The sequence below is a fragment of the Xiphophorus maculatus genome, chromosome 3 (genome assembly GCF_002775205.1).
Source record: "Xiphophorus maculatus strain JP 163 A chromosome 3, X_maculatus-5.0-male, whole genome shotgun sequence".
Lineage (NCBI taxonomy): Eukaryota > Metazoa > Chordata > Actinopteri > Cyprinodontiformes > Poeciliidae > Xiphophorus > Xiphophorus maculatus.
This window is the reverse complement of record NC_036445.1, coordinates 10,036,942-10,280,734: the sequence shown is the minus strand read 5'-3', so window position 1 is coordinate 10,280,734 and position 243,793 is coordinate 10,036,942. Positions and strand designations below refer to the sequence as shown.

Here is a 243,793-nt window from a genome sequence, read left to right as displayed (position 1 = left end):
ATTTTATATTAGAGAAAACAATAAATGGAAGGCTCTTAAATAAGATTCAAACAAAAACACGAAATGTTGCTTTAAAATTAGTTTCTTTAGGTGGAGATGGGAAGTATGACTGTGAAAGGATGACATGAATCATTTAAAAACAAATATTTACCAGAGAACAATAAAAATGCACAAAAACACATAAAAATAAAAAGACATAAAAATTTGCTATAAAGCAGCAACTCTCTCTGTGCTGTACATTCATACTTAATAGACATGCACCTTCCAGTCTATTAACCCTCCTGTTATGTTCGTTTCTGAGGTACAGCAATAATGTTCGTGGGTCAATTTGACCCGGGGAGTGTTTAATCATGCAATAGTGTCAGAAACCAAAAAAATCCTCCAAAACATTTTTCTATCTGATTATTAACTCCAATACTAACCATTTCAATTCATATTTGTGCAATGATGTTTTATTATTTCTCCCAAATTAAGGATCAATGACAACAACCTACTCATTTACTCATTTGGACATAAAAAATGGAATTTGCATTTTTAATATTTACTGAATAAATCCTAGACACAAAAAAACTATAATTTCCTTGAAATTGATTTTTGGTAAATATTTTTATATTACACTTTTTTTTTTTTTTCAATGGGTGATCTTTATAATTGAACTTGAGACACATATACTGTTCAGGGTCAAATTGACCCACTGATTAAAATCAAGATAAATGAGTCATGCAGAGAGTATTTATGTTTCCCTCCACTTCTGCTGAGTGTCACTCAGTGTGGGTGGAGTTTGTCCACAGGAACAGAAGAAGTTCTCCTCAAAAGTTGTGTGAACACCTGCTTTCTCGCAGTTTCCTAGTGAAGTAAAGAGAATAGTGAGAAAGTGGGCTTGTGTGTGTCGGGGTGTGCATGGATGTGTGTGGTGTTTGTGTGGTGAAATATGGTTCATAGCTGCAAGGAAACATATAGAAATGGACATTTTTTAATCTTTTTTTGCACTTTAACCTGACTGCCGGGTCAAATTGACCCGAACAGTATCTGTGTAAAAAGTAGACCTAGGGGTTGGTACAAATGTGTAAAACTAATAAATTTTCAATTGATATGTAGAGTTCACCTATTAAGACAAATAGGAAAAGTTTCATGCAAAAAAAATACTTCCAACTATTTTTAGAAAATTTTCAAACTTTAAAACGGGTCAATTTGACCCGGAACATAACAGGAGGGTTAAATATGTAACTGCATAAATCTATTTAACACAGAAAGAAATGTTTTTGTGTTTGATCAGCTGACTGCATGTTGCTATTTCTATGGAAATTCTGCAAACGCGTCAAAAATGTAATTGTAGCTTTTTCATGTATTATATTAATGCTTTTGGTCAGTTTCCATATTGTAAACTAACTCCACTTCAGGACAAATGTTAGTTATCTCATTTAGTTGAGTAACATGTCTGAGTGAACATCCTCAGTCAGACAGAGTTGGGTGGAGCTAAGCAATAAAAACAAATTGCGTCATTTAACTGTTCACAGTTTACATCCCTGTAAGTGAGAAAACTGCAGATATTCAAAATGTTTATGGAGCTTTTTATGAATGACCTCTTATTTTCACAACACACAACACCACCCTGGAAACTGCATATAAAGTGTAAATGAGCTTCGCAGAAGCTTTGATGCTTTGAGTATGTAACAGTGCTGATTTTTCTGCTTCTATCAGAGGGCACGTCAAGATGTTTTTAAATGAATGTAGAACCTGTGGGATCTATCATACTGCGGGCTTTACAAGGTTTTTGCAGGAGCACGGCCCCAGACTTAATCTTTTGGCCCGTCTCCCTGCAGTCAGACAGAAGCCACGTATTTGCAGGAAAGGACGGTTCACAGGAAGGAAGCCAGGAATGCTTTTCTTTCAGGTTTCATGGGCCCAGAGGTCATGAAAGTCATACAGCACATAACTGACTTTTTAAAACCTCAGCTCAAGTAAGAAAAAGAAAAACAGTTAAATTGGTGCAGAGGGGAAGGGAGAGGGGGTTTCCCTCTGTGATTTTGAGAAAGCTCAGTTTTCAGATCGTTACCTCCAGCTCTGGACTGAGACTGGAAAGTGGGCAAAGGGTCTCACAAGAATGTCCTCCTTACATTGAATGAACATGGAAAACACATTCAGACTATTGATCCATTCAGGGCCATAATAATAATTTAATAACTAGTGAACTGATAAGCTGAAAAACTACTTCAGATGATAACCTCAGTGTTGCAAGTCTCTCAGGAATCTAACCATAAAGCAATAAAAAAGAACATATAAAATATCGAATAAATCGACCTGGAAAAGAACACCCTTACCTCAGGCTGTATTTAAGGCAGCAACAGAGTGAACTGTGAACTTCAGCTTCCTTTAACGCCTTCACAGCTGCATCCAATCAGGCAATTAACATGCTCAAGTCGAAGAACCACCCAAACATTTATACTGTCCCTGACGGGGCCGGCAGTGATTCACAACAGTTGGAAGGTCAGAAAGTAATGTAGGAAGAAATTTATCTTCACATATGATAAAACCTTATGGACAGTTTGTCCTACCTTATGGAACAGGAAGTCAGGATAAATAAAGAAGCAGTAGCAGGAACATCCACCCAGCCGGTTTGAACCAGTCCGATCTAAAGACCGCGCTTCATCTGACAATGTATTCTTTTATAGTTTTTTTATTGACCGGCTCTGTATTTGAAATTTATGTCCAGAGATAATCTGCATTCATACTTCCCACAGTTAAAGTATGAGACTTCAGTTTTTATAGCTTTGAAAGTGATAAGGAGAGACACACAAAGCAATAAGGGGTTGCAACAAAACTTACAGAAAAGTGGAACAAAACACTTCGTAAAAAGAGAGAGAGAAAGGAAGAGAGGACGGATGGTTGCATGGATGTATGGATGGATGGACAGACGGACATATGGACTGAGGACAGAATTAATTTTTAAAGAATGTGGTAGGGAATAAAGACTGAAAACGAAAATATTCCATTTTGATGATATTTTTGAAAAATAAGTTGCAGTTCCAAATCTTCTCAAGGTGCAAAGGAAAAAACTTACATATTTCTATAAAATCCATCAATAAGAAGGGCGATGAACAGCAGATGTCATACAAGTCTTTTCAAAAAGAATATATAACCTTAAAAAGAAAGCAATAAAGTGTATTTATGTAAATATGAATTGATCCTTGAGCATAGATTAAATTAAATCCTGGACAAAATGTGTCTCACTCCATTCTACAGAAGCTGCCTTCTAAATGTCCTAATTTGGTAAATCTAACTTGATAAATACTTAGATATAAGGGATTTTAGGGTAAATACCTAAACCAATATTTAATAGATCATCCTAATCAAATGAAACATTAGGTAAATGATAACATCATAGGCAAAAAATATATTGCAGAAAGACAAAAATGTTGATGCTGTTTAATGGAATAAAATCATAACTTTGTAATGCTACTGAGAAAACTAGGTAATTTTCTTGAAACATGGGATCAGCATCATTCAAACAAACAAAAAAGGAAGAAGTATCTATTCATCTTTTAAAATGAAAAACTCCTGAACCTGCATCAAATCTGGAGTAAGAGAAGTACAGTGCCACAATTATCTAATCCATCATGTTTACACCTTAAACCCGGTGAGACGAGCATAAGCTGCGAAATAAAACCCAGAGAATGACATGTGCGCCTCTAAATCCAGCCGCTGCTTATCCAGACCGCTGCTGAGGATCTGCAGCTTTCTGATTGCTGACAACTTGTTTGATGTTCTCGTAACAGCTGGGTGTGTGCAGCCTGGTCTGCAAGTTGTGGTGATTTACTGGACACAAGTGTGAAACCAGGGAGAAGTTGGTAAATCTAAAAGACAAACATTCAAAACAGACATCAAAGACAAAACAAGAGCAAGAAATTGAAGCAAATAAAAATCATAAAGAAGTAAATTGAGTGCAAAAATAAACCCTGAATGTTTAATCTCTTAAGCTACTTCAATATTTTTGCAGCAAACAAGACTTCACTGAGAATATCAGTGGGCAGAGCAAAAAAAGTTTGTTTTAGAAAAAAAGATTTTGTAACATTTCCCAGGAAGGAGCCATGATGTCCTCCTACCCAGCGATACACTCCAGCCCTGTTTAGCCCACTTCAATTGAACTTTTGTTTGTTTGACTAGAAAGTCCAGTCCTTTTGACGAGGTGTGAATACGTAATTGAACTCTGATGCAAACCAAAAAGCGAACTCCTACAAACCCCGGTGTCGGTTTGGTTGAAGCGAATTCTGGTGCGGTTTGAATGCATGTGAATGCCAAGAGAACTGGAGACTGCTCTAAAAGGAGGAAGTGGACAACAGCACAGGGCATTCCGGGAAAATACAACCAAAACAAACATGTGAGTCTATCGCTAGTGGGAGAAATGGCTAGTGGTTTTGTTCCAAAGACATAAAAGAAATCCTACAACTAATTAAACCTGATTCAACTCCATTTTTGTGTACATTTTGTGATGAAGGAAGATGTGCTCAGTGTCTTCTTCACTGAGCTCATTTTCACAGAGGTTTTTGTGACGTTTCCTTCAGTAGTTTTTAGGGCAGTGCTACCACAGACGAGGGTGGGACAGGCTGCTGATTTGGGTTTGGTTTGTTTGATGCAGAATAGTGTGAAAGTGAACCACACCAGCAACTGAACCAAGTTTACCAGACAATCAGTTGTGAAAACACCCGAGATCTTTGTCCAGCTTCCCTTCAGCAGACGCTCATTTCATCCACCTGTGTCTCATTTTTTTGGTCTTGACACTTATTTCATGAACGTACAAGAGTTAGTTTTTTGGTTCTTAATGCAATTGAACCAAATAAATAGAAAGCTGGCTTTTTTATTAAGCTAGATTTCAGAGGCAAACCAGATGTTTTTGAATAATCTTAAGCTTGAATAACTTTCAGCTTGACTGAAACTTATTCAGTTCAGCTGATGAACTAAGATTTGCGAAAAACTGCTTGAAGGATGAAAGATTTGTATGGATTTGTCTTACTAGACAGACCTTTAAAAAAGTTCCACATCCAAGAATAACTTTCTGTCAGCGAAGAAAGATCTAAACAGAGCTGAAATATGTATAAAAAAAAACCCAAAACAAAGATGGCAGATTTGTGAAGGTTGATGGATGGAGTGGTGCAGAAAGAAAGGAAGCAAATGTATAAAGTTAACAAAGACGATGAAAGAAGATAACAGAAGTCATCAGAAAGCAATTTTTAAGGTCGCGGAGAGGAAATGAAAATCTAAAGTTTAAAAAACTGTCAAAACAAGAAGTGGACTGGGAATGAAAGATGAAAAGAAGGCAGAAAATCCAAAAGGAACAAAAAGACAAGAAAAAACAACAGAACTTCAGGGTATGAGATGGATGTAAATGGAAGAAATTTAGCAGCGTTAAAAGCAGTGAAGAGAGGGTTTGTTTGATAGTGAGATAATATGGAGTGAGACTGGAATAAAAACATTTACCAAAAAAGAGAAAGAAAAACAAAAATTAGGGGAGTGTAACTTCATCTGCAGGGCTCTTCAATGCGCACCCAGTGTTGGCGGCTGCCAAATTAAACACAAATGACTGTTTTAGCATCCTTACCCGACCTGTAGCTGATCCTGCTTTTATAGTCAAAAAGAAAAAAGCGACATTAAAAATCTGCAGACAGCCGTGTTCATCAGGTTGATGGCTAAAAATATTCTCAGGAGTGCTGCTTGAATAAAAAGTTCCCGCTGCCCATGAGAGAAGATGGAAAACTGGGGAATCAAACTTTTCCTTCAGTAAAAAGGTCAGATCCAAAATTAACTTTTGACGTAAATTTAAATGCTAAACTTTTCTTTAATGAATCATGAAACATGGCACAAGATGAGGTTGAAGGCTAAAAAGATAACTATCATTTGTCAAGTTAATAAAGTAACTCGTCTTGTTTCGCCAGCATACAAAATAAAAAATTTCACTATTGTTCTCTACTATGTGTTTCAGTTGTATACAATAACACCAAATATTGTAGCAGGCATAAAAAAAGCAGATAATCATCCTCAGACTTCAACAGATCCCTATATATCTATCAGCTCATAATCAAAAATATTCAGACCACAATGTGTCTAATTATTATGAGATTGATTAACTGTTATCCCATTACAAGTGCTTATAATGGGATATAAACAGTTATATCCCATTTTCATTCAAAGCGAACTGCTCCACATTTAAGCATTTGGAACAATTCATACAAAAATATACTTACAGCTCTTGGACCAATGCAGTAGGAGGCAAAGGGGAAATGACTGCTCAGAGTTAATATATATTTAAGATGTACTTCAATGTGGATGACGTTTTAACTGGCAAAAGATGAAAACTTAGCACATTCAATGAAAGTAATTTACTCCCCACCAACAGAACAAAAGGAGGAATATTGCACAATCACAACCACAATTAGAGGGCAGTAATTGCCTAAAGTAAGACACTTTTAATACTAAATAATCATAAATAAGTTTACTTTATTCTCATGTTTGGGTATTTCAACTACAGGCTTCACAGTTACCAAAGTTTTTACAGAAATGTCTTCTGGGATAAACAATAGCTATAAAAGCAGACTCCAAGGAGGAGCCTGATGGATGTGAACCAACACCTGCTCTACATTTTAAACATTTCAACATATGATATGAAACTTATAGTGCATGGTATCCAGTGGATACTTTTACAAAATCACCAAGATTTCTAACAGTCTTTCTTGGCAAAGATGAGATGGCGCTATTTCAACTTTTACACTTAAACATGTGTGAAATAATCAAATATCTAATTTTATTTATTTATTTTTTTAATGGAGGGAAACTATATTCAAACTAGAGGGCATAGGGTTTTTGCTCAGACAACAGAGGCTGAGACCAACATTTCAAACAGCCATCTGTTTCACAATACAAGCTAAAAATAAAAATAAGTGTCCCGGACAAGAAAACAGCCTACATTGGACCCACAGACAAGTTTAATGTGGACTTACAGAGTAACGCAGAGCTGCTGGCACAGCAACTATGGCAGGAGTCTACAAACGTTAATTCTGGCAGAAATGGACCTAAAAATCTTAAAATCTATTGTCTGTTAATAACAAAAAATGTACAAATGTGCACGTGAGCATGTATCAAAATGGGAAAAAAAAGTAGTTTTTCTAAAACTTGCATCCAAGGATGTGCGGACATAAAGACATAATTAGAAAGTGTCTTAATTTTATACTAATAATGTGAAAATCATTACCAAAAAGAGTAGATACAATTGTCTTTTGTGAAAGATGTTTCTTAAATGTAGTGTTTGAATCCTTTAAGGAAACTTTCAAGCTATGCCTGTCTAGTTGGCTCTGAAATGAAATATCAGAAAAAGTGTTTATGTTTTGTTGTACAAATCTGAGTGTTTTTTACAACACAGCAATTTTTGCTTCTAAAAAAATGTCTAGTTTTCTCGTTTCACTCCTATTACGCTTATTTATTTTCTTTAAACTGACATTAACGAAGCTGCTTAAATCACAGATGAGCAAAGGTTGGAACTCCAATTGGACAAGTACGTGTCCATACGCCACCACGCATCCGTCTTGAGTGAACCAAACTTTAAAAAGCGGTGAAGGTCAGATGGGGGTGGCTGCAGCAGCGGCGGCTGTGGGATGTAGCCTTGATTTACCCAGAAGCAGCAGGGCGGCCGGACGAGCCAGGCGATTTTTATTCCTGGTGGAAAGGCGGCGAGGGCTCCGGTGAACCCTCAAAGTGTGTGTGGGTGTGAGCTGGTTTGGGGCCCTTGCTGAAATTAGTGCTGCGGGTTCAAATGCTGCTGAGGCAAGACAAAGACAACGAAGAGCAGGAGGAGGAGTTTGCGTTCATCCTCACTCCTCGTCGACTCCAAGTTCACCACAGTTGGAAAACACACTCTCTGAATGGCTATATGTTGTGGATTCAGCAGAAGAGCAGCGGATCAGCGCGGTTGTGTAAAAACATCTGGGAGGAAATGGTTTTGCCACTGAGAAATGTAACCCTAACAGAATATTTACAACTAAATACATATGTAAACTGTATAAATGGACATATTTCTGTTACATTGCCCTGTTTATGTTGACATGTAAACAGTATAAGTGTGGAAGATGAACTTTATATTTTTAAATGCATATAAAGATTACATATTGCATTGCTTCCATCAGCCCTCTCCGGCTTCCGGGTCTTTCTTCTTCTCTTTTACTTTTAAAGAGGACTTCCTGGACACTTTTTTGTCCCCAGACTCCTTTCCTTCTTTCTCCTTCTTCTCTTTTTTTTCCTTGGAAGAAGATGACTCTTTCTTCTTTGTATCATCCTTGGGCTCTTTGGGCTCCTTGCTGGAATCCTTCTTTGACTCTTTCTTGTCTTTTGATGGCTCCTTTTTCTCCCTTTTCACCTCCTTGAGGGTCTCCTCTGGAACTCCTGCTTCCTCTTTCACATCTGCCTCAGATGGCTCTCTGGAAACTTCTTTCTTCTCTTTTTCTAAATCAGGAAAAACAAGACATACAAAAAAACGCAGTTATTTTTTTGATTACGAGGAAAATAAAGGTTTAGCTTGAAAAGGAAGGAGGGAAATTAGACTGCAAAAGCACTAAATCCTAAGTATTTTTAGTCTAGTTTCTGAAATAACATCAAACTTACAAGTAACTTTTCAGCAAGATGTAGGAGCTTGTTTTAAGTCAATAATTGGTTAATGTTAATGGAGAACTACTAGTTCCATTGGCAAATTATTTCACCTACAACATGGGAAATTGGTCTTGTAACATGGCAAATGTTTTTGAGAGATATGAAAAATTCTGTGTGTCAAGGAGCATTTCTGGGCAGAGAATTGAATGATGCAACAAAGAGATTTGGCTCTGTTATTTAATTGCCCTAGAATGAGGATTAGTTCATGTTTGAAACAGACTGATGTAAACACACTTTTAATGTGAGAACAAATTGAGTGACAACAGCACCTGCTGCATGACAAAGAAACTCCTCTTAATCTAACTTCCCCCATCCTTTGTAAAGACACACACACATGAATACACACAGTCTTCAGCTCCACCTCCTCCAGCTTGAACTGGCACTCTGATAAGATGATAACAGGACTGTTGTCTACCAACAATGAAACGCACTCCTTATCTCCATGAGAACAGAGAGGGTTTAGAGACCGCAGACGACAGCCTGGTATCTCGCTGTGAGTGGAGACTGCATTTCAACAACCGCCTCTAAAGGTATCTGAATGTGTCTGTGTGTGGGGAAGGATCTTTCCTCGGATGTACGTGATGGAGACAACAGGCTGTCCTCTCAATCTGCTCACAGACTCCAGAAAGAAGCTAATCAGATGGCCCATCGTCTACGGCTTTACAGACAGACTCGAGTGCCGTGTGGCAGGAGGGTGCCGTAAACACAGACTACAGTGAAAACAGCAGAGTTGGCTAGTAATGAGTTACGTTTACTCAGTTACATTCACTTTTAGGACTACTTTTACTTGTGCTGCACTTTGTACTATGCATTTTTACTTCAGTAATTTTACTATGAAGTGTCACTACTCTTCGGTAACATTTGTGGATAATATACACTGCAAAAACACAAAATCTTAACAAGTATTTTTGTCCAGTTTCTAGTGCAAATATCTTAGTACATTTGAAATAAGCCTAGACCTACTTATTTAAAAGTAACTTTTCAGCAAGACATGTGGAAGTTTGTTTTAAGCCAATAATTCTTGAAGATAGATTTAAAAAAAAAAAAATCATACTAGCTCCCCTGGTCTTCTTAATGAAAAAAAAAATCCACCAGTGGAGCTAATGTGGTTTTTAAATCTACATTCATAAATTATTTTCTTAAAAATAAGGGTCTACATATCTTGCTAAAAAGATACTTTTGAATTAGTTTTGTCTTATTCCAAGTGTACTGAGTTATTTGTACTGCAACCTAAACAAAAATATGTGGTAATATTTTACTTTTTTGCAGTGTGTCCACTGTGAGTAACTTCACTGAATGAAGATCTTGTTTTAACCAAAAATTCACCAGACACACACCTGCAGATTTTGTTAAAGTTTCATATGTTTTGCATTGAAAGAATTTGATTTGCAAAAATGATTCTTTTGTCTGTTTTTGTTATTTTGTAATTATTTATATGATTACCATTTTGGTCCTTAAAATACAAACATTTTCACTGAACTTTATACTTTGCTCTGTATTATGATGTCATTTTTAAATATTAAATGACAGATGTTTTGATCAGCTACTCAGCACTTGAGTAGCCTTTTTACCAAATACGTTTTTATTCTTACTTAAGTAATTTCTTAAATGGCTACTTTTAACCCTTACTTGTCAACACTTTTTGAATCCTCTACCCACTGCTGCTGAACATTCATTCTATCCTTAAAACAATTTAAATTTGAAGAATCTAAAGCTGATTTCATTTCTAATTCTGCTCATATAAGAAGAAAAATGAAAGATGATAAAATCAGTCTGCAGCAACAAAATGTACCGACTCATAGTGTAACAGCTTAATTGCGACGGCTCATTAAACCGCCTGTGTTTTACCGCCGAAAGCCACTTGTCTCCCCACCCGACCATAAAACCACAAAACTTCAAACACAAGAGAGGCATACATTTATAGACAAGAAAACACACGTTTATATGCAAATTTACACTTAATCCACTAAATTAAGCTATAATTGAAACTTTTAAAGAATACAATAATAGCAACATGCAAATTATTATACCGCTCCCTTTTTTCTCAGAACTTTTACAATCAGACTAAAAGACACACTGGATGTGGGTGTCTCTGTCAGGATAGTGAAGATGTAAAGAAACAAATTGTCATGGTGAAAGTGTCTGCAAACACTCCTGTTGTTTTTTTACAAGCTCTGCCAACCCCCCCCCCCCAATTAAATAAGTATTTTATGTGAATCAAGAGCATTTCATCAGTGGCTCTGAGTGGGTTAATCCCATAGCGACAGGCTAATCCAGACTTGATGCTAACTGTCTGGTTACAACTTCACACAAAATCCCTCCGAAGACACATCACTCCTGAGCAGCTGAGCCAACAAACACCATGAGTCTGTGTGAGTTCATATCGAGTCCACACTGACTCGAAACAATACCAATGAGAAACATTTGAAGCAGACCCAATAGGTTCCTAGAGGTTAAATGTTTTAATGTCTCTTCTGCTTTGATAGGAAGTTACTACGTGCTGGTCCTCTGCTCTCCTAGCTCTCCTAAAAAAAGATCTATATAAAACGGTCAAACCAAAATAAACGGTTAAATCGAACTAATCTGAACTCAGACTGGCTCCTTAATAATGACCAGGTCACCTACTGGGCCCATTGGAAAAGACAGATTTAGTGCTGAAATTCTTCTTACCTACAAAATAAGAGAAAGATGTAGCTTTGATTTTTTTCTTTCCTTTTCTTTTTTTAAATATTCAGTTGATTAAATAAAATGTGTATGTTTTTCTAAAATATGTATTTTTACATGTTTTATCTTTGTTTTGTTCTGTGAAATGATTAGTAGATGGGTGCTTGTTTGCGCTTAACCTTTTATACAACATCAACCACTAAAAAGGTATAAATATCTAACTCAACTATTTATATGATCCAACTATTTACATGAACATTAAACAATAAACTATTTTTTGTTTATTGTTTTTGCCTTTTATACATGGGTCTAGAGTAATTCAAATCCCTGGCAAATTTAGAATTAGAACTGTTTTTACTGTTTGTATGGTACAGAGAAGGATACTGATATCTCTCACAAGACAACAAAATGTCAAAGGATAAGTTTTGAATAAAACCAACATGCATCAGTGTTTATTTAGTTTATTCAAAATGCAATTTTATAAATTGCATTTTAATAAATGCAATTATTAAACTGCTTTAATTAAATGCAATTTAATAAATGCTCTAATACCACTGGTGGTATTAAAGCAATGTTTTAGTCTAGTTTTCACTGATATTTAGATTTATATTTGCTGATAAGATAGGTTGGAAGGCCTCCTTACGGTAACCCTAATTGTAGGACAGCTCCCTTCACTGATTCTCTACAGATTTAGATTGGCATCCCCAAAACTGAAGAAATATGTTAGTCAAATTAAAGTATTCATTTTAGACCTATAGTAAATTTTCCAGAAGGATGAATAGTTAAAGCGGAACTGTAAGCACTTCTGTGTGATGTTGAAATGAGCCATCAACAGGAATCAAAATGGTTATAATTAGGTGTTATTTCTGTTGCACTCCACTTCACACTTACTCACCAAAATGGTTCTGTGTCTACCTTCCTTGTTGGCTCAGAGGCATTGCAGTAACACGTCAACACCAACACTTTATGTCTCCTCTGGCTTTACACAGGTTAAATCAAACAAGCAAAAAAGTTTCTAAGATGCAACTTTAAGAAATTAAACTTTAGACTATTTAATTTATTGCTTTTTACATTCATGCTAATAAAAAAAACAACAGTAAAAGATTAGAATAGTGCATGCTTTTCAAAAATATTACAGTGCTTATTTGTTTTGGTGGGTATGAAAGATAAAAGTGACATAAAAGTCATATCAGATTAGAGGAATACAGCTGTTTAATTTAATATCTTAATTTAACAGTCGAACATTCAGCCTGAGCCTAATTGATGCGTTTAATGGGCTATGAACTGATTAACAGCAGCCTGGTTATGTATCCACAGATGCTGAGAGATTGATCTGATCGTTCTTTGGCGTTTCATTGGTTTACAGATGTCAGCCAGGCAGTGAGGTTCAGTTTAATCTAATCATTATGATGGCTTACTGTGCTCTGTTGTTTGATGGCTTTGTTTCACAAAGGTCATATGTGTAATATTGGTTTAATACAATTTTTAATATCTGAGGTCAAAAGTTCATCAGAAGGTTTCAGTGCAAAGATACAAAAATAAACATTGCAGAACATTTTGTTTTTGTATTATATTGTCCAATAAAGGAATAAACAAATGAAAGTATGATCTGAATATCAAATTTGACTTTCAATATAAACTTCCAGGTAATCTAAAAATAATCCTGATAGTGAAAGTGGGATTAAATTTATCTTTTGGAGTCAACAGTTTCATCTAAAACTATCCATTCAGGTTAACGTTAATGATAAATCTGTGGCTTTGGAGGAACTCTGCACTGATGGGAGGTCAATAATCATCATTGTAGGCAGGGGTCAACCCCTCATTGGCTGTGTGTCAAAAGGTCAATGGCCCTCACCTCTTTGGCTTGTTATTTCAGCACAAATACAAATGTGAACTAACAAAACTCAAGTTAGATGTTCTCTTTTGCTTTAAAGAACAATAAACAGTCAAATGACAGCTAATCTGCTTCACAAAAATGATAAATATCTTTCTGAGATAAATGTTTTACTTTATATGTCTGTATTTTTTCAGTGCAAACACAACAAACTCCATCTATCTTAATGACATCCAGAGGAAGGGGGTAAAAATTTTATAGAAATTGTTTGTTGAGTCTTGGAATATTGGGTTGCTACACATTTTTATGTCACAATTCAAAATGTTTTCCACAATCAGTTTTTAAGACTTTTAATTCTTTTAGTGCATTTTAGAAATATAAAAGCAGAAGTTGATAATCAAGTTATGGATAATCAGATTATGAAAGTAGAGCCTGTTCATTCTACATTGAACAGGCTCTAACTTTGAAACCTGGAAAAGTTAGAGAAGGACAGAAGAATGAAAGGATAGGATGGAAGAGAAGTGGAAAAATGAGTGAATGGATAAATCGAGGAATAGATGTAATGTTTAGAAAATGAGACAGGAAATTAAGTCCTGAAATACAAATATTTTCTTTTTCCATACATATCCATTCTTGTCCAGACTGTTAATGAACCCTTTCAACCACAATTATGTGCACAAAACTGAATCTCACATAAACACTTTTCAAATTCCACTAATTATATTTATTACATGCTGTTTGAGCAATATAAAACATCAATGACAAGGCTGATGATAAAAATAGTTAGTTGTTAGCATGCATCTTAATTTTGTGGTGCTGAAAGGACAGTTCCTCAAAAGATGTGTGTGTAAATTATCTAGTTTGTTGCAATAATTATGATCAAACGATTGTCAGTGTTTGCAATCTTTTACTAGCTCTTGCCTGTTTCTGTCTTTCACTGTTGAATATTTTCCATGTTGAACCTGAAGGACTTTTCTTGTAAAAGGTATGATGAAAAAGAAGTCACGGCTAATCTGAAGTCTGACAGTAAGGACAGAGGACACTCTCATGCTTGGCCTTAAATCCTGTAGCATAACATTATAAAAGTCAAATGAGCAGATCTGTGAAAACTTTCCACGTGTTTGTAGGTCAGGAACATTCACAATCACCCAGGGAGACCAAAGTGTCGAACGTTTTGCTTTTACTTCCAAAGTATGAAATAAAACTGTGTGCGAGGGTCAGGTCCTTGAGGGAGTGGTAGCAATGAGCCGATAAACATTGATGTTGTAAGACAAGATGGTAGCTTCCCTCTTGTATGGAAGCCTAAAGGGGTCAGGTCACGTCATGTCAGTGTGTTACTTCAACAAACTAACAAAGTTGAAGTGTGTAGACCAAACAGTGCAGAGCTGTGTGTGCCACGTCATTCTGATATGAAGGGATCAACATGACTTTTACCTCTTTTCACGTGGGACAGCAGCTAGCTGGAAAAGTTAAAACAGCCTAGAGTTGTTTTAATCCAATATGAAACTGGCCCAGCTGGGTCCAATGTAGGTCTGTTCAACAGGAAACTAAACTATGGATAATTTATGTCATCAAACAGCATGTTATTAGTTATAGGGAATGCTTCTTAGAAAAATAAACCCATTATGATATTGTTCTCTGGAATGAGCAAGGAGGTGTTTCATTTTAAGAAGCATGTTTGTTGGCATAACGGATAAGAAAAAAGGGTGGTCACATTATTTATGTACTGACTGGCTTTAATGACATTACTGGCCTTGTGCACTTAGTGGCTTGCACGTAGATTCTGTGTTTCTGATTTCGTTGCATGTCTTCTCTCACCTTAGCTTGGGTTTCTAAAAAAAAAAAAGTTTAAACAAAGATAGTGTCTTAGTTCTTGATCAGGGGATTTGTAGATATTACTTCCCTTTGACTTTATGGTTAGCAATCATACTCCCGGTACAAACTTTGAATGGAAAAAATAAATTATGTCACTTTAGGAACCAATTTAAAGGACACTATTTTCTAGTCTGGTGAGAAAATAGCACAATCGGAAATTCAGGAAGACAGAAAAGGTTCATGGGATGATTTTCTTACAGATTTTAGGATTTAAGTGTAGTTATTATAAATACAAAGCATCTCCATGAAATATCTAAGAACTCATTTTAGTCTTATTATCCATCATATAACTTTAATTCAAATAGTTGAGAATTTTTTTCTGAATGAGTTCGGCTGACATCACTGGCCATTTTCTACACAAAGTCTGTGTATAACATACTTGAGGTGCTTTCACAATAGGTGGTTACTCTGCACTGATTAATAATTACAATAGTATTGTGTTATTTTCATTGATATCATTTTTAGATTGGAGTGATCCTCTATTATTTTCAATTCTCTGTGCCGTTTTACAAAAGGTCTTTATTTTCTATCCATAAAACTGATTGAAAGCGCTTCACAAATGTTAAGTTTTTTATTTCATTGACTACTTTCCCCCTTATAACTCCATTAATTCTTCGTGGCACAGACTCAACAAGGTGTCAGAATCCTTTCTCAGAGATGTTGGTCCATGTTGCCATGGCAGCACCACACATTTGTTTCAAATTTGTAAATGATGTAAATCTTCTATTCCACCAGATTCCATAGGTGCTCTTGGGGCCATTGAAACTCAATGAACTTACTATTTGTGTTTAAATACAACTACACATGTGTATCTCATCATGTGTCCACAAAAAGGTGAATAGGAAAACCTTGCAAATACCAAATAGATGAGTGGTGCAGCAATTTCCACCATTGGCCTGTGTGATCCTTTAAATGGCAGGTGTCTGGTTTCTTTATTCTCTAAGAGAATTTAGTTGTAAACACTTGTTTATTCCTAGTGACACAGAAACAAAAACCACAGCAACAAAGGTCAGCGTGTCCAAAAGATAAAGAGAACGACGCTATCTGTGGTTTGTTCAAAGCCCACATGTTCTGCCTGGATTCATGTGTTAGCAGTGGATCATAGCATTGCATTCATCTGCAGGGAGGCATAGTCAAAATAGAGGAGGCCGCACAGATCGCCCGCATGCCAGTGCCGTCAGCATGCCGGACGCTGAAGCTGAATACTTACTGATTTACAGAATCCACCATGCTGTTACAGAAAGACAGAATCTGTTAAGAACTGACTGATTGGATCTGTACCAAAGTGTATGTTTGGAGATTGTGAAATTTGTGAGTGTTTATGTTGAAATCCCATATGCTTCTGTGCAGCAAATCTTAGATAGAATTATGTGGAGTCAAAAACCTGAATCTGTGTAGTCGATGGCAAACGACAAGAGAGCGAAAACAGAAAGCCCTACAACACACACTATTTAAACAAGGAGAAAGTTGACAGGTTGTATTGCAGTGCCTTTTACTTTTAGGTCAGCCTAGTGAATAATTTCATTATTATTTACAATCCTTAGCTGCGCAATAAAATCAAGTGTTTTTGTCAGAAAATCATAAATAGATTGTGAAGGGAGATCAATTCGGCGTGGAGCGGTAACTGCTCACGTTTTCTGAACTTGCTAAGCATGATTGCACGAGCGTATCTGACGTTGAGATGAAGGTGTAAAACATTTGCCTATTCAGCTTATTGCACAATGTTAGTGATCCAAGCATTAAAAAACCTTTCAGTCTTTAAAACATCATTTTAAAGGCTTAAAACATGCTTTTCAAGTAGATTAAAAAAACAAAACCGGCAAGTTTTTTTAGTAATTAAAACTCCATTGCTGTAGGAACTTGATTCCTGAACTTTAACTCTCACTCTAAAACAACTTGTTTGTACAAATAGTGGCAGCAGAATAACTGGCTTGTATACAGCAGAAGGCTTTCTCATCCTTTATTTTGGACATTTGAAAATTCAAAAGAGATAGGTCTGACAAGATTTAAGGACTTTGTAATAAAAACAAAATGCAATTAACATTTAAATTTGGATAAATTGAACAAAGAAAACGTGAAAAATACTGATTTATGTTTTCAGATGAGGCAATAAAGTTGAGAAATGCAAAAACTTAAAGATAGAGAGAGGCTGAGACCTTTGCTTGGGTTCTCTCTCTCTCTCTATGGGTGTGGTATAGTGGGTGGGTTCATTCCCGTGGTCGGCCAAGATATTTTTTCTCTGCTCAGCTACGCCCTGCAACTAACCAACATGCAGACACACACATACCGGCACACACATAATGTACAGAAAAATATATGGTGGCTAGTCCAAAGAACCAACGATAGAAAAGAACACGAAGCTTTCCAGGTCTGGTAGTGACATAAAACTTCTGCGTTTGTCTCTCACAATCACACACCGATGCACAAAAACATGCACAAATGCATTCATACATGCCTCTGTCTACTTCCTCCGCACTCTGTGCTCTCTGTCTAAATACAGCCAACCACATCAGAGACAACGTTTACAATGCTGGGTGAGTTATACACTCACATACATACACACACATAAACTGTAAATTTTACTCAATATGTACAGCATATACGTACATAACTTTAAAATGAAAACACACACCATGCAATAAAAACTGGATGATGATTTACACATGTGAACAGATACTTACATACTGTAGCTTAAATGTAGGCTGTTAAATCTAGTTTGGGTATGTGTGTTTGTTCAGTTGGCTTCTGTTGAGGTTGGCCTGTTGTTCTTGTCTGAGACAACAGTCCATCCCTGGAAATTGTTTTAACACTCCTCCACCATAGAAACACCAAGGCACAGTTTTAAACAGACACCCAAAGTCTCTAAGCTTAAGGAAAAGAAAATCAGAGTAGATTATTGTATCCTGATTGTGTGTGCTATCTGACATCATAAACAAAGACAGACAAAACATTTAATTAAGCCCAGAGTTATTCATACCTCTGGCATATTAAGATTTAAATGATTTAATTTTAGGACAGAATATTTGTTTTCGTACATCCTGCTACAGTTCTAAAGTTCCCAATTAACTTCCAATCTATTAATGTAATGTTATGTTGGATATCTCTGTGTGTTTTTTTATTATGTTCTGAAGGACAGAGACTTGCTAGAAAACAGCAATTATGCTGAGCCAGGCCTGATTAAAAAAAAATCTGTTTCAATTAAAAAAAACACATAGTATATTACAATGAGTAAGCACTGAGATAAAAACTTGGCTTAACAAAGTAGAAGTAGTCCCTGATGGAGTGCTTAATTCCTATTATTGGGGCCTGCCATGCAAAGCAATGGCAGGAACCTATTGCTATTCTCCCAAGAAAGGTTTCTTTAATATTATTGGGGCCTGCCATGCAAAGCAATGGCAGGAACCTATTACTCTACACCCAACAAGCGTCTCTTTATTATTGGGGCCTGCCATGCAAAGCAATGGCAGGAACCTATTACTCTACACCCAACAAAGTGTCTCTTTAATATTATTATAATTCTTTATTTTTCTTCCGTAACCGTTAATGCGGCTCGTACCGCTGGGTGCACACCTACAAATGAGGTATCAAAACGTGCAGAAAATTCACGCCATTGGAGCTATTACTTCTGGTGGGATTTGGGCTTAACGTGGCGACATAATTCGCAAAAAACTACGAAAAAACCCCCATTATAACTCAATGGGAAAAATCCTAGAAATACCCTATTTTTGAGGATTTGCTGTGTCGTCACAAATTCACCTAGAAATGCCATTCAAATTTCATTTTGTAGATACGTCTGTGATCTCTTCGAAAGTGAAGACGGCTCGTCGATACCAGTTACGGTTTGTCCACAATTTGCCTCTAAGCGACCCAAACTTTCTCATTTTTGCTGAAATTACAGTGACAGCCGATCTCGGTTCAGATCTGGGCATAACATTTCTTTCTCTCATCACTGTAAATGCTCTGAGTGAGGTACAGATATGAATCTCGGGACTATCGCAGAAGACACATTGAACTGTCATACGCTCGAAACGCTTTTCGAATATGTATTACGGTTCCCGAACAAGAAGGATTTGTTTCCAATGCTTTTTTTCAGTAAAGTGTGTTTGCTCAAACACACTTGTGTGTTTGAGAGCTCACAGCTCACAGCTCACACCTGCTGAGACCATTATTTGCCATAGCAACGGAACTCAAGAGGCTATTGGCTGCTGATTTGGACTACGAATACGCATCGCTGTAGTTCTATCTATCCTCAGTTGAAACAGATCAGGACTGAGAACTGGCCTTTAGAACTACTGCTGCTATGGGCTGTATATAACTGATTTAACTCAGTAACTGTTACACATGGGATTAGTTTGGAACTTTAAAATGGAGCATAATAATAATTTCAAAATAAAAGCCTTGAATAGTTTTACATCAGGTAATTGCTGTTTTTGGCTTTATTTGACGTTTTCATCCAAAGCACTGTTACACATGGGATTACTTTGGAACTTTAAAATGGAGAATAATAATAATTTCAAAATAAAAGCCTTGAATATTTTTACATCAGGTAATTGCTTTTTTTGGCCGTATATGACTTTTTCATCACAAGCAATGTTACACATGGGATTAGTTTGGAACTTTAAAATGGAGAATAATAATTTCAAAATAAAAGCCTTGAATATTTTTACATCAGGTAATTGCTGTTTTTGGCTTTATTTGACGTTTTCATCCAAAGCACTGTTACACATGGGATTACTTTGGAACTTTAAAATGGAGAATAATAATAATTTCAAAATAAAAGCCTTGAATATTTTTACATCAGGTAATTGCTGTTTTTGGCTTTATATGACTTTTTCATCCAAAGCACTGTTACACATGGGATTAGTTTGGAACTTTAAAATGGAGCATAATAATAATTTCAAAATAAAAGCCTTGAATATTTTTACATCAGGTAATTGCTCTTTTTGGCTTTATTTGACTTTTTCATCCAAAGCACTGTTACACGTGGTATTAGTTTGGCCCTTTGAAATGAAGCATTCTGAAAATTTCAAAATAAAAGCCTTGAATAATTTTACATGACGTAATTGCTCTTTTTGGCTTTATTTGACTTTTTCATCCAAAGCACTGTTACACGTGGTATTAGTTTGGCCCTTTGAAATGAAGCATACTGAAAATTTCAAAATAAAAGCCTTGAATATTTTTTACATCAGCTACTTGTGTTTTGAGCATTATATAACTATTTTAACCCAAGGACTATTACGCATGGGATTAGTTTGGCCCTTTGAAATGAAGTTTAACAAAACTTCCAAAATAAAAGCCTTGACAACATTTTAAATCGTACCGAACGGTGCACGTCCGCCTCGCTTAACGTTCTTGCGGTTCTCCGCGTGCCACTGCTTACGTCGCGGCGTTCTTTGGCGTCGACGCCGATTTGTGGCGCGACGACGCCGGGCCCGAACCCCACGGCCGCGCCTTGGCAGGCCCCGGCTAAATTTCTTCCGAAATTTTCTAGTTGGGGCCTGCCATGCAAAGCAATGGCAGGAACCTATTACTCTACACCCAACAAGCGTCTCTTTATTGGGGCCTGCCATGCAAAGCAATGGCAGGAACCTATTACTATTGTCGGAGAGAAGCGTCTCTTTATTATAATTCTTTATTTTTCTTCCGTAACCGTTAATGCGGCTCATACCGCTGGGTGCACACCTACAAATGAGGTATCAAAACGTGCAGAAAATTCACGCCATTGGAGCTATTACTTGTGGTGGGATTTGGGGTAAACGTGGCGACATAATTCGCAAAAAACTACGAAAAAAACCCCATTATAACTCAATGGGAAAAATCCTAGAAATACCCTATTTTTGAGGATTTGCTGTGTCGTCACAAATTCACCTAGAAATGCCATTCAAATTTCATTTTGTAGATACGTCTGTGATCTCTTCGAAAGTGAAGACGGCTCGTCGATACCAGTTACGGTTTGTCCACAATTTGCCTCTAAGCGACCCAAACTTTCTCATTTTTGCTGAAATTACAGTGACAGCCGATCTCGGTTCATATCTGGGCACAACATTTCTTTCTCTCATCACTGTAAATGCTCTGAGTGAGGTACAGATATGAATCTCGGGACTATCGCAGAAGACACATTGAACTGTCATACGCTCGAAACGCTTTTCGAATATGTATTACGGTTCCCGAACAAGAAGGATTTGTTTCCAATGCTTTTTTTCAGTAAAGTGTGTTTGCTCAAACACACTTGTGTGTTTGAGAGCTCACAGCTCAGAGCTCACACCTGCTGAGACCATTATTTGCCATAGCAACGGAACTCAAGAGGCTATTGGCTGCTGATTTGGACTACGAATACGCATCACTGTAGTTCTATCTATCCTCAGTTGAAACAGATCAGGACTGAGAACTGGCCTTTAGAACTACTGCTGCTATGGGCTGTATATAACTGATTTAACTCAGTAACTGTTACACATGGGATTAGTTTGGAACTTTAAAATGGAGCATAATAATAATTTCAAAATAAAAGCCTTGAATAGTTTTACATCAGGTAATTGCTGTTTTTGGCTTTATTTGACGTTTTCATCCAAAGCACTGTTACACATGGGATTACTTTGGAACTTTAAAATGGAGAATAATAATAATTTCAAAATAAAAGCCTTGAATATTTTTACATCAGGTAATTGCTTTTTTTGGCCGTATATGACTTTTTCATCCAAAGCAATGTTACACATGGGATTAGTTTGGAACTTTAAAATGGAGAATAATAATTTCAAAATAAAAGCCTTGAATATTTTTACATCAGGTAATTGCTGTTTTTGGCTTTATTTGACTTTTTCATCCAAAGCACTGTTACACATGGGATTAGTTCGGAACTTTAAAATGGAGCATAATAATAATTTCAAAATAAAAGCCTTGAATATTTTTACATCATGCAATTGCTGTTTTTGGCTTTGTATGACTTTTTCATCCAAAGCACTGTTACACATGTGATTAGTTCGGAACTTTAAAATTAAGCATAATAATAATTTCAAAATAAAAGCCTTGAATATTTTTACATGACGTAATTGCTCTTTTTGGCTTTATTTGACTTTTTCATCCAAAGCACTGTTACACATGGGATTAGTTCGGAACTTTAAAATGGAGCATAATAATAATTTCAAAATAAAAGCCTTGAATGTTGTTACATCAGGTAATTACTGTTTTTGGCTTTATGTGACTTTTTCATCCAAAGCACTGTTACACATGGGATTCGTTCGGAACTTTAAAATGGAGCATAATAATAATTTCAAAATAAAAGCCTTGAATATTTTTACATCATGCAATTGCTGTTTTTGGCTTTGTATGACTTTTTCATCCAAAGCACTGTTACACATGTGATTAGTTCGGAACTTTAAAATTAAGCATAATAATAATTTCAAAATAAAAGCCTTGAATATTTTTACATCAGGTCATTGCTCTTTTTGGCTTTGTATGACTTTTTCATCCAAAGCACTGTTACACATGTGATTAGTTCGGAACTTTAAAATTAAGCATAATAATAATTTCAAAATAAAAGCCTTGAATATTTTTACATCATGTAATTGCTCTTTTTGACTTTGTATGACTTTTTCATCCAAAGCACTGTTACACATGGTATTAGTTTGGCCCTTTGAAATGAAGCTTAACAAAAATTTCAAAATAAAAGCCTTGAATATTTTTACATGACGTAATTGCTCTTTTTGGCTTTATTTGACTTTTTCATCCAAAGCACTGTTACACATGGTATTACTTTGGCCCTTTGAAATGAAGCATACTGAAAATTTCAAAATAAAAGCCTTGAATATTTTTACATGACGTAATTGCTCTTTTTGGCTTTATTTGACTTTTTCATCCAAAGCACTCTTACACGTGGTATTAGTTCAGAACTTTAAAATGAAGCATACTGAAAATTTCAAAATAAAAGCCTTGAATATTTTTACATCAGCTACTTGTGTTTTGAGCATTATATCACTATTTTAACCCAAGGACTATTACGCTTGGGATTAGTTTGGCCCTTTGAAATGAAGTTTAACAAAACTTCCAAAATAAAAGCCTCGACAACATTTTAAATCGTACCGAACGGTGCACGTCCGCCTCGCTTAACGTTCTTGCGGTTCTCCGCGTGCCACTGATTACGTCGCGGCGTTCTTTGGCGTCAACGCCGATTTGTGGCGTGACCACGCCGGGCCCGAACCCCACGGGCGCGCCTTGGCAGGCCCCGGCTAAATTTCTTCCGAAATTTTGTTTTTCTAGTTATAATTCTTTATTTTTCTTCCGTCACCGTTAATGCGGCTCATACCGCTGGGTGCACACCTACAAATGAGGTATCAAAACGTGCAGAAAATTCACGCCATTGGAGCTATTATTTTTGGTGGGATTTGGGGTTAACGTGGCGACATAATTCGCAAAAAACTACGAAAAAAACCCCATTATAACTCAATGGGAAAAATCCTAGAAATACCCTATTTTGGAGGATTTGCTGTGTCGTCACAAATTCACCTAGAAATGCCATTCAAATTTCATTTTGTAGATACGTCTGTGATCTCTTCGAAAGTGAAGACGGCTCGTCGATACCAGTTACGGTTTGTCCACAATTTGCCTCTAAGCGACCCAAAGTTTCTCATTTTTGCTGAAATTACAGTGACAGCCGACCTCGGATCAGATATGGGCACAACATTTCTTTCTCTCATCACTGTAAATGCTCTGAGTGAGGTACAGATATGAATCTCGGGACTATCGCAGAAGACACATTGAACTGTCATACGCTCGAAACGCTTTTCGAATATGTATTACGGTTCCCGAACAAGAAGGATTTGTTTCCAATGCTTTTTTTCAGTAAAGTGTGTTTGCTCAAACACACTTGTGTGTTTGAGAGCTCACAGCTCAGAGCTCACACCTGCTGAGACCATTATTTGCCATAGCAACGGAACTCAAGAGGCTATTGGCTGCTGATTTGGACTACGAATACGCATCGCTGTAGTTCTATCTATCCTCAGTTGAAACAGATCAGGACTGAGAACTGGCCTTTAGAACTACTGCTGCTATGGGCTGTATATAACTGATTTAACTCAGTAACTGTTACACATGGGATTAGTTTGGAACTTTAAAATGGAGCATAATAATAATTTCAAAATAAAAGCCTTGAATAGTTTTACATCAGGTAATTGCTGTTTTTGGCTTTATTTGACGTTTTCATCCAAAGCACTGTTACACATGGGATTACTTTGGCCCTTTAAAATGAAGCTTAACAAAAATTTCAAAATAAAAGCCTTGAATATTTTTACATCAGCTACTTGTGTTTTGAGCATTATATAACTATTTTAACCGAAGGACTATTACGCATGGGATTAGTTTGGCCCTTTGAAATGAAGCATCCTGCAAATTTCAAAATAAAAGCCTGAATATTTTTACATGACGTAATTGCTCTTTTTTGGCTTTATTTGACTTTTTCATCCAAAGCACTGTTACACATGGGATTACTTTGGCCCTTTAAAATGAAGCTTAACAAAAATTTCAAAATAAAAGCCTTGAATATTTTTACATCAGCTACTTGTGTTTTGAGCATTATATAACTATTTTAACCGAAGGACTATTACGCTTGGGATTAGTTTGGCCCTTTGAAATGAAGCATCCTGCAAATTTCAAAATAAAAGCCTTGAATATTTTTACATGACGTAATTGCTCTTTTTGGCTTTATTTGACTTTTTCATCCAAAGCACTGTTACACATGGTATTAGTTTGGCCCTTTGAAATGAATATTAACAAAAATTTCTAAATAAAAGCCTTGAATATTTTTACATCATGTAATTGCTCTTTTTGGCTTTATTTGACTTTTTCATCCAAAGCACTGTTACACGTGGTATTAGTTTGGCCCTTTGAAATGAAGCTTAACAAAAGTTTGAAAATAAAAGCCTTGAATATTTTTACATCATGTAATTGCGGTTTTTGGCTTTATGTGACTTTTTTATCCAAAGCACTGTTACACAATGGAATAGTTTGGCCCTCTGAAATGAAGCATACTGAAAATTTCAAAATAAAAGCCTTGAATATTTTTACATCATGTAATTGCTCTTTTTGGCCGTATATGACTTTTTCATCCAAAGCACTGTTACACATGGGATTAGTTCGGAACTTTGAAATGGAGCATAATAATAATAATTTCAAAATAAAAGCCTTGAATATTTTTACATCAGGTAATTGCTCTTTTTGGCTTTATTTGACTTTTTCATCCAAAGCACTGTTACACGTGGTATTAGTTTGGCCCTTTTGAAATGAAGCATACTGAAAATTTCAAAATAAAAGCCTTGAATATTTTTACATCAGGTAATTGCTCTTTTTGGCTTTATTTGACTTTTTCATCCAAAGCACTGTTACACGTGGTATTAGTTTGGCCCTTTGAAATGAAGCTTAACAAAAGTTTCAAAATAAAAGCCTTGAATATTTTTACATCAGCTACTTGTGTTTTGAGCCTTATATAACTATTTTAACCCAAGGACTATTACGCATGGGATTAGTTTGGCCCTTTGAAATGAAGCATACTGAAACTTCCAAAATAAAAGCCTCGACAACATTTTAAATCGTACCGAACGGTGCACGTCCGCCTCGCTTAACGTTCTTGCGGTTCTCCGCGTGCCACTGATTACGTCGCGGCGTTCTTTGGCGTCGACGCCGATTTGTGGCGCGACGACGCCGGGCCCATGCCCGACGGGCGCGCCTTGGCAGGCCCCGGCTAAATTTCTTCCGAAATTTTCTAGTTATAGTTCTTTATTTTTCTTCCGTAACCGTTAATGCGGCTCATACCGCTGGGTGCACACCTACAAATGAGGTATCAAAACGTGCAGAAAATTCACGCCATTGTTGCTATTACTTTTGGTGGGATTTGGGCTTAACGTGGCGACATAATTCGCAAAAAACTACGAAAAAAACCCCATTATAAGTCAATGGGAAAAATCCTGGAAATACCCTATTTTTGAGGATTTTCTGTGTCGTCACTAATTCACGTAGAAATGCCATTCAAATTTCATTTTGTAGATACGTCTGTGATCTCTTCGAAAGTGAAGACGGCTCGTCGATAACAGTTACGGTTTGTCCACAATTTGCCTCTAAGCGACCCAAAGTTTCTCATTTTTCCTAAAGTTAGAGTGCTTCTCTCGCTGATTAGAGTGAGAGATCAAGACAACTTTTTCAGCCCAAATCATTTTTGAAATCGCCATCACGCCCACAAATATCGCACGATTAGTATCAAAATCGGTCCTGACATTGATACGCCTGTCTGCTCCGGTAAAATGTTTTCGAAATTTATCTAGACCGTACGGTTTTCTGTCACGGTGCTTCAGAGCAAAGTCATGCGACAGGATTTTCTGAGGCTGTCTGAGGCTCTCTCCCATGTATTTGAATAGAATTTCAGATCTGGGCACAACATTTCTTTCTCTCATCACTGTAAATGCTCTGAGTGAGGTACAGATATGAATCTCGGGACTATCGCAGAAGACACATTGAACTGTCATACGCTCGAAACGCTTTTCGAATATGTATTACGGTTCCCGAACAAGAAGGATTTGTTTCCAATGCTTTTTTCAGTAAAGTGTGTTTGCTCAAACACACTTGTGTGTTTGAGAGCTCACAGCTCAGAGCTCACACCTGCTGAGACCATTATTTGCCATAGCAACGGAACTCAAGAGGCTATTGGCTGCTGATTTGGACTACGAATACGCATCGCTGTAGTTCTATCTATCCTCAGTTGAAACAGATCAGGACTGAGAACTGGCCTTTAGAACTACTGCTGCTATGGGCTGTATATAACTGATTTAACTCAGTAACTGTGACACATGGGATTAGTTTGGAACTTTAAAATGGAGCATAATAATAATTTCAAAATAAAAGCCTTGAATAGTTTTACATCAGGTAATTGCTGTTTTTGGCTTTATTTGATGTTTTCATCCAAAGCACTGTTACACATGGGATTACTTTGGAACTTTAAAATGGAGAATAATAATAATTTCAAAATAAAAGCCTTGAATATTTTTACATCAGGTAATTGCTTTTTTTGGCCGTATATGACTTTTTCATCCAAAGCAATGTTACACATGGGATTAGTTTGGAACTTTAAAATGGAGAATAATAATTTCAAAATAAAAGCCTTGAATAGTTTTACATCAGGTAATTGCTGTTTTTGGCTTTATTTGACGTTTTCATCCAAAGCACTGTTACACATGGGATTACTTTGGAACTTTAAAATGGAGAATAATAATAATTTCAAAATAAAAGCCTTGAATATTTTTACATCAGGTAATTGCTGTTTTTGGCTTTATATGACTTTTTCATCCAAAGCACTGTTACACGTGGTATTAGTTTGGCCCTTTGAAATGAAGCATACTGAAAATTTCAAAATAAAAGCCTTGAATATTTTTACATCAGCTACTTGTGTTTTGAGCATTATATAACTATTTTAACCCAAGGACTATTACGCATGGGATTAGTTTGGCCCTTTGAAATGAAGTTTAACAAAACTTCCAAAATAAAAGTCTCGACAACATTTTAAATCGTACCGAACGGTGCACGTCCGCCTCGCTTAACGTTCTTGCGGTTCTCCGCGTGCCACTGCTTACGTCGCGGCGTTCTTTGGCGTCGACGCCGATTTGTGGCGCGACGACGCCGGGCCCGAACCCCACGGCCGCGCCTTGGCAGGCCCCGGCTAAATTTCTTCCGAAATTTTCTAGTTATAATTCTTTATTTTTCATCCGTAACCGTTAATGCGGCTCATACCGCTGCGTGCACACCTAGAAATGAGGTATCAAAACGTGCAGAAAATTCACGCCATTGGAGCTATTACTTTTGGTGGGATTTGGGCTTAACGTGGCGACATAATTCGCAAAAAACTACGAAAAACCCCATTATAAGTCAATGGGAAAAATCCTAGAAATACCCTATTTTTGAGGATTTTCTGTGTCGTCACGAATTCACGTAGAAATGCCATTCAAATTTCATTTTGTAGATACTTCTGTGATCTCTTCGAAAGTGAAGACGGCTCGTCAATACCAGTTACGGTTTGTCCACAATTTGCCTCTAAGCGACCCAAAGTTTCTCATTTTTCCTAAAGTTAGAGTGCGTCTCTCGCTGCTTAGAGTGAGAGATGAAGACAACTTTTTCAGCCTAAATCATTTTTGAAATCGCCATCACGCCCACAAATATCGCACGATTAGTATCAAAATCGGTCCTGACATTGATACGCCTGTCTGCTCCGGTAAAATGTTTTCGAAATTTATCTAGACCGTACGGTTTTCTGTCACGGTGCTTCACAGCAAAGTCATGCGACAGGATTTTCTGAGGCTGTCTCAGGCTTTCTCCCATGTATTTGAATAGAATTTCAGATCTGGGCACAACATTTCTTTCTCTCATCGCTGTAAATGCTCTGAGTGAGGTACAGATATGAATCTCGGGACTATCGCAGAAGACACATTGACCTCTGATACGCTTCAAACGCTTTTCGAATATGTATTACGGTTCCCAAACAGGAAGGATTTGTTTCCAATGCTTTTTTTCAGTAAAACGTGTAGGCTCAAACACACAATTGTGTGTTTGAGCATGTATGACTCACAGCTCACACCTGCTGAGACCATTATTTACCATAGCAACGGAACTCAAGAGGCTATTGGCTGGTGGTTAGGACTACAAATACGCATCACTGTAGTTCTATATATAGTGGAATACTCAGTTGAAACAGAGGTTGACTGAACTGGCCTTTACAACTAATTGCTGCTATGGGCTGTATATAACTGATTTAACTCAGTAACTGTTACACATGGGATTAGTTTTGAACTTTAAAATTAAGCATATTGAAAATTTCACAATAAAAGCCCTGAATATTTTTACATGACGTAATTGCTCTTTTTGGCTTTATTTGACTTTTTCATCCAAAGCACTGTTACACATGGTATTAGTTCAGAACTTTAAAATGAAGCATACTGAAAATTTCAAAATAAAAGCCTTGAATATTTTTACATCATGTAATTGCTCTTTTTGGCTTTATTTGACTTTTTCATCCAAAGCACTGTTACACATGGTATTAGTTTGGCCCTTTGAAATGAAGCATACTGAAAACTTCAAAATAAAAGCCTTGAATATTTTTACATCATGTAATTGCTCTTTTTGGCTTTATTTGACTTTTTCATCCAAAGCACTGTTACACATGGTATTAGTTTGTCCCTTTGAAATGAAGCATACTGAAAATTTCAAAATAAAAGCCTTGAATATTTTTACATGACGTAATTGCTCTTTTTGGCTTTATTTGACTTTTTCATCCAAAGCACTCTTACACGTGGTATTAGTTTGGCCCTTTGAAATGAAGTTTAACAAAACTTCCAAAATAAAAGCCTTGACAACATTTTAAATCGTACTGAATGGTGCACGTCCACCTCACTTAACGTTCTTGCGGTTCTCCGCGTGCCACTGGTTACGTTGCGGCGTTCTTTGGCGTCGATGCCAATTTGTGGCGTGACGACGCCGGGCCCAAACCCCACGGGCGCGCCTTGGCAGGCCCCGACTAAATTTCTTCAGAAATTTTGTTTTTCTAGTTCCCCATAAAATCTAATAGTATATGCACCAGCCAAGTTTTGCTAATCCATCTCTTGTATAACAGACCATCAGCAGGTGTGACTCTTTTGGTAGTTTGATGGTTTGGAGATTATCATTTTTGAGATTAATATGGATGTTAAATTGTAATTTTATAACTGCTATACAATAAATTCTGTATAACAGTTTTCCTCTTCTTCTCTCAGAAGAGGAAAACTTTTACACCAGGTGTGACTAACTAAAAACAATAGCTCTATTCATCACTTTCAGATGTGTGTTTGAGGAAGGAAGATTTCAGTAAAACTGCAATCTTGGCACTTGTGAACTTGTGGAAGTAGTTGGCCCTTACAGAAGTCTCGCATATCCCCCTCCTCAGTGTCAAACCTTAAGGCAGGATATTTTGGTGTCCCCTGAAGAGGAAGAAGATATTGTCCCCCAATGATTTCTTGATCTGCCCCAGAGTCTTTTCCCAGGGGCAGAAACCCAAATTACCTTCAAAGTGAAGCTTGCTGATCAGATATGTAAACCACATCAACTGACCTTTTCCTATGTGAAGTAGCAGAGGCCCCACTCTGTGTACTGTAGGAACTTCAACACATTGGGAAATCAGCAGCACTCATAAACATTTGATCAAATAGTGAGTTATCTGGATTTACGTTTACGTATCTGGATCAGTTTGAATCATTTATCTGATATAAGCTCCAGAATTTTGAATTTACAACCCACCCTGCTACCAGCCTAACGCTTCCTGAATGACAGCATCAATAAAACTCCCACCATGTGAAATATAAATGGACAAGGCATAACCAGCAGGCTTGTGGCTTTTGCTCTTCATGAAGCTAATTATAAAAATATTTCCAGATATTTTCAGATCTTCTTATATTTCACTCTACTATGTGTTTTTCTTGTTGCTCATGCAGAGCAAAGAGAGGAAGGGGAAACACCCAGGCTGCCACAAAAGAAGCACCCTGATGGGGAAATACCCTGCACACAGACTTCCCTTCTCCCCAAACTTAAAACCAGTCTGAAAGACCCCAGAGGACCTGAGGGACACCAAAGGATTTATACCGGTTTTTAAATGCACAATAAAAGGACCAAATCACACACACCTCATAAGTAAATCATAATACAGTCACAGAGAGTTAATACCCCTAAAGTTTAAAGGAGGTAAACTGGAAAATCCTTAACCCTGTTAATAGGTAGGAAACACCAAAGTAGGATATCTGAATGGTAAAAATGCAATTCCCTTTCTCCCCAAAAGAAATGTTCTTTTTCACCTGCTCCTTTCATCTGTTTTCTTTCACTCGTGTACCAGTTTCCTGTGCCAGTTTCCATCCACTTTACTTTTTTCCTCTTTTCTCTCTTCTTATAAACCAAGTTTACCCCCTTTGACTTCATAACGATTTACCTCTTTTACACTATTCTCACACTTTTCCTGTCTATATATACATTTATTCTATCTCTTCTTATATTTCTAAATGGGCACCTGTTCAAGTTCATTGTAGGAAACAGCAGCTGTGGCTCTGCATGTGTCTTTTAATTGTACTGTGGTAAGCCACCATTCTTCCTCCGTCTCCTCCGTGCCACTGCCTCTGCCAAAGATACACTTCCCATTGCCAGGAAGGAATAAGGGGCGAAAGGAGAGAAGAAACCAGAAAGTAAGCCTTCTGACCCCTGCAGGGTGAAAACAGAGGAGACATTGTACTTGCATGAAGGAGTCATTTCATTTTTCTGTATTTCACACATCCATGGATTCCATATAATCTGTGAATAAAATCTCTCATCTATTATTTGGATTTCATTTTCTGATAAATAATTTTGAATCACTCAACTTGCAAAAATAACTTTCAGTTGTAAATCTGAAACCTGACTTCACAATTCTGGACATACTTTATCCCAAAGTAAAATTAAATGTGGAAACTCATATCTTCCAAATACGTATATTCAAGAAGGTTTTTGTGAATGATGATGCTGTGGGCAGGAAGGATCTCCGGTAGCAGCAGTCAGCAATCAAAGTGAAGACTGATAGTGATTAGACTGTCATGGCATGCTAACAGCTCAATATCTGGAAAGTAGAGATGGTATTTCACAGTAACTTGTCCTGGATAACACCATCAGTTGTTGACAAGCATCGCTGGTTCACCTCATTTGCTTTTGTTGCTCCTCTTTAAATCTGTCTGGTCCAGGAAAAAGAATGTTTAAGTTGTATTCAGTGTCACAAAAAAGCTAGCAGTGTAACAAGATCTAAGTGATATAAAAATTCAACAATATTTCAAATGAAAAGCCAAGTATAATCCAGAAACCATCAAAATGGGACTTCAGCAGGTGAAGGAAATGACATAAAATGACACCCTGTTGTTTGAGAGTCTTATTTTACAGCCAGAAACTTGGTGCATTATGAGATGCCCTTGGCATTTACGAAGTTGGCTTGTTGTCAGACTGGCAGACAAGACTTTGTTATAAAAGTACTGAAGAAGTTCTCACCACTTTAAAGTGCTTGTGTGGCAGCAAGCTAAAAATAGTGACAGAAATTACTTCTACATACTGAAAAATGTATTACTAGATAACTGTTAGCTGTTAATAAAGCTGAAGTTTGTCTTTGCTACGTAGCTTCCTATTGGTGCTCAGTAAAATTTGTTTTTCACACTTTTTATTAAGTTTGGACAGCACTGTATCATCTCCACTTATAATTACTTAGATTCATCAATCTAGAACTGTATAATTATACAAAGATTTATGAAAACTTTATCCGATTTCAGAAAAAGATAAAGGATGTATTTTCAACGTTTTTATTATTATGAGACGTTACAATTAGACAAGAATACAAAATGCAAATGAGGGATTGGAAATGGGTGCTACTCATTTTCATACACATGTAGCTTTGATTATTTTGTACCATATAAGTTTGATACCAACTATATCTGTAAGTTCATACCTACCAGAGTGATATTTCACACCTGCTTTGAAACTGACAGTTCAAAATTATTTTTCAAATTTAGTCATAGTTTAACAGAATATTCTTAGCTTACTCTAGTGAATTATGCCTCACAGCAGGAGGTCATTTTGAAATATTCTGCTTTTTTGAGGAGTTGTATTATATTATTAAATCAGTCAGCTAGCTCAAAAGGAGATCAAAAGAAATACAACCTGAAATAGGCTGTAATGTACATACTGAATTTAATTAAATTAGATGTTTTCATCACTGTTTAAATTCTTAGTGTATTTACAAAGAAAAATATAACAATGCACAATTGTTAAGTAAAATGATGCAACATACTTGTTTAAAACAGATATGACAAAAGCAGATACCGACAAAATGACAACATGAGGATACAAAATCAGGTTACTGATTGATAAATAGGCGAATTGGGCTTTAGCTTCTGGAATTGCTTATTGGAACTATAAACACAAAGTGTTTAAAAGAAAAGGCATACATTGCATTTTTTGTACAACTAGCATAATAAAATACACTGTGTTTGTAGAATTATTTTAAAAAGGCAATTAAAGAGCTTTGAGTTCAAAAAATATTTTTTTCCCTTTTCACTTTACTTTTTTCTGTTTCTAAAACAAATCAAAACACCATTAATGACAAGCTGACAGCATGGTGACATAATATTAGTGCAGGTTGTCTGACCATCCTTCACACCGCCTGTTTATGGTGCTACGGTTGCCAGATTCAAATCCATCAACTGTGCCTACAATTAATAAGCTACACACGCCCACGCACACGCGCACACACACAGACACAGCAAATTTACAGCAAACACACTTTATTCCACCAAATTAACAGGCAGAACTGCTGTGACTAGAAACACATGGAGCCTTTTGACAAACACAAACATACCAAATTGATTCAACAAACAGCCTTCAAGTAATGCTTAATATGATTTTGGAATGACTCAGTTATTTTAATGAGATTTTACCTAAGACACACACACACACACACACATGTTCGCCTGGGGAGGAAAAGCTTCCTCATTAATCAAACATTTTCAGCAAGCTGCAGTCACACAACTCAGCTTCTTTCCTAGAACTGAGTGACACTTCCTTAGCCTCCTTTCTTCCTCTGCAGCAAGATAATCCCTTAAGTACTGTTTGTGGTTTCACAGAACAGTTCTGTCAGTGGCTTCATGGTAAACTCTTTTTTTAATGGCAGGCATTTGGGGAATTAATAACAACTAACAGACATATTGAGTTGCTTCTCTCACAGATGTTAAATATGTAAACTTTTACATATTACAGACTGCAACAGTAGGCCTACTCCTGTCCTTCCAAGGATGACAAAATCATCTTCATCTCATGATTTTGTTAATAGTAAAATTGAAGTGTTGAAGCCAAGAGAAGATTTCTGAATAGATTTTAATCAGTGCAATTAGTCTAACTTGCAGTTAGTATATTAACATTTTAGGGACATAACCATTGAAAAATTTGTCACGATTGACAAATGCAAATTCATCCCAGTTATAAGTTCAACTCAGAACAAGTAGTAATAATGAAAAACATCGGTAATGTCATCACTTTCTCACAAAAATACATAAACGTGTTTTCTATATTACATTACATATTTTAAATTACAATTTGCAGCCGGAAAACAGAATTCAGACTGTTGTGGTTTTACAAGCTGTGGATACTGTAAGATATCTTGAATAGATAGAAAATGTATTGTTCAAAGTTCATAGAACTCTAAAGACTTTTACTGTGAAAGTTTGCATTTCTTATGCTGCCTTGACTTTCAAAAAGTAGCTGCTCTTCTAATTGCTTCAAGCAAAAACTGGAATATTATACTTTTAGTCACAAAGGAAAGAAAAGCTTCTGATAGAATGTTGGTCTGATTAGTTTGATAAATAAATCTAATTAGCTGGTAATAAGTTAATAGGCAAAACACGACCATTCTGAAGACAGAATTAATTCTGCTAATAGTTGACTTAAGCAATGCTGATGTTAGCAGCATTCATTCTGCTAAGAGTTGTATTAATGCTGTCTTCAGAATGGCGGGGGAGCAACTAGCTGCTGGAGACACTAAAATACTAATAGTATTTCCTTCTGCTTCAATTGAGAAAAGAAAAGGAAAAAAAATATTATCGTTACAGAGTCCATAACAAGGCTAATTTAACTCCTGGGACTCTTTAAAATATTATACTTTCATTGCTTCCTGCTTGCGCCTGTGGCAAGGCATCTCAGATGTTGGAATTGATGGAAGACAAAAAAATAAATAAATGTTTCAATTATAGTACTTTAAAAGTGATTTAATTTTAAAACAGCTGTACCAACTAAATGGTATCGGAAATCTGAAAATGTTTCATTTCTCCCACATAGGTACTTAATAAAGTGGAAAGAAAAAAGACAAGTTCTTCACAATTTAATATTGCCTCAATTAGACCTCAATTAGATTAAGTATGAAAGGCAATTTATTACGTCACTAACTTCCGTGCCTGTACTAACTTAGGAGATAGAATCCATTTGATCCAATATTGATATTAGATCAGGTTAAGGCCACCAATCCATCAACCATTCCAATCAGAAAAATATCTGGAGATATTTTAGTGCTGCCAGGGGATAGCCGTTTGTTATTTTTGATGCAAATATTCCAAAACAGTGGAAATTTTGTTTGACACAGAAATTATACTTGAGGATGAAACTCAGGAGCAGCAAAATTCTGCACCATTAATCAAGTCTTGCTACTAAGGATCAACAGGAAAGAACAAGTTAGTAATAAATCGTTTAACCTTCATACGCCATGCAATATATAAGATCTATATATATTCTGATGTTTTTTTTTTACAGCTGTCTCTCCTAACTGTGCTAACAGTGCTAATGGATAATTTGCAAAAAATACTTTCACTTGAGATTCTTCATTTTCAGTTTTCTTCTTCTGTCTCTGTTTCCCTAGCATTCCCACACACACACCAGTAAAGTCTCAATTGCATGTAAATTATTGCTGCAGTTCTTTAATCACAGCTCCAAAGAGCCATGAAGATTCCTACTGCTGTGAGCCTATGCCAGGCTGTAAACACATGCATGAACCTAACATTTTAATGAAGAACGTTTGAAGGTAATTATATACTTTCTTGGGAGTGTTAGGATTATTTTTCTCACAAGATTCTAAGATAGAGTAGCAAGCAGCTTTGTTTTAAATGAGTTGCACATCATTTCGGTGTATATCAAAATCCCTTCAAAACAATGCTAAACTTAATTTGCCTGCACCCACTTTAAATATGTGACATAATTATCAGATTTACTTTGATTTGCACTTAAAATAGATGTAGTACAAATAAAGTTTTTACTGAATGTTGCGGCTGGTACTTGGATATTAACTCCAGCATAGGTCTGTTTTTCATTAAAAAAAATGTTCACAGCTGCTAAAAGTTTAGATTTCAAGAAACTCAGCTCTCAAACACCAGGCTTTGTATGGACAGCAGCTTCATGCAGAGAGGTGAAGAGGGAAAAAATCCAAAAGGAAACAGACATCAGATGAAAACACATGAGAAATACTGAACATGTGCGAGAGGGTGGGTCATCTTTAGCAGAATCATCACATTTCATGTTAACACAGGTGTGAATGTGGGCGGAATAAACATGCATTTGAAATTTAAGAGATCTGGCAAATTATACTGCTCATCAGCGCACATGCACACACACACTCACGAATACAGCACACATACAGGCAGGACTGGGGTGAATGGATAACTGCTCACTTTGAGTTTACTTACACATTCAGAGCTAGTCAACCACACCCACATACCACAGACATACACTTTGAGTTTTGGACCTCTGGCTTCTTGAGCTGCTGTCCCGTGTTTCCTCCATCTACTGTACATCTGGAAACATCTGCAGAAATTGATTTTATTTGACTGAAACAATTTCACACTCACGACAGTTCTGTACTGTGTTTCTATTATGCAGATTTAAACATCACAAAAATAAAAACTTTTTTTCCTCCTTCAATTGGAAGGAAATAAAAAATCTCAATTTTTAGTCTTGATATGGCAAGACTAAAAAAAAGTTTGGCCTAATACACAATTTATTTGTTTACATGCAGCCATGTTACATGCAAGTTACCACCAAACCATCTGGATAGAAGATTAACTTTAGACAGAGATGCTAATTCTATATTAGTCAGCATTACGCATAATATTTTTACATGTTGGTAAAGTCAAGCTGATTCTAATTTGACCTTTGGACATTTATAACAAACATTTTTGATATGCTGAAACTGTTTAGATCAAATTGAAGTTATCAATCCATGCACACCCTCTATATTTTACAACTTTAAACACACATCCACATACGCATATTTCCCCCCCTGTGCCCTGCAGACACACACACACCTTCACAAAAAAGTGATTAATCTGACCACTCCTGTTCTTTGGCAGTGTGTTTCCGCCAGTAAATCCAGACTCTGGTGGCAGCCTGCATTCCACACACACATACATTCACTTCGCACACACTAATCAGACGATCTTTAACACAGTTCACACAGTCAGATCCACACATGCATCCAGCTACAGAAAAATGAATGCACACAAAAAGTATGGAACTGTGAATACAAGTGTAAACATCCACCTAGATTTACCTGTTAATCAGAGATGAGCTAAGGTTACTACAATATAAAGGTAACACTGAAAATCAATAAAGTACCACCTCTAATATTTTCTATGGGAAAAACAATTTTTTACATGAAAAATATTTTGAGAATATTAGAGGAAATAATTAAATATAATACCATTGCTGGAGGCTTTGTATGGTAAAATTGTACCATAACAAGAAATGGTAAAAGTGTAGAACACACTTTCTGTAAGACATGCACCTATTTTGCATGGGCCCGATCACCAAACACCCACATTTTTAATAGAACTGACATCTGACACGTCTCTGCCTTTAGATATGCTAACAGGACTCATGTCATTGTCTCCAGGCTGCAGTTTCTGCCTGCACTTCAAAAATATCAAAAATACCTCTTTGATGGTAGAGAGTGTCTCTCCACTTCCATTAGCCCTTTTTCTGACATTGCAGGCACATCAAAAGCTGAGTAAGTGTATATAGTGTTAAAGTATTAAAAACTTTGTGTCCCTTTCTGACTACGGATTCGTGCGTCAGCTGATTCCTCTCTGGACATTTATTAGGAACATCAGAGCAGGGAGTGCAGGTTCAAGCAAGGGCCAGTCCCAGACTGGAAAAGGCAATTTTCTAACATTCAGATCTTAGTTACATACATTTAAATGACGTCAAACAAGATAAACATAGTGCGTTAGTTCCATAGTTGGGTCTCCTGCCAGAAAAATGGGAAGAATACAGATAAACCAAAACCAGAGTACTGAGATGAGTGCCTCAATCTGGCTCAAGCCCATCACCAACGCAATCCTGTACACTGAGAAAATGAGCATGAACAATACAGAATTTTTTTTAAAAGTATTCAAATGAGTTTTGATTTACAAGTTCCATTGCAACTGTTTCGTTTGCATGTAAATTTACTCATGCAACAAATGAAAATGACAAAACCTCAATTGTTGGAAGAGCTAGGTAATCTTCCTTTTTAGCAACTTTTATTAGAAACTAGTGTTGTTAGCATCGCATACTAGAACAGTAACACTCTTTGTATTTTCTAAATTATTGCCAAATTCTTTCAGCAATCTAACATTTCTTAATGTATTCATATTCAATAAATTAGAATATGCGTTTCAATGAGGCTCATTTGCAATCTTAAAAATAACCTTTAAAAGATATCATACATAATTTTTATTATGCCCACATTTTCCATGGACAGCAAACTCCATTTATGCTTAGAGATGAAACCTGCTTTTAAACACAAACACTACGGGAATATTATTATCTAGCTCTCTCATGAGTACCATCAGCAACATTTCTGTGCTAGCTAACCTTTCTGTCTTCTCATGGGAATCCTACACATCCTAAATATTACCCAACACGTGATCATGCCATTCACTGCAGACAGGCATTTCCTCCAAACACTGTCAGTTTTACCCCAGTAAGTCCTATTTTATTTAACCGACAGTTTAAAGTTTAAAAATCCTGACCCCGTTTTCTTCCTTTGATCTTAAAAAAATGCTCTGATTACGGAAGTAAGAGACGGTTAGCACTATGGCCAACTACAAATCAAGAGTCATTTCATGACTTTCACCCTTAAATGAAACTGACAATAAATAAAAATACCTTTTATTTTCTGAGTAATCTGACTGTAGATGTGCCTCTACTCTTTTAATTACAAACAATTTTATACTGTGAGTGATTTTTTCCAAATAGCAACATCCCATATGTCGGGTGTGTATGTTTAGAGGGTGTGTGTATGTGCATGTTGTGGTCAGTATAGCCTAATTGTAGGGGGAAGTGTCTTATTGGGCAGAGCATATGTATCATAATCATCATTAAGAGTGGTGCATCCTATAATTTTACCCTAAAAGTTTCTTAGACGTATATGAACACACACAACCAAAGATAAGTAGGAAAGAAATTTTTTTAAGACAACCCAGAACCAAAATGACCTCATTGCTCGGGATGTTTTGGCTGTCTAATTTATTATACCATACCTTATCTAATCAGGCAAGGAAAACCCAAAAATACACACAATCAAACAGCCTAAATTTATAGCTTGAGATAAGACAAGGAGCTAAACAGTAAACAGGCAATGTGTGGGCCTGTGGGAACTAACATACAGTTTTACCCCAACCTTTCACGGATAAAACAGTACGTTGATTTTCAAAACGACTTTGGTAGAATGTACAGCAAATCCAGCTCTAATGTTTGTCTTTTCTGTTGGTAGCAGGTTGACTACAATCTCTGAGTAATTTCTGAATGGATTAAAATTGCTAACATACCAGAACTATCCCTTCTGTTTACCAGTAAATGTATCGTTCCAGTGTACATCTAACAGAGCTCTGAGACAAGTGGAACCAGCAGTGAAAAAAAAAATCCATGACAAGCTCAAACGTGGCCGCACGATGCAAATAAATCAGGATTGCCTCTATGTCAATTACTGCAAAGCTGGGAGATTTTCTATATCCAACGTAAAACACAAACTGGAGATGAAACACTCCATCATTTACCTCAGTGCAAAGAATACATTTCACCTATTTGGACAGTTGCATTGCAAAGAGTTTATTACGTCACCTGATTATAGGACATTGTACAACTGCATACCTGTTTGCTAACAAATAGTTTTTCTTTATACTTAAAAAGACTCGCATTGTGCCTCATAAAAGTATGCATAGCCAAAAAACCTCTCCTTTATGACTACAAGGTGTATTTAATTTTAAGACTAATACACCAATATACAAAGTAGAGCAAAAATAATTAAATGAAAAGGACACATGGATTTTCCTTTTATTTTCAAAATCTGAAGAGTGTGGTGTGCATCTGAATTTAGCCCAAAATATCCTCAGAGGTTAGGGACTACAAGTCACCCACGAATAGCTAAAATTTGCAAATACTTGAGGGCCCCCTTTAAAAACACTTACAACTGCCTATTTTAATATTTCAAAAACCAAATGTACCTTAATATGAATTAATACATAGTGTGGAAACTGTCTAGCAATATCAATAAAGCTAAAGTAACAGACCGTAAAATGGCTCCTAAATTGGCTGCTTTGGCAATGCCAGCCAACAGCCTGTCAAGTAGAATTGCACCAAAGGCATTTCAGCTTCAAAAGCTACATTTTCTTTTGAATATTCCATGTTCTCAAAAAAAAGTGAATTGGCAGGTTTTCTGTGAATAATTTGAAATCATATTCACAGAAAAATCCACAAATAGGTGAATCTCCAAATACTAAAACTCAAATGTAATGTCAGTGTACAGAGGGCAAGGTTTTTAGGTATGTCTCCACCAACTTTGCTGATCGAGAACAGGGATGCCAGGTTCAGTCCATAATGGCTACTACCCTGCAACATTTAGATGTATTCCTTCTCCAATACCCCTCAATCAGGTGTGTTGGAGAAGGAACAGCAGGAGGACCGAAGTTGGACAATCCTGATCTAGGGACTGAATTTTTGGTCTGTTCTTTTCAAAATATTTCAAGCTCAATGAAATGGGAAGGAAAATGTATTTTTAGCAATAATTATCAGTTCTTCAAAAGGTTCTCAGTTGGGTTGAGGTCTAGGATTAGGTCCATTATGACACATGAAAATGCTTTGATCTTGCATTGCAGATCTGGCTATAAGTTTAGAGTCACTGTCCTGAAGGTAAACATCCACAACAGTTTCAAATCTTTTGCACCATCTAACAATATTTTTCGAGATTATGTTGCATTTAGTCTCATTCATCCTCCCATTAACTCTTGCGTAGATGGTGTGTTTGGATCAGTGCACATTTCTCCACACTGTTGCTATGTCATCTGCATCACTCCACCAGAACTCCCATTAGCCTTTTGGCTGCTTCTATGATTATTTCTCTTTTTGCCAATCCTTTAGATGCATCTCACATCTTGGTAGGTTTGCAGTTATTTGTTCCCATTTTCAGATGGACAGAACAGTGCTCTGTGAGATGCCCTCCTTTAAAATTTTGCACAACTTTATTCCTGATTTTACTTGTCATGATGCTGTTTGCTCACTAATTTTCTCTCACAAAAATAGCTCTGAGGCCTTTAAAGAACAGCTGCATTTATACTGAGAATAAATTACACATCCTTGGAGTCTATTAACTAGATTTTTTTCAGGGGTATAAGAAATAAGGGAAATTACTGAACACTGAGAAGTTAAAGGCATTGTAATAAAGCATAAAACAGACTCAGCTTATTGCACATGTGCTGAGTTGAGCATGTGTGCCAATATGAGTGTGTTGCCAGCAAAAGGTTCACCGTCATGTCCACACGTGTGAGGAGATTTTAAGTTTAAGTTATGGCTGTGTGTGAATGAGAGATATAATGCTACTCTTTGTGTGTGCATACATGCAGGGGTGCGTGCGTGTGTGCAGAATAAGACTTATGGGTCGTTGGAGTGAATGTTTGTCTGTGTGGGAACTTTAAGAAAACAAGCAGGGTCTCAACAGAGGTAAAAATGAACTGAGTGTGTATTGTGGGTTGTTAAGATGAATGAAGGTTGTGACACTTTTCTAAAGCAAACAGCTCTCTGTTTGTTCTTGCCCTATCAATTTAGAGGCCTGCCTCTGCCTCTGTGTGAAGGAGTGAAAATAAAAAGTGAACAGGCATCTGAAACAATAAGCAGAGCTATTTTATTCCAGTGGGGAAAAAGTTATGTTATTTGATAGAAAAAATAAACAAAAAAACATACAAGTAACTTTAGCAAATAACACTGATTTTAACCCACCTGCAAAACATTATGCTGAATCATAGTGTTAGCAACTTAATGGCTGATGCATGTGTTGCATGAACAGAAATCTATAGGTCGCCCTTTTCATCAGTTACTTTCTGTTCTTCAATTAACAAAGGAACACTGGGACCAGTTGTGTGATCACATAGAGTATTAAGTGTGTGTGTGATAAAGTCAGGTGCTGTTTTTATGTTCTTTCCCCTCATTATCTTCCTCAAAGTCACACAATGCTACAACATTAGCTCATCAAAAAAGGAAGAGAAGATGAGACACAACTTGTCTCCAAATACAGGAGAAAAAAGAACCTAAACTCAAACTGTCTGGCCGATTTATCCTATGGATGTGCACAACATGTCACAATTTTATTGATCTACACTAAGTGGTAGCTTGTGCAGCAATTAGGAAATAAATTTCTAACTGCTGGGTAAAAGAAGACAATATATATATATATTTTTAAATACTAATTATTTTTGCTTGTGTTTGATACAAAGAAATATCAATTTAAACTTCTATTCACACAGTACTGCCACCCTGACTGCAAGATTACTAATGCGTCAGGATCTGACTTGGGACTGACAAAACAGATATATACAAATCACATTTAAAAATCAGAGAATTTAACAATAACTGTTTGTATTTGGATTCTTATTTTGCTTCTATGAGCAGAATCAACTTCTCTGGTTAGACACAATATCAGTGGCATGGTTATTCATCACAATAGATGTTTACAAAGCGTATTATCAGCAAAACTCAGTCAAATGAAGTTTCCAACCTACTTTAAAAAAAAAATCTCTAAATGTTTAACAACAAAGAAAAAAACTGAAAGGGAAAATTCTGGTAGATAAACATTTTATGATTAGAGTTGCTGCAATGAGCCACTGTTTGTGCAACTCCACTCCAAAATGTAAACAGAACATCATTTCCATCAAATTCTTATACTTTACTGGCACCGCTTTTATAAACTATGTAACATTAACAACAAAACCGATAAAAAAAAACTCAGACATTTTCTTATCTCCTGTAATAATGTGTGAAAACTGAAAAACAAAATCAAATAAAAATTGTCCACCTTAATTTAAAGGGGATTGTGGCCAAGCTCCTGTTTGGTTTGATCACATTTGCAGATAAATGTATCAAAGCAAATGCAGGCAGATGAATGTGGTGTCCAGAGTATGTATAAAAACATCTAATTCAGAGATTAAGATGGATATATTTTGCGCTCTGACTTGGCTTTGAAGTTGATCCCCTTTTGAATCCATCCCGTATACTACTCCTTGGTTTATGTGAACAAAGTTCAGTTTATATAAATGTGATTTCCTCTTTGCTGCCCAGTTAAAAAACTTTTTACATACAAATACTTTTGTATTTTCAAGGCACACAGTGCCATTTTATAGCACAGCCATGTAACTGTGTTACTTTCAGTTATAAAAAATGCTGTCTATATCAAAGAAACTTGATTTGTCAATTTAACGCCTTGAAATTTGGCCTGTTTCTCTTTAAGAAGCTGCTCCTCTATCTAACATTCCATCTTAAGCACTTCATAACAACAATGTTCCTCCATTAAGCCTTTAACAGTGTTCTTAGGAGCGGTGCACTGAGAAAAAGTTGGTATGATGAGCTCAGCAAATGCATAGATCCACCAAGTGTTTGCTAATCTACTCTGGATTCCTCCCACAGTCCAAAAACATGACTGTTACGTTAACTGTTCTCTCTAAATTGCCTTTATCCCAGTTGCTCAATGTGAGCCTCTAAAAGCATGACTATAACTCAGCCTTAAAGCACCTTCAAAAAGGAAGATTTTAAGGAGTTAAAAACTAATCAACATCCAAACTGTATCAACGCAGAGTAGGAGTATTTGTTCTTAAAAACCTTAAATTATATTTGTAGCAAATGTTTATCATTTACAGTAGGTTTAGAGGTATTTTTCCATGTTTTCCTTATGTATTTCATGTCTGGTTTCTTTCATGTGTTCAGGACAGCTGATGCAAACCATTGACAGGCTGTTAATGTGAAATCTAACTTGCTAATCTGCAAAAGTGAAAGCCCAGCCAAAGTTTTCAGCCTCTTAATGAGGGGAAAAAACCCAAAATAAACATTTGTCCAGGTTAAATATTTCCTTCAAGATTTAGGTTCCGCCGTTGCTATGCCAAACACTCAAACATCAAAAAACTTTGTTTACTTCCTCAGTCTCTTCTGATGATGTCATTTGTGCATATTCAGAAGGTTTTTTGGACAGAACCACTATGAAGGAATCAAACTGTCCAGCATTTACAGACAATGAGAGCGATGTGTTTCCCCTCAATAACTGTCTGGAATGTGTGTATAAAAGTGCATTATCAACTGTTCAAACATGACCAATACAGCTGCAGGGGTTTACAGTACGTGCTGATGCATAACCATCACATCAACAGAGCACAAAGTCATGATTACCTCAGTGATTGCAGCAAAATATCCTGAATCTACATTTTCAAATTTATTTAGAACTTTCAGTTTCTGTGCGTGTATCATGCAGGATTTTTGCTGGTTTCATTACACACTCACTTTGCCCGGCTCTCTCAGTCCATCTGTCTCTCAGCACCATCTCTAAATGCTCCATTCATGAATGTAATGAATGGCCATGATCATGTGCATGAGGTAGAGCCAAACACACTAAAACACCTAAACATTGTGTAGAGGGTGTGTATTAATTTGTAACCAACAGTCTTCTCCTTAATTTCTGATGACATTTTTACTGATCTCCATATGCATTATGAGAAGAGGATATGACAACTGATTGGTTTGTCCCAGATGGGCTCTGTATCTGACAAGATAATTTCCAGATGGCAGATGGTAGAGGAAAAGGCAGAAAAGATTTTTTTTTCAAAAGTGGAAAAACAAATTCTGAGCTGCAAACAAGTAAAAAGGCAGAGTTGTTCAGTTACCATAGGTGGTCATGGGAGAGAAGCTGTGCTTATGGAGGAAGGGAAATCATCCCTGCAGTCTTTATGGAGCTCTCCATGAGACACATACCTTTACATAAACTAAATCACACTGAGAGGAAGAGGTTATGTTCCCTGTGGTCACATCGTCAGTCAGAGGTTTGTTTTATTTTTGCTGAAACCCCCCCACCAAAAAAACCCCAACAACCTGTATGCAGAAACGGTTACAGACAGCTTATGTTTATTCAGGCATCTGAAAAAGTAAAAGTAAAACAACTCAAAAGTTTGGATAAATAAAATAAAGAATATCTGGGCATGCAGAGTATTTATCAACTAAAAAAAAACAGATTCAGAATTGTCTTCTGATAATTCTGGAGTTTTTTGTAACTCCACTGTTGTCACATGGTTGTTCAGTAGGACACAATGTAAATTGTGGGGCTTCCTTATGCAGATTACTTTATATATAGTAGCAATGTGGAAGGAATCTGACAACAATATTATTACAAACTGAGCTGGTCTGTATATGATTAAATGTAAAACTTTATATGCCTGGACTGCTTGGATGCCTGAATATTGTATAACCATATATCTGTGGTTGTACAATATAAATTAGACAAGTTTTTCATGTAAAGAGCCTTGAGATGATGTTTGCTGCCAATAGGTCCTGTATAAATCAACTTAACTGAATTGAAACAAGAAGTGAACTAATCCTCAAGAATATCTTACTGAATGCATCTGCAGAGCAGTGGAGGGAGACAGAAAGAAGGAGAGACAGATTGTGGGAGGAAGTGTGTACATTCCAGGCTAATCCTGATAGGACAAACCCACTGGTTTTCCAGCCACTACCACTACATAGTGCAGCAGAAACACACCCATAAAGTCAGACACAAGAAACTTCAGTCATACTAAACCTTTCCCCGGCCATGATGTTAAAACTCTTCTTCTAAATCAAATTTCAATAAACATGAGTTGAAAGAAAAGGGAGTCGGATTAAAAACCCTACAACATGAGTAATACCTGAGCAGCCACACACACCTAGGCAGTGCTTGTCATTTATGTGCTTGTGGTTTGACAGTATTTGTTAAAGGCTTGTGTGAACGGATGTTGGTATGTTTATATGTGTGCAAACTTCACACATTTTTTGTTTGAATATCAGTATATGCTGGTGAATCTTTTACATGTGAAAGAAAAGGAGCATGTGCTATTGACTGTGCTTTATCTTTTGTGGTGATGACTAGTAAAGTGTATTTGCACAAAACCGCAAAGACAGAAAAAATAAACATGTTCCAAGAAAAGGAATTACATTTTTTTTTATCTCATGTCCCATAAATTTGTTGGAGTATACCAGCACTATTCATCCACTGACCTAACCCACACACACACACACTCCTACAGGTGCATCTTGCAGTGTGTATTGAGTTCACCACAGCTGGGATATCCTATTTTCCTAAAACAGTTAGTACACAATAACCAATCCAGTACCAAAGCAACCCAAACCAACTCAAAAAGATGGCAAGATAAAACATCAACAGTTTTACTAATCACACTTTAGTTGTGTAATTTAAAAAAACCAAAACATAGTAATAAAGACAACTGCTGAAATAATAACAGGGACATTAACTGATTTTTCTAAGGAGTCCAATTTGCAAAGCCAATGCAGTTCTGTATTTGCGTAACAAAATGTGGATTTCATTACATGAAACAGCTGTATATTACTCTTAAAAATTAAAAGCATGTTGCCAATAAATCTGTAATATGATGTTAGTGGGTAAACCAGAATTATTACCAACTTTCCTGGTCAATATTTTGTGCACAAACAAAATAGTTTGTGCACAAAACTTATGTATCTTACAGCACAGAGACATAAATATAAATACACAAACTTTAGAGGGGATAAAAAAGGATAAAGGAGCAATGTGTGCATGCATTTGCAGCCGTCATATACAAAGTAAGAAAAAACTGCAGGTTTATTGTGTTCCCCAAAGACATACTAGAGAAATAAACTCTGTTTTTTTTTCCCAAACAGCACTTTGTAGCACTGACCTGAGAGTAAAGTTTCAACAGTTTGTGTCCAATATGTGTGGGGTCTGCAGAAATGTTAGCTGCCCTTTTCCCAAGCCTAGAATTGTTCAAATCCTATAGAGACTGTCACCTTTTCTGCAGACTTAACTGTTCATTAATAATAATAATCTAAACAAAATGAAGGTAGTTAAGCATAAATATTGATGATTTATTCATCTGTAACAAATATTAGTAATAAATACACATTTGATAATTATTGACAATTTTGTCACATTCTTACAAGGACATTTCATTAACATACATGCGTCTATTTGTAGATTTTTTAAAATCTATTTTTCTTTATTGTATGAACCATTTTCTTTTCATTCTGTTGAAAATCTGTCATATCAGTTTAGGCATCACAGTATCATTTTGCATGGCTGTTATGGAAAAATATGAAAACTAGCTAAAAGAAAATCTGGATCTGTTGAATTAGTGTCACTCCATTTACTTCTGGTGTTTTTATTGGAAGGGGAAAGTGACTTCATTGTTACATTTTAAGGGTCAATGTTCTTATGTTATTCAGGGTCAAAGAGGAAAGAATCTGCTGGAAATCTCATTCACAGGAGCAAAATTAAATGTGAAGAAAAGCACGGTATAAATGGATAGTAAATGAACATAAAAGCTATCTGTCTTTTAACAAAGGAAATGCCGTGTTGGGACAGACAATGAAGACTGTTTTTCAGGAGACCTTGGCTTAGCCCTAGAACCCAGCTGAAGTGGCTTTGAACAGAGGTGCTGTTCTGTGGGTGAGTCTGACTCTTGACCTGTCATGGAAAAAACTTTTCACAGAAAAGAAAGAATAATCAGTTTGGCTTCATGTGAAAGTTGCAGTACAATACGGGCTTTAAACACGACAGAAGCAGAACGAGTTTTGGGCTCCCGTAAAATGAGGCTAGAGCTGATGTTGACCTGAAATGAATTACGAGAAAATGACCTCAGCCACTTTCCACATCTCCTCGTCCTCACTCGTTTAATGTGGGCTGAGATGAGTGACGCACCCTCTCTTATCAGCTCTCTATTCTTTCACTTCTCTCTACAATCATTTCAGCTGTTTCGACTCTGCGGACACTCGCTCACGTCTGTGGTTATTTATGGTGGAAAGGGAGGGGAGAAAAAGAGGAGGAACAAAGACTAGATGACCTCATCTTCTGGTTAAGACTCTCAGAGACATCAACTGTCACCTGTGTTTCTTCAATAAGAATGAAAAAGGGGTGACCATCTTATGAGGGCTTTGTTATTCTGATCTCTTGAAAATCTTGGAGTGGAGTGAATGTTTTAGTGTTTTTAACAGCGGGGCACTTGGCTGTCGGAGTGGGAACATCAGCAGGACTCTGTGTGTTTCCAGAAAATCCAAAAGCAGGAATGATTTGTGTGGGAGAGATTGAGGGATGTAAGAGGGATGGAGAGATGGACAACTACCTGCTGTCTGGATAATTAAAAGTTTTCTGTGGAGGCAAGAGTGTCATGAGGACACATTGTTGAGGAAGTTACTGTGGACACCACATTCACAAAGATCACACACTGTGGGACAAAGAGATGGATAAAGAAAGAGATAAGAGGAAGGGAGTAAAAATGGTGTCTTGCTAAGTTATTCATTAGTGGTGCACTAATTGCATTTTTCTGGCTGAATGCCAAACTGCCGATTCCGATTTTGACTGAATACTGTTTTTTTTGTCTGAAAGGTGTAGTGAAATGTTGCTAAGTTGGCAAATGTTGAACTACAGAACTACAGGTATGTAGTATTCTGTAATACTAAACTGTATCAATCCCAATTTTGAAAAATAAATTCTAGATTGAGTATCGGTGACAGTGTGCTCGATCCATATGGGCACATATATTTAGTCTAATTCTATGCTTTGTGCCCTTAGCAACTTCATGCTTTATTGTTTATTTTGTTTATTTTATTTATTGTTATACTTACAATTCGTAATTGCATTTTCTTAACCATGTTGCAGTTTATTTTTTACATGTTTGAACAAGATAGTCAGCCTCTTGTTTTTGTCAGTTTCAGCTTCTTTATTATTTATTCGCTTTATTATTTATTATTTATTGGCTGATCTAAACCTCAGATATCTGTATCGGAATTAGAAGTGGAAAAAATTGATTAGTGTTTTTTTTGTTCCAGTTACACATTTAAATGTATTTCATGACACCAGCCCTCGAGGCCTGGATTTGAAGACTCCTGCATTAAGAGTTTTCACTTGTAACTGGATGAAAATATTGATTATTTCCTTCAAATTGATGGATACAATGAAGTTTGTTATAATGTGGCAAAATGTAAAAGGGGTATTAATACCCTTTGCAAGGCACTGCGAAAAAGGTGCAAGAGAATCAATACGTCAAAGACAATGGAAAAATAATCAACTAAAATTCAGAGAAGAAAAAAACATAAGAAAACATGACTTCTCTCTGAAGTAATGAGAAGGTTTATTTAGATTTATGCCAATAAAACCAAATAAAAGTATTACATCTTACACAGCACGGAACAACTCCTTAAATACGGTAGTGCTTATTTATGTAAATCAATTCTTGGACTTATACAAGCATGCATGCACTGAGCAGGTTTGTTCCAGCTTCCTGAGCTCAGTGCCAAGTTTAACATGTGCAAGGCAGTTTGGGAATGTTGGCCAAGGAATCAACAGGAGGAGAGTAAAAGAAAGAAGATAGTGTATGTGCGTGAGAGAAAGAGAACATCGACCTTTAGAAATAAATGATGTTATAAAACAAGACAGAAAAAAAATGAGGCAAGGGAGATCCCAGAAAAAGATCAATGGATGGAGGGAAAGAGAGGAAAAGAAGAGGAAGGAAGTGAAGTGAAAACAGATGGATGACAAGAAAAAGACAACATGCTTGAGAGAAATTGCCGCTGCTCAGGAATACAAAGTAATGACACTGCATGATGACAGGTTTACGTTCTGCATGCAGTAAAATGTCCTCTGCTCAGTGTCAGCTGTATGATGGAAAAAGGTAATTAGAGTGAAAAACAAAAAAGGAAAAATGTGGAGAAAATCAGCAAGAATACAGAATCTGTGGACAGAAAGACAAAAAGATAGGAGATGCAGGTTGTTAACTAGTTTATGTGAGTAGCACATGATTTTCAGCAACAATGTATTTTACTGAATATCAGAAAAATGAATGATGATCTTTGGAACATGACTCGAAAATATTCACAATAAATTTGCCTATTTGTAGATTTTTTGTAGAGCACTACCTCCACTAAATTACTAAAAGTTCAAGGGGTGTAAAACCTTCTATTAAATATACTGTACATCATAGCATTGTTAAAATGCTATAACTACAAATAAACCTAAAAATTCAACTCCAACAAATCGCTATGACTTTCAGAAAAAATAAAGGCTGCATTACTGGAATGATTTATTAAAGTGGATTTAACAACAGCACAAATGTCTATAATCACTAGCATGTTTTTACTCAGCCACCCACCCTGCTGATAGCTCAAAATCTTAAACACAATCACAAGTAATGGTTGGTGATGATAATGATGATGAATAAGCCCTGTTCACGGCCAATGTGCTCCTAAACCAGCAGAGAGTTTGTATCTGATTGGTTAACTGCCAGGAAGTGAGATAGAGGTCAAGAGAAGCAGCACTGGAATAGAAACAGGTTGCAAAGAACAAAATTATAATTATTACTTCAGAGGTTAAAAAAGTTTGTAGTTATATTCCTATGCAGATTTAAAGAATTTAACCTTAAAGATTAAAAATACATATTATTAAAATTGAACAAGTTTTTTAAAGCTTTTTTCTTTACTTGTTTTTGTCCACTTGTCTCCAAAACATTCCAGGGTACAAAAATAGGTTGGGGGTGTTCATGTCGTAAAATAACATAACAAGGGATTACTGCACATTATATTACAAATCCAGCAATAAAAACAAGCTAAGCAATCACACTTTTATCTCTTCATCATTTCAGGATGAGCTGCTCAGTGTGTGCATGTGTGAGTGCAAAAGGGAGAGCAGGGTTAAACCATGTTCTCATATGCAGGTCATGTCTGGGTCAATCTCTCTGGCTCCAGCACTTCCCTGCTTAACTCCTTCATATCCTCTGTCCCCATTTCTTTCTCTCACACAAACATGTGTGTGCATAAAGTGATTTTTACATGAACATACAAAAAATAAACATTTTAATGGAAAACAGTTTGAATGAATCATTTGATTTCTCACAATTTGATTTGTATGCAGTTTAGTTTAGTAAACTACATTGGAAAACACAAAGCAGCCCAGAAAACTGGAACTTTAATTGGTTGGGGGAAAAAAGCATTTCACTGCAGGACTCTGTCAGTACTGGTCTCACTGGGATGGGCCCAGTTATTTGTGGTCTATCTCTATACTCTTACAAGCTACTGTCACACTGTTGTTTAATTTGTCAAGTGTTTTTGGTGTATTTAAAAGGCTACATCTACTAAATGTGAATCTAAATATGACAAAAAGAAGTACAAAGGGTCTATAATATAATGTCTCCTCCATTTGTTTATTAGTTTTTCTTTGTTTTAAATATTTCATGATCACCTGACTATCTGAGAATGATTGATCATTGTTACACACACATTTATTAGTGGTTAAAATGTTATTCACTGAATTACTCAGATTATAAGAAAGGTTGCCCTCAAATAGGGCCACTTCACACATTTGGTAAGGTGATTTGAGAAATGTGTGCAAATAGAGCAATTGCATAGCACAATTCAAGTCATGGTGTTTTTGGGGCATTTGGTGTCAATTTGCATCACCATATAGAGTAGCATCTCTTTTTGAGAGGCTCATGGAATTGTTCACCATATGTAAATAAGTTTGTGGCTTAGCTCAGGGTCAAATCATGTACACAATAGTAACAGATACAAGGAAGTTACTTATTTAAAACTCCTCATCTTATACGCCTTTCAAGGCATATGTGTTAGAGTGTGGGTATAAGATGCAATGTATAATTTGCGATGCAAATCTAAGTGACAGAATACCTAATGGACACATTAAACCGGGTCTCAAATACAAACTGCATCAGTAACCTGGTTTAACTAAAGAAAATGTTATATTTTCTTTGTACTCAGAGACTCTAAACGCTTTGAGGTGTCCATTCTTGATGGAAAACAAGCCAACATAAATTATGCTAAAAAAGTGACAACATTTTCCAAAGAATATAAATCTGTGAGTGGCTGACCTTAAAAAATACTGTGCAGGAATGCTCAGTTTGGTGATTTGACAAAGAACCACACATATAATTATACCTCAGCTATCTTAACCTCAGGGATTCCAAAAATTTGTCTGAGCCACTTCCAAAGCAGCATGAACCGACATGGAAACTGTGAAATGGAACCACCCCGTGAGCAAAACGACTCTGGTTTGGGTGTTTGAACATCTTTCTTAGGTTTCATTTTGTTGTGTTTTCTGGCCAGTGAGGCTATCCTTCCACATTTAGTTGAGTCAAACAGATGCTCTGTAAACTCCACTAATGTTGTTTGGTATGAGGTTTAGCAGCTGCAAAATAAATCCATCTAGCCATTGTAGAAATCCACAAACAATTACGTTTTTTATCTTTTGAAGAATCTGTGAAGAAAAACCACACCCGAGACCACATAATACCTACACCACTCAAACAGACTGCAGCTTTAATGTGTGGAGGACAGAGAGTAACAGTATTACTAAAGACTGGGAATGACAAAGTATACATAAAACAGACTAATTTACTCATTTGACTCAATAAACTGGCAACCCATATGTATATTAAACCTCCAAGAACAATTCATAAACTTTGCTCTTGATACTCTGGCATAACAGAACCAGTTGCTGCCAGTTAAAAAAAACGTTCTATTTCATTGTAACTTAAAACAAAACAGCTACAACTATTCTTAGTGCAGGTACAATAACATTAATTACTCTTATGTTACTTTAATTGCCAAATAAACACTGTATTCAGTCTAAATTAATATTTAGTCTTAGATTTTAAGCACTTGTATCTCATTGTTAGTTCATTCTGCCTGCCTGTTGTTGTCTTCTAAAAACACTTTCCTCTGAATTTGTCCACTGTAGCTTTAAGAGAGAAGTTTTGAATTTAATTTTCTTGTAAGGAATAGGAAAGCAGGTAACATAAAGAAAAACTGAGTATGTTCACTATTAAAATATAAGTTGAAGTTAGATTTAACTGTATTTTGACATAAACTGGTGTCAAATAAAACAGATGTTCTTGTGCAAATTAGATCCACTTTCTGACATTCTGTAAATATCAAATACAAAGACTGATAACCAAATCAAGCTAAATCCTGTGATTTACTTTTGAGTTCTTTTTAATGAACTACTCTTAACTAATGCAAAACGATTCTGATTGTTACGCTTAAATTCTCAGTTTACCCCAAGAAACCTTTAGAAAGCAGCACCAGTCTAATCAGAAGCCGATTAAGCATCTAAAATAAAACCCGGAACTGAAGACCAAGACAAAAATAGACAACCAGGGAAAAAAAGGGCCAAGCGCTGCTTTAATGTAAATATCCACTGATTTGAATTGATGTTGGCTGATGGAAAACAAGAAGACAAACAGAGTATCAGAGCCAGATCCTCTAAGTAACTACATCTGAATCCGTGTTTTAGAAGAGTAGACCAGTTTGACTGCATAAACATTTCTCTAAAAGATACAGCGAGAAACAGCCTAACACATAAACTGAGCTAGATATAAACACATATACCACAAGCTCAGACAAATGTCAAAACCCAGTGCTTCCAAGAAAACTGTTCATTCCTCCTCACACACTTCCACGCCCATACACATAATATGACAAATACACATAAACACCGCTCAGTATCTTTGCAGAGAGATGTGCTGTGCCATAAACACTGGGCCATAACTCCATACACCACAAAAGACAAAAAATGCTCTCAGCATGTATAAAGGCAGAGTTAATCAGTACCTCTATCTAAGGGAGTTCCCCTAAAATTTCACACTCACTATGCAGCAGAGTGTAGGAGACGGTTAAGTGTTGAAATGACTTCATGCACACATATCACCTTGACACTCTTTTCATACACACACAAATATGAACACACATGTGGTGGAAAGGTCATCAAACTCAACAGGCTCTTGCTCTGGTCAGGGCTCTGCTGCTTTTGTTTGAGCTAAATCCTCTTCCTCACCCAGCAGCCAGCGCAGCACCAGCTCAGCACATAGCTGCCCCTCTGTTTGTGCTGGGAAATCAGATAGTGACTCCATGGCCAATCAGTGGTTTCGGATTACGCACATGTCAGTGGATGTATGTTTTTAAATGTGATCATATAAGTGTTTGAACAGAGGCTGGGATTTTGACATTCCTGTTCTGATAAATATACATCTCCATGTGTACCTGATTTAGATCCAGATTTAGATCTTATTAGTTCTGATCTTTAAAGAACAACCTGCGGCAGGCACTTTGAAAGTTCACAGCAACATCCAAACCAAACACACAGCATTTTAGCAGACTAACACAAAGCAATCAATATTCCAAACTGTGAACTGGATTGTTACCCCACAATATACAGGCTTCTCCATAGCTGTAGGCTATTTTCCATGAATAATTTGAAGTTACATTCCACAGAAAAATCCATGAATAGGGGAATATGTCAATTCCCTTATTCCCCTAAAATCTTCACATTTTTGCTTTGAAAGGATTTCCATACACTCTTCCTAATCTCCACATGTAAAAATCTCTTTTCTTGTGAAGCTTATGTTGAACCTCATCCCACTGATCTGTTGCCAGGTTAACTAAGACACGTAACCTTGTACCTTGTACAGTACATTTTTAGTCGTACCCACTACTAAGCACACTTTGCACTAGAACCAAATTCACCCAATCGCACTCACAAATGTGCACCCCTTCATACACAGATGCACAGATCTTTAGGGGTAAGGTGCCTCGCCCGTCTTTTTTCTTCAGTGAATTGGCACATCTACCTACACGTTTCAGAACATCAACACATTGCTGATCATGTTTAACCAAAAATCTGTTTTTGACAGCTTAATTCATTCTTTTTGTACCATTTCCTAACTGTTAGTTAAACTTTGGTATGTGTTGCTGAGAGACGACTAGCATACACATGTGGCGACTGTGGGCTCAGCACAGTCTGGGATTGATCATGTCTCATTAATAACTGGGATTAATTAAGAGCCCCAAAACAGGGCAGAGCCAAAATCTGCACCAGCTTGCACATGTGTGTGATTTTGTGTCCATTTTCATGGAGATAGATGAGAGTTTAGGTTGAATGTATGCATGTGTATTTGTGGGAACATGTGGGTAAATGACCATTTGCTGAATAAATGAGGAATGTCCTGTCTGGGACTCTGAGCACGCGTTAGATTGGTTTTAGAGGTATGGCGTTTCAGAGTGTGCGAGCAAATGTCTCATTTCCATGGCTCAATATTTGCCATGGAGAAAATCCCGGCCTTTAGCCTAATGAAGGAAACTAATCATGGCCACTGTAATCACACAAATACACACTTTTTATTACTAAGCACACACTAGCAGTGTGAGTGAAGGAAAGGACGAAGATGGGGCAAGTATAAAAGGGTGTGAGCTAGACCAAAGGGAATGGAGAGGAAAGAACCCATTATGTACCCGTAATACTTCTGTCTGCGGTCTAAAGCCTGTACTTTGTATTGAGTCAAAGCCAAGACCAGAAAGACCAAACCGACTCTTTCTACTGACACTGATCACTTCTCACTCTGCTAGAGAAAACATTAACGCTTTCAAAGGAAAAGGTGATTTCAAGATTCTTAAGAAGTTCTGGGGAAATTGAAAAACAACATAATTACCTTAGAGCCTTCTCAGTCAGAATGAACTTTTCCTTTTTTAGTTTATTCATCTCTAATATTCATTTTTTAAGGATCATGAAGGATTAATGAATTCTGGGTCTTGTGTTCAGTCTTTATTTACACTGATTACACCAAACATCCCAGAAATAATGAGCGCAATCAACATCAGGAAGATGACGAGAGAATTATAATTAGAGGGAATACAAACAAGCCAACAGTTTTTCCAGAAGATTACACTCACTTTCTCAGATATATCAAATAGCTGTCTAAAATTTAGGATCAAATTCACGACATGGCTGTGATTGAGCTCCTTGTTGATGCTGTCTGTTAGTTGTGACACATTCCCAGTAATTTCATCTTTACTTTTTATAGAGTATATTAAAGATGAATTCAAAACTTTCAAAGTATTAAATGTTTGCAAATGTATAAGGACACACCTTGCTTAGCTGATGTTCTATTTGTTGCACAAAGCTGCAACATCTCTTGTCACCATGTCTAGTTTACCTTTTTCCATTTTCTGTATGAAGAGTTCAACTTAATCCTCAGTAAGGAATCCTTAAAATGCATTTTTGGGTCGTAATCCTCAAAAAAGGAAGAGGAAACCCTGGTTTATAGTAATAATTTATGTGTGGTATACCTGTTAACATTTTGCAATATTGCAAGTCTGTTTGCTTTGAATTTAAGTAAAGTGAAAATACACGCTAAAAGAAACACAACATATTTCTGCGGCAATAATTTGAATTTTGTGCTGTCAGTCTTGTTGAAGAGGTAAGTGTCGCCACACACAGAAAGATGTGTCTGCGCTCAGTCTGCTCAGTGTCTACTCACCCACAATGAAGCCCTTAGCATAGCACACACACATATGCACAAGGGCACAGTACGTTTTTATAAATAGTGGCAGCTGACGAATCCTCTCCCCCGCTTTGACCCTTAAACTCTTGCTCTACCGTCTGTACCCCCAAGCTAATTGACACGTCTGCTCTGATAAACTATCCGCACATTCTCTAAAAACACACAGAAGCTCCCCTTGAAATAACACAATGCATCACTTCAATCTGTTATTCAAGAGCGATCAATATTAAAAGAAAATAGTGCTTTTTATGTAAATTATGTGGTGCCTAAATTGCAAAACAGCACATTTTACAAAAGTGAATAAAAGTAGGAAAATCAAACCGGTAAAGGCATACAGAGGACATGACAGGACGAGGAGTTCAGTAGGGGCTCTAATAAAACACATGTTACCTATTGGGTTTTGCGCTGGACAGAGGATAGAGAAAGAGGCCTACACTTCCCAGGCAGCCAGTGGAAAAGTACACTCTACAATTCATTGCTTCCTTCACGCCAAATTAAAGGTCCCTTGTTTAAAAAAATGGGGGTAAGGGCAAGGTTGAGGGAATTCAAGGGGGGAGGAGCAACAAAAAGGAGCTTTTATTACAAGGAAAAACATTCTATGATCACCACAAAAACTGCTATGCTTCTGTCTGTAGGAGCAAATTTATACTCAGAGCAGAGTTTTAACATTGTTAAACAGGTTTTCAGCAGTTTTAGCTTATTGACTTTGGTACATCTTTAAGTGTGTAATCACATTTTTCTGGGACAGAATACATTTATTCAGAAAAAATAAATTACATTATGCAAAATTTTTTGATATACTTAAAAAGCTTAACAATGTAGTACAAATTGCACAATTTGCACAAATTTACATGGTGGCGGATTTCAACTGTTTTCTATAAAATCTATTGAGGCAAACAGTAAACAACCCTATAAAAAGCTCAGAAAATCGCACCAGCTCTATGATAATAGTGACAGAGTGACAGAAAAATGTTGCCATCATCCATCATATCATCAATGATATTGTAATTATCAAATAAATTCCTTCCATTTTCTACTGTATGTTAAATTTGGATTACGCAAAGATTTTCAGAAAAATGCAGGACAAATAAATGAATAAATAAATAAATAAATAAATTTTTCTAATTTTTCGAGATCACTAAATTTGTAAAGGGGTCTCTTTAGCAGAACACATACAATATTTTGATTACAAGCACTCTTTATAATAAGTAAATAACCATGTAAAAGGAAAGTGCAAGTCACATCTCAAAAGCATATTAAAAAGACTGCATATCTACAGTACATGAGTTTAGGAGTAATTAGTGAGTAATTTGCTCTCATAAAATGTGTATCAAAGTATAAAAACGCAACAAATATCATATTTTGCTATGTGCTTATTTATAAATTGAAAAATTAAGTTACCTCCATTATTGAAATTTACAGGAGTCATACCAATGACCCATGAAATGACCCATGAAATGACCCATGAAATGTACAAAGTGAACTATTAGCACCCATAAAATGTATTAGAGTAATGGCTATACAGCTGAAAATAGCTGGTGTGGGCCTAATGTGAAAAGCAGCAGGAGGTGTAAAGGCTGGTTTCACCAAGATGGAAGCTGCATTTCCTACATTGGCCTCCCAGAGGAAGAGCTTTCATTCCTTCTGTAAGGTTCCCTCAGGAGCTAGGGTCTGAATGGACACTACTGCATAAACACCGGCTCTCTACCACATGTTACATGACCTGAGGGGAACACACAAATACACATCTGGGTTTCCAGCTCTCAAAGACTGTCTGGTTTGTTGATGGTTATCGTAGTGAGAACGGTTCCTGCCACTCCCTTTTTTGCCTCTTTATAACTCCCCGCACTATCCCTAAATCTGTTTCTTTTCCCCTCCTTCTTCTGTCTCCTACTCCCTCTTATCCATAATTTACAGAACTTATCAACACGCCTTTGATAAATCAAACTACATGGACGAAACTCCCTGTTGCATCATACTGGCTACATAAACATATACATTTTTCCCAAAGTAGTTGCCGTTGTTCAATTCAAATATTTTGTTTAGCCTTTGTGGTAAAAAAAGAGAAACTCAACATTCTTGATTGTGCAAAGATTGTGCAAATTATATCTTTGAAGTTTGAACACACTGAGGCATATGTGAAAAGATGAGGGAAACACAGAGTGAGTTTGTGTAAATACATCAGTACAGATTTCCTGTCTCAACATCTGTTCTGTATGTTACTTTCAGTTTTCAAGACTTTAGACAGTTCAGTGTTTTATGATTTAAACATCATCATCCAAAAGGTACATGTTGTAACAAATCTGACTAAAATTTTATGAAAAAAACCATTGTAGAATAAATGGGTACTTTAAAAAATAAAATAAAATCTTATGCTTTTATTAAGGTCACTAAGGTCAACCAGTCCAGGTAAATCTATTGTTTTCCATTCCTGATGTAGGGACGGATGTTTAGTTTGTCATTGTGTTTTTCATGTTTTAAATTGAGCTAAAGTCACTTTTGCAGGTATTTTTAATTTTTTTTAGCTTGCTCTGCTTACTTCAAGTTAAACCTATTGCACAGACCATGCCCTATATTGTAGGCATTCAGTTTTTCTCAATCTAGGCGTTGTGCTCCACTCCACATCCCCAAACTGGAAGAACCCAAGTGGTTCCCAGAACAGAAGGGATATACAGTCATCCCTAATGGTTCTAAGTCTTCGTCAGAGTCTCTTCCAAGTGAAATGTGGTATGCATGTTAAGGGGAACCTATTATACAAAATTCATATTTTGCACAGTTTTGTACTTCCAATTAGGTCTCAACTGATTCTAAAAACAGCCTAAGCGCTTACGAAAACCACTCCGATTTTTTCAGGTTATACGCTAATGTTTTACGGTGTCTCAAAAGCAAGCCACTTCAATGACCTCCTGATTGTTAAGTCACAATCGACAAACACTGCACCATTACATTGCAACCCAAGCGGTGGTCAGCTGGTTTTACCACTGTACAATAGATGCTGGAAAAGACAAGTGTTTTATTGTATACCTAACATCCAGGAATTACTTGCCACATCATTGTTGGTTGTGCAGGAGGTTCTACTTATTCTGCTTTTGTGTCAGATTCAAGGTCAAAGATATAAGTTTGAATAATTGCACAACTGTTTCCAGCCACCTTCATGTGAGTGTAAAAGTTTAGTTGGGGGGGAGTAACCATATGACAGCAGTAACATTTGGATTTTAAGTGACAAGAGGCCCTAAAGCAGCTCATTCTCATTCTCATTCTGAAAGGAGTTCAAAATAAGAACTGGACAGACTAAAATCCCATTTTCTTAGAAACATTTTGTGCAAAAAATGTAAGGAACATGTTTTGTAGAGCAGATAGACCTACCTTAACCTGTTCAAGGAAGTATAATAGGTCCCCTTTAAAATTACAAATGGAGGCATTCAGGAATTACACAGATCTGCACCGTCTTAAATGTCTCCTTTTGATGCAGAGGACCAACAGCTCTTCTTTTGCTCCCTTTCCCACTAGGCTGTGTACCACTACAGAGGATGGTTTGATCTTAGTAGGTTTTTAACATTGAAAAAATACAGTCAAAGCCACTTCAGGAGCTGTTTTTTAGATAACTGACAAAGATGACATTTTGAAGAGAGGGCACATCATAAAAATACCCATATTTCCCAAACTAAACAACTCTTACAGTTGAATCAAGCGCAGTATTTGCCTGACACATCTCATCAGTGGCTTTTCAGGTCCAGAGAAGGAAAGACCAGGTCAGTGAGGACATGTTGCAGAATATATATTGTGAAGCCCTGGGATTAACAATGGATACTTACTGGTTCAGTGTAGATGTGAGCATTGTTCACTATGTAATCCACAACACTCCTGATGTTCCAACACATCGTAATTTTTTTTTTATCTCTCTATGTCAACACAACTGTACCTTTTATAAAAATAGATGTTTTATTACTCCCATCTTGGCCCACCCCACCTGCATTATTCTGCTTCTATTTATGTCTATGTAATAGGCCGAAATTTCAACTGATTGCTTGCCAAACAAATTAGAAGCGATGACATGATTTGTGAGGTGAAACCTTGTGGTTCTCCATGGATCCTGGAACAAGATAAACTCATCCAGACTAATGAGTTCCATAATAGATAACAGCAACAAGGTCATTTATTAAATCCTTCTCTGATAGACTGCAAGACATTCTCAAATAATTGATCCATCAAAGACAAATGCTACATAAATGAGCAATACCAATATGGCTTGACTGAGTAGCTGTTGCAAAGGTTAAAAATCTTACATTTTCCATTGCGTGGTTCAACAACTCTATATAATGCAGTGGTCTACCTTGGTACCAGACTGGTCGATAAATATTTGGAGCGCCATTCTCTTCTCTATCTGTAATCACAGCGAGCATTAGCCTCCAACTAAGAATAGCTGATCAGATAATACTACTGCAAAGACATTAGTGGAACATTACACACACATTAAACAGCCAAGCATCCCATCATTGCTCCGACAACACAACCAGAGCCAAAAAAGACTGTTCACGAGATGAAGCGATAGCTGTGTACTTGGGATTCAGTTGGTGTTCACAAGCTTTGGAGTTTAAGAACAAAGGAAAGTGCTACTGCTGATGCTGATAAGCTGAGACCTCAAAGTTTGAACTTTGACAGGTAATTAAAATGATGACAATCTTAAATTTATTTCTAAGTCTGCTTTTTAAAGAAAGGTAAGTATTCACTTTTTCTTCACTCTCTCAACTCTGACATAACCCGTCAGGTTTTATCCCTCTTATTTCTAAACTTGTTGTCTTCTTGTTGGGCTGCATGTTGGCTGAGAATCCTTCAACTTCCACAGCAGGGTTGTGTTTTACATTTCTTATTTTCTAATTTGTTAGGTTTATTTGGAAGAACATTAAGTTGTTCATGCATTCTATAAAAGCTTTTAGCATCATGTTTTTTCTCAGAAGCTCTTGTCAGATCTTACTCTGTTTTCTTGAATGGACTCATTAGGCTCAGGGGCAATATTTGTTTGTAGTAAGTAACTGGGAATATTTAAACAAATAACAACCATTATAGCTCTGTCCTTGCATTTTTATGTTCTAAATTTTTGAGGAACTCGTGGTCTTTATTCAATTTCACGACATGCACCATTTGAATATCAACAATGTGTTTAAAATATAAAGCCAAATAAAATGCTTTGAAAAAGGAGGCCTTTTTATCTACATGTGGGGATAAGTTGGCCTTTAAGAAAGCTGGAGAGAGCAAAACATTCAGCAGACAACAGGAAGGCTAACAGAATATGGTAAAGTTGCTCCTTAACGCCTTTTGAGCTTTTAATCCCCATCATTGAGCATACTGGATTTGGAAATGTTCACAGCTGTTATAGAAATCTGTCTGTCTGTTAAGGCACAGACATTCTAGAGAGAATACATAAAGACAAACTGCTGGGCTAGTAATTACGAACAAAATATGAACATTTGTTCTTTAAATGCAGTAAATAAGTTTCCAAACTTATTCACAAATTAGGATTTTGAAAATTGAGAAAATATCTTTTTATTTTTATTTTCATTTTTATTTTCAAGAAAGCCTCGTGCATCTATATTAAAATAAACATGCTGACACTTTCACCTTATTATGCTAGACCACTACAAGTTGTGTAATGTTCACACCCACTTTTATAGACTCAAAACGTCATTAAACATTTACACACTCGCTACTATGTGCACACACATCTAGCATTCAGGCTTAGTTTAATAAGCCACATTTTACTCTCCATCTGCAAGGACACTTAACCTCAGAATGTCTGTGTGTATACGTGGGTGAGGGTTTGTGGATGGCCAAACAAGAGCTCATTCTCTGTCTGTGTTTTTATTCATGGGGGGTGAGCCTTGAATAGTGAGACCTCTATCTGTCACACCCATCAAAAACCACAAACACACACATAGAAGAGCGACTCATGGGTCAGAAACTCAAGGCCTTAGCCCCAGATGATCCTGTTAGGGATGAGAAAACCTGCCTGCTGGGCACGACGTGTTCATGTGCGAGTGCAGAAGTTGGATGTGACCACCAGCCCCAGTGTGCCACAGTAAAATCAGTAGCTCTGTTCACTGTGTTACCGTTTCGACAGAAAAACACAGCAGGACTGTGTGATTTATCTCTGCTGATATATGTTTCATCTGGCTTCTAAATGAGTTACTACAAGTATCTTTACCTGTGAAGGAAGTGAGAGGATTTGGCTGCAGTAAATAGGCATAATTTACACAGATTTCCTTCTGCACATTAAAAGCTGGAGGATGTGACTTCATATTAGACAAATTCAAGACTCATGATTAGCAAACAGTTATTATAATAAACTTCCTAAAATCAGATACTGAAGACACAAATCTGCCAGTATGCACACTGTAATTTAGTTGATATCTATTATCCCATAATTTATAAGTATTTTGATTTTAATTTGTGTAATTATTACTATGATTTAGGGTTACAATGCAATTGTTTTCAGGGTAACAGAGCATCCTGTCAAATGATCATTAAGCGCAGGCTTTTCCAACTTTTTCTTCAATCTTTTTTATTTTGAAGATGTGGCTGGATTCCCTTTAAGAATGGATGGTGATGTGTATCAACCTACTCAGTTGACTGAGTACAAGTTCATAAATTTAAGTGGCCACAGCACAGTATAATATTCTTCCAGATTCTTGTTGCAGAGATTAAAAAGCAATGAATTAATTACCAATTATTTTAGATGTTTACAGGACATCAAAAGAAGGAAAATGTATCATGTTAAAAAAGATTCATCAAGTATTGGTGCACATTTGTACCAAGAATACCCAATCTTAAATTACAGATAAGGCAGAAGATTTCCAATTTTTTCTACTGAATGTCCTTTGTGCTGTGGAGTCAACTTGGTGTATCATCAAGTAACTCTACCAAATACACTATCAAATCATAAATGCTTGGAAACAGATTATGAGTGTGAGTGTTTCATTTTCCTGAAATAATATTTCAAAAATTGCTGTCACAATCTATTTTTTTCAGAGTCTGACTCATATCCTTCTCCTTATCTGTATTTTGAGAAGCTTTCCAAGAGGACAATAATGAGCAACAGCTTTTATCTGGATTCATTGCTTAATGGATAGATCTTAACAACATGCTAATGCATGAAGAACATTGCTAATGGGTGAAGTATAGCACAGCAGCTAATGGTAAACGTTGAGGGGAAACACTAATGTGCTTGAAAGGCTGTTGCAAATTAGCAACAGAAACTGTCAGAGTAATGTTTAAATGTACAGTATGTATGAGGTGGAGTGTGGTGATAATATCAAGTCTTAGCTGTTTCAAATTTTTAGTAATTTGGTATTAATCAACTCATTTCCACCTTGAAGATACTTTGTACCAGTATTGCAATATATGATTTATTATAATTTTCAATAATGTATATGCAGTTCATTTAGGTCTAAAATGGAAGGAAGTTGTGATGAAATGGCAAAACATTAGGATAAGAAATAGTGAAGAGGTGAAGTGACCTGGAGCTGGACAAAGCTCTGGCCTGAATGATAGTAGCTATGGGAGGATTTCTAAGCAACCAAAGGAGAACACAGGCAGGGATCTGACATTGCCTTTGATAAGACGTCTACAGACACAAATATAAGATCAAGGAAAGGCACCAAAGTTAGGTCCACGTTCAAATTAACTTCAAAGAAAATAAGGCAAAAATAATCTTAAAGTTTACAGTAAACTGTTAAAATTCATTTATATTGATGTCTACTTCCAATGTGCTAGGGAAAAAAAACAAGACATGAACCTGTTCTTTCCTGTTTTCACATGTATGACTGCATATGGTTCCATGTGTGAATCTGTGGTCTGGATCATGTCTGTGATCCCAGGTGGGCTGCAGGGGAGGAGCACAACAACAAAAAGAGATGCAGCGGCAGGAAATAGAAGGAAGACACTCTCCCTTCTCCCTTTCATCTTTCTTTTAGCCTTCTGCTTCAAGAGAAGGAAAAACAAGGAGTGTGCTCTACAATCCTCTCTCCCTGTGTCCAATTCTCAGACATCTTTTGATGCCTTTCAAGTCGACCAGATGAGCTTTCCGGTTGTCATGTATCCTAACAGAAAGATCTGTGCGCACAGGATTTGGCATGAGGCCTAATTACTTTTAAGTCTTAGACAAGTAGGTGGAAGGTGTATGTGAGTATTTCTTTGTGTAAAAAAATATGAGCTTTGAACTGATTTGTTCTCTGTCACCTTGTTCCTTGTTTTTATGGGAACTGTAAGCGGGCCAGTGGATCTGAAAGATTTTCTGGCACTTTGCCACCATCAGATAAGATAGGATAGAGCATAGGAGTACTCTACAGAAGAGTTGAGTCTAAACCCTGCTTAGAGAACACAACAATGTTTGCATAATACGTAATTATTTTTGTTAAAATGTGATGAGATTTATAGTAAATAACAGAGTTCTGGCTTGGTCATGACCTTAAACAGCAGTTACCTTAAAGGTTAATGAAAGGAAGATTGATGTGATATATTTTAATCCTCATGATCTCGGTTCTACTACTGTTGATCTTTCATTACCTATCTAGGATCAAAAAATTGCCTCAAACTTGATTTATGTCAATTCAGCTATCAAATCCTGCTTTTTTTTATTTACCTGAGGCAGCTGGCCAAAACAAAGTCTGTCTGGAAGTACAGACTTCAAACTCATGCATCCCTCCTACAACACCTGATTGGCTTGTCAGTGGGTTTAAAAAAGGCCATTAAGCATTCCTTTGATTCAATTTGCAATGTTTAGGAATCATCCAAACATTGCAAGCAGTGGCACTTGAGGACAGGAGTTGCAGACATCTGTCATATTCCATCATGCTCTAAGCCAGCTGATCAAATATTTCTGATTCTCCCCAAAACCTCCTCCAAAACCAGAGGGGGAAGTCTTATCAGTTGTTGTTCAAAGTTGTGGCAAGAGCTCCTGATGAGCGTTAGGCAGGCTCCACGTCTTACTGTTTTTAATTTCCATTTAACACTCTTTAACTATCACACCGTTTTAGTTGCTTGTGATTTCATTTATCGTAATACTTTTTTTTTTTGCTTTACTCTAGTTTTATTTGCATGTTGCTTTATTGTACAGCACTTTAGTCAGCCGCAATTGTTGTTTTTAAATATGCTTAATAAAAGTACAATGGCATGTGCAAGTACGCTCAAGTTTTTTCTGTCTTTCTATCACAACACGTCTGGAAATGATGTTATCCTCATTCATTTCGCTACTTCCCGAATCATTTCCCCAGTAACCTTCATCACTACTCCTTCCTGGTTTTCTTTTAAACACAAACCGCAGACATGATCAGGAGCTTTCCCTGGCAAACAATACTAATTACAGATTTTTATTTGTAGCTCTGCCCTGTAATAGTGGTGTCTATTGGGGTGTGTGTGTGTGTGTGTGTGTAAAAGAGAGAGAGAGAGAGACAGAGACAGCAAATGAGAGAAAGAGTCAGGAAAAACATGTTAAGTCTCTGATTTGATATTAAGTCTTGGTTCACCATACACAAACACAGACATAAAGCCCAAATAATTGTGAATAAACTTAGGTCTGAAGCACTGTTCTTATGCAGTGTCTTTGTACTGAGCTTAGAGCAGATGAAAAAGTAATATCACCAGTCTTGTGGTGTTTTCAAAGACAGATGCAGACTAGCAGCTGTAATATGCAATGCCCCTGTGAGCTACCTGATGTTTTCCTGTTCAGAGGACACAGCAAAGTTCAATGGATACAGCATGTAATGGAGGAGATTGCATTAATGCATGCAAATAGGTTTTAAAGTTTACATTGGCCCAATAAAACAAATTTTTACAATGCAATTCTGATAATAAACTGTATAATGAAGTTACAATGATTTATTGGTATTTTCTTTTTGTTATAGTAGTTACTGTAATTCTTATGAGACTAATGCCACTGTGACAGGAAATAAAACATGTACAGTATAAAATTATTGATTTTAATATTGTCAATATATGATACAAGGACAGTTCTGCTCTTAAAGGAACGTGGACGCTAATCAGAGCATCATCAATCTCTATGAAACATTTTCTTAATTAATAAAACAATCCTTGTGCATAATGTCAAGTATTTCTTGTAGCCAGGTAAATCTATAGGGTAAATATCCATCAGTATCTACACTATATGAAAAAAATAAACATTTTGTACTTTCTACAACACTTTGCAAAAACACACACTGAATGGAAAAACACAGTGTTGTGCTTGAGGACATACTGTAAAAGTCAGGATCTCCAGTATCTTTTGTTGTAGAAATCTTGTATGAATCCAAACCTAGTATAATTTGCATCTCCTGCAAATACCTGCCCACCAATTCCAGTGACAACTTAAGTAATCTTGATAAATCTTCTTCTGCTACATTTCCATTTCATTACTATTGCTCCTGACTCAACTTGAAACAAGCCACAACTTCTTTAATACCAGAGTGAGTTACTGTAGCTACTGATTGAGTCTGAGCCGCTAGATGTAGCTACATTCTTTAAAGTGTTCTTCATGAGGATTTCTTCCCATTGTAATAAACTGTAATCATGAGATTTTCCCCCAAAAATAAACACATTCATTTACTTCTAGGTAACTGTCATATAACATGAAGTTGATAAATTAGAAGAGCAGCTAAATGCTTTTGTGAAATCAGTTTTTTTTAACAGAAAGAAACCCTTACGAAGTTGAAGCCATGCCTCCTCAAAGACCTGGAAAAACTTCTCCATGCTTTCCTAATGTATTGTCAAGACTTCTCTAATGCTCTTTAAGTCTGTCTAGATCAATTCTCTCTGCATTGTTTAAACTCTGTTGAAAATGCAGCGATACATCTTTTAACTGGCACCAAAACACCATGAAGAAATGACTCCAGACTTGTAATCTAACAACTGGCTTCCTCTTAGCTTCTGAATTTATTTCAAATGCTGCGGTTTTTAAGGCTTTAAGTGATGTACTTCTGTAATATTTAGGTAAAACTCTGCAGGAGAACGGCAGTCCAGCAGCTGTTTTTTTTTCATGGTTGTTTCACAACTCAAATAAAAAACAATCTGCTTCAGCAGCTGTCGAATAGGTTATCTTTAATTGATGCACTATGTAAACAGTACCAACATTTTAAACTTTGCTTAACACCATTTTTTTATTAGATCATAATATCTAATAAGAATGTATGTGGTTCGACATTGTTGTTTTCTTCAAATGAAGAAGGGAAAAATGAGGCTGATGATAGCTGACTGAGACAAACGCCTTGGAGAAATCTACAAACAAAGCAGCACAGTGTTGTTTTCCAAAGCAGACCACATTTTCTTTGTTCTTTTTACTGTATCTTAATTTCATGTTTGCTTTGGTTCTAACAACTGATTCTGATTTGGTCAGAATCAGTTGTTCTAGAATTGACTATGGCATGAATAAACGAGTAAAAGTATTAAATATGCTTGTAAGGACAGAGGGTTAAAGATGGTTGAGTATGTAATTCAAAGATGAAAAGGAGTCGGGTGGATTATGCAAATGAACTTTAGTGAATAAAAAAAGGATGAACGAATCGTACATAGTGATATACGACAGAGTGTAGGCATTCAGCTAACATAGCTCTTTTCTGGAAAAAAACCCTCCTCAATTACTCTTCTTCATCTAACCTCAAGTACTTCTGCTTCTTCTAAAGCATTATGGGATATAGAGTCCATTCTGTTAAATAGTCAGTTTTGAAACAAATACTAACTATCAAATGCTAACTAGATTTATGAAATAACTGCAACTAAAATAGTTACTTGTATTAAATTATAATATCCCAAATAATAAGTCCTAAGCAAATCCTGTTTAAACCCAAAACAAATTCTCAACAGAGTATTTGGAGGGATTTCGTTTGATGAAGCAAAAACACAGATTATTCCAGACAACTTTTATTCTGTGGTTGCATCTTAACCAAGTGATGTTTGTCTTGCTGTTTTTGTGTACGTATTATGATTGTGATAAAGAAATAAATTCATTAATATATAAAAGTGATTCCTGCTAATGATGACAGACATCAAATCAGCTTTGAGCATTTTTTATACATTGTGTCCTAAAAACAGTCAATTGGTTAAGATTGTTAAAGATAAAGCAATATGTGTGGTTGCTGACATATTAAAAAGATAATAGCATAGCAAATGGAAGCACAGTAAAAGATACACATGTGAAATCTGAGAACTTACTCCGCACACTGATGTGCTGCCTAGACGTACACTTTGTACATTTGTGTGTATCTAATGATCCCCACGTCGGCTTCTCAGTGTCTCCCACACCTCCCCTTCTCATTAGCGGTGACGCCTGAGTGGATTAACCACACACATGTGCACATCTAGCACACACAGACAAACCAGGCACTAATGAAAGTAGAGCCCATCAAAGAGAATCTGTACTCATGTTAAGGCAAGACAAACCATCATAAAACAAGGATGATGTGTGCCCACCAAAAGCCCCTTTGTGGTAGTAGTGTGTTTCTGTGTGTGTGAGTCTTAGGAGCATGAGCCAGCAAATAAGATGTACTTTGTTTTATGTATGTTTATGCTTTTAGAATTGTGTGTATATCTACGACATCTGGTTATTGTTTTCAGGATTATATAAACTAGTAATACACTAAAAGAGATTAAACCCTACAAAAGAAGACAAAAATCAGAGACGGAAATGGAAATAAATATGAGAAGAAAACTCACTTCAGAATTGAACACAGACCAAGATATCTGTCTTTCTGATCTAATGTGATTCAATCAAACTGACAGATGGAAGAGCAGACTGAAAGAAGAGTATGGATAAAAATATACAAGTGGCAATCACAGGCCACAGAAATTCAACTGAGGATGTGAGTGTGATCCAATTTAAACAAACAGCAGTGGGAACAGACCTGCTTAGTATATGCCTGTAAAAGTGATGACAGTTTTTCTTCTCCTCAAAGGATTTCAGAAATATCCTGTCCATAAAACTGTGCTTTTGAAACTTTTTTTAAACATTTTACTCAAAAGGTTTGTACAACTGCAAACAAAACAATAGATTCTAACTAATAACTAATTCTATAATAATATTTGTCTTCTTAAATTTTGTGTAAAAAGTGGTGTAAATTAATAAAAATGTTTAACCAGATGTATCACAGTTCGGTCACAAAAAAGCGTAACAAATACCTTCAAAGACCTCCCTGTAACTACAGACTTTGACCATGATGAAAAACAACAACAACAAAAAAAATTGTCAAGAACTGCAGAGAATCTTATAGGTAAGTAACATGTTCATATGGGGGGGAAAAAATCCCTCTTATTGAAAAAGCATCCCCCAAGGCTGTGTGTTAGGCACAACACTTGTAATATTTCATAATGAATGTTCCAGATGCATCTCTCCAGTTTTATGATGTTTATTGTCATGGAAATACAGTTGACCTAATGTGGTCATTTGCAGGTTGTTTGTGGCAGTCACAACTGTTCCACAGAAAAAATAAAACAAGAGAATAATAAAAATACAGGCAGTTATCTCTGCTTTATGTCCACATGAGGTACTTAAATTAAACTTGTGCCCAATGTATGCTCCATTCATCTTTATATGGGTTTTGTACTTATATGATTTTAAATATTTTAAATATGCAACTTTTTTTCATTTGTTTTACTCTCGATAATGACATTTTAACTCAAGGGTAAAAAATGGCTAAAATGAAAAGGTGGAAAGCTAAGGAACATGTTAGTAATCAATCTCAGACACTCAACTCAAGCTAATTCATCTAAACATTTCTTTACGCATAAATGTTAGATCAGTTGATTCAGTGAGTAGGTTCAGTCTTTTTCTTTTTGGCGCATTTGATTGACAGCAGTGAGAGGTCCATCATATTTTATATTTTATTTATTCTTTAGTTATTGCAGGAGCACCCCCTTGACTAGTTGCTGTTCTTGGCAATCTCTTTTGTGACATGGGCCAAGAACCCGTTATGTGTCTGAAAACTCAACTGTGCCCATTCTGAAGCCCATGAGCCATTAGGAGTTAAAGCAATACGTGCAAGTTAGCAACATGATATAACACTGTCTCCTACAGTAGTAACAGACAATGAACAGGTAGCATCAAGGCTCTGGTCAGGATTTATTGTCATCTGTCAGGTATAAAGTTCTGATGAATTGTAATATTATTTGGTTTGACAGGATGACCCATAATTGGAGAAAAATGTACATATGTAACTGCAAAGAAAAGTAGAAAATCAACTTATAGAGGACTACATGTTCCTACCTTTCTTGACTTTCTTTGATGGTTTCTTCTTGATGAATTTGGTAATTTCTTGTGGATGTTCCAGATCCTCCCCATCACCAGAAACCTCTGCTATTGGCTCAACACCTCCTGTGAGTAAAACATAAACAATACGATATAATGGGTACATGTTTTAAAGACATAGCTGAAAGAAGTGTAGCATCTTCACAAAAGACAGGCACCATGGGTCTTTGTTTTCTTGTTTGACCAGGTTCATCAACCTTCTACCAACAAGCTGACATTGCAAAATACAAAACATTTAGAAAATCTTTTCAAGTGGGTATATTGTAAAACTAAAATTACACTTAGACTGTAAATGTTATCCCCTAAGCTGCTAAAATAATTAGGTTGGTAGAAAAAAGTGCCTCAAAGTAAGAAGCAATTGTAAAACAGTTATTTTAATTGTGGGTACATAAGAGAAAAACCCCAAAGGTTTTTAAAGGCCTTTTAAAACTTTTCAACGCCTGCTTTAAGATTTACATAGCCTAATCAGTTGTTCTTCAGACAAAATGCGTCATTTATCAAAAATAAGTAATTTATGTTCCAGACATGAACAATTACATTCTAAAATTCAGACTGTTTGCTTTCTGATTACAGAGACAAAGGAGAAAGTTAAAGTCTTGAGATACATTTCTGACATCATCTTTCTTTTCTCCTTGGTTCAGAGCTACACTTTAATTGGTATGATTCAAGTTGCTATTTAGTCTTTGTTTTTATTCAGTCTATTTTTGTTTCGATGTTTTACAATGTGTCTTAACTAGTAGTTGTAAAAGTTTGGGTTTATTTAATGTCATATAAGCAGCAATGGCTATGTGATGGGAACAACATATAATAACAAATTAGTTTAATTATTTAATAAATAAATAAACATACAAACAATTGAAACATAAAAAAGCTTCATGTTTTTTATAAAGTTCCTAGAAGAACTTCACTCAGAACTTGACATCTTCCTTTTTTGTGAATAATTTTTTTCCTTAAAACTGATTTTAAACACTCATGTTTTCTCTGCACTGTTTGTATATTTCTTAAAGAATACATAAAGATAACGTAAAGATTAGATTCAATTTCAGAAGAATATAAGCGTAGCTCTGAACAAGTGTTTGGACATGTGGTGTGTGTGTGTGTGTGTGTGTGTGCGTGAACTAGGATGTGTGACGTTGTGATTGTGTGATTTTGTGTATGTGTGAGATAAAAATCCCCAGCAGAATCCCCTGGATCAGTCTGGATTTAAGGAGCTCCTGAGGCCGATGAATTGGATGCCTTGTCTCGCCCTCTACCCCATCTTACAGTCTCCTCCTCCCCTCATCTCTCTGTCTCCTGCTGCGTCCCATCCTTACTTCTTCTGCTTGTGTCTTCCATCACTTTGAGACTTTTCTCTACCTACCACTCAATACAGTATATACCTCAACTCTTTCTTACTACCTCGTCATCTATACTGTTTTATTCTTTTAACCTGGCTCTTGTGCTTTTTCTCACATTTTCTTCAGTCCCTCCTTCTCTCCTCATCTTATCCCACCCTTCCCCTGATTTCCTCTGATCCCCTAGGATTGTGTCCAGTTTCAGGGTATTTTCAGTTAACGTGCACAGCACACACTGTGCCATTGTGTATGTGTGCATTTACAAGACAGAGCGTGCATGTGTGTCTGCCATCAAGTCTACCTTAAGGTGTCTGAGAATGTGTGTGTGTCTCCATCTCCCCCTCTGCGTCTACATTTGTGTGTGTTCAGATTATAGTAAGCCCTCTCTAATATTTATCCTGGCCTTTTTTAAAGCCAATCTTGTTCCCTTTGGTCAGACCACAGCCTGTGGCTTCACACACACAACCACACACTCAACGTCAGTTGTTTGAAATGGGATAGGCCTCTCTCCTAATTGGGCAGGTGTTTTCTCAGGGCACCTTGTTTTTTTTAACTCTGTCATACAGTTCAGTGGTACATATGTAGGTGTCTGTTTTAACCAAGGTTTAATATCAACATCAGGTAAGGAAATTGGCCACCTCTGGAGCAGCTTATGCTGAAAAAAAAAGAAAAAAAAAAAGTAAAATCACATCGCATACAAGCCTTATCCTACGGCTAGCCTCACACACATTCCTCTGACTCTTTTGCTTCCTGTAAATAGCAGGTATTTTGTCATCTGGTCAGAGTTTAGTGCATTTATATATTTCTTTTGGCAGGTCTAATGTCTATATTCAACTGTAGACGGGTTATTAGCAGTTTTACACAGTACAAGTATTGTTAGAAGTTGTAGCGGCAGTAATTGCTTCCATTACAGTAATTATTATTAGAATTTAAAACAAAACTACAACCAGTTGTTATACTAGCATCACAAACAAGGTATAAAAATAGATTTTAATTTCTAATATTAGTACAGATATAAAAATGATTTTTGTAATAAATTACATCAAATGACTAAAGCATTGAAGTTTAGCAAGTTACAAAAGCTGCTGCCACCCTGCTACTTGTCTAGGCATGTATGTAGTAAATGTGCTCATTTTTTAAGCATAACATTGCTTTTCTCAGACAAATTATCATCTTTCTTTGTGTACTTGTAAGGAGCCAACTTACAACACTGCACTGCACATAAGAATGCATATTCAAATATGGAATCCAGGAAATGAAAGACTTAAAAAGAAAAACTGTTAACTTTTAAATTAAAAGTACAATATGTAGAATATTTGAATGTAAATTTAACACTTTACAAAATTTACTATCCAGTTTTCATGTGGAATAACTTATAACTTCTAAAGACTTGATGTGGCCAGTGGGTTGTAAAATGCAAATGTCTTCCCTCGAGACTTCCACCCTACTTAACATATAGATCATAGAAAACCTATAATATATTCAAGTCTGTATTCAGTTCTGCTGTCCAAAATTCATTCAAATTGTTCATATTTATTCTTTGTGACATTAAAATGCTGATTAAATCACAAAGTCTCCCATATTTGAATAAGTTGCAAGAGAAGTAGTAAAAGAAAATCAGAAATCATTAGATGTTTTATGAGTAGCTATTTCCATCATAATATCAATCCCAATAGATTTTAATTACTTTAAATGAAATTTAAGAAGCACAGTGGCACAGTTACGGTCACATCAAAAGCTGTGATCCATGTTTGATCGGTCGGAACATTACAAGCTGCATAAACCAATGCGTGACAACTTGGGGCCACTTTGAGACAGTTTTAGAGCAACTCTGGACAGGCTGTTTCAGGGGTTAAGCTGCTTCCAAACGACGGGTCTGTTTTGGTCTGAAATGCGGACACACCAGAGCATTCCAGCTTTATTCTGGGCTGTGGTTTGAAGATGGGGGTGACACTGTGCTACTGTGGTTACCGGCAATTTGGCTGTGGGCTTTACGCTTTTTCAGTCCCCCCTCAAGGCACACATGTTCACCCCCCCACGTGTACACACTTCGACTCATGTATCGTACCCGCTCTAACCTGCTTTTGAAGGCAAAGATCAACATTTAGGAAGTGTGTAGCTGAAAATCGTATTTCACACACAGGATATGGATATTTCATGGGTTGAATATTGTCTAAGCAGGTTACTGACATTTCGGTGACATTGGTTGGATTTACTGAATGATGAACCTCAGGTAGTGGTGAATTCTCCCCTAAAATAGCACCCTGCTAATTTATATATAGCAACATGGAGGAGAACTCTTCAATTTGGAAACCCCACACAGACAGAACACAGACAGCTGCTCAGAATTACACACATAACATGACCTACACTTAAATACATTACATGTAGTTTCCTGAGCGGACCCTCACGAATCCATGAACAGATACATGTATGTGTATGCAAATACTGAAGGACATATAAGCGTTGCCCATCTTCTCCCCTCTCTTTAATTCTGAAATAGATGCTGGACCCAAACCACAGCTACCAGTGGAACAAAGTGAAAATAGCCTGTGTGGATAGGAGAAAATGTGCATGCTTGCTTCAAATGGACTGTGACTTTATTAACTGGGGGAAAAACCCTTGAAATAAAGTCTAAAAGGTATTACATTCAAAAGGCGCGACATGAGAAAATACACTTAAAAGATCAGAGGACGGCAATGTGTCATCGAGCTGGAATAAAAATGCTCACTATAATTAATACTGACAATAAGTTGACTAATAATTTTTTAATTACATTAGTAAGCTTTATGCTTTTGGTTTGAGCGCAAATGTGACAGAAAAGGAAAATGCGAACTGCCTGAAATAACTGAAAAACTCAGACAAAAAAAAACACCACCCTGTCATTTTGCTTTCGGCCCCCTAGAGATGGAAAATATCTCAATTCAGTCAGTGATGCAGACTGACAGGGGAAAGTGTGTGACTTCTCTGGCTTTGGGTAGAAAAAAAAAGATAAAAAGCCACCCTATCTTTATCTCCTCCCAACTGCATTTACTACACCACAGAAGTAAGGAGTATGTTTTTTACGTGCTCGTTGCTTTGTGATTATCTCCAGAAATGAGATATTTTACTGCTTTTCAGAAAATATTAGTTATTAATACTCAAGCAAAAGACACTCTGGAGCATAGATTCTGAAAGTCCAGATTCCAATCCAAATGAGAATCGAATGGCAAGTGAAGCTGGTCCCAGTCTACCTTATTTCTTTTGACGTTGTCAACAGAAGACGGACCAAGAGTTGTGTGGGAAAGAACCAATCACAGTGCAGTATGCTGCTATAACGCCAGGCAATAATAATTATAGTATTTTAAAGAAAAGTGCCTTGTTTAGCAGTGTGCAGCAGTAAGGGGTGTGACGATACCTAAAATTCACAAGACAAGTTGAAACACGAGACCGAGTTAACGAGAATGAGATGGGATTTTAATGTTACTAAATCAAGTTTATGCTGTAAAAAGCCCTTCCTGTGTTCTGCAATTTTTATTGATTTTTGCCACAAACTCAACATTTCCTTTTATCTCTTCATCATAGGAACAGTGGGTCACTATGAATGGTATGTATGGTCTACAGTAGAACATTTCTCAGCATGCGCTGCGATTGTTCTTCCCTGTCATAGAAAGGGAAGAACTGATTTGAAAGGAAGGACTGATTTTTCAGATCCTCCATTGGCACATCCTTCATATACAGTATGTAGCTCAACAAACCGCTAGACTAACAGCCACTGGTTGTTATAGCGATTCCTTCTGCCTCCTTCAGCATCTTGTTACATCCTGGTGAATCAGAAAAACAAGTTTTTGTCCACACCAAATAAAAAGAGCCACACAGAAAATATGTTACAAACTGAGTGACTAAAAAGTCACATTAAAACAAGGAGCAAACAATCTAACTTTATTTTATCACCCCAGAAAACATCTACCTGCCCAACAATTTAAGGAGAGAGATACAGTAAATATTATAGCTATATGTGTTCCTTCTTTATTTTTAAATATTTGAGCCCCTTAGTAACAAGTAATTATAGGCATAAAGTGCCGTTTTTGGGGTGCAATTTACAACCAGTTTTGAAGGGATTTATTCATCACTACCTCTTCTGGAAATTAAATGTTTGAACTTTGCTCTAGAGTTTTCTAAAACACCTGATCTATTGCATAAGTTTTAGGGGATCAGGGAGAACGAAAAAATAAGTTAATCTAAAGTTCAGCTAAAATGTTATACCAAGTTTGTTTTCTGTAAAGAATAATATTTTTTAACAATAATTACCTTGGCCAGAGTTGTTAACCATATTCTATTATGCAGTCAAACTGATAAAAAAAGAGCTATTCCTTTAACATTAGTAAATAAATAGATAAACCAACTTATGGAAGTTGATTTGTACTAATCTATTGATAAATAGATGATTTAAAACATACAATTATGATAATGAGAATGTTCCTTGGATGAATTAATTTTGTTCATCTGTGTTAATTGCAGCACTTAAGAACAAAACCATCCAGCTGCTACTGGCTCATTTTAAACATACTGCTGATGATTTTGTTCCATGAGGTGGTTCTGTTCAGGCGGTTTCTATTTCCAGGAAACTACCAAAAACACATTAGCACCGACACACACACTTCCTGCCAGTGAAGTGCAACTTCATGTGTTGTATCCCCAGTGTGTGCATGTCTCTTTTTGTGTGGTTGTGGTCTTGGAGGGGGGAAACGATTTCCGTAAGTCTTGTTGGAAAAGCAAACAAGTGTGTATGTTTACGGGCGGGTGAGAAAACAAGATCTAGGAAGCCTGTTTACTGCTGCGCTCCGTGTGGGTGTGTATGTGTGTGTGAATTTTGGTAGAAGCCCAAAATGAAGTCCGAGACTCCATGATTAAAAAAATAAACACAAACACTCAGTCACTCCTTTCATACATGCAAATATTGTAATTTTTAAACTATTATTTAACAGTATTTTTTGAAAAAGAAAACAACAACAGGGATTTATGCTAGAGTTGTAATATGAGTGCAGTGCACTTAATTTTAATTATTTATGACTTATGTCTTATCCACTAAGTAATAAATTACAGGGTGCTTAAAGGTCACAAAAATTTAGGATTTATATGTTTTGCACATAAAAAACAATAAAATACTTAGGCATATTTTGTATACATTTTTAAATCATCACTTAGAATCATCACTTAAAATCTAGAAAATTGCCTAACCCAGTTGCATATTTCATGAATCTGGATATACTAACTCTAATAATGTTTTTCTAATGTTGTAAATTTGCAGTTACTGTAAAGTCTCTCTTGTCTTTATTGTCATAATTAACGTTGTGTAATCGTGCATGCCTTTTACTTTGCTCCTGGTACACCTAAATTTGCACAATATATTTCACTATCAAGAAAAAAGTCCACAAATTCACATTTTTATAATAGAAAATCTTGCATGATTAACTATCGTCAACACCAAAGTTTTCAGTCACTACATCTGCTTTAGCTGCCCATCTAATTTCATTTTATCTTCCTCTTTTTTTTCCCTTCTTACTCACCTGGAGCAGCAAGATTCTGAATCTGTGCAGGGATCTGGACATTAGCTTCAGAGGCCAGGGTGAGCCGGCCTCCCTTCCCAATGCGATCACAGAGCAGGGCTATGTGTTTCTTGAGGCGGGTGGTGTCTTGGGGAAGGCCCAGCACGGGACCGCCTGCCTGCGCCAGAGAAGTGGCCTGGTCCTTGGGGCTTCGTGACAAGCAGCTCCGGAGAAGGTGGGAGACTGCCGCATCACAGCTCTCCTCCCAGCCCTGATGAAACAGGAGAAAAATTTAACAGAGAGAGATAAGATGTCTAGTTTACTCTGTATGTTAGCACTGTAACAAATATAAGAGTAACATGATGGTCCAAATGACTATCTGCGTCTAATGTAATCTTTACATGGATTTTATGACGTTTATGTTTTAAAAATTATAATAAAAGAAAAATACACAATAAAGTAAAATAAATTTCCAAACACCAGTGATGAAGGACGTCAGACTGGTGAAAAGGAGAACTTTGAGGATCTCCATAATTTGGTTATCATGTCCTCTGTGAAGAAAGTCTGCAGATTTTGGTGAAGAGGACTCCATCTCGTTAGGAAACCTCAAGATTTAATATTTGCGTTTTGCAGATTATATGCCTCTGTTGCTTCCTTAGACAGCATGCACTGGAACAAGTGTTGCTTCCATGAGTGTTGGTAGGATGGAAAGTGGAGATGGACAGAAGGATTGGGGTTTTGTCTGCAGTAAAGGGAGTCCTGCTCCAATCTGTTTTGGTGAACAAAAAGCGGAGCCAAAATAAAAACGCTTTCAATTTATCGGTTGGTCTACATTCCAACCCCCACTTATGGTCATGAGATATGGATTATGACTCAAAAAAAACTAACTCCCAGATACAAGTGGCCAAAATTAGCTTTTTTTTAGAGGATTGCTCGACTGAGGCGGTTAATTGATTTTCCAGCATCAGGGTGCCAGGTATAGGCAATATTTGCACTGTAATGCTCACTGGATGTTAGATGCCAAAGAACTGACTATCCCAGTGACTTTTGTCATGGTAATGGTCCGTCTTGTCTGTCATAGAAAGGGAAGAACTGATTTGAAAGGAAGGACTGATTTTTCAGATCCTCCATTGGCACATCCTTCATACAGTATACAGTATGATAGTGAGATATGAATCACATCACAAACAAATCCTGGATAGAAGAGGCTGAAATGAACTTCCTTTGTAGGGCTAGGCCTTATTGACGGCGTGAAGAGGATCATCATCTGGTTGAGGTTCAGAGGACAGCTGCTGCTCCTCCTAATCAAAAGGAGTCAGTGGAGGTGGTTTGGATATTTGATCAGGCTCAACTCTGGACACATTCCTTTAAAGCTCTTCTTGCACATGAACACCCAATATTCCCTCCAACGTCTAGATATTCCTTTTTCACTTGTGAATGCCTTGGGGTCCTCCAACAAGCTTGAAAGTGTCTTTGTGAAAACAGACTTCTCAGTTTAAATTTATGAGGCTGTTACCTTAACAACACGAATTTGGATGTGCAAAGAACAATAGAAGAATGAGTTGAAATTAAACAAGTTTGACTATATACTACACCTCATGGAAAGTCTTGAATTGTCAGACATTAGAAAAAACTCATTATGAGTCAAACAGAAAAAACTTTCAAAACTTCATTTTCAACTTAAGTTAGTAAGAGGCAAATGTGTGTGTTTGTTGCGTGTAGGTATTAGAGGGGTAAGGGTGTGCTGACAGGTACCCTTCCCCCTTCTAAACCCGCCATTCCTTCCTTCCCCTGCCTGCCGCCACAATGATTGACCTGTAATGAGCTATAATGACAGGTAATCAGCTCCGTAATAATGGTGACAGAGTGATACTGACAGAGAGAAAGAAAGAAAAAAAAGAAATGAAGGGCAGCAGACATAAAGAGATGGTTGTAAAAGGTCTAGGAGATGAGATGGCAAGATATATTAGAGACTGAGCACAAGATGAGCGGAAAGGTGAAGAACGATCAGAGATAATGATGAGGACAGTAGACAGGGGAAAGATCTTGAGAGAGGAGAAATGAGAGGGGAGGAAGTGGAGGAGGAGGACAGATGGGAGTTGGGTGACCTGTTTGTATCACAATACCTCACCAGATTATCAAATACTTAAAACAAAATAACTGCAGGTTTCTGTGGAAACTTGGCAGGCTGAAGCACACATCCACTGACAAACATTTCACATACTGTTGAACAATATTTAATATATTTAAGTCTGAAGTGCTGAGATTTGTCACTGAGAGAGAGAGGAAGCGAACAAAGAAGAACAGGTTTAGACTGAGGGATAGGACAAGAAATTAAGACAAATTGTTTAACTTGGAGACTATACAGAATGTGTTTTAAGAGAAATAATATTTATGGACAACAGTAGGTTTTTTAATGAGGATGATTTAAAGGTAATACACATTCATTTTAACAAGTATTGGATCAAATGTTTATAGGAAATCACCATTTTATGAGCAATCTATAAATAAAAGCAGCTACAAAGACAACTTTTTCTGAGATTTCATTTTAAATAGTTGGACTAATAGTATGACTAATTCTTCATTATATTTTATTTTATTTTGAATTTCTGCTGCAAAATTGTGATTTAATTTAGCCCGTTACTGAATCACAGCAAACACATTTTAGCAAGCTGGGAGCTTTGGATATGTATGTTAGGTTCATTAACTTTCTATGACCTAAACTGTACTTTAGGAGTCAGTGTTTGTGCAGATTTTCCTCTGAAGTGCCCATTGGAGATATTTATTGTGTTACCAAGGAAAAAAGCCAAAAATGTTGACGCACTGGTTTCATGCACCAAAAAAAAACAATAATTGCCCATCTGATCATGCCACTTTCTACTCTTAAAACATTTGCTAAGCCTAAAAGCATTCCAAAAACATTCGGGACTCTATGTCTCACAGAGAAAAATCCCAGGTGGAACAGCAATGTTACTGAACTGGCATGGATAGCAACAACCTTGAAATGCTCCTAAAGAGACAGGTAAAGGTTCAGAGAAAGCGATATCACAGTTCTGACATCCCTGTCAAGGCTGGGAAAGTCATTTTGGAGACCGGAGTTACGCTTCTATGACAACAGTGTATCCAGTCTGTTTCCGGGGGAAACATCGTTCACTTTAACTAAATGAGCGGAATCCTTTATCTGAATGAATGTTTAAAACAGGATTTGGTATTATATAACTGCTTCATTCATTGTCGATAAGAGACAATTTTATCGACAATCAAATAGCCTGTTTTGGCTATGTATGTAGCTGCTTCACTGATTATCAATAAAAGAAATTTTTAGGATGAGGCAAAATTATTCGTATGTAGCAGTATTTATGAGAATGGTAGCTCAAAGTGCTTTACAGAAAAATATCTAATGAATATGCACATCTCAGGTTTGCAGGCAGAGGAGAATAGAATAAAACCAAAGCCCTTTCTCCACAACTGTGGTTTTAATCGTCCCGGTCAGATTCATCTCCATATGCAGATCCTGTGTATGGAGGTGGTTTCTGTTTTTTGGAACCACCTGATGAGGTGGTACAAGCCCGACATAGCCAGGTATTTTTCAAGCGAATTGATTGGCAGCAGAATGCATTGTTTGACTGCCCTGTGGATTTACTTACAAGGACATCTCAACCACCATTTTCAATCTACAGTGAGACCATCATAGTTAGCAAGATGGCGAGTTGCAAAACAATAATTGCATGGTCAAACCTTAAGATCCAAATCTCTTTACAAATTGTAGCAGAAGAGCGCACAGCTTCAACTGGGCGGGGAAACCCGCACCGAACAAATAAATGTAGAAATTTAGGAGAAACTGGAGAAAGTTGCAGGATGGGAGCTGTCAAGGAAAAAAAAAAACGACAAGGGACTGAAGGCAGCTGTGAGGAAAATTAAAACTTTAAGCAAAAGTGATTGTAACATTACAAGCTTAGTAATAAACCTTGTTCTGAATTACATGTCTAATTTACCAAGATTAAGCAGAACAAAATTAGGGAAAGTGTCACTTATGGATCATATACTGGACATCTAAAAGTAGTTTTTATTGTTATAGTATATGTCTTAGTGCTGTGTTCTTGTTATAATTTAGTCATTCTGACCCAGCAAGGAAGAATTCATAGAAAACGGGTGTAAGAGATTAAGGGATTTAAAAGCTTTACAGATGCCAAATGATTGTATAGTGGTTTTAAACACTCATAGAAAAAAATTTACAACTTTGGAAAGTCATCAAAGCAGCAAATATTTGTCTAAAATCACAGAGATTGAAAAGTAAACAATGGAAACATGTGCATAACAAAAGGCTAACGACAGGGTTTGCCAAAGTCAGTCTGAATGGATTTTAGATGCCAAAGTGTCCAATATGGTATTATGAAAGGACATTCATCATAAAAATAAGGAAATAAATAACATTCTTAATTTTTATAAAACCAGTACCTGGCAGCATATGCTAAAGTCTGCATGCAGCTCTAAGGCTAAAGAAATGATGCTCATACCCTTCTACTTAAATATGTTACTCCAATTATAGTTTTTTGCAAGACTGCAAAACAAGAAAGATATTTATATACACACTAACTGCATGAAAAATGTAAACTACATAATACCAAATAAGTAAAAAAAAATTAATATGAAGAGTGTTTATGAATGTGTGAGTATTGTTATTGCAAAGAAGAAAGAGCATAATGCAAAAAAACATCATAAATAACATCAAAGAAATTAAGAATCTAGAAAACAGAAATGAGGGTGAGAACAGATGGATCTGAAGCAAGGCATGGAAAAATGGATGGAGAATATCAAAGATTAAATGATATACAGGAAACAAAAATGTGGTATACATGTAAAATGTCAGCAAAAGGTATAATTGAAATAAGATGTGGGAAGACGGAGACAGGTACTTCAAGTGATTGAAGAGGATGAAGAACAGAAAGAGACAATAAACAGGACAAGCCAGAGGTGAAAAACTGAACAATAGAAATTATGAAAATAGCAGCATTTCTGCTTGTCTCGAACAAACTATTGTAGCTGCAAGACGGGATCTTTGTGTTCTGGGTAACAACCCATGAGCAGTGAACCAAATTTAACAAGAGAAAAGAGAGATAGCTAATATTACTTTCTCTATGTCAGGCCTCATCTATGACAAAAGCTCTCTTGTTTATGAAAACTGAAAAAGGATCTCATAAGGGCATAAAGACAAATGGAATATTAAGGAAATCATTTAAAAAACAAGAACAAAAGAATTTAAGTACTTAATTTTTTATGTCTTATTTTAGCAGTCTCATAAAATTTAAATGTTTATCTAAGGAGTTGCAAAATGTTAACAAGATTAGCCTCTGGGCTGTCTATGGGGATGAAAAATGGTAAACACTTTTGAAAATGATTACATTTGCAACTGCAGTAACAGTTTAAGTTGGAATCATTTCTTGGAAAACTTGTTGGGAATCTAGAAGCAAACTAAATCTTTTCTTTTCCTTCAACTCTCCTCTCTTTTGTCTCTCTCCTCCTCCTCATTATCTCTTCCACGCCTCTGTGTTTTCTGTTAATCCAGCACTTCAGCCGTCTATCCTGTTCTCTGACTTTATTCATGTTTGTGACATTCCAGGGATTTATCCCTCTTAAAGAAATCCGTACTTGCACTCAGTTGCATTGACCTCACCTGCAGGGTCACAGAAAAGGTCAAAAGTCAAGAGTGGGCTGAGGTGGATTCACACTGGCACCAAAATAATTTTCTAAAAATTCAGAAGATTCTTTATTCCTTAATAAAACTAACAAGAAAAGATTAACTGCATTTTTTATAGTTGTATTAATAACAGATGAAACATATAGTAATTCAATTTTAGATAAGACACATTTCCACTACAAAGTCCAGCCATTTACAGTTTGTGTACATGTATTTGATACATTTTAACACATTAATTGATAAAGTCCTTGTTCAGTGTTTTGAAACCTTTAGTTTAACTCCAGTGTATAATTTGATGTATTTTTATTTTGGTGCTTCCCGTGTTATTATAAACCAAAGTGCTAAAAGTTCAAAGCTATTTTAAGTCAAAATATATGCAGATGATTACATCATCACATTTTTATGCACACAGTCACATTACAGTGACAGTGTGATGTGACAGTGCCGCGTTGTCTGAAAATAGCTCGTCAGTCCACCTGTTTGCCTTAATGTTCTTGATGTGACCCTAATTATTTCTAATTCACTTAATGCCAATAATCCAAGTTATGAAAACAGACACACTTTCAAAGTCCATCAAGGCTTATCAGTTGTCCTTCTTAACTTATTTTTGTCCACAATTTATCGCTCTCTCTCGTCCTCTGTAAGTTTTGTAAGATGCTTTCCATGCAGCTGTTTTGATGTGACTGTGTAATGTTGGGACAGACAGACAGTTCTGGAAATAGACTTACTGGTAATGAAAGCTCCAGGGAGCTGATCAGAGTCATGGAAAATTTAACACACTGACACGAACCAAAGATGGGCAGTTATAAAAATTAGAACACTGCACAAAAATATATATAATATAAATAATATATTATTATTATTATTATTGAGTTATGCAATTTTTTACACTTTGTGAACAACCTTTTACAGAAGGCAGAGTACATGGGAAACTCAGCTGCTCTCTGCATAAACATTTTTGAATTACAGGTCTAATTTACCAAGTTATGACATCATTTTTATTCCTCGAGGTGATTGGACAATCACCATTTACAATCACCATTTACAATCACCATTTAAACTGGGGAAACACAAGAAATATTTTGTTGCATTTGGAGTACCCAGAAAAAAAACATAATAAAACTCTACATGTATTATTATTTATTCATCATTATTATTATTTTAGAGCAAATTCAGGTACAGATTGGTGACATCAGTCTAGGGCAGATGGTTGTTTGTAGCTAATGGGATTCTCAAGTTACACAAATAAACAACATTTAATTTCTAAAGTACATACTTCCTCTGGTGTTGAACTGCAAAGAAATATTTAAAGGTTAAAACTAAATAAGTTTAATTATCTCTATCAGTTGCCTTTTTTAATTTGAAAACAGAAGTAAAAACGCACTGCATCTAAATTTGGCATTATGGATGGTTGGAAACAAAGTAAGGCTAAACAGTAGAACACATAGAAGAACCCTTATTTCATGTGGATTAAAAAAAAGCAACAAAATCTCTCATCTGATTGGCTAGTTTTATTAGTCAATGTTGAGTCATACTGAGACATAAATGTTGTGCCAATGTTTGCATTAGTAACCTTAGAGACATGTGCAACATGGTCAGTTACTATAAGTTTTGCCTATATAGTTATTTTTGTATGTTTATTCAAATGTTCACGTGGAACACTAAAATGAAAGACAAATATAAATCATTTCTACAATTACAGAAACCTTAGTTTCTCAGACTTTACTTCACAACATCACAAAAAAAACCCTAACCACTTTAATCTAATTTCTAAACCAACCACAGTTTAACAATAACACAAACCAAGACCTTTAACATGATGTTTCATTGGGTTGAAAAATTTGATTCCAATGATTCATGTTCCAATTAGTGCTACTGGACTGAAAAAGCTGTTATTCTAATGGAAATGATTCTAATAAAAATAAAAACATACACAGCTTCTATTGGAAAAGAGGTCCTTTGCAGTGTGGTTGCAATAAATGCTGGAGCTCTGTCAACAAAGATGTTTATAGAGCCAAGTCTCCTGTAACATGCATAATACACACTCATCACAGCTATAATCTACCACAGCAAAACTCAGACTCTTATAATAAAGCTAAACTCCATCATATTTGTCTTGAAACCACACTCAAACAGATTTCATGCTGAACTCAGAAAAAGTTAGTGCAGAAAACACTCACAGTATGGAGCTGACAGGTGAGTGTTGAGAGAAGTCGAGTTGGGGTGTGATTGAGTGTGTGTGAAATCCTCAGAGACCAGAGGTACTTAATATATTTTAAAAGTTTTGAGTGTGTGTGTAAGCTGGGGGTGTGTTTACCGAGCAGGATACAGATGGATGGAAGGACACTGACATGTTAATTGCCTCCTGTAGGGGTGTGTATGTGTGTGTACCAGCTGCGGTGTGTCCTGCAGCAGCGGCAGCAAGGTGGCCTCCAGAATGGCGGTCTGGTCGGGGGTCAGGCCCTGCCACAGGGACAGGAGCAGCACCAGCAGGTGAGTGGAGCTCCGCAGACGGACAAAAGCCTGTTCCAGTAGCGCCCAGTTCTCCTCTGCAGCCTCGGCCAAAGCAATGACCTGGAGTAGACGGAGACGTGTAAGGAACTGAAATATTTATTTTTTTAGCTTTATTTTATCTTTATTGATTCTTAAGGAAGCAAATTTTATAAATCACATACAATAAGGGGTGGACAATGCAGAAACAGAATTTTATAGTGAAATTTTGTGGTAATATTGTGAGAACAGTAAAGATTATGATAGAAAACAAACTATCACTCATACTTTAGGTAACTGCATAATAACAGTATGGCACAGCATTTATAGTGCCACAAACACAAATGTTCTTAAAAAACTTTGTACTTTGAAATAGGCATCTTCAGGATGCCTGTTACTTAATAAAGTTTGATTTAAATTGCTTAACTGCAAACAGTAGCTGCATGTATTAATATTTTCAAATTTACTGATATTTATTGATGGTCTTGTGGGACAGTGGAGAAAATAGCAAAAAATAAAAATAAAAAATAAAAAAATTCTGATAATACTGCCAGTTTTGAGATTTTATTTCTCAGGCTAACCTGAATTGATTATGAATTTCAGCTTACTATGATAAATCAAAATTCTGATCATAATACGATTTTTTTCACAATAAATGATATGCAACAGGGTAAATGCCGACCCCTACTCACAATATCATAATGGCAATTTTCATAAAGAAAAGCAGACCTGTGCATCATGATAATTAAAACAAAACTTTTATAAAACAAAACAAAACTTTTACTTTTGCTAATATAAAATAAAATTAAGTAAACTGCAAGGAACACAAATAAATAAGGAAAAATAAACTCAAACATAATATCCATAATATTAAATAATGATAAAGTCTATCTACTACAATAGAGTGGATTATCAGGGTGGATTCTTAGCTTGTAAAAATAAAATTGGGTCTTCTGAGTTTGACTTATGTTAACTAATTTTGCCACCAGAAACTAAATTTTGCAGTCTTGTGATTGAGAAAGGCTGTTATTTTTTTCTTCATTTTACATGCATCAAATGTTATATCCATTTAGTCGTGTACGGTCAGTTTGTCCTGTGATAACCATTTTCTTGTACCGCTCATTTTACTTGTTGTTAAAAATAATGGTCATTAGATATTTGTTTCTTTTTTGAATTTCTTGAGGTGTAATACCAAAATAAACAACCTTGGGATATTCATGTTGAAAATATCTTGTAGGGCACTATTTACACCAAAAAACTAAATGTTTAGCATTTTTATTTCCAGATTTTTTTCACCAAGTAGGAGGATGAACAGGCACTAACATTTTTCAAAGTATTCAAAGAAATGCATAAATAAATAAATTCCAACTTTTTCTCCTCAACAACTATAAATCAAAGTCAAGGTGACTTTCTGTACAACATTTACATTTATCCCAAAATGCTCGAAGTGTTGACTGCGCAGTCTGTGAAACAGATTTATGAGCATCAAGCTGCAGCTCCTTCATTACTGTCACCGGTTGCTCCCTCAGGTGGCTGATTTACTCCTGTTGATGTTTGCTTGAATTCATCCTAAATAACTTCATCACAGCATTCCATTTCTTTACAGGCATTCACCACATCCCCAAATTAAACACAGTATATTCATTGGTAAAACTTTCAAACCTCATAAATTATTTTTCTCTTCAAAATCCAAAACTATAAAATTGGGTGTTCTGGAGGTTCACAAGCTGGAATTTACATCAAAACACAAAGTAGGAATTAATATGAAATCTTAGATACAGCTGCTAGTAGTTTCCACTTGTTTACACATGTAAATCACACAAATGTTTTCCCTCAACCAATAGATTGAAGTATCCTTGTGGAAAGAAGAACATAGGTATTTTGGAAATCTGAAAAACTTAATCAGCAAACTTAATTATGATAATATACTTAGCTGAAAGATATTTATGCTGGTTACCGAAACTTTTTTAACTGAAAATGTGATTTGAATTGTGAAATTCAAATAATACTAATAATAATGATGTGATTAAAGCTATCAGTAGATACATAAATTCATTATAATGATATAATGGCATATGTTGCCATCTGGTTAATGACAAAAGATTTATCTATGGAAAGAAATGTAACTATCCAATTTTTACTCTCAATTTTCTGAGAACTGATAATCCAATTCCAATGTGGGTGAATTCATTTTTCAGATGCATGAATATATTTCCACCTTTTCAACCATGGTGATTTGTGTATGCAATGAGTTGGCTATGCAAAAACAGTTAAATTTCTATGAAGCTACTGCATAGTGAGGAGAGAAGCAAGATTAAGATACACGTAAAGGCAGAAAAAAAACTAAAGCTTCTAGACTTTATTAAATTACAGAACACTGGTAAATAACTGAGAACAAATAAATGCATTAATTAGGCGTGATGGGAGCAGCTGAATCTGACCTATAGCCGGGGGTCAATCCCTCTTTCCCTCCATCACTGCAACAACAAAGAGGTGGAGATGAGTGGAGTGGAAAGGACAAGTGATGACAGAGCAAGATGTATGAAAACCAAGACAACAAGAAAGGACAAGTTGGACAAAGAGAAAGAGGGAAACGGGAGATGAGGGAGGAGGATGAGAAAGATGAACAGACAGAGAGTGAAAAAGAAGAGGTGAAAGCAGATCTGGGACTAATGGACGACTGTGTGTTCAGAGAAATTAGTGATGTGCAGGCCAAAGTGCCAACGTACACCAGCCGCTTGTTTGACAAATGGATTCAGAACCTGGCATTTGATCCTAGGAAAACAGAAAGCAAAGACTTAAAGAGGTAATGCTTGTGTGTGAATGTGTGTGGGGGTGTGCATGTGTCTGTGTACCAGGATAGAGAAGTAATTGCCAAAGTAAGCCGTTTCTATTTACGTAACACTAAGCTACAAACACAGGTTAAAACACCAGTTCACTTCCCCTTGATTCCTGTGGTAACCTCAGAAAGTCCCTGTGGCTGGGGTCATCCGTAGGTGCTGTGTCACTCACACCTTCCACATAACCCATAAAAATACACCCAACAATGAATATAAAAGCCTAAAAATGGCTGACATGTTTCAGGAATTTGTATATATTCACAAGCTATAAAGGCAAACCCTCAATTTCTTTCAAGTACCGGTACACGGTTTTACCTTTATTCTTAAAGAACTTTTAAAAATAAAATACCAGCAGACAGAGCAAAGACATGGCTAACAAGGCCATCCTATTAGTCATAAAACAAAAGACATAAAAAGACATCAAAATATATAACCATAACTGAAAAAGTTGGAATTATATGCTCACTAAAAATGTGTCCATTTTATAGTGCAATGAACACTATCTGGGAATGGTCTGAGGCAAAGCTTTAAACTTCTGAACCTGGTAGCAGGATCACTGACTAGCTACGAAAATGAGTTTCTGCAAGTTTCAGAAAGTTAAAGCTATGAAATCTAAGAGCATCAAGAATATGATGTACATTTAAAATATACATGCATTATGGAAAACAATCTCAATACGTTAACTTACCAACAGTCTAATTACTTATTTAATAACCAATGCAGCTCTGGTATGGGGGTTAATTACATTAACAGCTTAAAAATAAAATTTCTACATCTTCAAACAAAGTATAATAAGTCTCATAAAAGTTATTAACAGTTGGTTTTTAGCAGATTTTTGAAATATTAAATTCTCAAGCCAAATCTTGAGAAATAGCTCTCCCATTATAAGGGAGCTTTTAGTGGATAAAATAAGACTATTTTGACTACCATGTTGAAGCATAGCAAAGCTGCCAGCTTCAGGAGCAGAATACTTTCACAGCTTCATGGTTTCACCACAAATTCCTTCATTTGTTAGTCTGTGAGGGAGTTAAATTCAAAGCGCTACTGAGGTTAAACCTCAACTTTTCAAAACAAAAAAACATCCAAATGCCCATCTTTTTTAAACGTACAGTTTTTATGTCACTTTGTGGCAATGTTCTTGTTTTTGTAACCATTCAATATTCTTTAGAGTTATAAAATCCTACTATCCAGAGCCAACAAGATTTTTTAGCATTCCTTCTATTCAACAACCAAAAACACATCTTCATCACTCTGAAGACATACACAAATATGTCCCAAACCACCCTGCTCAGAGGGGTTTCTGAAAGTGTGGGTGTATTGATAAAAGCTCCTGCTTCGCTGAAGGACTTCATTGTTGGCAGCTACTGGGCTCCACACACACTCTGATTGATGCCAGCTGAGAGAACACAAAGGTACATTTAGCCTGGACACACTCATACACACACAACTAGAGATTAAAGAATACACATGTGAGCCTAAAACCTATATATGAATTGGCAAAATACATATATACTTGCTTAAATACACACAGAATAGATATAAACAAAAAACTGACACCCAAGATGTTTTCAACACTTTTCTTTGAGGCAAAGGGACAGACAGTAGAAAACAGTAGACGTATGTTAACAGCTGAACTACTGGTGACCTTAAACAACCTGCAGTTGAAGCTGCTGAGGTCAAGACCTTCTGATGTGTTTGTGAAAAAGTCTGGAGTCTATTCAACACACATAAAAGAGACATTCTGCTTCATCTTAGGTGCTTAAACCTGGTTAAAATCTCAGTGACATGTAACTTTGTGGGAGTGTTTTCTTTAGGACCAGAACCAACACAACCCTGAAATTTTAAATGCAATCCGAAAAAAGGAGGGAATGGAAAAATTCAATCTTTCAGCTCTGATCTATCCTTGCATTTTGTTTAACCTCCCCCACTAAGGAGCAACAAACCACATACAGAAAGTCACACAAGCAGCCATGTTTGTATATTCACACATCATTGCACTAAGATATGCACACGCATGTAACTGTAGCCACAAGAAATGTAGTGAAAAACACAAACAGAAAATCATGGGTAGCCCCTTATCTATGGGAATGCATGATTTAGAGCACAAACATAAGTAAACATATACAAACGATGTGGCTAGGTTAAAAAAAACACCAAAAAAAGGGAGACTCTATGAGATGAAGGCTGCACAGTGGCACAATTGGTGTACTGTTGCCTCATAGCAAACGGTTCTGGTTTACAGTGCTGGACAATATGGCGGAAAAAATGTACCATGATATAAGGGATTCACCTCAATCGATATAAACAATTATTGATTAGTTTTTTTTGTTTTGAGTATCTGAAATACTGCCAAACTGGAGATGTAAATTTTCCTGTTTTATCCACCGCTTCCTCTCAAACTGTTGTACTCATTTTCTACCTTGCTTTTTATTTTTAAGTGAATGTGAGGAATGGTGGTGAAACCTGAAACCGCTGCTGCACAAGTTACTCAACAAGTTGTTGCTAGGTAACCAAAAAGTGAATTAGTTAATTGATGCCACCGACCTTGAATACCTCGCTAGAGTTTAAACAGAAAAAGCCTTTCCTTTGCCTACATCTATCTACATCTTCTTCGTTTCTTTCAATAAACATAAAAGGATGATGGTATAGAAGTTTTAGTGAGAAAGAATAACAGGCCTAAAACACTTACTCAGCATACCATGATATCAGCAACTCTAAATAATAGGCCAGCAACATAAATGTGCTCCTGTAAAACATCACTGCCAGTTAGTAAAAGTCAACATGACTGCAAGAGGAAGAACATAAAACATCTGGTTGTGGCCAGAGTTTTATCTACATGCAGAATGACAGGAAAAACAACGCTGAGTGTTTTTCAGTGCACAATCCTGTTTGAGTGCATCCCCCACTGAGCTGGAATATTAGATGTTTCCTGCTCAGTCAGCTGCAGCAAACAGCATGAACTCCACACACATACAGATTAAAACTTGTTGGCCACTTTACTAGAGAGAGTTGCTCAATTGCTTGTTCACATAGATAGCAAGTCAGCCAATCACATAGCAAAACAATGCATTTATTTATGTAGATGTGGTAGAGATGACTTACTGAAGCACAAACAGAGGATAAGAGTAAGCAGGAAAGAGGATTAAAGTAACTTTTATTGTGGAATGGTTGCAAATGCCAGATGGGCTAGTCAGAGTAATTCACACTCTGATCTATTGGAACCTTTGTTCTGATTTGCAGAATTATAAGTGTTTTCAGAGGGAGTTTCAAGTATTCACTGGTTTTTGCTACTCTAAGACAGCTGCTGTTCCTAACCACCAAGAATTTCAGGGGTCCACTGTGTTCTTGATTACATCAATAATAAGTTCTCAGTGGTTCTTCATCTACCTTAAATGTATGTATGTATGAATTTAATGTTTAGTATTCTGTTATTTTACAGGTTACGACTGGTGACACTACTGATCACTTATTTATACTAAAACATTTAATATGACTTATCAGCTGATACCTAGGGTGATTCTAATTTTATTTGCTAGAAAGAAAGAAAGAAAGAAAGAAAGAAAGAAAAGAACCGTAAACATTGGGAGAAATTCACATTAGGGTCAAATGACAGTATCAGAGATGGCTGGATGTACACATCTGTGCATTGAGGCTGTGTTTCTGTGACTTAATTAAAGAGTCAATTAGTATCTCGGTTTAACGACAGATGGAAACACACAATCCATTTCCTTGTGCACCATGAGTAATGCACACTCTCATACGGATATAGTTACATATGCAGGCATAAGTACAGAATCTGGAGGAATTAAAGACACTTACCAACACTCTCTCATTAACATGTGCTCAACTCCCATAGTGACAGAAGTGCTTTCACATACATAAGACCACATTCCCTTTGTAATGTAGGCCAAGTTACAGATTCATGGTTGCACTTAATCAAATGTTGAAGTTACAGGGTCAAATATCTGCATTTGTTCAATATGAGACTATTTATAATTTTAAAGTTTTATGTGTGCTGCTAAGCACCTGTATAGACGCAGGAAATCATTGTGGAGACATAAAGTGTACAAAAACAAGAACTACAAGAAGAAATTTAAACAAACCTCATTGTTCCCGAGTTCAGAGGGCAATACAGCTATCCAGTCTGTGGCAATTATTGGATTGTTTATTGAGGGTAAAAAGTCCAATTGTACCTTTTCCCACAGTTGAAAAATATCTATACTGCATTTTAGAGCTAAACTATACACGGAATCACAAAGGTTATATCAAAATCTGCAACATTGATATTTCTAGTGTCATTTCTTTAGACTTTGCATGTTGATAATTTTAGTGGCTGAGTTGCTAAAGGTCACCAAAAATGGTGCTCAAGGAGAGATGATGGAAAATGGTCACAAAAATCTGAGTTAATCATCACTGATCTTATTACAATGTTCAGCAATAGTCTCGCTACCCATGTTTTCTGCTAATATCGGGAAGTCCTAAATGTTTATTCAGTATATGTCCAAATTGAAAAGTGAACTATCTTTTCCTTTTATTATTGGTTACTGATGAAACATAAACATGAATGGATAGAAACATTATCAAAGCTAAACTTTCTAGGTTTTTTTTTATCAGTTTGAACAAAAATCAAGAAAATATTACACTTTTTTTTTTTTGTAAAAATAAACGTGACATGACCTAAAAGTGTAAGTGGAAACAGTAAAGAAGAATAACAAAAAAAAGAAAGACATACGAAGGAGACAGAGCTATCTTACAGGCAGTTAGATGACTGATCAGCATCTCTTTTGTCTCTATGCCAGATGAGCAGACAGACACTATTGTCTGAGGTCAAAACAAACATAGGCATACAATACTGTCTGTCTACACTCCCACTGATAACATGTCATGAGATAAGAAAAAGAAATAGAAAGAGTGAGAGAGAAAAACAAATAAAGATGAGTAGAAAAAGAGTGGAAGACAAAGAATCTGTCAAAAAGATTTTTGTCTTGTTTTGCAGTTAGAGAAAAAAAAAGGGCTCGTGTGATTAAATCTGGCAGCTCAACCACTGACTGTCGAACATTTCAGGTGTGTTACGAAAGGCGACTATCTTGCTTACATAAATGTTTTTTTTCATAGTTACTGTACTACTGTACTAAATTTCACCATCTTGCGCTCTAAGTTTGATCTATGTACAAAATAGTTAAGTGATTATTAGTCAAACTGATCAGAAGACATGGCTATCCACTGCTGCGTCAGCCACTCAAGCATTCTGCATGTTGAAGTGAGTCAACATCCGTCAGTGGATACAAAGAGTTTGATAGCAACTAACAAATTTGAAGATCTGTTTGTAGAGCAAATTTAAGATAATCAAAAGAAAATGCAGCTTGGGCTGAGATACCTAGATGCAACGCTGCTCTAATAAATACTCTAATATATACATATATTATAAAACTGCCTCAAGCATGGCTTTGTTCATGTAATGTTGAGCTTATTAAGGGAAGTGGATAATATATTTTTTAAAATAGGGCTTTAGATGTGACCACCAAAGATTTGTCATCAAACAGGTCAATGGTATGTACAGATGTAAGCCGAGATTATTCAATAAGAACAGGCTATAAAAAGAATACCATAGATCAGGCAACTAACTATCCACTTCCAATAATTTATAGCAAAAAGCAGTAAAAAAAGAGAGAAAGAGAGAAAATATGATTTTGCCTATTGAACATAGCTATTAAATTACATCACACTGCAAAGACTTCCTAAGCAGAGTAAGTGCTGCAGATCAAGTGGTCATTACTTTTCAAGTGTTCCACTTGTTTCAAGGTGATCTACATGGCTGTAACAGAAATGATATCTCAATGTGAAGAAACTGAAATAATATATGAGTTTCTTTTGGCTGCTGAAACATTGGGGTTTGATTTATGAGGCTGTCCTTCTCCGTCAAAGAGCCGAAAGGCCTCTTGTGTTTTCTTGAACAGCAAGGTGGAGCGTAAAAGAGAGACAGAGACTCTCTGCTTTTCTTTAGCACAAAGTCACAAAGAGCTTTATTCTGAAGTAAAAGACTGGCTGTGCAAATCTGCCATCACTCTTCATCATCCTCTTCCTCTGTCAGTTATGAAAAAGGCTGTTTTTTCACCAGTCAGCTTAAAATATAGGCAGGCGAAACACTAGTTCACTGCCTGGGTGAAATCCCCCAAAACACACAGACAAACCAGTACAACACTTGTGTCTAAGGAAACCAAGACCCTTAAGTAGAGAAACAATTAGCTGGATTCTAAGTAACTGAAGAAAATATTATTTCATTGAGAAAAGACAAGAGAGTGGTGAGGGATCTCACAAGATTGCCACAATAGCGAAGTCTGTCTCAGGAAGTGCTACAAAGTGACTGACTTCATTTGGTGAAGTGGGACTGAAACTTTATTATAAGGCCTTGATATAAAGATTCTTTTTTTCATATTAAAAAGTAATTATTTAACTGCCTAATAAGGACGGCTCAAACGTCTGCATGTCAGTGACTCATTGCAATGACACCGAAAGGCATCACACCATACAAAAACCATATTTACTCAGTTCAGTTTAGCTAATTTATTTTCAAAGTAAATTGCACCTTTAAAATTTTAGTACAAAACAATGCAATCACATTTTATTTATTATGCCAATTGGTAAAAAAGCTTTCTGTTTAAGGAAAACCAAGCGGTAGTCACGACAGGCTCCCAAACAGTAAAATACACAAGCGATAAACCAGACGATGGAAGGTGTCACAGTTAATTGAACAGCATCAATTATTTGTGACTTCGTTTATATATTAAAAAAAAAAATCAAGACAATGACATCACAGGAAATGTTATGTCATCAGTCATAATACAGCATAATACTGTAAATTCTTAATGTTGAACAAAATCCACTTTTTTTCCTGAGATTCAAATGTGTTTTTCAGATCACCAGCATACTTTGACAATACAGATAACTACTTCCTAATTTTTAAATAAATCTGGACTGCATTTGATACTCATTAGTTAAAACCTTAGTCTTATTTGATGAAACTAGATCTGGACTATTTTATATTGAACATATTATTTAATACGTAGGTTGAAATTTCTGGACCCATTTTTCTATTTGCGAACAAACAAAAGACAAACAAATTAAATACTTTTTTCACCTTAAAATGACAGGAGAGATTAAACAATCTTTAAAACAGTTTGCGATTGATACTTCTATCACTGAGAAAAAGGGGAATTCTTGCTAAACTCTTACTTTATTCTTGGCAATTATAAATTGACAATTATTTTAAAAACACTTTCAATTTAATTCCTTTATAAAATATAAAATGTGGGTTTCTTTAACTATTTTTAACTAAATATGACAATATAATGTTAATTAAATGAGATGAATGATTTCTATGAAATGTCAACCTCTTAATATTTCAAATATTATTTAAGACAGCAAAGAACATAAAGATTTTTAAAATAAATTTTTGGTTCATAGTTCATAATCTTAGTTTCAATTTAATTCAGTTCAGTTTATTTATTGAGTGCAATATCGAAGAGTCTTACAAGAAGAAGTTAACAGAGACATTTTCTATTCAAAGTTTGATTGTCTTGTATCCTTAGACAAACTCAATGAAATCATGGGTTAATAGAATGAACACAATAGTTCAACACAACATATGAAAACAAATGCATGGTTACTGTTACAATAGCTCATCTTCTATCAAAAACTCAAATGCACAGTTTCATCAATGCACTGGGTGGTCCCAAGGGCCCAGAGGCCCTAGAAGGACCAGGGGACCAAATTACAGAGCATGACCCACCGCAGTGTCACCCAAACCTGGGATTAACACTCGGGCTGAGTCCCAGGCCGCCAGTAGCCCCGAGCTGTGTGAGCTGACCTCAGCAGGTTCAGAGGTGACCTTGAACACATAAGTACATGTGCTAGTTAGGGCCCACCCAGGACTGAAATAATAAGGGGGTTTGGCTGATCCAGCTGGACCATGGTTGAACTGGAGATTTCAGCTATGATTAGACTGCTTATCTGGTTTCCTGAAATATCCATATTTTCTCAAAACATAAATCTGAGATAGGTTATTGTTCACACCTGGCAGCAGACTTGAACTACAAGAGAATGAGCATTTCCCTTTTTACCTAAAATGTACTTATACAATGCAACAGTATTTTGTAAGATCCTACATCCTGACTTCTGCTCCTGTAGCTCTTGAATTATCACAGGTGTCAAAATGATTTTTCATTAAACAAAAGCACAAAGAAGGATGTGTTGAAATGTATGCATGTGCTACAAAGTGCAAATCCCTAGCAGACATAAGAAGGGTGTTGTTACAAAAATACATATCAAATTTACCAGTTCTCATGTCTAAGAAACGTTTAGAAATGAAAACCATATGTGTGAAATAGAAATTGTTTGACTTTGCAAGTTTTGCACTCCAGTTGAACTAAAAGGACATAAGTTTGTTCATGTGTATTCATAAAATATTTCCCAAAGGATTCAAAAATGTTCCTTATTAGAGTGCTAAAGATTTACATGTAACAAACAGTGGAGTAAATAGTTTGATCAATTATCTACTTTCAAAAAACTGTCTGGAACCGGTTGCATTTTGCTTCAGTGTTATGAGTTTGAGTAAAGCAGGTAAAGAACAAAATATGTAAGGAAGGCTGACTAATGAAATAAAGTCTTGACATCTTAACATTAGAAATTCTCACGTAGGGAAAGTTAAAACATCTGGAGGTCTGACCAGGTGAAAGGAAACTAAAGGGAGGAGATGGAGGGTATGAGTCTTAAACATATACACAAACACAAGTATATACACACATAAACACATCATTAAGAGATAGACACGTTTAGAAGTGTGGTTCAGGTCAAAGGTCAAATAGATACACTGACACACTTATGCCCCAAGGCAAGGCATTTAAATCAAATCAGGCTGAAACACACATGCTCTTGACACAAACACCCTCGGACAACCTCCCAAAGAGACTCTGCACGAACACATACGACTCACGCAGTTAGCAAGTGAGTATTAATACCATGTGATGTGTTTTAACCCAAGGGCCTTTTTCACAGCAACAGCTGCAAGTTCACTGTGTGTCCATGTGTGTGTTTTTGGGTTATGCCTTCATTAATGGTCAAAATATACATGAACATTTTTGGCATGCTTGAGAGTTCATAGGTGTAAGAAAACTCACTGACACACCTGCAACATATATCCTCTTATGCAATTGTTCTCAAGGGTTCTGGGGGAAACTAAATGTGCCAATTTTCCTCTTAATGCCTTAAAGCAGTGATCTGCACATCAAATTATGAAAAATCTTTTTTTGTTCTAGTTTATTAAATGTATCCAAACATAAAACTATTATTATTTGTTTCATTTATGTGTTTACTTGAAGCAAAGTTTACACAAATGCATTTTTTATGTTCTGATCTTTGGTGAAGCAAGGTTCAGTTGTGGCCTCCTGGATGAGTCAAAGCACTCTTGGAATAATTGTGTGAGGTTGGCCACCCCTGAAAACGTTCATCTCTATTCAGTGTTCTCTTTGTTCATGAATTTGTTCATGTCAAAGGAACTTTAAAATATTTTTATAGATTTTATTTTGACAATTTGATAGCACTACATTTAAGATTCATTTAGTTTGGTTTGCATAAGAAAAGTGGAGTTTTATTTTTTGCCTTTAGTCCTATATTTCTACTTCTTTTCACATGCAGAGTGTGACTCAAAGCTCACCTACAACTAAAACTGTAATCAGTCTTCACATATGAGACACCTGGTTGGTCTGTCAACTTTCTCTGACACATTTTATAGTCAAATAGTGCATCAACAGCTAAGGGTTCAATTCTAACTTTATTATCATTAGACTCTGCAGTTTTATAGATTTTTATACACTTGATTTGACTTGATTTCATCTCACTTTTTATCTGTCAAAACACTTTATGGCAATTTATAATTTTTGTTATCAGCACACTGCTGTTTAAAGAATTTGTCAAAACCAATAAAAATGCATATAAACCAAAATATTCCTCATGTCAGCTTAGTTGTAAGACTTCATTCTCAGTCAGGGGCTGCCAACAAGTATATTTGGCATTTCCTCTTAAGTTTGGAAGATTTTTAAATGGAAAAGACAAAAGTTAAAACTGTAAGATGAGGCTGTACTTTTAAATGATAAAACCTTCTTCAAATATACAACTTTTATATGAGTTAAAGTGTTCAGTCAATTGTAATTTTCTTAGTTTTATTTTCACACATACACACACAAGAAGATAACTTCAGTTTGACTATTCATAAAAATATCTTCGAGTTATTTTCAGTCTTCTCATATGTGCTGTATGTTGCCAATGTGTATGCGGTCTGTGGTGTGCTGTGTGAGCATGTGTGTTTGTGGGGGGGACAGTGTTTAGTCTGAAGCCATATTTAGTCTCTCTGGTCCTACGAAGAGGCCTATAATCACACAGGGCCTTTCTCTCTACTCATTACACACACACACGCACGCACGCCCCCACACACACGCGTACACATGCACACTTCATGGCCTGTCATTAACAGTTCACACCAACCTCCCAAGCTGTGCATGTACAAATGTTATAGCTGAAAACTAAATATGGTGGGTTGTTTGGATGAAAACACACATAATTAGGGAAGCATGAAAATGCACAAATGCATTTGTTAGGACGAACAAAATGCAGTGCGCACACGCAAACACGATACAGAATATTCATAAAGTCATACAGAAGAAAGTGAGACACAGCTTGTTTGCCCAGCAGTGAAGTGAACATGACTAGAAACTCACACATTTGATTATTTTCTGATCAATACACACAATGTAGCAAGCACTTGGTTGAGGGTACAACAGAACTCTTCAGTGTGTTACTGTTGCTGAAGGAATAATTTTAAAACAAAATCAAAGAGGGAACAGAGGTGAAAGAAGACATTTTAAAAGTTAGGTGTATATTCTACATGTTGAGGAATATCTGCATTTCATTTAGCCTGCAAAAGAGGGAGAGAGAGCAAGGCTGTTAGCAGAGAGTTTATCCACTGTCTCTTATGGCAAATGTTGGATTGAGATATTTGTTTGCAGTCTGAATTATTTGAGAAATACACACAGAAACTGATGTTTTGTCATACTAGTCCTACTAATCATACTAAGATCTAATAGTTATAGTTGATATTTGTCTTTGCTTATAAATATAAAAACTCTTAAGATTATCCCCAATCTATAAATCCAATCATTTTGTCTTTAGTTTTTATTTAATTTTCTTGAACTCAGAAATACTATGTGCTGGTTGTTGATGTAGTTATATACCAGATAAAATATGAGTTTTCAGTTTTGGCTGTTTATGATGCGGTGCCTAATGACACAAGCAATCCTAGATCAGATTGTTGTAAAATAAACTCACACAGTCCATAGAGTGTGAAGGATTTCTGACTCTAATCCAAAGTCATTAATACATTCAACATTCTTTCCAGAACACAGAATTCATTGACAAATGTATTATGTAACCATGACTCTAGGTTGACATACCAAACCATCTGCCTCCAACAGAGACACAACAGGGAGTAACCACATGGTTGCTTTGATTGCTTGTTAAGGCTGTGATTTATAGACTCCCACTAAGAATCCCTGAAAAGGCTCAGTTACAGGACTGTAAATGATGGAACATTAAAGATAATTTTCCTGATTTGGTTAGCATACCACAGGGGAATACTTGCTCTGTTCAAACATGCAGTTTCAGCCACTAATATAACTATCCTTTCTAAAGCAACAGATTATGACCACTGGCGGCCGGACATCAACAGTGTTATTGATTTTGGTTTTGAACAACGTGTTTCTGTATTTACTTCTGTAACATGCATGTTTTAGAGTCAAAGATTAAAAATGACATTTGACAAGCAAATTCTTAAGATTTAAGTAAATTAATGTCAACTTGAGGTGGGGCTAGAGTTTGAGTTCATCATATGATACTGGACTTAACATACTTCAAAATGAGTGAAACAGAACTCTGTGTGACTGTAGATTATGCTTCGTCTGTTTGTGGTCAGAGACCAAAACAAGGCAGTCTAATCTTAGCAGACAAAACAGACAGAGACTACAAATTACCACCACACAGAGAGACACCACACACATGCCCAGTCCCTTTCTCCTTTTCACCTGTCATTTCCCTTCCCCTTTGTTCTTTTTCCCACTGAATGTTAGCCTGTCATGTCTGGTTTGTATTTTCTTTTGTCCTGCTATTTTATTGTAGTCAGTGTTGAGGAGATAATAAATATGTAAACTTAGAAAAACTTGCTTCAATATTCTCAGACATTGCTGTAAGTCTTACAGTAGTGTTTCTTTTTTAACACTACAAAAAAAACTGTGGGAATTCACTTTACCATCAAATTATTAAATTTTAGTCCACAATCAATTCTTTGTTTTCTCATTCTGAATAATTGTGGTAAAACCTTGTTACATTGAGATTATCAACCCATACATCGTCTCGTGTACATGTGATATTGGGTTGTGAGGATAACAGTACCAAAAGGTAAACCTAGGATGCCACCTGAAGGATGCCTTTGAGGTGGCATTCTTCAGCTCATTCTAGAAGATCCCAAGGGAACTCCAGGGAAGATGAGATATACAGTATATTCCCTTTGGTAAGTTCTGAGTCAGCCTGACAGTCTTCTCTCAATATTACAAAGTCAGGTACCCAGAGGCATCATGCGCTCCTCTCTCAATCTTTAAATCTGAGTACAGCCACCCTACAGATGAAGCTAATTTCGGCTTCTTGTGTCTGAGATTCTGTTCTATTGATCCATATCTCATGCCAGTAGATAAGGAATGAGAAATTCATGAGGTTTGCTCTTTGGTTTAGATCTTTTGTCACTACAACAGACCGGAGAAGCACACACATCTCTCCCACTTCAAACGCAACCACAAACAGTTTCAGGGCACACTGGAAGTCATGGCCTGAAGAAGCCAACACAACCACATCATCTGCAACAATAAAAAGATCTAGAGGTTCCCAAACCAGTCATCATCCTGACTATGCATAGAAATCCTGTCCATGAACTCCTCAAACAAGATTGGTCGGTCACAAGGAAAAGCCCTATCAAAGTCCAAGATGAGCAAGCTGGATTCATGAAAGCAGAAACAACTGTTGCTTTGGGTAGAGAAAGATCAGATACTCCTTAATAGCCACCTGGAACCCTCCACAAAATATCTCATGGGAAAACAAGCACACACGTAGCAAACCAAAGATACTTATTCCTATGAGTGTCAGCAATTTTATGAGGGTAAATACCTGGTCCACACTTGATGCCCTGCAGCCACAGAGATTTTTTTACCACTTCAGTATCCTCTGCCTCAATGGTGTAATCGCTTTTGCCTGGATATTTATCTTCTGGACTGAGCAGATCCTCAGAGTGCTTCTTCATTTCATTTCACCATCATGATGATGTCTTCCCAGTTTAGAGTCCTCTTTCTCCCCCCAAAAAGAATTTACATAGCTTGGCGTTTCCCATTTCTGAGTCAGCAATATTTTTTTAAGAACTTGCAATCAAAACTCAAATCTAAAGAAATTTGAGTGACATAACTAAATTTCATTCATATGTAGGTTTGTAGAAATCTACTTTAAATAATCAGTTGATAAACTGGTACAAAATGTCCCCCTTGTGTGTATTACCTATTCTTTGGCAGACAAGTATACAAAGTTTATTCAACACAGGGAAAGTCACTGTTCAGGCTTGTGAAACCTTACAGTCAAACTGTTTTTTGTATTAATTGTGACTTTAGGCTATTTTAACACAAAAATACAACCATCGTTTTGGCTTGTTGAAAAAAATTGCCAATGATACTAATCAAGATGCATCACTAAACTAGACATTGAAATTAATGGCTGTTTAGAAAGTTAAAAATATTTCAAATACATAAAGGTTACACTGTTGCTAAGCTTCAAAAACATAAAAAGACAAATCTGAAGAGTTAAAGAGTAAAATAATTTAAAAAACATAACTGAATGAACTTGCAAGCACTGCTAAAAATCTCTCCTTGAACGGCTAGATAGTGCTACTCCCTCATCTGTGTCTTAATGTCACATAAACCAAGGGACTGATTTAATGGTATTTTGTCAGCATTAAAAAGAAAACTATTCAACAGTGGTGCAAATCTGAAGTTTATGCTACACGTTGAATTTGTTTATATATATACAGTATACATATAAAATGAACTTTTCCTAATGAAGACCTTTAGAGCAACTACTGCTGCCTCAGTAACCAGGTTGTTGTTTGTAGTTGTTTATCTTGATCATAAAAGGCAGCTTGATAAAAGGATAACTTTCCTTCTGACAGAAAAAAAGTCAAAAATCTTCTGTACTTACAGACTGACATACATAATCACACAGATCTTCTTTATACAAACACACAGAGTTCCACGGTCCAAGCTGAACCACACACTTGATGCAGTCCAGACGAAAGAGACCTGAGAAGCCAACAAACACACACCCACACGCACACACTCCGCCAGGTCTGAGGTGATGGTTTTGGTTGCGGTCCCAGTGAAAACGACACTAATTTAGAGCTAAGGAGCTTTGGCAAGCTGAGACGAAATTCCATCATCTTACAACAGAGCGCTAAATGCCAGCAATGATAATGTTAAGAACAAGAGGTCACTGTGGAAGCTACTGTGATGCTAGCACAGATAACACCTTCTATGTTCACTTACACTTCTAATGGGATAAAACACACAGTTAGCTTTGCAACCTGTACTCCATGTATGTGAAGAACACACAGATACATGAACACACAATATCAGTAATCATAAAAACACACACGTACACAGACTGCTCAAACTTTACAACCACAGTAAATACATTTTCCCCACAAACATACCTGTGGCAGGACATGTGTTTCTGTATGGGGTGTGTAGGAGTGTGTGAAAGTATGCCCCCACCATATGTGTTTGCATTTCTCTCAATAGTCTCCTTTGAAGGAGCCAGGAGAGGGAAAAAAAGAGGGAGATGTGAGTTAGTGAGTGAGAAAAAAAGGGAGAGAAGGAAAAAAAATGAGGGGAACTCTGGGAATTCACTAAAACAAGATAAATATCCTTGGCTTGGCGTCGCATGGCCGCCACACTCTCGGTTACACACAAACGCACACGCCGACACAGACACTGATTACAGAATAAATATGCGTAATCTCATGAATCAGCCATTGTTTTTGAGATGAAGAAACAGCTAGACATCAACCAGAGACAGAGATGGTGACTCTGCAGAAAGTGAACTCATGGAGGTGATCATTCATACAGGTTCATACACATATGTTTCATTGACAATACATATTAAAGACGCAAATGTTTTTGACAATTTATTACCATAAACCTTCAACCATGTATCTGTGTTTCAAATTCTGAGTACTGGAGCAACAAACTCATAGTTTCACAAAGTGTTAATCCCCATAAATAAACTTCAATTTATTACACTTATACAAGCAGTTTGGAGAAACTTTAAACAAATCTGCGTAACAACTGGAAAATGTGCCCAAAATTTAGAGCTGAAAATTTTTTGCTTACTGCAGACTTAATTAAAAGCCTGGAAATTATGGTTATACGGTGTTCTTACAAAACTGTCCAGCATATGAGTAGGAGCAGAATTTGGAGTTTCAAAGAAATTCTGTATTTTATCCTAATAAGTAGATTATAAAAGCTGTTAAAATAAAGACTTCAAACTTGATTTCCACTCTAAAGATTTAAAACGTGACTTGGACGTAAGACTCATGTTAAGTCTTAAGTCAAAGATGTGAACATAATCCCTTAAAGAGTAGCTCATTGAACCAAATATTAACATTGGCACCTGGTTGTATAACCTTACATACAGTATTTATGGGCTTGACAGTACATGCCAGAATTACGAGGTTAACAGCAGTCCAAGTTGCTTTATTTTTATTTATTACTGTCATTAAGCAGATATTTTAGTCAAAAAGCTGCAACTCCATCAGAAGATGGCCATATTCTCCTGCTGAAGGGTGAACTTGATTCACAGAATTCAGGCTTTTAATGGTTGATAACAGCCTCTTCATGTTTAAAATACAATAAGTTAAACATGATGTTCCGTACCCATGCTGTTAAGTGTTTTAAGCAGTTAACAATAAAAATATAAATATTTTAATTTTAAATATTTTTGGAAATACAGTGTTCTTAAGAATTTATTAACTGATAATCAAAATTGTGTGAATGTCCCTCTGCTTTGGTTTTAATTGCATGCATAGACACAAAAGGGTGAGACGTCTATCTCTGTGAAGATCTCAGTGATTCTCTGTACCAGATTAATTAAGTGACTGATCTGTCTTTTCAAATTTTTGGTGATTATTAATGTCTAGAACATGTGAACATATGCCATTTTTGTAAAATATTTGTACAAAATGCTCTACTTAGCATTTTGTACAAACATTTTCATGAAACCTTGCAAAAATAAAAAAATCTTCAAACCTCTCCCTCAAAAATCTAAAGAATTGCAGTTTTTCCATATTTTTCTATGTCCAGGAATATAAAAATGAAGACAAAACTGTTAAGAGATAAAAATGTTAAATGTTCTAACATAAAAGGGTGAAGGTTTAGGTAAATGACAGAATAGACAGCGTCCAAAGTTAGAATGTTTCCTTCAAGCCTTAGGGATTTGACTTGGAAAGAAATCCTTATGAAAATGTCTGGCTTTACAATTTATGTCCTGATCCAAACTTTGATAAGAAACAGCCTGCTTGAGGAAAGAAGATACAGAGCACATTGCAACTCATTTACAACACATAAACTAACTAAACAATAAGGTGAGCAGGATCATAAAACAAAGGAACAAAGCCAGATTTACAAAAATCTATCTCCAAGTTCAAATTTCACATAAACCGAAAGAAAAAAATTAAATGGAATTTTTTTTAAAGGGGAATTGTAGTCTTTAGTTAAACTAATTTACTTATGGCTGCAAAGATGCATGAGTTAGAAATCTAAAAGTGTGGAAAAGTTAATAACACAGATAAACCCCAGATAATCAGTAAATCATCTGTTGATTAGACCAACTAATCATCCAGCTAAATCCAGTTTCTACTGTAAGATGAGCTTCGTAAGAAGAATAAAAATAAAAATAAGACTAAAAAAGTACAAACAAATTGCTTTAAACAAACCAAACTTTGTACACCAATGTGTTGATTTATGGGGTTTTTTTCCTATTTTTTTTTATGTCGCAAGACTTCTAAACCAATACCAAACATGTCAAATGTAATTTTATGTAATAGATGTTAGAACATTTGGTACCTACAATGAAGGCAAATGTTTTCCAGAACCTTTTCAGCATCCATTAGCTCCATTTTGGAATGCAGATGTGTACATTATTTCAGTGTAATATAGTTCAACAGACTGGAAATCATTATGTGTATGATTTCCATACACTCCAACCACATGACATACTTTGTACAGTTATATTTCGAGCTAATTAAATAATGGAATAACCCAACACACAGGGATCATTGTTGCAGCAGTACTTCTCTAACAAACAGGAATGTATTTAATCAAAAATCACAGGCATATGGTGGGATTTCTTTTATGAGGGGATGGTGTATATTAAAGTTGGCTCATATTCACTGGAGTGTGTAAATTCTTTTAATGGGGGAGTCATATAAAGAGCAGCAGACAAAGACTTCCTGACTGGAATAAAATGAGCTCAAGCAAAATCAAACATTAAACACATCACTATTAGCTCATATTAGCAGTTTATTTGGTTTAACACTAGAATGGCTAGAGTTAGTCCACTTTGACGTATACCTATATCGGCTTCGATAGTCCAACTGGCCTGAAGGATTTTCTCTAGCAGGTGCTTTTGTTCTGTAAATAGGGCCATTACCTTATCAGTACCCTGGTAATGGCCTCAACGCATCTCACAGTTGCACAATAGACTTAGACTTCGACTTCGACTTAAACTGACTTTGTTGTCATTTTCAATGCACAGGGTGTATAAAGAACGAAATTTCGTTGCATACGGCTCAGGACAATGTTTGAGGTTCCAATGTATTAGCTGTTTTCAACAGGCGCTTTTGTTCCGTAAATAAGGCCATTACTGGCGCACCCAAGCACAATGAATTCATTATAACCTCCTGAGACCCAGATCTCTTTTGCTTACACTTTTTCCATGTTTTTTTGAGGTGGATCAACACAATTAATTTGGTAAGTTTATTTCTAAACTGTCATTTTATACCCTCTTAGCTTTATTTCAAAGAGAAACATTACTAATTTCTTTTAGAAAAACCTTTGAACATTTCTTGAAACAGATTGTATGTTTTGCAAACTCTATGTACATTTGGCAAAATGACCTGGATAATGCAGCACAACATCATGGATCAGCTGCAAAAGGTCACATCTCTCCAAAAACACTTCATGTATGCTTCAAAACTAAACTGAAGAGCACTACCTACAGGAGACCTGATCTCCTGCAGGTATCATAGATACCCACCCCCAACATGGACTATTCACATTCCCACCTTCTGGCCCGACGGTCAACGACCACATTTACAATTGAAGAAGGGATGCTAATTTGAGCCATCAGAGTCGTCAGGGTGGACTCCGGCCTTTTGGCCCTGTTGAGCCGATATGGGAAGGACTCGAAAACTGTATCATCCTAGTGTGTGTTTGAATTTAGCTGAATGATTTTAAAAAAAGAATTTTAATTTTCAGGGCTGCGGGGAATTTAGTGCGCGCAGTATCAGCGGCTGTCGTAGTTGTGCGTCGCGTTGTTTCTTTCCTAATATTTTCATCCATACTAAATATGTCGAGCAAAAAAAGAAGAAAATGAACAGACTTTGCTCTGAAGATGCACTTGCCAAGGTGAAGCCACGCCTCTCTGAACTGGTCTCCCAAAAACAACAGCAGAAGTCACACTGATTTGCAGGTATGTCATTTGTGCAATACTTTATTCTGGCCCCAAAGAAGTATTTTGTGGATTCAAAACGACAAAAAACAAATTAAATTTAAAATAAAAACAAATTAAGTTATTAAAAAATTTGCCATTCTTTGAAAAAATCCAAATTTATTTTTAAATTAGTAAAATTGTAAAACAAAAATATTTTGGGGGCTGAAATTCTTTTATGGGGGCAAAATATTTCGGGGGGCCAGAATAAAGTAACACTGTAACTTGCTGTGAGTTCATATACCTATGTCTTGAATTTGGAAAAAAAAATATTTTATTTATCACTAAAGAAGGGTTCGGTGAATGTGCATATGAAACTGATGGGTTCGGTACCTCACAAAAGGTTAAGAACCACTCTTCTAGACACTAACAGGTACCATAGAATTGCACAAAAAATCGTGAGGGACGGCAGAGTCCCTGCTCGAAATTCTGTGAAAGAGGTGTACGGAGCTTTGTGCCAGAAGCCCATTAAAATGCTGTCTACATCGTTTTAAACTGTGTGATTGTGAGCGTGAGTGGGAATAAAAATAGCAACAGGTATTTTGTTCCATATAACACAGTAGGAGTGTAACAGGTTAACCTTTTATGGATGCAAATTCGACTAAAAACCCACCTGTTAAGGATTGTATTTGAAATGTGATCAATTACAAATTTATTGATGGAACCTGAATTAATGTCGTGTTTTGATTGTTGATTCTATGTTGCTTTGTGTTTCTGTGTTTGATATGATGTAAAGCACTTTGAAATGCCTTGCTGCTGAAATGTGCTATACAAATAAAATTTGATTTAGATATTTTTTTGATTTGTCAAATATTGTGGTATTTATGACTTTTATATATAAATAAGACAACTCTCATGTATAATCTCATTGTATTGGAAATTCACAGCCTTTATTGAAAAGCCCAGACCAGAAAAGGAGCTTTTCAATCACCACTTCAATGTGGTCCTCTGACATACAATGTCAAAGAAATCATATATGTTTACAATTTTTGGTCAACAGCATGAAACTACACGTATCATCTTGTAAGTTGCAAAGTTGGTTTCATTTACACCACGGCTAAACAAAAGCTTCCCACAACCAGCACAGAATGTAAACAGCACCCTGCTGTGGTTTTCAGTGCTTCAGTTAAAACTTGTGTGCCAGAAAAACAGGGAGGTGGAAGGTTTGAAATGGTGACAGAGTCAAAACTGACCTCTGACTCCGAACACAGTCAAGCGTCATTCAGTTGTCGCTGCCAGCCCTAATAAATCAAAGTTCGCCCGTTCTAATAAGTCAAAGGAAGTGTAAAATCAAATCTGGTCTGCTGGCACTAATCTATTCGAACGTTTAATTAAAGCTGAAGAATAAAAGGATTTGAAATCTCTCCTCCTCTAATCTCCTTCCAGCGTAATCGCTTTCCAACACAGAGGACTTCTTAAATCTCCTGCTTGGTGCTCAGCAACAACAGCAAACAATGATGTAATTAACAGGGTGGGATACTTTTTCTTATTGTAATCCAAATTGGTAAAAATGTCATAATTCTACAGAATAATCTAATAATGAGTCTCTACAAAATGTAACTAATTGTATTATTGAAAGTTTTGTCTAGAGGATTGTCGCTTTAAATAACACAATTTGTTCCTTTTTGTGCTAGGTGGACCGTTGAAACTTTTGAAAAAAAGTGCTTCATTATTTTCTATTTGCAACAGGTCATCTCTTTTAAAACCATCCTGTAATGACTTTTGTTAAGCTGTCTCGTTCTTTGCGTATTATCTTCTCTTCACAAGCAATAAGCTCCCTCTGTTTTCTGTTATTTTCCTTATGCCTTTACTGTCCCTTTGGTTTGTGATGAAGATATTTTACATGCAGCGCAGACAGCAAATAAATAAAAGCAGATGAAATAGGAAGAGTTAGATAAATGGACATGAATTAATATTCTTCTGTATCATTTTATGCACTTTTTCTGCTACTTCTGTTAACATGTGATACGCTAATCTGCATTACATTTTTCCCCATTTTGGCAAATGAGTCTCTTTTTGTTTGTTTTTTCATCAAACAGTTCAGTTAAGCTGTTTTCAAACTCGCATTTTGAAGAATATGCTTACAATAATATTTTAACCCTCTATGTGTGTTTAAACTTAAACATTCCAGCTGGAAATACTACAGTGTGGCATCTGGGTAAAGAGCAAAGGACCTAATGTGAAAAATACATTGTTTTATTCTATGCTTGTCAAGAATGGCTGATGAGGTTCAATGATGACTGTTTTTATGTTGGCATCTATAACACATGTACCTAACCCTGTGCAGAAAAGTGACAAGAAAACAAAAAAAAAAATGGAAATGCGAAACAGAAAGGACTCCGAGGCGACATCTCCTCTAAATTCAACCTCTTTGGAAAGGAGCCGATGAAGAAGAGCTAGAGTTTTGGTACCTGGGTGAATAAGCTTTGAGTGTCTGGATTGAATGTCTGGATTGAATGCTGAGGACATCTGCATTCCTGTATGAAGACCCTCTGGAAGATTTTTTTTTTTAATTTAAGGCCTGCAGTGCATGTGCAAAAATTGCTTTAATCTTTTTCCTTTTCCAAATCTCACTCTTTCAAGTTCCTTTAAACTCCCTCAATCCACCTCCTCATCTTTCTTCTTTCACATGTCCTCACATTCGGTGTATACACACAATGCTCACCCTTTGTATGTCTGTCTTTCTAGTCTCTGCCTTTTCATCCCTCCATCTCTTCTATCTTTCTCAGAATGTTCCCCTCTGATCCCTTCCTTAACATTTTCCAACCCCTCCCACTGCTGACCACATCCACATGTTAATAATAAAGTCTCCTCCAGCTCCACCACATCTATGAAGAAATCCTCTGGCAGGTCATCTATGCCTGTCTGATAAAGAGCAGCACAGATGCTTCATCCTCACTTCTCTCCTCATCCCTCTATGTTTTTTAACATGGTGTTCATACTGAAGTACATTTTGAGCCCTGAACATGTGGCTTGACCCTAGTAAGAGACCGGTATGGATTGCGAAATATTCCACCCACGGCTGCACCAGCACTCAATATTCTTCAACCTGATTATAATCTGGGGAAAAAAGAAAAAAAGATGACACTTGATATGATCAAGCCTGAGGAAATTAAAAGAAATCAGAGCCAGACTTGGCTCAAATTTATCTGGTGGTCAAAGAAAAAAGAAAGAAAATATAGATTTTTATTTATGCTGAAAAGCAAAGCTAATGCAGATAAATTAACCTGATCTTGCTGATATAACAAAGTAGTACAGTGTCAAACTTGATACATTTTAATTCTAGCAAATTAATGACCTGATGCAACTTGGAAGGAAATAGGAGACCAATTAAAGTCCACAACAATTTAAAAAGGCGGACATGATCTAATTTGCAGAGAAAAAAATCTGATGCGGTTCAAAAAACATATGAAATCACATCGTGCTTTCAGACTGCCCTGCTAATTGCATGGTGATTCAATGGATAACAGGGCTGCATCATAATATGTCCTCAAAGTTCTCCCTCAGCTTAAGCATTTCAGCATCTAAATTCTATATCAGGTGTTGCTATTAAAGCAGTGAAAGTTCTCCCAAAACAACCAAATCCATTATTTGTATGGAAACCGTGAAAGCATGTCATTTGGAATGCAACAGCTCACTAAATAATGCTTTTAAACCTAACCTAACCAAACCAAACCCAAGCTGGTTGTTACAAACAGATGATCTAATTTCAAATGATCATCAGAGAAGCATTTGCATGCATCTAGATACCTGGTTTTATGAATCCATAAGCAAGACATTGCATGTGGGGGTGTGTGCATGGGGGTGTGTGGGGGTATGTGTGGGTGTGTGTATGAAGAAAGACTCAGTCTGTGGAGTATATTTGATTTAGCAGGGGTTCCTCATTAAAAGATAAAGAGAGAAAATCTATCATCAGGGAGACAGCCAACCACAGTGGACACTCTCCATACAGCCCCATGAAGAGAATGCTGACTGTCAGCCATTTGAATGAAAGACAGCCATTCATTGATAAGACAGTCAAATAAACAGACCATCTAAAGGAAAACAAACCAGACCACCACCGCTTTTCTGTGCTTCATTCAACCTCAAGAAGGGTCTCAGTGTGTGTGATGGCGAGACAGTGAAAACTCGAATGTAAATGTGTTTGTTCTCAGGGTAAAATGTTCCCTGGGGGGAAAATACTGCGAGAGGAAGTTTCTATGCTCCCATAAGTCCTTTAATCTGAATATCAAACACACGTGGCTCCTGAGGGACTGCCATTCACCACAGATAAACCCTCATGTTCCGCCTGTTTTAATAAACGCGCAGTTGATAATGTGATAACAATTCAACGGTCCACAGAGAGTAAAGTACACTCAAGAGAACAGATGAGATAAATATACATCTTACATATGTTACTGTAATAACTCTTTGTTCAAAATTCTCTTTCATAATCATAAGATATATAATAAAGTGTCTGAACCACAAATGCCATTTAGTTATTTACAACTTTTAATACGCATGTTCAAACAGTAATGTGACATTGATGTAACATTGTAATTCAATGGCTTGTACGTTAAATGAGAACATGAGCTGGGTGGTTTACACTCATATTACGTCTACGTATGTGGACCAGGTTCTTGTACATTTATCCTTTTCTGTGTGGACTGTTTCAAGCTTTCTTTTCATGTTCAGATATATCAACTAATTGTGTACAACCAGTGCATGCATTTCTCTTTGTAAATGTGCTACACTGGTTCTGACTCCTTACTGTTCCTACATTAAATGAGTGTAGCAAGAGAAAATGCTTTGTACCTGCAGATACATCAGATAACTCAAGATGTTTTGAAGGAAGGTACTGCAAAGCACATTTTTGTAAGAGATGGTTAAGTTTGTCCCCATCTTTCCCCATGGTTTTGTTTTGAGTCATTTTCTAATTATATCTGTGTTTATTATTATCAGAAAAGGTTTTACCATATTAAGTTATTTATCTTTGTTAATAGGGCTTTGCCACATCAGTTATCGTCCCTTTGTTAAGATTTTTCTCTATTATTGCTCGTGTTTCTTCCTCTGTATGTTTGGGTTTATTTTCATATGTTAGTTTCTGGCCGTTTCCATTTTTGCTTATGGTTTCCTTTGAGTCTTAGCTCAGCTTCTTTTGTGTTAATTAAGCTTCCTCCCTCCAGCTGCTTCACATCCCCTCTGATTAGCTCACCCATTTCCTTTATCTTTTTCCACCCCTGCCTCAGTATTTACTCTCCTGGTTTTTCCATCGTTTCTTGCTTCATACTTTCAGTCTCCATTTTCCATGTGCTGTGGTTCTTGTGTTTCTTCCTATTAGTCCTCCTGTTTTATATTATATTAAATAAATTGTGCTCTAGTTTCTGTGCTTGGATCCTATATAAAGCTGAACATGTGAACCTTTATACAAACTCACTAAACGTACAGGATCTACTGATAAAACAATCACAGAACCTAATTTCAAAAACACCAAGCAATCCCTTAAAGATGTCAGTTTTCCAAAATATGACAAATTAGTAGCACAATCACAATTAAAATATGAAACACAACAGTGCATATAAAAAAATATGAATGGCTTACTCAGGTAAAAATAAAACAATAGCCTATACAAGCTTCAAATAAGCATTTTATTTTATTTTTTTCTCTATAAAAAGATATCAGAGTTGAGAGAACTGACTGTTAAAGGTGGTGGTCCTGCTCTCCACAGTGGGATCTGTGTTTAAGCGTGTAAAGAGCACCATTTGGGGCCAGATAAATCAAGTGGCTGTCTACCAGAAGCCTCCATTAGGGGCCCAGCGGCCCCTGGATGGCCTGTCAGTCACCCCGTCAGTCAGTGAGCCACCCTCTTCCAGTGTTTGAACTCATAATTACAGAGAGACTCTGCTTGGTTTGGCCCAGAATGGCTCCCGAGGTCCCCCACCACCTCCCAGAGAGCAGCTCCTGCTAGCCCTGCGCTAATGCTAATACTAACAAACAACGAGCGTTTCGCCTCAAGAGGAAACGGCGCTGAGAAAAATATTTATGAGAACTGAAAAGACTCTCTCCCTCTTCATCCCCCTTTGGGCTTTTCTTCATTCATCTTGCACAGATTCATTCAGGGCTTTTAGTTTTTATTTCGTTGAGTGACAGCTCTGCGTTAGTTTGGTTTTAAAAAGGTTAGCACGGTATTTAGAAAGAAGAACACTAATGATATGCACCATCTGAAGAGTACTTACAAAACAGCTGAAGTGGACAATGTAAAGGCCATAGAGACTGGTGGATTTTAAGCAGTGACATAGAAGCTAAAGGAGAAATTACCCCCAACATTGGGAAAATTCAGAAATAGCCTCCAAACAAGCTGGTGATTAGGACTCATACCTAGTTTGTCTTCTCAAAGTTATCTACGCTAACACATCACAAGCAATCACTCATAAGTCTTTCTTTATCCTGAAACTCATAAATCATAAGCGGCTGTTTGACAGATTGGGTATATTTTGGATTTCAGCCACCTTAGGCGGCAGATGAAAGTTTTTGCATTCAAACGTACACACATTTAAAGTAAGATGTGGCCTGCTAGATCTCAGGAGTTCATGAATAAAATATAGACCTACAAAGGCAGCATGAACAATGGAAATATTATCCTCCACTGCATAAATGTATACTCGACCACAGAGTATTCTCACAGGGAGCATATTCGTCTTATCTCTGACGGTTCGTCAGCGATGACTGGCCACTGCATGTGGAGACACACACTGCTAACGAGGTGGGGGAAATTCTTCCCCCCACAATCATCCAAGATTGATGCAGAAAGTTTACCCGGCAGACATTCCTCTGAATCCAAATGAAAGAGGTGCCTGGTTCACCAACATTCCTGATTGGCCACACATTCCTTTACGAGTCTGACGACGGTGTGATTGCAGGCATGGAGCCACGACTTCATGAGGTTAACTTTCATAAAAGTTCCATTTTCAAAGTAGTCAAACCAGGTTTCACCTGGTGAAAGATTTATACTACAAAAACTCAGATTTTAACCCCTCTGCTAAAGATAAAAAAAACATCTGCTTCTCACTTTAAATCAAATGTGTGAGGTAGTGTTTGAATTGTTAATCCTCAAAATAATAATAATAAAAAGACTAGCTGATGATTGTAAAATGATTTGTATATAACTTGCAACTCAAAATATCAAACAAGAAATAAAAAACGATTGTGAGAAAAACAGAAATAACATTGAACTAAAACAGAAATACTACAAAGATAATTATCAAAATGTAAAAACATTCCATAGAATAGCTTGGACCTATTTAATTTTCACTTATTAAACCACAGTAAAACACCATAAAGCCGTGTTTCAGATATCTTTAAAAAATCTGGAATCAAACTGCTGAGTTTGTCCTCGGAAGCATGACTCTTAATCCTGACATGAATTATTAATTTGACGCATTCATCACTCTTCCGACCAGCCATCAATAGCCTCCATTATGGCGATGTGTATACATTACAGAGTGTATAATGTGTCAGAAACTTCCCGCATGCGAGCTGCTGGATGGCGGGAAGAGAAGGAAACAGAAAGAGGAAGACTGAGGGAAAGTAAGAATGATGGACAGGAGCGACAGCAGAAAGCAGTACTTTGAGGATGAGAGTCAAGATTTCACAGCTAGAAATCAACCTGAACGACGTGAGACAGTGGTATTTTGAAAGGTTAGACTCTTATGGATTTAAAAGGTCAGGAGTGTGAGTTACAAGGTCGCTCAGACTTTACAAGTGATGCAAATTTTGTAACGAACCTGGACATTTCACTACAGGGGCCTACTATGAAATAATGGGCACAACGACAGCTTTTTTTGTAGTAGTTTTTGTGTAGAAATCTACGTCTTCACAGCAAAATGTCTGTTGCATAATTTATTCTTGCAACTCAGGATGACTTTTTCTCTGTTTCTGTGTTATCCATTCATACTTAAGACGTTATCAGAAATAGAGCTGGAGAATAAAACAACAATCATGTGTCTAGCAATAGACATATGATCAATATCAATAGAAAATATGCAGAATATTGATCATTTCACTGAACTCCAAACCCAACTGTACAACTTTTTGGGGCATGTAGGTTACCTAGAACAAACCTGTTGAGTAAGTTGTGGAGCATGTTTTGAAACCATGCCTCATAACTGCTTAAAATTAAAAAAATAAAACACCAAAGAGTGAATAGAGAAAATGAGCACAACAGCTGGGAGAATATTGTGAAGAAAAGTTCAAGTCACCAGTTTGGCACTATTTTGGATATTTGAAACAAAAACCTAGTCAGTAAATATTAGGTTACTGACGTTTGACTGACATGAAACGTTTATATTGTGATATGTTTTCAGCTATATCATCCAGCCCTTGGCTTAGCTTTTCCTTGTCTGAGCTTTGTGTAAAGAGAAGCTGGTGTCTGGAATATGCAACCACATATTTAACTCATAGTATCACTGGTTTAAAATGACATACTTCTCTTGTCTATTTTTGACACCTCTACAGATTTGGAGTCTTATTCTAGGGATTATTTAGTGTTTGGAATGCTGAGTCAGCTTATTCTCTATATGAACAGCTAAAGCAAAGTTACAACTGTGGATCATAGCAAATAAAAGGAACAAAAAAAACCACACAGAAGCTCAGCTTCCAAACCTAATATTCAGACTTTTAACATAAAATACCTGCTGACTTCATTTTAACACCACAAATACAATTACAACTGACTAAAGTGTTTAGGGCAAAGACATCAAACAGAGTTGGTATAAAAACACTTAAAAGTGGATTTATTTAGATGGGAGCAAGTAGCCAGCTTAAGGTGAACTCTGTTTATTTTAGCTTAAATGGCATTAGTAATTCAACAACCTCATTTATTTTCTCTCATTAGGCTCCAACTAAAGCCTGAGAATCCCGGGAATCACTTTACCTGAAATGACTGAGGTATCGAAGAACAGGGTTGGATGCAGCACAGCTCTGCTAAACAGCAAAATGCTGACAGCTTTAGCAGCTAATTAAGGGATGATGTCACCCTGCCCTGCTCAGTTAACAAGAAGCTAATGAAAAGTGGAAAAGATGGCCGCCAATTCATCCTCTAGAGTAAACAGCACAGGCAAGCAACCATCACTTTATCTCACTCAGAAACTTTTGGTCCAGCCCTGCTCTAAGACTCGGCAATCCTGAGTCTCTCCCCTTTATCAGGGAGAGCGAAAAAACGTGGACAGATGCTTTGATTTAAAATCTCTTTTACATTGACCTCAGTTGTACTGTCCACACACATGGATCTATGCCTGCTTCTTTTTTTTTCAGCACAGTCAGTGGGCGTATCGCACTAACTTTAACCATCACATTAGATGCCAGATCCCAAATGTACTTATAATCAGAGCGGCCTTGGTTATCCATATCTATCGCTGTAGTTATGGATAGGCTTAGGCAGGCTTAGGCTGCTAGAGAAATAATGAAGACTTTCCTCACTCTGTTAAATTCTCCTACTACTCTCCAATTTTGCATCATCTTCTGTTATTTCAGCTCTTAACTTTATATTATTTTTTTTCTCTTCATCATGCAGGAGGACCGAATGCTGCAAGTCAGTGACCTGCAGGGTTTCTTTAGATAGAAAACTTTTTAACAATCTATAAACTGAACCTGTCCATACATTGTTTGGTAACCATTCTCTGTGTATACTTTACCTGAGATATGTGTGATTGGCCTGAATAAATTGTTTTTCAACTAATGAGAAGTTGTGAATTGGTGCCATATAAATAAACTGAAATAAATAGAAAGCATATACAAATCCAAACCCATATTTACATCATTACTTCAGTTTCTGACCCTCAGACATGGCTTTAAGGTGTCACAATATATGGACTGTCCAAGATATCCTCACGGGCTCCACTAACGTCCGGCCTCAGAACACCTAGAAACTGAAATTGGTCTTTTGAATCATAGATGTACACGCAGGCACAAAGTGATGATGTGTTGGTGTGAATTTACAGCGTGAAGTTTGTGGTCTGGTGGTTTATGGACTTCCTCTGTTTAGCTGTGAGATCACCCCCACTTTCACACACACACACACACACACACACACACACACACACGCACACACACGCACACACACACACGCCCGCACGCACACACACATACACACATGCATGCAAACGCAGAGAGAGAAGCTTAAAGAGGTGCTGCTTACTACTGATACAATTTTACCACACCTCTCTCTTTCACACTCTACTGTATGTCGTTAATGGTTTGTGTGTCATTGTGCTGATTCAAATACAAAATTAGCAAAAAAACACAAAAACTTGACCTACATAAATCTGCAGAAAAAGCTCATTTTTCTTCACCTTCCTTTTTAGCAAGTTTACATTACTTGCTTTCGCTGTATGGCTCCAGCTTTTAGACATACGTTTTCAACAGAGTCGCTGTAAGCTCTAATGTTAAGCTCCATTTATTCCAAACCACTTTGATTTGTGTTTGGGATCTTTGATACCTTAAAATTCACTATTGGGAATTGGATTGAGACGAATCCAACTAATAAAAAATCTCCAGGCCAACTGACATTTGCAGCTGCTCGCATGTTGATTGACAAGTTGATTGTATTCTGAAAAACATTCTATGCTCAGAGGAGACAAAGATGGAGAATTTTTGGGCAAAATCACAGGAACATTGATGGGAGGAGTCGAGCATCGAACCAACTGTAAAGCATGGAGGTGCATCATGTTAAGGGGTTATTAGAGGTAAATTGGACAAGGTGCATGAAGAAGAGGAATCATCTACAAGTTCCTATAAATCCTCTGAATTCAGTTTTTAGATGGCTGAAATGTCTGACATAATTTGATATTTCAATGGGACTGTAGACTGAAGCACACATCAAAACTGGTTTAGAATGAATAACTCAGATTTATTTTCCTTGTGTCTTGGCCTTGCCTTAATCTCCATACAAAATAATTTTACTATCGAGTTCATGCCAAGAAATAAATTTACTATGTGAAATTTAATCCTTCATGTGATGATTTTATTTTTTATCTGAGGTTTGGTAGTCGGTGGTCAGCCCATCTAATTGTGGTCATAACTTTCAGTTTCTGAATTAAAAATGAAATGACATATTACAGAGTGTGGGCATATGTCCTGTTTCTGTCTCTGACCTGGTTGTAAGTGGCGTCCAGCAGTTTGTCCAGGTTCTGGAGAGGTGCCGGGGTCTTGTCTTTGAATCGGGTCAGCAGTCGCCTCTGGATAGCTCTGAACTGGACAGCTCGCTCTGACAGCAGATCCTGATACTGCTGAGCACTGACACGCAGCTAAGATAAACCAAAACAAAATACCAAACATTTCACTTCTTAATTTTTTTTTAATAACTCCTAAACATAACATGTCTGGGTTATATCTACCTGAAAGTGATTGTCTACAGACAGGAAGTATTCTTGAAGCGGCATTGGACCACTAAAGCTTTTCTTGAAGTCTTTGATTCCCAATTTGGAGAAATGTTGATCAAACCTTTGAACGAGTTCCTTCACCACCAGCCACATGTCCTCAAAACTGTCGCTCTGAATGCGGTAACGCTCTATGAAGAAGGGAGATGTGCAATTTTTTGTTTTTTCTCAACATTATGATCATCACAAATAAAGTGAATTACATCCTGGAAGAAAGTGAACTGCAAATGCTTCTGGTTGTAATAATAGAAAAGAGATAATCACTATTTTCTTCTTGCTAATTTTGGTGCAAAATGCTACAAAAGACACTAAAAACAGCATCAGTAGCTGTGGATATAAATTGGAAAGGGAACTCTTTTGAAACGTTTAATCCCATGTTCTAACTAGCATCAATGGTGGTTAACCAGCACCACCTCCTGTATGAGGTGTCATACTAAGACTCACGGGAGGTCTTAGAGGCCAGCACAGTGACTTTGGCTCCTGATAGAAACTGAAAAGCCAAACTGTTCCCATCCTTATCTTCTGTTTTCATTGAAAACTCTGCAGAGGAAAACAGAGAGAAAGAAAACAGCGTGATGAGACAGATATGACAGTCTAATCATGATACAAGACGCCAACAAAGGTGAACAAAATACAGTCACACTCTTCCCAAACACAATGAAAGCTTACACAAATCCCTCGTGAAAGAAAAACACAATCAGTAGCACTACTGAGTTTGTGTTTAGAAGGCAAACCGCTGAATGTAGCCAACTACTAGATGTTCCTTGTGGTGAAATAGCAAATACTCATGCATAACACATTCATATAAACATACAACTACACTCAAACATTAGGCTACGTGTATGAATATAAAAACAATCTGACATCTACAAATGTCTTTAATTTCTCTCCAGTGATTGCAGGGATTGTTGTTATTTTTGCCCTTGGAGGGAAGTCCTCAGACAGCAAACTCCCTGGATGGACGACAGTAAAATGGTTTGTAATATTGAGTGTGATTTTCAGGAAGAAAAGTTCCTTCATTTGTTTAAAAATTAACATTTTGTTTCAGATTTATTGCAAATATTTTGTGTTTTTCCCAAATAGTTTTGCAAAAGATGTCACATTAAAATCTTTTAAAAACTTAGCCTTCAATGTGAGTATATTTATTAAGTAGGGAAAATAAATAATTATTTGCTAAGCATAATTTTTGGAATTCCTAATTATTCCTACTTCCTCACTGAAAATTAAGGTTGGATGATATGACTGAATAACATATCACAATACAGGGGGGGGGGGTTATATAAGTCCATGTCAATAATTACTGATGCATTTTTTGTTGTTGATTTGTTTTAAAATCACTGAAATAGTGCCAAGCTGACTTGTTTCATTCAAAGTTTCCTCAAGAGCTGTTATTCTCATTTTCTCCCTTAATTACACAACTTTGTTTTTTTATTTTTAAACAACTATGAAATGGTAAACTGCTGCTACGCAATTTACTCCACAGGTTGTGCGCTAGTTGATGCCACCAAATTTGCTTAGTTGTGCGTGAGAGGTTGAGCAGCTAAAGCCTACATCTCCCAAAATGCTGTGCGTTCTGGATCGGAGTTCAGTGAAATTATTGGGTATTACCTACTGATATTGATTATGTCTTTATACATTGTTATTGATTTATTTCTAATGAATTTCTAATTCAACTTAAATACTGTATCTGCCAATGTCAAATTATCTAATAGCAAAATAAGATTAATTTCTTTTAAGGGGTAAAAAGAAAGATCTCAAATTTAAGGATACAATTTATGTTGTTTTAGATATTTTGTTTTTCAACAGGAAACTGTAAACTTTCATTTTAGGGACCTTAGTTTCAATCTAATTTCAATCAACGCTACAAAAATATTTACTTCAGAATTTTTTTAATTTCTAAGAAAAACTGATAACACTTTCAGTTTTAAACAGAAATTACCATAGCATTTTTAATGCAAAGTATTAATAATTACCTCTGAAGATAGCGCTGAGGTCAATTGGTGGCTGGTTGGTGTCCACAGTGACCTTAAACTTGGTGTTTTTGGCTGGAGATGAAGGTAGACACACCAGCGCCAGAGGAAGACTGAACCTGGACTGGAGAACCCTGGGAACCCCTAATGGAAAGTAAATACTTCGAAGTTAAAATACATTTTCCATTAAACTATAATTACCACTGCAGCTACTACAAACATATTATCTTGTAATAATTTTGGGTTACTCTGCAGGCTTTGTCCCTTCATGCTCTATTCTTGATAAACATCCTCTAATTTGAAGCCGACTTCCTCTTCAGGTAGATTGTTGTGAAACTAAACAAGGTCACTACATCACCTCTGAGTCTTTCTCTCCAAACAGCCAAGAGGTCAACATCTGTTAGCACAGTAAGCACTATTGGTGTTCAGATTACCTGAGTGCTCAGAGACTTAATATCAACACCAACTGTGAAGGTGTGTCTGCCGAAGATCCGAAAGAGAAGTTTTGTAAAAACTAAGTTTTCAGCAGAAAAAAAAACCCTCCCAAAAAAACAGAGAAGGATAAGTATGTCCAATGACAACTATGTTGTGAGCTTAAGCAGTGCTGAGTTTGGCAGAAATCAAGACTTAGTAAAAATAACAGAGCGAGCAAGTAAAAGAAAGGTGGAGGAATAGAGGTTTTAAGAAGAGATGAAATAAAGTAACCAGGCGAGAGGAGAAAACTTAAACTGAGGAAAAAACTGGAAATAAAACAGCATCAGGGCGACTGAAGCAGAAATAACTAGAATTGACAGCTGGGTTTGGACGGAGGTTTAATTGTGGAAAGTCCCTGCTTATTTCAAATAGTAACAATTACCTACAACTACTGTGCACCTTTTCATTCCAGAAAAGCAATTATTAGGTAATTATTTTAATAATTCAATTTGATTTAAATACAAGAACTGAAAGGCATCATGAAAAAGGAAAGCGGTAAAGCCAAAAATAACAAATCTTGAAAAAAATATATTTTAAAATAGAAAGACGAACTGCAGTCCAGTTTCCTCAGTTTTTGCATGCCTAATTTAGTCGTTGACCTTCGTTATGGATGGCTGAATAGGTAAGCAACAAATTACATTCGACAAACACAAAGAAGGGTCACATAAACATGTTGTTACTGTGATTATGGAGAAACTCTGTTAGATGTGAGGTGAAAGAGCAACAATTTCAAAGCAACTTTTTAGCACCAGGGTTGTACAAATGAATCAACTGTTACAAGTTTCTAATTTACATTTATACTGGGATGTTTTTATATTTTAAATTAGTTCACACCTGGATAGAGAAGAAGAGACTGCTCTTCACATGACTGTAACTGAAGAAAAGTCTAAAATGTCCTTTTTCCATCCTACCTCCAAAGTACTCCCCAAGTTGTCATTACAGAATGTTCTCTGAACACTGAAATTTACCAGCATGGAGACTTTATTTCAGCATGAGCGCCCCAACCATCTTAAAAGGTCTTTCTAAAATTTATTTCTATATATCCTTCATAAATCATACTGTCTGGGAACTGACAAGTCTTAGAGGAACCATCTTTTCAACAGTTTACAGTTTTCTTTCACTACACACTCAAAAAACCAGTTTTATAGTATAAATAAACTGTTCCATGCTAGAAAAGTGGTTGATATTGGGACAGACTACAGACTTTTCTGTGTGTGGAGTGTGAATACTTGGAGACAGATCTCTATAGAACTTTACATTCAGGACTGGCTCTAAGTCTAACATTTCTTCTAACCCTTGTATTTTTTAAGAGAAAGATAAAACAATCAGATTTTCATCCATGCTAGGCAAAGGAATAAAAATTTATTGAGGCACAAGTTGCTTCAAATCCTTTTTAAATTATGCCTGACTAAATGATGGACCAAAATTTGTTAGCAGGTCTGACAGACATTAATTAAAATCCACTCTATATATATATATATATATATATATATATATATATATTTTTTTTTTTTTTTTTTTTTTTTTTTTTTTTTTGCTTTGGCTTTTAAAAAAATAACATCTTCTGCACACTGAAGTCAAAAACTTGCAAGAAATTGCACTATTAGAATGCCATGATAGTCATGAGATTGTCATACAGCAAAAGTCTTCAGATTTGTTACATATTTTAAGGTACTAAGTTACAACATTTAATTTCTCTGCAATAAATAAAGGTTTTTATTATTATTGAATTTAGCTTAAATATGCTTATATTTGCATGTCTCTGCATCAGGTAAACTGACTGAAAGAGCAAGAATAAAATTTGAGAAGACGACCCGGTGTGCCGGATCAGGTTTGATCCACAGCTGCAGTGATGTCACCTCCGATGTATCTGTGTGGGTATAAAAGATACGTGTGGAAACTGGATGTAATCTGCACATGCTCTTTGGGTTTTTGTGTGGGCCACAGGGAAAACAATAAAAAGAAACAAACCCTGCACATTCCACTCCTCAAAAGCTTTGTTCACATGCAGCTGTTATGCATTACCTACTTCACTTCCATAAGTTCTGCATGCTTTAGCTTGATGTGGACACAATTAAAACCACATTCAGTCATTTTTTTAAAATGACCTAAAATAAGAAAATGTGAAGTCTCACAACTTTTAATCTGTGAGCTGGAATGTCCAGGTAAAACTAATGTCATTTAATCAATGACAATGTATACTTTACCCCACCTAATACCTGTAAAACCAAACCCACAAGTAATAGCAATAAGACAGAATTTTAAATATTTATTCAGATTTTATTCAACTACTATCCTTATATGTATAATTTGCAAGTCATGCTGCCATTAGTTCTCCGTTTTTGTTTCCATAGAATTTGCCTCCCAGACTTTTTCTTCTGTGATTAAAATTGATGAGTATTAAAGGAACTCATAAATTTGACTGCACTGGATTATCATTTAAACTGAACTAAAATATGACAAATTATAACATGCAGCCAACATGAGCAGCTCAATAATAATGAGCTGCTCATGTTGGCTGCATGTTGGAGTAGCTCAATTACATTAGAATTGATTTGTCACCCTTTGAGCATCTTTGGACAATTATTCCCTCTAGTTTTGGATGATGTGCAACTGGAATGATTTTTGCTCTTGTGTTTTTAATTTTAGAAAGTTTTTATGACAACAAGAACTTGTTTTTACAACTGGGAGCAGCTGAGTTGCATCTCAAAAGCTCAAATAATAACTGAATTACAACCCAGCTCAGATCTAAAGAGGAGTGGCAAAAGCAAATGAGGTGGATTATTAATGTTTGCCATCAACTGATGATGTCAACCATTACATGTTAATGTGGAATATTATCTCTGTTGCCTCAATATTGAGCTGGTAGCAATTTACGACAGTCATGAGACCATCATACAGCAACAATATTCAGTCAGAGGCCTCCTCAGATTTGTTGTAAAACTGACTGCTGTCAGAGTTCCTTCCTCCCTACAGCATCACCACAACGACTCTTTGAAGATACATGGATGATTTGAGCTATGATAACATTTGTCTTTTGGACAAAGACAGTATTTTTGAATGGAATTTAACTAAACCGAATTAGAATAGCATGTCACACAGCATGCAATGTGCCTCAAGATGATATTCATTGTAAATTGATGCTATATAAATAATCTATAAAAAATTGAATGATCAATCAGCGTTTGTGGGAGTGTGATAATGCAAAACCTCAAAAGGTTATGACAGATAATTTGTTTCCATCAAACTAAAATTGACTAAAACAAACACTAATGAGTATCTAGGAAAACTAGAGCTGGAATGTTCAGGCAAAACTACTGTAGTGAAGGGAGTTTAGGTTTAGCATGGATTTGGGTCAGTTACTTTTTAGGATAACATTAGAACATTTCATGGAAACAATTTCTCTTACCCAACTAAGACAGCCATGATGCTGACATAGTGTGTGCTTAAAAATAAAAGCTTGTGAGTCTCTGTCAATTGATGCATGCAAGAAATATGATATTACTGTGTAAACTCCATAGAGTATGAAAGGAAAAATTGATAAAAATGCATATTTACATTTTCCTGAGTGAGGAAATGTGTGTATGGGTGAGAGACTTTTTCTAAGTATCACATAACAGGAACATAAACACTCGACAGCCGTCTTTTCCTGTATATATAGTAGTGTGCATGTTTGGAAAGTATTTAGAGCACCATTGATGATTAGTACATTTTTAACACAAAAAATATATTTATAAATGAGGCATACAGAGGCTAATAAGCAGACATGTCTGTCTGTCTATTTAACGACTACTTGTTCTAGTCTATCTAGGACTGCAAGCAAAGCACTTACCTTTTGGATTAAGCTCTGCAGAAAGTAGGAAGAGAAGAAGTAAAAATAAAAAATACATTCTGAGAGCTCAGATAAATGAAACTGCACAATTGCAATCCAGTAATACATAAAAGAAGAAGAGGACTTTAATGATGAAGAACAAATCAGCACTTATCCATATGTTCCTAACAGACTCCTTGGCTCTCAGTTTACTGGTACTTCCTCTAATCTCTAAAAGTTGAATGGGAAGCAGATCTTTTAGTTTTCAGGACCCTCTATACACTTGTGGAACCAGCTCCTAGTTTTAATCTAGCCTTAAAATGATTGCTTTAGTAGATTATAGATTATAGTTAATAGTTCACATTTAAAATTGGAGTTATGTTTCTTAGATTAAAAGGCTTATCTGGGTAGCACGGTAACTAGATAATGCTACCAACAGCTATAAGCAATCTCTCCCCTGTTGTCTACCTTTTACGTTTCTTTAACATAAAAATACTCGTGCATTAGTTTATTTTATTTTATTTTATCTGTCTCCTCAAACCCCAGTCGGTCATGGCAGCCAGGTTCTGCTGGATGTTTCTTTCTGTTAAAAGGGAGTTTTCCTCTTCACTGTCACTCCATGCATGCTCAGTATGAGGAATCGCTCTAAAGTCAACAAAGCAGGCAATTGTCTACTGTCTCTATGTTTGTCCAGGAGGAGTGAATGCTGCAAGCCAGTGACTCACTGGGTTTTCTTGGAAAATTTTTCAAGCAATCTGAATAATGAACTTTATTGTTTGATAACTAGGATCATTTGAAATGTATGTATGATTGGATTTACGTGTTGTGAATTGGTGGTATACAAATTAATGGAATTGAATCAAACCTATCCCATCAATATGTGGATACAGAGAAATTTAAGACATCTTATGAAATGGTTTTTCCTGCCAAGTCAAAATCAAACAGTGCAGCAAGAGGAGGATGTTGCAAGTGAGCCAAGCTGACACTGAATATGAGGAGACATCCTCAAAAATTATAAAAAGTTTATTACAAGCTGGACTGAGAGAAATAGCCAAATAAAATATGTATGAGTAAATACTGTATGTATACAGCACAAACTATGAAGTGTAAATATAAACCCTTGTATGTCATGTCACACTGAGAACACCTGCCAAACAACATATGAGATGTTTAAAAGGAAAACACACAAGACTGAGTATCTCTATCCCTGCTCCTCAGGGCTATGTTTTACCAGCTGCTCTGGGATTTGAAAAGTCTGTCTGCTGCTTCTCTAACTTTAAGCCACAGCAATAGAAGCCAGGAAGATTAAGATCTGATTTGATTGGTTAAAGAGGATTTCCTTGGAAGGTGAATGGGAAGCAGATGGATGAGTTGTAAGCCAATAGAAATGGGAAGGAGGTGCAGAGTGAAAAAGTTCCCCTGGCAAAATTGATGAAAGTCACGCTTTCATATGGGTGTCTCTGTTTACTGTAAAAACTCTGGCTTTCTCACCGTCTCTCGTGTCATAGCCTCATTTAAACTTAATGGGAAAAAAATCAGATTTATTTATTTTTTCTCAACTGGTTCAGAAAGATCTTCAGTTTTCACCAAGTCACTAGCAGTCAAAATCTGTAAAATGCCTCCTTTATGGTACTCTAAAAAACATTTAATATCTGTCTACTTTACAGAGCCAAGGAGATCATTAAGTGTGACTACATCCAAGATTCCTCATGGACACTTCCTGTTTTCTGCTGTTGCCAGGCAGACAATGACACATCACTGACACAAAATCCAAATGTCCTGGTTATAATTTCAGTTTTGGAAACATTCAGGGAGCAGTTTTATTGTTGCATATTTTGTTTATCAGCACCTATAAGGAGGAAACCTAGCTGTTAACTATTGTAATTTAAAACTAACATATCAAACTGTCCCTGTAATATTTATCTGAAATCTTTTGTTGCAACATTTTAACTGTTGCTTTACAGAATGATACACAATGTTTATATTGAATTTCTACCAATATAACATTTTGGAAATTATAGGTGACTCAGATACAAGCTAAATAAATTTGCATAGTTTGATCTTTTTAATCCATTTGTTTTATCCGATGATTTTATTGGACAATTAAGGATTGATTACAGTTTTGTCATTGCAGGGAAATGGAGGCTTTGGCATCACAAAAATAAATAAATTTAAAACATCAGCTGGGTGGAGTTAGAAAGTTAGAGAGAGTTAGAGACTGAATTACTTCAACTACCCTTCATAATGTCAAGGAACAGCATACTTAGCAACCTTTTTGAGTCTGTCAGTGCAACAAAATTACATTTTTGACAATGAACATTTCCAAGCTACATTTGGTGAAAGCTAAGCCTCTCAAAGAAATCAAAAGCTACAAATAAGTTTCTAATATAAAATGTAAGAGAATGAAAGATAAGGATGAAGAAGCAATGCTGAGTTACATGCTCCCTCCAAAATCTGCTACTGAGCTTTTGTATGATACTCACTAACAAAGACAGCTAAAAACATAAACTGCTTGGCACAGGGGATGAGACATGCCAACAAAAACTCAGTGCAAATGGGTTTCAAACATGGTGTTCCAACAAACTGATGCAGCTCCTAGAGACATGGGTATGTGAAGATGTTGGTCATCCTCCAAAACTTGGTTAAACAGGAGAAAACAAAGACAGTTAGCTTGAATCTTTGGTTTTCAGTTGCTGTAGTAACCAATGAATCATGGCTGGCCATGTTTTATGGAAAGTATCATCTGCATGCAACTATTCGTCACTCACATGAAAATAATCAGTATGTACGCAAGCTAACAATGCACTGTAAATGCCAGCCTGACCACTTGATCCCATTCAAGTGTGTTTGTGCAAAGCCCACTCTCATGGTTTTAGGAAAATCACAGAGGGGCACTAATGAAATTCTTTCTAGATTGTAACAGCCCTTGCCATCATCAGGCCTTCTTTGAAGGTTTTAAGAAGTCAACAGTCTTAAATGTCAAAGCCTTTGTAGAGCTTAAAGATGGACACAGTAGCCTCAGGGTGGGATTGTGTTATGCGGAGTAGGGTGGTGTGGAGGCGTAATCATCAGGCCTGGGTGGCAGTGAATACAAAGTGTTGCATTCCTTCCAAGCCAGAACAGCATTTTGGGGATAAGAAGTGATGAGGCACTACTGCAGATTAGCACTGAAGAAACAGAAAACTACAATCAAACTCCACCACATTGCTATAGGAATGCTCCTGGAGAGAACCACTTGGCATCTCACCACAAGATGGTTTACTGCAGTGGACACAGCGTTTCAGAACAAAACCAACCCTTTATTAAAGCAGTGTTGGGCCTGGCAACAATACCCTATTGGCATGCTAACCCACACTCTGGTGTCAAGTGTTAAAAAAAGCAGTTGGCATGATGCGACAGTGATGTGGTAAAGGTTTAATTAGGTTTAGGTAAAACATATGTCAGTTTGGGAAAAGATTATGAATTGTGTTGAAGTGTCAGGATAAAAATAGAACAGCACATAAAGTCAGAAAAAGGTTATAAAATACCACTTTGCCTATCTGCAATTGTTAGCATCTATGCTACAGTTTTTTTTTTTTGCAAGCTTGCAAAGCAGTTGGTTAAATGTATGCATTTTCTCTGAGACAAATTTGGATTTGTGGAAATATTTTCAGTGGCAAAAGACACTGATGGTCCTGGCATAGAAACTAAAAGAGTGCCACCTTTCAATGTATCACCATTCATAAGCTAGAGTGGGCAAATTACAAGCTGAATATCCACACTTCCTGATCATCTCATCTTGCAGCGTTACCACTAATTAACTAGCTAATATCAGCTTATTACACTAATATTGTTCTTTAAGGATGAAACACGAAAGGGGATAGTACAGCATGAAATAAGCACAGAGATGTAAACATTTTTGTCTACAGGTAAAGTAAGTAATTAAAACATTTTGTTTGTTTTTTATATATATGTATATATTTCTAAATTATTTAAATATCTAAATTCACATCATACATTTCTAACACCCCAAGAAATCCACAAAACTTCAATGGCAACAAAACATTTCTTCAAGTATCATTGAAACTTATTTTCTTCATAATTAAATTTTCCATAACTTCATAAGTGGACTAATTTGTTTAGATTTCTTTCTATGTGTGAATCACTTGGGTAAATATCTGTTGCAAATTTCATGTCAGCAGAATTAGAAATACATTTTCTGGTGGATGGGTGGGGGGACTGATGTGTTCAATAATTAGTTTCTCTATTGTCCGGGGTGCCAAGCTTAAAGCACTCAGGATCCTCTCCAGAGCTTTTAAAATTGTTTAGATTTTTTTTAAATTATTCATAAGTCATGCTGATACAGCAGCTAGGACAGCTTTTACTTTGACAACAAATATTGCGGCATCTTCGTCCCAGCTGAATTGATTTCTTAAGGTAATAAAAGGCTCAGTAGCCAATTTTAAGGCTTAGTAGACAGTTGAGAAATTAGTTGCAAGAAACTTTAATCTCTTATAACCCATTGTCAATTGTTCCTTTCTCCCCTCATAACATACTGCCATTGTTTTGTTTCTTTACATTCACAGTATTGTGGGTTAGGGTTAGGCTGATATCCTGCTTTCCCCAACTCTTCTTCTGACTGTTACGGTGTCTTATTCTACCCTTATTTTTTCTGTATATTCAGCCATCTTTTCACCTGAGTATAGCTATAAACTAACCTACGTCTCTTTGCTTTCCATCTTAAATCAGACCTTTCTAATGCCTAACGCCCAACAAGTGCTTTCCAAAACTCAAAATCACTTTCCAACATGCTCTCGACAAGCTGCTTTGCTTTTAAGGCCCATTGAAATACTCCAGACTTCTTATTTTCAGCTATTTATAGCATCACAATAACCCTTAACAAGAAAGAAACACTTCCCAATATTTCCAGACATTTCACATTAAGTGTGCTTCTGGGGAGGAAAAACTGTTCCACCAACAGAGGTCTGCCAAAGCAAATGTAATCCAAGGGAAACAATAGCACAAAACATAAGCCTTTTTTCATGACCTGATTTCCGAACAAATGCAGATCCTTTTTTTCTTTTAAAGGAGGTCTGTGACATTTAAAAATAAAGAGTGGTTCTGTTGCTTTGGAAAGTTATATCTTCCAGATATATTGCAAAACCTGGAAACAGATGCCTGGAGGCAGCAAGGGGATGAACTGGGCTCATCTGGAAAGAGCCCAAATGTCATTACACCATTCCAGTTCTCTGTTAGCTGGATGGTGTTCAGCCCTGTCACACAACCCTAGTTTTGATGTTACAGACCAGACACCTGCTAACTTCATAAGGTTTTTGCTAATGCTCCAGGTATTTAAGAACATTTTACATCTACTATAAAGATCAGTTTTATATATATCTTTTTTTCCCAGTGAAACTATATAAAATCTGTCCTGCAGTAAAATCAAATGTGCATTTACCATAATGACTATTGTAACTGGTATTAGATCCTTACAACTTTACAAATAAACAAAATTAAACATTTCATAAATATGTGCACAGGTAGAAATACAATTTTTATAATGGAGCTTCCATTCCCTGCATATTGATAGCAAATCTGGCAATTTTATAAAAGCTACAGAGATGAGCCTAATGGTTCAAACAACATATGGTCCACTGCAACTTTACATAAAAACATCACAACGGAGCTTCAGCAAATGAGTTTTTACTTCAATAAAAACTAATGCAATGTAAAAGTCAGTGCCTTACAAAGAATTTCAATGCCTCCATTAACCATCCTCAACAACATTGTGCCTGCTGTGCAACACTTATGGCTCCTAGGAGCCACCCTTTCTCGGGATCAAAGATGGTCCTCAGACGTAGACACTGTTTGCATGAAGGCCCAGCAGAAATTGTGATTCCTACGGCAACTCAAGAAGTAAAATCTTCCACAATTACTACTACTACAACACTGTTTTTACTCAGTCTTGTCTGTGTGGTTTGGTTCATCCATAAAACAGGACTAGACTACATGAAACAATTAGGTCCACAGAGAGGATCATCAGGGCTTGTCTTCCCCCCTTGTACAAGTCAAGGGTCAGGAAAATGGCAACTAACATCTCTGCAGACCTCACACATCCTGGACACAAACTGTTTAAGCTTTTGCCTTCATGTCAGCAGGCTATGTGCAAAAACCGGCTGCCACAGAGACGGTTTCTCCCCCCAGGCTGTCTCTCCGATGAAAACAATAAACATCATACAGCCTCAGCTACTCTACAGTGAAATAAAATAATCATATTTGCAGTAAAACCTGCTTTTCTTTTTTTGTTGTTTATTTCATCCTATTATTTTTATTATATTTTTATGCATGTAAAACCAAAGTCAAATTCCTTGCTTTAGCCAAAGAAGCTTCATTTGAAAACAAAGAATGACAACAAAATGTCTAATAATAGAAACCAAACACATGTCACAAGGGTCCTTTTACCTGTTGGCGAACTATAGGACACGACAATATCTCCAGTCAGATCAGCAGGGAGGTATTGGCCATTGAGGAAAGCTGAAAAAGCCACTTCTTTGGTTGAACCAACACCTGGAAAAAAAAAACATTTTTTTAACCACCAGATAAGGAACAGCTTTATTTTTAAGTAGCTCCACCAGTGTATTTCTCTGGATTTTAAAATATAAAAATTTAAGCCAGTTAACAAAAAAATATCAAAATGATTTGTTTTCAGCAAACAGTTACCTTAACATGAGCATCAGAATTATTATTGGGAAGAATAACAACTATAAAATATTACATTTCCTAAAAAATAAGTTTATTAGAGTTGCTACTTAAACATGTCAAACTATGACAGTATATCATCACTCCTTGCACATTTTTGCTACTACAGGGTAAAAGTGGGTTTTTCAACAAACACTATTATCTTGAATTTCATACCTAAATTTAATAGAAATGAGGTGGCTAGTAATAAAGACTAAAAAACAGACTCAGACAAATATAACATGAGTAAAAATAAAATGCATTTCGAAATGATTTCATTTAATAAGCAAAAAAAATGCTATTCCAATCAACCTGCCCTCACTGTATGCGGAAAATAATCTCCCCTAAACAGCTGATTTTACAAACCTTGGCAGCAACGCCCTGTATCAAAAATAGGTAAAGTCATTTTCATTGCTGTGAATGAATTTTTGCTCCCCTTGTATGTGACAAAAACAAACACACAATATCTGTAAAGGGGCAGATCCAATTCCATTGGACTGGATTTGAGTTTAGGCTTGGACTTTAGCATAATGCAAAAAAAATGGCAGCAGAAAGTTTTACAAAATGGCCTGTAGTAAGTAGAAGCATTTTAATAGATGATCCCCTTAAAGTAAGGGCTCTTCTACAGAAAACAGATCAAGTGAGAGTAACTTATTGCCTTGATGTTGGATTTATTTTAAAATCTACGATGTGTCAGTTTGCAAAACTCAATGCTACATTAATTTGGATGTGAAAATAAAGTTATAAGATATTCTTAACTGATATCAGTTCAGCTTTTTAACTAAAAGGACACTGTATGATAAAAACAGAAGTTGGTGTGTCAACCAGACATGCAAACACAAACACGCAGTCAGTATTTTGAAGTTGGTGACAGAACTGGACACTGTGTGCTCAATACTAACCAGATCCTTTAATGTGTATACACACACACACACACACGCCTAGTACTGCTCAAGCACTGCTTACATTCAACATCACTATGCGAGGTGAAGACATAAAATAAAAGCTTCAACTAGAACTCTACCCTGTGTGTGCGTGTAAGTATATGTGGGGGTGAACCCAAGACTGAAATTATATGTACCATGAGAGATGGGTGATGACTTGTAGCTTCCTTTAAAACGCCTGAAAACCAACAGAAAGTAGAGGGGGAAAGAGAGCTGGGGAGAAAGAGCAGGGATCAAATACGGCTGGAGAGGAAAGGATATATTACAGCTAATGGCTCCATGCAGTCAGACACACACATGCACACACACACGCATACAGGGCGGTATGTTGGTGAAATGGGGCGTGATGTTTTTGGGCCCAGTCTGTTACAGGTGACTGAATCCCGAGTGTATGTGCATGTGTCCAAATGGAAAAGCATAAAAGTCTGCGTAATTTCTCAAAGTTGAGAGTAAAGTGTGTGAATGTTTCTGAATCTGTATATCACTGAGGTTAGTAGGTTTAAGATGGAACAGTAAAAAACCTTGATGTGTTTAATTATGCATGCACACAAACATGCCGAGCTGGTAGTGATGCAAGGCCCTCCTGGGGAGAACAGACAGATCAACCAGAGGCTAAACAGATGGAAAAAAATAGATAATAAAGAACTAAATTAAACATAAAGACCTGATTTTTCACTTTTTAAATAATTTTGCAAGACTACTTCTAAAACTGAAAAACCAATTAGAAAATAAGCCTAAATGGAAAATACAATATTGCATCATAAACCAGTAAAACAGCTTTTTTTATACTAGTAGCTTATTTTTATGTCTTGTTTAAGCATACGGTTAGTTCCCTCCCTGCTTGTCAGTCAGTCTGTCAACTGAAGGCTTTTAACCTCTGTGCCCTGAAGGTCACCCTGGTCAGACTGGTTTAAGTGCTTTAAGTGTTTTCAGTCCTGTTAAAACCAACAAACACCACCAAAGGAGACACAAAGTAATCCCTCTTCCTCTCTTTTCTTTCATTTCTCTTTAGCTCTTCATTATACATTGAAACACATTCAGACAGGCCAGAACAAGAGCTGTGGGCATCAAATCTGTGAGCACCAGGTAATGCGTCTGATTGACCTCTGTGTCTGACCCGGTGAGACTGTTCAGACTGGCCCCAGTGTTCTCAAGCACATTAAGCCATTAGCACCCCATCCAAGAAAAACAAACTCCTTAAAGGAGACTGAAATCCCCTGCTTTACTACTGTACATTTCTCTTCCTTTTCCAATCCCTAACTTTCACCTTTTCTCCACCTTCATAAACTATTTGCTTTTTCCATTTCTTTACCGCTTTAACGTTTTCCTTATCCACTAGTTTGCTTGGGGATCTTAGCTTTATGCCACCTCATCTCTTTATATTGTCTTATTTGATGATATACTTGTCTCTTCATGTATTCTTATGCGAATGAAGGCTAATATATTTAAAAAGTTAACATAAATATACATACCAAAAGAAAGTTATCTGAGATAAGAAAAAATAAGCTTTATAGAACTCCATTGTCGAATCACTTTTATCTATATTTTGTTTGTGCATTGCCCTTTAAAATATTATACAAAACGTCATACTTAAAGATACGCCAAAGGAGCCTTCAACAACCTTTCTAATCAAATAAATATTACATGATTCATTCTAACCATGTTTGTCTGTAATAAAAGTAAATAAAGGAACGGAGAACGTCTACTTCACCTGCTGGCGTTTCTGCTAAATTTGTGTTCACTGTTCGGTTTGTAATCCGGCCAAAATCTAATCACAGAAAGTGCCTCACTGCTGCTGAGAGTGATCTTGACACTATTCAGGGAGTCATACTGTGTGTTCATGCCAGGGGCAGCTCACTCTCTCTGTCAGGATTCAGGTTAAAGTACTTGACGGCTCAGGTTAAACTGATGATGGACTTTGATGAAAAGGTTAGAGGTAATGAGGGGTGAAGATGGGGATCAATACCACACAAGGAGCAAGAGCCATAAGTGTGTTTCTCTTTCCAGTTCTCCCCATATGCAGATAATATCAAAACCAAAACAAATAACGGGAAAACAAATATTAATGATAATATTGTGGCCCTTTCGTGGAATTACAGTGTGTGTATGATGTATGTGTGAGATGTTAAACAATGACCTCATGGTCATTGTTGGCGTGGATTAGGTCAGGTCTCATAAAATATGCCTGTTCAAAATCATAAACGCATTAGTATTGCTATCATGCTATCATGCTGACATGTAGTTACCAAACTAAAGTGGATAACAGAGCAGAATTTCTTTATTTGTAGTGACAATTAACAACAAGAAAATGTTCTGGATGACTGGAGAAATATGATTGCCTTCAAAATTATTGGCATCTTGAGGAAAGATGTGGACAAAGTCTGTAAAATAGCAGGTTGCTACAGAAATAGTTGTGAGCAACATATCCTCCTTGGTTTGTGTTGTACCAACATACACATAAGTCCTATTTAAGCCTTACTGGTCACAGGAGAGTAGCTATATATTCCTGAAACTTAATAAAGATCAAGAAGTAACTCAGCATGTTATTCCCATTTTCAAACATAGCCAGGAGAAACACAGCTTTTTGTCAATTCATATGTATAACTCAAGTCATGTATTACTAATTAAAAGTACCTAGATATTGCTGTCAACTTAAAAATGCTAAAGCACAAAATATATTTGTCTAATATAATGGTAAAAATACCTTTTAGCATGTATGATTTTGTTGAAAACACGTATCTCTGAAGAAATTAAGCTAAACATGAAGAGCTTATTTAGTTCTTCATGTTTTGTAATGAAGAGCTGAGCCACTAAGAACCTGATTGGATTTTTTAAAATTATCATTGTATAACAACATTGCTGTGATAAAACATTTATTTGTTTGAGGCTTTTCAGACATTTGAAAACTGCTGTGGCTGTTGTAGACATATCTTTAAACTTTATTATGCTCTTCTATCTTCATTGTTTCAATTAACATTTTCTTCTTCAGACAATTAAAGTAATTCCAGTGTTGTAAATTGGAATACAGGAAGATGATGAGAGAAATAACAAAAGGGTCATTAGAGCAGGAAAATATTAAAGACATTTTAGAAGGAATGAGTGAAAGAAATAATCTGCAAAAGGAAAAAATGAAATGAAATGGCGAGAAAATAAGTGAAGAGAAGGAGGGAGCAGGACTTACGAGTGGGAACGGGAGGCAGAACAAAGGAGGTAGTGTGTTGGACAGGGGATTGAGCCGCCATCTGAGACGAATAAAAACTGGAATAACAATAAAAGTCAGAGGGCGCTACTTCCCCTACTCTTTACACACATCGTTCACCGCATGTAGGTTTGCGCTCACACATGTATCAATGAGGTTTTACCTTTTTTTGTTACGTTTTATTCATTTTGGTAACTCAAATTCACACCTATAATGAACGTTTGCAGACATGTGGACACATTCTAAAAAGAGGAATCTAACAAAGTATGTTCACACAGCCAACAGCTCTACAAAAAGAACAGAAACAGAGTTACACTGACCCTTGATTTTACTCATGTAGCTTGTGTGTTTATATGTTTGGAGAAAATCTTTATCAAAAAACTGCATTCCTTTAAACAGGAAAACGGTCAACTGAGAGAAAGAGAGACTGTAAAAAAAAAAAAAAAAAAACTAATAAAAACCAGACTGAGAAGGTGTCACAGCAGCACTGTTAAAATATTGCTTGATGCTAGCTGGTGTTTCTCTAAATTGCCAACAGATTTTCACATGACATCCATTACTTTGTCACAACTACTTCGATAACTAGTGACCAGCAAAAGCTATCTACTGAGGAATGCGCATCAAAACTTAGAAACAGTTTTACCTCCTGGAACAGATTCAGTTTGACAGTATCCAAGGTGGAATTAAAAAAGTAAAAGGATTACGAGATGAGTACCGTATTTTCCGGACTATAAGGCGCACATAAGATCCCTATATTTGCAAAAAAAAAAAATAGTCAATGCCCTTATATTCCGGTGCGCCTTATGTATGAACAGTGTACCGTATATTTTATTATGACTTTGGTAAGCGACAAAGCCACTCCCCTTGATTGTCGAAGCATAATCGCTGCTGGTCAGAACCTCGTGGAGTCAGCTTTCTATGCTGTCTAGACAGGCTTGTGGTTCACCACCCCAAAACAGCTTTCACGAAGCATGAGCTTTCATGAAGGATGGAATCATCAATGAACAACCAAGCAACAGCAATGAGACTGAATCGGATGATGACGAGAGGGATCCGGGCTTGCTTGGACTGTTGGCCAACTGTTAAATTCCGACACCAAAGATGAGAAATTTGATGGATTCGTAGAAGATGAATGATTGAAAAAGTGAGTGTATTTTTTTGTGTAATATTGACAGTTATTGTTAATGATTTGAATAAAGTCTGACCTATCCGACTACCGTATTTTCTTTCGCTTTATGCGCCTTATAATCCGGTGCGTCTTATATATGAAAATAGATCCGTTCACCGATACTGAATCTTGTAATCCGGTGCACCTTATAGTCCGAAAAATACAGTAAGTTATTGTTGTATAATATTTTACTAGCAGTTTTAGAGTCAACAGCAAATAGAAATTTGATTCTTTTATAGTAGACCTGGGCACTTAACAGCCCACGGGTGCAGCCCTAGTCTTAAGGATTTATTTACTGAGGTCAAAGGTAACGTGTCTTTTCCTCGCAATCACCCTAGTTTGTAGCTCCTGCCTCAATTAGATTTATGTCTGGACTCTGACTGGACCAATTGAAATCGAAATTAAAGATTACTTTAATAGTAAATCTGTCAGGGGTATGAATAATTTTGGGCTTAACTATCTGGTTCTGAACAAAAAAATAATAATCTGAAATGGAAAAAATATTTCTATGTCAGAGATCTAAACTAAAAAGATTATCTATGAATCCCAATGTTCTTCTTTAAAGAACAAATAGTCCAAAACATTGTTAATACTTAAGAGAAATCGGGATTTTATTTCGTGTCATTTCAGTCCTAACATCAGTACTGCTGCTTTGATCTTCTACCAGAAAATGAATTAAAGTGGTTTCCTTCTGTGCAAATAGGCATGTGATAAATGGGTGCACTAATTCTTAATGCACTGATAGATTTGGACTAGCACTGAATTAAAACAGGACCGTATTTTATTTGTCTGATGGTATTAATGTTGATTCTGAATTAATGCTTAGGGATGAACAAAGTCTCCAAAGTGGATAAAAGTCGATGGAAAACTTTCTGCAATGTTATCCCTGAATGTGTGCTTGTGTATTATGTCCTATGACCAGAAGCATTTCAATGGTTGATTTCTGTTAGTAGAAATAAAAAAGTACGACAAAAACAGACAACACTATTTTACTGTAGATATTTGACATTTTCTTAGCTTGCTATAATGACACGTGTCATGTGAATGCATTTAAGCAGCCATGGATAAGCATGTGCAAAAAATTTGATATCCCTGTGAGTGCTTGTGTGTGTAATTGTTCTTCCTTGAATGTATGCCTTTCAGAGGCTTCTGGGTTTGACCAGCTTGAATGCTACCTAAACTCATATAAACAAAGCATCTCTTTGGTGGTGTAAATGTGACGGGATAATGACTCGTACCCTCTGATCTTCCACATAAACAGTGAAACTTGAAGAGCTGGTGCCAAAACAGAAAAGCTTAGAGCAACTATACCCACGAGAAACATCCACCAGTTTTCCCTTCATGGAATGTTTTTTTGGGGGAATTTATTTTTGACTTACTCTGAGTTTTGCTGGCAGATCTTTAATTGTTTACTCTAACAAAGAAACCAAGTTTTACTTTTGGTTGCGGATTATATTTTTGTGGCAGCTGGATGTTATAAATTACAAACATCTCTTCCACTTGCTCTATACATTGTTACTGTTTCTATATTTAGCTGTAGATTTCCTTGTGCTATGGAATATTATTGTCAAAACTCTTAAAATTCTTAAATTCTCATATGGCTATTGTAAAAAAAGAGAATATGGGAATAAAATCCTAAAAAAGAAAAAAATACACGACAAATTAAGTCTATTAAGGGAATATATGTAAATGCAAAAAAAACTAACCTAAAATTCATGGGGAATGTACCATGCTGTGCAGCTAGAGCATCATGCTTGCATTAACAGCTGTAGAGGTAATGTACAGCATATGCACAGGTAAGAATCCACTGTGGTAAGATGCTTTTCATTTCTGAATGAATGGATCATGAATCATAGCAAAGCGGTCACTTTGAGTCAGGACTTAGGATAAATGGATGGTCCTCCAACCAGCTGCGAAAGCTTCTCACATCTTGAAATCATAAATTCACAATCTCAAAGAGCTTGGTGTCTACTCTTCTGTGATGGATGAGGGTTTCAGCACACGTCAGAAGCAGTTTCGGAATTACAATAAGAGGGGAGTTTTCTGTTAGTAATCGAGCTTTTATGCCCGAATACATGGTTTCAGAAAATAGCTGGTTCACTGTGTTAGTATAACCTGTGGACATTCACTTGACATGTGACCTCATAATCTTGAGTGAGATTTACTCTTTCATTATGACAAGTGTGCAGATTAAAAGAGAACAAGCAAAGATTGATAAGGTAACACCATTTTATTCAAAGCTTCAGTCCAGATAAATCTACTGTGGCTGGGATGTGTTTGTACAAACCAAGCAAGCAAGGAGCAGATTATTCATGCTTGGCTGCTTTTTTCCTATTTTAGGGAGTTGCTACATTTGGTTTATTATTTCTTAGGAGGAGTCACTGGTGTAAATTTGTTTTAACAGACAACAAAACCTCATGACACACAGAGCACCAGTATGTCATCACTTATGACATATCTTTCTCTCCATGGAAAGATGATTCTCCTTGTTTAGGTTTGGTGATGTGCTGCCATGAAAACAATGTTCTACTCAATTAATTCAAGATTTAAAAATATGACTGAAGACAAATTACAGGGTATTTCTATAGTTTGTAGAGGTGTTTATTAGTAGCAGTGAGGCTTGGGTATGACTCATCAAAATGCAATCAGCTCCAGCTTCATAATCATTTATTGCAAAGACAATCAGAAGTTTAAAGTATTACTGAAACTACACCATTTTTGTGAAACCATGAAATCAGGTGCAAAGTTCATTTCAGAATAGTCAAATGCATAAATGAGCCGAGAAGGAGTCAAATTGCATTACTCTATGAATTAAATTAGAACAATAGTTGAAGAAATGGCCTTTTGTTAGTTATTACATTAAAATGAAAGTAAAATTTTATTTTAATGAAGGCAAGACATCAAAGTTAATTGTTTGCACCAAGTACTCCAAATAATCACATACTTTTACAGAATGGTTTAATTGTAGAAAATAACGGTTCAGGATCTCCCACAGTGTCTAGAGCTATGTTTTCATTACAAACGTGCGCAAAACTTTGTCAATATTCTCCTAATGTCAAAAAACCCAACAATTGCAGAGTTTCCATTAAATAAGAATCACAACTAAAATTGCAGGTGAATACGTTTGTTCAAGCAATAAGTCATTAAAAAACATCCATAATGATCCTACCACTTCCTGTCATCTTCTTTGTGTTTTCCACCAACAGTAACATCTGGTTGTTGACCACATGACTTGTGTGGTGCAATAAAAATATTTCCATTGCAGTTTTGCTAACTTCACTCATTACAATATGATCAAAAAACCACAAGTGTTTCAAAGTTGCAGTGTTTTCAATAAGCTAATTAATTTTTGTAATTCCAATTTGCGCTTTTATATGATCAATGGAAATACGGGTTAGAATCCACCAGGACTTTTCAGGATTGTACAGTCACCAGTCCAGGACTAGCTCAGAGTTTGCAGCAGGTGGGTGTCTGTGCATTTGTATGAACATTGACGAAAATGCTTTTGTACAATGTTCACTTCTGACCACAAAAAATAAAAAAAATATCAGGAACAGACAGAAATTTTGCAGGAAGTCCAAGTTTTAACTGCGGAAGATTAATCTTTTTTTTTTTTTTGCTTGTTTGGGAGATCTGGAAAATCACTTGGTGAAGAAAAGGTGAGCATTAAAGAAGTTTGTGGAAACAGTGAAACATTGTGATGCAATCCATGTGTTAGGTGTGAGTCTCTTCCAAGGGAGTGGGCTTACGACCAATTCTGACAAGGACTGTGCACTGAATAAAGATTGAAACATTCTCCAAGAGCAACATCTTCCAGCAAACCACATAGCATGTGTGGATGATATGTGTGTTTTAAGGCAAAAGTAATAAGTGGATAAAAAAAAGAAATCAGAACACGTTTTTGACCCAAAACCTATACTAAATCCATAGGGTTCATTGAGAACCAAGAAAACTGATCAGCTCCAAGGTACAATAAAACATAAGTGAGTTACTATCAGTCATGATTTGTCCAGAAATTTAGGTCTACAATAAAATGGTAGACCAGAGTATAAAGGTTCAGAAAAAGGTTAACACTGTAAGTATTAACTGTTTGCATGAGCATGTTGTATTTGCTAATTAAGATCTCTGAAAAGTGTTGAATATTTTGCATATCAGCATACATCATGTGAAAACAACTGCAACAACAAAGAAACCAACAATTTAAAAATGTGTGCATCATCTGAAGCTGCTCCCAGTGTATGCTGAATGTCCATATTTAAGTATCTCAATGGAGCAGAAAAAGCTCCCATAGACTTTCATGACGTGGAACATGTTTATAGCTGCTAAGGTAGAAAAGATTTAGAATTATATTTTCTTATAAGGACTACAGTACAAAAAGCTAGGATAGCGTTAGCAATTACACATGAAAAAACGGCAATGAGACGTGGTTAAAGCAGACTCCAATCACTGTGTTAGGACATGCCTAATGTTGTTTTAATGAGCTGACAGTACTGGTGTTTAGGGTTAAAAGGTTGAGTGCATAAATAGTCTGGGTGATTCAGTTCAACATTAGTGCTGCCTGGAAGAGACCAGCAGTAGAAGACATGGTGTAAACACTGATAAGAGCCAGACAAGTAAAAGTTAGCACACTCCTCTCACTCACACAGGAGTGTGTGTGTGGATCAAAATGTGAAGTCAGACGAGATGTTCAATACATAAAACACATGAAGCAGACCCTGAGAGGACCCATGGAAGAGCATAAGTGATTGACGACAGATGAAGAAAGATCTTTCACAAAACCAGATGCACAAAGCTGTGGATTATTTCCCTTAAAAAAAAAGTACACAGTACTGTATTATATAGGTCCTTAAATCCAAACAGAGTATTATTTGAAGTTTCTTCAGTTCAAATAACTCCATAAGCAGCATTAACAAGAAACATCCAAACAGCTGAAATGTGTGTTGCTTTTATTTAAAATTATTCATCTGTTAAAAGTTTTTTACTTTTTTTCCACAATATCCATATATTATTTATCACACCCTTAAACTCCAGCTAAGATTGAGGAAATAAGGAACAGGCAGAACAAATACACAGGAAATTAATGCAAATAATTCAGAAATCAACCATTCATCACATATGTGTGGGCAAGTAACCCTAGCAGACAGCCATAAATCCTGCATGCACACACACAAACACACGCCTGCATACACACACAAACAAAAATAAGAAGAGCAGTTTACTAACCCATTGGCTCCAAAACAAACTGGTCTTGAGTGACAGCCAGGGGGGGCTGGACACAAATGGACAGCTTAGCAGACTGTAGGACAGAGTTGGTCTTCACCTTCACCTGCAGGAAAGACAATGACAAAAGGTTAACCTGGAAAGACATGTTTTATTTTTTATGATGCCAGCAGGCTGGCAGTGTCTTAAAGCCCTGACGAAAAGAAGAAGAAGGAGAAGAATTATGAAAATCTTTTTTCTTTCTCCATCTGTGTTTGGATTTTTTAAAGGCTGGTCTTAAATAACTCTGCAGCTACTCCTTCATTGTATTTTATTTGATGCAACAAACCAAATTAACACAAATATTTCAGATTACCTGTTGGCAGAGGTGATAAGGGGATAATTATTAGGGTTTGATCTGTAGCAACAGGGCCTGTGCACCTTAAATAGTTGATGAGTTAACCATAAATTCTTCCTTGCTTAAGGTATACTTGTCTGACCAGTCGGACACCTAAAACTTGGCTGAAATTCAGATATTCAACAATACAATGCTCCAAACCACAGCAGCAAATCTACCATGGGACATCTGAAAAAGAAAAGCATAAAAGTTTTGCAATGGCATAGTCAAAGTCCAGATCTCAGCCCAATTTAAAACACTGCGATGGGACCTTAAGAGATATGTGCAGAGACTAATTGGACACTTTGTCTTTATGACTGTATGTAGACAAAGAAACAATAAAATAATTTACCTGTACAGTAACTGAGGGTACAGGCAGACCATCAATATCTTGGATTAGAGCTTGCTGTAAAAGAAACAATTAATATATTTAAGCTTCTGCATGTATATCCTTATGTTTTAAATATCTAAATATCAGTTCATGAAGAACATCTGAGCTTGTGTGTTTACCGATAGTGTGTCGAGGCATGAAGACACAGTCGCCTTGACAGACAGGTCATCCACAGCATCAGATTTGGGGAGTATATCTATGAAAAAAGGCATGCATTTAAAACCCTGCAACAAGTGTCTTAAATAAATGCTTGTTTTAGTGTTTATTTAAATACTAAATACTTTGCATTTTCACAAATGCAAGGTATTAAATTAAGAAATAGAAATACTTCTGTGAGAAAACATTGGTAGTTTCGGGTGAAATTAGATATTTACATACAATGTTTGAAAATAAACACAAACTGTAAAAGTTGGTTGTTCGGAGTGTCATAAGTATACAAAAGAAATGTTGAGTGAAAGGAAAATGCGCGTAAGAAAAATAGTACAGAAGCAACAGGACTACCTCCAGTCTTAAGAGAAATGCTGAGCAACACTTATTCAGTAGTTTCACAAATTATGGACAGCCTCAAGACTGTGCAGGTTGGCTTTTGCGATTGGTGAAAAACCTTAAGTTTCCACATTAAAATCCCACTTTCTGTTAATTGTTTCCACACATAAACATAACCATTCTATTGTCACCTTTGTGTGCACAACTAGCGTGTTTTTATGACATAACGCAAGAAATGTATGAAGTCCAACTCCTGTGGTAGTAGAGATCTAAAAATGTCTTTCAGAATGGCAGTACTTGGAAATCTTTATATTTACTCCAGTGGTACTTTGCGTAAAAAGTTTATAAACCACTGCCATAGTAATATAAACTTCTGAAGACATGAATTTGAAGACAGCTGAAGGAAGACTGTTAAGGCCCGGGGCCTTATGGGCTGGGTTGCAGGTGTCAAGTTTTTAATGTGCACTAGTAAAGCGTTTTTGAGCAGGTGTCCCCTTGCAGGTTTTAGCGGCGTTTCCCAACAGGGGTTTCACCGCATTATTTCCTAGTGTGGAGGTACGGCGGGTAGAGCTTCCCTATCCCCTTTCCCTTCATCGGCTCGGGAGCATTCCATGGTTTCGAGGGGGTGACGGCTTGCTGGTCACCTTTATCGTACCACTGGTTTTTAAATGCATAAAAACCCATCGCTACGCCTCCCAAAGACTAGGGATGAGTTTGTAAGCTTCTTCGCTGGCAGTTAGCGGAAACACACTGTGGGTGATCATTTTGAGTTTTTATTGTGCATTAAATTGTCACTTGTCCGTCGTTATAAACTATGGATCAGATTGAGGCTTTTAATGGTTAAATGTTTCGTAGATGTGTTAAGAGCAATTATAATGATGGCAGAGCAGTTATGATCTTGCCTTGAGTGTCACGTGGAAATGTGATCGGCACTTTTAGAAATTTTAGATTTGTTTGAAGTTGGTGTGTTTAAGCCTTGTCTAAACTCGTCTCCGTTTTTAATGGCGAATATCACTGGTTTGTCCGGTGAGCAGCAAACGGACTTGTTCGAGTTTCAAGTTCAGTGGAAGGAAAAAGTGTGCTTTGAGTCTGGTTGTGAAATGACCGTTCTTGTGGAGGAGTTGGCCCACGTTTTGATTGAATCCCTTAAGAGTGTGGTAGTGGACCATGCTGGGGTTGTTGTGGGTGTGACTCCATGTTTTGTTTATTTGATGAGGAGAATCCTGAACACTTGGTTAAGCAGTAATGTGACCTTTTGGTGTTGTGGAGATATTGGCTCACTTTTGGTTTGACACTCTTTTGGTGTTGCTGGCTGTGAGACAGCAGTAACTTTGAGTATGGTGCTGGACCATGCTAAGAGTGATCATGTTGTGGGTATCGATCTCCATATTCTCGGTCACGTTTGCTTACCTGACTTGTGTAGCAACGTTTTGTGGTAATGGACCACTTGTTGCTGTGACCTTTTGTGTTGGGTAACACCAGTTCAGATCTGGTTGGATTGCTGGTTATTGCTTTGGGGAATGGTAACTGGGTGAATCCATTTTGATTTGGCTGTGAACCTGTGGTAGGTCACTTGTGTGTCAGGTCTGCGTTCGTAAGTGGTTTTATCCTCTGAAGGTACCTGGAGGGTGTTAAAGCAGTAAGGACATGTCCTGTTTCAGCTGCTGTACCATTCTTTGCCAGTCTTCCTAACCAGTGGCCAGACATGATGGGCACAGCAACTTATGACTGTGGGACATGGAGGCTGACGATGTGACGGCTGTCATCCTGAACACTAAATTTTGGTAACGTACTACCAGCCCAAACATTTTTAAATTCATATTTGTTTTGAGTTTTTAAAGGTTCTCCTTTGGGGCCCTTTTCTTAAGGGTGGGGGTGTTACGGCCCTGAGCCTTATGGGCTGGGTTGCAGGTGTCTTGTTGTCTGTCTTTGTGCTCCTCCCCTTTACAGGTGCTGCTGATTTTATTCATTTGGAGCACAGAGCATTTAAACCTGGCTGTCTCCACCTTCTGGGTCGCCTTCAGCGTCCACTCTGCCTTGATGCTTGTGGTGTTTTGTTGCCAGGCCTCAGCTCCCCTCCTTTTGCACGTTTGAGTTTGTCTTTGTCTTTGCACTTCAACAATTCCATATGCACTCATACACCACATCCAAGCATTTGCATTACACCACTGATACTGACATCCTCAATCCATTGTTGTTTGTGTTAATAAACATTCCTTTTTATGCACTTTAATCCCTGCATGGTCTCCCGTTATTCTTATGACCTTGAGCCAGTCGTAACAAAGACGAAAATGAATGAAACTGTTATGTGGGCCAAACTTTAAAGTGGTTTAATCCTATTTATTGTACAGTAGAATCAATGAAATTGAGAGTCCAGTTTCGTCAGGAAGTTGCTTCAAATTCAGAGCATTTCAGAGCTCTTTCTCTTGTATCCTCTCACCTTGAGTCCTGGTAGCCTCTCTGATGAACTTCTGCAGTTTCTTCATCTCAGCATCAATCTGCTCATAATCAGCCTCCCTAGCATCTACTTTTGGAGTTGAGAAAAAGGAGGGGTCTGTACCCATGTAAGAGCACAAAAAATGTCCATCTGAGCTCAGACTGACCACAACACCCTTCAGCTCCCTGAGGAAAAAAAACAAAAAGAGGACAGGGTTAACTCTGTAACATCTGCTGAGAACCTGTGCTTTACATTTTCTTTGTAGTTCAACTCTATTCCTTAAGGATAACAGAAGGTGAAGCTCAGTGCAGGCTTTTAATGTGGAAATACATGATAAGATGGAGAGTATGAAGAAATGCTGAGTGATCCAATAATGCTTAAACTGTGAAGGAACTTGTTGCAGATGTGTTTGTGTGATTTCTGTTGCAGTTCAGTGAGGAGGTATTACATTCATCCGCACACACACGAGACAGCCTGCTCCACACTTGCACAGGAAAGTGTCTGAGGGAGCACTAAGCTTTCACTTTAACTGTTGCGGGAAGGAATTGATGTTTACAGAGGCAGGACAAAGATTTGCAAAAACACACATCTCTACGAGCTGTCATTTTTACTAAAATAAGAAAAATGCAGAAGACACGACAATTTTTTAAAACATTGTTTTGGCTACTTGTATGAAAATAACTGTGGATTCTGCATAAACGGACAAATGAACAAGAAAACAAGACAACTGCCAGAATTCAGGCCATTTGTCGACAGAACATTTTTCATACTGAAAAGATTAAGTGAATTTTTACAGATTATGGCATAAAGAAGTCGCCCTCATTATGTTGATGGTTCATGATGACTGGTGGCATGGTGCCAAGCCACTGTGTGCCAGACCTGCAGAATCAGCACTATTATCTGCAAATTAAACAGCCTCAGCATTTAGTACGACCCAATATTCCAATTCACTAATATTCTTGATCCAGCTCTGTGGTTACCCTCACTGCTCTGATCCTGAATCTGAACATTAAAATGCTAACATGAGAAGAACCTATTTTACATATTTGGCAGGAGTTTCATACTTATTGGTTCTCATAAGCTAGCAGGGGTCTGAAACCTTTATAATCCTAAGAGCCATATTTGTGTTCAGTCTAGCTAAATAAAACTTTAAGAGTCGCAAATGTTACATCACCTTTAATAAAACCACACACAACAAAGAAGACAACCTGAAATCTTTGATAAATTTCTTCTTCAGAAAATTTGTTGCCATTTTTAAAGAACCCTGTTTTATTTTTGTTTTAGGTTTTTGCAGAACAGAGATGTAAAAGTTTTATGCTATTGCAATTTGAATTTATGAAAATGAAATATCAGACATAAGACAGTGGCAGAACTATCAGGCATAATATTATGACCACCGGTCAAGTAGTGTGTTTGGTCACCCTTTCCTAGTTAAACAACCCTAATCTAGAGGTATAGGGTCAAAGAAATTAATAATCATGATAAGTTGTTATTCTCTGTGGAACATTTTCTAAATTGTTAGGTATGTTGTTAGATTTGTTAAAATAAATGTCTGTGGACAGTTTAGAATGGAAAAAGTGGACTGGGTCCACTTCAGGGACCCAATATGTCCCTGAAGCAAAGCAAGAAACAATTTTGGAACCCTACAGTAAATCTACGGTGAGCTGCTGGGGTGTGTGTTTGTTTTGCATGATTTGCTGTGTATTTGTGTAACTCTCCCACACTCCTCCATGTCCCACAGACACACCGAACGACCCGATGACTATCAAAAGCTTAAAAACAACATAGCCTCAAACTAAACCAAACATCTACCCAGACACACACTATCTCCTACATCTAAACCACACATGCGCAAACACTGGATCAGAGACCTCATCATTTTTCAACTGTGCTTGTGCTTTACGTTGTAATTGTATCAAATTGCAGCTTGATTGTAGTTGTTTGGAAAAAGACAAAGGATTGGCTCTGACTGGTCCCTCCTCACTATGCTATGATTGGCCAGCTGGAACACATTGCAGGGTTATTTCCTGCCAAAACTCTGGATTTTACAAGCTGATAACTGAGTCAGCGTACCTGTTCCATGTTTACTAGTGCTCATGTGAATATTTACGCCTACATTCAGAAAAATGCATACACTTTGTACAGAGTCTTTCAATTTTAAGGAGATTTGGTAGACCTTAGATTCCACTTTTTACTCATTTACTTAAAACTAAACTGATTTTTACCTCCCTTGACATCTATTTTGTTACATACGGTGGTAAGATAAACTTACACAGTCAGACAAATGGGACAATACTTCATTTATCCAAAGGTAAAATTAAATGCTTTCATAACTCATATCATCCAAGCAGCTTCAAAGAGACATTGTGGATGGCAACGCTGTGGCAGAAAGGATCTATGGTAACAGTCAGTCTTGCAACAAATCTGAACATCCCTCTGACTAAAGACTGTTGATGTATGGCAATCTCATGAACACATGCTAACAGTTTAATTTCCAATTAGTAGGAATGATATTCCCCATAAACATGTCCTGAATGACTCCATCAGTTTTTGTCAAGAACTGCTAATTCACCTAATTTACTTTGCCTACTACTCTTTAAACCTCTTTTGGGCTTCTTTTTAAACCATTCTGGGATTTGGGGTCATATTATTTGAGCGCTTGAGATCCTAATCAGCTTCTCCGAGATGTAAAAAACAATACTTTATTGCCACGGTCACATCATAACAATTGCCAAAAAAATAGAGCAAAAATTATTCCACCTGCACAGCATCCATGATACCTTGCCAAAAAAATTACGAACAAAAGTCTACTGAAAGAACAAATATAAGCTAACATACAGCAACTCCAACATCCTGCCACCATGAGCGGCACAATTCTAGAATACAAGATAAGCTCTACATGGATGAGTATTGCTTTGTGCATCACACATCAGCCCCAGATGTGCTGTTTTACTGGCGGGGAACTTACGGGAGATTGGCGACACGAACAGCCACGGGGACAAAGGGAAGCTGGGCTGCCCACTTCAGCGTGACGTCCTGGTAAACCAGCAGCATGTTGTTGTGGTTACCAAGCAGCATGTTTGTGGTGCCATCTTTCACTAAAAAATAATAACAGACAAAAGAGATTAGGCAGAAAATCTGTCACTTTTAAACATTTTTGAAGCAGGCTTGTAGATTATGGAGCAATAAAAAAAGATCTACAAGTCAGAGACATTTTGAACACAAATTCTCGAGTCAGATAAGTAGGAATTTTTCTGTAAGTTAAAAAACCCCCAACAATCTCTCTGGTGCATTTATTCACATTGGTGTCTTGTGGTTAGAAAGTCATCATCAGTTTCATAGGAGCACAAATTTGAGGTTTTTGTTTCTCATTCTTAGTTACATGAAACAGTGGCACATATTCACAAATCTAACAACCATGGACAAAAATAACAAATTCCTGTGGTGGGTGGCACTGCCCTTCAGGATGAGAGCAGCTTGAACTCTCCGTAACAGGGAAATCATCTCTTTACGCTTCACATATGGTTTGAATAAGAGATGCTGTCATCAAGATCCTTCATTCAGACACAAACTCTGCTCTTATAGGTGTACTGTAAATAAAGCTTAGGCACTTTCTCTTGTGAACCAAGGCTAGAAACATGAAATATAAATACTGCCTGTATATCAACTCGCACCATCCAGTCAACCCACCGATGGTGCAGTTACCACCTAGTGAGATCTGAGGTGACGGCCACACGCAAAACAAAGCTCACAGAAGTTATAATATAGTAACAGCGGTCAGCAGGGTATTACAGTGCTGGGGTCAAAATGATAGAGTGTATGTTGATGCCACATCAAAGCAAACACACCTTATATCTCAGCAGACTCCTAAAAATGACAGTTTAATTATAGAAGGAGGAGTGTGAATTATGGTGTTTTTAACCTTTTGTTCATTCCTGTCTTCTCCATTGTCTCCATAGTAAAGCCAGTTGATTGCCATTGTTGCTACTTGATTTTCACTGTTGTAACATGTTTCTGAGCTAATTTTCTTCTCAAACTATGTATGTATTTACTTTACTGCTTGACATTAGGGCTGGAACTAACAGTTACTTTAGTATTTGGTTATTCTTTCGATTAGTTAGATTAGTCAGATAACAAAAAATGGCACATTTTCCAGATGTTTCATTTAAGTCTTTTTTATACAATTAGGCATACATGATCAGATGCAAATAAGCAATTCACTTTCTTTTTTTGAATAAGGAAATAAACATTTTATTGCCTGAAAAGCACAAATGTAGCATTCCTGTAGTGTACATGCTTGGTTATTTGATGCATCTGCAAATTATACTTGTAACATCATCATGTGAAAAGCAAAGCCCTTTCTACTTGTCCTTTTAGAAAATGGTCTATATGACTTAGACTTAGACTGACTTTATTGTCATTTTGCATGCACAGGGTGTATACAGAACGAAATTTCGAAATATGCTCCAGTTAACAATAATAAATTACTAAATTAGTTGAATTTTTCAATAATAGATTTATAATGATTAATCTGATTAATTGTTGCAGTCCTATTTGACTTTTTAAAGTCCTTCCCTCCACCCCAATAAACCTGATGTAGAATAAAGATATAAGGAAAAGATAAGGAAAAGGGTAGAATGCTCAAGCCATTAAAACACAATGTTCAGCTGTAGAAAGGGATTGAAAACCATTATAAAAATGCTCTGTCTAATACATATATTTTTCTGAATAATAGAAATATGATCTCACTACATTCCTTGGCATGATAACAGGCTCTTGAGTGATTTTTATGTTTGAATGCACATAGTGTTTAGTGACAAATTAAAGCTAATCCCTCTGGAACTCCACCCATTACTCCAAAATAATTTTTGATGCTGTCAAGGTTTGTCAAACACATCAGTTACAAATTTCCCCAAAGTGATTTAGTTTAAATGAAAACTGAAGGCCGCTGCATATGACTTACATCATTTCATAACAATAAAATGACCAAATAATAATGCGTGTATTTGAATACATCTGTCATCTGTTTATTGCATTCTTACAGTTAGAAGTCATCATTATTTATCATAGAGGTGAAGAAATCTCATATTGGAACTGAGGCCAAAACAATTACAAAAAGAAAGAAAGGAAGAAAGACACAGACAGACAGAAAGAAAGATGGATGGAGGGGGACTGTCGATAAGGATAAGAGATTTGATCCAGCTGAGGCAGATGTGAGGCCAGAGGCCAGAAGGAAAGAATTAAAAAAAAGTCTGCAACAGATCGCTGTTGTCTACACTCCTTACACAACACAAAAACTACGAGCAAATGTTTTAAGACAGTGTGACTGTTTGATTTGCTACTGAAAATTTGGTGGCAGTTCAAATAGTCACACTGTTAATATGCACCTGCTGAAAATATTTTAATCGAGTTATTGTTGACAATGCAAACTCCAGCCATGTGGAAATCTTCCCAACACAGTCAATAAATATCACAGTCTAGAGAATCTTGTGAGGTAGAAGCAAACAAAGAGTCTCTTCTGTTCAGAAAAGAAAAGCTGCCGTTTCTGTGCCAATTTTTCTCCACTTTACCTGAGATATAAGGTAGGAAACAGCTGGGATTAAATTCTAGTTTCTTCATGAAGCGTATTTGTCCGTTATCACGAAGACAGAAGAGGTTCCTCTCGCCCAGTACCATGACGGAGGAAGAAGAATGGGAGAATGAGGGTACTGATATGTCCAGGGCCTGTTCTCCCAGGACAAATGTCCAGTCAGGCTGTAGAGAGACACACAAAATTAAAGCAGACCATTCTAATTAATATTATTGTACTATTCTTCAACTTTAAATTAATGTAAACTATGAATAATCACTATTTGAACAAGCCTTCAAAAAACTTGAAAGACTCGCATAATTTTTGTTACATATTGCGACTGTAAGGAACAAACAAGATAACTTATACAGGATGTATATGACTGAAGCATAATTTCAAATACTTCTGCACTACAAACACTTTTAATCAAATGCATGTGGCTAATAGTTATGCAACCAAGAGGTAATAACAGATAAAGCTGTCATCAACCTCAAAAATTAAAGAAATCAAGGATATAATGGTAAAACTTAAAGAGCAACAAAAACCAGGATAGCAGATCAATTGTACTTGGGTATATTTATCCTAAACATATCATGTTCAGTGGACATATAAGATATAAATACCTTTTTACTCTACATTGTTAAAATGCAGACTACTACAACTAACAACTCCGTTAAGCAAAGTGTATAAAACTATCTTTTTAGATTTCAAATGTGCAGAAAATGCATTTAAGGTTCAATTCGTTCCTTTTTTTTTTTTTTTAGCAGGGATTCAAATGTATCGCTATTTATATGTTTGACAATCAACCAAGCTCATTCTGGACTTCTGTCTATCTGTATCTGAATTTCAGACTCACCGTCAGCCTCTTGCCCCCAGTTTTAGGGAGTAAATCTGAATCCTGTCGACTCTCTGCATCTGTAGCAATGGCCAGAGTCTCATACCTGAGAGTCAAAATGAAACAAACAGTTACTGACAAAAACAGTGATACTATTTCTAAAATCCTGTTCAAGTACTATCAGAGTGATTTTTTGTTTTTTCTCGGGTGCTCTTTTGTATCAATATAATATGTAATTTTAATCATAATATGATAAAATTAACACAGGTTATCCAGCACTGCATTTCAATTTTCAGTTTTATCTTTAATTGTAGCTTTGCTTTCCTACTTTTAACTTGGATTTTAATTCCAGCTAACATTCTCTTTCCATTGTTGGTTAATGTTCAAATGTTAAAGTCAAATATCATAAAGCATGTTAAAAAATTTTCCCTTATTCACAGCCTCTCTTAAATCAGTCAACACTGTAATGACCCACCTTTTTCAGGAAATGGCAGTTAATCAGTTTTAGTCAGTGAACAGTATACATCTGTCAAAAAATTAAGTGGTCAAGCTGATCTGTGGTCAGTTGACTTTGGCATTTGTAGTGTTAGCCGTTTTCCAGTAAGAGGCTGGCAGACGAAGCAGCTTGGCAGGAATCTGTCTTTCTTCACCAACACCTGAATGAACAGCGCTCTAAACGTAACCCAGTATGACTCCGAACCACAGACCAAACACTAAATACCTGCTGACCTAGCCAGTCTGTGTTATCATGCTGAAAAATGTCTTTGGACCATAAAACCGGTATTAATCGAATCAGACAGGTTTAAAACCTATATTAAATAACAGCAGTCTTGATCTATAAAGGCATCCAGTGCATCACCTCATGGGCTCTGCATGTTTTATTTTTTTTATTTTAGCGATATGCTCATTATTATTATGAGCATATCATAATATTATCATAAGGATTTTATTATAATATTACAAGATAACATTGAGGGTTCTTCCATACAACAAAAATGACAACAAAATTCTGTACGTCTCCAATGCTTACAGTTTTTTCTTGAAAGCATAAATACAAAGGGTCACTCTGAATTTGTGACCATTATTTGTGGTCAGGAGGAACCTGTATTTCTCTCGAACCAAACTGGATCAACGTTTCAGCAGTATCCACAAGTTCCTTGATAATCAAATTTTATAAACGGATTTTAGAAAAACACATTGAGAAACGTGTAAAACTTTCTTCCTTTTTCACAAGGGTCAAATGTAATAAAAGAAGAAATCCTAAAGTTAGATTTTTGCAGTAAAACACATGATTTATTGTTTCTACTCATCCATAGCAGCCTCTGCTTAGCCTCTGCAAAGACCAGCAGGAAACTAATGAGCTTTATGGATGACTGCCAGTAAAGAAACATTTTCATCATGCTGTGAGCACTACTTGGAGAAAAAATAACCTAAAATATATAAAATGTGTCAGGGCAGGGATGTTTACAGAAAAGATTTAGTGAATTCACAGGCATACCACTGTCTGAGTGACTGAATTATATTCCACATAACACTAAACATGTATACTTGTTTGATACATATGGAGACTGGTAATGGTAATGTTTCCTCAGCTCAGTCCACTTTGATTTTATTAAATGATCATTTCAAAATCAAAGTAATGTGCTTTAAAAAGCAGAAAATGTAATTTCTCAACAAATTTATTTGCAATCTAATAGCCATTAGCTTTATTCCACTTTAGTGGCATTATTTTTCATAATCAACCAGTCAAGTTTATTTGTATAGCTCATTTGCAACAAGGCAGTTCACAGTGCTTTACATCATAAAAATACAAAAATACAAAGTCATATTAGACACTACCCATTCAACAATTTAGAAAATCAGTAAACTTTATATTTTGCGAAGTGCCATCATTATATATTAAAATGTTGCTTAGTGTTTCACTTATGGTTCAAGCCTTTTAAAGCAAATTTGAAATGCAGTGGTGAGAAAAAACTGTGTTCATCTATAGCATGAAGTATTTTTATTCAGTGGAATCAGGTTTAATTTGGGATTTTATGTCTTAAACCAGCAGGCAAACTAAGCTTGTGTGCATACAAATACAGATTTGTGTATGTTTCTGTTCTGATCCGCTCAGTGATGTTTTATAGTAAAAATAAATGACTTCACGGAAGGCAAAGCTTATAATATTAGCCATGACTTTCTCTATTACAATACTATTTGAATAGTTATGAAATTGTTTAACCTCAATGTTTAAGATGGCAAATATTTGTCAGTTACAGGTCATTTCTGTATATAAAGAGGTGGATTTATTCACTAGTTAGATTTCCAGAAAAAAACTGTTGCCAGCAGATGCATCACAGTTGCTTTTTAGAATAAACCTACTTGTAGCCTTCAAGCTGGCGTGCAGAAGACACGGTGAGGAAGCTGTCGGTTCTGGGATTGTAGGCCAGCGGACCGGGCAGCAGAAAGCCAGGAAGGAACCTGCCAAAAGAGTAGCTGTCCTGCTCAAAGAACATCAGCATGCCATCCATAGACTGGATGCACAAGGAATGGTGACCTGATGGAGAAAAGTGGGAACAACGCACAGAAGACGGTTCAAACTCCTACTATAGGAAAAAAAGCAACATATCATCCAAAGACTGACTTTTGAAAAGTGTGAAAAAGGCTATTTAGTCCAAAGCTTTTAATGTGAACTTCTACATATCAAAAGTAACACTTTTCTCTATCCTGTACTTAAACTCAAAGGAACTTTTTGCTTTCACTGTCAACATTATCATTGAAAGGAATTATTCAGATTCTTATTGATTTACAAAATTAGGATTTTCTTTTTTTTTTTACTTCCTACTTCGAATTTAAAAAGTCGAACTTGTCAAATTCCTCTCAAATATCTGTATCTATGTGAGAGCATTTTCCAAACATTGCAACAGGATTCATATACATTAAACTTTTCACACTGTGTAACATTACAAACACAAACTTCACTGTATTTATTATGATAAATTGTAAGGAACAATATCTGATTTTTAATTTTGTTTTATAAATAAAAGACTGAAAAATATGGGGTGTATCTGCACTTGGACCTGATTAATTTTGGGAGGGCAATTGGCTGATACTTACATGTGCAAGATCTACATGTTTGCAGTTAATAATAGTCCCCTCACTGTCGCTAACTCAATGACTTTTTTACAATAAATACCAACATTTCAGACAAAAAAATCAGCATCAGCCAAAATTGGAATCAGTAAGTGAAGCTATTAAAAGATTGGTAATTAGTGACTGGTCAGAAAACGCCAATCGGTGCACCCCAAGTATTTATCTTCCCTTATTCTGATACCACAGTAAAATCCAGTGCTAACAACTGTCTTCAGGAGTTAACTTTGCAGGAAAAACAATTGTGAGATGGGAGACAATAATGTTTAGATTTATATTCTGCATTACAGCAGCTGACAAACCCTGGATGACTGGCATTGTTCTGTTTTATTTCAGCCATGTTCTGTTTTGTTCTGTAAGGTGTGCTTCCCCCCATGGCTGAATCTGATATCTCGATTAACACCTCCACACCCACACCCACACGCCAACACACCTGAGTTTAAGTGTAGGCGTGCACACGAGTGTGTGTGTTCAGTAGGAATGCCAGGATGTTGAATTTACAAAGCCCTAACTCACAAAACACACCGACACGTGCATGGCCATAAAGCAGTGGAGCTACGTGAGCCGCAGAACTATAATTAGGCCTCAATGCGCTATTAAAAGTCATACTGCCATCAACTACAGGTCAGGAAGACAACCTCCTACAGCGCAACACCTACACACACACACACTTGATATCCATCACCAAGGATTTAGACAGAAAAAAGTTTCACACACTTACACACCTATGCCATGTAAACAAGTGAGAGTGTGTTAGTGATGAGTTGTCTTTCAGGGTGGCCGTTAACACACACAAGGACATGGCCTTGAAACCGCACCACATGAGCACAACAGCAGATATAGGAGGAAGGCATGCATGCTTGAATATTCGTGTATTAGAGGGTGTATTGTGTGCATATTTGAAGCATTTACAAAATAAATACATGAAGAAAAGAGCATGAAATGTCTGTCTCAAATAACTGCTGTGTGACTACTCCAAATGTGGAAAAATATTGGAAACACACAGGCCTGAGGTAACTGTAGCGCTAACAGTGTCTGTCATCACTGGGGTTGTGTGTTATTTCTAATCATGTTCCGACTGTAATTGTAGCCTCTTACATAAAATCAGATTTATTTGAATAAAAGCAAAAGTCACCCACCTGTTATATCAGTAAAAGCTATTTTTCATAATGGTATTGCATTTTTTACACATTCTATTCTTGGAATTGAAAATGTAAAAAAAACAACACTTAATACCAAGAAACAGCATAAATAAAACCTCTAAATTACATATTTAAGCTCTAATATGTGGCAGTGCTAATATTCAGTTTATACTATTTCTTTCTTAGTGTCTAATGAAACGTTGCACATTAAAAAATGTACAGTATAATTTGTTTGGAAATATTAATGGCATATTAATATTAATTGGGTATTGAAAGTTATTAATATTTTGGAATTTCTAGAGAAAAGCATTTAAATATTTCATAAAATAAACTTGGTGTTTGATGTGTATTAAGATAGATTTTTCGAGTTGCTGAGGACAAACAATATACACAAACTTTAAAGCTTGCAAATTAATACTCAAACTCAAATACAGAATATTGTGTGACACATGATGTAAATTCTCATCAAATATTCTCTTTAAACTAGGGCTCAACAATATTGATAATATCTATAACGATTCACCCACATTTTTTCTGCTTTGCTTTTACTTTTCAATTAGCAAAAACCTTATTAACCAAGCTTTAGCATCTTGGTAGCGAAGGCATAATTCAGGTGTGTCTATAAATCACAATAAAAGACTAATTATCTAACAAACTAGATATCTTACTGGCAAACAGAGTTTAAATTCATGCTGTCTGAAATATATTACCCTACTAAATAGTACACCCAACAGTTAGCGACTGATAATGTACATGCTTTAATTCTGATACATTTTATTTAATTGCTCTTGTTTAAATATAAACTAAGATCATAATGATATAATGCTGAATATGATATCCAAAAGAGGAAAGACCAAAAGCTTAAAATTAAATGTTACTAGGATTTTTTTTAAAATCCTCATTACATCAGGGTCTTTTTAAAAAACACCAGATGTGAGCAACAAACCAGAAAGGGTCACAACGACCTGAGCTGGAAGAGAATTAGATCTTCCTTCAAGACAAGAACCTTACTGATTTATAAGGCGTCTGCTGATAAAAAACAGCAAACAGCGAAAGAACAACATGTACTCCACTTGACACAGCCCTATTTATCAATAAGAGAAATGGTAGAACTCATTGCCATAATATCAAATGTGCTCATGTACCTAGCATGAGGGCACCACAACTCAGACACAGTAGAGGAAACAGGCCTGTATTATTAGTATTATTGAAAAGAAATGTTAAAATGAGCCGCCAACAAAGAACAGAGGCTGGCTGCACGCTGCAGAGGGCAGCGCCTCACCTCTGTGTGAGAACATGAGAGTGTGTGAGAAACACACTGTCTGTATATGTCAGAGTGTGTGCCCAGGCTTTTTTATTTTTGTGCATGAATGTTTGTGCACGTGTATATATGTGTGTGTGCGTACACCTAAGCTTGTAAAGACCGGTCCATACTTTGGGGTTTGTGTGTGTGTGGCCTGAATGTGACCCAAACCCAGAGGCAGCTCAGTCATTAGAGCTGTATTAGTGCAGAGCTGCTATTACAGCGCCTACAGCGCTGCTAAATGGCTGCTACTATAGACCACCACACACACACACTGACGCACTCACGTGTAGCAGCAGACACGTCTTGTAAAAACATTCCCACGCACACCAACTTCTGCGTATTAAGGCACACAGTTTGAACACACTGTCACACAAATTACATTTATAGGTACCAGGTTTCTCTGGTTGCTCTGTGCACCTTTTCCTGTTCAGTAACCTATCAAAGGAAACCCAACAGTGTCTGTTAATCACTGAGTGTGTTTGTAATTTTACCATCCATTGCCTATACCCATTTATCATTGCAATTAGAGAGATATTAACCTAATTTGGACAGCGGGGGGAATCTGCAGTACCCAGAGAGAACTCATGAACATTGAAAATAAACCAAGGCAACAGTGCTGCCAACTGTACCACTGTGCAGCCTAATTCAACCAATGTTAGAAACAACAAATAGTTATTCAACAAGTTCTTGTATACTTGTATGGCTTTGCACCATTTCTAAATTTCTGCTAAGAATTTTGCAAACTACTATGATCAACAGAAGAAAAAATATATATACTGCTCAAAAAAATAAAGGGAACACTTTAAGTGTTAAACACCTGTTTAAGTGTTCCCTTTATTTTTTTGAGCAGTGTATAATAATAATGCTAAGAAGACATGTAAAATTATGTTTGTGCAGTTTTGACTTTTAAATTACAGAAGTTAACTTCTAGTAATGTAAGATTATTCTCCAGCTTAACTATGAGTTCTATGCAGTGATGGGGAGAAAAAAGGGAATCCCCCTTCAAGAAGCAATACAACATCCCATTCATTTAAGTCATACAACGTTCATTAGAGACTGAACTTCTGACGTTTCACTGCCATCTAGTGGAGAAATAACACACAGGAAAGAAGAGGAGGGTTTTAGTTTTGAAAGGGGCAGTGTATTTTTTTGTTGATCGATTTTGCTTTAAATAATTATCAAAATAAATGTATAGCTTGTGAGCTTATGCCTGAATTTCAGACTCAAAGTTATTACTTTAATGGGGTTTATCTGAAAATACCATTTAGATTCATTTACTTGGGTTTAAAGTGCTTGAAATCTGGGCTTCATGCCTGGACGGGAAAATGCACTTCATACATATAAAAGCTTGATTTTGTGCGAGACCTCAGTTGACATATACAAGACCTGCTCCACAGTGTTGTAATACCAAAAAGTACGTACAGACAAAGTCACATTCATTGGTTTGTGGCATGCATGCCGCACGTGATTTGAGTAAATGCTGAGGTATTGGTTTTAATGAGCCCAGGCTGCTCTTTCTATCAATCAAATACACACCTCCACACATGCACACCCACACACCCAGGCTCCCTAAACACAAAGTGAATGACAGGCTCATCATGCCAGGCCACAGTGTCTGGCAACAGCTCTCTTCATACACACACACACACACACACACACACCCACACACACACCTCGACAATAAAGCCTTTATTTAAAAAGGTCATTTTCTGTACTTTAAAGGGGGTTCCCTGTGCGTCTGTGTGCACGTGTATGTCCGTGTGTGTGTTTTCCTTGGGCGCTGACTAACTGAGGGCTTTCCCCTACTTGGTTTTTCCGAGAGTCCGGTGAACTAAAGATGGAGCAGTTGTATGTGCCCTCTCACTCTCCTTTGCTCCTTGCACACAGCTTCAAACTTTCATGCATTTGTCAGGTGCTGCCACTGCCCCTTTTATAGAAACACACACATCACACACTGACTCACTCATGCACATTTATTCCAATGAAGGAAAGTACACAGGACATTCAACATTAGAGCGTGACTCTTTAGTTTGCACATCTAGAGGTTAAAATTATTGCCTCTTTTTTTTTCACAAAACATCTCAAACGCAGTCAAATTGGATTGAGAGGCTCAGTCTTTCCACATCTTTTTTTTATGCATTTACCCTGGACTTTGACTGAGCCCTTCCCGACTGAGCCCTTCCTGTTTTCTGTATATCACCTTGTGTTTATTTTCATCCATGTCCCAATCAACTCTGAACAGCTTCCTCGTTTTGGCTGAAGAAAAGCATTCCCACGGCATGATACTTACAACACGATGTGCTATCCTGGGGGTGATCTATAGTCTTACTTTTACAACACACAGAGCATTTAGCATGTAAGCCAAAAACTCAATTTTGGTCTTATCTGAGTAAAGTACCTTCTTTCAAATGTCCCCTATATTTGAAATGTCTCCTATATATGACTTCTGGTAAACTGCAAAAAGAATGTCTTATTACTTCTTTTATTTACATTGGTTTTCTTTTGCCAGTCTTCCACTAAGGCAAGATTTTTGGAAGGTATGACTTATAGTTGTTTTGTCTACAGATTCTTTGACCTGAGCTGTAGCTCCTCCAGAAATATCATGAGCCTCTCTGTTGATTCTCTGGGAGAAAGGCTATGTCTTGGTAAATTTGCATTTTGTGTCACAATCTTTCCATTTTTGGATTGACTGAACAGTGCTCCGTTAGATGTTAAAGATTGGTATTAGTTTTATCATCTTGTCCTGCTTTCCACAAATTTATCCCTACTTTGCCTCAGCTTTTCTTAGTGATCAACTTTATTTACTAATTAGGTGACTTATGAAGATTACTGGTTGCAGTGCTAGAGTTTACCCAGAGGAATCTGACTAAATAAGGCTGAAACCATTCTCACGCAAGATCTCTTCAACTTTACAATTATGCACCACTTCACATTATCTTTCACATGAAATCCCACTGAAATTAACTTGAAGTTTGTGGTTGTGACATAAAATGTAAGAGCTCAAGTTGTATGAACCCTTTTACAGGACACCGTGTTTGCAAGGACGTTAACTTGCATAATGCATTCAAACACTGGTAACATATCCAACTACCTGCTATGAGCCCAGATCTAATTTTAGGATTAATTTTTAAATCTGATTTTATTCAAAAGCATGGAAGCAAATAATGATTTGTGGGGGGGGGGGAATCTGTATCCTTCTCTAATTGTTTGAAATTTAAATTGGTTTTAATAAAAGTAGGAGTGGAAATATTAAGAGAAAGTACTCAGTAAATATAAAGACACGCCCTTTTACCCTCTACCAGAAAAAAGTTTGAGTTAAAATCTGGATGCACATACAGCAAAAAGTTGTGCCGACATTTCTTCAGCAGGCAACTACAACCCAGAAGGATACAAAGCAGATCATGTGACTACCTGTGACTCCTCCAAAAGTGCCATACGTCATGTTGCAGGCTGTTCTTTGCAGGTTATGCTCATACATTAACTTCAGCTGGTACTGATCTCCATGTTCTACATTCCCTGAAGTACCTGAGCAACAAAGAAAACAAAAAAATATATATGCTTACTAAACAGGGGAGGGCAAAAATTATATGATCAGTAGCTATGTGAAGGTGTCTGTTACCTGTCACAGAGTAAACTGACAGCTTCCTTGGGTGAAGAACAGCCAGATGAAGGAGGTCTGAACACCTAAAAGGAATTTTATTGAAAAATATAATTGCAATTATATAAATACTGACTTTTGAATAAAAAATAAAAACTGAAATATGTGGTTATTGATCAATGTTTAGAAGCTCAAATCTTGAATGACATGAGTCAAGGAGGATAGATTCAAACAAAACAGTTCCAGTTAGTTGTAAGTTGGATAAGAGAGGTCTCTAACAATAGGCACAGACATGCAGGGCCAGCAGTTCTGTCCTCAGATATTCCAGAAAGGCAGATGCTTCCTGCCTCTGTGGTAAAACTCATGTTTTCAGCCTCAGGATGGAATCCAGACTTATTTTAACATTCACTTGTAAAATAATTACTTTAACAGCTGGTCCATTTTGTTTTAAACACTGCTTACAGTTGTGTGGTAGGTGATATTCCAGTGAAGTTAATCCTAGTTTTTTATATAGTTCACCACAAAACCACAAAGAAGTCCTCTTTTTGAACTCAGCAAAGCAAAAGCAGCTTTTCTAACTTTCAATAACTCTTTATTTCTCTTTATTTGTTTTGCATGTGGGGGCAACAAGGAAGTAAAACTTGGATCCCAACCCTTGAAAATTGACCTTGTCAGTGCTGAAACAAAACATTTTACCATCTGCCCACCTCGGCCTGACTTCCACAGCATTCCTCAACGACAACCTCCAAAACGCCCTGCAGCCTCTTAAGAGTGTTGTCTCAAAAAAAACCACATGTTGAAAAACATAACATGTTCCAAACAGACTGATTTAGTTGGATTTTGCCCCCAATGTGATGATGTGGGAAGCCTTTGATATAAACCACAGCTTTTCCAAGAAATGTCTGTTCCTGCATAGCCACAAAAACGCCATGTGAGGTAGTAGTACCAAAAATAATTGCAAAACAGGGGAGCAAATCTGACAGTTATGTCTGAGGCCAACATATTGATATATTTCTTGTAAAAAATCTAAAGTATTTACAACACCATACAACTCTGAAGTGTAAAAAGCAGCAACTGTATTTACTATTAGCCAAGACATATTGTTAGAAAGTGTATGCTTACATTCCAGGAGCACCATAGTATCTGAATCAAATAACAATAAATGTGACATAAAGGCCCATTTTTACCAAGACATGACAACAAGTTGTTAAGCATAAGCAAGTTGATTTTCATAACCGCAAACCGTTTTTATCTTAGTCAGAGCTTTTGCTCCAACTATCTATAGTCAGAGCAACAGCTTCAAAGTTTACAATTTCTGGAACTCTGATAATAGGGGTGGATGAAAACGAAAGTTTATATTGCCACTACGCACATTGAGTAAGACTGCAAGGGAGGTAAAATACATTTCGCATAGGAATGACCATATATGAGTCAGATGAAAATACGATTGAGATTTTTGCATGAAAGTATGAAAATATGGAAAAGCATCTCATGCCCACTTATATGTATCAAGCAGTAAATCAAACTTTATCTGAGCACTTTAGGTAAGTGTAACACAAAGTGTTTTGCAGACATTAACATGCATAAAACCATTAGGCGATACACAATGATCAAAGTAAACACACAGAGAAAACAAATAATAACAATATTTAAAATATTAATATCAAAACAACAATGGCTTACAGGTATAGTGACATATAAAGCCCCAGAGAGTAAAGTATTTGACAAAAGAAGCTCTGTAGCAGTAAAGCTTGTGAAAAACAACATTTCTGACAGTTTCAAATTTTTTCAACCATGCCTGTGATTTAATTCAATGGGGGCTGCAGGGAGAAATGCATGAGAAGACCAGCATTCAGTGATGCATTGCTCTCACTTATTCAGTTAGCAAATGCAAACGTTAATCACTGTGATTCACTCAAATTAGACACAACAATGTATGAAAGTTGGATATGCGAGTTACAAAATAAATGTCCTAAAACCACAAGTTTGCCCTAAAATAAAAGAAAATACGACAAGTAAGGCAAACATTATACACAACGCATCACCACATGTTCCTTTTTACTACTTGATCTGGGTTCAAGGTAAATACTTACGAGACAAACTTCCCAACTTCCACCTGAATAATGGCATTTTGAAGTTGAACTTCAAGGAGCTGTGCATCAGCCGTGCCACCATCGCTCAGCTTATTGGCATTTGGGGAGAAAATCCGCAGCATCCCCATGTAGCTGCCCACAACAATCTTGTCTGTAAGATAGTTAATAAGACAGAAGGGAAACAGAAATTACTACTCACTATATTTAGGCAGGCTTTTATAAGGTGAACACACCACTCTGACTTTGAAACATGGCAGAACCATAATTTGAATACACTTTTCTTTAACAGCGACAGCTTAATGGATGACAATACTGGAAGAAACCATGCAGAAGACTTGGCACAGTACCCTCCACATTCAGCCAGAGCTACATTAGAAAGATTATCATCAAATTATATTCATGGTTTAGAATGACAGAGTCCAGGCCAAAATCCAGTTGAAAAACAAATGAGATCATTTGATTTTTAAAGATGCTCTCTGTCTCTGTCCTTTTTCAAAGTTTCAGTCTCAGGAATTTCAGTCTCTGACAATATGAAGCTGGTAGAGCTATAACCCAGACCACTTGCAGATGTTATTGGAGCAAAACGTGGTTCTACAAATCTTGACTCAGCGTAGGGTGAATAAAAGTTTTATTTTAAAAGAATTTGCAAAACCATGTATCATTTTTCAACTTTATTATTATGCATTAATCTGCACATATATCTATCACATAAAACTCCAATGAAATTCATATAAGTCCATGGATGTAAAGTTACAAAATGTGGAAAAGTTCAGGGGCTGTGAATATTTTTGCAAGATACTTTTGTAGATACCAAAATGTACACTGATGTAACTTTGAAAATATGTTGAGAGGTGGAAATCCAGCGACATTTTACTATTCGTGACCTCAACAGAAGTTTACATTCAGGTCAGCATGTTGTAAAGATAAGATCATCATGACAAACTGACCATGTCCTGTACCACTGTTGTCCACATCTCCGACACACAGGCATCCCTGGTCAAATTCCTCTCCCTCTCCGAGAGCAGCTGACCACCAGTCACGGGCTTTGAAAAGAGACATGGCGCCTCCAACTGGACAGAGCAAAGCAGAGGGGGCAATCTTGATCAATGCATATGAGAAACAAGCCTTTGTCTTTACACTGCAGATAGAAATGTCTCTAATTAAAAATAAAAAAATAAAAGTTCACACGAGGACATATAACATTTACGATTAAGCAAATGAAATGAAATATTTTGAATAAGCAATGCAGAGTCAGCCCTTTTGCCCTGAAGAGGATTTAGCTTTGGATCTTTGCTCACTACTAAGGTAATAACAGCAGTTAGTCACATGACCCAAACATTTAGCACGGAGGTGAATGAAGAGGCGACTAGGTGGGGGCAAGCAGCTTTTCTACTTGACAAGTGCTGAGCAGGTGGAACAGGCGGTTAATCCAGAGAGAGAGAATCCCTCCTATCTTCAGCACACTGACCTTAAAGCCTGAGTGGCTTTTAAAGCAAATTAGCTACAAAGACATTTTTCTTTTATTTCAATTCTAACAACCACACTTAATTTCAACTGCTTGCAACTACAGACTTGATAAAGACAAACAGTAAATGAGTGAGCATTTGTTTTATAATAACTGGAAGTTAGGACCATTTACATGGAGTATAACAATGCTTGTTTTTCTATAATGCATTTGAAAACAAAAATCTAGTTCTGCAGACTATTTATTTAGCAGTTCAGATATAAAAACAAAATGTTTATTATCCAAAGGAAACAATATATGCGCAACATTAATATCATATCATGTCGTGAAAGTTATAACCTTAAACAATCAGCCTTTGTTTATATGGCTCTCAATGACTTGTAAGAAACCATGACAACACTATTTCATGTGTAGTTAATGGCTAAAATTACAATAATTAACAGTACTGTTAAAGGATCAACTTCAAACAATTCAGAACAACTCTGGAATACTCTCTGGGGAAGCCCAACGCGCCGGAGGGTATCTGGTTTCATTTACAGTTTCTTGCTTGGGAAACATAATTTTTGTGTTGCAACAATAAAAATAATTAATGACACACATCCAGGGTCCGCTTTAATACTAAGCATGAGACAGAACAACTGAACGGGAGCTATCGTCAAGCCGACTGATTTAACTTTAGCTTAGCCGCGGCTAATTAGCTCTCTATCCAACTTCCCTGCCTATAAGCTAGTAGGTCAGGATAAGTCTCCCAATATAACCGGCAATTACCGCCATGAAAAACAAGCATTCGGGGATGTTTCACAATTTTCTAACCTTTACAGAAGCGTTACTCCTCGTTTGTTATTCCTGCTTCACGCAAACATCACATTTCTCATCTTCTCGCTTGGAGCCATCGTCTTGTTGTCATGACAGTGACGCTAAACGGTGAAGAACAGTTAGTGCGCAAGAACGGAAACCAAGGGGTCCATGGGAAAGTAAGTTTTGATTTGAATAATGGCTATATAGATTTCTGGCGTTTTTATAAATTATACATTCAGCACAATATATTTGCATATATATATATATTATTCCATGTCTTTAACATAGCATAATATCCGAATGTAAATGCCACTTGAGACGTCATATACCACAGCTTGTCGATAAAGGACACGTTTGTCCTTTAAACAAAAAAAAAACAGAAAAACATACTCTAGATCCATTTAACTATTAGTGGCTGGTTTTAGATCATTTATTTATTTTTTTAAATGGAAGCAGTACAGACAAAATTTAGGTAGTTTCATTAGATTAAAACATTTGAAGACTTGAGACAGATTTCCATATCCATGTTCTTGGCTTGAATCAAAAGCCTTGCTTTTATTTTATTTTTCCCCCCATTCTGTGTACAACTCATTCATTTAGGTAGGAATAAAAGCTTGTTGCATTGTGTAAACAATATTGTTGTAGGCTTCTATGTACACAAGTTTTTACGCAAAAGAAAATCTATTAAAAAACTACAAAAAAAAAAAAACAGATTTTCTTTTAAATCTTTGGATAGATTTAAAAGAAAATTTTACAAGTAAAACCCCCCAACCACAATGCTACTTATTGTTATAGATGTGTAAAAAGTCCTTAATTAAATTTGCCTATTGCCACAGTATAATCTCATGCTTGAAATTTATTTAAAATAACTATTAAAAATAACTTGTAGCAAAGCCCCTATACCAAAACTCCAGAAAAATATGCTGCATTTGATATAATTTTATACTTTTTATGTTGTATTGCTAAATTTTAAGATCTTGAAATAGAAGGCAAATTGCCCGCAAATACATTAGATAAATAAAGAACAGCTTCTTTAATTTATTGGATGTAGATTGAAATAAGACAGATAAACTTTTGGTGTTCCCTTCTGTGATTCAGTCATGGCTTCAGGAAATTTATTGCATGTTTTATTCACAGCATCAAAGAAAACCATCAGCTTATAAAAATAAAACACACCAGTCAGAAAATATATCATAAGCAGTAAAACAATATACATTTCCATATAATTTCCCATATACACAGTGTGACAGTATTCCCCATTTAAATGATAAATATGTTTTTAGTCTCCCATTTCTCAGACATAAACACTATGATAAGAAAAGGCAACATGCAGGTGATAGCAGCACATTTAAAACACAAACAAATCAAAGGGGAACACCGAACACTGAAACAAACGGAGATCATTTAGCTTTGAAACTCCAGAAAAAAAATGTCAGAGGCAGTGCTCAACTTTAACCACTGAATTTAAAAAAAGTGATTTAAAAAAAACACTTGAACAGGTGTTATACTGGGACTTACAGAACAAGGAACATTATTTTTACCCCTTTTTCTTGAAACACCTTAGATATAATCAACATAAGAATCTTTATTTACAAGCAAATCTGAAAGGCATCAACTTGTTTATGATGTTGTAATTCATTGTAGCAGCCACAAGAGGTCAGCTTCGGGTTTAAACATCATCTCTAACATTCAACAACAGTGTTTGGGTGAATGAGCTATGCTGAGAACATCATGAATATTTCATTTGTAGAATGAAAATCTTTATTTTATTCCTCCTTTGTGAATTAAAAGTATATCAAATTAGTACATTAGAATTAAATAAATATGTAAACATACCTTTTTTTGTACAAGACTGTTTCCAACATCAACAAATCAAAGCTATAGCCATTTGTTTTCTGTATAAAAGAATTTAAAGTGCATTTCCCAGTTGTCGTGATCCTGTCAGTTTCATTTGTATGACCTAAATTCTTCATTTTTCTTTAGAAATACTGTTGTCATTATGTTGGTACTGCCACAGAGCAAGACATTCAACTTGCTTATCAGGAAATAGTTTTCAAGGTCCTTATGATACTAAATAGTTTCTTGTACTTTTAAAATACTAACTTTGGCAGACATGAGTGGACACAAACAGGTCAATATGACACAGCCTAGTAACATTATGCCTCCCTGCTTGAACCTGCTTTATCATGGACAAATCTTACAACATCAAAAATATTTTTAAAAAATAACAGCCATAATGTGTAAGCCACGAGGATGGCGTAACTGTATTTTTTCCTCATATCTCTTTTTATAAGAAAAAAACATTGGGGAATCAACATGAGTAGTTATTTCAGCTAAAGAAAATCCAGAGGCCAATTGTTGCAGCTGTGAAGATTTTATAAATATCAGATGATGTGAAATGTCTTTTTTAAATGCTGTAGGAGATTTGTTTGAAGAAAGAGGGCCGGAAATTAGAGTAGTGGCGGAATTAGACAGAGGTCCGGAGTCTGGCTGCAGTGGGTATGAGAAAGCAGAGAAAGGGGCTGTGGATTCAGGGGTGAATTGGATAATGGAATTATAGAACCTTCTGGAGAATAGCATTGGGCACTTCCAGTGTCTCGTCCTTCACAAGGACAATGTCATAAGAGTCCATGTATTTGTCAAGGTGCTCTTCTACCTGCAGAAATAGCAAAAAACTTGTAAATAAAGCACATTGCTCGATCAACACAAAGCACAAACGACCACTTCAAAGCCTTTCTGGTAAATTTAAGACAGCTGTATTTCAAAAGCAAATCTTGTCAGATCAGGATTGGATTACCCCACATTAAATACAGATACTTTACATCTTTGATTTCTTTCTTCCACTATAAAAAATGGCAAAAATACAACAATAAGAACCAAAGACTTAAAACCCTGATTTAAAAAAGGTGAAAAACAAAGTGTCAATTTTAAAATGATTAACGGAAGATGTAATGTGAACAAAGACATGCAAGGTAATTTCAATGTAAAGCAATGGAGGAAATAAATGTATTTCAGTTTAACATTTTTTTCTGACAAAATGGAGAAGAGAATAAATTCCTGGCAAATCAAATGTTTTTCAAACAGTTTTTTTCTACACAACACAAGACTTGAAAAATTGATAAAAGTAAAATATTGTACTTTCACAGACTTTTCAAGAGTGCACAGGAACTATTTTCTGGTCTAGAAAAGACATATACTGTCTCAGCACAAGCTTTTTGCCACATAAAACATGCCTAGGATTATAGGGAAATAGAATTTCTTTAAAAAAAAAAAAGGAGACCTGAATATTTGAAATATTAATGGATTTACCTTGTCATTGAGGAAGCCGACCTTGAGCATGTTCTCCACATTGGGAGCACCGTCGGCCATGGTGAGGTCTCCCAGTGAGTCTCCCAGCAGGATGATGTTACTGTAATCCCTCAGCTGTTTGAAGTAGTCAGTGTTCCGCAGTGCACCTTCGTGTTTGTTGTACACATGGATCAGCTCACCTTTGAATCCCTTTAGCACGCCCTGCAGGACAAAAAGACCCATCACTTGTATTCAGAGTTGACAGAACTCAGATCATTTCTGAATGGTGAATGCACCAAGCTGTTTCAGTACATCAGCTGTTCATTCAGATTGCAACAGAGAGGTAGACTTTGGCAGGTGCTGCATATTTCACCTTTTCTCTCAAAGCAGTTTTGTATTTAATGAGGAGAGGACTTTCACACAACATCAATTCACACCCACATTGGAGACATTTTTTTTTAATAACAGGGCATGAACTCATTCTGAGTATACTTCAGTACCACCAGAAAGAATATATGACAGCAGAGTTACTGTTTTTCATCCTTTTGAACTTTCAACCTCTCTCACTTTGGAAATTGATGAAATTGGAAATGTTGGCAGCATTTTGTAAAGCCCAGCATTACTGTAAAAGTCTACATTTTCTTGGATATACACACAGAGACTGATGTCTATTAGTGACGCTAACAATGCTAATTGAACTAATCACTCATTTTTAAATAGTGAAACCCTGTTTTACAGCAACTGCTATCTCAAACATCATTATGTTCTCACTATGAATAATTGCTGAGTTTGTGTTAAAAATTCAAAACTGGCTCCTTCTCATTAAGAGGAGCCAGTTGAGGTGGCTCGAGCATCAGGTTAGGATGCCTCTTAGATGCCTCCCTGGAGAGGTGCTCCAGGCATATGCCACAAGGAGGAGGACCCGGGGAAGACCCAGGACACATTGGAGGGACTATGTTTCTTAGCTGGCCTGGGAACACCTTGGGATTCCCCAGAGGGTAGCCCAGGTGGCTGGGGAGAGGCAAGTCTGGGCCTCCCTTCTTAGCCTGATATCCCCACATCCCAACCCCAGATAAGCAGAAAAAGATGAATGGATGGATGAAAACTGGTAGAGACCAGTACTGGCTAAGCTCTACAAAACTAGAGAATGGAAATTAGCATAGATTTGTTGTTTCTATTGTTGGTTCTTTTATTTATATATTTATATTTATATGTTTATATATAAATATGTGTAATTTTTGTACAGAATACTTATTTTACCTGCACCAGTAACACTTGGATGTATATATACATATAGATATTTCTGTATACTTTGGCAGCCAAGCAACAACTTTTTGTTACCAAATGTGGAATGACAATAAAGTAAGTCTAAGTTTATAAATATGCGATTGACGTATTTCTTCTTATGTTTAGCTGTTTAATGTGCCAGTAACGTAGAAAAAAGATGACTTACTTTGTCATCAAAGTCCATGAAGTTAGAGACAACCTTCATATTGGGGTGGTAAACGCGAGCCTGGCTGATGACTTCCTCCAGCACATCCCCCAGACCCGCAGAGAAAATGAACACAGGCACGTTGTGCTGATGCAGCCGATCAAAGAACTGCTCATATCCGTCTCTGCAACAAAACAAGCAATCAGTTTATCCTGCTGTCTGACTAAGTAAACAAATCCACATAGAGGTCTCATACATTCACTTCATCTGATCCTCTGGAGTTACCTGAGGACTAGGTCAGACTCCCTCACCACCTCCGGCAGTTTGTGCTTCTCTAACCGCTGCTCAACAAGCAGCGAGTGGGACTTAAAATACCTGGAAACAAACACATCTTTAGGAAAGTCCAACTGTAGGAGCTGCAAATCACAGGTCACATGATTTGCAGGCGCCTGAATTACCATTCCACCATAAAAGGGTATTTCTCTTCCATACTCAGGTGAGGGTCAATCTCAATGGGATAATATTTATGCTTCAGCTGCAGCAGCTTCTGCCTGCACTCCTCTGTCACTAGTTTGCAGTTATCAATAACATCTGTGCAGAAAAAAGATAATATTAATAATATAATATGTGTTTCCAGCCTGATTCCAATGAAGGTGTAGCATTTGTATGTATTACCTCGAAATGTAATACTTACTGTGCAAAGTCGGACAGCGTTTTCCATTGACAGCAAATTTGCTTATTGTCATGTCAAAGTCTGTGATGACCTAAAATGTTCAAAAATCATTTTACTTATCAGAAGTTTGGAGAGGAGTTTGATAAAACAGGCATCAGAAGAGAAAACCGTGTCTGTCCAAAGACTCTAAGAACAATTTAGCAATGCTTCGAAGGAGAAGGGGTAGTAAGTTGGAGCAAATATCAAGATTTGATGATGTACCTGGAGTTTGGAAGCTCCTCCTTTAATGAGGCCACAGATGATCTGCTCCACCCTCTCAGGGTCTCTCATGTGCACCGTGGGTTTCTCAAACTGAGGCATCTGGAGTTAAACACAGAAAAAAAGACAGAAATGGGAATAAAATTTAATAGAGCAAAGAGTTTTGTCAAATAAAAGAACAGTTGAAAAAATAAAATAAAAAACATAATAAAAACTGAGTAAAATAAAACCCATAGGCAACCACATTCTATATACAATATGCCTGACAGGGGAAAAATACAAAAAATAAACAAATGAATTCATAAATGTAGTGATTTAAATATATTGAGACCAGAACAAAAACCCATTCCTTTAACAAGAAAATCAAAAATTAAGATGCAGATGAGGAATCAGAGGAGTAATGTACTTGGACTGACTTGTACCAACATTAACTGTGATCTACATTTGCTTTAAGAGGAGCGGCAGATGGCATAGAGACTACATGTTGTCTCTTGTCATTTTGTATACCAATTTTTGAATTCTTATATATAGGCTGCAGAAAATTAACATCATGTTCCTCATTTCAGACATGATACCAGAATAAGTACAATGGGGTTCTTGGCTTTCTAACAGAAATCTTGTGACTGTGGATGCAGAAATGAGCAAAATAAATCCTGCTGGTCTCAGTTTAGTTTGAGACCAGATATCCACTGCAAGCTAATTTATTTCTCAAAAGAATAAATGCTTGTTGGCAAACTTACATTTAGTTTCAATATAACTCTTAATTGTTTAGTTAAGACTGGAGATACACCCAAAACAACCAACCCGCCCAAGAACACAGCTTCAACTTATGCAATCAGAACTAGACTTTCTAACACCTCATATATCACTCTGATCCTTCAGACACATGATACTCAGAACATAAGCTATAAATAACCATGAAGTTTTTGGGGGTTTTTTTCCAACTAAGACGTCACGTAGAGAAACAAAGCAAGCAGAGTCAAAACAACTATAAAAAGTTATTTTTTGCTGAGAGTCAAATGCACTTGCCATACTACTCGTCTAATTTCATGTTAATTTACAGCCTTATAAAAATTGTAGTTTAAAAACTCTTTAGAGGGCAGGCTTTGCGGTTGGATAGAGTTCAAAGCATCGCTTGTAGAAACATGACAACAGTAATTACAGACAAATTGCCACTATTTTGCAAAATGTTTATGATATTATACACATTTCTCTGCATTTTGTATATATTATCTCCTATGCAACATCGGATTTTAGCAATGTAGATTACCAAATTAATGACTCCCTTTTAATTTTCTTGATACCAGTATCAGTACTCTAAGAAACAAGCACAAGTATTTCAGTAAGCAAACAAGCTGCATACAGGCACATACAAGCTTACCTCTGGTCTGTTGTTGTCGAAGGAACAAGAGTGAAGAAAAGATTGTGTGTCTGCGTAGGGTTTATATACCCACAGAAACAGGCGGGGAGAAAAAGGGGGAGGGGAATGTTGACCAAAACTGATTAGACAATGTAACCCCTCCCCAGCCCACAGGCTCAAACACACAAACACACTGACACTTCTAGTTCACACACACACAAAGTCCACAAATGCAGGGGACGACAAACAGATGTGGTAATGGGCCAGCAGTGTTAGACTTTTTCCAGTAGTTTGACCTCTAACCTTTAAATTCAATTAGAGGGGGAAACCTTGCTTTCAGAAGTACGCCTGCTGAATACTCATATTTCTAACACACAATCTACTCCACACACACACACGCAATAAATAGCCTGAAGCCACATTAGAGGTCATAAGGGTTAAGTTACTGGGTCTGACCAAACACTGGTCCAGAAGGAGCGCATGCAGGGTTTCCTCCCACTGAAGGAAAGGCCTACAGGACCATGAGACCCCTCTGTCAGGGAGTCTTGCTAACTCCTGATAATTTCAACTGCAGAAATGTTCCCTGATTTCAAAACTTTGCCTGAAGTGGTGCTTCGAATTCCAGTCTCCAGTGTGCCAGCATAGTGACCATCCTCCAAATCAACTTTAAAACCTCGAGATATTTGATTAAACACAAGCAGGTGTGCAATTCATTCATACCAGGACTAAGTTGTGAGACTGTGAGTTCAGGCCATAGCAAGTGAATTGTTCATAGTTTATGAGCACTCATTTTATTTCATTGTTTATATGTAATTATTAGAGCTTCAGTCAGTTTTTTATGTGTGAGGGACCAAAGTGTTTTTTTTCTGTTCAACTTAAATCATATAAAAATTTCATTTTAAAAATTGATGAATAAAAATAGATTATGACAGAATTTTTGTGATACTTTAAAGAGTTTTGTCTTTCTGTTGCGGCTTTAATATGCAGAGATGCAGTATCAGTGCATTTCTCAACATGTCTGAGACTCAGATCATTGAACATGTTAATCTGTTTTATCTCAAGTAGCTGAGAGAACAGGCAAACGCCAGATCAGTAGAAGAACAAAGAATTGTTGTAGTGTCTGGTTCGTAAGACTTTGGATACAGTCAGTGTTATTGTGAACAGTTGACATAATAATGACACAAACCTGTGTGTCAAGCTCAAAGAAGGTCTGTGTGCTAAATTCGGCACCCTTGATGTAATACTAATAATAATCAATTGTATTTATAATGTACTTTATATCTCAAATTGAAATCTCAAAGCACACATTCACACACGGATAATGGCAAGCTACTGAATGCCAACCCTGGGTCAGGCTTACAGCAAGGCGATCCACTGATTACAAGGAAAACTCTTACTGCCATACCACCATCTCCACACCTTATCACCACCACATCGTTCCCAAGTAATTTATGGTCAGTATTAGTTACATTCAATTTCTAGAAGCTTCTAAAATCAACTTGTGTTTTAATTCCTACACAAAATCAGAATTGAGCAAAAATTTTACTTGGCAGACTTTATTTATTGCAATGTAAATACTGCAAAAATGCTGCTCCTATGCTTTCTGAGACTTTGGGGATCCCATGACCAACATCCTGAAAGAAACTCTGGTCAAAAGTTTAGATGAGTTACACTTGTTGGACAACAGCCAACAATACGAGAGTATATAAATGCTCTGAGGGAAACCTAATTAAACATGAAGCAATCATTTCTACAAACCTGTCCATCAGAACAAACAGTTCTACTTATTTCTATGAAATCATAATGTTCAGTTACATTCATCATCCATTTATCAAATGTAATCATCTCTTCAGTTCACAGAATGAACAATCTTTCAGTCACTTTTTAAATAACATTACATCAGATGTTTGACTGAAGACTGACAACAAAGTTTGTTGCATTTTTAGCAGCTTCTTCAATTATTTATCCTACAGCTTTGATTAACTGGGTCCACTAATTCAATCTCTAAATTTGAATTATTGTTTTAATACAATAAAGTCAGGTATAGGCAGGAAATAGTAAGTCACATACAGCACAAGCAGGAGGCTGATATAAAGTATGTAACTTATAGGTGTATGTTTCCTGGAGTCAGGATCTGGTCTGTAATCACCTCCTGACTGAAGGAATGTACAAAATTTAGCTCTGCATTTTCAAATGATAGATTGTCTGATTTCTCATCCAAAAATCATATCCTGCAGATTTCTGGGAACACGTGGCTAGATTTCAACTTGAACCTTGAACGCTTTCCACTATCAGTGTCTTGAAAAACAGTTTTTCTTGTACTATAGGAAATGGAATTATACGAAGTACAAGGATAGTGACTAAAGTGCATAAAAGTATTTTCAGTACGTGGAATTACAGGGGAATCCTGACACATCTGGCAGACAAATTAAATTGTCAAACCTCAAATACAGCCAAAACACAAACCCCTGTTTCTTCCTTGCGTTCAACTAACCAAATGTGACACCTGAGCAAATGATAACCTCTGTTTGCTCAGAGCCAGCATAAATGTGACTACAAAATAGTCGATTGTCTGGCACCAAACTTCTGTCAGCAGCAACAATCTGGACCCGCTGGACTATGGAAAGAAAACAGTTATCAATCAGCATGGGGGTGGAGGGAATGGGGTCACTAGTTTCAAGATATGCCAAGAGTATAAGAACGTACATTTTTGAACCACTAATGTTTTGTCTGTGGTTTGAAGTCCATGAGATAAAGTGACCAGAGTTGCTTTCTGAGACTAAGAAAACAGAATAATTAAGTATTGCTGCAAATTGACAGTCAGCTGGTTGAAGAAAGTCTTTCAACCAGCTAACTGGCCATCTCTAGGGTAAAACACTTTTGCTTCTCTTTAAGGCATGACAAATTTAAATATTTTGAGATTTAACCATGGCCACAAAAAGCAGTCATTGTGAAAACTAAAGAAACCAAAATCTATTATATTAAGCTCATACTGTTTTAAACTGATATCCCATGAGAAGAACAACCCCTAAGCAGCCAATTGCAAACTATAACTACATGAGCAGATGGATTGAATAATTCAGATGTTATTAATTCACATAGCAGTAAACAAATGTTATTTTTTTAGTAGTGGTAGAACAGGATAAGTATTGTTTATTTTCTAGTATAAGTAAAATAATAATGTTATACTGTAAATTTCTTGATATGTTAACTAGAGAGTCTTAAAGTTATGAAACAATTAAGAGTAAGTTTAACAAAAAAGTTGAGTTTTCTATAAGAAAATATTAAAATTATCGTCTTTGCAAAAATAATTTAGTGAATTCATAAGAATCATTTAATTGTATTTTGTATGATTATTTCTGGCCAATCTGCTTGGCTTTTAAAGCAAAAACATACCTTCAGATATTGGCAAAGACAACATCACAAACATTACTAAAGGTTATACTGGCAATCAAGAAGTACTGTGTCAATAATCATGCGACTTCAAGATCATTATAAAAAAAAGACAAGGACGCCTATAGAATGAGGTTCAAACATTGTTTGCTATGGGAGGTGGATGTATTGGTTTAATGCTTAATTGAACACAGGATTTTCCAAACTTGTTTGAAAACTAATCTGACTGTCACAGCAATAAACCTAAAAATGGTGCTAATAAATCGAAATGACTTTAAAACCACTGAAGGCGACTGATCAGTTATCGTAAAAAACAAAAAACTTGCCACCCCAGTCGTGCAATAAAATCTGATAAATGGCTGTTGGACCAAAGGTTACAGAGTGTCAGACTGCTGTGGACACAACCTGAGGGATGACTAACCTCAGGACTGTGGCTTTAATCAGATCCACCTTTGACATACAACTGTGCGTTTGCTGATAGGGCTGCAAATTTTGCTGTTCACACCTTTTCTCCTAAAAGCGCTACATCATCGAATAATGCAGCATCTGCATTTTACTACTATTCGCAGTATCGAGCAGGTGATCTCACTAAAAACCTTAAAACTCTAAAAATGGATTCTATTGATACCCTAAGATTAGGGATGCATTTTTTTTACTTTCTTTTAAACATATATATGCAATGTTTTTACAAAATAGGAAGACAAAGTCTCTTGCTCGGAGACACAGCCTGAGTGAAGAAACTGACTCTGTGGCAGCCATTTTTTGCAAAGGTAAAAGTCTACACAGTTTGTATGCAGAATGTCTGGAGTCTGCAAAGATTTTGGCCAGCAACACTTGTGACAACAATATATTTTAAATGGCTTGATTCACACATTGCGTACCAGTTACATACAGTCATATTTAATAAATCTGAATATGCGTTCAGATAAGGGTTTGTCAGATTAAAGATAAGTTTTGAAAATAAAAAACTTTTATGTAGGTATTAAACAACTTTTTTTTATTAACCCCACAAGTCTGTATTATTTTTTAATGGGCTTATGTAATATTCTAATTTTAAATGTCATGTTTCCATTACCAACAAGTGAAAAATCCTCATAATTAACAGAAGCAAAGGCTTCCACACTATGTTATGTGTTTCACTTAATAATGAAGTTCCTATAGCAAATGAGATTTTCAGTAATATTCAAATTTATTGACTGGTTTTGTTTTTTAGCTAGTTGGACTCATTCAGTTCATCAATACACCTGATACAGATTTTAGAGCCCAAAACACAATAACTCAGGTTAGTTCACAAAATAAAAGGGTTGAAAAATTGCAGTTTATTTGAAACTGATGTCACTGTATAACAATTTCTTATGTTATGATGCAGCCCTATTACATCTACTACCAATACAACTTTTGCAACAATACATATTGATAAAACTGTCTTGCATTTTCAATTATTACTTGAGCACAAAAAATATTTATCAGTATTGTTAATTATGTCTCCATCTATCTTCCAGTCAAGTTATGTTCCCATAACACTCTAAACTAGATGTTTGGCCCCATTCTGTCTCTTGTCTAAGTTATAAAATTAACATTAAATAAATATTCCACAGAACTGATCAGTCAAGCATGTGTGATATCAGCATCCCAGTAAATATATAATTATGATGAAATATGTTTGCTGTGCCCACATTGGTAGCTGCAACGTTTGTGATAATGAAACCCATATGTTTCTAATGATAAAGCATTCTGGAGAAAATATGTTGGTGAAACCTCAGGGAAACTATACCCACCCCTTTGAAGCTTCAAATGATAAAAACAAGCAGCATTACTCAAATCCTTATTAATTCATGCTTGCCAAAAGTGACTAGTAGTACTTTTCAAATTCTCTCTGTCAGATCTGACTTTGGTGCGCGTGTCGATATTAGAAAGGTTTTGATGAACAATAGGAGAAAAAATAGCAAAGAGGTTTTGAATTTTTTTAAAATATTCTTTTAATGTTTCCTGATTTTAAACATTTTCCAAACCAATCTTTAAATCAGTCTTGCCTGTTTTTGACAACTACAGAACATTCAGTTTTGCAGATACTGTTTTATCAGTATTTATTACCAGAACAGCATGTTTCTTCTTATAACCTCTATATAGTAGGAGTGAAGAACATAATGCTATGATTCACAACAGTGCAATCAGTAAGACTAAATCCCAAGACCGTAGGGGAAAGTTTATGTCCATCTCTAAAGAACAACAACGCCAAGCAGAAAGATATTGAAGATGTAAAGAAGGAAATTTTACTATGTTCTGCCCTCCAGAGTACGGTGGCCGACAGGTGCAAATGCGCAGCAAAAGAGAAAACATGCAAACAAAAAAGAAGACACCCCCGAATGAAATGCAGCAAATAAAAAGAGAGACGCAAACACCCCCGAATGAAATGCAGCAAATAAAAAGAGAGACGCAAACACCCCCGAATGAAATGCAGCAAACAAAAAGTGTTGAAAACGGAAGTGCTCCAGACCACTAGGGGGAGTCAAAGAAAATAGTATTCATTTCTATGGGACCAGATGCAAGATTCAGAGAAAGAAATTTGAAAGAAAGTAAAGGTATCTCTCTGAATCTTGCATCTGGAAAGTGTAATTATTGTGAGAAGTCTGAAACAATAGAGCATGTTATTTTAGAGTGTTGTAAGTATGAAGAAGAGAGAAGACGCATGCTGAGAGAGTGTGTAGGTATTAAAGAAAGGTTTAATTTAATAGAATTTTTGAGGAGAGATTTCGGGAGTAGACATATTCAAATAATTATTCGGTATCTTAAAAAAACAAAGCTATTTCATAGGATATGAGTAGAGCAAGTTGGGTGTGAATGTGTAAAGAATATCAAAGAGGGGTATATAAAGCTATAAGCAAGTTGGATAATATAAGCAGGTGTGTATGTGTGGGGGTATGTTTAATCAGGAGTTAATGGAGGGAAAAGGTAGAAAGTGAAAGTTTATAGACCATCTCGAACCACACTCCATACTGGTAAGTGGCGGTAATGCTACTGTAAGTTTGTTGCCAACCGCCAATAAATACCAAGAAGAAGAAGAAGAAGAATCTTGCATCTGGTCCCATAGAAATGAATACTATTTTCTTTGACTCCCCCTAGTGGTCTGGAGCACTTCCGTTTTCAACACTTTTTGTTTGCTGCATTTCATTCGGGGGTGTTTGCGTCTCTCTTTTTGTTTGCTGCATTTCATTCGGGGGTGTTTGCGTCTCTCTTTTTATTTGCTGCATTTCATTCGGGGGTGTTTGCGTCTCTCTTTTTATTTGCTGCATTTCATTCGGGGGTGTTTGCGTCTCTCTTTTTATTTGCTGCATTTCATTCGGGGGTGTTTGCGTCTCTCTTTTTATTTGCTGCATTTCATTCGGGGGTGTTTGCGTCTCTCTTTTTATTTGCTGCATTTCATTCGGGGGTGTCTTCTTTTTTGTTTGCATGTTTTCTCTTTTGCTGCGCATTTGCACCTGTCGGCCACCGTACCAGAGGTCAACAGAGCAAAACACACTTTAAAACAAGCATTAAAACAACCTAAATGAATCTGCATCCAGGTTACAAGTATTAAAAGCTAAAGAAGCATTGTATTCCTGTTTGAGATAATATTAAGACATGATATTACAGGGGCTGACTAAAGCTTCCTTTTACTGTAACCACATTGGTAGCTGCTATGTTTGTGATAATGATGGCCATCTGTCACTTATAACAAAAACAACCAGCACGGATGAGGATTTAGTAAATGCACTGAACTTTTATTTAAAAAAATGTATGTTTTCAGCTTTGTGCCAAAAAAACCCCCTCTGAGTTGCAAATACACTCAATTCACATGGTTTGTATCTGGGTATGACTGAGAATGCACTGGGCTTTTTGTAAGCATTTTAACACATGACTTTAAAAAGTATTTTAAAAAAGGGAGTAGTCAGCAGCATGATCATAATGTTAAAAAGATTATCTTAAAACTTGATTCAGACATACATACAGAATGCGGTGCCATGCTGTCATCACCTTTATTCATCTATAATCTAATCATAATAAAAGTTTACAGTGCGAGTCAGACCAAAATTCAAGGGAGGAAATGTAAGTGCAGTTAAACAAAATTAATAATTTTTCACTCTTCTTTGTTCATCTGGAGGAGATCATAACTGTAGAAAAATGAGGAATAGTATAATAAACTTTAAAATATTACAAATGAGTTAAAGGTGTTTATAGTACAGATTTTTCCTTCAGATAAATAAATTGGTTAACCAACAATTAAAAAAAAAAAGACCGGTTTGTTGGTACAAATGTTAAAACTCAATGAATGTAAATATATTCAAAAGTTTAATAATCTATCTATCTATGGAAACCGATAGCAGACTTTTTCCACATTTACTTTTTCCATACCGTTTTCTCAAAATAAAGAGTTACTTTTTCTCGAGATAATGAGAAGCCTAAATGCAGAAACCAAATTTTCCAAGACTAACTTATCTCAAGAAAACTATCAGGAAAAGGTTTATGCAGAAACCTCTCAGTTTTTGTGTCTACCTGAAAGCTAGATTTACAAATAATTTTCATTTAACAGGTGCAATTAAATTGTCTTTAGGTTCGATATTATCAATGATTTCTCTCCACTCTGCAGAATGGAGAGAAATCAACACAAGCGTACATTAAAATACTTTAAATACACATCCCTGATGTAATGCATTAGTTGATATCCTTTTTTGATATGGTTTAAAAAAGTTATGTTTAAAAATGAATTTTTAAACATAACTTTTACATCCTTTTTTTATAAACAATTCCATAGCACATTTGTTTCGGTAAACTTGAGCTATGGAGGTGGAATCTGTGGGTAAGCAGACAAACATAAGAAAAACACCCACGGATATAAAACATATCCTCTTTGACAGATCTTTGTGTGTGTTTTGCTGATATATAAACTTGTTTCAGTCCGGATGTTTTTGCTTACCGACAGCAGCAGGAAACATTAACAGTAGAGGGTTACAAGTTTCCACGCTGTGGATCACAGTGGAAAACTGTCTCTGTCAGGCAGCCAGTCACTACTACATCCCAGTTTAATTTCCTTACCAGAAGACTGGATTAGTAGAAGAGGAGAGCCAACAGAGAAAAGCTTGTTGGCCTGTAATTTGGCTTTTTTTCTGTGTCCATTTTAACCTTCCAGCTTTCTGAATAAAAATTAATCTTATTAGGATAGAAAAAGTAAGACAGTGTTATGTGAGAAATCTAGTTTGATTCTCAATGGAAATTTGGCAAAGCTGGAAAAAGTATTGTGACAAAGTATTGTGTTATGGTTTATTTTCACTTCACCTTAACTGATGCTGTGTTGGTATTCTTTATGCAAAATAAGACAGGATGATGTTGCTACTGTTTTTTGTTTTGGTTTGTTTATGGGTTTTTTGCCATTTTAAGTTAAAAGGCTATACTGCTACGTGTATGTTATTGCTCTTATTTTATATTGTGTGTCTATTTGAACTTATTCAACTTAATATTGTTGCACATGTGCGAACCCAGAAAAACGTCTGGCTCTGTTTAATAATATTTGTATGCAGCTATATAGTGCTTAACAGAACTTGAAATAATTTCAGGGTTGTTTATGCCGTTTCCATGTGAATGCAGTGCAAGTTTGTGTTGCAGAAGCTTGCATAACCTGAAGGAAGCCTGGTCAAGCGAACACAGCGGCACAAAGCTGTTTTCAGGGCAATGAGAGGTTGGTAGAAAGCTGAACTGACCAAGAGCTCAGCTGCTAAGACTTTGAGGTTAAAGTAAAAGAGCGTGCAGGTCCTTCTGTCCGGTAAAAACTGGCTGGTGACCTCTAAACAACAGATTCCGTTTTAGGGGACCAGCTGCGCAGGCGCAGTGCATCAACCAAGTTAAAATGCGCGAAGATAAAAAAAATAAGCGCGAGGTTTTCTTTCCGTTCATAATCTTTATAATAAATGTCGCCATCTAGCCTGGGTAATATTCCAATCTAAATGTAGTAGAGCTTTATTTTGAAGCCCACACATCCTACTTCCTGTTTCATATCAACGTTTGGCTACTTAACAGCGCAGTTAGAGAATACTTTAACTCACCATCTCTATGATCTTCGTTTTCTTCCCAGCTCGCTTCTTCTTTGCTACGATGTACTGGGCCAGCGCCACACCGCCGAACACGACACAGACACTAGCGCTGGCTGCGGCTCCGACCTTCACCATGGCCGTCCTGTCCATGACGGTCCGGTGCGCTGCCGCTCACCAGCTCTCCGCACGAAAAGTCCCGTCCTCCTCCGATTAACAACGGGCGCCTTCCTACTGGTGCTGCTCACACACGGAACCAAAGATCGTCTATGCAGAAAGAGACTGGTTGCTCTCACTTATGATAAGCTGTAATTATATAAACAACATATAAACTACTACATTCTCAAAATCTTTCAGGGTCAAAGATGCCACAATGAACAAATAAATAATTTGTCAAATAAAAATGTATGGCCGCTTAAAGAAAAAAAAAAAAAAAAATATATATATATATATATATATATATATATATATATATATATATAGGCTATGTAGACCGGGGTTCGATTCCCCGACGGGGAGTGAAGTTTGTTTCAGGTCCCTCTTGAAAATGAGATCTAGAGCTCAACGGGGTTTACCTGATTAAATAAAGGAATATATATTCCTTTATTCCTATATATATATATATATATTCCTTATTGGGGGGACGGCGTGTGTGTATATATATGCAGTCTTATTTAACAAATTGAAATGTAACTAAAAAGTTAATTTGTAAATTGAAACATGGTGGGTTGGTTTTCAAACATTTTTTTTAAAGGATCTTTTCTAAAAAGTAAACATAATACTTGCTTAAATGCTGTTTTCAAAAGCTAAATCCTGACAAACTAATCTTAATCTTGAGGCTTTTGGGGTTTTTTTCTTCTTTTTTATTAATTAACATCATGTAGGCCTGCTGCATTGCCTGTTCACACAGAATGCGAATCAGTTAATGACATGGCAGCATTACAACCAAAGTAGGTTACATTAATTATGTTTTTGCTTTATTGGGGAAAAACCTTTTATCTTTTTACCTGACAGAAAACAATAGCTAAGCAAGTAACTATGTAGCCACAGGCTAGAATATTTCTGAAAGTGCAGTCCATGGCAAAACATGCTGTGTATTCAGAGATGTAATCTTCATTTCTACTTGGCTAACACTAACACATAAGGTTGAAATAAAGTAACAAAGCACGTGTTCTATCTAATGTATTAAAGTGTAACTGTTTTAGGCTTAATATCATTTTATACTTCTCAGCATTCTAGACAACAGCCATATATGAGCAAAGACAAACGTGAAAAAGAGTTCATGTTTGTGAAAATGAATTAGCCCGCTGAGTGCATACTCATCGTCTGAGCAAAGTTTTACAACATATTTTGCATAACAGCCAGGCAAATAGCTATTTTCCCCTCTAGTATTCTTTTGTTTTAATCAAATGTGCAGAAATTCAAAAGAAATCCCCCATCTAAAAGATGTATTAAAGTGTACAGCCTGGTTTTATAATAAAATACAAATATATATATATGAACACATAACACCTTGTATGAGGGAGATCCATCATGTTTTGTGGAGGAAATGTTTTCATTTTTAATGCAGTTAGTAAATAGCATGTTTACTAACTGCATTAGTCATGGTCTTTCTCTAATTAAAAAAAAAGTGCTTTAAGTAGGCATGCTGAACCTGCTGCAAGTTCTCTTAAAGAAAGGACAGTAACAGAAACAGCCTAAACAGTAGATGCAAAGGGAAACTGAAATATCTCCTATTGATACGAAAATGACTAAGGAGCAGCTGCAGATTCAAGCTTGGAAAGATGTAATTGGGAGATGGAATTAGGCAAATGTTCCTGTCTCTTAAAAGCTCAAGTGTACAGTTTGACCTTATGAAATTACCTTTAAACTTTTTTAAAAGTAATTTAGATTTTAAAATAAATATCCATTCATCTGTATGTGTACCTATAGAAAAGAAGGTTCTTGATTGTGCTACCCATTGCTTATTTTGTTTTGTTGGGCCCAATTCTTCTGTCATACATCGATCTTTGGGAATTTTAAACAAACTTGCAATTAAGGCCTCCCTAAACTGCAAGTGTATTTTTTGGTATAATTTTTTGCTCAGTTAGACTTTGCATTTGAATCATTTGTGGTTGGTAGAAAAATAGTATATAAGTATTGTAAGCAGTATTGTTGCTGCAACAGAGAACAAAAAACAAGAAAATTGTCATAGACTTTGCATCAATGACAATTTGTGTTTGATGGCCAAATCCATGGCCACGCTCCTTTGTCGGTAACTCTATTTATGCACAATTTATTTTTTCATACAAACACAACACTTTAGTTTCAATAAAAACATTTATTAGTTGATTTGGATACATTTGTTCTATTTGTTAGCACGCACATTTAGTTAACATATGTATTTATATTAACTTAAAGTTAATTTTGTTTGCTTAAGATTAATTCTTTATTTTCCTGCCGGTACTTACCTGCCTTGGAGTTGCCTGGCAACAGATGGGGCCCAGGGCTCAGCAGGCTTAAATGCTGATTGGACTGCACCACTAGTTCCTGCTAGCAGGGGGAATTTGTAGTTTCTTTGTTTAGATAAGTTTTGTATTTAAGTACCGTAAATATTAATATTTAAAGTTTAATATATTTGATTTTCATTTTGAGTCTTCAGTTTAGCAAAACTTAGCGGTACTGTTATTTGTTTTTGTGTTATTTGTAATTGAATTCTGTTTAGTTACCCCTATTGTGTCTTATGAACTCAGTTTATCTTTTGTCATTTATAATCTTTGGGTTAAAATAAAATAAAACCCAATTTTTCTAATATATCCTGTGAATGCTCCTGCTTTTAACTCGGCCCATAACAATGTTGTTTATAGTTCTTAACTGCTGGAAAAATGAGGAGTGAGATCTTGGTAGTCGTGATCTTGATGGTCACAAAACTAGAAGCAAATAGAGTAAGATGCTGGCTAATCCTTTCTTACTTTCTTTTAAGTCTCCAAGTACTGACTTTGATTTCATTTTACAATTGGTTAAAAAATGTACTGCTGAAAAGTGTTCATTGGACACATCTCATGTGTTCCATTATTCCATTTACAGTTTCAGTTTAGAGATATACGTAATATCTTTTAAAACAAAGTGCAATGGGAAGTTTAGTTATAAGCAGTTTGCATGCCATCCTATATTTCAATTAACCTGTAATAAAGGGAGATTTTGCATAATAGCCATCCCTCTTAGCTGTCTCACACTGGTTTTCCTCAGACAGATAAGTATGACAAACTACATGCAAATATCATACATACATGAAGTTTGACCACATCACCAATATATAAACAATGTATTACTTTATTCTATCCATCAGTACAAAAGACAATTCTCACAGCAGCAGAATGAGAACCACCTCTGTACAGCTAGAAAATAAACTAAAGTTAAATGTATTAAATAAAAGTGGAACCTGAAAAATAACTCATCTTGAGGGCAGAACTCGTATATATACCCTCTCCATCTTGCACCGATGTTCTCAAGTGAAAAACCAACGAGTGTTAATCTCATTCTGAGGGCTGACTCATTCAAATAAGTCTGGGAAACAGTGGCAGGACTATTCAGGTGGATTGTAGCTCCCTCACTTCCTCAGCAGACGTCCACTATTTTACTGGAGGTAAGATTCTTCAGAGCTTTATTGGATTAAAAATGACAGTGTTAAATAGTAACTGAGAACAAGGTGCTAACACAATGAATCAGTATATAATGTCTTTGTCTAATTTAAAATGTGCTGATGTCTTTGTCAATTCAAGCTTTCCTGTTTATTTTCTGGGACTTCTTTCATTTAAGACATTAGCTTCTAAAGAATAAATAATTAAAAAAGCAATGAACATGACTGGTTGCTAGGTAGGCCTGGGGGTAGAAGTATAAATTTACCAGAAATGCTGAATCGTCAAACTAAACAGCTAATTTTTATGAAAATCAGCAGCAGGATGTACAGTGGCTTGCATAGGCTTGATAGGCCTTTAACTTTTTAAATTATTTACATTGCAGTGTGTTTGTATTAAAATCCCCAGAGTCAATACTTTGTAGAGCCACCTTTCACTACAAAAACAGCAGCAAAACCTTGAATAAATTGCCAAAAAATATTCAGATTGTCAGTTTTTCTCAACACAAAGCACATTGAAGACAAACCAAATAAATACATTCTGGTTTCATCAGACCACAGCATCTTTGTCCAGTTTGATGTGCATTCCTCGCAACTTGTGAAACTTTACCTCTTCTTATTTGATTTCAATAAAGCTGTTTTTCTTGACGTTACTTCACAAGCAGATTTGTGGAGTTCGCAATTATTTTTTCTTTACTTGTCAAATTTTCTCCCCCAGTTTCAATGGATCTCTTTTGTTTTGATTATATTGTTTTATAACTTAGCCCTGCTTCAAACCTTTTCATAGCTGGAACACTAACCTTTCTGATGAATTCATGAACAAGAATTCAAGCCTATTTGGGAGTGACTAAAAACACTTTTCAGTTTGTTTTTTTTTACAAATCATGTGTCCCTTTCTTTCCACTTATACTTCTGTCTCATTAAACTTTGATGAGACACATTGACTTTGCGGCTACAACGCGACAGAATGTGTGTTAATGGATATTAATACTTTCACAAGGCACTGGATAAGAGATGCTGCAGCAGACGGCAGTAAGAATTTACATTTACAGTCACTGTCACTGTGTGCACACATGAAGAATAATAAAGTGCTCAACTGCATCACTGGCTGTTAACATAAAAAAGTAATTTGACTATCCTAGACTGTTTCCCTATATTAAAAGTTTTAATCAGCTTTTGAGGTTTATTGTGTTCTATTCTATAGCAAAGAGAGACATTTAACATTAGTACTTTTATCCCTTTTCCTGAATTAACCAACATATACAGTACGTTGCTTATCTTGCAAGGGGCAACAGATGCCAGTTGTGAACAAAATAAAACCATTTGAGGAGGGAAATTGTACCACTCATGGGAAAGTCTTACGAGAGTCATGCAAACATTCTGCAAACATAGAAGCAGATAAGAGATGTCTTTTCATGGTTTGTTGAAGGACAGAACTGGACACGTGCAGAACAAGTCAGAAGTGTTCGAAAGAAGGCTGTTTCCTTTGATTCAGTAAACTCCATGTGTTTCAGATGAAGGTAAGAACTTTGAAACGACTATTGCTGGTTCAACTCCTAAAAGATAAGACACAATCCGTCTGAAATAAATGTGTCTTTTTAAAATGTTAGAAAATTGTTTTTTGAAGTTGTATGACTTTAGTTAAAACAATTGTTTCACAAGTCTGACATGTCCATCTCAGATCTTGACTGCTTAAAAAAATGAGGAAGCAACCCTGGTGGGTGTAATCCTTCAGCTTATGATCACAACTCTGGAAATGAGTGGAGTAAGTAACTTTATCACTGCTACATTTAAAAAATAATATCCAAATGTTTTGGTTTCAGCTAGTTTAATCATTTTCTGTTTACTCTAAATGTGACTATGCATTTTCTTCCATCCACAGTTCCAATTTGGAGACATAATTTCTTATAAAACAAAGTGTAAAGCTGGAATTAGATACAAACATTTTGCTGTCTATGTGGGAGATGTAAATATTTGTGGGAAAAATGCAGAGCACAACATTTATGAACTAGCAAGTAAATATCAGTAACAACAATCCAATAGTAATAAATTATATTGATAAACTGCTTATTTCTCATCTGTTATTTGTTTACAGAGAAATATCATGGTAAATCGTATAAATTTGCTAAACTGAAAATGAATGAAGAGCCGGAGGTGAACAATTTCCTTGATGACTATACAGACCCTTTAACAGGAGTGACATATAGTAAAGGAGACGACAAGGACATAATTAAACGCATCACTGAAACGTATCAGAGCAGCACAATATATGGCTTCCTTCACAACAACTGCGAACACATTGCTACCTACGTCCGATACGGAGTCAGGGTGGCAGTGCAGGTACGTAACAAGTTACACTCATTTTTCGAGCATCTTATGTTTAGAAGCGCAAACAAGGAAGAAGGAACAATGACTCAGATTAAGAAAATGACAAATTTTCTTTCAGTCATCAAAACAGATTGTCTAACAAAATACCTACTTACTAAACGTAGGCTTAATACACCAACAAACAGCAAAAGTATCCTATTTTCTCACTTATCAACAGTACAGAGATTAATATTAACATGTATTTCTAGTGCTATCTGTTGGTTATCTTCCAGATTTATATATTTGTAGTGTGAAAACTGCATAATATGTCCATATACATTGAATTTAAGTGATTAGATAAATGGAATAGTCTTCACAGTATACTGTATAAAAATCCCTCAAAGAAACTTAAATTCAGCAATTTGATATTTATCTGAACATTACTGATTGAGATTGATCGTACATCATTTATCTGGATTACTTACTAGATGTTTTAATTAATTTGCTGCCATTTGTTTCTGTTATTTTTTAATTGGCATAAAGGAAAAATAATTTAAAATCTTAAAGTTAAAATCCCCATGAAGGTGCCCGTTTTACTGCCAGAAACTGTTGGGTTTTCTGTAGCAATTGGCTTTAAGACTTTTTGAGGTGTTCAGTTGAGAGATTAAGCTCTTTGTGTATATTAGTTTACAACAAAATGTCAATGTAGCATTTTGAAGGGAGTCGTTACATGGGTTCTCCCAGCACAGCAGCTGTCAGAGGCCTTTCACCCTACTTTTAAAACTTCATGATTTTGATGATGAAGGTCATCATCATGACCATCAGTGGACATTTGCCTCAAATTGCATCACTTCAAAATCTATGTAGAGACACAATCCCTGAAACATTATCATGTGCTGTATATGCTTGAGTTAAACCTTAATTCAACTGAGGTTCTCCCTGTGATCAGAATATAGTTAATAGAGGGGAAATTGCTTATTGACAAGCTACTCCATCCAAAGTGTAAAATATTAGCAGATACAAAAGTAACCATAAGCAATATAAAAAATATATACAAACCAATTAAATTATTTCTACTCTGTTCATGTCAAATTCTTTTTGTAATGACCTGACCATGATGTGTATAATTCCTTGTGTTTTATTTACAGTTCAACATGACTGGTGAGGGTCTCGTATTTGGCAATGATAAGTTTGACAAAAAGCATTTGCTGGCGCACTTGAGGAAAAAGTCACAATGGTCCTCGCATCACAAAAATTAAGAAGATTTTTGTGAATGCGCGTGCGTTTAGAAGACAGAGTTTCAGAGATGTCAACATGGACACTGCACCTGTGGAAGGATAATCTGTAGCAACTTGGAGACCATCTGCATTGAAGAACACAAAGTCTGCAGTTTCAAAGAGACAAATAAATAGGAAAATAATATTTATAGCTACTTTAATTATTATTTTCAAGCTTTATCTCATTTTATACACAGAAAAAAACATTTTAGAAACACAATATTTAACATTTTACTTTTTTTAGCCATCAAGAAGAAAAATTAAAACCCTACAGATGTGACTGAGGGAGTGTTTATGTGCTTCTATAGAAGAAAAATCAAAATACAAGTAATTTGGAAGGAGGGAACAAAGTTGAAATTAAAACGAAAAGCTAAAAAGCACTACTGTAAATAAATAAGAGTAGCCTCTTAAATTTATTGTTGTCGCAGGTAATATAAAAGGAGCATGCTCTTCTTCACAATGCATAAAGATCCACAAGCCTCAGTTCAGTTCTTTTATTATTTCACTCTGTAACTTTGCATTTAAAGTCACTGACAGTGTTTAGGCAACAACAATATTTCAGTGGGATAAAAGAAAAGTAAACAAGAAAATGTGTTGAAATGTTTTTATGTTTTCCTCTGACTTACTGGGGTAGCATGAGCTACATAATGTAACACGTCTATTCGGGAACTCCATTCGTAGTGCAGTGTTCTTCTTCATCGTCGTCCTCTTTCCAGCTTTTCTTAGAGCAACTACTCTACAAGTCGGATTCCTTTGGCCTCCTCCATTTTCCTCAGGGTCTCATCCCATTGGGTGAACTGCTTGGAGAGCAGGAACATCTACAAAGAGACACCAATCTCTTATATGAATCAATTATACAACAGAGAATGATTGCTAAAATCCAAGTTACTGTATTTGTGCATTTCTTAACTGTAATTCTTCCATTTACGGCACAGTAGGAAATTAACTTGTGAGTGTCAAAATATATGTTTTCGTGGTTGTTTTGCAACATGATTTATTGTAATAAAACTAAAAGTTTATTCTGTGTTGTGTACCATTTTGTTGTATTCCTCAAAAAGCTTCTTGACTTCCTGTGACTGAGCTTCAGTTTGGTCCTGAAGAAAGAAATCACCATATTTGTTTTCTGGAGGGATTTTTGTTGCTTTTTTTTCCCCCAACTTTATTATGGTAATAGATGTAAAATTTCATCATACACAACACACAGGGCAAAGGAGAGACCAAAAAATGACCAATAGAAAGAGAAAAGGGAAAGTAAATATAAACAATTAAGAAAAAAACACATTAAAATATACAACAATAACAGATGTTTCATGTACAATTATGGTTAAAATGAAGTACGCATTAGAAAGCAACATATTTGTGACTGAGTTTTTAACAACACATATGGTAGTAAGATTCAGAGCAGTATAGCTACCTGTTGCTTGATGTGAATCTGTGAAAGACGCTGCAGCTTGGTTGCATGCTCAGGAACATCTGTGGACAGTGCAAAACAGGCAGTTGACACAGGCTTTAAATAGAACATAAATCAAGTCAAGTCAAAATAAACATTCCCCTCAGTTTATACTGTAGTTATACAACACACACTGATGAACATTGAATTGCAGAGGTAATGAACTTGAAATTCACATATCAAGCCAATATACAAAGCATTTTTTCTGTCTACTTCAACTAGTAGTAAAACATAAATAATAAACAACAATAAACCTAATTAAATTCCATGACAGTGCTGACACAGTTGCATACAATTCCCATGTTTCAAACCTCTAATGTGGGTGCTGTCCAACAATGGCTGTAAATTGTTAACTTGCTCCAACAAAGCAGCTTCAGAGAGCAAAGAGTCCTCCTCTATGGAATAACACAGAATACATTTCATTTATTAGTTTATTCGACCGGGAGTATATAAAGTATATAACCACAACTAATGCAACTCCAGTCAATGGTTGGGCATTTCTGTGCATTAAAGTACATACAATTTATGAACCAAAATACAGTGAGAATACATATGTTTTTCTGAATTCATATAAACAATCTTGCAACCTCCAAATTAATATAATAGAAGACATTAAAACATTAAATTTTATCAAGATCAAGATACCAAAAATACATGTATTTTCCTCCTTAAATTCATAAACAATCTTGCACATTTATATAAGTATTCTTGGAAGTACTCAGTACACCGTACTGCAAATCAGGTAAAGCATTAGGCACAAAAAGCAAAAGGTGAGAAACATTAAAAAGATCACATTTCTACAATGTCCTCTTTGCGCTTACCTGCAAGGATGAACTCTAGTTTCATGGCATCAGGGAGAGTGATGTGGTCAGTGAACTGGGGGTCCAGATACTTCATCAGGTCCTCAACTGCATAATACAAACATAAGTAAGTATTTACAGAAATAACATTACAAAAATTAAATGTCTTCAAACTGAAATATTGCTATTGTGTTTAATGGATATCACTGAAACATTGTTAACATTTACAGGATTCCCAAACTTAAATACAATGACTGGAAGGATGGACAAACTGATAAATGGAAACAAAACCTTTGCTGATGAATAACAATCCATAAATATTTAATAACACTTTTCCCCTCCTGTTTCCATATGAAACAGTACAAGAAGTTTCACAAAGCCTAACTGAATTCATTGATGAGTCAAACTAAAGCGAGACTCACTCTTCTTGTGGAGGATCTTTACTCTCTCTCTCTTGTTGGCCGTGTTGATCAAACCTCCTTGAATTCTGACTAAAGCTTCTGCACACTGCGGAAAAAACAAAACAAATATCACCTTAAAACATCGCCTAGAAAAAATACAATAGACCTTCTTGTGACCTTTGTGTTATCCTCAGCATAAAAAGAAAAAATAAGCAAAGTTCAGCTATTAAAGGCTACAACATAATATACAGTGTTTTTCCAGTCAGTGCATATTTGGCGTTTCATTCTTTGTTACATATTTCAGCAAAACAAGGATAGCTTCAGTAAGTCTTTGTAAGTTTTTTTTTTCTTTCTTCACATCACAAGATGCTCTTACAAGACAACCCCTATGGCAAAACCATTCCTGCTGGCCACGTAGCCAAGACGTGTTTAATGATGATCACATTTAGTGCAAATATGTAAAAAAGCTATTCTTATTCAATTAATAAATTAAATGTTCTTATTATTACTGACGTTCTCATAATTGGTCAACCGTTAGCTTGACTTTAATATTTACTATCAATAAAAACTCAAAATAACATTTGGTTTGCATTCCAAAAAATAAAAAAAATAAATAACAACACACACAAATCGTCTTTGTCATGTTACATATCTTAATGTGTGTGAAATTTCTGTTACCGAATAGCATAAAGTTAGCATTTTCTACAAGGGCGTATACTCGCACTCAGAGTCCGAAGCATCGCTTGTTGTGCTAAGCTAATAGCTAACTACTGTATATTTTTATATATTATGGAGGAGACCTTGACGGGTTTTCCACTTTTGGTTCTTCTCTCCCCGTATAGTCGGTTCTCCAACGCCTGAACGCGAATTTCGAGGCTGTCCGTGTCCAATTTCTTGTCCATCTCTGAGCTACAGATGATAACAAACAACAGAAACCGAACCTCTTTAGCTACGTTACAAGTAGCGTCGCATATTGATGATGTAACACTACAGTACTCACTTGCTTTTATAAGTTAATTTTTAAGAAAATGAATTGACTGTTAAATATTAAGTAAATTTAACCAGCAAATTATTAATTTAATTGACTAAAATATATAAAAATACATAAAATGTATATTAGAACTTTCGCTAGGTGTCGCAGTTTTGCTATAACTGATGTCTTCCGGGTGATAGCAGGGGGATGACAACACTGTAGGGCCCGTTTTTCCATTCAGATTGTCTGTCAAACATCGACAAAAAAGTAAGATTTTTTTCCACATAACATTGTATTTTCTTAAGCACATTGACTACCCGTTTCGGGAAAATAAAAATAATGACCTGACAGCAATCACTCTAGTTCACTAACCCGTTCTTTGAGTTTCCTCAAGCTAAGTTAGCTTAGCTAGCATTGAAGCTAACGTCAATAAGGTGGATCACGGTTGTAGTTTTACAGGCGTGGAGTTAGTTTGGAAGCCCAGCAGGTACGTTTGACCATCTATGAATTGGCAAACACTCCTAAGACTTCAGTGTCTTAGAACACATGTGCTGAGCTATGATTTGGAGCAATGATCACACTGCTATGTGGTTTTGAAAGTTTCATTTGTAGAATGCTTTCTGTTCTGTTTATGCCAGCAGGAAGCTGTTCAGTTTTAGGGCTGCATCTCTGCTTTGGGGGTGCTTATTCTTTATGTCCTACTGGGAGGACCAGCTGCAGCACCATGGCAGATGACAAGGACGTATTGAGAGATGTTTGGTTCGGCCGGATACCCACATGCTTCACTCTGAACCCGGATGAAGTGACTGAGAGAGAGGCAGAAGCATACTATGTAAGCACAACTGTTACTCTCTGTTATTTACATCAGTGATCACTGTCATCCAGCAACATTGTCTATAATACATACAGTTGCAGTATATGTCATTTGTAAATTACAGTCTTTTTTTCTACTGTTTATTATTTTTCTTTTAGAGTTGCACTCATGATTGAAGCCCACATATTTGTCATTATGAATATAACTTTTTATTTGTAAATACATAAACAATAAGGGCTTCAATTTATTTACTTTTGTCACAACGGATGCAGCACCTTTATCATATATTTCATGCTTTAAAGTGCAAATAATTGCTAACACTTTGTTTCACAGGATGCAATATATGCGAAGATTTATTTTGAAAATAAATTCATAAAACAGTGCTTTGTTTTATTGTTTTTATTTATTTAAATCATTAACACATGCTTTGATGTCTGAATGTGAGTAATCTCATGATTCCCTCATTGTTTTATGCTCTACTTGTATTATACTACTTGTGTGTCCTTGTCCTCAAAGCAAAAAACCTGCTCTCTGATTTTGGCCACAAAATGTCTAATTGTTGGATCTCAAGTCTTGGATGTGAATTCTAAATGTTATTCAAAGTATTACTTCAGCTCTGATTCAGGCAGCCCAAGCCAAGAACCAGTATTAGCTAGGCCGTTATTCAGATAAACTCTAAATGTAATTGGGTGTGATTTTGTTGTTCAGCCTCTTTTGTTGATACTTCTACATAGACTTGTTACTGTTCCGCCAATGTTGTTGTGTGCTTGTCGTTTAGTTTCTTTTCCTCCCAGCTTGCTGCAAGTAAGTTGGGAGAATAAAGTGATATACTGACATACTGACTGCTATTAATGTGTTTATGCCTCTTTCGTGTTAACTTTGTCAGCTGCTGCTACCCAGGGTGAGCTACCTGCCTGTTGTCACAGACAAAGTGAAGAAACACTTCCTCAAAGTGATGAGGGCAGAGGATGTGGAGGAGATGTGGTTCGAATATGAAGGAACGCCGCTCAAATGGTATGAATGGATTCTAGTGTTATGCAACTGGAAATAATATACTTTTATTCTAGCTCTAACTGAAAAATGGTTTTGGAGCAGATTCTCATGGGTTAAATGTTCTGTATATCAGTACCTATAGCTCTAGCTGGTGTTAATTAATAATCTTCATTATTAATGATAGGTATAATTGCTAATGAAATACTTTCTTGAATCAGTTTTGATGATATTTTCATGATTCTTCTCTCTCAAACATGGAGTTAGAGAAGGGCTTTCAGTTTGCCATAAGTTTTTATGTAGCTCTTTAGACTAACTGAATGCAGACAGTTTAGTGGGTTTTATCATTACATTCTGGCGGAATTGACCCTTTGAAGACATTCATGATCTTGATATGGACCAAGGCACCCCTGCTTTAGAATAACAGAATGTAGGGACAGTTATAGCCACAAAGTGGCACTGTTGCAAAGCAATCAGTTGTACTGTTAAAATGTCAAGATCTCTGGTTTTTGAAAATTTTATTATGGGGATCTTCTATATTTTTTTTTCCTTAAATTTGAAAATTGCAATTCCATTCAGTTCATTTATGTATTTATGCACCAGTTCACAACAACTATCATATTAAGACACTTTACAACAAAACATCAATTTGATTCAGTCTCCAACATGAAGAAACAAATGACTTCTTAGTTTTAATGTGAAAAAAACTAAAGATTTTCTAAACTCTAAAATCATTTGGCAACAACTCATGCCGAACTAAAATACTTATTTTTTTTCCTAAGGTTATTCAAATAGTGTTTTTTTTAAGCTAGTGTTTTTAAATTATAGACTTTTTTTTTTTTTGCCAAAATTAACTTTTGATAAAGCATTTTGAGTTACAGATATAACGAGTATAAACAGTGGGTTACTTACATTATTTTTAGTTTGATAATGGAATTAAATTTGGTTTTGGCTAACTAGTAACTAGTTTTTGTATTTTTGAGCAGATTATAGATTACTAAAAAAATCTCCTGGTTTTATTTACTTATTTTTTGCATTCCAGGCACTATCCTATTGGAGTTCTGTTTGACCTTCATGCCTCTAATACAGTCTTACCCTGGAACATCACTGTGCACTTTAAGGTAAGAGCCAATCAGAATGTCAGCACATACACGTATCACAGGAAATGTTTGATATTTCATCTCCTATTGGAAAATGAGAAGTTCATCATTGCAGGCTGTTAACCAATTACTCATAGTATTATGACTACTGACACAGCTCATATTGGTCAAAAGTATTACCAAGGTAATATATATAAATACAGATTACAATCAAATCTGTAAAAAAAATAAAATAAATTGGAATTGTTCTGGGACATAATTGAATATTTTATTTTTATACACCGTGTTCCAAATTATTATGCAAATTGGATTCAAGTGTCATAAAGATGACATTTCTTGTATTAAATTTATAGGTGTTATTGTGTGTCAGGGCTCTTTGAATCACTATAATTAATTTCAGAGAGCTGGGTAGATTAGTTTGGTGAGCTCAATTAAAGAAAATCTACTTAAGATTTCCTTTAATAGCCATTATTAAGGCCACAGGTTTCAAGCAGTATGGGAAAGAGAAAGGATCTCTGTTGATGAAAATCATCAGATAGTGCAGTGCCGTATGACAAGATATGAAAACATTAGATATTTAACAAAAACTGAAGCGTTATCTGTGAAGAGATTTGTGGCTGATTCAGAACAAAGATGGGTTTGTACAGATAAAGGCAGAATGAGGAAGGTTTCTGTTAGACAAATTCATTGGATTAAGAGAACAGCTGTTAAAATGCCCTAACAAAGCAGCAAACAGTTATTTGAAGCTGCTGGTGCCTCTGGAACCTCAAGGTGGAGGATCCTCAGAGGCTTGCGGTGCATGAAGCTACTATTCGGCCACCCCTAACCAGAGCTCACAAGCAGAAACGGTCGCAGTGGGCCCAGCCGTACATGAAGATTAATTTTCAAACAGACTTGTTCACTGATGACTGCTGTGGAACCCTGGATGATCCAGATGGATGCAGTAGTGGATTGGTGGTGGATGGTCACCACATCCCAACACGGCTGTGACATCATCAAGGAGTTGGTGGAGTCATTTTTGGGCCAAAATCATGGGGGGAGAGAGAGTTGGTTGGTCCCTTCAGAGTCCCTGTAGATATGAAAATGACCTCAGCAAAGTATATGGACTTTCTGACTGATCAATTTCTTTCATGGTTCAAAAAGAAGAGCCATACCTTCCGTAGCAAAATCATCTTCATGCATGACAATGAATGCTGCAAGGAATACCACTGTGTCATTGGCTGCTATGGGCATAAAAGGGGAGAAACTCATGGTGTGGTCACCATCCTCCTATGACCTCAACCCTATTGAGAACCTTTGGAGTTTCCTCAAGCAGAAGATCTGAGGGTGGAATGCAGTTCATATCAAAACAGAAGCTCTGGGAAGGTATTCTGACATCCTGCAAAAAAATTCAAGCAGAAACGTTCCACAAACTCACAAGTTCAATGGATGCAAGAATTGTGCAGGTGATATCAAAGAAGGTTCTATGTTAACATGTAACTCGGTCTGTTAAAATATTTTTGATTGAAATAGCTTTTGATTTTAGTACACGTGACCACTTAATGCTGCACATTCAAAGAATGACCGTTTGCAGTTCTTTATAATCCATAAAATGTTTAGAAAATCTGCTGTGTATAATAATTTAGAACAGTGCATTTTGAGTTTTTTATTTTTGAAAAAAATACTGTTCTGATGGGGAGCTTTGTTCAGTAAAATTTGATTTATACTGTAATAGTTCATGACTTGAAAATTATACTGACCATCATTTGCATTAACCATTTAAGAAAATTTGAGAAATTATCGCTTGCATAATAATTTGGAACACGGTGTAGTATGTGGAAACCGTTACTTAGCGATATACTTTACCCTTTTGTGTGGATTTCTTCTTTTTATACTGTTCTAAGTCTGTATGTGAATGTTTGGCAGAATTTTCCAGACCAGGATCTGCTGCACTGCCTGTCAAATTCCATAGTTGAGGCTCACTTCATGTCCAGCATCAAGGAGGCGGACGCCCTCAAGCACAAGAGCCAAGTAGTCAATGACATGCAGAAGAAAGACCACAAACAGCTGTGGATGGGGCTGCAGAACGGTAAGAGGCCACAAACAGCTGCAAGGGAAGTGACATTCAATTCTGCAGTCACACATTTACTGACGAGCACCCAGATTGACACATGTTGTAATTCTGCAAGTCATCCACCTACATGCACACTTGCACATCTGTGTAAAATCATCTTGGAGACACACCTAGTTTGTATGAGAAAGATTCAGTCATGTATCTGAAGGATACATCCAAATGGATCTGAAGATGTTTGTACAGGCTTTTTTTTTTTGGTGCAGGTGACATTTCACATAGTTTCCCATTCAAAGACATGAATGTTTTTATGTCTACACTACAAACATAAAGAACAGTGTATGTCCCTGGCCTCCACCTGCTAGTTCTATTCACACAGTCAACATTTAACAAGAGGCGGATTCAAGAATGGTCTGATTTGTCTAACTTGTTACCAACTAGTAGAATTTATTGGAAACTTCTATAACAGAAACTTGGCCTCTCCTCTTCCTAGTGAGCTGCTGCTGGAATCTTTAAACTCTTCTAACATTTGGCAAGAACATCCAGAAACAAACATATGCTTGAAATAATTCAAGGGGTTTAGCAAGAGCAGAGATGAGTTGCATCACCACCGAAGCAGCTCTTTATTATGCAAACAACTTCTGAAGTTTCTCAGTGCGGTGTTTTTAGCCCGTAACCGTTGTGAAAAGTGTTTGTGAAAAACCCAAGGGCCTCAAACCGACAACCCTTCAGCTGCTCTTCTCTCTTCCACTTTTCCCTGAAACTAAAACCATGAGCAAGAAGTAAGCCACACATCTCAATAAAACAAGGAAGGTACAAGAAAATGTTATATTGAGGAAACGCTGACTAATACCACTGTGCTCTGAGGTGTTCAGGGTACCGTTTTTTTTTTTTTTTTTTGAACTGAGAAATGCAAAAGGTTTTAAATCATCCTAAAAGAAAAAGTCAACTTGCAGAAGAAAGTGAGAGATGAAACTAGATCTAAGCTAAAACTCTCATGTCCATAAGAGAATTGAAACAGAGAGATCTTTAACTTTCATCCAAGAGAATGAAAACCAGAGCGTTTATATGGACGGTTTGAAACTAGCATATGCTTTTTGGAGACCTTTTCCTTTTTTTTTGTTTTAATGTATCTTCTTGTTTTAAATCATGACTCCAACAGAAACTCTAATCTGCACAATGTTTTGTTCCCTCCTCAGAATGCACCATCAATATCTTACATAAGAATGTAATTTGCAGCATAGATGTAAACATTGCAACTGGACAGTTCTTAACTTTTCTCTCATAAACAAATCTATAGAGTCAGCAGGATATTGCTTGACTAAGTTAGCACTAGAGAAGTCCCCACCTAGTTGGTTTTGGATGCTGTGGAGCTGGAAGGATTTTTGTTATTAGATTTTAGCGTTTGAACAGTTGTTCTGATGCATATCTGCGGCAACAAGGTATCATTTTAACAACTGGGAGCGGCTGATTAACATCTCAAAAACTCAATACCTGAGCTACGAGAAGGAGGAAGTTCAAATAATCTCTCTACCCGCCTTTGTAACTAGACATGACTACAGAGATTTGAAGTGGAGCAGCAAAAGAGGTGGATTAGCAGTGCTTACCAACAACTGACTGTGTCATCCAGGACATGTTGTTGTGAAATATCTCTGCTTCATGGAAATTGAGCTGTCATGATAGCCATAAGACTGTCATCCAGCAACATTCTTCAGTCAGAGGTTTCTTTAGATTTGCTTCAAGACTGACTGCTGCCAGAAACCCTTGCTGAACTTCGGACTGAATTTGATCATCTGCAAGCTACAATTTCTGAATAATTGTGAAGATCACACAATTATTCAGTAAAAAAATAAAAAATAAACAGATGACTTTTCGTAATAAATTAAGTAAATAAATTAATTAATTAAATAGGACACATTCTTTTATTTAAGCTTCTGGGCAGCTATGGGTTTGTTGTTTCCATCAGACATTGGTAGCTTTACATTGCTGAATGTTATGGTCATTTTATAGATGATCAGTTTGTGTGTATTTATGTTACTCCAGATAAGTTTGACCAGTTTTGGGCGATGAACAGGAAGCTGATGGAATATCCCACAGAAGATGGAGGCTTTAGGTACATCCCCTTCAGGATATACCAGGTATGTATATCAGGTAACACACACACTCCTAAACGAACTGTTCATATATTCTAAAACAACCTTTCGACCTAGTTTGAGTAATTTAGATTTACATTAGGAGTACAAATTTGTGCCTGTAGATGGAGCCAGAGTGTTGTCTAAAATCTGTTTTTGTTTCAAAAGCAAAATTACTTGGTCACTGACCCCATTTGTCTGATAAGGTTATTTTCCACATCATCTACCTACATTTTCAGAAAGACAGTCTACATGTAATACATTTGTTCTGCAAGTTAAAAGAAGCAAAATAGATTTACTGTTTTAATAAGGTTACCATCCTTATGCAGTTTACAACGCATAAGTGATAAATAGTGATAGTGAAATCACTATCACTGAATAGTGATGGTGAATAGTGATATTCACTATCAGTCTTAAGATTTGCACCGGGTGCAAATCTGTTCTTGGATCCCTACTTCCAAGAAATGGGAATAGTTTTGTTTTGTCAGTTTTCTAATCCATAACCATGAGTAACTCTGAATACTTACTCACCGTTTCTTTTTAAATTATGACATGATTCACAACGCTCCACTTATAAAAGCTCTTTTTTACCTTCTCTGAAAACGGAATCAAACATGTCTTTACATGTCCTTACTTACTTATTTGATATTTTCAACATCTAAATAGGGAAAGCCTGCTGGCCGGACGTATTTACTGGTATATATATGTTTTTTCGAAAGAATGTGTTTGCTTCTGTACATTTGATACCTGTGACAACCATTGTTGGCTGCACTTCTATTGCCCTGAGTGGAGGCAGTAGGCGAGCTTCGGGGTTGAGTCTGGGAAGAAAAAGCAGAAGCAGACAGGCAGCCTAAGGTCGGGTGTTTCCACCAAGCACTAGCTTTATCCTGACTCAGGTAAAAAGTCCCCTTAGAGGACAAGAAAAAAGACGGCGGCATGAATAAGAGGCTGATTCTCGGATGGAAAACATTAGCATGCTGCAGGCCAGACACCAGGGAGAAAAGCTTTTTGAGTCAAGTGTGAAGCAGAGCAGGAATGGTAAGAAAAGTGTGGAAAGTTATGGTGCAACTCCAGGTTTTTGTAACATTAAAAGGGGTCCCCATGCACTCCTCAAAAGCCTTAATTAGTCTGGAATTTGATTTCAGTATTTTCCATGTCTCTAAATACATAGAAAAGAAGGGAAAAAATATTGGAGAAAATTTTGTTTTTTCAGACTTTTCATGCCCCATAGACTACCGTGTTTCCTTCTTTTTTCCATCCTTGTATCCTTCCTTCTTTTCCTCACTTCATTTTTTGTCTGCATTGTTTTCTGCTTTCCCTTCTTTTTGTATTTTTGTTTTTCCTTTTTTGTGTCATTTCTTTCTTCTGTTATGTCTCTTATCCTTTGTTCTTTCTTTCTTTAGCTGTTTGCTCATTCCTTCCTTCCTTATGTCCTGCCTCTCTTTTTTCCTAGTGTCCTCTTTTTCTTGTCCTTCATTCTGTCTATACTTCTCTTATTTCCTGTTTCTGTTGTTTCTAATCATAAATATCTTATAAATCTCTAGATAGTTTTGATATAAGAATTCTTATCAGGTCTAAAAATTCTGATGAGCTCAATCTGAAAAATTATGGAATTTTTATATGAAAAAATGTTCAAAGGACTACAGAGAACTGGTTAAAGCAAAACCATAAGAATCTCTTTTTACAATCTGTTCGAAAGGGTCCATTGAAATAAAACTAAAATAATGAGGGAGGATAAACCAATCAAAAAATAGATCTGGCCTAAAATGACTGTAAGTTGTCATGTAGTGGAACAGAAATAGAATTTTTGGTGTGAAGAAAGCAGGACTTCCAAGTAATAAGACACTTGTGTTAACTTTCCTGTCAAGCATGTCTTTCCATCACCATATCTACTTTGACAGCTGGTAATTTCCCAGTGTTAATTTAAAGCACAAGTTTTAATAAAACCTCCACATATGGCTATATTTACATTTTTCACAACAATTGAAGGGGTTAAGGATGCACAGCCGTAGGTCACTCACACTTTTTTTTTTTTTGTTTTGCAAAATATTAAGCGCTTTTCTTTTTAACTTTCACATCTTTGAAATATCCATAAACTGTTTAACACTATAAGAAAAGCATTCTTGCTTTCAGTCATAAAACCAGCTCTTTAAAGTGGCCGACTGAAACATGCAGTCAAACCAACGCAACACGCCCTCTTAGGCATGCACTTGCTGTTGCTGTGAAGCCATCTAACTGCTGGCGGGGAGAATGAGGCCAGACCATCGCAGCTTCAGGCTTAATTGAAAGTTTCTGTGGTCATTTATGAGCTGCCATGGTTTCATGACAATTGCAACATCAAAGCCTCTTTATAGCCTCACTATGCGATTTCCATATACGCTGGAGAAAATAAGCATAATTCCTGAAAAGTCTGGCTTGTTGTAGAAAAGAGTGTGGTTTGAATCTGACAAACTGATAAATGTTTACAACTGCAAAGAGTCTGGAAAGTCTGGAGTAAAATGTAAACAAAATTAGTTAATTATGATCAGAAGAAATACTCATGACGATAGTTTTTTTTTTTCAGGATGCTTGGCTCAGAATAGGCCTCTATAAATGCTCATGGAGAGCAATAATATCATAATACTGTGATTTTATTGTTTAAAACAAAACTTTAAAAAGAAAATTTCCTTCTTTACTCAGTTTGTTTAAAAACAGGACAACAGCTATTATAATACTACTATAATATCACATAATAAAATAACATTTAATTATTTTTATATTGGCAACATTATTATGCTTTTTATTATATTTTGATACTCATAATGTCCAAGGAAATGGGTTGAACGTTGAATAGTGAACACTTCACTGAAATGGTGAATTGTGAAACCACAGTTCACTATTTCCGACAAGGAATCAGCTTTATAGGCCAGGTCTTTTCACACAAACAAGGAGTTTGACTTTGTTTACACATGCTCCCAGTTTAGACATTTACATTCTACTGAAGCTATTAAAATTTATGTCAAGTTTATTTGCAAAGCACATTTCAGCATGCAAGACAGCTTAAAGTTCTTCACACCATAAAAACATTATTCAGTAGCCAATTATGAAACAGCAATAAATATTACATTTTGTCAAATGCCATCAAAATCAAGAAGATATACATATAATGTATTGATCAGTGTTCCAGTTATTAATCAATCAAAGGCTAAAGGTGGGTTTTTAGCTTTGATTCAAATGAACTCAATGTTTTGACCGTTTTGCTGTTTTCTGGAAGTTTGTTCCAGATGGGTGGAGCATAAAAACCAAATTCTGCTTCTCCATTTTTGGTTCTGGGGATGCAAAGTAGACTAGAATCAGAAGACCTGAGTGGTCTAAAAGGTTGACATGACACCAGGTCTATAATGTATCCTGCTGTCTGTCTGTCTGTCTATTGTTTGAACTACAGGGTGCCAGTTTAAGGATTTGGGGTGATGTGCTCTATTTTTCTAATTTTTGAACATGAACAGCAGCATTATGGTTCAACTGAAGCTGTCTGAACTTTTTTAGGCAGACCTCCAAAGACACTATTGCAGTAATCAATGAGACTAAAGATATGGATGAGTTTCTCAAGGTTTTGCTGGGACAGTAGTTGTTTAATCCAGGAAATGTTCTGATTTTGCAATTGTCTTTATATGTTTCGGAAGGTTCCAGTCTGAGTTCGTCACTACACCCAGTTTTCAGGCCCAATACATAACTTCAGTTATGACACATCCTTGCATTGGATTGTTCGAAGCACTTGCTCAGTGTTTGAATCGGTTCGTGACCACCTTTACTTAAATTTCAGAGAGAGATTTAAAATCAAAAACCAAACCATTTGCCTTTTTAAAGTAATAGAATTAAAAACATCAAGACTGCTAAAAGATCAAAAAGTCACATAGCCTTTTTAAGGATTATATAAGAGCTTGATGTTATTAGTTCAATTATCAGTTTCAGTAGAAACCATGTGGTTTAATGCTTCAAATGTGATTTCTAGATAAAGTACTATTATTGTATTTCACAAGTACTTTTTTCCACTTTTATTTTCCAGAATTATGTAAAGTAAACACACCTTTTTATCCGGCAAGAAGTATCTAACCACATGGTTAATATGTTTTAATTTCAACAATTCTATCAAAAATCAGTTTAAATTTGTTGTGATTTACTTGGACATTTTTGTAAAGCTCTTAACAATAACGTACCTGTCATCGCACATGTACGATTTTCGATGGACTTTTATTTGAACTAAACTGAGTTGGTGGGATATCCTCTATCTGTACATTGTAACATTAGAGAGAGGTGCTGCCACCAATTTCTACATCCAATGTGATTTGTCCTGCTTTGCTAGCTTTGGCTGTCAGACTTGGGTTGACGTGCCAGTTTCTACTCACCACCATTTATTCACACTTTCAAAAAGACACAAAAAAGTCCTTGTAACTCAAGAAGGGCTTGATGGGCCTTTAATGGCATCCTGTTTTTAGGTACAAAGGTGCAATTTAGATTGTGCTGCATTGCTGACACCGCTGATGAATCTTTGCGCAAGTTCTAAGTGTAGGAAGTGACAACACCAAATTGGTGTGTTCTTGTGTAATAATGACCTTGCATGCTGAAGCATGCTGCTCTTGCCATTATGAAGATGATTTCTTAATGGAGGCTTAAGAGTTATGTGACAATTCTTTGCTTCTGTTTTGGTCTAGATTAACGACCAAAGGATTAGTGTTGGCTTCAGTTAGTATGAATCGGCAAAGGCAGCATAGCGAGGTGGTATAATTGAGGGATCTTAATAAAATAAAATTTCAACAAATAGTTTATCTCACCAGTTCATTTCAGAGTGAAGCTTGTGTAAATAGATTTATACATACAGAATGATATATCTCAAGCATTTTTATCGATAAATTTCATTGCTTATTGTTACGGCCCGGCTCAGATGGCCGCAACAAAAAGTAGGGAGGACACGGCAAACCCAACGGTTTTTAACCCCTTCAGAGGCATTTATTAAAAACACAAGGTGTCAGCTGTGCCAGCGCCGCCTCCGAGTCCGGATCTCGTCTGCTTCTGGTTCTGTTGTCGGCCAGCCACACATCCCGATTAATGGAACGGCGCTCCTTATATACCATCCCGGTGTGGGAGGCACCTCCCACAATCAAGGACCTAATGGAAAAACAGCCTGCACTATACAGCACACACACAGGACAGCACCGCAGGGCCGTCACACTTATGCTAATAAATATCCAGTATTCGCTGTCTCTGAAAATTAGGATAGGATTTTATTCTTTGGTCCTCCTGAAAAGTATGTCCATGGTACATGCACTCGATACTGAGTTGGAGCTCCTTTTTCATGAATTACTGAATGTGACATGGAACTGATTATCCTGTAGCTCTGCTGAGGTGTTAAGGAAGTCACATTTTCTCTAATATTTGTCTTTAACTCTTCTGCGTTGTTGGATCGGGTGTCATTTGAAAGACAACTTGCTGTGACGAACCAGCTTCTTTAGCAATGACTTTACGTTTTCAGTTCAATTGCTAAAATAAATGAACGTTTTATTATTAGTCAAATTTATGGCGAAGCAACTCTGTAGAGCATTTTCTGACAAATTAAAACTGAATTTGATGTGCAAGGCCTGTTAAATTAGCTATCTGGAAGAAAAAAAAACCTAAGGAGAATAAAACTCTGACACTTGAAAGTTATTGTATTAAAAGTTATGTAAGAAAGTTTATTTATTGCAATTGTAAGCATACCTTGATGCTTACAACCACTTTCCCTCAACAGCCTTGTGACTTCCAGAAATCAAGGTTACCCTCAAATGATGTTATGCTTATGTTATACATCTCTTTTTCAGCTGCATTTTTGGGGAATTGGTCACATAAATGCACAAAAACATATACTTGTACTGTAATTAATGAAACACTAACCAACATTTAAATATGTAAATGACGGCACTTGGAAAAATTTTAATTTTTCAATTGTTAATTTTTTGTTTTTTATGATATACTGTAAAGCACTTTGAACTGCTTTGTTGCTGAAATGTCCAATCAAATAAAATTTTATTGGATTTTTAAAAATTTATTTATTTTAAGGTTGAGGATTTTTTAAATATCATTACTAACATTTCTTAATGTTTTTAGTATTGAGAACTGCTTCACACAGTTTCTCTCAGCAAAATACATTCGAAGATAAGTACAGCAGCATAAAATATAATGAAAGACAAAGAAAAATTAATAGACCGACAAAATATCTTGAGCAAAATTAAGTCCACTCTCAAATACACACACACACACACACACCTGGACTCCTTTAAAGTCTAAGTGTAGTATTTAGTGTAAATAACGTGACACGTTTGATGCTCGCAGAATTAATGACAAGATTCAGTCTAAATAACAGAGAGGCTCATTTCCGTCTGGCCTGTTGTCTGTGGGGTGGAAGGCACCTCATCTGGCAGGGATGGCAATTAACGTGTGTTCAAATATGTGTTGTTTATTATTGGGGCCTGCCATGCAAAGCAATGGCAGGAACCTATTGCTATTCTCCCAAGAAAAGTTTCTTTATTATTATTGGGGCCTGCCATGCAAAGCAATGGCAGGAACCTATTGCTATTGTCGGAGAAAGTGTTTCTTTATTGGGGCCTGCCATGCAAATGGCAGGAACCTATTACTATTGTCGGAGAGAAGTGTCTCTTTATTTATTTTTCTTCCGTAACCGTTAATGCGGCTCATACCGCTGGGTGCACACCTACAAATGAGGTATCAAAACGTGCAGAAAATTCACGCCATGATTGCTATTACTTTTGGTGGGATTTGGGCTTAACGTGGCGACATAATTCGCAAAAAACTACGAAAAAAATCCCATTATAAGTCAATGGGAAAAATCCTAGAAATACCCTATTTTACCCTATTTTTGAGGATTTTCTGTGTCGTCACAAATTCACCTAGAAATGCCATTCAAATTTCATTTTGTAGATACGTCTGTGATCTCTTCGAAAGTGAAGACGGCTCGTCGATACGAGTTACGGTTTGTCCACAATTTGCCTCTAAGCGACCCAAAGTTTCTCATTTTTGCTCATATTAGAGTGACAGCCGATCTCGGTTCATATCTGGGCACAACATTTCTTTCTCTCATCACTGTAAATGCTCTGAGTGAGGTACAGATATGAATCTCGGGACTATCGCAGAAGACACATTGAACTGTCATACGCTCGAAACGCTTTTCGAATATGTATTACGGTTCCCGAACAAGAAGGATTTGTTTCCAATGCTTTTTTTCAGTAAAGTGTGTTTGCTCAAACACACAATTGTGTGTTTGACAGCTCAGAGCTCACAGCTCACACCTGCTGAGACCATTATTTGCCATAGCAACGGAACTCAAGAGGCTATTGGCTGCTGATTTGGACTACAGATACGCATCATTGTAGTTCTATCTATCCTCAGTTGAAACAGATCAGGACTGAGAACTGGCCTTTACAACTACTTGCTGCTTTGGGCTGTATATAACTGATTTAACTCAGTAACTGTTACACATGGGATTAGTTTGGAACTTTAAAATTAAGCATACTGAAAATTTCAAAATAAAAGCCTTGAATATTTTTACATCATGTAATTGCTGTTTTTGGCCTTATGTGACTTTTTTATCCAAAGCAATGTTACACATGGGATTAGTTCGGAACTTTAAAATGGAGCATAATAATAATTTCAAAATAAAAGCCTTGAATATTTTTACATCAGGTAATTGCTGTTTTTGGCCGTATATGACTTTTTCATCCAAAGCACTGTTACACATGGGATTAGTTTGTAACTTTAAAATGGAGCATAATAATAATTTCAAAATAAAAGCCCTGAATATTTTTACATCATGTAATTGCTCTTTTTGGCTTTATCTGACTTTTCCATCCAAAGCACTGTTACACATGGGATTAGTTCGGAACTTTAAAATGGAGCATAATAATAATTTCAAAATAAAAGCCTTGAATATTTTTACATCAGGTAATTGCTGTTTTTGGCCGTATATGACTTTTTCATCCAAAGCAATGTTACACATGGGATTAGTTTGGAACTTTAAAATGGAGCATAATAATAATTTCAAAATAAAAGCCCTGAATATTTTTACATCATGTAATTGCTGTTTTTGGCTTTATCTGACTTTTCCATCCAAAGCACTGTTACACATGGGATTACTTTGGAACTTTAAAATGGAGAATATAAATAATTTCAAAATAAAAGCCTTGAATATTTTTACATCAGGTAATTGCTTTTTTTGGCCGTATATGACTTTTTCATCCAAAGCAATGTTACACATGGGATTAGTTTGGAACTTTAAAATGGAGCATAATAATAATTTCAAAATAAAAGCCTTGAATATTTTTACATCAGGTAATTGCTGTTTTTGGCCGTATATGACTTTTTCATCCAAAGCAATGTTACACATGGGATTAGTTTGGAACTTTAAAATGGAGCATAATAATAATTTCAAAATAAAAGCCCTGAATATTTTTACATCATGTAATTGCTGTTTTTGGCTTTATCTGACTTTTCCATCCAAAGCACTGTTACACATGGGATTACTTTGGAACTTTAAAATGGAGAATATAAATAATTTCAAAATAAAAGCCTTGAATATTTTTACATCAGGTAATTGCTTTTTTTGGCCGTATATGACTTTTTCATCCAAAGCAATGTTACACATGGGATTAGTTTGGAACTTTAAAATGGAGCATAATAATAATTTCAAAATAAAAGCCTTGAATAGTTTTACATCAGGTAATTGCTGTTTTTGGCTTTATTTGACGTTTTCATCCAAAGCACTGTTACACATGGGATTAGTTTGGAACTTTAAAATGGAGCATAATAATAATTTCAAAATAAAAGCCTTGAATATTTTTACATCAGGTAATTGCTCTTTTTGGCTTTATTTGACTTTTTCATCCAAAGCACTGTTACACATGGGATTAGTTTGGAACTTTAAAATGGAGCATAATAATAATTTCAAAATAAAAGCCTTGAATATTTTTACATCAGGTAATTGCTCTTTTTGGCTTTATTTGACTTTTTCATCCAAAGCACTGTTACACGTGGTATTAGTTTGGCCCTTTGAAATGAAGCATTCTGAAAATTTCAAAATAAAAGCCTTGAATAATTTTACATGACGTAATTGCTCTTTTTGGCTTTATTTGACTTTTTCATCCAAAGCACTGTTACACGTGGTATTAGTTTGGCCCTTTGAAATGAAGCATACTGAAAATTTCAAAATAAAAGCCTTGAATATTTTTACATCAGCTACTTGTGTTTTGAGCATTATATAACTATTTTAACCCAAGGACTATTACGCATGGGATTAGTTTGGCCCTTTGAAATGAAGTTTAACAAAACTTCCAAAATAAAAGCCTTGACAACATTTTAAATCGTACCGAACGGTGCACGTCCGCCTCGCTTAACGTTCTTGCGGTTCTCCGCGTGCCACTGCTTACGTCGCGGCGTTCTTTGGCGTCGACGCCGATTTGTGGCGCGACGACGCCGGGCCCGAACCCCACGGCCGCGCCTTGGCAGGCCCCGGCTAAATTTCTTCCGAAATTTTCTAGTTCTTCTTTATTTTTCTTCCGTAACCGTTAATGCGGCTCATACCGCTTGGTGCACACCTACAAATGAGGTATCAAAACCTGCAGAAAATTCACGCCATTCCAGCTATTACTTCTGGTGGGATTTGGGCTTAACGTGGCGACATAATTCGCAAAAAACTGCGAAAAAAACCCCATTATAAGTCAATGGGAAAAATCCTGGAAATACCCTATTTTTGAGGATTTGCTGTGTCGTCACAAATTCACCTAGAAATGCCATTCAAATTTCATTTTGTAGATACGTCTGTGATCTCTTCGAAAGTGAAGACGGCTCGTCGATACCAGTTACGGTTTGTCCACAATTTGCCTCTAAGCGACCCAAAGTTTCTCATTTTTCTTCAAATTAGAGTGACAGCCCATCTCGGTTCATATCTGGGCACAACATTTCTTTCTCTCATCACTGTAAATGCTCTGAGTGAGGTACAGATATGAATCTCGGGACTATCGCAGAAGACACATTGAACTGTCATACGCTCGAAACGCTTTTCGAATATGTATTACGGTTCCCGAACAAGAAGGATTTGTTTCCAATGCTTTTTTTCAGTAAAGTGTGTTTGCTCAAACACACTTGTGTGTTTGAGAGCTCACAGCTCAGAGCTCACACCTGCTGAGACCATTATTTGCCATAGCAACGGAACTCAAGAGGCTATTGGCTGCTGATTTGGACTACGAATACGCATCACTGTAGTTCTATCTATCCTCAGTTGAAACAGATCAGGACTGAGAACTGGCCTTTAGAACTACTGCTGCTATGGGCTGTATATAACTGATTTAACTCAGTAACTGTTACACATGGTATTAGTTTGGAACTTTAAAATGAAGCATAATAATAATTTCAAAATAAAAGCCTTGAATATTTTTACATCATGCAATTGCTGTTTTTGGCTTTGTATGACTTTTTCATCCAAAGCACTGTTACACATGGGATTAGTTTGGAACTTTAAAATGGAGCATAATAATAATTTCAAAATAAAAGCCTTGAATATTTTTACATCAGGTAATTGCTCTTTTTGGCTTTATTTGACTTTTTCATCCAAAGCACTGTTACACATGGGATTAGTTTGGAACTTTAAAATGAAACATACTGAAAATTTCAAAATAAAAGCCTTGAATATTTTTACATCATGTAATTGCTCTTTTTGGCTTTATTTGACTTTTTCATCCAAAGCACTGTTACACATGGGATTAGTTTGGCCCTTTGAAATGAAGCATACTCAAAATTTCAAAATAAAAGCCTTGAATATTTTTACATGACGTAATTGCTGTTTGTGGCTTTATGTGACTTTTTCATCCAAAGCACTGTTACACATGGGATTAGTTCAGAACTTTAAAATGGAGCATACTGAAAATTTCAAAATAAAAGCCTTGAATATTTTACATGACGTAATTGCTTTTTTTTGGCCGTATATGACTTTTTCATCCAAAGCACTGTTACACATGGGATTAGTTCGGAACTTTAAAATGGAGCATACTGAAAATTTCAAAATAAAAGCCTTGAATATTTTTACATCAGCTACTTGTGTTTTGAGCATTATATAACTATTTTAACCCAAGGACTATTACGCATGGGATTAGTTTGGCCCTTTGAAATGAAGTTTAACAAAACTTCCAAAATAAAAGCCTTGACAACATTTTAAATCGTACTGAATGGTGCACGTCCGCCTCGCTTAACGTTCTTGTGGTTCTCCGCGTGCCACTGATTACGTTGCGGCGTTCTTTAGCGTCGACGCCGATTTGTGGCGTGACGACGCCGGGCCCAAGCCCGACGGGCGCGCCTTGGCAGGCCCCGGCTAAATTTCTTCAGAAATTTTGTTTTTCTAGTTATTCTTTATTTTTCATCCGTAACCGTTAATGCGGCTCATACCGCTGCGTGCACACCTACAAAAGAGGTATCAAAACGTGCAGAAAATTCACGCCATTCCAGCTATTACTTTTGGTGGGATTCGGGATTAACATGGCGACATAATTCGCAAAAAACTACGAAAAAAACCCCATTATAACTCAATGGGAAAAATCCTAGAAATACCCTATTTTTGAGGATTTGCTGTGTCGTCACAAATTCACCTAGAAATGCCATTCAAATTTCATTTTGTAGATACGTCTGTGATCTCTTCGAAAGTGAAGACGGCTCGTCGATACCAGTTATGGTTTGTCCACAATTTGCCTCTAAGCGACCCAAAGTTTCTCATTTTTGCTCATATTAGAGTGACAGCCGACCTCGGTTCATATCTGGGCACAACATTTCTTTCTCTCATCACTGTAAATGCTCTGAGTGAGGTACAGATATGAATCTCGGGACTATCGCAGAAGACACATTGAACTGTCATACGCTTAAAACGCTTTTCGAATATGTATTACGGTTCCCGAACAAGAAGGATTTGTTTCCAATGCTTTTTTTCAGTAAAGTGTGTTTGCTCAAACACACTTGTGTGTTTGAGAGCTCACAGCTCAGAGCTCACACCTGCTGAGACCATTATTTGCCATAGCAACGGAACTCAAGAGGCTATTGGCTGCTGGTTAGGACTACGAATACGCATCGTTGTAGTTCTATCTATCCTCAGTTGAAACAGATCAGGACTGAGAACTGGCCTTTACAACTACTTGCTGCTTTGGGCTGTATATAACTGATTTAACTCAGTAACTGTTACACATGGGATTAGTTTTACACTTTAAAATTAAGCATATTGAAAATTTCACAATAAAAGCCCTGAATATTTTTACATGACGTAATTGCTCTTTTTTGGCTTTATTTGACTTTTTCATCCAAAGCACTGTTACACATGGTATTAGTTTGGCCCTTTAAAATGAAGCTTAACAAAAATTTCAAAATAAAAGCCTTGAATATTTTTACATCAGCTACTTGTGTTTTGAGCATTATATAACTATTTTAACCGAAGGACTATTACGCATGGGATTAGTTTGGCCCTTTGAAATGAAGCATCCTGCAAATTTCAAAATAAAAGCCTTGAATATTTTTACATGACGTAATTGCTCTTTTTGGCTTTATTTGACTTTTTCATCCAAAGCACTGTTACACATGGTATTAGTTTGGCCCTTTGAAATGAATATTAACAAAAATTTCAAAATTAAAGCCTTGAATATTTTTACATCATGTAATTGCTCTTTTTGGCTTTATTTGACTTTTTCATCCAAAGCACTGTTACACGTGGTATTAGTTTGGCCCTTTGAAATGAAGCTTAACAAAAGTTTCAAAATAAAAGCCTTGAATATTTTTACATGACGTAATTGCTCTTTTTGGCTTTATTTGACTTTTTCATCCAAAGCACTCTTACACGTGGTATTAGTTCAGAACTTTAAAATGAAGCATACTGAAAATTTCAAAATAAAAGCCTTGAATATTTTACATGAAGTAATTGCTCTTTTTGGCCGTATATGACTTTTTCATCCAAAGCAATGTTACACATGGGATTAGTTCGGAACTTTAAAATGGAGCATAATAATAATTTCAAAATAAAAGCCTTGAATATTTTTACATCAGGTAATTGCTGTTTTTGGCTTTATTTGACGTTTTCATCCAAAGCACTGTTACACATGGGATTACTTTGGAACTTTGAAATGAAGCATACTGAAAATTTCAAAATAAAAGCCTTGAATATTTTTACATCAGGTAATTGCTGTTTTTGGCTTTATATGACTTTTTCATCCAAAGCACTGTTACACATGGGATTAGTTTGGAACTTTAAAATGGAGCATAATAATAATTTCAAAATAAAAGCCTTGAATATTTTTACATCAGGTAATTGCTCTTTTTGGCTTTATTTGACTTTTTCATCCAAAGCACTGTTACACGTGGTATTAGTTTGGCCCTTTGAAATGAAGCATTCTGAAAATTTCAAAATAAAAGCCTTGAATAATTTTACATGACGTAATTGCTCTTTTTGGCTTTATTTGACTTTTTCATCCAAAGCACTGTTACACGTGGTATTAGTTTGGCCCTTTGAAATGAAGCATACTGAAAATTTCAAAATAAAAGCCTTGAATATTTTTACATCAGCTACTTGTGTTTTGAGCATTATATAACTATTTTAACCCAAGGACTATTACGCATGGGATTAGTTTGGCCCTTTGAAATGAAGGTTAACAAAACTTCCAAAATAAAAGCCTTGACAACATTTTAAATCGTACCGAACGGTGCACGTCCGCCTCGCTTAACGTTCTTGCGGTTCTCCGCGTGCCACTGATCACGTCGCGGCGTCCTTTGGCGTCGACGCCGATTTGTGGCGCGACGACGCCGGGCCCATGCCCGACGGGCGCGCCTTGGCAGGCCCCGGCTAAATTTCTTCCGAAATTTTCTAGTTTTTTTTTTATGTTGCAATAATTTGAAGAAGAGCAATGTGAACAAAATTAACGTTGCAAAACATGCAGTAAATTTTTTATATGGATACTCTTAAACTTATTGTTTCTTTCTTGATAAGTATTGTAACGTCTGAATACATTTTATATATGTTTTTTACAGTTAGGACTTCTCACTTTGGCTAACAAATAAAATCAGATTATTTTCATACAAAATTCAATTTTAATCATTTTTTTGTTTTTTCAAATTTACAAAAAATTAAAAATGACAAATTATTTTACTGAACTTGCTTTTATTACAGTCATTCACTCTGGAACTTGACCTGAATTCAAAGTTCAAATAAATACAACCTGTAAAATAGGATGGTAGAGATTAGGGAGGCAGACATCACTCTGAAATATGGAAACACAAGGAGTTCATTGGTTTAAGAAAAACATCCAGATTTTCCAGGAATTACATCTTCAGAAACAGAAAATTCAATTATTCAATAAATCATTGCCCAGTCCTTTCCATTACTTTTGCCTAAACACTTGCCCACATTTCTATAGGTTTACACATTGCTGCAATTTGTTGCCACTTTCATTCTATTAATAGTATTATGTTGGTCTCATTCTGTTGTTGCGTAGTTACATGCGTGCATTTACTTTGTTTTTCCAGTCTCTCTTCCTGCTCTAACAATGATGCCACTCGCGATTTACAGTAAAAAAGCAGCAGGTCCAAACCCCCTTACTGTGAGAAAGTAGGTTTTTTTTTAAGGAGAGAGCTTTGCATTGTGTTTGCACTGTAGCAGTTGCCACTTCATGACTCAATGTTACTCACCAAACCCCAATGCAAGAGCTTGCAAATAGCCTCCAGCTACCCGTTCTTTGGGAAGGTGCCAACTTCGACAAGATACCTTCCAGGTATCTTGTAATGACTTAATCCGATGAGGGGGCTGTGGTGACGGCACAAAATATGGGAATTGTGGGAATTGTGGAAACAGTTGTGAGAAGACTTGCCCAAGGCAACAGGTGATATGCTTGTTTGGTTGGGTAAGTGGCGCTTTGCTGCGTTTACAGTAATGGCTTTGGCTGAAACATGACTGTCAGTGGAAAATATTTTTGTATTTAGTTTCCTCTGGCAAGCAGCTGAAGAACGACCACGCATACTCTAAGCTATGTTGTCAGGAAACTGCTGATGCATACAGCTGTTCTGGGTGACTCTAAATATGACTAAAATGTGGAAATATCAGAATAGTGGTTGATATGTAGCACACAGGCTTCTGATCAATTCCATCAAGTTCTGCAGAAGTCAAATATAGAAGTCGATTGTAAGCCAGAAGGAAACTCCTACAACATGTAGGACAGTGGCCCTAAGGGCGAAGGCTGAGAAACACAGTTGGCTATATTTTGGAAATATAGTAAATGTGTTATTACAATTTGTAGACTTTAGATGTGTCAGTAAGGGAATAGTGTTTGGGGAGCAATTATATATCTTTGTTTATCTTTCTGACTTTGTCATGCTTCATTTCTAACCTGCTGAATTCTTCTCCGTGTCTATTTTGATTCTTCAGCTTTATTTATGAAAGTTCAAAACATATTTAAGTGTAGTGATTGACTCAGTCCTGAACCTCCAAAGACATATAAAGATAATTACAAAGTTGCAAAATGCATAGTATTTCAGAATCCTGAAATACTAATACTAAGCATTCAGCTTTCCAAGTTCCATTTTCTTTAGAATATTTTACATATGCTCTACAAAAAATCCATGAACAGACATTTTCTTTGAATAGTTGTGACTTGTGTTCCACAGATAAATCCACAAATAGGTGAATCTGTGAGCACACCTATTCGCAGATTATGAAGTTGAAGTTTTAATTTACCAACAGCTGACCTCAGACTCCAGTGGATATGCTTTCGCTCACCCATCCGTCTGGAATGGCACATGGGTTGACAGTGCTTTATTCCTGTCCATTATTTTACCTTCAATTAGGTAGATTGATGTCTCCCGCATCAATTAGGGCACATCTTGAGTTCCGTTGGTCTTTTCCATCAGCGAGAGCAGGTGATATCTTTTCAGCTAAATCCTAATGACACCTCACTCTCTTTGTATTGCCATGTGCTGCTGTGCCAGCTAAGGTGTCAGGCCAGCTGAAAAGAAAGTGTCTTCATCCAAACAGTATCGGGCTTCTCTCCTTGGGGATCAATAGATCTTCTTTGTACGTTGGCCAGCTCAATAATTCATGACCACCTATTTAAAAATGCAATGAAGTAGCTGTCACTTAGCACACTCTCTCTGCTCTGGCTCTGGATTGTGATCCCGCACGAAAGGCCTTGCTTCCTGTCAGTGACTCAGTCTTTCTGCGTAACCTGAGCGCAGACTTCGCGCCTCCCCGGCCACCTTCCTCTTGCTGGTTCTCGCCTGGCTCTGGGGTGTGTAGTTACCATTTGGATACTTGATCTTAGGCTTTGCTGGTTTCCTTTTCTCAGCTCCATGATTAGACCCTATAGTGTGTCAAACTCCCTGTTTGACACCTCAGGTTGGGTATCGGTCTGCATCACGACTCTGTTTCGGAGAAGACAGTTCTTTTATTCTGCTGTAGTTCTTTGTAGGTAAAATGAGGCAGAAGTTCTTTTTTGTAATAGTAAAATTCAAAAGTTGAGATCAGATTGAGGATGTTTTGTAATTGACAAAACATTCAGGTACATCTATATGTACTGTTAACTCTTATTTATATGAAGACTGTAGCTCCTTACTTTAGGTATGGATTAATCAAATCTAAGGCCTTGATCAAATCAAAAGTGTTTTAAAATGATGAGCATATTAAAACATTGTCAACCTGAACAATTAAATTTTATTTAACTTAAAATATTTTATGAAACCGAGATCTCTTTAGGTTCATTTATTAAAATGCTTACTTTTTACCTTTTAGAAGAAAAAAAATATTTATGTTGAATTCTTAAATTCAACTGTATTACACCATACAAAAATGGCATGGTTAAACATAAAATTTTATTTTAAATAATTAGAATGTTAGTTTTGACTAATTTGTATCACCCGGTTTAGAGATAAATATATTTCTAATTGATCTTGCATCAACACTGCTGCCACCTGTCACAAACTCTTGGATGGTCTCCAGCCCATGAGCACTTTTTTAATGATGTCAGAACGTGGGTCACTTGGTAACAACCACTAAATCATTCACCTGCGCTTTAAGTGACTGACATTGACAAAGTGCTCTGCTGCTGACATACTGGAATCGATTTAAAGAAAGACGTAAATCTCAAAGCACGCCTAAAAATGACATGCCTGGAAGACTTTTCACCGGATTGTCTTGCTTCTAGTATGTTTACAAAAATCTCACATATCTGAGATTATTTTGTGAGAAATTTAAACTCGCCAAGTGTAAATTTACAGACCCATTCAATATATTAGAATATATTTAAAAACCCATTTAATAATGATAAAAACATGACATTTAAGATGAGTATCAGATCAATAAAAAAACAATTTTTTTAAAGCAGAAATGTGGGCTTAAAGAAAAACATAACAGCTTAAAAGTTATCGTTGGAGCCTATTGATTATTAGATGAATGTAGCATTTGGGAACAAAAACCTGTTCCCAGTCAAGTCCATCCAGTCAAGCGGCCAGCCAGCCAGCCTGGTCTTTGGAGGGTCACAAGGAGTTGTGGTGAGGGGGCAGCTAAGAGCAGAAACCCAGGAAAGAGACAGAAGAAACATCTGATGCATCACTGGATACCAGTGATTATTTCTGAAGTAATTACACTAGGAGTTATTTGGTAATGTATTGCATAATTATTTGTAAGAAATTGTAGTTCACTTTACTAATTGAACAATAATCTTGATCTTTGATTACCAATGTTTCTTAGAGATGCACAATGTACCAAATCACAATCTTTATTGCAATATTACAATTGCACAGCACTGTTTGGATGCATTATTTGGAGTCTTTTTATTGTTAGATATCAGGCTTTCTTGGTCTGGACATCAATACTATATTTGGCCCTGGTTCCCTTGATGATCGGATCTGCTTTACATCTTTAGTAATTGAGATGCTAAAGTTTACTGAGAGCGATGGGAAGTCTCAGGGTAATGGCAAAGAAATGTGTCTGGAAAATGTGGGTTAAATATGCTAAATATCATTTTACACAATAGTATTTCCAAATACATATATTTTTGTGATATTATGGAACCCTAATACATATGATTTAAGTCCTGGTTAGTAAAGAATGAAAAAAGGCATCACAGACCAGCAATGTTCTGAAGACTCTTTCACTATTACACATTCATTTAAGATCTTAAACTTCTCTGAAATGGTTGACTAATCACATTAACCACTTCCTATTTATTTTGTTTGTTTTTTAGTTTCCCACCAAAGCCTTTTAGGCTCGATTCTATGAAAGTATGACTTTAAATAGTGACATTTTTTTTTCTCCCAGTTCAGTTCAAAGACCATACCAGTTTCTACTTGAAGAATTATCAAAGTATAAGTTCTTGAGTCAAGCTCTCACAACTGTGGACACTCTTATCTGGCGTCTGTTGGTAATTTCACAGGGTTTCTTTCACATCCAAGTCATGGAATGTTGTGGTGACTCGATTGAGTCAAAAACAGTGGAACACTGTATTCCTGAGAATATTTCAAAGTTGTTTATCTTTTCTGTCATGATTTACTTTGTTTACATTTAGCCGTTGCTCCTTCCCAGAGCATTGTGTTTTGTTGTCAGAAGTAGGAAAAGCTTTACTTCCTGGATCACTTGACAAGTAACTTAGGGAGGCTATGGCCACAGTTCAAAGACTCGTCATAGTGAGAACATGTATCATTCTGTAAGTATATACAATGTCAGAAAAGGAAAGATTACACTGACAGAGCAGATGTGATCCAAGATTAAGCTTCTTATAATATTTCGACCAATTCAGTTAGAAAATTATTTCATATAGTTCCTTATGTCACTCATCAAAGAGGAGCTAAACTGTACGGATAATTTCAAGGAATATAGACCCGTAGGTCACAGTGTGAATGACATTACATAGATGAGTTTAAACCTTAAGAGAAGTTGTGGATTTGTCTTTTATGGACTGATTGAGAATGTAACATTCACTATACTGTTCTTTCCCTCTAAAAAGCACTTGGAGTGCCAGACGAGCTTTTAGTCTCAGTAGGAATCTATTTCTCTTCTAGCTACACACTAAAGTACCAGATAATGAGATCCAGACTGATTCTGAACAATAAAACATATCGGCATCACTTGTAACATCTGTGAAATCAACGTAGATTGCTTAATATTACATTCTAAACATTGAGGCTCATCAAACCACCATTTCACCAGGTTTTCATTCACGACATCTTGCGTGCATCCTGTTGTGGATTCTTTCACTCCCTGCCCTTCTAACCTCTATTAATCACATCAGAAGTTTCCCACAGCGTTTTACAGAAAGCCAGTGCTTTTACTGGATATTTTGTTTTCGCCCCCAAAGTTACCTAAATCAAATTTATATTTTTCCTGAGGAGAAAATGCTTTAGTTAGATGTATTTTTTTACATGGACATTTAGCATCAATATGTGAAATTAAATATTACATAATCATAATAATCATGCCCCTTGAAACACAAACTAAAACCTTTTTGTATTTTATTTGAAATTATGTGATACACCAATACAAGCTAACACATAAATGTAGTTATATTCTTTGAAGACTAGATGTTTTTAGAGAACATTTATGAACTGATGACAACAGAGACCAGAGAAAACACTGAACACATAAGTATTGAAAATCAGTTTTTGAAAGTATACATGGTGTACAATTAAATTTGTCAGCAGCTTTCTCTCTTTAGATATTAACAAAAACAAATACATATTTTTGCACATAACTAGAGGCAGACAGAACTTTGAAGTTAGAATAGATAATCCTTTATTATCCCACACCTAAGAAATTCAGGTGTGCCAGAAGTAGAAGGTAAATAAAAGTATGCATATTCAAAGACAAAGAAGGTATATGTAAAATAAGAATAAGAAACTGAGAAATGGCAAATTTACAACATAAGAAAAATACTGCTGCACAGTTATTAAAAATGGCATATTATGTTCAAATGAACTGTGTAACTTAGTGGGGTAATTTTAAAAAATCGGAATAACTTTGCATGTCCATAAAAAACATCAAAAATGAAAAAAATTTAAATAACTGCAGGGATGTAAACTCTTATTGAGTTTGACACTGTCTTATTGAATCTGTAGAGTAAATATTTGGTTTTTGAAAGCTTAGAAGCATTTTATTTATGTGTATTAGTTTAATTTGCTGTGCTTTAATTGCAGACGCTGAGCGACAGGCCATTCATCCAGAAACTGTTTCGCCCTGTTTCGCCCGACTGCAACGTACACACACTTGGCGACCTGCTGAAGGAGATGTATCCAGATGCTTTGACAAATGATGGTAAGCAATCAAGCAGCGATTTCAAGCATTACCAGCTAACCGCTATGTACAGACAAATTTTTGTCTGATATTTTTATTAAATATAAGCGGTGTTACTCTTGATTAAGAAAAAGGAAAGGACTCTCCTCAAGGTTATTTTATTTGTTGTACTTGTGAAGGAGTTTTTGAGATCCAAATTTTCTGATAAAACTGCTAGAGGACAAAGATGAGGGTTAATAGCGTTTAGATTGAATAAAGATGTGGGCAAACATAATGAAAGTGAAAAGAAGGGACGAGAGGAAAGCTTAGATATGACAAGAATTTTGAGTTTTCCACCTGAGACACACTTAGCTATCAACGATGGCTAAGTGTGTCATTTATTTTTACATCAAGGCTTCCACCTACACTCACTCAGAGGACAGCCTAAAATACATTTAAGTTAGATGTGAAGTTTACAAAATATTAGGGATCTAGACCAAGCTTTGCAACTGCTGGTGTCAAAACACTTCAGGTGACGTCTGCTAAAAATGCAGGTCAAATCGACTTTATAGACAGCCAACTGTGAAACTGAGTTGGTAAAAAAAAACTCCAAGTTCTATTGCATAAACAACTGGCTCAACATTTAGAGTCGAAGAGTGTTAAGTTTGATGTGGATGAAAATCTAACAATAACTTCACTGAAAATATGAAAGCAATGTGGAGTTAAGTACAACACATTCTTCTTTATCGCCATCTAAAACTGACATTTTTTTAATAATTGTGTGTATCTTTTCAGTTAGTTCACATGCCGGACAATGATTGCTTTGTTTTGTCCGATATGCTGCTGGGGTGCAGCAATATATTAAATTTACATGTCAATAACGAGTTCAAGAGTCAAGTTTCATGATACCATGATATTGTTGTTGAATAATCTGAGGAAATATGAATGCATCACATTTTCCTCACCCTTATCTCATTCTCCTTGAGCTTTAGCACACTGGTTTATACAATTTATTTCAGGTGCAAACATAAGGCAGACCATCCAAATGCTGTAATACGTTGTTGGAAACCAGAGTTAGACTGCATAGCACATTAAATATAGGGAGTCATACTTAAACTATTTTCCTTTCCACCTCAATCTTACATTTATTTTGCCAGATGAGGTCACACAACAGAAGGTAGATACTGCTCTGAGAGAGACGTAACCTGTAAAAGAAATATGGTGGCGTATTAATATGGCATGTTTTGTAATCTCATGAAACCGCTTTAATATGTAGCATAAAAAAATTAAGTACTAACACGGAGGCTTGTCATAACATGTTTTGCTGAATGATAAACTGTTTCAGAAATTATCTTGAAATATAACACTATGATAATAGTAATGCAAGTTCCCTCTCTCGAAAACCAACTTGTATTTTGTAGAGAACACTTAACACTGAAACTTGAAGATATTTGAAATATCCAAAATAAAACACAACAATCAAAAACAATAAATGGAAATAAATAAATTAAATTGATTGTCTCTGAACCAAAATATATTAATCAGAATGGATATGATCAAACTAATAATAAAGTGTTTATTATACGACAGATTTACTTACACGTTACCTAGCACTAGAATGGCTAGAGTTAGTCCACTTTGACGTATACCTATATCGGCTTCGATAGTCCAACTGGCCTGAAGGATTTTCTCTAGCAGGTGCTTTTGTTCTGTAAATAGGGCCATTACCTTATCAGTACCCTGGTAATGGCCTCAACGCATCTCACAGTTGCACAATAGACTTAGACTTCGACTTCGACTTAGACTGACTTTGTTGTCATTTTCAATGCACAGGGTGTATAAAGAACGAAATTTCGTTGCATACGGCTCAGGATAATGTTTGAAGTTCCAATGTTGTGAGTAAAATAAAAGTCTGATGGCAAGTAGGAAAAAGCTGTTTCGGAACCAGGTGGGCCTGCACCGGATGCTGCAGAACCTCTTTCCAGAGGGCAGCAGGGAGAACAGTCCATGGTGGGGGTGTGAGGGGTCACTGATGATGTTTCGGCCTCAGGACACGCATCCTGCATCGATGGTTGACCTGACACTTCGCCCTTTTGCCTGAGCTGGGTGTGGAAGGTTGTTGCCGAAGCAGTTTCTCCTTGTGTGCCTTCTTCTCACTCACATGAGAGTTACCGAACTCTTTTGCAAGCTCAACCAGGAAGTCCACCCGTCTCTCCTGCACCCCAATGCATGCCTGATAAAGCACATGTGCATTCAGTGCTGCCATGTCAATCATGTTTGCCAGGTTTGCTGACCAGCTGTCACATAGTGATGGAACCTTGGTCACCCCCCGCAAGATTATGACTGAAATAAATGCCATTAGTTCTTGTGAACTAAATAGGTGAAGCAGTCACCTATTTATCCTCCACAGCACAAAAGGCTGCATGCAAATTTGCATGTGCAAAGTCTCCCAGATTTCTTTTGCTTACACTTTTTGCATGATTTTTTTGAGGTGGATCAACACAATTAATTTGGTTAGTTTATTTCTAAACTGTCATGTTATACCCTCTTAGCTTTATTTCAAAGAGAAACATTACTAATTTCTTTTAGGAAAACCTTTGCATATTTTTTGAAACAGATTCTATGTTTTGCAAACTCTATGTACATTTGGCAAAATGACCTGGATAATGCAGCACAACATCATGGATCAGCTGCAAAAGGTCACATCTCTCCAAAAACACTTCATGTATGCTTCAAAACTAAACTGAAGAGCACTACCTACAGGAGACCTGATCTCCTGCAGGTATCATAGATACCCACCCCCAACATGGACTATTCACATTCCTACCTTCTGGCCTGACGGTCAACGACCACATTTACAATTGAAGAAGGGATGCTAATTTGAGCCATCAGAGTCGTCAGGGTGGACTCCGGCCTATTGGCCCTGCTGAGCCGATATGGGAAGGACTCGAAAACTGTATCATCCTAGTGCTAGTGGTATTAGTAGATCTTTGGACATCTTTAGAACGCCGGAATCCAGTGATTCCTCTTTTTTTTTTCTCCACTTTCGGTTCAACTTGTTTTTCCCAAATAAACTATCCAGGTTTTAAAATTTTTTTAAAAGTTTTAAATCTATTTATTAAAACAATAGACAGTTACCCTGAGTGATTTGAATATATTTGTTTTTACTGTAATTTTATTGATCTGCATAAAACACACAAATGGTAGTAATTGATCCGTACCTGTAGTTTCCTGGTTTCTAATTATATTTGGACAGCAGATGGAGCTTTTAAGTTCTGTGGGTTTGTGGTGTACCTTGGAGTTGCAGCTGTAAGGGAGGAGAGCTGATGATGAAAGAAGAGATGAGAGGAAAGGGATAGAGAAAGGCCAAACAGCAGTCAAAACAGAGAGTGTCTGCAAAAGAAGAGAGGGGAAGTAGATAAAGAGACAATAGTATGTTGGGAGTACAGACCCGCAGGAGACTCACCTGCACAGAGGCGACAACCATTAACACCGCCTTCTCTTGTCTGTCTGCCTACCTGTCTGTCTAATAGCCACTGTCTTTGTGTCTCCATCCAGCATCTCTTTGCTTATTTCTCACACTCACTTTCATATCCAGAACTGAAAAACCTGGCCGGATTGTAAGATTTTTACTCAGTTATATCAGCTTCTCATCACCAGAAAATATTTTATTTGGTTAAATACAGCAATAATACCTACATAATAGATTTTGTAGAAGTGGGAGGTGTGTGGCTCAGTTGGTAGAGCAGTTGGACTCATCAATGAAGCCGTCTTGTTGTCAGTTCTCAGATTACATGTGAGATTACTGTTGAATGAAAGGCCACCAGTTCCAAAAGCGCTCCTTAAAAACGGCAAGAAAATGTGTCTTGAGCTTGTGTCACTAAAAACATTCTGTCCTGTGTTGCTACATATCTGATGGTCACCTTCTTGGTTCATTGCTCACTTAAGTTTGATTGATGTTTTATTTTTTTTATTTATTTATTTTCAGGATAGCATATATTAATGAACGCATAATGTTGTAATTGTTGTATCATAGTGCTTGACACCAAGCACCTTGAGCCTTTGAATACCACAAAGCCATTGATGTACAGATGAACCCCTCTATCATCTTTTCAATTTTCTCTGTAATCAAGTTACATGCTTAGCCATGCTAGAGTGGAGTTCAGATCCTAGAGTCACAGGAGGGTTTGGTAATCAGGATTAGTGATGATTTTGTTATTGATGTCACAGAAGAAGATATCAGTTGCAGGTTTTTGTGTTAAGTGATTTGTACACAGTTTTTCCTTGTAGAATTTGTAGTGAACCTGTAGTCGAGTGTTCCGATAATTTGGATAATTGCTACTTTCACTTCTTACTATTGAATCACTTTTCCACGGAGGCATTTTCCTAACAAACACAACATTCACTTTAATGGGAGCAGTGGAATCAATAACATCTGACATTTTAAAATTTAAGTTATCTACCAACTCATCTACAGAGTGGCATGCTAAAAGGGAGATGGGAGATTAAACTTGATTGACGGTTTCATAGACCGTACTTGCACTGACATTTATAAATTCAGGCCGGATTAACAACCCCCAGTTTCCATTGCGAAAAAGATTTACAAATGGGGATTGCGGTTTGCAACACTGTTTATAAACACAGAAAGTAAGTTAAGGACGAAACTAAATATTATACAACCAATATTAGTGTATTTGTTTCCATGGATGTCATTGTTTGGCTCTGTGGGAACAGTGTGGATCCTTGCATTTTTAGATAAAAGGCTAAATTAAACAGGTTGTTGTGTAAAGATCATTATTTTTGAGCAATGTATTTACTTCAAGATCCTTTGTGAAACAGATACAATACTAGAATTCATCTTCTCATAACATATTTCAATGGTTTCATAGAAACAAGTGGGTTTTTTTGTTGTTGTTGTTGTTTTTTTTCTGCAACTAAAGTGTTTTTATTGTACAATGCTTAGGCTTGGATTCCGGTCTGTAGTAAAAGCTGTTTAGTTTAGGCTTTAGGCAACAAACCAGCCAACGCTTGAGATGGTCTCTAAACAGTAACATCTGCTAAACACTATGATCTTCATGAAGGATATTTTTAACCATGTGATGGATGGTTTTACGGCCCCTGATTTGTTTCAGTCCTGTTGCTCTTTATATATTTAATTGGGACTGAATTGCTAAATTTTTATCTAGCGTGAATATTTCCTGGAAAGAAAAATAGCATCTTACTATTTTTTTTTCTACTTGTTTTTTTTTTTTTTTACCTTGATCTAACTTGTTTTTCTTCTTTGATCCTATATCTCTGTCTCAGGTGTAGTCTTCAACATCTTCTGTCTGCTGTGGATGCCTTTTATGTCTTTGAGTTTAAATCTCAGCTTTCTTTTCTCTCCTCCCTCCAGAGAAGTCTGCCAGCCTGCCTGGTTGATCAAGGTGAAAGTGGCCCTTTTGTCTAAAGACGTTTGTTTGGTTTCCTCCTCTTCCTCGGGTGGTAGATAGGTTGGATGATAGCCAAGGATTATGGTGGCGTGTTTAGATTAGAGAACCCAGGGAAGTGTGTTCAGAGACTTTGTAGAGCGGTGGCGTTTTAAGGGAGTGGTTAGCAGGTATTGTTCATAAGTTCAGAGAGCTTCTTTTTACTTTTTTTTTTATCTCCATCACCCTAACATATAACAGTCTGGGGTGCTCTACATCTCTGTGATCTTTCAAACATGAAATAACAACCCTTTCTTTCAAACACACTCCCTCCCTGTTATGTCTGAGAGAGGATTTCTATTGACCCCTCTGGGACCCAGAAACCAGTTGCAGCAAACAAATAGGGGTGGCTTGCATTAAGAGCTGAAACGACAGGGGATTCCCAAATCTTTTGAAAGCCATGGACGAAAGTCTGTGTTGCCATGAGGCTACCCCCGCGCCGCTTGAACCAAACTCAAAACATTGCGTTCCTGTAAGCAGTGGTCAGCTCTGACGTGTGTTCATACTGTCTCATACTGTCTCATGTATTTTGTTTTTCTGAATGCAGGTGTGTTATTGAGCAAGATTTTGGCAGAACATTTTGGGTTTACTGCAAAAATCAGTCTAGAGGGCAGTACTTCCCACATGTTAAATGGCTGACAGATAATTCTCGTAAGCAAGGTGTCTGTTTACTTTAAAGGTGACTTTTCTTTTTTTTTTTTTTTTTTGGGGAGTTGTGCCTAGTGTTGAAAAACCCTGCATTGATATCTGTCTGTGAATAATCAAAGGAAACCCCCACATTATCATAATCCCCCCACAACTCCACCCTGGCCCCTCCTTTTCAGCCGGGTGACAAATCCACACCGTTTCCCACCCACGTTCCTCCGCCTCATTCCCATGTGTGGCACTGCCCACGCATGAATCTCATGCCCCTTCACAGAGCCTGCCTTGGCAGCCAATACAGCTGTGCTTATCAAACACTATGTCTCAATTCAGAGGCTGCAGGGGGAAGTGCAGGTTTCAGTGGCTGTTTTGATACAGATGATAGTGGGTTATGGTTCGTATGTGGAGGCGTTTGAGATGTGCGACAGGGGAATTCAGAATGGCTCGAAAGCCTGCTTGATGACGCTATCTATTGTTGACTGAGATGAGCTCTGCTTTAATCTTTCTGCTTTCTAACTCTAGTCACAACAGAATGGCTAAAAAATTAAACAATTAGACTATTGGAAAGACATATCAAAATACCATCAAGACTGAGAAACCCTTCTGTAGAGAGACCATAATCTATACTTATTAGGTCAGTGAAATCTTCTACAGGATCTTTAGAAATATTCTTTTGTGGCAAGTCCATATGAAAATGTTATGGATCTGAATCTTCTATTTTCTCCACTATTGACAGATTTTGTTTTATTGTCACTGCTAGCCAAATTTGAGTTGTTTTGCCCTTTAAAGATTTGTTTGAAATGATTTAGCCAGATGTGAAAATATATTTGCCCCCCTTTTTAAATTTACCTTACTTTTTTGGTTCAGTTTTACAACTTACTGCCAGACCTGTTTATTGTCATTACTGCAGAAAGAAGAAACCACCTAAATAAAATCAATTATGTAAAGTAGTTTAAACCAGTGTTTCCCAATCCTGGCCCTTAAGGCACACTGCCCTGTGTGTTTTAGGTAATTCCCTGCTGTAGGCCACCTTATGTCAATTGATGGCTGATTAACAAGCTTTTACTGAACTGCAATAATCTGAATGAGATGTTTTTAAAGCAGGGAAACATATAAATTACTGGTCTTAAAGATCTTGTAAAGCAAAACATTAGGCCTAGAGCTAAAAATATGCCAGAACAGATGAGAAGTAAAGTCGTTGACATACATCAGTCCGTAAAAGGTTGCACAACCATTTCTGAGACTTTGGGACCATAGTGTGAACCTTACCAGGAATTGCTTGCCAAATGTACCTGGAAAGAGCAGTAGTGACTTATACATAACGTCACAAAAGGATCTAAAGCACTGCATGCCTCATTGCCTCACTTGATGTTGATAATCAAGTGAGGCATCACTTGATGTTGTTCATTGCCTCAACATCAAGTGAGGCAATGAGGTTCACAATTCAACAAAAAAAAGGCACTGAGCAAAATGCCATCTATGGGTGAGTCCCTAATAGAAAACCACTGCTGACCACAAAGCGCACAAAGATCTATTTCATATCTTCCAAAGAAATGTCTTTATGATTCTCATGACTTTTGTCAAGATATTCTGTGGACCTATGAGACAAAAGTGGAGCTTTTTGGAATGTGTATATTACATGAGGTATCAAACAAGTACAGCATGTCAGAAAAAGACATGCTGTACTGGAACATGGTGGTGGAGCTTTGATGGTCTCGGGCTGCTATGCCTCTTCAAGAACTGGAGGGTTTGCTATAATTGTCTTCCCACCCTCCAAAGGAAAAAAAAACCACAAGATTAAATTTTAATAAATGCAATCTTGTATTTGAAACTGCTTTTGTAGTTACTTATTATCACTCTGTGGTATATAAAAAAGGTGTGTCAAAAAATAGCAAAGAACAGTAGAAGTCTTTTGGGGAGGAAATACATTTTCATGTATTGCACTCCATCAATAGTATGTTTACTTATTCATTCGTTGATAGGAAAAAATAGCTTTCACTTGCTTCTTGCAGCATCATAAATGTGTGTTTATTTACCCATTAGTTAGTGGATTCTTATGTCAGCCTGTGAGTCCAAACTGCTGCCAGTTATACGGTCAGACACAGTTTGGTGAAAACTTGCGGTCTTTGTAAATGACATTTGGCTGTGCTTAGCTGAAAGAACATGCCGTCTTGGCCAACAGTAGAGTACCACTTAACCACAGGGTGTGTGTATGTGTCAGCAAAAAGCCATTTTTTTATACATGGGCATCTTTCCATTGAAATACTGTTATCAAAAATGTTGTTGTGGCTTGGAGGAAGCCCACTAATTACATTACAACTGCTGTAGCCTTCTTTTTCAGTTTTATTAAAACCTTGTGCTAATTTTCGGCCTATTTTGCTTTGCCTTGCTGAAGTTTTGGTGGACTTGACTGACTGAAAGCAATATTTACTTGTAGGACTTCTTGTTTGTCCAAATACTGAACATGCAGAATCAGAATTTAAGTTTTTCAGGATTTTTTTTCAGAGCTTATTTCTGGCAAGTGATAATAACCAGTTGACGGTACCTTTGAAAGAGTGTATTGTAGTTCACAAAACAATAAGAAACCGTGTGTATCATTGGTTCCTCTTATGTGTTCTTCTTTAACAAGGTTTCATAAGCCCGATAAACTGTTTTGGTTTATTTGTAATAGAAGATACACATTATGTATAGCATAATGAAAACTTATTTTTTAAAAAGTTGTTCTCAAAAGAGTAACGATACTTGTAATAAACAAAACAAGTAAATAGGTTTATAATCCAAAACAATGCAGAATGGTTTAAATATAGACTTAAATGTATATTTACTATAGAAATACTTTTTAAAATGGATTCAAGCAAAGTTTTTCTTATTGTTAATGCCCCCTTCAGAGATTCCCAGAAAACGGTTATCAAACTGGGAAAACACCTGATTTTTAACATTCCTCAATATTGTATTGTGTCATGTTAACCTCATGGTTACATCTGCACTTTTCGACAGCATGAGGGGAAATTAAAGCCTCTGTATTTACTGTAATCACAGGCAATTTTGTTCTGCCCTTTAATGTAACACAGAGTAAGACTTGTTTTCCTGTTTACATTATGATCTCAGTTCTACTCATGAGTTATTAGCTGTCACTCTGAAGGAATTTAAACTTTTTTCCATAACATGTTTTGTTTACATTTTGAGGAGATATTCAACTAGTAGCTCCTGAAGTGTTTCAAATATACATATTACATGCAACTTGACCATCTTATTCCATGTAGTCACTTGTCACTATTGTGTAAATGTGACAACAGAAGTCTCTGAAATTTACTGTGCATCAACAGTAACATGCAGTATTGTGTTTTTTTGACATGCTTGTCAAAAATACTCAACATTCAATGCAACCCTTTTACTAAGTTTTGAGTTTATTTCCTCAATATTTAACTCAGTCAATATATAAAAGATTTTGAAATGCACTATCAGTGATTTTTGTGACTGATTTTAGATTTCTGGCATACAGAAATCTAAAATCAATTTTAGCTGCTCTTAGTGTCTCTTAAACAACTAAATTATAGCAAATGGTATTCAGGATATTTTTTGTACTTGCTAAAAGAATTTTAAAAAATGTATCTGTCTTCACAATGGCCTGTTCAGTCACTGTTCAATTCAGACAAATTGACCTGAGACATGCAGAAGGACAGGCTGTTTTTTTTGTTTTTCTTTTTGTTTTATTTGGGGTTTTTTTTTGTTGCTTTTTTTGGAAATGTACATTTCTGACAGACATTGCACCGAATGTTTCAACAAAATCATTTTTGAAAACATCTGCAACACCAAAAATCTTGATGGTAATTTGTTTTAAACATATTTGAAAGGTTGATCTAGTGGGATTTTGCAGAGTGTCTGGCCCGTTTGGACAATTACAGGATCACACTAGAATGCTAGAAAAGTTGGATAAGAGGTAAAATTTTTCAACTGGTGCAAATATTTTTGCAAAGGTCAAATATGTTTTTGGGTTGAAAAAGTTGCTGTTAGCACATTTCCTTTAGATTTAGTTGATCAGTTATTTAAATATTTATATTTTATGCTGAGTTGAACTCATAGGCCCAGATTTTTACCTGACCTGACCTGAACCTTCAGAGCCACATGAAGACAATTACAAAGTTGGCCTTCTATCACCTGAAGAGCATTTTTAGGATTAGGGGACTGATGTCTCAGTGAGATCTAGAGAAACTCATCCATGTGTTTATCTTTAGTTGCATCAATTACTGCAACAGCGTCTTCACAGGTCTGCCTAAAACAATCAGACAGCTGCAGCTGATCCAGAACGCTACTGCTCGTGTTTTCACTGAAACAAGGAAGTTAGAGCACATAACACCAGTTTTAAAGTCACTTCACTGGCTCCCTGTAGCTCAGAGAATAAACTCTAAAATACTGTTGATAGTTTATAAGTCACTGAATAGCTTAGCACCACAATACATTAAAGGTCTGCTGTCATCATAGCAACCTTCCCAACCTCTTAGGTCTTCTGGTTCTGGTCCGCTCTGCATTCCCAGAACCAAACATTTAGAAGCAGCATTCAGCTTCTATGTACCAGAAATCTGTAACAAACTACCAGAAAACTGACAAGCAGCTAAAACATTGATTTCCTTTAAATTTAGACTAAAAACCCACCTGTTTAAGTTGCTTTTGGACATAATCATGAAACAATCAATAATCTGATGTGTAATGTTGACTTTGTGTTCTATGACTTTGTATTTTTGTGTTTTTATGATGTAAAGCACTTTGAAATGCATTGTTGTTGGAAGGTGCGATGCAAATAAAACTTGATTTGATTTGATAGTGGTAATGGCTTTAAACCCTTGGTGCGACCTTCTTGGCTGCTTGACTGAAAACACTCTTCAGTTGCAAAGTCACCTTTACCTTCCCCAAATTTCACAAATATTTAGATTCACGACTGAACACGCCTCAACTGTTCTGATGGTGCAGGCTTTAATTTTGCAATCTTGAACTTGGATGAATCTTTTTTTTTTCCCAGCATTTTTCTCATGTTTCAAGAACAGTCTAAAGTGGTTTTACTGTGAGTGTGAGTCTGAGTAATTCATATGGAGGTGGTTATTGGGATGACATATGGGAATATATGTTTGACTGAAAATGTTGTGTAAGATGTTGTGGGTGTTGCATACACTAGATTTCCCCCATTTCTCATAGTGAGACTGTAATACACCTACTCCGCCTACATCTTGTCAAGGCCTGAATGTAAGTGAAGAGTATGAAACGCCTGCCAGAAAGTCTCTGTGTGTGTGTGTGTGCGAACCAGAGAAAGTGTCTTCTCACCTTTTATCAGTGAAGCAGGATCACACCTTTTACTTTCTGTGCTTTCTGTCCACCTTCACTCCACAGTGTCTCAGCATTTTGCTCATTTTACAAGCTTTTCTTCACCTTAATGAGCTCATTTTTATTTATTTCCTGTTCTTTTCAAGTCTACAAAGTTTTTCAGTAACATTAGCCCACTTAAAAACAGTATTTTACTTATATATGTGAATAAGTAGAATACTTATTAACACAATTTATCTAAATTATACTTGTAATTTAGATCAAATTTAAACAGTATTTTCATCCAAGTCACTTTTAGTCAGATCACAGGGTAACGCAGAAACACACAGGACAAACAACCACACACACAAACACCCATACTCACACTCATAATGGTAGATTAAATAGCTCAGTTAATGTAACAGTCTTTTTTCTTTTTTTTTTTGGTTGTTTTGTATTTACTGTGGGAGGAAGTCAGAGTACACATGCATGGAGAGAACATTAGAACTTCATGCAGAAAGACCTCTGGCTGGGATTTGAACCCAGGAACTTTTTTGCTGCGAGGCAAAATGACTACCAGCTGTGGCACCTTGCAGCCTAAAAGAGCTAATATAAATCAATAGATCCTTTATTATTTTTCATGCTTGTATTCTGATTTCACAAGTACTTTATATTTTCAAGTGTCCAAGTTATGTGTTGCTGCTACAAAGGTTTTCATAAAGCAAAAAGCAAGCACTTCTGGCGAAGGGAAAAATCTTAACGTGACTGTTGAAAGAAAGTACTGCAGCCATTGTTTTCAGTAGGATTATCATTATGCAAACGCAAAATCAAATCCATAATTTTGCTTCAACATACAAGTTGTAATTTACACTTTTGCTGAAAATATTTGTTCCAAATAAGACTTTACAGTTCTTAATGAGTTTTACTGTTGGCACAATGCTCCATCCGCACTGTACCACCTTTTTGTTTTGCAACATCTTTATGGTTGCAGCTTGGTGGTTAACGTCTTGCCACTACCACCAACAGCTCAACTCTTGTCTGCATGATTTTTTTTGTTGTTTAGGCATGCTGCAGAAATAATTTTTTTTATTTTAAAGAGTTGAATTATTTTATTCATGCATATCCTTTTTTCAGCAAAGATACTCAGTTTCTTTACATCTTGTACTCCTAAGCCTCTGATTTATCAAAATTGATATAGGATAGGAAAATCAGCTACCTTTATTATATTATGTTATTAACATAGCAAATTCTGCATAACACACATCGTTTCATTTCATTAGCCTAAATTTGGTATTTCTTAATTTACCCTCTTTCCATTGCATATGCAACCTTACTATATTTACCATATTTTCTGTACAGTATGATTGCATAATTTTGCATGAAAAACTTACAAATGCAGCGTAATTTTCGTATTACAGTGTCTACTGAGAGGTAATAAATTAAAAGAAATCCAAAATAGTGCAAACAGTAGTAGGATCTTTTGCTTTTTTTATTGCAGTTTCATTCAGAATATGTATTTCTGATACCCAAGAGTACTTGTTAGCTCATTTTCTGAGAGGAAAATCTAATAAGAGGTTGCATTGGACATTGCAAATGCAAAACTTGCATTGGACATTTGATGCAAGGTTTGTGCAGATTTCATCTTGTCAGTTTCCCAGCAGGTGTTGGGTGGAGCTATTTCTCAGACCGTCAGTTAACACACAGCCTCAACCGTCCTCTTGATATTACGTGGAACTGAAATGTCATGTACCCGGTGGGTTGTACTGCCAGTGCTTATGTATACGTATATATAGGTTATTATATTTATTGGTGTGTGTGTGTGCGTGCATTTGTGAGTGTTCAGGAGTCGTTGACGGGAAAGGGCCCTTTATTATTCGTCCTCGTCACGCACATGCGGTGTTTCACCTATAGCACAGAGATGAGATCCAGATGCTGCCAGACCATGTTTTACATCTAATTACTTACTTATTTTAAAGTATTACTTTCAAATTAAAATCTCACATAAATGTAAAAAGTATTTTTGCCTTTTGAGAAACTTTCTTGCTTGGCAGCTGTGTAAAACAATTTTAGCCTGTTTTTGTGATCCCATTTGCTGCAAAAATATTTGGTGTAATCACAAATAATTCTAGAGGTAAATTATTATTGGGAAGTAACAATAATTTTGCATTTTAAATTTTAAAGCAAAGTACATGCAAGAAATAAATTACATCACTTTAGCCACATAGCTGCATATTTTCACTGAAGATATGTAAAAATATCATTAGATTATTTCAAATATTTTTTTTAATGTCGATACTCAAATTGAGAACACTAATAGCCCTTCTAATATAAAATATTCATAAACTTATATTTAGATATTGCATTTTTTTGACATAATACCAGCTCTTCAGCTGTAAAATATTTGTTTTACATGATGTACAGTTAGTTAAGTTAATATAATGGAACGACAGTCTTTAAAATCTTGCAAAGTCTAAAGTTAGAAATGACAGCATTGAAAAAATGTGTTTCCTAGATTTGTGTATTTTTTGTCTGACACCAGACTCCTGCAGTGACTTAAAGCCTTTTACTTTCTATTATCTTTATGCTTTTTAATTACCAACTACTTGTGATGAAGAATAAAATTTGTTGAAAGGTTGTGAGAGATCATTGGGCTTCACAGGAAAAGCTCGAAGTATTCATACACCATTGCTCCGAGCACGTTTTTTTTTTTTTTTTACCCTTTCTCTCACATTTGCTTATTGTTACCTGCACAGTATGTGAAACAACATGTGAAAGCATAGGGCATTTGGTTAATCTTCTTAGATTTGGTCAAAATCTATTGGAAATTGGAAAAAAAAGCATGAGATTTTTATTTTTTTATTTTCCAACAGTTGTCAATTAAAGGTTTTCAGATGCCTGAATGTCCCTACAAGGTCAAATATCGTGTCTGCAAATTACACGTCTACAGTGGGTTCAGTAAAATCGTTTTTCGCAACAAACGTTTTCGGTCATGGCCTTTCAGTAGCGGGTGGTATCAGTTACAGAAGGCCAGCGCATCCGGACACAAGCCTCTGCTTGCATATCATACATTGTCAGAATGAAAGGTGAAAATTCAAATCCTGCTGCCAGTGCATTCAAAAGCAATCAACTGTCACTTTACTGTTCTTCATAACTGAAAGCACAGTCATAGTCACTTTGGTACTTTCTCTCTTCTTCCTCTGTCTCATCCACCACAGAAGTGGTATTACTGTCGTGTCTGATGTGGTCTGTCTCACCTCATGTAACCATTTCTTTTCTCTGCACAGTTCTTTCCTCAAGTTTTGTCTTTATCTTTTTTTAATCAGATCATCTTTTGTTTTTTTTCCCTTTACAAATCCTCCCTTCTTCCATTACTTGCACTCTTCTTTCCCTCTCACATCTTCTTAACTTACTGATTTTCTCCTCTGTCAATGGCTATTCATTTTCATGTTCTTTAATTTGTTTTTCTTTGCTTTATTCATCTTTTCCTCACTTTTTACATTTGTTTTCTACCTCTTCTTACTTCCAGTTTTGTAATGTGTTCAGTTTAGTCATTTTCTCCTTTCTGTTTATGTTAAAGAGTGCTGTATCCATCAGATCGTCGCCTATTAGCAGTTTAGTATTTGTGATTCACCTAATTGTGTGGAACGCAACTCCAAATCATTCCCATCAAATTCACTTCTTTGCAGATTTTTTTTCTATATAACATATCTAATAAACTGCACCTATAAGACAGAAGCTGAAATATCTAAGAGCAATGCTACTTGGAGAGACTGTCAATAGTATGTCATAGCATGATGGTACCACAACCATGCTTGACAGTTGTGTCGATCTTGGATGGGACACCCATTAACCATCTTAATTTTTTCTTCTGTCCAAATAAAGGAATATCCTATTCTCTCTTGGTCAAACAAATATGTTTTATGCTGACAAAAAGTAACTACCACCTGCAGTCAATCCACAACATTTAATTCACTTCAAATTCAAAATTATTTAATTTCCTTTTGGAAATTAATATGCTGTTCATTGGTGGATGATGCAAATATTTGTAAATATGTGAACTTCTCACTGGAGCTATCAATGAGCCTGAGTGTTTACAATGTGAATACCTTTCTTTTCTCCTTCCAGGTGAGCAAAAGCGCTATCAAGTCCTGATCCACGGCATCGAGCCGCTACTGGAAACTCCTCTGCAGTGGCTCAGCGAACACCTGAGCCATCCTGACAACTTCCTGCACATCTGTGTCGTCCCTGTGCCCACTGATTGAGGCCGCGCCTCTGCACCTTGTCATCCCAAGACTCATCAGCCAATCACCTGCCAGCTGGATAACCTCAGATATGGTAGAACTTCATTGTGGAATCTTGGAACTAACAGACATTAAAGGAGAAGAATCATATTATTAATCACAAATATGAACAAGATCTCCTTTATTTGGTTTCATTTCCATCTGGTCACTGCTACTACTCCTCTCTCAGAAATTTCACAAAGGATGAAAGGAACTTTTCTTGTTCGAGGAGCATCTCTTTAAGAAACAGGTGTCAAACTCCAGTCCTGAAGGGCCACTGCCATGCAACTTTTAGATGTGCCTCTGCTGCACCACACCTGAATAGAATAATTAGGTCATTAGCAGGACCCTGGAGAACTTATCCACACAAGAAGGAGGTAATTAAGCCTCTCTGTTCCAGTGTTTTGTACCTGTGGCACATCTAAAAACTGCAGGACAGCGGCCCTCGAGGACTGGAGTATGACACCCAAGCTTTAAGAGAAGCGATTGCTTCTTTTTTTCCCTGTTTTTCTGTTTCATATATTCTCCAAATAACCAAATATATACACTGGAGGTGAACATTTTTAAAATTTCCATTTTCCTTTTGATTTAAAAGACTGTCTTCGAGACAGGGATTCTGTTCTGGGCATTGAGGGGGAGGATGTGGTGTCAGGTTGTGCTGAAGTTGCCTTAGTTATTCACCGTCATGCATCATGACTTAGATGGTGTTGATAAGTTTACATCACAGTCTGAAAGTCACCTTTTTAAGAATACTAATAAAACTGTAATATTTCACCTAAATAAAAATATAATCTTGACCAGTGATTGGTTCTGGAAGTTTTACAGCATTCACAGGAATTTGGTTGGACCAAACTCTTCCTGCACCTGCTGAGTTCAACATCTAATTCTGAGCTATCCGAAGAGGCAACAAAATAACAAAAAACATCTAAATTGTTATGCTATAGCATTATTCCTAACTTAACATTAAGATGTTAATTTAACTTTTAAAAATATATATTTAAATTGTTCTTCATGTTCAGCTGCAAATTTGAAATTTATAAACCTGCCATTATTAAACCAAAAGGTTAAACTAAATCTGATTTGTTTTTTACCATGTCTGCAAAGATGGAAGGAGATGCAACATTTTCACATGGTGTCATCAGTCGTCAAGTGGTTAATGAGCTTCAATGATTATGTTTGGAGGTCTCTGGGAAAACAATCCACACATCTTAAATTGCAGGTGTTGATTTCTCGCCATCAGTACAACGTTCAGCTTGGTTTTATAGTCTGTTTTGTGAGACTTAGCCCAAACTTCTTCTATCCACAGCCAAGCTTAAATTGGCATCTGGTTTTGTTAAAACTTAAAGAGCTGAGCGTGAATGATGAGACTGTTAGCTTTAGGTGGGCAACTTTCTGGTACCATTTAATGCATATGTTTTATTTAACATATTTAGGTTGTAGACACACAACTATATCAATATCAAACAAAATGCTCAAGCCATTGGATTAGTCCACCAAACACTTTGCATCCTAGAAAAATAGGATGAAAATCAAACTGTTTTTGATTGCTTCATTACAAATTTTGCCTAAATACTTGCGTAGACAGAAAGCAATTTGATTTTGTTTCTGCCTTTTCAACTACATGTAGCTCTTGAGGATCTTATTTGCAGTTCAGTATTTGTTTTTTTTCTGTGAAATTTGCAGATTTTTTTTCTTGCTTATCTAAAATATTCAAATACAAGAAAATGGGGGGAAAAAAGTCGCAATTCAAGCATAGAGCAGTGCACTAGTCCTGTTGCTTTACACTGCTGCCAAGTTATCTGAAACTAGGCAGCCACTGCATGTTCCTCTTCATTACAAGAAAGACAAATTTGGCTTTGTGGTCATGTTAGTGATGCAAAGAATATCTATGCTTATGGGATGAAAACAAGAGGAGTGACACCCAACACTCATCCTACAATTGTCAAGCTAATAGTGAGGATACTAATGAAGCAGATGGTCCCAAAAACAAAATGTCAAAAAGAATTATTGTTGTGCACAATAAGCACTTTAAAACTATATTATTATACATGCATTAATTCTATATTTTATCTTAAATCAACTAAAATTGCTTAAAGTAAATGTTATAACATATCTGATTAAATTTAATTAACGATGAAACTGTTTACTTGGTCCCATTTTTTTCATCAGGTAATTGAAAGTGCGTTACAGAAAAATAAACAAAGGAATACTGGTAAAGTTTAAGCATCACTTAGAGACACATAAAACTACACAAAAGCTAACTTAAAACCTAGAAGTAGGTAAGAAATTATAAAAAAAAGCCTACTGAGCATTAATTGGAGAGCTGCAGCAAGCAATGTTTTCAGTTCTTTATGAAAATAGACAAACTTTTCTTAAATAAGAGCAATTAGATCTTGTATAGCATTTTTGTTTTAAATATAAACACTCTTAACATGGAAAGTTATTATTCTGAGAATGTCATAATGTTAAATTATTTTTGTGAAACAACCTGCACCTTTAAAAAGAAAAGTTCAATTACCTGCTGAATCATTTGATATAATACAATGTGAAAATGTCAAGCTTCTTTCTAAGTGTTTTTTTTTTCTGAAAATGTTGCACACTTATGTTTCAGGTTCTAATCTTGTTTCTGGAGATTTATTTTTTAAATCTATTTACATTAAAAAAAGCATTCTGGTACATCTTGAAGAGAAATATCTGCAACACTGAGGCTTAATGATTAGTGAAACATGAATTTTTATTCTGATTTTAGAGAAACTTTCCCTCTGCTTTCTCTTTTTGCTTTATTCATCTTTTAAAACACATCTCCCCCTCTCATGTGTTTTACTGCTGATACTCACCCTCCCTCTCGCTCTTCATCTCTTCTGGTTAATTATCTGCTGGCATCTACTCGCTGCTAATGAGACCGCTAAACTGTCCAGACAGGCCTGGGGCTGCTCTGTCACTGTGTGCGCTTTCAGGGAGTCGAACTCTGCAGTGTGAGTACGTGTACATAATTACAGACACCATTTATAGCCCCCTGCAGGTGTGTGAGTGCAGATTCAGATGTCTACACACACATAGACGCTTGTCTATTGTCACAATGCCAATCTGCTAATTTAAAGTGTATGTTGTGTGAGTGATGTCACACATCATGTCATCACTTCACTGCTGTTTCTGCCGCCAAGAATGATTGGACCGTGGTTTTTATGGTGTTGAGTCAAAAAGCCGCCACTCGGCGTGGGGTAATGTGTCTGTTTTTGTGTGTGAAAATGTGTTTTGTATACTATGCAATCTGGGGCCGGAGACGTAGTGATGAACTGTCTGACACACACTTTAATGGGATTTCCCGGCCCGTCATCCATCCCCCACACTGTACGGCACACCGAGGCAGAAGAGGCTCTGAAAATTAAAGCCGAGCAGGAGTGTGTTGCTTCGTGAGGGGCGGAGATGGAATGAGTTAAATTGCTTGCAGAAATTTATTTCCATGTCAGTTTGAGATGCTTTAGACCTGAATCAGAACTGATAGCATCATTCCTCCTCATTCTGTCCAGATCGTCTAGACAAGTTCTGACCAGGTTTAGTTGTAAATATTTTTAAAAAGAGCCCAAAATCTTTACCTGAAGCAGTCGTAGAAGTTTATTATAGCCAAAACACACAGTTTCACGTTCCTTGTAAGTCAACACCTGGGTTACGATCCCCCATCATGGTGGTTTCAAATGTCTAAGAGCCATTGCACACCTGAAAGTCTTAACTAAGGTTCATGGTTTTTGTTTAATTGTGAATATTTGATCCAGTTGGTTTGTACTTCCCACAAGAATGTGATACTCGTACTGTTACTAATGGCATAGCTATTTTGGCAAAAATTTACCTTAATTTTAATATCATTAGATCGGTCACAAAAAAAATGTTGCTGGATGATAAATTGATCCAGTAACTATTCCGGTAAACAATAGTAATGCTGTTTTGAGACCATTTTCAAGTAATATATTTATAATTATTTAAGTAACTTAAGTTTGGCCTCTGAAAGACCAATAAACTTTAACTTTGTAAAGAACACTTAACACAGGAACTAAAACATATTTTAAATATTCAAAGTAAATCACAACCATAACTAATAAAACAGAAAAAGAACACACAAAACCAAAAATAAATTGGTTAAGTCTCTATAAAGAAAATTGCTATTCAAAAATATCTATCATAAAAATGGAAATCATCAAGCTTGTTTTAATTGATTATGTTAGTTAATTGTGACAGAATTAAATTTCATCATTGTTGAGATGGCACTATAGCATTTTTCTTATACAATTCATTAAGTGATAGAGCTATGCTTCTTGGAATCCAGAAGTTGTGTGTTGTTTTTTGTTTTGTTTTTTTTTACTTCCTTCTTCCTCCTTCCTGGAGTTACGTGTTTTGTCCCCTTGGGCAAAACACATAAACCCAAATTGTCTACCGATCTATGCATCACTGTGTGAATGCACGTGTTTGTCAGTGCGACAGGGTAAATGTGGATCTGACGTAAAGTTCTTTGATTGGTTGGTTTGACTAGAAAAGTGCTAAATAAATTGAGTCCATTTAAAAGTCAGCACAATGTGAATTGAACAAATTCAACCTAAATCTCAATCTCTGAAGTTGAATTAAATGTGACTAATTCCATGGGTCATACACACTTCCAGCTAGCAATAATATTTAACATTTTATTTTCTTTAGTTTATTATACCATCTCCAGCAGTTTAGAAATACAAAAAACAGGCAGGTTTACAAACTTTTGCTGTAATTAACAACCAGTCTATTTAGATTTAAATCACGGCCACATTTTATATCCACGCTCTCATTTTGTCCTGTCCTTCTGATTTATACCTTATAAACAAACTACTTCAAACTATGTATTTTTATTTTCTTCTATCGATGGTTAAGCAGTTTTTCAATGGAATATGGAACTAAATCATTAGAAAATACTAAGTTCTTAAACATAGTTTAATTTCGTTCTATTTAGTCGGACACCTAAATTCCACTGATAGTGGTTTTTGTATCAGTTGAGCCATCTTTCATGTGACAGATGTGGACCACTGATTAAAACAAAAAGAATTGTGTGATTATAAACGATATTTTATCGGTCATACCATAGCAATTCCTTGCTTATAAAAATGAATAAATGTAATTCGATTCTTTTGGAAGGCCTCTTAACCATCACCCTAATCTTTAGCTCCATTCACAGATTATCTTCAAGACAATCAGGACTTTTATCCTCTACTAAATATTAATTTTACTTTCAATCAGGCAAGACACATTGATAGGTAGTTAAGAAACTAAGTTAATAAAAAATGATCAGATTTGTTATAAACTACTCTAAATAGGTGACACCTAAGCAAACTGAAAATAAACTTATGTAAAAAAAAAAAAACACCTGGCAAAAGATACACTGCTTCATTAAGGGATTACTGTATAATTATTTTAACCCAGCCCATCTTTACTGGGACTAATGGCTGACTCCAACCTCTTAGAATATGCTGACCATCCTTTAAAACAGTTTTTCAGTATGAAACGTAATTGCCTAAGTATGTAGAAAAAAAAAGTTATGTAACAAATTTGAGAATATATATACAACTATTTTCTTATTTACTTTTGTACTGAGCTCTGACAATAACAGTTAAGAAACAACACATAAACTTGTTGTGCTGGTTGATAACCAATGTCTTTATTAAGCCAAACTGGAAATCCTTCCCTCTCTGTTCCAATAAAAATCCAATAAAATCCAAAACACGTTTACCGTATGCCTGATTTCGACCAGATTCCGTGAAACCAGTCTTTCTCATACACACACAGTTTTACCATCAGCTCAGACCACAAACTATGTCATCTACTTCCCCTCAGTCCCCTACTGTCCTGCATAATGTGGTGAAACCACAGCCTGCCGTGCGCATCATACCTTACTTGCGAGGACCTTCATTAAGATAATCTGTTAAAACCCTCAAACTGTCTTGGATCTTAATCTCTTGCTTACAGCTCAGAATAGGATGAAGTTATGTATTTTCTTTCCTCTATTTGTCTTAATATTATCTATACAATGACATCTCAGCTCTGAAATGGCTCCATTAATGTCCAAAATCTAACTTGTCCCCACAAACAAGGACAAACTGTATAACACACACGTGCACACCCGCCTGTACACCCCCACACTGTTTTGCTTTTTTAGGCGTCTCAGGGGGCTGCTGTGCTCTGCTGTATATCAGACAGAGATCAAGAAGATCAACAGATGAGAGTGATTAGTGATGAAGAGGAAGTCATGAGTGTTTTTCTCATCCTGAGCCACACAAACACGTTACAGCGGGACACTGGGACATGTGACATCAGAATGTCGCAGCAAACTTTACATTTCAAAACGTTAACTCTGTAAGCTGCTGTGAGAGTTGGTTGGAAACGGGAAAAATCACCAAATCCTAAACAAATTGAACCAGATTAGTTGCCCTTATGTATCAATTTCTGATTTACATACAGTTGTAGTTTTTCTGTCTCTATGGTTTTGTTTTTGTGTGTAGTCCCTTTACGCACACTGCTTTAAAACATCAATAAATCAATCATTATCCATGAGTTTTTAAACATGTGAACAGATGTTTGGATCCAAATGACTGGAAAGCATAGATTAATAAATTAAAAATGAGATCTTACTTTAAAGGCATGTCTTCCCAGATAAATGTCAAATATAGTTTAACAGTACACCCATAAATCAAAAGTAACAAAATCCTGTTATGTGGAGGTAATTTAAGCTGACAGTGCAACAGCCGATGAACGAGGTTTCTGTTGAGAAAGAATCGAGTTTCCTCAAGTTTAAGCAGTAAACACGCCGACAACCAAAAGCGTACGCGTGTGTTTCTTTGTCTCTGTATTCCTGGCAGCGTGACACACACACACACACACACACATCTCCTCCTTTCTGTGGTTCTCTCTCTCTCAGTCGTGTCTCTGAAGACAGAGGACTGGATGTCCATTTTTTAACGAGAGCGACGGCCTTTGAAGTTCGGAATGATTCAAAGGACACGATTTACCCCGCCCCCACAAACACACACACACACACACACACACACACACACACACACACACACACACACACACACACACACACTTGAGAGTGTGCTCAGATGACGCACTGAAAGCTTGTTGTCTTGTGTGTTGGGCCTTTTATCTTTTAGACAGTTGCAATATTCTTTTTGTATTCAAATCACATAATTGCTCCTCCACTTTTGTTTTCACTTCATTTCCTCTATTGACTCTCTTAAGAGGAACTATTCCTGTTTATTTT

The 243,793-nt window shown here is 36.4% G+C and overlaps 4 protein-coding genes across 9 annotated transcripts; 1 reads left to right on the top strand and 3 right to left on the bottom strand.

Moving 5' to 3' along the window:
- Nucleotides 1–6,502: 6,502 nt before the first annotated feature.
- Nucleotides 6,503–166,273, bottom strand: bbs9 (Bardet-Biedl syndrome 9). Of its 2 annotated transcripts, XM_023329818.1 has the most exons (23): nt 166,176–166,273; nt 164,845–164,967; nt 163,898–164,048; nt 161,826–161,890; nt 161,618–161,731; nt 154,991–155,165; nt 152,648–152,732; nt 151,793–151,976; nt 149,191–149,320; nt 146,226–146,407; nt 143,419–143,495; nt 143,261–143,314; nt 142,536–142,638; nt 131,726–131,830; nt 125,306–125,320; nt 121,003–121,143; nt 119,474–119,569; nt 118,988–119,160; nt 118,745–118,897; nt 85,774–85,956; nt 77,706–77,955; nt 70,781–70,888; nt 6,503–8,487 (listed from the first exon to the last, which is right to left on the bottom strand). In XM_023329818.1, exons 2-23 carry the CDS (start codon nt 164,954–164,956, stop codon nt 8,168–8,170), a joined length of 2,976 nt encoding a protein of 991 aa, XP_023185586.1. In that variant the 5' UTR covers nt 164,957–164,967; nt 166,176–166,273; the 3' UTR covers nt 6,503–8,167. The 2 variants fall into 2 exon arrangements, with proteins under 2 accessions (XP_023185586.1, XP_023185593.1); XM_023329825.1 differs by lacking the exon at nt 125,306–125,320.
- A 967-nt stretch (nt 166,274–167,240) lies between these two features.
- nt5c3a (5'-nucleotidase, cytosolic IIIA) lies at nt 167,241–182,871 on the bottom strand. Of its 2 annotated transcripts, none has more exons than XM_005800401.3 (8): nt 182,642–182,871; nt 171,815–171,913; nt 171,575–171,644; nt 171,339–171,471; nt 171,166–171,255; nt 170,902–171,064; nt 169,470–169,670; nt 167,241–168,816 (listed from the first exon to the last, which is right to left on the bottom strand). In XM_005800401.3, the coding sequence occupies exons 1-8, from the start codon at nt 182,777–182,779 to the stop codon at nt 168,715–168,717; spliced, it is 996 nt and encodes a 331-aa protein (XP_005800458.1). In that variant the 5' UTR covers nt 182,780–182,871; the 3' UTR covers nt 167,241–168,714. The 2 variants fall into 2 exon arrangements, with proteins under 2 accessions (XP_005800458.1, XP_023187331.1); XM_023331563.1 differs by lacking the exon at nt 182,642–182,871 and adding an exon at nt 173,193–173,280.
- A 7,434-nt stretch (nt 182,872–190,305) lies between these two features.
- Nucleotides 190,306–193,455, bottom strand: dctn3 (dynactin subunit 3). Its single transcript, XM_005800402.2, has 7 exons — nt 193,278–193,455; nt 192,499–192,583; nt 192,098–192,184; nt 191,588–191,671; nt 191,241–191,299; nt 190,861–190,920; nt 190,306–190,644 (listed from the first exon to the last, which is right to left on the bottom strand). Exons 1-7 carry the CDS (start codon nt 193,377–193,379, stop codon nt 190,558–190,560), a joined length of 564 nt encoding a protein of 187 aa, XP_005800459.1. The 5' UTR covers nt 193,380–193,455; the 3' UTR covers nt 190,306–190,557.
- A 184-nt stretch (nt 193,456–193,639) lies between these two features.
- Nucleotides 193,640–236,840, top strand: atg5 (autophagy related 5). Of its 4 annotated transcripts, none has more exons than XM_023330364.1 (8): nt 193,640–193,717; nt 194,089–194,282; nt 195,151–195,278; nt 196,297–196,375; nt 198,260–198,422; nt 200,448–200,542; nt 220,760–220,877; nt 236,363–236,840. In XM_023330364.1, the coding sequence occupies exons 2-8, from the start codon at nt 194,175–194,177 to the stop codon at nt 236,497–236,499; spliced, it is 828 nt and encodes a 275-aa protein (XP_023186132.1). In that variant the 5' UTR covers nt 193,640–193,717; nt 194,089–194,174; the 3' UTR covers nt 236,500–236,840. The 4 variants fall into 4 exon arrangements, with proteins under 4 accessions (XP_023186132.1, XP_023186135.1, XP_023186134.1 ...); XM_023330367.1 differs by having other exon boundaries at nt 193,641–193,717; nt 194,092–194,282; XM_023330366.1 differs by having other exon boundaries at nt 193,646–193,937; nt 194,092–194,282.
- The last annotated feature ends 6,953 nt before the right edge of the window (nt 236,841–243,793 follow it).

What these genes read in the sequence shown, in the direction of transcription:
- bbs9 (XM_023329818.1), bottom strand. Translation starts at nt 164,956, where the DNA reads ATGTCTCTTTTCAAAGCCCGTGACTGGTGGTCAGCTGCTCTCGGAGAG. An exon ending in CATGCCTCGACACACTATCG is followed by an intron (nt 143,315 to 143,418) that starts GTAAACACACAA and finishes TTTCTTTTACAG; the next exon opens with CAAGCTCTAATCCAAGATAT. An exon ending in TGCAGGACACACCGCAGCTG is followed by an intron (nt 77,956 to 85,773) that starts GTACACACACAT and finishes CTGTTTCATCAG; the next exon opens with GGCTGGGAGGAGAGCTGTGA.
- nt5c3a (XM_005800401.3), bottom strand. Translation starts at nt 182,779, where the DNA reads ATGGACAGGACGGCCATGGTGAAGGTCGGAGCCGCAGCCAGCGCTAGT. An exon ending in GAGGAGCTTCCAAACTCCAG is followed by an intron (nt 171,645 to 171,814) that starts GTACATCATCAA and finishes TGAACATTTTAG; the next exon opens with GTCATCACAGACTTTGACAT. An exon ending in TCATGGACTTTGATGACAAA is followed by an intron (nt 169,671 to 170,901) that starts GTAAGTCATCTT and finishes TTTGTCCTGCAG; the next exon opens with GGCGTGCTAAAGGGATTCAA.
- dctn3 (XM_005800402.2), bottom strand. Translation starts at nt 193,379, where the DNA reads ATGGACAAGAAATTGGACACGGACAGCCTCGAAATTCGCGTTCAGGCG. An exon ending in AAAGTGGAAAACCCGTCAAG is followed by an intron (nt 192,584 to 193,277) that starts GTCTCCTCCATA and finishes TTTTTTCCGCAG; the next exon opens with TGTGCAGAAGCTTTAGTCAG. An exon ending in TTGAGGAATACAACAAAATG is followed by an intron (nt 190,645 to 190,860) that starts GTACACAACACA and finishes GTCTCTTTGTAG; the next exon opens with ATGTTCCTGCTCTCCAAGCA.
- atg5 (XM_023330364.1), top strand. Translation starts at nt 194,175, where the DNA reads ATGGCAGATGACAAGGACGTATTGAGAGATGTTTGGTTCGGCCGGATA. An exon ending in ACATCACTGTGCACTTTAAG is followed by an intron (nt 196,376 to 198,259) that starts GTAAGAGCCAAT and finishes AATGTTTGGCAG; the next exon opens with AATTTTCCAGACCAGGATCT. An exon ending in AGATGCTTTGACAAATGATG is followed by an intron (nt 220,878 to 236,362) that starts GTAAGCAATCAA and finishes TTCTCCTTCCAG; the next exon opens with GTGAGCAAAAGCGCTATCAA.